General features: G+C 41.7%; 1 protein-coding gene and 1 pseudogene across 2 annotated transcripts; one reads left to right on the top strand and one right to left on the bottom strand.

The window, feature by feature from the left end:
* Positions 1 to 268,407: 268,407 nt before the first annotated feature.
* On the bottom strand, positions 268,408 to 269,640 carry LOC309548161 (uncharacterized protein; the record flags this gene model as incomplete). The annotated part of the gene is made up of 1 exon (XM_082248124.1): positions 268,408 to 269,640. The coding sequence occupies one exon, from the start codon at positions 269,638 to 269,640 to the stop codon at positions 268,408 to 268,410; it is 1,233 nt and encodes a 410-aa protein (XP_082104250.1).
* A 9,563-nt stretch (positions 269,641 to 279,203) lies between these two features.
* Positions 279,204 to 280,007, top strand: LOC309546884 (B9 domain-containing protein 2-like; annotated as a pseudogene). Its single transcript has one exon. The product of its transcript is annotated as a B9 domain-containing protein 2-like (transcript).
* The last annotated feature ends 8,351 nt before the right edge of the window (positions 280,008 to 288,358 follow it).

Genomic DNA, 288,358 nt, shown 5'->3' on the forward strand with positions numbered 1-288,358 from the left:
AAGCAAACCAATGAAGGAAAGGCCTATAACAATACACACACTAGATGGAGAAGGGAGGAGAAGTCTTTACATAGTTAGTCTGATTGAAAAAAGACACAAAGTCCATCTAGTTCAACCAATAAAATGGGGGAAAAAAAACCAAAACAAAATTATTATTTTTTACGATTCTATATACGCAATCCCATACCCACAGTTGATTCAGAACAAGGTAAAAAACTCCAGCACAGCATGATCCCATTTGCTCCAGCGGGGGAAAAAATCCTTCCTGATCCCCCAAGAGGCAATCAGATGATCCCTGGATCAAGTTTACCTATAAATGTTAGTATCCAGTTATTTTAGGTACATTTTGGAAATAATCAAGGTCTTTTTTAAGGAAATCTACTGAAGGGGGCATATTTTGCCAAGGACCAACATGGCCCAATGAGGAATGAGGGCACAGCTTCACCATCCAAAAAAAAGAACATGCTGAATCTACCCACCAGACGCTCATTTTTTTATACAACATCAGCGATTTACCTCCCGAGATCACCAGGGATATGTCTAGAAAACCAAAGGATGCTAGGAAGCTGCAGAAACTAACGCCTTTCTTCACAGAATAGCTGCATGATATGAGGAAAGATGGCGCCGGCCCCTCTCCACCACAGGCCGCCCACTCTCCTCCACCAGCAGCACAGACATTTTGTCCAGCAATCAGCCACAATGCTAAATACAAGCAGCTGCTCAGCTACAGCTCCACTCCAACCTCTGGCAGCCCTGAAAAGGCCAGATTCAGAATAGAGGGTACCAGCAAACGATAAGGGGTGAGTCCTACAGGAGACTCTGGGGAGGACACTGACTCAATTGATGACTTTTCCACAGTAAATGAACCTGTGATGGGCACTGTCTTGAAAGACATGCTCATGTACCTTATAAGCTTCCTACAATCAGATATAGCCTGATATATGAATAGATTTGGCAAAGATCTTCAAGATGTGGAAAACAGTAGAACATCTAGAGACAAAGATGGGAGAATTTTCTTCCACTACAGTATAAATGACCTAATTGACACCCACAAGGAAAGGGATGCTGATATGGAATGAATAAAAGCAAAGCTAGCTGACATGGAAGATACTGTAGGTCCAGATGCAATAACCTCAAAATCAGAGGAGTACCCTGAAATAGTTTAGCAAGAGACCTCCACTCTTTTGCAACTAACTTATTTAGGTAAATTTTTGCTGAGGTCACTGACATAGATGTGACCACAGACAGCATTCACCGTCTCCCCAAACCAGTATACCTATCCGACTGTGTCCCCAGGAATGTGATAATACGTCTGTACTTTTTCCACATAACAGAGAAATCCATGTCTGCAGCATGAGACAGAACCCAAATTCCTTCCCAGCACTCAAAGCAATTCACTGAGATGGACAAAACCAACTCTTGAGGGAATCTATTCCACATTTTCGCAGCTCTTACCGTGAAGAAGCTTTTCTGTTTTTGGAGATTAAATCTCCTTTCCTCCAGACGCAAAGTGCCCCCTTGTCCTCTGTGATGACCTTAATGTGAATAACTCAACACCAAGTTCACTGTATGGACCATTTATGTATTTATACATAGTTACATAGTAGTTGAGGTTGAATAAAAACAATAGTCCATCCAGTTCAACCTGTGTAGGTGTGTGTGGATGTATTCATTTCCCATACCCCTAAATGTTTTGATCTTGGAGATGTATGTCCAAGAGCCTTTAAAAGTAGCCACACTCCCCGCAGTTACTACAATTTGTGGAAGTGAGTTCCACAATCTTATTGCGCTTACTGTAAAAAACCCTTTGCGTAGCCTGAGGTTAAATCGCTTCTCCTCTAATCGCATTGAGTGGCCTCGTGTCCTCTTGCACTCCTTGTGACTGAATAGTTTTTTACTATGCTGAGATCACCGTTGAGGTATTTGTAATTCGCTCTCATGCCCCTCTTAGGCGTCTCTTCTATAGGGAGAATAAATCGAGTGCTTGTAAATGTTCCTCATAATTTAGGTCCTCCAATCCCCTTATTAGATTAGTTGCCCTTCTTTGGACTCTTTCCAGCTCTAGCACATCCTTTCTGAGGATTGGCGACCAGAACTAGACAGGATACTCCAGATGTTGCCGGACCAGAGTTTTTATAAAGTGGTAGGATTATAGATTTATCTCTGGAATATATCCTCTTCCTTATGCATGCTAATATTCTGCCGGCTTTGGCAGCTGCAGCTTGACATTGCATGCTATTGCTTAGTCGATCTTCTACTAAGACTCCCAGATCTTTCTCCATTCTTGTTTCCCCCAGAGGTTCCCCCCCCTAATGCATATTTTGAACACCCCACTTATCACTCCAGACCAGTCTGAGTACGCGCTATTTATTAACACCCTTTGGACACACCCCTTTAACCAATTTTCTATCCAAGAGCAAACCTTGTGGTCTAAGCCTGCAGAACTTATTTTGTGAATTAATCGTTTGTGGGGGACTGTATTGAATGCCAAAATCCAGATACACCACATCCACAGGTCTCTTCCTATCTAGCTCACATCTCACCTCCTCGTAGAATGTTAACAGATTGGTCTGACAAGAACGCCCTTGTAATTTACATACTATTGACGTCAGGCTGACTGGCCTATAATTGCCCGAGATATGCTGATCATATCCCCCCTTAATATCCTCTTCTCAGGAGAGAATAAATTAAATTCCTTTAATCTTTCCCCATAGCTGAACCCCATCCATGCCTCTCATCAGTTTGGTTGCCCTTCTCTGCACTTTATCCAGTTCCCCAATATTTTTTTCTGCACTGGTGCCCAAAACTGAACTGCATATTCCAGGTGAGGCTTTACTAATGATTAGTACAGGGGCTTTACTAATTATTAGTACAGGGGCAAAATGATATCCCTCTCTCGGAAATCTATACCTCTCTTAATACAAGAAATGATTTTGCTGGCTTTGAAAACTGCAGCTTGGCATTGCATGCGTATGATCTACCAGAACACCCAGATCCTTCTCTATCATTGATTCCCCCAGTTTACTCCCCCTAATATGTATGATTCATACATATTTATAGCCCTGAAGTGCATAACTTTACATTTATCAACATTAAACCTAATTTGCCACATTTTTGACCAATTAAACTGTGCATTGAGGTTGGCTTGTGCGTTGGAGACATCCTGTAAGGACGTTATTCCACTGCATAGCTTGGTGTCATCTGCAAAGACTGAAATAGTAATTTAAATCTCAGACCCTATATAATTTATAAAGATATTAAAAAGTGACATCTAGGGCTGCCACCTCTGACCTTGCCACCCCCACTTCATCACCCAACTTGGCAAATCTGTTAGGGTTCTTTTCTGTGACCTCCTACCACTCCCTCTGACTACAGTAACCAATCTGATGATCCTGTCTTATCCCTCCACATCAACCCTACTAACCACCTGCTCAGTGGGCAGAGGATCCCTTTCAAAGTTGTCAGTTCTGCCCAGTGTTGCAATTTACTCCTCCAGATCTCTAACATGAGTTTTCAGAAGGGAAACCCGCTCATATCTGTCACAACGGTATCCATCCTGGAGCTGTTGCTCATTTACTGTATACATGCGCACACTATGCACTGCTGAAAACCTTCAGCCCTGCTATGGCTCATTGTCCCAGTTACAAAATTATTATTACTAGCAGGAAATTTCAGCTGTTACTTACAGGCCAGAGGACTACTGTTGTAATCTCCCGTAATCTCATGGTTTTTAACTCACTACTTTGTCAGATTTCCAGTTTGTCAGAGTTCCAGCAAGCAAAAACTTGGAACACTAGTTGCCAGAATGGGGCCCTCATGCGCAGTTCCATGGTATTTATGGAATATATCTCTTGCACTTTTATCTAAATGTTTGTCTAATGTCTTTTCTTACTCATTGTTTGTATTTAGTAATATGTTAGAGCTCTCCTAATAATGTTCCTTTTCTGTAACCTGTATTGGTAGGTACAACAACCTGCTAAATATAGCTGTCTTGTTAGCCTCTCTTTGTGCAAGGCATAGTGACAGTTGAAGCCAGCAGATTGGTTTGGTGTATTGATCATGTCTTTGTTATCACTTGATTTGGGAACCATGTTGTTTGGTTGTAAAGAGGACACAAGTCTCAGCTCCTAGTACTACATTTAAATATAAATAAATGCATTATTGAAATAGGAAAACTGTGGCTGAAAACTGTAATCAACTGATTATAGGCCAAGAATTGAGAACTTTGTTGGTGTAAACTATGTTTCACATTTGAAGTTTCAATTTATTAACCCCTTGATTCCCTGAGAATTTTCTTTCCTATACTCTCCATGAATCCAAGTGTTTTTTTTTTTACCTTTTATACCTTTACCTTTTGTATGTTAGCCTAACACATTAAAGCATTAATTTTAAGGGTGCAGATTGGGCTTTCATTTGGTTGCAGGTCTGCAAATATGAAGATATACTTATTTCCTAGGGTTTCATTAACCGGTTCCTGACCGCCGCAAGTACATATACTGCAGCGGTCAGCCCCGGCCAGGCAAAGTGACGTACCGGTACGTCACTAGCCTGTCACTAGCCTGTCACTAGCCTGTCACTAGCTTGTGAGCCAATAGCGGGCGCGGAGGCGGAGGCGCGCGCCCGCCCCGGCTCGTTCCCTAACAAGTCAGTGCATGTGACCGGCGGACCCGATGTCCGCCGGTCACTCGCGATCGTTCGCCGTGAAGGGAGAAAGGCAGGCGGCTAATGTAAACAAAGCCGCCTGTCATTCTCCCCTGTGTAAAAATGGAGATCACATGGTTCTACTATGTAGGACTGTTGATCTCTGTTCTTACACCAGAAGCCATGTCCAATCACAGTTAGAAACATGCCCCTAGGGACATACTTAACCCCTCCTTCCCCAATAAAGTTAACCCCTTCCCTGCCAGTGTCATTTTTACAGTAACAGTGCATATTTATAGCACTGATTACTGTAGTAATGTCACTGGTACCCCCAAAAGTGTCAAAAATGTCAGTCAAGGGTTCGATCTGTCTGCCGCAATGTTGCAGTCCCGCAAAAAAAATCGCAGATCGCCTCCATTACTCGTTAAAAAAAAACAACAAAATTTACAAAAATCTTTCCCTTTCCCTTTCCCTTTCCCAATAACTTTTGCGCAAACCAATCAAAATATGCTTATTGTGATTTTTTTTACCAAGCATATGTAGCAGAAAACAAATTGCCCAAAAATGTTAAAAAATTTTGATTTTTACATTTTTTGGGGGGGGGGGGGGGATTTCATATAGAAAAATGTGAAAAATATTGTTATTTTTGCAAAATTGTCGCTCTTTTTTTGTTTATAGCGCATGATCAAAAAATCACACAGGTGATCAAATACCACCAAAAGAAAGCTCTGTTTGTGGGAAAAAAAGGACGTTAAATTTGTTTAGGTACAGCGTCATACGTCTGCGCAATTGTCCGTTAAAATCACGCAGTGCCGAATCGCAAAATAGGCCCTGGTCAGGAAGGGGGTAAAATCTTCCGGGGCTTAAGTGGTTAACAAAAAAATATAGATAAAAATGCATTTTTCCTGAAAATGTTCCCCAAAGCAAGTTCTATGTAATTGGGGTAGCCCCAAATATTTAGCCCAAAACAAAAAAAAACTAACACAAAAACAAAAAGCATACAGTAAGTGATAAAGTATTCTGATTTAAAGATTTTTATAAAAAGTAGTAAAAAATAAACGTTACAATTTAGGAGAGATTTGTTTTCTCATTAAAGCGGAGTTCCACCCATTTTTAATAGGTTGGAATACATAGATCTTTGTAATCCCCTTTAAAATGGCTTTTACCAATGGAAACTTTTTTTTTTTTTTTTTGCTAGTAAATACCTTAATTTCGGATTTATTCCTCCTCTCCTCACTTCCTGGTCCGATCGGCGATGACGTCATTCGGCGATCCACAGTGTCTGCTGGGATGTATTCTATTCCAGAAATCTCAGTAGCTGTATCTGTACTGAGCCGTGCCTGCCCCGCCTCCGCCCCGCCTCCTCTCATTCAGTTGCATTGTATGAATGTATTAAGGCCGTTCTCTGCCCCGCCTCCACCCCGCCTCCTCTCATTGAGTTGTATTGAGAGGAGGCGGGGCGGAGGCTGGGCAGAGAACAGCCTTAATACATTCATACAATGCAATTCATTGAGAGGAGGCAGGGCGGAGGCGGGGCAGGCACGGCTCAGTACAGATACAGCTACTGAGATTTCTGGAATAGAATACATCCCAGCAGACACTGCGGATCGCCGAATGACGTCATCGCCGATCGGACCAGGAAGTGAGAAGAGGAGGAATAAATCCGAAATTAAGGTATTTACTAGCAAAAAAAAAAAAAAAAAGTTTCCATTGGTAAAAGCCATTTTAAAGGGGATTACAAAGATCTAAAGTTCCAAAAATGGGTGGAACTCCACTTTAAGTATTACATTACTTTACACATAGACATTGAATACCATTTTACAACACATCCCAACAAACCTATGGGATTACAAGCTTTGTGAGCAATGATACTTTGATTCATTAGATGTCACATGCAAGGATTCAAGTTGGAGAGACAAATACGTTTATAAAATATTCTTTATACATCAAGGTTTGTCAAATCAGTTTCAGCTTTCTTGCATGTCATGCTTTACCATTGTTTTTATATACAACCAAAGATATATTATTATAAATAACACATTTTCAGGTTTTTTTTTTTTTGAAAGTATTATATACTTATTTAAGATCTATTTTTAGGGTGGAACTATCAAGGAGTGTTTTGTGACATATTTGTAGCCCAAATATTCTCCTCCTTATGTACTTTATGAGCATTTGTGTTGTTAGTCAGCTTGTCAGTACTGGTCCAAATAATTTGGTGGAAGGGGGATTATGGTGTGGGGTTGTTTTTTAGGGGTTGGGCTTGGCCCCCTGGCTCCAGTGAAGGGAACTCTTATGGCGTCAGCATACAAAAACATTTTGGAAAATTTTATGTTCCCAACTTTGTGGGTACAGTTTGGGGTCGGCCCCTTCCTGTTCAAACATGACTGCACACCAGTGCACAAACAAGGTCCATAAAGACATGGATGAGTGAGTTTGGGGTGGAGGAACTTGACTGGCCTGCACAAAGTCCTGACCTTAACCCGACAGAACACCTTTGGGATGAATTAGAGAGGAGACTGTGAGCCAGGCCTTCTTGTCCGCCTCTGTGCCTGAACTTACTATGTGATTCTGAAAGAATGGTCAAACATTCCCATAGACACACTCCTAAAACTTGGGGACAGCCTTCCCAGAAGAGTTTAAGCTGTTATAGCTGCAAAGGGTACAATAGTGGATTGACGGGGTATCGACGTGCCGTCGGGTCGGGTCGCTGGATCAGGGGGTATTAGGGACCCTTCTTGTCTTGAAGCCTTTTTGCCATGGAGCATTATATAGGTATATCCTTCACGCCACTGGACCCTGTATTGGCCACCCACCTTTCTCCATATTGATGGTAGAATCCCTTCCTTTTAAACTAACTCTATGAATGCTGGTATTGTCAGTCTTTAATTTGAGACTAATACTAGCATTACGAACACTAGGTAATCCAAATACAGATTATTTGAACCTTTGTTTTTTTTTTTGTTTTTTTTTGTTTTTGTTTTTTTTCTCTTATGGCCTGTGTTCTTTAAATTACAGAGATGCTAGATCATCTAGTCCACTATAATCAAGTTTTTTCTTGGACACACCACATTATATCTAAGACCATCTACAATGTGAGGTGTACATCTGTGAAGGGTGTAGTCCAAGTATCCACATGTAGTGATGGCCGAACATCGGCCGGGGCGGTTCGCGAATGCCAGCCGCAAATTTTCTCAAAAGTCCGCGAGTTTGTGGTGGGCCCCATTGACTTTAATGGGAGGCGAACTTTAAAAACCTTTAGGTCATATTTGCAGCCACAAAAGACGTACTAGCTGTGCACAAATAGTCCCAGCACATGGACAATGTCATAACAGAAGTATTGCAATTGAAAAAGTTGACCTAATTTTTTTTTTTTTTTACAGCAAAAAATATATATATTTTTTTCATAAATCAGCTAGAACTGACAGCAGCTGGTAAATACATTGTCTAATACATATAGGGTCCATTCACACATCTGTAAAATGGGTCCACATCCATTCCACAATTTGGCGGAACCTTTACAGATCCATTGTTTTTCATTTCCAGTCTGAAAAATTAGGCATTCACAGGATAAAGAAGTAAGTGTCGGCCATTCCAGGCCCCAAAAATTAACCCACATGTGTTTACCTGACAGCTAAGAACGTAGCATTCTGTGGCTGAAGGTACATTAGTCATTCACAGGTAACTGAAGTAAGTGTCGGCCATAAAAGGCACCAAAAAATAGCCCACATGGGTTTACCTGACAGCTAAGTACGTAGTATTCTGTGGCTTTAGGTACATTAGGCATTCACATAGTATACAGAAGTAAGTGTCGGCCTGTATAGGCTGCAAAAATTAGCTCACATGGTTTGAACTGACAGCAAGAAACTTAGTTTTTGATGGCTAGAGGTATGGTAGGCATTCACAGTACACAGAACCGTAAGTGTCGGCCTGTATAGGCTCCAAAAATTAGCTCACATAGTTTTAACTGACAGCAAAAAACGTAGTTTTTGTTGGCTAGAGGTACGGTAGGTGTTCACAGTACACAGAACCATAAGTGTCGGCCTGTATAGGCTCCAAAAATTAGCTCACATGATTTGAACTGACAGCAAAAAACGTAGTTTGTGATGGCTAGAGGTATGGTAGGCGTTCACAGTACACAGAACCGTAAGTGTCGGCCTGTATATTCCCTGCCCGTGTTTGCTAGACCATGTGTCTCTGTAGATAACACCCCGCTTCAATCTGTGGTATTGGGGGGCCACAGATTTATCACACCAGTTCTACAAATAATTGGCCAGTATCTGTTGTCAATGTGTGTAGCACAGTTAACACAGCAAAAGTGGCCAAATTTTTGCAGGACTAAAATACAATGTTAGAAAAGTATACTGTTAAATAACACCCCGCTTCAATATTTGCTATTGGGGGGCCACTGGTCTATCACACCAGTTGTTCAAAAAATTGGCCAGTGAGTTTGGCACAGTTTGTATCAGAGTTAACACAGCAAAAGAGGCAATATTGTTGCAGGACACAAATACACTTGTAAAAGTATACTCAGATAACACCCCACTTCAATAAGTGGTATTGGGGTGCAACTGGTTTATCACACCAGTTGTTCAAAAAATTGGCCAGTGAGTTTGGCACTGTGTGTATCAGACTTCACTCAGCAAAAGAGGCAATATTGTTGCAGGACACAAATACACTTGAAAAAGTTTACTCAGATAACACCCCACTTCAATATGTGGCATTGGGGGGGGGGGGGGGGCAATTTGTCTATCACACCAGTTATAATACATTATAAGTGCTTTTGTCACTGTGTGTTGTGTTTCTGCAGAAATGCTCAGTCTCACCCCCACACCTGTCACAATGCTGCACAGTGCACAATAATAGTACTAATCCACTATAATATGCTTTCTACAAAGTATATTATACTGTGGATTACACCCTCCCTTTTTAGTGCACTGCACAGCAATACCAAAAAATTTGCAGCCCTTTACATGACTTTTGTGGACATGGCAATTTGTGTGTGACTGCAGCCGATCTCTAACTGCCCCTAAAACAACCACAGGATACCTGGCCCTATAGTAAAGAGACTGTAATAGACCCTATAACAACATTGGAACATTTTAAATGACCTGTGTGGACATTGACAAAGCGATTACTGTGTGACTGCAGCAGATCTCTAACTGCCCTTAAAGCAACCACAGGATACCTGGCCCTATAGTAAAGAGACTGTAATAGACCCTAAAACGACATTGGAGCATTTTAAATGACTTTTGTGGACATTGACAAAGCGATTTCTGTGTGACTGCAGCCGATCTCTAACTGCCCCTAAAGCAACCACAGGATACCTGGCCCTATAGTAAAGAGATTGTAATAGACCCTAAAACGACATTGGAGCATTTTAAATGACTTTTGTGGACATTGACAAAGCGATTTCTGTGTGACTGCAGCCGATCTCTAGCTGTCCCTAAAGCAACCACAGGATACCTGGCCCTATAGTAAAGAGACTGTAATAGACCCTAAAACGACATTGGAGCATTTTAAATGACTTTTGTGGACATTGACAAAGCGATTCCTGTGTGACTGCAGCCGATCTCTAAATGCCCCTAAAGCAACCACAGGATACCTGGCCCTATAGTAAAGAGACTGTAATAGACCCTATAACAACATTGGATTATTTTAAATTACTTTTGTGGACATTGACAAAGCGATTTCTGTGTGACTGCAGCCGATCTCTAACTGCCCCTAAAGCAACCACAGGATACCTCGCCCTAAGCTCAAAAGATACTAGACCTATACCGAAATACCAGCCCTCAAAAGGACTTTTGTGGATCTTCATAGCGCTATATGTGTCTAGCAAACTCTCCCTACACTGTCAGAAAGCGGAATGTGAAATGGCTGCCAGATCAGGTCTATTTATAGGGTAGGGGGACTGTCCATGTGCTGGAATGTTTCAATTGGCTGTCCCATTCCACCTGATGGCTGTGTCATGGGTCAAAGTTCTTCTGAATGAAAAAGAAAATGGCGGCGCGGACATATTGGCGAACATCGGCAAAAGTCCGACTTTTTGCGAACTTGCGAACAAGCAAAATTTGCCACGAACCAACCGCCGGGCGAACCGCAAGGCCATCTCTATCCACCAGTGTGTGTCTCTCAATATCCAGCAGATACCAGTAATTAGTAATTACACCTGATGTTGGCTGTAGAGAGGGTATATAGGTTTCCACAGTGCTTCAGAATTTTGTCCAGTGTGTCCATATGAACTGATTCTGCTGCTTCTAAACTGGTGATCCTGCTTCTGTATCTGTGCCTTGTACCTATAATTCTGACATTGCTGCCTTGCAGCCTGGTATGGATTGGGGGGACCCTCACACTGGTTTTTTACATTTTACTATAATTTTTTTTTCTTTAGAAATGTCAGTTTTTCTGCAGCAGGTCCAGTCCATGGTACAGATGCACCACTTTACAGGCAGACTAAGGGGACCACCCAGGTACTATATTTAAAGGAATTTTTTTTATTTTTTCACTTTATGCATCATTAAAATTACTGCTCCTTTAAAATAAATCTTTTTAAAAAAATCTTTTTGCATTGATACATATACATGTCCCCCAGGGCAGTACCCGGATCCCCACACCCTTTTTATGGCCATTACTTGCATATATGTCTTTAAAATGGGGACTTTTGATTTTCCAAGTTAGGATCCCATAGACTTTAATAGGGTTCGCCATTCAGGTCAGAACTTTTTCTCTGTTCGAGAATTCTGGTGCGAACTGAACAAGGGGATGTTCGGCTTATCTCTAGTTACTATGTATAACTGCACCAGATTCTATGTGCAGCAGTTTTAGTAAATCTCTCTTTAAGAGTTCAGCATCATATCAATGTGTGATTGAGGAAAATTGGAGGTTATCTGTCCAAAAAGTCTACAAATTGGATTCTTCTAACTGGTGGGATTATGAGGGGCAACTTAATTATACCACTAAAGCGTTAGAAAAAATAATTTTATTACTTAAAAATTAATATTTTATTCGAACCACATATTATGAAAAAACCTAACCTGGGGAATGAACCATAAAAATACCTTTAGCATACACAAACAGAATCACAGTAAAAAAAAAGTGTGTAGCATGTATTGGTACATGTATAGCATTTGGCACATTGTGGTAATTCCAGCTATTTTTTGTTGACAATCATCATAGTTGCACATCCAGGCACAATAGATGCTAATGAGAGCTGGAAAAATGTCAACTTTTCCTTCGTCAGGGATTATTTACTATTCTGTAAACTTAAATGGCCATTGCTATATATGTATTCATTAACTGTTATCGTAATAATTCACAATCATGTATTTCAATCCATTTTGAAATAGAGAAGGATGGCATCTCCTTGAGGTCCCCGCGTCTTTCTCATACACCACAGTTACGTCACAGCCAGTCTCCGTGTCTTCCCCAGACTGATCGCGCATGTGCAGGGTGGTGCACAGCGCAATCACGTTGGAACCTACACTGCGGCTGCCTCCTGGGGACCAGACTACAACACAATGGAGGGACTGCTGCTGACACAGGAAATAGCTCGTATTCTGGTCGTTGATCCGAATAGACAGAAAGGGGCAAGATTTTAGCCTTCCTCTAATTGCCAGATAAGGGCCCCAGTAACAAGACTGGGCCTTCCTGTGCCAGGTGTTACTAAAATGATAGGGACTATAGATGCTCTGCCCAAGCTGTCTGTGGTGTTAATCTACTGACCATTACATTATACTAATCAATAAAGAACAACAATATTATAATACATCAAATAAAAAAGAAACACAATTCAGCAGCACTCTAACTAGCATAACATAAAATAAAATAAACTGGAACATATATTCAATCATATAACAGTCTGCTTTTGTATCACTTAGATACACAAAAAAATAAATAGTCTGACATATGTGTAAAAAGAGGGTCTGTAAAATGTTATTATCCGTGGATTGAATTCAGCCGCGATCCAAGACTTAAATCACCACAAATCACCACAAGTGCATCCCGCTCCCTATAGATTAAAGAGGAAGTAAAGTCTGCCCTTTTTTTTTTTACCTGCAAAGAAAATGCATAATGTGCTAGTATGCATTGCATATTAGCACATTATGTCACACTTACCTGCAAAGTATGCATCCATCTTTGCCCGTCTTCCTTCCGGGTTCGCAGACTTCTGCTGTACTACTGACCAGAGCCACGTGACATCACTCCCACGCATGCGCACAGGAGCAGCTGGAGATGGCACAGGGCTCTGAAGAATCAGCACAGGTGGCCGCTGCTTCAGAGCGCATGTTCCAATGACTTTATCGGCTGAATGCAATGTAAATATCTCCTAAACGGTGAACGTTTAGGAGATATTTACAGTACCTATAGGCTTACCTATAGGTACAAATTATAAAGGTAAGTTTACAACCACTTTAAACTCTTACCCCCAATTAGGCAAGTTTAGGGCCTATAGCAATGATGTTACTCTGCTGGGATGATGGCAACTACACCCTTGGTCTTATAAACTTCTTTTCTAGATCTGTCCAAAAAGTTGATCCAGAAATATATCATTCAAACAATAATCCAAAGCCCACTAGAAAATCAAAGATTCACTAAAAATAAGAAATGGAGAGTAATGGACTGGCCTAGTCAAAGCCTTAATTTGATTCCCATTGAAATGTTGTGTGTTGTGTGGGAAAAAAGGCAATTCACGTAAGGAAACCCATAAACATCTTGAAAAAAAAAACATTTTGCATCGAGAAATGGTAAAAAAAAGTTCATGAGTCAATTCCAGAGACTAGTGGGCAGGGCCACTGATAAGGCAGTACAACCAGCCCTGTTGTACCCGGCCCAGGCCTCATAAACTCCACAGGGGGGCCCGGGTAGCTTTACAGTTAATTTCTAGGTATAAAAAAAATAGGACTTTTTAAGCCACAGCCCCAAACCCACCTTATAACCAGGGGATGTAGTAATTTCCTGGCCCCTCAGGTCAAAAGAGGGGCCCAGGATGTGAGAGCAGAGGAGGGACCTTTTCTCCATTTTCGGGCGTAGGCAGACAATCCTGCGCCGCATGCTGCTTTTCACCCGTGCACCTACACAAATTATAGTTCCACTGTATCCCTTCCCTGGTGGATGGATTCTATTGTGGAGCCGCTTCCCTGCCTCAGAAAGTGCCGGCACTGCAGCCCGAGGGAGAGAACGATCACTGAAGAGGCAGAGAGCACAGCAGGAGTACTTCTGGCAGGGGCAAACAGTCCCATGCACATGACACCCTGGAAGGTCACATAGGCTACTCAAGAAAGTGCAGTCCTTAGACTCCCTGCTATGTGCTGATGGTAATGATGATGATGATCATCATCGTCATTTTGATCACAGCACAGCAGGTTCTCTATGGTTCTCTCAGTGTCACATGGCTGTTGGGTGCTGACTTTGTTATGTCTGTACTGTGGTATAGTCTGTAACACGCAGTGCAGCCATAAGTCAGCACAAAACAGCCAAGGTGGGTTCAAACTAGGGTATGAACACACCTGAGTGCATCCCATCTAATTAATTGTAGTAAAAAAGTTCTAAAATAAGACATCTCTGTTGCTTTATATTATGTGTTATACGTTTAGAATAAAAAGAAAATGGGCTCAGTAGCCCATTTTGTTTATGGGGCTGTGGCAGGTAAAGGGTTAATACAGTCAGTGATAAGTTCAGAGCTAGTTGTTAGGCAGTTTTCCTGTCAGCTAATATTTTAAACTGATTGGCTGATAGTCATAACATTAGCTGTCCGAGTATCTGGGAGAATAAGCCCCTTACCTGTTTAATCCTGTTTTTCCCGCTGGGAGGTCAGGATTTTGATTGGTCAAGGGGTCTCCAGCTAGGCCATTTAAGGGGTCCCCTCACAGACGGATTCTCCACATCGTCTACACAGAAGAAGAGAGAAGACATCTCAGCGGTTTGGCACGGAAGATTTGGTGGACATCTCAGCGATAGCAAGGAAGAAAGAATAGAAGACCCAAGAAGACACTCCGGAGCTCCCCTCCCGAAGTCGGAAGAAGACAGCCCCGCTTCGCGTCTGGAGGAGGATAGAGGTTTGCCAGCGGTGTCGGTCAAGCCAGGAAGACTTCAGCCAGCGGTGTCGGTCAAGCCAGGAAGACTTCAGCCAGCGGTGTCGGTCAAGCCAGGAAGACTGCGGTCCATCGGGAAGGCACTGAAGATCTACTTACCGGTTCCAGCGCCCGGCGAAGATGAGCCTCTTCCGAAGACTGATTGAGAGCGCCGGTGAAGACGGGGGCGAAGATTGGCTCCGGAGGTGCATCGAGCTGCCGCTCGTCGCGGGAACCGAAGACTCGTCGGGCGGAGACCGGACCGGGATGGCATCGCGAGAGGCGCCCGGAAGAGACGGTGGACGCGGATCGGGTGACGCGGCGGACGGAGCCGGAAGAGCGTCATCGCCAGCGAGACCAGAGAACGTCGACGTCAGCGGCCGGGGTGTGCGCAGGTGCGTCACACCCGGAAGAGCCGGTCCGGAGGTCGGACCGGCGAAGAGGAGGCGCACTCTGCGCCGTCGCTTCTCACCTCCGGCGGACGCCAGGCACGCCGGGAGGGTGGGAGTCGACCCCACGAGGACTCGCGCTGCCCGGAGGCCAGCTCAAGACAGCGGAACCAGGTCGCAGGCGGCGACAGCACCGGGACCGAGCGGACGGAGGAGTCCGGAGCGGAGCACACAGGACGGGGCAGGTGAGGAAGCTTTACTTAACCCAGTCACGGCCCCTACATTTAGTTCTCAGCCCGCTGAGGTCACCCAGGGGGGGCAGAGCAAGCAATGAGTAGCACTGCTTTTTCTGAGAGTGCATTTCAGCCGATCTCGGGCTTACTGCAAGGTTTTCTTCATGAATTTAAATCAATGCTCGACACTCATGCTGCTGCTGTCCAGCCTTCCCCTTATCCTAGGGATGTGTGTGCTGCTGCTGTTCAGCTTTCCCCTTCTCCTAGGGATGTATGGGTTCCCCCAGTTGATGTTTTGGATGTTAACCACACTAGGCCGCAGAGCTTGCACTCTGAAGTGTCGAATGCTTATCTTTTGGCGAAATCTCAGAATCTTCCTGAAACGTCCCTGAGGGAGGCAATCACTTGTGAGGTCTCTCCTTTGGGATTTCATTTATCTGAGGCCGTCAAAGAGAAAATTTGGCAAGGCAATTTCATTGATCTATTGTCTCTTTTACCATCAGCTAGGGACTTTGTGGCTAAGAATGATAAGAAGGATGAGGATGAGAGGAGACGTCTTATCTCCAAGTCCTTTAACAATTGGTTACAGGGATTTTTTATTTTTGCTTCTGTACTTTGTGAAAAATTCCCTGAAAGAAGCATTGGTCTTTTCAGACATGCCGATATGATACTGGAGGCCTATAAAAGTTTTGGGGGAACTTCATGGTTCCAATACGATGTGGCTTTCCGCCAGAAATTGGCAGTTCAGCCAGCAATGAAGTGGGGAGTTAAGGATGTCGGCCTTTGGTTGGATCTTTTTCTTCCACAAAGGTCGATATTCTCGAGACAGCCTTTTCCTAACCAGCAGACCCAGCAGCCACCTGCCACAGGTTTTCAATTTCGCAAGGGCGTTTGTTTCAACTACAACGAATCCGTGTGTAGATGGCCTGGGTCGTGCAAATATAGGCATGAATGTGCCTTTTGCTCTGGGTTTCACCCCATTGCAAAATGTTTCAAAAGGCAAGGGAACTTGCCTGCAAGTGCTGTGCAAAAAGGCGGTAACCCCAGTGAAGCTCACCGCCATGCTCCCGTGGCTCCGGCGTTATCCAGACAGGGTGAAGGCCACCCTCCTAATTGAGGGTTTCCGGGATGGATTTCCTTTGCCTAGATTTTTTGGACATGGCTGCAAAATGGTTAATAATTTAAAGTCAGTGTATGGCCTTGAATCCGTGGTAGCTGAAAAGGTGAGTAAGGAACTGGAATTAGGGAGGTTTGCAGGCCCTTTTGATTGCCCACCTTTTTGTGACTTTAGGATCTCTCCTTTGGGCATTGTCCAAAAGAAGGAGCCTAATACTTACAGGCTCATCCATCATTTATCGTTTCCTTTCGGGGAGTTGCTGAATGATGAGATTAGTCAGGATTTGGCTACTGTTCAGTATTCCTCGTTCGATGATGCTTTGGGTAAGTTGCGAAAGCTTGGTAATGGTGTCCTGATGGCAAAGACAGACATCAAATCGGCATTTCGCTTGTTGCCAGTGCATCCGGACGCGTTTAATTCCCTGGGATTTTTCTTTGCAGGTAAGTTTTATTTTGACAGATGCCTCCCAATGGGTTGCTCACTGTCATGTTTTTATTTTGAATGTTTTGCCACTTTTTTAGAATGGGTCATCTCAGATTTTTGTGTCTCTAATGACATCGTCCACTATTTGGACGATTTTTTATTTTTAGGTAAAGCTGATTCTTCTAACTGTTTGCACCTTTTGAGTAGTTTTTTCACGATGTGCAAAGAGTTTGGTATCCCTTTGGCGCAGGAGAAGACGGCTTTACCGTCAACTTGCGTCCAATTTTTAGGTATCACAATTGATTCTGCAGCAATGGAGTTCAGACTTCCCATGGAGAAAATTTCCAAACTCAAGGTATGTCTTTTGAATTTGATCCATAGACGGAAAGTTTCCTTAAAGGAAATGCAATCTTTACTCGGTTTGCTGGCATTTGCTTCCAGGGTCATACCTCTGGGGAAGCTATTTTCCAGGAAACTGTACACGGCTATATCGGGCCTTAAATCTCCCAATTCACATGTTCGTTTGACTGCCGAGATCAGGGAAGACATGTTGGTGTGGTATCAATTTTTAATTGATTTCAACGGCAGAAATATTTGGCAGGAAGAATTCATCCTGGACAAAGATTTCTGTCTTTTTACAGATTCGGCAGGTTCAGTTGGCTTTGCAGCTATCTGGCGCACACATTGGTGTGCAGATCGTTGGTGCCAGCGTTGGATACAGTTGGGTTACACGCGCAATAGCGTGTTGCTTGAGCTGTTTCCCATAGTGCTGGCACTGGAGATCTGGGGTGACTGCTTCTGGAACAAGCGTCTAATGGTTAGGACGGATAACAAGGGGGTTCTTTTTGCAATCAATTGCTTGTCATCCAAGTCCCCCCCTGTTATCGCTTTGTTGCGATATTTGGTATCTAAGTGTTTGTCACTGAACATTTGGATTAAGGCGACTTTCGTCCCTGGCAGAGATAATGTATTGGCGGATGCTTTGTCTCGCTTGCAGATGGAGCGTTTTTTCGCGTTGTTCCCGGAAGCAGACGAGGCGAGCTGGCTGTATCCGGCCCATCTGTGGAACATTGTTTAGATTTAGTCGCAAAGAATATCGTTCGTTCTTTAGCTCCATCGACCATGGCTGGATATCAATCAGCGTGGTCGCTTTGGTTATCGCACCTGCAATTTTTGGGTGAACCCGCGGATCGATTTTCTGAGAATTTGGTGTTATCTTTCTTAAATTGTTTATTTCAAAAGGAGTATGCTTGGACACACATCAACAAGATTCTAGCAGGCATGTCCTTTTTCGTAAAATTAAAAAATTTTCCTTCCTGTCTGTCATTTTTTACGGTACGCCAAGCGTTGAAGGGTTATCGAAAAACCACCTCTCACGCAGATTCTAGGAAACCTATCACGATTTCAATTTTAACCAAGTTATGTGCAGTTACGGTTTTGGTCTGTTTTTCGGTTTACGAGTCGGTCCTTTTTGAGGCGGCTTTTTCACTGATGTTCTTTGCGGCGCTGAGAATTTCCGAGCTAGTGCCCTCGAGTAGATCGCTAAATTCGGGTCTGTTATTTTCGGACATCGTTTTATCGGCAGAGAGCTGCAGTATTTTGATTCGATTCTCTAAAACGGATCAGCTGGGCGTGGGGAAGCGTCTTCATTTGCATAGGTTCCGGAACTCGGACGTTTGTCCAGTTCGCCTGTTAAATGATTTCTTGTCTATTCGCTCAGCTGGCTCCGATTTTTTGTTTAATCATAACAATGGTAGGCCATTGACTGGCTATCAGTTTAATGCGGTGTTTAAGAAATGCCTGTTTAAATTGGAACTTGCTAAGGAGAGATTTACGTCTCATTCATTTCGAATCGGTGCCGCTACTGAAGCGGCAAGGTTGGGACTGGATGAACAGTTGCTAAAAAAGCTTGGTAGATGGAAGTCGGGGGCTTTTCAGTCGTATATTCGTCCTCATTCTGTCTGTTGATGCAAACTGAACACTTGGATCATCGGACATTCCTTTGTGCACTGGGCCCGTGCACGTGCCAGGAGAAGATCATATGGGGAAAATATTGGCCTGAATCCTGTTCACTTTAATGTCCAGTGGTTTAGTAAAAGGGGGATGCTGTGGTCCGAGTTCCGCCCCGAAGTGTTTAGGTTGTTGCAGTTTCTTCCCCCCCCAGATGTACTAGTCGTTCATCTCGGAGGGAATGACGTGGGTAGAGCGAAAACACTTGATCTCATTTTTGCGATTCGGGATGATTTGCCGCTGTTGAAATTATCTTACCCACGCATGACGGTTATTTTTTCAGAGATAATTCCCAGGCTTGCCTGGTTCAAGCATTGTTTTTTGAAACCGCTAGAAAGAATCCGTAAACGGGTTAACAGGGCTTTAGCAAAGCCGCTGCGCACGGCGGGAGTTCTCTCGTTCAGGCATAGGGAGTTAGAGGGTGGTACCAAAGGTCTATACCGTTTTGACGACACCCATTTGTCCGACATAGGTCTGGACATCTTTAATGCTAATTTAGGGACCTGTATTGAAGAGGCCGCGCGTTGGGGGTGTGCCAGGCGGGCGTGAGCCGCCTGCCTTTTGGATGAATTATTTTTGATATTTGATTCTGATATTGACAACCTGGGTCGTGCTGACCGGGTTGTTTTTTGATATTTATGATGTTATTAAAGTTTAAAGAGTTTTGAATTTTATTATTGTTAAATAATAAACGGCCGCGGCCTCTTTTATTCCAAAATTATAAAAATGGTGGTGTCATTTATTTTATAGTCAAGTAAGGTTAAGCTAGAACAATCCTGCCTACTGCCCCATAAAAAGAAAATGGGCTCAGTAGCCCATTTAGTTTATGGGGCTGTGGCAGGTAAAGGGTTAATACAGTCAGTGATAAGTTCAGAGCTAGTTGTTAGGCAGTTTTCCTGTCAGCTAATATTTTAAACTGATTGGCTGATAGTCATAACATTAGCTGTCCGAGTATCTGGGGAGAATAAGCCCCTTACCTGTTTAATCCTGTTTTTCCCGCTGGGAGGTCAGGATTTTGATTGGTCAAGGGGTCTCCAGCTAGGCCATTTAAGGGGTCCCCTCACGGACGGATTCTCCACATCGTCTACACAGAAGAAGAGAGAAGACATCTCAGCGGTTTCCCTCCCCCTCCCCCTGTTTATTGTCGCGGTCAGTTTATTATTTTAGGGTCCCCTTCGCTCTTTACGAAGGGGGACGTTTTATGTTTATATAAAGTTTGGATGAATTATTTTTGATATTTGATTCTGATAATGACAACCTGGGTCGTGCTGACCGGGTTGTTTTTTGATATTTATGATGTTATTAAAGTTTAAAGAGTTTTGAATTTTATTATTGTTAAATAATAAACGGCCGCGGCCTCTTTTATTCCAAAATTATAAAAATGGGTGGTGTCATTTATTTTATAGTCAAGTAAGGTTAAGCTAGAACAATCCTGCCTACTGCCCCATAAAAATTATTATCAAAGGATAAGTTCACCATTTGAAACATGTTACATTGTTTGGAATATGCACAGTAACATGCTACTGCCATCAGTTTCCTCGATTTTCCACCCTCCCTCCCCGTGACAGCATGGGGTCAAGGGTGGGGTCCAGTGCAGGATCGAGGGGGGCTCCTGTCAGGTAGGCCATGATTTCTAACAGCAGCCCTGCTAGAAGGTGGTCATGCAAAACACCTACACAAAGTAATTTCTGCTAGATGGGACAATACCAGCTTCTGAGGCCAAGTTTGTTATTACATTTTCCATAGTACACTATTACATCTATTGATATTTTTGTTAAATCAATAATTAAAAAGGTACATTTACTGTGTGCTTTTGATCTAAAATATCACCTTTATTTGGAGGTGATATTTAAATGATCTATTGTTTGTTTAACTATATTTAAAAAGTCATCATTTTTTTATGGACTACATGTACACTTACATAATGATTGCATGATTAAATATAATTTATTATACAGTATATAAATTCCCAATTTTTTATCTTTAGTTGTAATAGGGCTCTTTTACTGGCTAAAATCACCAAGAACTAGATCACTTTTCCAGGTATTTTATTTGCTTGATGAGGAGGCAGGATAGAGCTGAGTCAGCTTGGCCCAGCCTCTGGACCTTAGGAGCTGATTGATTCATCTGCTGGGCTTAGTGTTGGGCCACAGCTATTGTTGACAGTCACTGGTTACAGAATCCAGGTGGTGTATGAAACTGGTGCTGTGATGAATAACCACTTTTCCTGGACCATCCCCATGTCAGCATATACAGATGTGGCTCCAAATATGCGACCCTTAGTTAGGCTAAAAAAAGACTACATCCCCCTTCCTAAGGAAGTGTTCCCTAAGATGCCCCTTTTTTTTTGTTTTTTTTGTTTTTTTTTTTTTACATATACTGTTTTTTTATTTCAGTTTCTCTCTGAAATAAAAAAACAGTATATGTAAAAAAAAAAAAAAAAAACAAGGGGCATCTTAGGGAACACTTCCTTAGGAAGGGGGATGTAGTCAAATATAGATTGCTAGAGCCTTACAAAAATATTTTTTTCTTTCTAACTCACCTCGACTTATTAACAGATTTCTTTCATTAATTATTATTAATGATTGCTTCTAGTATAAATAGTTCAGATGAATAAGGAAACATTTTAAACCACATGCATGTGATTTTGCTTTAGTATCACTTTTTATTGATACAGTGAATATGTCAACTGCTTGGAAAGATACATGGAAAATTGCATTTGCCATTTTCTTTTCCTGGTGCATACCACACACTTTACTTTCCTGGCTGCCCCAGAATAGTCATTAGAACAATGCCTGACTTGGGGGGACTTTGTATAGGCAAGGATAAAGTGCTGTTCTTGGAGTCATGTGGGCTGAACCACACCCATATGTGTGCATTTGGGTATGCACCAATATCAATGTTCTGCAATTCCTGTTGGGACTGAAGCATTAGGGAAAGAAGAACTGAAAGAAATTAAACGGATTAAACACTAGACCATCAGTGGCAGAAAAGGACAGGATATTTACAGATCTCTGTCAGCTGTAAATCAGCCTGAACCAGGTCAAAGTGAAGTCTAGAAATCAATTCATTCATATTAAGTTTTTAAGTAAGATTAACAAACAACAGCAACATAATCATCATCAAAAAAAAAAAAAAAAAACATTACTACGGCAATTATTTCTACTAATGCATACAGTAAATTGTAAGTGAACCCATAAAGTTCAATAAAATTAAGCTAAAAATGAATTAGCTGTAAAGAATATAGTCATTAATTAAACAGAATACAGCAATCTTGTACTTATCCTCATGACTAATAATAATGTAAAATGAGGACAAATCAAATGTGCTAAATATTTTTTTGTTCAATATCTCAACTCATAGTTATCATTAACCACTTAACCCCCGGAGGATTTGGCCGCTCAAAGACCAGGGCCTATTTTGCGATTCGGCACTGCGTGAAGTTAACGGTCAATTGTGCAACGCTGTACCCAAATGAAATTGACGTCCTTTTTTCCCACAAACAGGGCTTTCTTTTGGGGGTATTTGATCACCTGTGCGATTTTTATTTTGTGCGCTATAAACAAAAAAAGAGCGTAAATTTTGAAAAAATAACAATATTTTTCACATTTTTTATATGAAATTCCACAAAAAAATTAAAAAAATCAAAATTTTTTAACATTTTAGGCCAATTTGTTTTCTGCTACATATTTTTGGTAAAAAAATTGCAGTAAGCATATTTTGATTGGTTTGCGCAAAAGTTATTGCGTTTACTAACTAAAGGAAAGATTTATGTCATTTTTATTGTTTTAATTAGTAATGGCGGCGATCTGCAATTTTTTTTGCGGGACTGCGACATTGCGGCGGACAGATCGGACTCCTGACCAGTGGCGGCTGGTGCTCAAAATTTTTGGGGGGGCGCAAAAAGAAAAATGTAATAGGTATTGCTTCGCGCCAAAAAACGCAGTAAAAAAATTGCGTGACTTTGAAGCTGTGCCCCCTTCAATGCAATGAACACTGTGCTGTGCCCCCTTCAATGCAATGAACACTGTGCTGTGCCCCCTTCAATGCAATGAATACTGTGCTGTGCCCCCTTCAATGCAATAAACACTGTGCTGTGCCCCCTTCAATGCAATAAACACTGTGCTGTGCCCCCACAATGCAGAGTTCAGCGTGTATGCCCCTTTCAATTCAGAGCGCCACAGCATTGTCCCCAATCACTGCAGAGCGCCACAGCATTGTCCCCAATGATTGCAGAGTGCCCACAGCATTGTCCCCCAATGATTGCAGAGTGCCACAGCATTGTACCCCAATGATTGCAGAGTGCCACAGAATTGTACCCCAATGATTGCAGAGTGCCCACAGCATTGTACCCCAATAAATGCAGAATGCCCACAGCATTGTACCCCAATGATTGCAGAGTGCCCACAGCATTGTACCCCAATGATTGCAGAGTGCCACAGAATTGTACCCCAATGATTACAGAGTGCCACAGAATTGTACCCCAATGATTGCAGAGTGCCACAGCATTGTACCCCAATGATTGCAGAGTGCCACAGAATTGTACCCCAATGATTGCAGAGTGCCACAGCATTGTACCCCAATGATTGCAGAGTGCCCACAGCATTGTACCCCAATAAATGCAGAGTGCCCACAGCATTGTACCCCAATGATTGCAGAGTGCCCAAAGCATTGTACCCCAATAAATGCAGAGTGCCCACAGCATTGTACCCCAATAAATGCAGAGCGCCACAGCATTGTACCCCAATAAATGCAGAGTGCCCACAGCATTGTCCCCCAATAAATGCAGAGTGCCCACAGCATTGTCCCCCAATCAATGCAGAGTGCCCACAGCATTGTACCCCAATGATTGCAGAGTGCCACAGAATTGTACCCCAATGATTACAGAGTGCCACAGAATTGTACCCCAATGATTGCAGAGTGCCACAGCATTGTACCCCAATGATTGCAGAGTGCCACAGAATTGTTCCCCAATGATTGCAGAGTGCCACAGCATTGTACCCCAATGATTGCAGAGTGCCCACAGCATTGTACCCCAATAAATGCAGAGTGCCCACAGCATTGTACCCCAATGATTGCAGAGTGCCCACAGCATTGTACCCCAATAAATGCAGAGTGCCCACAGCATTGTACCCCAATAAATGCAGAGCGCCACAGCATTGTACCCCAATAAATGCAGAGTGCCCACAGCATTGTCCCCCAATAAATGCAGAGTGCCCACAGCATTGTCCCCCAATCAATGCAGAGTGCCCACAGCATTGTACCCCAATAAATGCAGAGTGCCACAGAAATGTACCCCAATAAATGCAGAGTGCCCACAGCATTGTCCTCCAATCAAGCAGCGTGCGGGCTCCCTTCAATTTAATGCACTTACCTGGCGGCGGCGGGTTTTTCCCTCCTCGATCCAGTCCGTCCTCTCTGCGGCGGCGGGAAGGAGAGCGGCTTCTCCCTCGTCCTCCGAGCGGCGGTGACGGTGAGTGACTGACTCACGCACCGGCACCCATTGTGACGTCAGGGATCGGATGTCCTGGATGATGATTGGTCCAGGCTGGAGACTGGACCAATCACAGCCAGGATATCCGAAAGTGGGGGTGTCCAATCGCAAGGACTTGCGATCGGGTTACGCCCCCAGAAGGCTGCCGATCGGCGCCTCTTCTGGGACGTAACCCCACCCCCCCCCCCCCTAGCCACCACTTCCATTACAAAGGCCGGTGAACCCAATTTTTTTTTTTAAAAAAAACTTTATTTGTTCGCTGTCATTTTTTTTTTCTTTTTTTCTTTTTTTAGGGGTAGGGGGGCGGCGCCCTGGCGCCCGCTATGCACGGGCCGCCACTGCTCCTGACTAACATTTTTGACACTTTTGGGGGTACCAGTGACATGACTACAGTAATCAGTGCTATACATATGCACTGTTACTGTAAAAATGATACTGGCAGGGAAGGGGTTAACTTTATTAGAGATCCAGGGGTTAAGTGTGTCCCTAGGGGCATGCTTCTAACTCTCAAGGGGCGTGACTTTTGATGTAACCACAGAGACATACGATCCTACATAGCAGGATCGTATAGTCTCTGCTGTTACACCAGGGAGAATGACAGGCGGCTTTGTTTACATTAGTCGCCTGCCTTTGTCCCTCTGCAGTGGGAGATCGCGAGTGGCCGGCGGACATCGGAGCCGCCCGTCACTCGCGCGGGGATGGCCGTGAATGAGCGGGGGCCCCCTACAGGCTTCTAGGCGAGTGAGCTTTGCCTAGGAGGGGCTGACTGCCGCAGTAAATGTACTTGCGGCGGTCGGCAAGTGGTTAAAGTGGTTGTACATACACACACTGAAGTGACTAGCCTCAGGTGATACACAGAGATTAAACAAATCCTCCTATGTAAGTTGTACCCATTTAGCTGCAGCACTCTTTCCTCTACAACTGTTCAAAGTACAGAATTACACGGCAATTTTTAGCTTCAGAAGACAGGGAGCAGGATCTGATGCCGCACACTGCACAGCATATAGAGCACAGAGCTGAGTGTAATATGACACCTGTTTGGAGTGAATTGACACTCCTCTACTCTCCTCCTAGGGAAACAGGCACAGCTGAGGCTGTCAATCACCTGCTGAATGCTGGGGGAGGGGGATGGTCTTTGTCCCAGGATTGTCTGGTGTTGGCATGGACTGTCAGAAGTGACATATGTAGATAGCAGAGGAAGTAAAGAGGGGACAAAAAACAAACTAGGTGTTGGATAGAGGTAAATACGCACAATAGAAGGATATGCTTTATTCATTTTTAATTTCAGAGGTTTACAACCACTTTATTGCTGTGTATTTAAAGTAAAATTTAAAAGTGCTAAGATAAAGAATTTTAGGCAGCAACCTACAGTACCTTGTTATGGCCTTATTTAAAGTGATTTTACACATTCATTTTTTTTCTAAACAAACATGTTATACTTACCTGCTCAGTGCAATGATTTTGCAAAGAGCAACTCTGATCCTTCTCTTTTTGCGTCCCCCGCCAGTGCACCAGGTCCTCCCCACTGAGTGCAAGCCGCTTGCTATAAGGGCACTCGTGGGCTCATTTCCAAGCCGACTCTGTGTGGTCATTGAAACACAGAGTGTGGGTCGGCCCCACCCTGCTTTCTCCTCACGGGCTGCGATTGACAGCAGGGGGAGCAAAGGAGGGGTGAGAGAGCCAGGGCTGGGGAAAGAGGGGAAGGAAGCCGCACTGAGAAGTTTTTTTTTTCCCCCCAAAAAAAAGGTGTTTATTGAGATGTCATTCAAAACAAACATAGTAAACAGTGCACAGACCGTTGTAAGTAATACCAATGTAATTACAACAAGAAGTTGCTAACAATTCACCTAAAAGTATTTCCAGATAAATGTACTGTATAATTGAAGGCAAGAAAAGGGGAGAAGGAGGGTAAAGGATATAGGGAGCAGGGTGGGAGAGGAGATACATGTTTTATGGAAAGGAATCCAGGAAAAGAGAAGCGTCAAGTACAAGCTAAAAAATACCAGGGAGTAAAACAAGAAAGCACCATACAATTAATAATATAGATATCGCATGAGCGAGGATAGTAGGAAAGGACAAGGGCCGAACTCCCCAAACCTCAGGTTTAGAGGGGGAGTCCGGTCTCCATCCGAATATCACTCGGGAGTAGGGTACCTCATGGGGTGTAATCAAACAGAAGGAATCATTAGCATGATAAACATTATAGTTTGTGGGAGGTAACAAAGTGTTTAAGAACAGGGCAATATGAATAGGGCATTTAGGACGCTAAGGTTGTATATTCCGAAGATGATCGGAAGTGTAACCAGCAAGCCCAGGTTTTGTAAAAATTAGTGGGGTTGTCACTTGCACAAGATATAAGTTCTTCCATATCCGCAATATAGTTAATCCTATGAAACCATTCAGAGATCGAGGGGACATTTTCGGATTTCCAATGACAGGGGATGCATAGTTTGGCTGCATTCAACATATGCATGGGAAGGGATTTACAATAAGTCGTATTTGGAGATTCCGTAAGGTGAAGCAGAAATTGAGTTGGTGAGAATTTAAGAGAGAGCGTCGATACCTGTTCTATGACATCACGAACTGACTGCCAGAATGGTTGAATTTTTGGGCAGGACCACCAAATGTGTATCAGGGAGCCAGTATCTTGTAAACAGCGCCAACATTACTCCGAGGAGTATGAATAAAATTTGTGTAGTAGAGTAGGAGATCTATACCATCGTGACAACAATTTATAGTTGTTTTCCTGAGTGGCTACATTACGGGAACCCTTATGCACTGTGTGGAAGATATGTTTCCAGTCCATATCCGAAAGGTCTCTCTGCAGATCCGAGGCCCAAGTATTGCAAAATTTACCACTTCTCGGTAGTATCTTTGTAAAGAGTAAATTATGAGTAGTGGATATGACATGGCGTTGAGGAGTAGTCTGAGAGCATAGGATCTCAAACCGTGTCAAAGGACGCGACAATGAGCCGTCACCATTGTTAGTGTTCAAGAAATCACGGATCTGCAGAAAGAGCCACCGGGGGAAAGAGTTGGTCGTTGTCAGAGGAACAATAGCTTCCAGGTTTTTGTCTACGCCATCTACAAAGAATTGGTGGGAAAGCATTGTGCAAGTTTTCCAATTACAAGCAGATGGTGTAAGGGAGGGTCCCGGAGAGAATTCAGGGTTATCTAGAATTGGTGTAAGTGGAAGAAATATTTAATTTAGAACATAACACACGAAAGACAGTTAGGGTATAGCCAATCAGCGGATGTATGGTTAGGGATCTTGGGATATACTTAAGGGGAAGCCAAGGCGTAGATTCAATGTTAAATGAGCTGAAAGAATCTTCCAAGGAAACCCAATCCTTTGTTGAGGAATGAGTTGACCAATCTACAATTCTGACAAGTTGACAGGCCCAAGCGTAATTTCTAAGATCAGGTATTCCAATGCCCCCTCTGTCTTTGGGTTTTGACAATTGGTCAAAGCTAATTCTGGGACGTTTTTTCTTCCAAATGAATTTTATACATTCGGAGCGAAATTTTTGGTAGAAAGAGTTGGGTGAGCGAGACAGGGACTGCCTGTAGCATATATAGCATGCGGGGAAGTATGTTCATTTTAAGTAGTGCGGCTCGACCAAACCATGAAAAAAATGAATTATCCCAATTATGTAGATCTTTAACAATAACGTCCAAAAGTGGTAAGTAGTTAACCTTGAAAAGGTCTGAGAGTTTATGCGGGATCGAAATGCCTAGATAGATAAGAGGTGTGTCTACCCATTGGAAGGGGAAGTTGGTTTTACATAGGTTGACCAGAGATTGCGGAAGGGAAATATTTAAAGCTTGTGATTTAAAAAAAAATATTTTTAAATTTGAAATTGATAGGAAGTCAGCGAAAATTTTTAGAAGATTAGGAATCGAGGTAAGCGGGTCTCTAAGGAAGAGCAAAATATCATCCACAAAAGCAGCTACCTTATACATCTTATCAGTGATTTCCAACCCCTTCACCTCCATAGAAGCTCTAAGACAACGCAACAGCGGTTCCAGGGTTAAGACAAAAAGGATGGGGGAGAGAGAGCTCCCCTGTCTTGTTCCATTGCGGATTGGGAAGGCGTTCGACAGGTGGCCATTAACTTTGACTCTCACCGTTGGTGTGTTATAGAGGGACATGATAAATAATAACAAGCGTTGCGGAAAGCCAAGATATTGCAATGTAGCTTCTAGATAGTCCCAGGCCAACCTGTCGAACGCCTCCTCCACATCAAGAGAAAGAAAGAAACCAGGGGTCAAAACCGGTCTGGTCAACACTGATGAGCGAGGCAAGGAAGGGTTGAATACGATTGGCAAGAATCTTGGCAAGAATCTTGGCAAAGAGTTTGATATCAGTGTTTAATAATGATAGGTCGATAATTTGAGACTTCCTTCTCTTTTCTACCTGTTTTGTGAATCAATGCTATGTGTGCCTCAAGCAAACCAGAGGATTGGGGAGAATTGGAGGATAGGGTATTGAAGGCACGAAGGAAGGGGGTTTTTAATTGGTCTTGGAATGTTCTATAATAAACAGCTGTGAAGCCATCCGGGCCAGGACTTTTCCCGACTTTTATTTGCTTAATTGCATGTATCAATTCCTGTTCCGATATAGGTCTATCGAGCTCTTCTGCTTGAGTGTGGGATATAGGGGTAGGGCTATAGGTGTCCAAAAATTTTCTGATAAGGGCTATTCTGTTGGGTTGGCTACCTGTTCCAAAAGGCCTGTGAGCAATGTAGTAGAGATTTGAATAATACGACTCAAATTGGGCTGCAATATCAGTGTTGGAGGAATATGTATTACCCCTAGAGTCTTTAATGGTGTGGATAGAGGAATTGTATTTTTTAATTTGGACCATTCTAGCTAATAATCTGCCACTTTTATTACTATGTGCCTAGAAAAATTTTTTGCGATAAAAAGGCCTGGCGTTTCCGTTTGGCCGACAGCAGTTAGTTTCCTGAGAGCATTTCTGGCCTCTGTGAGAGCATGATATATTTGTTGGTCCCTCGAGTTTTTGTGTAAGCGTTCTAACGTATTATTCTTTTCAATTAGGGAGTTGCTTTCTGTCTGCGCCTGTTTATTTTTAGTCGCCTTCATGGCTAGAAGGATTCCCCGTACAGTGCATTTGTGTGCTTCCCACTGAGTAACAGCTGAAGTGTCTTGGGTCGTATTTATGGTGAAAAAATGTTCTATATCAGTGCGAATGCGAGAGACATTGAGTTCCTCGGTCAATAGGGAAGGATCCAGGCGCCAGAATTTGGTGAAAGGGGTTTTTTCTCCGGTAAAGAGATTGTAAGGGAGATAAGATGATGATCAGATAATAACATCATTTCTATAGAGGCATCACAGATAAAGGGAAGATCTTTTTGTGACATAAAAAAATAAAAAATAAAAATAAATTTGAAGAGGAGTTGAGAAATCTCCAGCAGTCATGTAGGGAAAGTTGCTGTAGGGAATGTTTAATTTAGGCAAGGCAGTGTAGGGGAGGGATGACGTGCCTGAGGAGGTATTAACGTGAGGATTCATGGCTACGTTGAAATCTCCTCCAAGGATGGTTATGCTTTGTTGAAAAGTAAGCTATGAGTTTGATATGTTCCTAAAAAAGGTGACCTGGCCTGAATTCGGGCTGTATATATTGGCAAATGTCACCGATCGACCCTGAATGGTTCCTTTCAATAAGATGAATCTACCATCTATGTCAATGTCAGAATCCAAAAGTTGCCATTTCAACTTTCTAGAGAGCAATATGGAAACCCCTTTCGTCTTTGCTAGAGGGTTTGTGGAATGGAAATACATGGGGAAATGTTTGTCTGATAACTTGGGAGTAGCGTCTGATCAAAAATGAGTATCTTGAAGAAATAAAACATCAGCTTTCAGTTTACGTGCTAAGGTAAGGATCTGCCTACGCTTCTCGAGAGTATTGAGACCTTTAACATTGAGCGATACAATTTTAAGGGAATCAATAAAAGACGTACTCGTTGGTGGTACCATTATAGAAATGTATATATATATATATATATATATATATATATAAAAAAAGGGGGGGTGGAATCGATGGGGGTAAAATAGGTCCTGGGTATGGAAGGGTTGTTATACAGTTGATGTAAAGATATAAGAAGATGTTATGTATAGCAAAATTACAGATTAATAGTGATTGTTTCAGTACTGTCCGGAGGAAAGACTAGTGTATACTAGTCTAACCCTAGAAATTATTCGGCCAGATGAGGTTAGCGGGCACCTCAAAAAGGTAACCACTAGGTGGGGGTCATCGAAGGCGAGTGAAGGGAGGCCACATGGAGTCCCATCTCCCGCCCCACCTATTTATAATATCTCCGTGGAGTCCTGCTAAAGGATAGTGATATGTAAATGGGTGACGGGGTGATATATGTAGGAATATTACTCGGATGGCTCCGCCAAGGGAAGCGAAAAAGAAAAAAAAAAACATGCCTCCACTATATAGGCGGAGTAATTATATTATCTATGAGTGAATGTTTGAACAATTCGGTGCATGTAGTTCTAACTCATAAGTAAGAGCATCCAGAAAGAAGTTAATGTCGGGTGGGGCCAAGATAAGGAGGGATCATGCATCTTTCAATTAGTAAGGATAATGCAAACAGTGAAAAAATTATCTCAATGGCAGAGGGTAGAAGACTTTTTGTCACACTCCAAAATACAATATAACCTTACATTAACACAACATTTCCTGGAGAAGAACCCCAGCAGTCCCGGGGAGCCGAATTCAAAGCAGGAATAGGATATTACTAACAATATGTAGTAGTACGCAAACTTGCGTGAAAGGGGCTAATGGCTAAAGACTTAACAGGGAAAATCTGTCCCAAGCTGCTTCACGGCATAAATAGGTGTGATATGGTTTGTAATAGGGCACTAAGAAGCGGCTCCCCCCGAGCACCAGGATCCCCCCCAGCTTAGAAAAATAAAAAAAACAACATTATATTATTATATATGCCACGGAGCATTTAGATTCTTAGGTGAATTTGAGACCTAACATTTATAAACAAACGGCATGTTAAGGACAAGGCCAAAAATGTATCCTTTTCAAAATAACATGTTAGCATGTTGCAGAATTAGATGAAACAGAGGTTCAGAAATTTTAACTGGGTTTAATCTTGGCTACTGGGATGAGAACCAGATGAAGATTGAGAAACCAGGGTTCCAGTGAGGAGTGTATCCGGAGCTAGGACAATTGGTTTAAAAAGGCGTACAGCACTGTGTTTTAGATGCAGCCGAACAGCAAAGGATGTATGCACTATTGGGGTGTTCGCAAGTAGCATTCTTCAAACATAAGATGATTTGCATACAGAATGTGGACTTGGCTGAAAAGCTATTAAACCCGCAGAGGGATTCAAGTACTCCTCTTAAGTGCAGAGGAGATGGAAAACGTAAAGATTCCGTAAAAGGTAAGTCACATGGGGGTACTTTGGAGATTACCAGAGAATGTGTATCTGTAAGCGACTTTAATGTTGATAATCTTGCCTAGGTCTCCGATGCACAGGGGAAGCTGTTGGGCTGACACGGCCATCAGAACGTGGAGGGAAGGAGCTTGTGCGTCGAGGAGAGTGGGATCTGCGTCTCCTATTGTGGAGATCCTCTTTTTCAGGGATGGTGTCCATTGAAGAGGTTCTGCGGAGAGCATGTGCTCTGTAGGGGTCTGTCCAATCAGGGAGAGATATTGTCGGTAAATTAAGTGTAGCACAGAAGGTTGTCACATCTTCCGGGTATCTAAGAAGCTGAGTGCTGAGCGACCCTGATGTGTGGCGAAGAGACAAAAGGGAAACTTCCATCTATAGATTATCCCTCTAGTGCAGAGGATGTCCAGCAGGGGGCGTAGGTCACGCCTTTTCTGAAGTGTAATCGGGGATAAATCTTGAAATATCTTAATGGAATGACCATGATATAAAAGTTCTCTGCGGTCTCTGGCCTGTCTCAGTATGTTTTCTTTTAAATTAAAGTTGATAAGGCAACAGATTATGTCAGATTATGTGGTGGGTCAGAATCTCTCGCTTTGGGTCTGAGAGCCCTGTGTATTCTCTCAAATTCAACTGCATTATCAGGGGGTCTGCCCAGTATGTCATTGAAAATCACAGATGCAGCCTGAGGTAATTGAGTAACATCTACAGATTCAGGGACCCCTATTATCCACAAATTATTTCTTCTCCCCCTGTTATTCAGGTCCTCCAGGTGTCTCTGCACATCCCTTAGCTGGGAAGTATGTGTATCAATAGATTTTTGTGAGCGGTGCATATTTGCCTCATGTCTCGCTGAGGTTTCTTCCGAATTCCCCATTCTGACAGACATAGAGTGGATGTCCTGCCGCAAATCCGCAATGGCTGCCACAAGTGTGTCCACTTGCCGACCGCCGCCTGACTATATACGGCGGCGGTCAGCCCCTCCCAGGCAAAGTGACGTACTGGTAGGAGGCACCCTAGCAAATTTAGGGGAAACTCCTCGGGTAGTGACACTGAGGATAAATCGGTCTCTTTTTTGGTGCCGGGGACAGAGGAAGAGGACAGTGGGGGTCCAGCACAACTACTAGACAATCCAAAATCTGCACACAGAGAGAGAGTCAACCAAAAAGTAAAAAACAAACAAATTCAACAGAAAACAGCCCCTCCCAGAGCCACGCGTTCCAGCCAGAAACAGCAGAGGTAAATCAGCTGAGTACAGATCTTAAGGTGGTAAATCTTTCAGAATTTAACTAACAAAAACGTCATATTGATCTACTCAGTAAGGGCCTTTCTTTCTCTCCCACCTCTACTATGTGTGAATTTGAAGTCTTCAAGGACATTAATTTGTTCCTGAGAAGGGTTGTTTTTCAAATGTGGCATCTTGTTTCTAATACTGAGTCCAATCAGGACATACCGCTCACTGAACAGGACAGTGAGGCACTGGAGGTTCTCACATCCCTCTTACTGGAGAACAATTCATCGGATGAGGAGTCCGATGATTCCCATGCGATTAGACGTGATGCTAACATCTGCATCAGATCTACTAAGATGCCCCCACTTACTAAATACAAAAATATAAAAATTTTCCTTGATCTAGTACAAAATGATTTGAGGAAAATTAACTGGTGGGATATAAAGAAACCAGACAATCTCTCTAAATTGGAAAGACAGGCACTCAGAGAACTAGAGACAGCACCCAATTTGGTTATTAGATGTAGCGACAAAGGCGGTAATGTTGTCTTATTAGATGAAGAATTGTACGAAAGGGAAGTACTGCGTCAACTAAATGACGTGAGTACTTATACCAAGCTTAAACATAACCCTTTCCCCTCCCTTGTCGCTGCACTTAACCAAAAAATCGCCTTGGCGACAGAAGTCAACCTGATATCCAAAAAAGAGGCCGACCATCTCCTTGTCAAGTGCTACAATGTGCCAACTTTCTATACCATCCCTAAACTGCACAAATCAGTAACTCATCCACCAGGTAGACCGATTGTTTCGGCCATTGGTGGACCCCTGGAGAAAGTGGGCAAATTTGTGGATGCCTTGATTAAGGAGATGGTTTTCGAACTCCCCTCTTACGTGCAGGACACCAGAGATGTACTCAGCAAAATAGTCGACATCATAGTTCCCCCTGAGGCGATCTTGGTAGGCATTGATGTCGAGAGCCTGTACACGTCAATACCCCATGAATGGGGTTTACAGGCAGTACATAATTTCCTGCAGCGTAAATTCCCAAATCTGGGAGCTCATAATGAGTTTGTGGTTGAATTGTTGCAGTTCATGCTCAACAACAACTGCTTTCAGTTCCTTTCCTCCTATTTCCAACAGACCAGGGGCACCTCTATGGGAGCACCGTGGGCCCCGGCATACGCGTGCCTCCATTTGGGCCTCTGGGAGGAGCAGGAAGTATATCCATCCCAGTTGTACCTCTGCCATTCTCTTTTATGGCTGAGGTACATCGACGATGTACTGCTCCTCTGGGGAGGAACTCTGTTGGAACTGGAGGCATTTGTTGGGGCATTGAACTGCAACAATAGAAATATTAAATTGACTTACACTGCGACGGCCAATCATCTACCTTTTCTGGATCTTCTGATCTCCCGTGTGGGCTCTACCATAAAAACGACCACGTACCGCAAGGCAACGTCGGCCAACACGTTGCTTTTCACGGAAAGTCATCATCCGCGATCTTTAATTAACGGCATTCCCGTTGGTCAGTTTCTCCGCCTCAAGCGGAATTGTACAGACGAGGCCGACTATCAAACTGAAGCCAGGGACCTCCATAGACGCTTTAAAGAACGAGGCTATTCCCACAATATCATCAGACGGGCCCGTAAGAGAGTAGGACCAAGACAGAGGTCGGAATTACTCCTTAAGAAGGATGATTCTTTGCCTCTTTCTGGGTCAGCTCAGCAAACCCACCCTAGGATTGTTACAAGATACGGTTCACAATGGGACCAGGTCAGGGAGGTGATTACAAAACACTGGCAGGTCCTAACCATATCACCTCTAATAGAGAAAATAGTGGGACCTAGACCCCTGATCACTGCCAAGCGCGCAAAAAACCTTAAGGATGCCTTAGTTCATTCTGAGTTCGTGCGAACCAAAGCACCGCGAACCTGGCTAACTTCCTTACCTCCAGTTAAAGGGATGTTTGCATGTGGAAAATGCTCTATATGCAAGCAAGCGATAAATTCTAAAACCTTTTTTAGCTGCGATAGGAGCCAGGAGTTCACTATTAACAGTTTTATTAACTGTCAAACTGAAAGAGTGATTTATCAACTCATATGCCCCTGTAACAAATCCTATATTGGGAAGACGAAGCGCCAGCTGAGGACCAGGATTTTAGAGCACCTGGCTGATATCAGGAACAAGATCGATAAAAAAATGATACCACTGCACTTTCTGGAGTACCACAGTGCCAACCCGGATTGACTACTATTCCGTGGAATCTATGCGCTCAAGCTCCCGCCAGACGTGGAGACACTGTGTTACTCCAGAAGGAGAAGTTATGGATATATAAAATGGGGTCTTTAGCCCCTGTGGGGTTGAATGTTGAGTTCAGCTTGAGGCCATTTTTGACCCCCTAAGAGGTATATCAGTCATCTCTACTTCCTTTTTTGACTATTACAGTTTGGTTGTTGTTTTATGAATTATTTCCATCTTTCTGCCCCTATCGATATATATCTTTTGGGCTAATATATTTATGTTATTTGCATGCCTTGTATGTATGTAATTGATATGGACATCTATCGTTATGGGGCACTACACACTTCCATGGTCCCCCGAATCCTGGTCCTCTCTTTATGGGTACCTTGTCTGCCCTGGCTACTACCGCCCGGCGATAATAAGCCTTTGATTATTATATGGCCTTGGGCAAATGCATATACAATTTGTTCCCCGAAATAGGGCACTAGTGGTATTTGGGGACACCCTAGGTATTATTAAATCTATTGCTGAATCTACAGCTCAGCACTTTTTACCATCCACTATGGGTTATCCATCAGCACTGTGTATCTCTAAGGTTTTTTAGTCTTCATGTTTGATTTCATATGCACATTTTATTTTTCTATCAGCATCTCTGTATTTTCACCGGTACAGGGGGCTTTCAGAGACCTCTAATCTTTTAATAATTCCACATCCATATGAGCAGCTATACTTGACCACATCAGATGGCTCTTGTTTATATCTTACTTTCAATGAGCAGTGTATTGAGTTACGTTGGTCCAGTATCAGCTGCCAGTGAGATGTACATTGTACAAGTAATGCTATGTGGAGTTCTTTGGTTTCCTTTTGCATATACAAGTGGCACACTGACACCTGGTGGCCGAATGTTGTTCATACACTTTAATGATTATGGTCCGACTTTACACACCTGAGTCTGATTAATCAATTATTATCCACTACAAAAGGGAACCCATTTCTCCTCTCTAACCAGCTCCGATGAAACCGACGTAAAGTCGGTGAAACGCTTCAGCCTTTACCAGTTGGACTGCATCACCCCGACCAACCTCCCTGGAGTGTGTAGGTGACCCCTATAGCCTTTGCTTGGCTGCGGCTCCCTCGGTTACGCTGCTCGCCACTACTGGATGTGACGTGACGCTGGCCACTTCGGACCCGTCCGTCACTGTTTGGAGACGAGGCTGGAGCAAGCATTGAATGGGACTACGCCGCTGACAGCCTGCACGAGCCGCTGGGTCACCGCTGATCTACACACGGAGGTACGAACTTACCCTATATTAATTAACCATTGCATGGTGTACTTACTCTTCCTACAGCCGGCACGGAGGATCTACCCGCCCGCTTCCCCATCACTATTGGGGTATGCTATACAAATACTGAGCGGTTAGCTTGCAACTTCTCCATTTGTGCTCACGATACACAAAGAAGAGACTTACACCTGCTTTCTGGTCGGTTTAGATTTTCATGAACAACAGAATTTTTTGGAGCCCACACCATCCAGCCAGAAATATCCCCTGCACAGCAGCAATTTACACACCATCCCAATTCCTTTACTAGGACTGAAATCGATTCAAGTGGACTTTCTGCTTTATCTGCTTTATCTATTTCCTGCAGGTTGTTTCTACACCTATTACGCTATACAACTATCCTGTCATTTAGGATCATCTGTGGTGTACATATAGGAACACTGCAGGCAGTGCACGTCTAAGTATATGGACTGGGCCCAGCATATCTGTTCCAACCTTTTGAAACTCCTATTCCTAATACCAATTTCCCCAATTGTGGTCGGGTGTTGATGCAATCCACTGCATGTACATGTTTTTAATGGTTTTATCATGTATTGTGTCTATATGTGTTCACAGTTCATCCACCAGGCATAAGTGCCTTAATAAATTGTTTACATTTTTTCACAATCACTCAGTCATCATAGTGTATTTTTGGTGCCTATATCTGATCTTTCTTGTTTTGTGAAGAGTTTTGGAAGCAACTCTTGTTTCCATCACATTCACAGACTTTCTTTATCCGGTACGTCACTAGCCTGGGAGCGAATAGGGGGCAAGCACGCGCTGCCGGAGGCACGCTCCCGCCCCCGCTCGTACCCGACGAAGCCGGCGCGTGTGACCGGCGGACCCGATGTCCGCCGGTCACTCGCGATCGTCGGGCAGAGAGGGAGAAAGGCAGGCGGCTAGTGTAAACAAATTCACCTGTCATTCTCCCCTGTGTAAAAACACAGATCACTCGGTCCTGCTATGTAGGACCGTTGATCTGTGCTATTACACCACTAGCCACATCCAATGAAAGTTAGAAGCACGCCCCTAGGGACACACTTAACCCCTCCCTCTCCAATAAAGTTAACCCCTTCACTCCCAGTGTCATTTTTACAGTAACAGTGCATATGTAGTAATGTCACTGGTACCCCCAAAAGTGTCAAAAATGTCAGTCAAGGGTCCAATCTGTCCGCCGCAATCTCGCAGTACCGCAAAAAAAATCGCAGATCGCCGCCATTACGCGTTAAAAAAAAACAACAAAAATTACAAAAATCTTTCCCTTAGTTAGTAAACGCAATAACTTTTGCGCAAACCAATCAAAATCCGCTTATTGTGATTTTTTTTACCAAACATAGGTAGCAGAAAACAAATTGGCCAAAAATTTAAAAAAACTTTTGATTTTTACATTTTTTTGGGGGGGGGAATTTCATATAAAAAAATTTGAAAAATATAGTTATTTTTGCACATTTTTTTTTTGTTTATAGCGCATGATCAAAAAACTGCACAGGTGATTAAATACCACCAAAAGAAAGCTCTGTTTGTGGGAAAAAAAAGGACGTCAAATTCATTTGGGTACAGCGTTGCACGACCGTGTAATTGTCCGTTAAAATCACGCAGTGCCGAATCGCAAAATACCCCCTGGTCAGGAAGGGGGTAAAATCTTCCGGGGCTTAAGTGGTTAATATCTGCTGCCACTGAACGGAGTACACTAAGGGTCAGCGGTGAGTCGGCATTTTGGCCCTGTAACTCCTGTAAATTGCAGGGTATGGAGATACTACAGCCCGGCAGTCCCATAATGGGAGGTGCGGCCTGGGCCTCGGTTACCTCACGCCGTGAGGCAGAGAAAAGCTCCGGAATGCTCTGTGAGGATTGCACGCTTACCATCCTGGGGAAATGGGAATGTGATGCGGAGCGGTTCCCTGTCGTTTTCCCCATCTCACAACTGGTTTAGGTCTCCCAGAAGCTAAGGTAAACGGTGAGGCGGGAAAGAGCAGGAGAATCAGGCCGCCATCACCAACGTGCGCCAAGCCACGCCCCTCAGAAGTTTTTTTACCTTATTGCTCTTTTTGTCATATTGTAAAATTTGTCATGGCAAGCAACGGTAACACACATAGTTTACAAAAATATAATTCTTTAAGGTATTCTCTATGTTTGCACAATTGAATAAGGCACAATAAAGTAAAGTTAGGAATAGGACATCAGTTAAACAACTGAGGATAATAGATCTGTAATAGTATCAAATATAATATCCCATGAGATTAAGGTAATTTTCATACATTAAAGAACAGGTAGGAAGCATAGTGTGTAATGGTCTGGGTTTAAGTATGTAGATCTCCATTATTGGTACCTTGAAAAGAAATTTCAGAGTGTGTAATCCATGGGTTCCATTTGTTAGTGTGAAAATGCATAGAGTTATATATGGTATGAAAAATTCTTTCCATTATATATATAGAGTTTAGTCTTGCTTTAAGTTGAGAGATCGGGAAAGAATCTGATTTCCAGTTTATAGCAATCAGCCAATGTATAGCTACCGCAATTGTGTGGATTAGCCAAGTGTGCAGTACGGATAGATTTATTATTGGGGTAAAAAGCAGGCAGTTAGATAAGGAGAGAAAGACATTAGTATCTGAGATTTTTGAAGCAAAAATGTCTAATTGGCGCCAAATTAATGAAATTTTATCACAATTCCAAAATATATGATGAAAGGATCCTGGAGAGGAGCAGCCTCTGAAGCAACTAGATGGAGCAGATGGGAAAATAGCACGTATTTTTAAGGGTGTAAAATACCATCTGGTGAGCAGTTTGATAGGTGTTTCTCGAATGGTGAGGGATCTAGTACATTTCATGAGATTGTCTATACTGACATACCAGTCTTCTCGGGTAAGGGTTAATGCACATTCATCTTCCCATTTGAGCAAATATGGGAGTTTGTTTAGAGGAGTAGTATTGATTAAATTGAGATATATAGTGAGGAGATAAGGCCTCTACCTCTGGGGTTTTTGAGGCATATATTCTCAGTAGAAGTAGGTAGGGGGTTCAATGTTGGATAGTGGGTAATGAGTGTGATAAAAATGTCTAATTTGTAAAAAGTTGCAATGCTCAGATTTTGGGATTTGATACTTCAAATGTAAGGAGGCAAAGTCTGTAAACCTCGAGTTATTGAAAAATTTAGAAAGAGTTATTAGGTTCTTATTAGTCCATAAAGAGAATGAACTAGTGTTATGTAGACCTAATGGAAATTTTGGGTCACCAAGGAAAGTAGCATTGATAGGGGTTGTGGATGATAGTTGGAATTTAGAGTGGTATGTTCTCCAGAGCTAAAGAGAGTGTGAAACCAGTACATTTAAAGATTTAAGTCTGAGCAATGGGATATTTTTTGACCATAATATTCCGGAGATGTGGAAAGGGAGAATGGATCATTTTTCAAATTATATCCAGGGAATTTTGGAGTTCGGGATATGCCATTGGGCTATTTGAGAAAAGCGTGCAGATAAATAATATAGCCAGAAATCCGGTAATCCCAAACCACCTTTGCATTGAAAAGTGTACAAGACTGTTCTAGAGAACCGGGGATGGGAATCCGCCCAAATAAATGTATTGATTTCTTTTTGAAATCTCGTAATGAAGTATTTGTTTAGTCTAATGGGGATGGCTCTAAATAGGTACAGAATCTTTGGTAGCACAGTCATTTTCACTGCAGTGACTCTGCCTAAAAAGGAGATATGAAAGGCTTTCCACATTTTGAGTGTTCTTCTGATTTTTAAGAAGAGGGGAGTGAAATTCTTTACAAAAAGGGAATTTATGTCTGGTGTGAGGTGAATCCCTAAATAAGAGATTGCGGAAATGGACCATGTCAATTTAAAGGATTGTTGAAGAGTGTTAAGTTGGGAGGTAGGAATATTCAATGGCATTCCAATTGTTTTAGAGACATTTACTGTAAGTCCTGAAAAGGAGGAGAATATTTGTAGTGTCTTGAACAGGTTTGGTAAAGAAGTGATAGGTTGGGATATGAAGAGCAGCATGTCATCGGCATACATGTTGAGTGTCAGGATCAGTGTCATTACATGGGTCACCTGCTGGTGGCACTGTTGTTCCTGGAACTGAGGGGCGCAGTTCCAGGGCCCACCAGCGGGTGTCTCCCAGCAGCTGGACTGTTCTTTTAATTAAGCTGCACCTGAGGAGGACTGCTGAGGGAATATATACCCGCCCTTCACTGAGGCTCAGTGCTTCAGTATTTTCTCTGCTAGCCATGTCCCTGTCCTAGCCTGATCCTGTAACCTGCATCCCACATCCTGAAACCTGTATTCTGATCCTGAGACCTGTTTCCTGCTTCCTGTACCTGGCTCCCTGCTTTCCTTGTCTCCTGTACCTGTCCTGTCCTGCTATTGTTTGCTCCATCCCTTTGTATATATAGTTTGTTAGGTTCTATTGGGGTTGCTGTTACATTTATATTTTGTTGCTTGTTTTTGTCCACTGGTATTGCTATTTGGAATATGTCACTTGCTTATTAAACGTATTTGCACCTTATTCCTTTGTGTCCTGATTCCTTAGTGCAACCAATTGATCTGATCACCCTTGCTGGATGCCTGTATGTGGTATCCCTGACATTGAGTTTATAAGTTTTATTGGCTGAGTGATGATACCCTTTTATATCGGGATGGGATAGAATGGCGATGGCTAGGGGTTTTATGGCCAGGGCGAAGAGCAGGGGGTAGAGGGGGCACCCTTGTCTGGTACCTCTACCTAGTTGAAAAAACTCAGCACCTTGGAATACAATTATGTGTATGTGGGTGGTTCCTGCGCTATCTGAGGCTGTATGGGTCACTTCTTAATGCTACACCACGGTACTGGTACCAGGAACCAGTTAATACAGTATTTTGAAGGTAGGGGTTTGTGGCGCTTCAGAAGTGAAATGGGTTCAAACTAGTTTATTGTAGCTGAAATATAATAAATACATGTGCTAAGTGATGATAAAAATTATAAAAAATAAAGTGCTGTTTTTTTTAACGATTTTGTATTCTTTTAGCTGGGGATGTGTTTGAACTTCAATATAATCGTGATGGAGTGAATAAATAAATAAGTCTGTATTTAACTCTGTAAGGTGCTAAACAAGTATTCCAACTAAAAGGTGCTACGTGCCTTCAATCTTCAATAAATAAATCCAACAAATAAATAAATACGTATTCCAGTCTCCATAGTGTTAAAACCAATATTACAAACTCTAAGGTGCTAGGTGCTTACAATCTTCATTGAGTGCATATAATGCCAACAAAGTATTTAAATTCTTATAAATTTATTCAAGTGCAGTGTCCGTGAATGTCCGTTTAATTAAATCCACCAAAAAGGAAAAAATTCAACTATGTGCCTTCAACTTAAAAGACAAAAGTGCTTCCGTGCAAAGAAAGGGTGCTGTGACTTGCTCCTCCACCAGGTGTCACTTCTAGGTGCTCTAAACTCTCACCTTAATAAGGTATAAAATTCGCCTGTATATATGTGTTTAATCTCCGGAGTGGTGATGAACGGATCGCGTTATCTCCAGTCTCCTATTTGTGCTCCCGGGTGAACTTCCTGGGTCCGTCCTGGGGTGCTTTTTTTCTAAGGGGTCCTTAACTGATGTCACAACCTCGGGGCTCATTAAACACAGAGGGCCATCATGGTGCAGTATTTAAAACCAGTTTATTCATAAAAAAGAGGTTGCACTTACATTTAGAAAGCTTCTTATGGGCATGGAAATAGTCTGTATAGCGTTGGGAGAACTTCGCTCCGATCCTTAACGTCACTTCCGGTGTTTGGCGGCTCCTCTGAAGTCGTGACATCAGTTAAGGACCCCTTAGAAAAAAAGCACCCCAGGACGGACCCAGGAAGTTTACCCGGGAGCACGAATAGGAGACTGGAGATAACGTGAGCCGTTCATCACCACTCCGGAGATTAAACACATATATACAGGCGAATTTTATACCTTATTAAGGTGAGAGTTTAGAGCACCTAGAAGTGACACCTGGTGGAGGAGCAAGTCACAGCACCCTTTCTTTGCACAGAAGCACTTTTGTCTTTTAAGTTGAAGGCACATAGTTGAATTTTTTCCTTTTTGGTGGATTTAATTAAATGGACATTCACGGACACTGCACTTGAATAAATTTATAAGAATTTAAATACTTTGTTGGCATTACATGCACTCAATGAAGATTGTAAGCACCTAGCACCTTAGAGTTTGTAATATTGGTTTTAACACTATGGAGACTGGAATACGTATTATTTATTTGTTGGATTTATTTGTTGAAGATTGAAGGCACGTAGCACCTTTTAGTTGGAATACTTGTTTAGCACCTTACAGAGTTAAATACAGACTTATTTATTTATTCACTCCATCACGATTATATTGAAGTTCAAACACATCCCTAGCTAAAAGAATACGAAATCGTTAAAAAAAACAGCACTTTATTTTTTATAATTTTTATCATCACTTAGCACATATATTTATTATATTTCAGCTACAATAAACTAGTTTGAACCCCTTTCACTTCTGAAGCGCGCCACAAACCCCTACCTTCAAAAAACCTTCGAATACAAATTCTAGTTTGTGGATTTTCATATAATGCTTGAAATGCATGTAAAAATGTTCCCTGTATGCCATATTTGGGAAGGATCATATTTAAGTAGTCCCAAGAGACACTATCTAAAGCTTTATTTATGTCCAAACTTAGAAGGAAGAGAGCTTCCGATTTGATGTTCGCATCCTGGATAATGTTAGTTGCTAGGCGAATATTGTCGGTGCTTTGGCATCCAGGGATGAAGCCTGATTAAAAGGGAGATATTAACCACTTAAGCCCCGGAGGATTTTCCTGCTAAAAGACCAGGGGGTATTTTGCGATTCGGCACTGCGTGACTTTAATGGACAATTGCGCGGTCGTGCGACGCTGTACCTAAACGAATTTGACGTCCTTTTTTTCCCACAAACAGAGCTTTCTTTTGGTGGTATTTGATCACCTGTGCGATTTTTTGATCACGCGCTATAAACAAAAAAAGAGCGACAATTTTGCAAAAATAGCAATATTTTTCACATTTTTTTATATGAAATTCCCCCAAAAAAAAATGTAAAAATCAAAATTTTTTAACATTTTTGGCCAATTTGTTTTATGCTACCTATGTTTGGTAAAAAAAATCGCAAAAAGCGTATTTTGATTGGTTTGCGCAAAAGTTATCGCGTTTACTAACAAAGGGAAAGATTTTTGTCATTTTTGTTGTTTTTTTTTTAACGCGTAATGGCGGCGATCTGCGATTTTTTTTGCGGTACTGCGACATTGCGGCGGACAGATCGGACCCTTGACTGACATTTTTGACACTTTTGGGGTTACCAGTGACATTTCTACAGTAATCAGTGCTATACATATGCACTGTTACTGTAAAAATACACTGGCAGTGAAGGGGTTAACTTTATTTGGGAGGGAGGGGCTGTGTGTGTCCCTAGGGGCGTGATTCTAACTGTGATTGGCTGTGGCTCTAGCTGTAAGGACACTGATCAACGGATCTACATACTAGATCCGAGTAATCAGTGTCTTTACAGCGATGAGAATGACAGGCAGCTTGTTTACACAAGCTGCCTGACATTCTCCCTCTTCCCCCGACGATCGCCGAGTGGCCGGCGGACATCGGGTCCGCTGGTCACACGCGCGGGGGGGTGCGTGACCGCGCGGGAGCGGGAGCGCGCCTCCGCGGGCGCGCGCTCGCTCCCCAGACCCTCCCAGGCTAGTGACGTTAATTAACGTCACTCTGCCTGGCAGGGGCTGACCGCCGCAGTAAATCTACTTGCGGCGGTCGGCAAGCAGTTAAAGGGGAAATCACTGAGGAGAGTCTGTTCGCTAAAAGTCTGCAGAAGATCTTAAGATCATTATTAATAATAGAAATTGGTCTATAGTTTTGTGGGAGGATGTGGTCTTTATCAGGTTTGGGGATAAGGGACATATTGTCTAACAACATTTTGTCGGGGAATGAGCCTCCTTTCAAGATGACATTATACATTTCCCATAATTTGGGTGACAATAGATGTAAAAATTGCTTATAATAAAAGGAGGTGAACCCGTCTGGGCCAGGGGCTGAGCCTTTTTTAAGGGATTTAATTGTTTGTGTGATTTCATCAGGAGTACAGGGGGTGTGAGGTTAATCTGCTTGAGATGGTGATAATGAGGGAATTTGTAAGTTATTCAACCACAAGGGGTCTGCAGGAGCTGTGTCAGATGGGGATTTGAGAGAAGTTTCATGTAAAATTTTTGAAAGATAGAGATAACATCTTGAGGGTTAGTAACAATTTGGTCTGATTGGTTTCTAAGTTTATAAATGGTGGCTTGATGGACTGATTTAATTTGCGGGCAAACATGGTGGAATACGAATTACTCGAAAGGAGGAATTTTGCTTTGGACCACCTGAGGGTTTTTTCTACTCTATAGGAAAGAAGGGTATCTAGTTCCTTGCATTTGTTGGAGATCAGTTCCAGAGATTGGGGGTCTTGTGTATTCATATGTGATCTATAAATGTGATTTAGTTCTTTAGTGAGTGTATATATATATATATATATATATCCTCTAGCATCTAAGTTTATTTTGAGTGGCTGCTAGTTGGATTAATTCACCACGGAGAACCGATTTATGTGCCAACCATATCATCATGGTATTTACTTCAGGGTTGTTATTAAGGTTGAAATATTCCTCTATAGAGGAAGCAACCTCCTGTTGGAGTGTGAGGTCAGTGAGCAGGGCTTCCTTAAGTCTCCATGAATAAGAGGTATGGGAAAGACCTATGAAACCCATGGAGAAGTAATGTGGTGATCCAACCACGGAACAGTATAAATGGAGACATCTATGTAATTGGATAAGATTATTGGGGTGCAAAATATATAATCTAATTGTGAGTATGATTGATGTGGGTGAGAATAAAAAAGTATATTCTTTGGCACCTATATTTAATGCTCTCCAGGAATCAATGAGCTGTAAGGAGTTTAAGTTATAGTGTAGAGACTTGGAGAAGGCATTTGAAGATGGGGAAAACTTACTACGATCCAAATGTGGTTGTGAAACAGAATTGAAATAGCCCCCTAAAATGATGTGTGTGGAGTGATATTTCTGTAGGACTTTAAAGAAATTAGTGAAAAAGGTGGCTTGTGCATCATTAGGGGCATAAATGTTGGCTATTGTTAAGTCGCTACCTGCCAAGCGACCTTTCATGATTATAAAGCGACTTTCAGGATCTTTATATGTGTTCAATTTCAATTGGAAAGGTATGGTGCAGGAAAACTGCTACACCTTTAGTTTTTGAGGAAGTGGCAGTATAAAACGACTAGTTGTAAGCTTTGTGGAAAAAGGTTGGATGATTATTAGGGTTGAGCGAAACCGGACTGTATTGTTCGGGTTCGTACCGGACTTTTGGGTATTCGGTACCCGGACCCGAACCAAAACATTTCACTGTATGTTCGGGTACTGTCCATTGTTCGGTAACGTTATTTGATGTTTTAGCGCGGTTTTAATGGCGCGCTTTCAACAGGTGCAAGGCAGCCAATCAGCAAGCGTTTAACTAGTGTGCCCTAGAAACCATCACAGCCATGCCTACTAATGGCATGGCTGTGATTGGCCAGTGCAGCATGTGACCCAGAGTCTATATAAGCTGGAGTCACACAGCGCCGCGCGTCACTCTGCTATAACTATACTAGGGAGAGGTTCCTGTTACTAGGGAGAGATAGGAGTTTACTGTAGGGTCAGGCTGGAGATTGCTTTTAGGGAAAGCATAGGAAAAATCTCCAATAATGAGACAGCGATCTACATTGATTTGATTGTGTGGGGGTGCAGTGCACAATCTTTTTGCCCGGAGGGAGAGATAGGAGATTACTGTAGGGTCAGGCTGGAGATTGTTTTGAGGGAAAGCATAGACAGCGATCTACACTGATTGTATTGTGTGGGGGTGCAGTGCACAATCTTTATGCCCTGACCTGAGCCCAGTGAGGAGGAGAAAGGAGAAAAAAAAACTTTTATCTGTCTGTTAGGCGTGCGGTGCTGCACATTTGATGCAAGCTCAGTGCATATGTGTCTGTTTAACCACTTACCGCAAAGTGACGTAGGACTACGTCGGCAAATTTTGCGATGTTATACCGGGATGTTGACTCTAGCTAGAGGCACCATCCTGGTACCGTGGTTTACAGCCAACGGTTGGCTTTCCGTCAGTAATGACCAATGCGGCTCGGGAGCCGCTCGATCGTTACCTGGGTGAGCGGTCGGGGCTCCTCAGCACTCAGCCGGCACGTCCACTGCCTGGATGGAGTCCCGATCAAAGCCAGAAACGGCTTTGATTGGGTCTTCGATGATGTAAACCGGAGGCAGCGTCCATGACGTCACTTCCGGGTTACTGTGCTGCAAAAGGCAGCAAATTTAAAAAACGGCTGTATGCAAAAACGCCATTTTCGGCATTTTGCATACATGGAAGTGTAGTGGAGGGGTCTAGGGTCTTTTAGATCCTCGATCCCTCCATAAAGAGTACCTGTCACTGCATATTTGTGTCACAAGGGATGTTTACATTGCTTGTGACAGCAATAAAAGTGATCAGATTTTTTTTTCTTTAAAAAAACCTGTAATAAAGTAAAAAAAAAAAAAATAAAATAAATAGGAAAAAATAAATAAATTTAGCTGCCCCTGTCACCGACTCACTGTTAGCTCGCGGAAAAAAAAACGTATACGGAAGTCGAGCCACGAATGAAATCGCTGTTCAAACCACACATGTAAGGTATCGCCGCGATTGCCAGAGCGTGAGCAATAATTAAAAAAAAAGAGCTACACTCTAACTCTAAACTGTTAACCGTTAAAAAAATTTAAAGCGTCGCCTATTGAGATCTCTATTGACCGTAGTTTGTCGCCATCCCACGGGTGTGCGCAATTTTAAACCGTAACATGTTGGGTATCTATTTACTCGGCGTGACATCATCTTTCACAAAATACAAAAAAAATGGGCTAACTTTACTGTTTAGTATTTTTTAAATGCAGTGAAATATGATTTTTCAAAATTTTTCCAAAAAAATGGCTTTTTAAAGACCACTGCGCAAATACCGCGTGACAAAAAATATTGCAATGACCGACATTTTATTCTCCAGAGTCTTTCCTAAAAAAATATATATAATGTTTGGGGGTTCTAAGTAGTTTTCTAGGAAAAAATACTGGTTTTAACTTGTAAACAAAAAGTGTCCGAAATAGGGCTGGGGCTTAAGGGGTTAATCTGCATTTGAAAAAAGAAAAAAAATTTCCTTCATATTTAACTTTGACATTTAGTCTTTATACAGACACTGCTTTTCTAACCTGCTCTTCAAAAAGCACCAATGTAAGAGGAAAATAATTATTTTTCAGTATTTTAGGGAAAAACATTTTTTTTTCAGTTTTTCATTAAAATGTTTTTTTTTTTTTTAATTCAATAGCGGAATAGAACAACAACAGTATCCAACCTGTTAGGCGTGCGGTGTGTAGCAGCCATTTACTGCAAGCTGAGTGCATATGTGTCTGCTTAATCTGCATTTAAAAAAGAAAAAAACTTTTTTCCTTCAAATTTTACTGTGAGCATTTAGACAGACACTGCATTTCAAATCTGCTATTCAACAGAGCACCAATTAAGGGGACAATTATTTTTCAGATTTTCATTCATACTTTACAGTGAGATACACCCATTGCATACTGTTGTATTGCGCATTGCAATAAAAAAAAACATTTAGGGGCAAAAAAATTTGATTGTGGCCCTGTCCGCATATGTTACAGTGACATACACCCATTGCATACTGTTGTATTGCGCATTGCAATAAAAAAAACATTTAGGGGCAAAAAAAGTTGATTGCGGCCCTGTCCGCATATGTTACAGTGATATACACCCATTGCATACTGTTATATTGCACTTGGCAATTAAAAAAAAACATTTAGGGGCAAAAAAGTTGTTTGCGGCCCTGTCTGCATATGTTACAGTGAGATACACCCATTGCATACTGTTGTATTGCGCATTGCAATAAAAAAAAAACATTTAGGGGCAAAAAAGTTGTTTGCAGCCCTGTCCGCATATGTTACAGTGACATACACCCATTGCATACTGTTGTATTGCACATTGCAATAAAAAAAAAACATTTAGGGGCAAAAAAATTTGTTTGCGGCCCTGTCTGCATATGTTACAGTGACATACACCCATTGCATACTGTTGTATTGCGCATTGCAAAAAAAAAAACCCCATTTAGGGGCAAAAAAAGTTGATTGCGGCCCTGTCCGCATATGTTACAGTGAGATACACCCATTGCATACTGTTGTATTGCGCTTTGCAATAAAAAAAAAAAACATTTAGTGGTAAAAAAGTGGATTGTGGCCCTGTCCGCACATGTTACATTGACATACACCCATTGCATACTCTTGTATTGCGCATTGCAATAAAAACCCATTTAGGGGAAAAAAATAAATTGCGTGCTAGTCTGCATATTTTACTGTGAGATACACCCGTTCTATACTGTTGTTCTATTCCGCTATTCAATAAACACCCATTTAGGGAAAAAATATTAAACTGCGGCCTAGTCTGTATCTGTACGTGTGAGATACACCCTTTGGATACTGTTGTTGTATTCTGCTATTCAATAAACACCCATGTAGGGGACAGAAAGGTATTAAATTCAGCTTAGTCTGTTTCTGTACATGTGAGATACACCCTTTGGACACTGTTGTTGTATTCTGCTATTCAATAAACACCCATTAACCACTTAAGCCCCGGAGGATTTGGCTGCTAAAGGACCAGGGGTTTTTTTGCGATTTTTTACTGCGTGACTTTAACGGACAATTGCGCGGTCGTGCGACGCTGTACCTAAACGAATTTGACGTCCTTTTTTTCCCACAAACAGAGCTTTCTTTTGGTGGTATTTGATCACCTGTGCGATTTTTTGATCACGCGCTATAAACAAAAAAAGAGCGTAAATTTTGCAAAAATAACAATATTTTTCACATTTTTTTATATGAAATTCCCCAAAAAAAAAAGTAAAAATCAAAATTTTTTAACATTTTTCGGCCAATTTGTTTTATGCTACCTATGTTTGGTAAAAAAAATCGCAAAAAGCGTATTTTGATTGGTTTGCGCAAAAGTTATCGCGTTTACTAACAAAGAGAAAGATTTTTGTCATTTTTGGTGTTTTTTTTTTTAACGCATAATGGCGGCGATCTGCGATTTTTTTTTCGGTACTGCGACATTGCGGCGGACAGATCGGACCCTTGACTGACATTTTTGACACTTTTGGGGTTACCAGTGACATTACTGCAGTAATCAGTGCTATACATATGCACTGTTACTGCAAAAATGACACTGGCAGGGAAGGGGTTAACTTTATTGGACAGGGAGGGGTTAAGTGTGTCCTAGGGGCGTGCTTTCTACTGTGTAGGGACATGGCTATTGGTGTAAAAGCAAAGATCAACCGTTCTACATAGTAGAACGGTCAGATCTTCACTTTTACACAGGGAGAACTGACAGGCAGCTTGTTTACACAAGCTGCTCTGTCTTTCTCCCTTCACAGGAGCGATCGTAGTGTGGCCGGCGGACATCGAGTCCGCCGGTCACACGCACTGACTTGCCTGTGAACGAGCCGCGGCGGGCGCGCGCCTCGGCGGGCGCGCACCCGCCCGCGATAGGCTCGCAAGTCAGTGACAGGCGAGTGACGTACCGATACGTCACTCTGCCTGGCCGGGGCTGACCGCCGCTGTATATAGTCGTGCGGCGGTCGGCAACCGGTTAAGGGGAACATTAATAAATTTGCAGCGTTTACTGATTATGTTACTGTGAGATACACCCTTTAAATTTGTTTGGCGCATCTCCTTCCACCACCGAGGATTGCAGGGTGCTTCAGTTTGCCTCCTGTTGCTAACTTCTCCTACCCTGTTTCCTCATCCTCTACCGCCTCCGCATCCAGAGCAGTGATCATTTCCAAGGCTTTCAGGGCAGTCATTCACCAGTGGCTCAGAGGGTGGGTTCCTGCACCCACAAACGCCAGGTACACATATGTCAAACAAGGGCACAGTTCTGGAGGATGATGAGGTGGAGGATGAGGAGGAGGAGGAGATGGAGGAGGAGGAACCATGTTCACAGCAGGGTGGCACCCAGATAACTGATAACAACAAATACTACACTTGATCTGCAAGGGTGGGTTCCTGCACCCACAAACGCCAGGTACACAATTGTCAAGCAAGGGCACAGTTCTGGAGGATGACGAGGTGGAGGATGAGGATGAGGAGGAGGAGATGGAGGAGGAGGAACCATGTTCACAGCAGGGTGGCACCCAGATAACTGATAACAACAGATACTACACTTGATCTTAGGCAAAAGGTCGAGAAGCGATGCTGGTGGCATTCCCACCTAAAAGCGGGGGGCACAGTGGAAGCACAAGGCAAAGGCAGAGGAGGAGGAGGAGATGGAGGAGGAGGAACCATGTTCACAGCAGGGTGGCACCCAGATAACTGATAACAACAGATACTACACTTGATCTCCGAGAGTGGGTTCCTGCACCCACAAACGCCAGGTACACAATTGTCCAGCAAGGGCACAGTTCTGGAGGATGACGAGGTGGAGGATGAGGAGGAGGAGGAGATGGAGGAGGAGGAACCATGTTTACAACAGGGTGGCACCCAGATAACTGATAACAACAGATACTACACTTGATCTCCGAGGGTGGGTTCCTGCACCCACAAACGCCAGGTACACAATTGTCCAGCAAGGGCACAGTTCTGGAGGATGACGAGGTGGAGGATGAGGAGGAGGAGGAGGAGGAGATGGAGGAGGAGGAACCATGTTTACAACAGGGTGGCACCCAGATAACTGATAACAACAGATACTACACTTGATCTCCGAGGGTGGGTTCCTGCACCCACAAACGCCAGGTACACACTTGTCAAGCAAGGGACCAGTTCTGGAAGATGACGAGGTGGAGGATGAGGAGGAGATGGAGGAGGAGGAACCATGTTCACAGCAGGGTGGCACCCAGATAACTGATAACAACAGATACTACACTTGATCTTAGGCAAAAGGTCGAGACTCGAAAAGCGATGCTGGTGGCATTCCCACCTGACAGTGGGGGCACAGTGGAAGCACAAGGTGAAGGCAGAGGAGGAGGTCGCCAACGCACCCAGGGCACAGCCAGCACCTCAGAAGGCAGGGTTAGCATGTATGAAATGTGGAAAAGCTTTGTCGGCACGCCACAACAACCAGGACCTTCAGCTGTTTTTTGTTTTTTTTTTGGTGTGTGAACACACTCAGACTATCACTCGGTGGGTGCATAAAAAAGTGCACACCAAAAAAGTGAAACACAAAAAGTGCACAGGGTGTACACATGGTCCTTGACCCTGATCCCCCAGGGCGCAAGGCTCCTGACAGGGACTGGGGTACTTACACTGGCTAACCTGGCCGAAACCAGGCAGCCCCGTTCTTTAGGAGGTCTGCTGAAACAGACCACCCCAAGTACTAGGTGGGGCTCTCCCGAAGAGAGACCACATGAGAAAGGGTGAACCAAGCCGGAAGGCTATATCCACCCCCTCCCAAGACTTTCAGGAACAGGCCCAAGGACCTACACCCTACTAATCACGCTGTGCAAAATAAAGTGTACCGCCACAATAAAAAACACAAAACGTGAGACACACAACACATAAAAGTGGGGAAAGGGATAGTGGAGAAATGCAAGGTTAGTGCCACGTTGTAATACTATGGCAGGCCCTTCAGCCAGGAATAAAAAATTCCTCTGGTCCTGACTCCTGACCAAAAGGCCCAGCTCTAGAGGCAGGTGTGGAAAATGTGTGTAGGAAGTGCAGTGTCCTTGGTGCCATACTCATAGTGTTGCCATCCACCGTGAATTATGGCACCCCTGGACTGCCACTCCAGGGGCACATACACCACAGGCATTTCAGAATTTCAGAATCCCGGTCCCTGGCAAGACCAGTGCAGCCCCGTCCCTACCAGAAGGCCTCAGAACTTAGACAGCTTTGGGAGAGCCCTGCCCACAACCAGGGACACATACTTTTTCCAAGGCCAGACTCAGCCCAGAAGGGAGAAAAAGGTCCCCTCCCGCCGCCATCACTGTTCCTTACCATATACAGTTCCTCACCATTCCTTACGTAATATACACGTACTGAATGACGGGTCTGCCCCTTTCAACTTCTGGGTCTCCAAATTGGGCACATGGCCTGAGCTTGCCCTTTACGCCTTGGAGGTGCTGGCCTGCCCTGCAGCCAGTGTATTATCTGAACGTGTATTTAGCATAGCTGGGGGCATTATCACAGACAAGCGCAGCCGCCTGTCCAGAGCCAATGTGGACAAGCTCACATTCATTAAAATGAACCAGGCATGGATCCCACAGGACTTGACCATACCTTGTGCAGAATAGACACGTATACCGGCCTTACCCAGCCATTGTTGTATTTGATCTTTCTAACTCTTTTGGGGTTTACCCTAATTTAAAAATAAATAAAATTAAAAACAAGAACCAGTGTTGGCAACCTCGTCCTCCTCCACCGCCGCTTCCACCTACACCGCCACATCCACCACCACCTCAACCTCCTACTCCATATGGGCCTCGTCCTCCTCCTCCACCGCCGCTTCCACCTACACCGCCATATCCACCGCCACCTCAACCTCCTACTCCATATGGGCCTCGTCCTCCTCCTACATCATTCAAGATGATTATTTTTTATTTTTCTGTTTTTTATGTTATTTTAGGTTATTTCCCTATCCACATTTGTTTGCAGAGCACTTGCAATTCTCTTAAGATGATTTTGTTGCCATTTACAGCCCTCTAGCCCTTTCCATGTTTGTTTTAGAGGCATTTTAGTGCTCAAAAGTTTGGGTCTCCATTGACTTCAATGGGGTTCGGGATCTAGGCAAAGTTCAGGTTAAGTCCTGTTCACGTCCGAAATAATGGTGAATAGACTGGCCTCAATCATGCCAACCCTTATCCATCCTTCGCAAGGGGTTTTACCCAAGGGCGCTCTGCTACCTCCAACATCAGAAAAGTTCTCACAGTTTTAGAATATGCAAGAACCAACTCGGCCATGAATACTGCCATAGTCCCTCTTGATGCCGAAAAAAAGGTTTAGACAATATCAGCTTTCAGTGGCTGAAGATGGTCCTCTCAAAATTTGGCTTTTCGGGTCCGTTTCTCCTTCTCATTACTGCTATGTACTCTGCCCCCTTGGCAAATGACATCGCTGCAGACCTTATCTCCAATAACATCTGACACCACAAAGGAACGCGACAGGGGTGCTACTTCTCACCCCTGCTTTTTAATCTCGCACTCAAACCTCTTTCCCTCTACCTGGTTTTCCACTCAAAACTACACGGCGATAAGTTGGGCTACCGGGAACTCCAAGCCGCCCTGTTTGCGTATGACATATTGATTTTTACATCAAACCCACAGGCAGATATGTCCCACATTAAAGAAGTTTTTACACAGTTTCAGAAATGCTCAGGAATGAGAAATTAATTTCTCTAAGAGCAAAATTCTTCCCCTGCTCCAAGCCCACCCCCCTCCCTGGGCACTTGGTTTAATCCTCCCGGTATGCAAGACCCACATCACGTACTTGGGAGTCAAAATTGGCAAGGCCCCCTCCTCCCTCTATCACCTCAACTACTCCCTTATCCTATCTAAAATCATAGCTGAATTAGAAAATTGGTCAGGTCTCCCCCTCTCGTTCTTTGGAAGATGCCATCTGTTTAAGATGGTTATCTTCCCAAAACTCCTTTACCCCCTTGAAGGGGTTGTCAACCTCCCAAACATTCGCCTCTATAACCTGTCTTGTCTTTTAAGAGGGGGTCTAGACTGGAGAACACAAACTTCCAGATACTCTAATTACGAGCTAGAATCCCAGATTGTAAGCCCCAATGGACTGTCCACCTTGCTGCACTGTGGAATCAGATCTCTCCCACCATTGTTAAAACATAACTTTTTAATACAGGATACAGTGCTAGCCTGGAGAAAACTATGAAAAAATCTGAGAGTATCCCCCCATCTCTCCAATAATTTCCCTATCCTCAAACACCCTCTGTTCCCACAGGCGCAGCAATACGTGACTTTCGCTACATGGACTTCGCAAGGAATACCTAAATTCCCACAACTTTTTGATACCTCTTCAGGCAGACCCCTCTCTTTTCCCCAGATAGCCCAAAGGTTTAATCTACCCACTCACCACCAACTATATACCCAACAAGCAATCATGTAAAGTATGCCCACTCAGAGATATGCGATTCAAAAACTCTCTTATAGACTCTCTCATGGATCTCCAATGTCATAAAATTTCCCACCTGTATAAACCTCTGAACTCCAAACTTGCAAAACTGTTACACTCCAATTCAGAAACATCGTGGAACAAAGACTTGCAATCCTTTGAGATACAACATTGTATCTTAGCTGGCTACAATACTACCTGTGCATTCATCACAAAAAAATGTTGGCGTGAGCAACAATACAAGACAATACGTTGGACATATATACCTCACCTAACACAAATGCAGTTTCCTGACCAGCAATACTGTCCCTTGTGCAATGAATAAAGGCCCTCTCTGATACACAGGCTATGATCATGTCTCCCCATCTCACACTTTTGGGACCAAGTAGAAATTTTGGCCGCCACGGTCATAAGTCTTCAAACTCACAGGGACATGTGCTCTATACTTTTTGGCTTTTTGGATACTCCCCTTCCTTCCCAACTGAGAACGAAAACCAAAATCATCCAGTACCATACATCATGGCTGACCACTTGCTATATGGCGGCCAGAAGGGCCATCCTTAAACATTGGACAGTGTCCTCCCCTCCCACCTTCAAAAATAATCTGCTGAACCTACTACAAAAATAAAAGCTAGACCTGGATCCTATCCCACCTTCAGAAAACATCCCGCTCCCATCGCAAATGGGGCATTACATCATAAAAATGCTAACAGACTTGGAGAGTCAAATTCTAAGTGATATCCCATTCAACCATTTTTGTGCCCCCAGATTCACCCCACCTCCAAAAAAGAATACCAACTGGTTTTGACATCATTTAATGAAGATTTTCCGTCTTGAATACTCCTTACTTTCCCTATGTATTCCGATATTCATGATCTTAATATTCATTTGTTGCCTTGGGTGTACCAGCCACAGACTTGTTTCCTCTCCCTGTGATCCCCTCATGTTCACAAGTTTGTTAAACTGTTTATCTCTCTATGCTTGCCCTGACTGAGCTCAGTGATAGCTCAATTATTGTAAAACCTTGCTTTGATTACCTCTCCATCTTCTTTTTCCCCCTTTCCCCTCCCCCCCTTATCCTACCCTTTCCCCCCTACTCCCCCTCCCCCCTTCATTAGATGACTAGACCAAGCATTACGCCATTTCAGTTTTGTAATGTTCATAACATCTATTTTTTGGCTGTTATTTTTAATTTCTGAAGAATTAAACACCAATAAAATTTCTTAAAAAAAAAAAAGATAAAAAGTCTTCTGTGTGCAGCAGCCTCCCCAGCACTCCCTAATCCTTACAGTACCTGTGCCCCCTCTCTATCCAGTGATGCCCACAAGTCTATCGGCCTTTTGGGATTCTCCCTCCCAATTGGATGAGATACAGCCGCGGCACCATTGGCTCCACGTCTTTCAATCAAAGGCAGTGAGCCAATCAGGAGAGAGAAAGGCCGGGGCAAATTGCAGCTTCTTGTCTGAATAGACACAGGGAGCTGCAGCTCGGCTCAAGTGCCCCCATAGCAAGCTGCTTACTGTGGGGGCAATTGATAGGAGAGAGGGGCTAGGAGCACCAACAAAGGGACCCTAGAAGAGGAGGATCCGGGCTGCTCTGTTCACCCCCCCCCCCCAAAAAAAAATAAACTAGACTTTACAATCACTTTAAGGTCTGGAGATTGGCTAGGCCACTCCATGACCTTAATGTGCTTCTTCCTGACCCACTCCTTTGTCGCCTTGGTGGTAAGTTTTGGGTCATTGTCATGCTGAAAGTGTTCTAGCTGAGGGAAGAAGGTTGTCATCCAAGATTTTACAATACATGGCCCCATCCATTGGCCCCTCAGTACAGCAAATTTGGTTTGTACCTTTAGCAGAGAAACAGCTCCAAAGCATAATGTTTCCACCTCCCTACTTAACTGTAGGAATGGTGTTCTTAGGTTATAGTCAGTATTTTTCTTCCACAAAACATGCCTCCTCCTCAAGATGGCACATGTACAGTCATGTCAATGAACATCTAAATGATTCAGAGAAGGATTGGGGATTGGGAGAAAATCCTGTGGTCAAATGAGACCAAAATTGAGCTCTTTGGCATTAACTCAACTCACCATGTTTAGAGGAGGAACAACATTGACTATGACTCTAAGAACACCATCCCTAGAGTCAAGCATGGAGGTGGAAACATGATGCTTTGGGGCTATTTCCTAAAGGTACAGGCCTACTTTGCCACAATGAGGAGCAAATAGACGGAGCCATGTATTGTAAAATATTGGATGAGAACCTTCTTCCCTCAGACAATACACCCAATAAAAAGATGGGTCATAAATGGTCTTCCAGCATGAGAACACAACATACCACCAAAGCAACAAAGGAGAGGCTCAAGAAGAAGCACATTAAAGTGATGGAATGGTCTAGTCAGTCTCCAGACCCTAATCCTATAGAAAATGTATGGAGGGAGCTGAAACTTTGAGTTGCCAAGAAACAGCCAAGAAATCTTAAGGATCTGTAAAGAACAGTGGACCAAAACCTCTCCTGAGATATGTGCAAACCTGGTCACAAACTACAAGAAATGTCTTACCTCTGTGCTGGCCAACAAGGGTTTCTTCACCAAGTACAAAGTCATGAAAGGTATGGTGTAGTGAGTCCTGCGCTGTCTAAACTAGAGCGATAGCAGGGGTTTAAAGGAGACCCCAGATGCTGCTAGTACCGGAACTGGTGACCAAACAGTGTAAGATATATAAACGGTGGGGGGTACTGCGCTTCTGGGTAGGTGAACAATATTAAATAAATAAATAAACTATATCTGGTGTGTGTGCCTATCACAATATATATAGAAGAGAACTATACCATATAAATTAAGTCCATATTCATAGTAAACAATTTGAAATAAAAATAAAAGTGCAATACTCTAAAAACCACTTAATGTGCTGATGATGCTTTAGTGACAAATAAGGTGCTCGGGTGCATATAAATAAAACCAAAGTGTCCTCAGTGCTTCACAAACATATTATATAACGGTCTGGGTGTAAACAAAGTCCAAAATAAATAAAAAAATGAATAAACAGATGTGTTCAAGTGGGTAAGTTAAGTCCACAGGTGCTACTCCTTCACCAAACACCGTGCTGCAAATAATGGGGTGCTTCTCCTTATCCCCTCAGGGTGTTCTAGCCGCTCACCTTAAAGACTAAGGGTAAAAAGCCTTATCACTAATCCAGGGGGCTCCTCTCCAATTATATGCCGTACTCCACTAGGGTCAGATATCTGGGCTGCTGCGGATGATTTGGCTCCCTCTCCCTCTCCAGACTCTCCACAGTCACAATGGCTCTCAAAACAGAATACTCAAAATAGTGCAGTATGTCTGGATAACGGGTACTTTATTAAAATATCATTAAAACTACTCACATTTGCTGAGTACACAAAGCGCAAAAAGGATAGCGTCGGAGTGGGATCGCAGTCCTCACTTCCGCGATGTGCGTCACTTCCGGTCCGAACGTCCCTACGCGTTACGCCACTTCCGAAGAAGCCACGTGACGCGGAAGTGGCGTAACGCGTAGTGACGTTCGGACCGGAAGTGACGCACATCGCGGAAGTGAGGACTGCGATCCCACTCCGACGCTATCCTTTTTGCGCTTTGTGTACTCAGCAAATGTGAGTAGTTTTAATGATATTTTAATGAAGTACCCGTTATCCAGACATACTGCACTATTTTGAGTATTCTGTTTTGAGAGCCATTGTGACTGTGGAGAGTCTGGAGAGGGAGAGGGAGCCAAATCATCTGCAGCAGCCCAGATATCTGACCCTAGTGGAGTACGGCATATAATTGGAGAGGAGCCCCCTGGATTAGTGATAAGGCTTTTTACCCTTAGTCTTTAAGGTGAGTGGCTAGAACACCCTGAGGGGATAAGGAGAAGCACCCCACTATTTGCAGCACGGTGTTTGGTGAAGGAGTAGCACCTGTGGACTTAACTTACCCACTTGAACACATCTGTTTATTCATTTTTTTTATTTATTTTGGACTTTGTTTACACCCAGACCGTTATATAATATGTTTGTGAAGCACTGAGGACACTTTGGTTTTATTTATATGCACCCGAGCACCTTATTTGTCACTAAAGCATCATCAGCACATTAAGTGGTTTTTAGAGTATTGCACTTTTATTTTAAATTGTTTACTATGAATATGGACTTAATTTATATGGTATAGTTCTCTTCTATATATATTGTGATAGGCACACACACCAAATATAGTTTATTTATTTATTTAATATTGTTCACCTACCCAGAAGCGCAGTACCCCCCACCGTTTATATAAGTACAAAGTCATGTTTTGCTTGGGGATAAAATACTTATTTTACTCACTGAACTGCAACTTAATGTATAGCATTTGTTTTAAGTGTATTTTTCTGGATTTTCGGTTGATATTCTGTCTCTATCATTTAAAATTCAAATATGATAGAAATTATAGACCCTTCATTTCTTTGTAAGTGGGCAAACTTACAAAATTGGCAGGGGATCAAATAATTATCCCCGCCCCCCTGTAAGTTCTCCAATGTCACACCTGTTGGCTGCAAGTCATTAGAACAAATGGTTGTTTTGGAACTCTCTGTAAAATGGAACCATGTACTGGACACTCTCTGATTGAGTTCCAGACAGCTGAAAGTTTTGCTTTTTGCTAGAATTAAAACTCATGAAAGGTATTAAAACTGTTTATGGTGATAACTGTGTTGATGTACTGTGCATCAATGGCTCAAAAGGTGAAAGGATAGTAAGTTAGGAGTATCAAAATTGTATGACAAACAGAACAGGGCCTATTTATGAAATCTAACAATGTTTCATTTCAATGATATATTGCATGCTGTTGCATGGAGTTTAATACCATACTGGTAATTGTAAAACCAAACCTGTTGGTTAGGATTATTAAGGCAGGTCATCTCATTTCAAAAGCTGCACAAAGTTAAAGAATAGGGAAATATACCAATATGATACTTTTGATAATATTTGAAAAGTCATTTTTACTGATGAGATAATTAGTCCCTATGACCATACAAATTCAACTGTAATATGCTTTGAAAAATATAATAACATGGCACACAGTCTGTTTAATCCTATTTCCCTAACATAATTAGAATTAGATATTACCATCATTTTATGATTAAATATATATCTTAGAGACCATTAATTTTTATACTTTCCATTTCAGTAAGTTCAGCATACAAACTAATTACTACAAAGGTCATTGTTCTCATTTTACAATACCAACAGATCATTAAAACCACACAGCCTTGATTATGTTGATGGATACAATGAGGCATTCTGAGAATAACATTTTTTTTTTTGCATAAAAACAACTGTCATCTTTTAGCAAACAGACATTCTTTGGTGTATTCAGACATAAATCTAGTGTATTGCTAGCCAGAAGTTGCCTGGATGAGCTGTTTTTTAGTAATTAGTGTAGTAATATTTTTGAGAGTCATTTAAAATATCTAAATAAATATGGAAATGCAGGCATACACAAATATTCCCACTCATTGCATCAAAACTAATAGTGTACAAGTACAAATATATACATTTTGTTATAAAATAACAGAATCCACAGTTACTAGCAGCATTTGGATGACTATACTATATGTAAATATTGTCACAAATAATTAGATGCCAGAGAGTTTAAATGTATATGTCCTTTTCTCTTCATTATAATAACCCTTCGTAATTAATAATAATAATAAAGCTTGGAGTCTTGGGGGATAACATGGGGTCATCTACAGGAAAATATATACAATTATCAATGTGACTCAGGCTAAAAAGAAACATAAAGCCGAACGGTGTAGCATCTAAAGGAAGAGCAAATACATAAAACAAGGGGTTTCTTTTTTATTTTTAGTAAAGGATCATCCCACATGTGCATCAGAATATCAAAAATAAGTATAAATTAACATTATGATTGCAACTCAGCTAAAGGTCAAGCATATTATCTGCATCTTGAGACTAAAAAAAAAAAAAAAACACTGAAATTAGTTATTGTGTCAAAATAAATGAATTGAGGTTTGATTGGAGTCTATGATGACTTTAAATAGCATGATATGTAAAACAGTATTTACATCAACTGATAAACATTGATCAAATATTACATCCAAGTTCCTATGCTTACTTAATTAAATATTGTGCCCATAAAAGTATAAATGGTGCCTAAGGATATTTCTGTAGCTGGTTAAAAGTGCAGCATAACTTGCTTAAAAGGACTATGAATAATATAACTGAACTGCATAGCTCAGGCTTAATTGACTCAAAATACTGTATGTAATGTAATAAAATATTTAAATGTATGAAAAGACTTTCCAGTGTACTGCCTTTCATAACACTTAAATACCTAAAGAAAGTCAAAGAAAAGTGTCTTCATTTTAATTTAGAGGTGTGTGTTTTGCTTCTAATTAAAATGTTTTGCTGTATTTTAAATATATTATGTAGCACTTTACAGATATATGTTCAAATCAGTAACTACCCACAAAGCCACTGTGCATCAGATACCTGCAGCTTTGCTGCTATGTCATCTCTATTTCCAAAAATCAGCAGACATGCTGGTATATGTAGTTCCATAGCTTTAACTTTCAGCCCTGTTCACACTGAATCCGACTTTGAAATCTTGTCACTTTACTTGAAGCCGCACAATTTCAAAGGCTTGGCTGACATCTATGCAACTTCAGGCACAGATGTCTATGCAAGTCACACCTGAAATCGCAAAAAAATAGAGCAGGAACCTTTTTTTTTAAATCAGTGCGGCACCGCAATGTCAGAGTCACCGATTTGAACAGTTCCATTGCCGACAATAGGATGCGACTTGTCATGCAATTTGGACCTTTCAAATTGCATGACAAGTCGCACCGGTGTGAACAGGGGCTCAAGGTTTTGCTGTTACCTGTTATCCCACATAACTTGTGCTCCTGACTGGTTAACCACCTGATGTTGATTCAGTTAGCTGCACACCCATCCTGGCTATTTCCTTTCGGTCCCTGTCACACAGGATGGACTGCGGCTGCAATCGGCTTGCTCAGCAGGGCATCTGTTTGCTCAGCAGGGCATCTGTCTGCTGATCCCCCCTGAGCAGATGGATGACAGGTCTGTGCCCACTCCGCCTATGCAGAGCGTACACGAACACAGCCCGCTCTCTGCCTGTCCGTTTATATCTGACTGCCATCAGATTCGATCCAATGAACGGACAGGGAACGGATTCTCATCCTTTTCTTTTTAGCAGATCAGCTTGGATGTAGGCGGATGTTCGGAAATTCCAATCGGGTCCGTCTGAATAAATGACAGGCAGACCCCGATCGGAATGTCCGTGTGAAAGAGGCCTTCCTGTTTAAGCTAGGATAACTTCCTCAGGCTTACCCTGAACGACCTCTAATTTTCCTAGTGCCAGGTCATCCAGTAATTTTGTACTTCCAAGAAGATTGCTAGTGTCCCTGGATTCCTGAGAATGTATGTCTTGTGACCCCAAGACTCAAAGGGGTTTATTTACTAAATGCAAATAAACTGTGAACTTTGCAATGTGCAGTTGCTCTCTGCAAGAGCAGTTACATCAGGGCTTAGTAAATGAGGGAGAGCTCTGCTGACTTCCATAATCCAGTCACATGCAGGCAAAATATATATATTTGTCTATTTGTCCTGGCATGTGATTGAGTAATCTTTGCAAAGTGAAGCTTTACCTCATTTACTAAGCTCTGGAGCAACTGCACTTGCAGAGTGAAACTGCACTTTGCAAAGAGAGCAGTCTGTTTGCCTTTAGTAAATCAACCCCAGAGTGTCATTGGCTTTCTGAGAAGATTCTTATACTTCTCACGTTCTATGTCCTGAGAGGCTCCTAGTGGCCCCAAAATTCCTATTGATTCTATAGTTGGACCCCCCATGTTCTTAGTGTCTGTTTGCAAGCATCTTTCAGTGCCTTTCAATGTGACTCCATCACCTCCAGTATCTTTTCAACCTGTCCCCAGTGAATCTCAGTGAATTCCTGCTTGTGACCTGCATCCTTGCACCTGTTCTGTCCTTCAAGCATTCCAGTGTCTCTATATGTATGGGTGTGAGCCTCGCGCTGTCCTAAGAGTTATGGATGTAGATACCCTTGATGCTGCTTGTACCTATTACTGTTAACCGTACAGTGGAAAAATTAGAAAAATAAGGGGGGAGGTACCGCGCTTCAAAGATTAATTGTGTTGTGTACAGTAGTAGTGAACAAATGTGTTAAAAAAGTGGATAATGAATAATTATATAAAATATAAATAAACCATTCCTATATGTCATCAAATAACCAATATAAAATACATTCCATATATTGATAATAATTATAGTGCTAAAAAGGTGATGTACAGTATATAATAACAGAGAAAATATAAATATCTGACTAATAAAATTAATATATCAAAATATTAAAGTGCTTAACGTGATGTTATGTGCAGTAAAGTATTATAGATATAAATATAAAATGTGCCAATAAAGTGTTCAGTGCAATTACAAACCAAGATATATAGTTGTTGTATTACACAACCTCCAAATACAGTGCCAAATATAAAGTGCTCAAGTGTCCCAAAATATCAAAAAAAGCATAGAGCGCTGATTATCCTCTTCCAGGTGTCCCTATGAACTTTCTTCCACCTTTACACTTTAGTGATAGAGATGTATAGAACTGTTCGCCGGCGAACAGTTCCCGGCGAACTTAGCATGTTCGCGTTCGCCGCTGCCGGCGAACATATGCGATGTTCGGTCCGCCCCCCATAAGACATCATTGAGGCAAACTTTGACCCTGAACTTTACAGTCAGCAGACACATTTCCAGCCAATCAGCGTACCTCCCTCCCACACCCTCCCACCTCCTATAAATAAGCAAGGGCAGCATCCATCTTAGATCATTCTGAAGCAGTGTGTGTAGTGAGAGTAGGGAGAGCTGCTGCTGCTGCTGTTAAGCTAGGGACAGTTAGTCAGTGTTCCTGGTCTTGCAGTGTTCTTGGTCCACTACTGCTGTAATATCAGCACCCAAAAAAGGCCTTCTAAGGGCTGGTATTTGTGGTTTTTTTTTTTTTTTATATATATATATATATATATATATATATATACCTAGCGTCCCCAAAAGCCCTTTTAAGGGCTGGTAATTGAGTTGTTTCTTCATATATATATATATATCTATATCTATCTAGTGTCCCCAAAAGCCCTTTTAAGGGCTGGTAATTGAGGATTTTTTTATTTATATATATACATATATATATATATACAGTGTCCCCAAAAGCCCTTTCAAGGGCTGGTAAGGTAATAGATTTTTTTCTTTATATATATATATATATATATATATATCTATTGTACACTGCAGTTGCCTGCCCGCTGTGTGTGAGAGGCCACAGACCTACCACAGACTGTACTGTGTGCACACCACACTCATTTCGGGTGGCACAGGCACAGTACCTGGCATTTTAAAAAATATTTTTTTTTCCTCTGTCATAATTGCAGTGAGTGCTGTGTCAGGTCCACAGAGTGCACTGTACCCACTGCAGTGCACTGCCCACCACTGATATATATACGTTGGCACAGCATCTTGTTGCAATAAATTGAAAAAAAAAATATTTTTTATTATTGCAGTTGCCTGGGCTGCCAGTGACTGTCAGGTCCACAGAGTGTACTGTGCCCACTGCAGTGCCACTGTGTGCCCACCCACCACTGATATATAAGGTGGCACAGCAGCTTGCAAAGTAAAAAAAATATATATTTTTTTTTAAATTGCAGTTGCCTGGGTGCCAGTGACTGCTGTCAGGTCCACAGAGAGTGTACTGTGCCACTGCCCACCCACCACTGATATATAAGGTGGCACAGCAGCTTGCAAAGTAAAAAAAATATATATATTTTTTTAAATTGCAGTTGCCTGGGTGCCAGTGACTGCTGTCAGGTCCACAGAGAGTGTACTGTGCCACTGCCCACCCACCACTGATATATAAGGTGGCACAGCAGCTTGCAAAGTAAAATATATATATATATATTTTTAAATTGCAGTTGCCTGGGTGCCAGTGACTGCTGTCAGGTCCACAGAGAGTGTACTGTGCCACTGCACACCCACCACTGATATATAAGGTGGCACAGCAGCTTGCAAAGTAAAAAAATATATATATATTTTTTAAATTGCAGTTGTCTGGGTGCCAGTGACTGCTGTCAGGTCCACAGAGAGTGTACTGTGCCACTGCCCACCCACCACTGATATATAAGGTGGCACAGCAGCTTGCAAAGTAAAAAAATATATATATATTTTTTAAATTGCAGTTGCCTGGGTGCCAGTGACTGCTGTCAGGTCCACAGAGAGTGTACTGTGCCACTGCCCACCCACCACTGATATATAAGGTGGCACAGCAGCTTGCACTCATAGTACAACAGTAACAACACATTAAAAAAAAAATGACAGGCAGAGGCAGGCCACCCCGCAAGGGCCGTCGTGGTCGTGGTGCTGTGATTTCCTTAGGCCCTAGAATAATTCCCAGTGTTCAGAGGCCACCACAGACCCTGAACTCAAAAAATTCTGAGGCCATAGTTGACTGGCTTACACAGGACACCCAATCGTCTACAGCTTCCGCTCGGAACCTTAATGCACCATCCTCCTCCAGCTCAGCTTCGGGCACCTCTCAATTTACCACTCGCCAGCCCGCCGGCACCACCACCAACACTAGCACCACAGCCGCTTCACTTGATCCGTCAGAGGAGTTATTTTCACATCAGTTTGAAGAAATAAGTGATGCGCAACTATTAGTGCCAGAGGATGTAGATAACGGGGATATGTCTCAGTCAGGCAGCATTATGCACATGGACGTACATTGTGATGATGATGATGTTGTACCTGCTGCTGCTGCCTTTGCTGAGTTGTCAAGTGAAGCGGCTGATGATGACGATGTGTCTGTGGATGTCACCTGGGTGCCTGCTCGAAGAGCAGAAGAAGAGGGGGAAAGTTCAGATGGGGAGACAGAGAGGAGGAGGAGACGAGTTGGAAGCAGGGGGAGGAGGTCATCGCAAGGAGCTAGTGGCGCAGTCAGACAGCATGTAGATTCGGCACCCGGGGTCAGCCAGACAGCACGCCAATCAACGCAAGCTGTTGCCACCACCAGAATGCCGTCCTTGCAAAGCTCAGCAGTGTGGCATTTTTTTTGTGTGTCTGCCTCTGATATCAGCGATGCCATTTGTAACCTGTGCCAAAAGAAACTGAGTCGTGGGAAGTCCAACACCCACCTAGGTACAACTGCTTTGCGAAGGCACATGATCTCACATCACAAACGCCTATGGGATCAACACATGAGTAAAAGCAGCACACAAACTGAAAGCCACCATCCTCCTCCTGGTCCAGCATCTTCAGCCACGTCAACCACTGCTGTCCTCCATGCCCCCTATCAACAACCCGCCCCTCCGCCTCTCACCTTCAGCAGTTCCTGCTCGTCACCTGCCCACAGTCAGGTGTCTGTGAAGGAAATGTTTGAGCGCAAAAAGCCAATCTCGCAGAGTCACCCCCTTGCCCGGCGTCTGACAGCTGGCTTGTCGGAACTCTTAGCCCGCCAGCTTTTACCATACAAGCTGGTGGAGTCTGAGGCCTTCAAAAAATTTGTCGCTATTGGGACACCGCAGTGGAAGGTACCCGGCCGAAATTATTTTTCACAAAAGGCAATCCCCAACCTGTACTCTATTGTGGAAAAGGAAATCATGTCACGTCTGGCACACAGTGTTGGGGCAAGGGTCCATCTGACCACTGATAGCTGGTCTGCAAAGCACGGTCAGGGCAGGTATATAACGTACACTGCGCATTGGGTAAACCTGCTGGCGGCTGCCAAGCATGGAATGCGTGGCTCTGCTGCAGAGGAGTTGGTGACACCGCCACGACTTGCAGGCAGGCCTGCTGCCACCTCCTCTACTCCTCCTACTCCATCCTCTTTGCTAACCTCCTCGGCTGAGTCCTCTTCTGCTGTTGCGTCTTGCTCCACACCAACTGCACCCCCCCAGCTCCCCAGGGGCTATTCCACATGCCGGATACGACAGTGTCACGCTGTCTTGGGGTTGACTTGCCTGAAAGCAGAGAGTCACACCGGACCAGCACTACTGTCCGCCCTGAATGCACAGGTGGATCAGTGGCTGACCCCGCACCAACTGGAGATCGGCAAAGTGGTGTGTGACAACGGGAGCAATTTGTTGGCGGCATTGAATTTGGGCAAGTTGACACATGTGCCGTGCATGGCACATGTGTTGAATCTGATTGTGCAACGTTTTGTGCAGAAGTACCCAGGCTTACAGGACGTCCTCAAGCAGGCCAGGAAGGTGTGTGGCCATTTCAGGCGTTCCTACACGGCCATGGCGCACTTTGCAGATATTCAGCGGCGAAACAACATGCCAGTGAGGCGCTTGATTTGCGACAGCCCGACACGTTGGAATTCAACACTGCTAATGTTCGACCGCCTGCTCCAACAAGAAAAAGCGGTCAACGAGTATTTGTATGACCGGGGTGCTAGGACAGCCTCTGCGGAGCTGGGTATTTTTTTGCCACGCTACTGGACGCTCATGCGCAATGCCTGTAGGCTCATGCGTCCTTTTGAGGAGGTGACAAACCTAGTGAGTCGCACTGAAGGCACCATCAGCGACATCATCCCATATGTTTTTTTCCTGGAGCGTGCCCTGCGAAGAGTGCTGGATCAGGCCGTAGATGAGCGTGAAGAGGAAGAGGAAGAGTTGTGGTCACCATCACCACCACCAGAAACAGCCTTACCATCGATTGCTGGACCTGCGGCAACACTGGAAGAGGAGTGTGAGGAAGAGGAGTCAGAGGAGGAATGTGGCTTTGAGGAGGAGGAACACCAACCACAGCAGGCATCCCAGGGTGCTAGTTGTCACCTATCTGGTACCCGTGGTGTTCTACGTGGCTGGGGGGAAGAACACACCTTCAATGACATCAGTGAGGACGAGGAATTGGACATGAGTAGCTCGGCATCCAACCTTGTGCAAATGGGGTCTTTCATGCTGTCATGCCTGTTGAGAGACCCTCGTATAAAAAGGCTGAAGGAGAACGACCTGTACTGGGTGGCCACGCTACTAGACCCCCGGTATAAGCAGAAAGTCTGTGACATGTTACCCAATTACCGGCAGTCGCAAAGGATGCAGCAGCTACAAAATAAGTTAAAAACTATGCTCTACACAGCGTATAAGGGTGATGTCACAGCACAACGGGAATCCAACAGGGGAAGAGGTGAAAGTAATCCTCCTCCTACCACCACAACCACGCCGGCAAGGACAGGACGCTTTACAGACGTCTTGTTGATGGAGGACATGCGGAGCTTTTTTAGTCCTATGCATCGCCACAGCCCTTCGGGGTCCACCCTCAGAGAACGACTCGACCGACAGGTAGCAGACTACCTTGCCTTAACTGCAGATATCGACACTCTGAGGAGCGATGAACCCCTTGACTACTGGGTGTGCAGGCTTGACCTGTGGCCTGAGCTATCCCAGTTTGCCATTGAACTTCTGGCCTGCCCCGCTTCAAGTGTGCTGTCAGAAAGGACCTTCAGCGCAGCAGGAGGTATTGTCACTGAGAAGAGAAGTTGCCTAGGTCAAAAAAGTCTTGATTACCTCACGTTTATTAAGATGAATGAGGCATGGATCCCGAAGGGACTGACAGTGGGGGATGCATTTGACTAAAAAAGGCCTGGTGATGACTGAGATGCCTTGGCCTAAAAATGGTCCACACGCTGCTGTATATAATCATTCTCTGCATGCCGGATGACTTACGTGACGTCTCCGCCACCAACTACGGTTCAAGCAGCAATGTTTTAGTGCACTTTCTGCCTTAAAACCTCAATTTTTCAGGCCGCTGCTACAGCAGCGGCTGCAACAATACCTACTTTTTCATGCATGTGTACATGCCTAATTTTTCTGGCCTCTGGTGCTACACTGTGGCTGCAAAAAAACAAAAAACAAAAAAAAAGGCACATACATGTGTCAATTCCCCTTCGTGATCGTTACCTTGTCGTGGTGAAGGGGCTTGCGTATCACAATGAAGCGATCACCTCTAGGATTGTGTTGGCACACCCCAGATGATAAGGTCGTTGCTTCATTGTGTACAGACCAAAAGCGATCCGCAGGATAATTTTTCATAAAAAAAAACATTCATTTTCTTTCATTCTTTCTGCGGAGCTGGGTATTTTTTGGCCGCGTTACTGAATGCTCATGAACAATGGCTGTAGGCTCATGCGTCCTTTTGCAGAGATGACAACCCTGGTGGTCAGTCGAACCCAAGGCAACATCATCGACCTCATCCCATATGCGTTTTTTCTGGAGCGTGCCCTGCGAAGAGTACTGGATCAGGCTGTAGATGAGCATGAAGAGGAAGAGTTGTGGTCCTCATCACCACCAGAAGCAGCCTTGTCGTTGTCAATTGCTGGACCTGTGGCAACGCAGAGAGAGGAGTCTGAAGAAGAGAAGTCAGAGGAGGAAGGTGGCTTTGAGGAGGTGGAATACCAGCCACAGCAGGCGTCCCAGGGGGCTTGTTCTCACCTTTCGGGGACCCTTGGTGTTGTATGTGGCTGGGTGGAGGAAGAGACCTTCAATGATGTCAGTGAGGACAAGGAACGGGACATGGCTAGCTTGGTATCCAACCTTGTGCAAATTGGGAGTTTGCGGTTGTGCAAATGGACTGACTGACTGTTAAACGGGGAGTTTGGTCTGTCAGAGTTTGGTCTGTCACTGTGAAGCGGGCGACGGGCGTAACCCTTACACTACTTGACCGATAAAACATCATACCTGATCGTATTCACACACTGGATGTTTTAGTGCTGGTTTACACTGCCGCTACCACTAAAGTAGCGTCGCTTCCAGTGCGACTTTGGCGCGACTTAGCGCGACTTTGGCGCGACCTCATCGCGAGGTGACTTTTTATTTGGCCAATCACAATATCATGTTTTGTGACCGTCACCTAATTTCCTTTTCCTGTTTTTTGTTTTACATATTTCCCCATGTGTGCAGTGTTGTCTGTGTCATAGCTCAACTGATAGGCATGTTTGCCTTGGCATATCATATTTCAGCTTGCCAGAAAGAAAAAAAGACAGCTGGAAAGACACTGCATTAGTTTTCTACTAAAAATCATAAGAAAAATGCTGTTTTTTTTGGGTTGTGGACATACTACAGAGCTGAAACTTGACAGGTACACTTTTGTGACCCCCCAGACACTAAATACAAAAAATGACATGCCTGCCTAAAAAAATGCCCGATAAATGCCTGCAAGAGAAAAAGACAGCCGCAGAGAAGCCGTATTCCTGAAAATATAAGAAAAATGCTGTTTTTTAGGGGTTCTGGACATGCTACAGAGCTGAAACTTGACAGGTACACTTTTGTGACCCCCCAGACACTAAATACAAAAAATGACATGCCTGCCTAAAAAAATGCCCGATAAATGCCTGCAAGAGAAAAAGCCAGCCGCAGAGAAGCCGTATTCCTGAAAATATAAGAAAAATGCTGTTTTTTAGGGGTTCTGGACATGCTACAGAGCTGAAACTTGACAGGTACACTTTTGTGACCCCCCAGACACTAAATACAAAAAATGACATGCCTGCCTAAAAAAATGCCCGATAAATGCCTGCAAGAGAAAAAGCCAGCCGCAGAGAAGCCGTATTCCTGAAAATATAAGAAAAATGCTGTTTTTTAGGGGTTCTGGACATGCTACAGAGCTGAAACTTGACAGGTACACTTTTGTGACCCCCCAGACACTAAATACAAAAAATGACATGCCTGCCTAAAAAAATGCCCGATAAATGCCTGCAAGAGAAAAAGCCAGCCGCAGAGAAGCCGTATTCCTGAAAATATAAGAAAAATGCTGTTTTTTAGGGGTTCTGGACATGCTACAGAGCTGAAACTTGACAGGTACACTTTTGTGACCCCCCAGACACTAAATACAAAAAATGACATGCTTGCCTAAAAAAATGCTCGATAAATGCCTGCAAGAGAAAAAGCCAGCCGCAGAGAAGCCGTATTCCTGAAAATATAAGAAAAATGCTGTTTTTTAGGGGTTCTGGACATGCTACAGAGCTGAAACTTGACAGGTACACTTTTGTGACCCCCCAGACACTAAATACAAAAAATGACATGCCTGCCTAAAAAAATGCCCGATAAATGCCTGCAAGAGAAAAAGACAGCCGCAGAGAAGCCGTATTCCTGAAAATATAAGAAAAATGCTGTTTTTTAGGGGTTCTGGACATGCTACAGAGCTGAAACTTGACAGGTACACTTTTTAGACCCCCCAGACACTAAATACAAAAAATGACATGCCTGCCTAAAAAAATGCCCGCTAAATGCCTGCAAGAGAAAAAGCCAGCCGCAGAGAAGCCATATTCCTGAAAATATAAGAAAAATGCTGTTTTTTAGGGGTTCTGGACATGCTACAGAGCTGAAACTTGACAGGTACACTTTTGTGACCCCCCAGACACTAAATACAAAAAATGACATGCCTGCCTAAAAAAATGCCCGCTAAATGCCTGCAAGAGAAAAAGCCAGCCGCAGAGAAGCCATATTCCTGAAAATATAAGAAAAATGCTGTTTTTTAGGGGTTCTGGACATGCTACAGAGCTGAAAATTGACAGGTACACTTTTTAGACCCCCCAGACACTAAATACAAAAAATGACATGCCTGCCTAAAAAAATGCCCGCTAAATGCCTGCAAGAGAAAAAGCCAGCCGCAGAGAAGCCATATTCCTGAAAATATAAGAAAAATGCTGTTTTTTAGGGGTTCTGGACATGCTACAGAGCTGAAACTTCACAGGTACACTTTTTAGACCCCCCAGATGCTAAATCCAAAGAAATTTTTTATTTTTATTTTTTTTTAATTTTTCCAATAATTGGCTCTCTATCAAAAAATTATAATTTTTAAGAACTTTTTTTTGCGTGATCCCTCTCCGGCATGCCACAGTCCAGGTGTTAGTCCCCTTGAAACAACTTTTCCATCACTATTGTGGCCAGAAAGAGTCCCTGTGTGTTTTAAAATTCGCCTGCCTATTGAAGTCTATGGCGGTTCGCCCGGTTCGCCGGTTCGCGAACATTTGCCGATGTTCGCGTTCGCCGTTCGCGAACCGCGAATTTTAGGTTCGCGACATCACTATTTAGTGATAGTAGAGGGTGCTCTGTGGTTCTCTTCACCTGTGGGTGTGCTAAATGCTCACCTTAAATATTCAGGTATGGTGCCTTTAGATCTAGACAAGATCTGTTCTCGCCTCCTCTCCTTCTTAGGGTGTATGTGGTGGAGGGATGATGGTATCCTTCTCCTGCTCTGGATCAATTTGCGGGCCCTCCGGTACTACCTTGGCTCTCAAAATAAGGGGCCAATATAGTGTAGTATATTCAATCAATTTGTTAAATAAAAGTCATAACAACTCACATAAATAATGCCGTTCTAAGCGGTTTGTGTATGGCTGCGTGTCAAACTTCCGCGTTCTGCACGTCACCTCCGGTGCTACGCCCTTTGGGATCTTTGTGCACAGATCTTGCAACGCCCAATCCCCCTACCTCTATGGAGACGATTTGGACCTATGCTTTTAAAGCATCCAGATGTGTGGTGCAGAGAGCGACTACCTTAAAAATGATTCTTTTTTGGTATCGTACCCCAGCTCGCCTCCACAAAATGAATCCTGCTAGTTCTGCTTTGTGTTGGCGATGTGGGGTCGAGGTGGGCACTTTGTTTCACATTTTTTGGCAATGTACTGTTATTCAGCCCTTTTGGAATATGATCATGTCATTACTATTCAGTGTTACTAGTTTACAATTATCCTTGAACCCGTTGCACTACCTGCTGGGCCTTCCATTCCCCGGCAAAAAACTTTTTCTTCCATTTTGGTCCCACATCTGAATAAACTATTTAACTTTATCCTTCAGGGTAATAGTCTTCCTGATAAAATGCTCTAGGCAAATATGTCATTGCTTCCCAAACCTAATAAAGATCATTCCCTTCCCCAAAACTTTCGACCGATTTTGGTTATGAACAACAACTTAAAGCATTTTGGGCAGTTCCTGGCTAGCAGATTAGCCAATGACATTACCTCATTAATTATTCCAGATCAAACTGGCTTGCAGATAATATTATATTGGTCACAAATATTATGCAAGATGCTAATTTATATAAACACCCTACCTGCATAATTAGTCTGGACATACACAAGGCTTTTGACAGTGTCAGTTGGTTCTATTTAGAGTACCTTCTTCCTAGATTTGGTAATATATTTCTACAGGGTTTAAGGGCCTTAGATGACTACCCTCAAACTAGAGTCAGAATACCTGGCTGTAATTCAGAGTTTTTTCAACTTAAAAGAGGTACCAGACAGGGATGTCCTCTCTCCACTCTTCTATTTGCCTTGGCAATAGAACCATTTGCATGTGCTATTAGAAATCACCCCAACATTAGGGGCTTCCGCAAAGGGAATAGGGAGTTTAAAATTAGCCTATATACATACAAATTTATTTGTATAATTCTAGAAGACACCACATACATATTTATTTGAACACCATCACAGATATTCTACGATTGATTTTATAGGTTTTAATTATTATTTACACATTTATTTTAGCACTACCACAGAAAGTTTACTATTGATTTGGTAGTTTTAGTCACTATTTATAGTTTTATACCATTTCCCTGAAGCGCGGTATCCCCTCCCCTTTAGTCTATATGCTGATGACGTTTTGTTGTTTTTATCAGATCCACACATTTCACATATCCACATATCTATATTTTATTTCATTTATCAACTCATTTATATTTTATTATCTGTTTATTTGTTATTTCTTTCCCTGCCTAGTTAAGAAAAAATATTTACGATGTATTGATATATTTATATTTGATAGTATTTATGTCTATTTCAAATATAATATGCATTGTATATTGATTTGTATTGTTGTTCATTTTAGATTTTATGATTTGCATTGCGTGGATCCTGAGGAAGCTAATGCAGCGAAACGCGTCGATCCACCAGCAGATTTTGTTTATGGATTTTAGATATACTGTTATATTCCCGGTATATTTTTATAATAATAAAAAAATGTGTATACTGTATTTGTTTGTAATATAATAAATGCTATTTCTTTATAAATTTATGGCTTTTTGGTTAACATATATAGGCACAATTAAATCCCCACTTTCCGGGTCATGGTAGTCCTTTGTCTACCAACCTGGTCACACCTATTTTCCAACTCAGGGTATATACTGTAAGTTCGGCTCAATGATTGCTCAATGTTTGCTTGACTAGTTTTGCGCAGCAACTTCTTTAGGAGCTAATCACATCTATATGAATACAGCATACAGAGGATCAAATGATGATCTTTTACATTCATAAGTATATATAAAAAGTATCAGAATCTGGAAGTCCCCTTTAACAAGGGGGCCCTCAGATCTTGGCCCCCCCATGTGAATGAACATGAGGTACATAGTACCCCTACACATTCACAGAAAAGTGTCAAAAAGAAAAAAAAAACACACATACAGTTTTTGACAATTCCTTTATTAAAAATAAAAAAAAATGTCCCCTGGTGTAGATCCATTGTCAATCATGACACCCGCTGCCACCGACGGACTGCCAAAAATAAAAAAAAGTGCCGCCTATGACAAAGGCTAATCACCCTTTTCCTGCTCTGCCATCTAACAGTTCCTAAATCGATAAGGGGCAGGGTCACCTGGCAACGTCACCTGGTGGCACTGCCCCCATGTGACATCACAAACCAATGCATGCCCATATCTAAATAACTGTCAAACGGCGCAACAGGTAGTCGGCAGTTAGCCTTTGTCCAGCGGTGCAGCGGGCATTGTGAATGATGATGAACCTATAGCAGGGGGTATTGTTTTTTTTTATTTTTAATAAATAAATTGTCAAAAACTCTGTGTATTTTATTTTTTTTATATTTTTTTGGTCAATGAGTAGGGCTACAATGTACCCCATACTCATTCACATAGGGGGGCTGGGATCTGGGGGCCCCTTGTTAGTGGGGGCTTCCAGATTCCAATAAGCCCCCTACCTACAGACTCCCTCAACTACCGCCCAGGGGCTCTTAGACCGGAAGGGGCGGAGTTACCGGAGCACCGATGCGTGCAAGGATTTGTTATGAAGCAGTGGTGAACAGGTTCTGGCTCTATATCCATCTAACATTTCTGCGCAGTCTGCTCTTGTGTGAGAACACCTGAGCATTGAGTTCTGGTGAGTGGCCAATCCTACTATTTTGTGGTGTGACACCTGGTGGTGGATGGTGACCTAGCAATCCAACTCATTTCACTTACCCTTGGATTTCATGGACTAAATGGACATTAGTTCTTCTTCTTTTTTGATTACTTTTTTGAAATGTTTGTTTAGCAATATTCTTCATAGCTTGCTTACAACATCTTGAGTCACTTATAGTTGATCTCGTGCGCTACTCTTTTTCCATTTATGCATTTACAAATATCTTCCATTATTTGTTTAAGTAGCAGCAATATTTATCTGTTATAATAGTCAAGAGATTGACTCCTCCTCAAGTGCAAAGATATATTTTCCTTGACCATTTGTGTCCAAGTTTATATATATTTATCTATTGTAGGGGAGAGGCCCTTGTCCCCATGTTGAGGGTATGTGGCCTGGTAAGGTTAAGGGGGGCGCTCATTCACCCCCCCTTTCCTGTATGCTTCAATAAGGGTCTAGTACGGATTTTGGGGGGAGTCCAAAACATTTTGTTTTTTTAATTTTGTTGTAGGTTTCCCCTTTTTTTTTACATTTTCTATTGCCGGCTTGCTAACAACCTATTGACTGTGTGGTCAGTTGGTGAATTTTGCGCCGAGCACAAAGAAAATTTGAGTGTTCGGCGAACACGCAAACTGGTGATGTTCAGGCCAAAGGTGTGCTCAGGCCAGACTGTTCATTCATCCCAAGCCTTTAAAAAACTCTATGTAACCAGACGCTGGGTAGCATCAGCAGTCTGGTTCCCTTTCATGAAGCCCGATTGGTCCAGGTGAATAAGAGAAGGTAAAATATCTGTAAGCCTAGCAGCCAACAACTTAGCGTAGATTTTTAAGTCATTGTTTGGCAGTGATATTGGGCAAAAGTTTTATGGAGTGAATAGATCTTTTCCAGGCTTTTGTAGAGTGCCTATTAGTGCATTGAGCATATTGAGGGGGGGGGGGGAGGAGAGGAGGAAGCGGCAGCATTATAAACTTTCCCAAGGTATAGGGCAGGGATATGTTTAAAATATTTGAAATATCCCCCTGTAAAGCCATCTGGGCCTGTTGATTTATTGTTAGGTAATGAGTCTATAATGTGGCTAATTTCAGCAGTAGTAATCAGGGAGTTAAGTTAAGTCTTATTATTGTCCGGTAATTTAGAAAGTTTAATTATTTTCGAAAAAACTCTAATAACCTCTGTGTTAGGTTAAAAAGTATGGGGTTTTTTGTTAAGATTATAAAGAGGACTATAATAGTGGCTGAAAGCATCAGCAATGGCTGGTGGTTGATATCTTTTGTCCTGGTCATTATGATGTAACATAAAGGGAATTTTAGTTTTATATCTATGACCACGAAATGTGATTAGCTAAGGTTTTTCCAGCCCTATTTCTGCGAGCATAGTAAGTAATTTTTAGCTGTCTGGAAGCCTTTTCAAAGTCATCCAGTAGGCATAAGCTGAGATCATGGTTCAAGCATGTCAGCTGTGCAGACAAAGATGGGGAGGGATTGGTTTTATCCTCAGTTTTCAATGTTTGAATTTTAGTGATAGTATCTTATTTAAGCCACTGCCTGTGCCTCTTGATCCTGGCACCTAATTTGATGAAAATACCTTGCATAAATTCCTTATGAGCATTCCAAAAACCAAAAAGGATCATCAACATAAGCAATGTTAACATCAAAAAACTCCAGCAAATGTTTTTCAAGTGTAGGTTTGGTAGAGATGACCTGTATTAGCTGTTGGTTGGATCTCTAAAAAAATGTAGGATTAGCAGAAAAGGAATCTCCAACCAACAGCAACATGGAAGCATGGTCCGACCATGCAATGGCATTTATAACAGAAACTTAATTTGTAGAAAACGGCCATTTATCAATAAGGAATAAGGTGATACGGGTTTAAATATGATGCCTTGTAGAGAAGAACATATAATCCTACCACACACCACCGAACATCATAAAGCTCATATGCCTGTAATAAAGATTGTAACGCTGGTCATGGTCGTCTCGAGGTTGTCCCATAGTGGATCAGACGAGATGTTAAAGTCTCCACACAGTTATAAGGAACCTTATTGGACAGCATGAATTCTTTGCAGCAATTTGTGTAGAAAATGATTCTGATGATTGTTTGGGGGCACACTTTAGATATTAGCCAATGTATGTTTAGTGGAGTTAATGTTGCACACCAATATAACATAAAGGCTTAGTCGATGTCTAACCTCTTTGTGGAGCGTAAAATAAACCAAGTCTCTAATGGCGATTAATAGTTCTCATTTCTTATCATCCACATTGGTCGTGAAGATATGCGTAAATTTTGCATTAGAGCATTTAGGAGGTGCTTGGATATGGAAATGCGCTTCCTGAATGCATTGGTAGTGAGGAAGGTCACAGACATTATAGGTAATAAAGAAAAACCAAGAAAGATGTCATACAATGTTAACACTCGCTGAAAGTAGGAAAGCTCTCCAGATTTCGTTATCCATGCACAGGCCCTAAATCCACTCTAGATTAGTAGGTTTCATCACGGCGAGGACTTGATCAAGAAGGATGGGATATAAATTCCTGGAAAAGTGCCATATGTAGTCAGCTTTCTGCAGGGACAGTGGTGTGCTTCATCCCTTAATTCTTAACCATGAGAGATCTCTGGAGCAGCCAGGAGGGCTGGTAGAATTTGCTGAGTAGTGGAGCTGGGAACAGATACACAAAGAAAGGAGATACACTCCCTTGCGAGCAGTTACCTCAAGTTTATGCTACTTTACAGAAGGGCCCTGGGCCTCAAGTCTGTAAAAGACTTTTGCTATTAATCAAGAAACAAATGTGAGTTAATACAGAAGGAAGCAGTTCAAGATTTTTGTACAGGGAGAGGAAGAATGTCCCCGGGTTTTGATGTGTTCATCATCCTCTGGGCATTTCATAAATCCCTTCATCCATGCAAGTTGTTGTCCCCTAATAAAAACAACAAAAACAAGTTATGGGACTGACTTCTTGTGTCTGGCTGCAAGTGGAGAATGCATGTTGCCTGGCTATGCAGGAACAGGAGAGTCGGTTACTAGCTTCCCCTGGGGAGGGGGGGGGGAGGTAGTACTACACAAGTAACACACATAGAGGTAGAAGAGGTAGAAGAAAAAGACAAACAGGTAAGTTTAATAGTAAAACTAGTTTAATAGTAATAGTAAAACAGTAAATAAAAGGCAGCACAAAGCTGCACAAATGTCAATGGGGGAAAGATTGGCTTTGTAGGTACTCTGCGTGACAAAGGAGCTAATGCCTAGAAGTAGTTCTGACTAGGAGAATCAGATAAGTTCCTAGAGGTGACTAAATGCCATTTAGAATCAACATGTTTAGTGCTCTGTGATGGTGAAAACTAAACTGGAGCTTCAGGAACAGTGTTCCAGGTTTTCATATATTGCTTTCTTAATGTGTTGTTCTGGAACTGGCTCTTACTTACTATTTCCTCATTTCCTTCTGTGCTCTAAATGCCCTATTCTCCTTTAAAATCAATAAAGACATTGAACAAGAAATAGAGTGGGCATTTTGCAGGGCACACTAGTAACATTGGCAGCCCATGACTTGAAACACAGCATACAGCAAGGAGATGCAGACATGCAATGGCATTCACCACACACAGAAAAGTCAAATGCTAAATATTCTATTGAGAAAAACAATAGCAGAGAGGCATCTCTAAGTGCAGTAAGATGGTGAGTAAGTAGTAAGTAAGTATTTTAATAAACCCAGCAACAGGGCTACTTACAATAGATAGGTAAAAAACAAGCACATCAATAAATGTAGTGGAGGAGAAAGCCACCCGAAGTCCTTCCTGAAGTGGGTGGAGCACAGCGTGGAACACAGCCAGAAGTAGGATAATGTGGGCAGGGCTCAGGACCAGAATACAATGCATTTTGGAGTCTATCAAGTAATGATCTCTTTGTATTATCGTTAACCACTTTACCTCTGCTCACAGTAATATTACTGCGGCAGAGTGGCTCGTTATCGTCTGACGACGTAGTACTACGTCGTCAGACACTCCCCCTTCTGGGCGGCGCTTGCGCGCCGCCGGAGACTCGCTCCCGCTGTTTTCATTCACAGCGGGAGTCGGGCCAGGGGAGGAGCAGCGGCGATCGCCGCTGCTCTTACCCGATCGTCGGGGATCGAGTCTGGAGATCCGCCCGCTGTGTGTAAACACAGCGGGCGGATCTCCATAGTGACAGGGAGTGACAGATCGGACTGTTCAGCATAGCTGGACATCCGATCTGTCCATGACTCACTCAGTCACCTCCCCCCCTACACGTCAGTAAGCACCAGGCATACATTAGCCCCTCCCTCTCCAATAAAATTAACCCCTTCCCTGCCAGTGTCATTTTTACAGTAACAGTGCATATAAATAGCACTGATTACTGCAGTAATGTCACTGGTACCCCCAAAAGTGTCAAAAATGTCAGTCAAGGGTCCGATCTGTCGGCCGCAATGTCGCAGTCCCGCAAAAAAAATCGCAGATCGCCGCCATTACGCGTTAAAAAAAAAAACACCAAAAATGACAGAAATCTTTCCCTTTGTTAGTAAACGCAATAACTTTTGCGCAAACCAATCAAAATACGCTTATTGCGATTTTTTTTACCAAACATATGTAGCATAAAACAAATTGGCCAAAAATTTTTTAAAAAATTGGTTTTTACATCTTTTTTGGGGGGAATTTCATATAAAAAAATGTTAAAAATATTGTTGTTTTTTCAAAATAAACGCTCTTTTTTTGTTTATAGCGCAAAAAGTAAAAATCGCACAGGTGATCAAATACCACCAAAAGAAAGCTCTGTTTGTGGGAAAAAAAGGAGGTAAATTTCGTTTGGGTACGGCGTCGTACGATTGCGCAATTGTCAGTTGAAGTCGCACAGCGCCGAATCGCAAAAAGTGGCCTGGACGGAAGACAGCAAAATCCTCCGGTGGTAAAGTGGTTAATATATGTCTATCTAATATATCTTTTATCATTTATGTAATACAATGTGTTACATTGTAAAGCTTTTCCAGTGTTTTTATTTCTTGTGTACATGCCTTGCTTAGTTCTCTTCATGAGCTAGCAGTAAACTTATGGCTGGCTGGTGTCACATCATTAGATGTTGAAATTTGCTTGAAAAGGGAGCGTGCATGCTTCTAGGTCATACAGTGCATGTGCTGAAATGCATTGCTTCTGGTCCTGGCTGTGTTCCATGCTGGCCGGCTTTCTGCGCCACATGGGGACTCCTGTCACATTCTATCTGGCGGTACCAGCAGCTCCTGTGGCCTGCTCCAACTGGCATTCCAGACCTACACTTATTGATCTGCCCTGATCTTTACCTATCTATTGTAAGTAGCCCTGTTGTGGGGTTTATTAAATCACACTGTCTTACTGCACTTAGAGGCGCGTCTCTACTTTTGTTTTTGTCTGTATATAGAGTCTGCTAAACTCCACCAAGAAGCCTGCCCTAGTGTCTTGGACATTTTTGGACTTACTATGGACTTTTACCTTATAACTACATTTTTTGCATATTAGGCATTATGACCAAGCTTCTGCACCTATAACCTCCTTTTCTTGTTTGTACACTGCTAAATATTCTATTGGTGGTTGTAACTCTGCAAGGGGGTGGGGATTTACTTAAAGAAATAAGGTAATGGTAAGTATAATACATATATTTTTACCATTTACATGTATCCTAATGACAGGATCTGTTTAAGTTGTGATTACAGCCAGTATGTGTACACTATTTTCTCCTTAGGTGAACGTCATATGACGTTCTTGACTTGAAGTGCAGATATTTGAATGATACAGCTTCATGCATCATCCAGATAATTATTTTTAGCCAGAATTTCCCTCACTTGTAAAACAAAAATAAAAATAATTTTACCACACTAGTGAAAAAATACAGAATTAAAATCAAAGCAGCTCGTTTTTTGCTGGTGAGAGACATTGGACCATTGATTGGTAGCATTATGTCCAAGATGGCATATGGTTCGCCATTTGTCTGTTAGTTCTAGCTTGACTATTAAAAACGAGGAGCTGAAGGACTTGCTGAAGAATGATAGAATTTTTCTTATTGGCGTTTGGGAACCCTGGTAAGTATATGGCATTATTAAAGGATCAATAAATATTTCATGCTTAAACCTGGAGACACGGTCCAGCCAAGGCAAGGTACATTCCCATCAGAACTGTGGTGATAAATTGTGGATATCCATACTGAAGATTCCTGAGCAATCAGGGCTTCCAAGTTGTTAACTATATCTGCATGTGTGACCCATTTACTGTATGGTACCTGGGTCCACAGCTTCTGGTAAGTGCAGAACCCTTATCCGTAGTGGTGGGATTGTCATGTTGGTGACCATTGTTATCTGGATATCTCTGTCTTCGTTGAATTTTTAAGCACTTTATTTCAAGCATTTTTCTGGATGTTGTATTTTATATGGGCACTTTTTTAGTTGTGATTATGTGGACTTTTTTTCTTCTCCTTTTTTTCTCATGAACTTTATAGTTTCCTTACATGTAAAAGCCCTCTTGGCGGCTGTTTAGCTGCTTGATTGTTTTTACAGGTGGCAGGAGGGGACGTCACCTCTCCTGCCGCCCTCCGGTGCTTCTCCGGTGCTTCTCCGGTCTCTCCATATGATCAGGGAGACCTAGAATGAATCCATCCTTGGTGGAGGTTTACCATAGAGGGTCAGCTCTATGACACTGGGAGTCCAGAAGCCCTTTCTTCTGGCTCTGACAGATGTAAACACTGTCATTTTTTATTTTATTTTTGCTGGAAAGATTGATTTTTCTTTTTTTTTTAAACTCAGACTTTCCAGCATAGAGGAGAGATGTGGGGACCTATAGAACCCAGAACTCTCTGTAAAGAAGACCTCTCATGCCCTATTCCTATTACAAGGGATGTTTACATTTCTAATAGGAATAAAAGTGATCAAAAATAAAAAAAATAAAGGGAAAGTGTAAAAAATAAATAAAAAATCAATAAAATAAACAGTAAAAGAAAAAAAAATGAAAGTGCCTCCACCTCGTGCTCACGTGCTGAAGCAAACGCATACTTAGGTCACTGCACATATACACAGCGTTCAAATCACATATGTCAGATATCACCACAAATGTTAGAGTGAGAGCAATAGTTATACCTCCTCTGTAACTCTAACCTGTAACCTGTAAAATTTTTTAATTAAGTATCAAAGTTTGGCGCCATCCCATAAGTGTGCTCAACGTTAAAGCATGACATGATATGTATCTATTTACTCAGAGTAACAACATCTTTCACATTATACAAAGAAATGGTGTAAATATTGTGTTTTGTTTTTAATTATTCATGAAAGTGTTTTTTTCCCCAAAAAATTGCATTTAAAAAATTGCTGCACAAATACCATGTTACATAAAAAAAAATCTATTTTTATTCCCTAGGATCTCTGCTAAGAAATATATATATATATAATATTTGGAGGTTCAAAAAAAATCATGATTTTTACATGTAGGAGAGGAATGTCAGAATTTGCCTGGACTGTAAGTGGTTAAACATAACGGCATCTGACAGGTTTCCATTGATAAATACCAAGCATGGTGTACTTGACTTCTTTGCCTGTTTTGCTTGTGCAATAAATTCTTTAGAAAACAATTGTGCAACTATACTATCATTCCATAGCCCTGTCTCCTTTTGATGACTGTAGATATGCCAGGAGGTCTAAGATGTGGGTGAACCTGGAATCATTCCTTGCTGACACAGATCTTTCTACAGCTCCATGGTTACCACACCACTCCAGATCTTTGGCGTCCTCTTTGTCTCCTCTCACAATGTCAACTTTGACAATTTGGGATACCTTTCATACCCATTAACTCCCCACTTATGCCTTTACTTAACCATGACCTTTTCCTACCAGGTTCTATGGAAAAAGGTTGTAAACAATGGTTTTCAGACCACCCGCCACTTTTATACCATGTACTTCAGGATGGTACTATTAAATCTTTGCAGACTCTATGTGGCTCTTATAATCCCACCTTTAGAGATCATTGGCGATATGTCAAATTATGTCACTTTTTACGCTCTCTACTACAGCTGTTACATTTCCTTCAAGATTTGAATCTAATTGAAACCATACTTCTGCCTCAGGATCCACCATTACACTGTGTATCATTGTTCTACAAGGCCTGTCTCTCTTTACAAGGTCCATCATATCCTACAAATTTTTCACGCTGGGAGGTAGATCTTGGCTCTAAACTTTCGGATAAGCAGAAAGATAAAATTATGCAGCTCTCACATGTCTCATCTCTGTCCTCCAAAATACAAGAGGCAAATTTCAAGCTGCTTACGAGATGGCACTACACGCCAGTCAAACTCATGCCATGTTCCCTTCCACTTCCCCCCTATGCTGGAAAGACTGTGGGACTTCACATTTTTTCATTTCGGCGAGCTGTGATTTAAATTGTATTTGTTATTCAAGGCATTAATCTTCCTTAAAACCCCTGGTCAATCTTATTCCATTGTACAACCAAACCAAAGGGCTGATATGAGAGATCAATTATAACACAAATTTCTAAATGCAGTGATTACTCTTTTTCCTACTTTTTGGAGACAATAGACCATTCCTACTGTGTCATTGGCTTCGTAAAGTAGAAGACCTCTGCCTCTTAGAAGAGCTGACGTATATAGCTTTCTATAAAAAAAATATGCCATTTAGTTTAGATGTATATTGCCCATTTATCATGGTCATATTTGTTTCTTGGCGTTTGCTATGAAACATATATAGTACTTGTTTTGTTTATTGGCACATGCACAATATGTTCATATTGCTACTTTGACCTTGTTTTTCTATATCTTTTCCATGCTTTGGCAATAAAAATATATTAAAAAGAAAACAATTTTACATGTCACATTATTATTTATTTTATTTTTTGTGTTTTTTATTTTCAAATAATGTGCAGAAAAAGCATTTTACAGTATATTCCACCTTATCACAAATCAAAAATATTCTTTAGATGTTCAAATGGTTAATGCTATGGCTACAGATTAGTCAAACCTTTGTTTACTATGAGTGATACAATAATAACTGCTCAAATAAACATGCTATCGTCAATGGTTTTGTACTATTTTATACACATGTGAAAATAAAAGAGAAAAAGAACATGGAAGGACACAATGTGGCACAGTTAAACAAGCCTCCCTGTTCTTTTTCTGTTTTATTCTTTCAAGCTTCATACATCCCCTTGCGCATGGTATATCAATGAAAAGTTGCAGAAGAATTTGCATGCAAAGAAAGATTTTATGCATGGACTGTTGTTTTTATTGGATTAAGAGCATATAGCGTGGACGTGATAAGTGTTCTTTTAATTCTACCGTTATACACGTGAAACTAAGACTATGTTGATTCAGATAGTAAGAGGTCTATTTATAAATTAGATGTATGGCCTTACCATGTTCATAACACTGCTTTTCAAACAAGTGAACATTTTTAAAGCTCAGTGGTATACTTTACAAATGTGCTTAGTATTGAAAGCAGCACATTGCTACTAAAATCAATAGAGTTAAAAAAAAAAAAAAACCTTGGTCATGTGCCCTAACAAATGAATTAAAATCCTGTTTTTGAATGACTATATTGCCACAGATGATTCAGGAAATGGTAAAAAATAAACCAAAAAAAAAATGTATAAAGAATGGTTCAATTTGGGAAAACTATTTTCCTTTCAAGCCCCTAATGGTAGAGGAATAGCATATAATAGGACTTTAATTGTGCCAAAATAGGGGTCAAAAACACAATAGTAACAAAATCTATGCTTTTTATTACAGTGAATTAAAAAACATTAACAAAATATAAGTAATACACATCATTGCAAACCATATCAACAGAAATATAAATTGTGTAATAAAGGCATGCTGGATCAATGCTCCTTCCTTCCTCCTTATGTAATCATAAGAATAGACATTAAAAGAAATTAAAATGTATTACAAAGATATAATTACTAGGGATGATCGAACGGTTCGGGTCCACCATCGGTTCGGCCCAAACATTGGGTGTTCGAGGTTCAGACGAATTTAGAACTTTTTGCCCAAAAGTTTGGAATTCGGCAACCAGAACCGCCCAAAATGCAATGCTTCAGGAAATGGGCTTTAAAAGCCTGTGATTGGACCAGAACCATTAGCAACAGCCAATTGAGGGGGCAGGAGAATGCTAGGAATGTGATTGGAGTGACTAGGGGGTCCCTAGACCAATCATTAGTGAATACGCCCCCCAGTATATAAGATCGCCCCCGCCATATTCCTAGCATTGTTATACTGGACATGGAAGAGAGTGGAAGCAGTTCTGTGAATTTTACTTTAAAAGTGTCATTTAGCTATTTTTAGTGTGAGGAAAGGGATATCTAGTGTAGTTAGAGTGCTCCTTTACACTTTAGTTAGCTTCAAAAATTCAGTTTCTGTAGGGAAAGTGTTAAGTGTAAGGGTACCGTAGTGTAGTGTAGGGTTAACTGGCAGTGACTGCTATGGCAGGGTGACAAAACCCTTCCATAGCAGGGTGACCGCTATAGAGAAATTATCTTTTCTCTGAATAGCTTCATCACACCCATATGGCTTCTCAACAGCCAAGCATTTTTTATGCTGCAGGGGCTGCCACTGCCAGTGCTTTTTTGAGGACATGTTTGATGTCAGACATGACATCTGAACATGTGTATAGGGGGTATATATAGACATATATGTCTGAATATATACCCCTAGACATATATAGGTGTGATAGTAGCAGAAATAAATGCTTGCGCTAATGAAATCATTTACAGTAATATATTTCTGCTACTATCACACCTATATATGTCTAGGGGTATATATTCAGACATATATGTCTATATATACCCCCTATACACATGTTCAGATGTTTTGCCTGCCTCAAAACAACCCAAAAAAATGCCAAAAAAACGCTAGCGTCAAAAAAAAAAAAAATGCCCAGGTGTGTTTTTGCTGGCATTTTTTGGGGGGTTTTGGAGGCAGGCAAAACATCTGAACTTGTGCACAGTACCACTATACACAAGTTCAGATGTTTTGCCTGCCTCAAAAGAACCCAAAAAAAGCCAAAAAAACGCTAGCGTCAAAAAAAAAAAAATGCCCAGGTGTGTTTTTGCTGGCATTTTTTGGGGGGGTTTGGAGGCAGGCAAAACATCTGAACTTGTGCACAGTACCACTATACACAAGTTAAGATGTTTTGCCTGCCTCAAAAGAACCCCAAAAAATGCCAAAAAAACGCTAGTGTCAAAAAAAAAAATGCCCAGGTGTGTTTTTGCTGGCATTTTTTGGGGGGTTTTGGAGGCAGGCAAAACATCTGAACTTGTGCACAGTACCACTATACACAAGTTCAGATGTTTTTCCTGACTGCAAAGATCCCAAAAAAATGCCTTCTATTAAACGGGCAAGGTGTTACAGGAGCGAAGCAAACCCCCTGTCAGAAAGTTTTCTAATACAAATGATCTTTTTTTTCACGGTTCTGGACATGCTACAGAGCTGAAACTTCACATGCACACCTTTTAGACCCCCCAGATACTAAATCCAAAGTAAAAATCAAAAAATCTCTTTTTTTTTTTTTTAATTTTTCAATAATTGGCTTTTTTATCAAAAATGACAATTTTTAAGAACTTTTTTTTGTGTGATTTTGTGTCTGGGGGGTCTAAAAGGTGTACCTGTGAAGTTTCAGCTCTGTAGCATGTCCAGAACCAGAAAAAAAGATCATATAGGTGTTAAAGTTAAAGGAGGGTCCCGACCCACATCCCTGTTCTACTGAAAAATTATCTTTTTTTCATGGTTCTGGACATGCTACAGAGCTGAAACTTCACATGCACACCTTTTAGACCCCCCAGATACTAAATCCAAATTTTTTAATTTTTTCAATAATTGGCCTTTTTATCAAAAATAAAAGAACTTTTTTTTGTGTGATTAATAGTTAATGGGGCATGACCCAGAACCCTAGGCACTTTTTAGGGGCATTTATTGGGTTTTAGGGCTTCAAAATGGTGTTTTTGATTACCGAAGTTCGGGTCCTATTGATTTCAATGGGGTTCTGAAATCCGGGCCGAACTTTTGGAAAATTCGGGTGTTCTGGTCGAACCGAACTTTTCAAAAGTTCAATCATCCTTAATAATTACATACATATGCATCAAAACCACAGAAGGTGTGATAAAAAAAAAAAAACAGAGCAGAGAGAAAAAAGAGGGAGGGGAATACCCACAAAACCCAACCACCAATCTCTCACTTCCTTCCAGAAGACCCAAAGCCCCACCCCAAGGGGGGACAATATGACATAGGCTTCCCAGCAGCTTGGGGCACAATACAAGCAGCTTGCCTCCAATAGCATATGGCGCAGAACCAGGAAAAGTAGGAGGAGACCAAAAGTTCAACAACAAGCTACACAAATGTCTAAAAAAAGTCAGATACAAATATACATATACAACGTCAGATACAATGGTATCTAATGGTTGGTAGTTCACATATACTGCTGGTTGATGGAGGAGAGACCTATGACTTGTTTACATAAGGTGGGAATCCTTTCTGGTGGCCATTCTGGGTATTGTATTGGTAGAGACTGGGATGTGAATCATTGACAACTTGAGTAATATTGGTGCTTTTTTCTTCTTTCTTTATTTAGATAGGAATCCATTGTTGTGTCAGCTGGTTCACCACTAGTCCTTTAGTGAGTTTTTTTTTTGGGGTGCTTTTTTTTGTTGTAGATTTGTCGACATTTGTGTGATTTGTTGTGCAACCTTTGATTTTTCACTTCCTTCTACCTTGCCTTACCTTATACTTTATTGGAGGTAAGGTGCTTGTATTGTGCCCCAAGCTGCTGGGCTTATATTGTCCCCTCGTGACCCTCTCCTCATCGGTCCTCTGCCTATCCTTTTTTAGGGGGTTCTTTTGGGGTGGCACTTTGAGTCTTCTGGGAGGAAGAGAGAGGTTGATGGTGGGGTTCGTGGGTGCCCCCCTCCCTTTTTTCTCTATGCTCCGTTTTCATCACTCCTTCTGTGGTTTTGATGCTTATGTATTAATGCATGTAATTATGTCTTTGTAATATAATTTAATGTCTTACTATACTTATGATTATATTTATACAGCCATATAGTTTTAGTAAATGGGAGTGGATCCTGAAGAGGCACAATGAGGGAGATGGTGCCTTTATAGATGTATATCTATCTGCTTCATCCACAAAATGTACAGTGCCTTGCAAAAGTATTCGGCCCCCTTGAACTTTGCGACCTTTTGCCACATTTCAGGCTTCAAACATAAACATATAAAACTGTAATTTTTTGTGAAGAATCAACAACAAGTGGGACACAATCATGAAGTGGAACGAAATTTATTGGATATTTCAAACTTTTTTAACAAATAAAAAACTGAAAAATTGGGCGTGCAAAATTATTCAGCCCCCTTAAGTTAATACTTTGTAGTGCCACCTTTTGCTGCGATTACAGCTGTAAGTCGCTTGGGGCATGTCTCTATCAGTTTTGCACACCGAAAGACTGACATTTTTGCCCATTCCTCCTTGCAAAACAGCTCGAGCTCAGTAAGGTTGGATGGAGGGCGTTTGTGAACAGCAGATTTCAGTTCTTTCCACAGATTCTCGAATGGATTCAGGTCTGGACTTTGACTTGGCCATTCTAACACCTGGATATGTTTATTTGTGAACCATTCCATTGTAGATTTTGCTTTATGTTTTGGATCATTGTCTTGTTGGAAGACAAATCTCCGTCCCAGTCTCAGGTCTTTTGCAGACTCCATCAGGTTTTCTTCCAGAATGGTCCTGTATTTGGCTCCATCCATCTTCCCATCAATTTTAACCATCTTCCCTGTCCCTGCTGAAGAAAAGCAGGCCCAAACCATGATGCTGCCACCACCATGTTTGACAGTGGGGATGGTGTGTTCAGGGTGATGAGCTGTGTTGCTTTTACACCAAACATAACGTTTTGCATTGTTGCCGAAAAGTTCAATTTTGGTTTCATCTGACTAGAGCACCTTCTTCCACATGTTTGGTGTGTCTCCCAGGTGGCTTGTGGCAAACTTTAAACTACACTTTTTGTGGATATCTTTAAGAAATGGCTTTCTTCTTGCCACTCTTCCATAAAGGCCAGATTTGTGCAGTATACGACTAAATGTTGTCCTATGGACAGAGTCTCCCACCTCAGCTATAGATCTCTGCAGTTCATCCAGAGTGATCATGGGCCTCTTGGCTGCATCTCTTATCAGTCTTCTCCTTGTATGAGCTGAAAGTTTAGAGGGACGGCCAGGTCTTTGTAGATTTGCAGTGGTCTGATACTCCTTCCATTTCAATATTATCACTTGCACAGTGCTCCTTGGGATGTTTAAAGCTTGGAAAATCTTTTTGTATCCAAATCCAGCTTTAAACTTCTTCACAACAGTATCTCGGACCTGCCTGGTGTGTTCCTTGTTCTTCATGATGCTCTCTGCGCTTTAAACGGACCTCTGAGACAGTTAACCGTACATTGTATACCCCTGTATGTTGTGGTCTTTAAGGTGCCCATCTAATAGTTTTTTGAAACTATTGATGCTCCTTGCTGATACGACTGCTTGTGGAAGCGAATTCCACATCCTTACTGCTCTGACAGTGAAGAACACCCTACGTACTATAAGGTTAAACCGTTTTTCCTCCAGTTTTAGTGAGTGGCCACGTGTCTTATTGTATTCCCTTTCTCTGAAAAGTTTGTTCCTTATGCTAGGGTCACCAGTACAGTATTTGTACATTGATATCATATCCCCCCTCAATCGTCTCTTCTACAGAGAGAATAAGTTCAGTACTTGTAGTCTTTCCTCATAGCCAATGCCCTCCATTCCCCTAATTATTTTTGTTGCCCTTCTCTGGACTCTCTCCAGTTCCAGCACATCCTTCCTGAGGACCGGTGCCCAGAACTGGACAGCATACTCCAGATGTGGCCGGACCAGAGTCTTGTAGAGTGGGAGAATAATCTCTTTATTTCTGGAGTGAATCCCCTTTTTTATACATGCCAATATTCTGTTGGCTTTGCTTGCAGCGGCTTGGCATTGCATGCCACTGCCAAGCCTGTTGTCTACCAGTGCCCCCAGATCCTTTTCCATCCTAGACTCACCCAGAGGTTCCCCCCTGGTGAGTAGCTTGCTTTCGTGTTTCTCACGCCCAAGTACATTAATTTACATTTTTCAACATTAAACCTCATCTGCCATGTAGTTGCCCACCCCATTATTTTGTTCAGGTCTGCTTGTAAGGTTCCACATTCTGCATAGACGTTATTGGCATGCTTAGTTTAGTATCGTCCGCAAATACTGAGATTGTACTCGATATCCCATTCTCTAGATCATTTATGAATAAATCAAACAGGATTGGCCCCAGGACAGAACCTTGGGGGACCCCACTTTCCACACATGCTAAATCTGAGTACTCCCCATTAATCATTACCCTCTGTACTCACCCTATGGTCCATACCTACCTTCCTTAGTTTGTACAGTAAGTCATTGTACTAACCTGCTTAACCCTGAAGCTGTTATCCCAGCTCTGTTGGCCTACACTTTTGGCCCTGGCACCTGTGTGCATTTGACTTTTGTTCTCTCTTCCTTTCCCTCACTATTCCCTTCTACCACCAGATGACGCTCAAGCTCTTCTCTTCACAGCCATGTCACTTAGATGGATGTCTCTCAATGACAGAGGTCTCAACCATCCAGCAAAGAGGAGTAACCTTTGGAGAACTGCTATGAAAACCAAGTGCGATGTCGTCTGCATACAAGAGACACACTTTGCAAAGGACAAGGTACCTGCTTGTTCCCATCCTAGGTGTCCGTATGTATTTACTGCTAATAATTTCTCTAAGAGCAATGGAGTTCTGGCTGCGTTAAAGGACACTGTTTCATTTAAATTACAGAGTGACTGTTCAGACCCCTCTGGCAGATATATCCTCTTAGTGGCTGAGATCAACAATGTCCTCTACACATTACTGAACATCTATGCCCCCAACAAAAAGCCGACAAAGTTCACACGCAACTTTCATGAACTCTGCAGAAAATTGCTCTTCAGTGGGGTGTAGACAAAGACCAAACTTGGGAATGCTCTGCTATGGTGATGGTCTTTATGACCCATGGAGGTGTCTCCACACCACTGAAAAAGACTACTCTTATTATTCATGTGTAGGGATGGCCTTGTGGTTCGCCTGGCGGTCAGTTCGTGGCAAACTTTGCTTGTTCTCAGCCTGTCGATTTTGAAAACACATGGCGTTGTTCGCGGCGGCCAAATTAGTTTACATTGGGGAGAAATTTGACCCATGACACAGCCATCAGGTGGAACGGGACAGCCAATTAAAACATTGCAGCAAGTGGACATACCCCCTACCCTATAAATAGACCTGAGCTGTGGGCCATTTCACATTCAGCTTTTTGTCAGTGTAGGGAGAGGTCTGCTGTGTGCACCAGGGACAGATAGTCAGTGACACAAATCCCTCTGTTAAGATCCACAAAAGTCATTTTAAGGGCTGGTATTTGGTATAGATGTACAGTCTCTTTTGTCAGTGTAGGGATAGGTCTGCTGTGTGCACCAGGGACAGATTAATCAGTGACACAAATCACTCTGTTAAGGTCCACAAAAGTCATTTTAAGGACTGGTATTTGTTTTAGGTGTGCAGAGCACTATATAGGGGTGTAATCCACTTATAATATACTTTGTAATATAGAAAGCATATTATAGTGGATTTGTATTGTGCACTGTGCAGCATAGTGACTGGTGTGTTGAGCGTTTCTGCAGCAATACTACAAACAGTGACAAAAGCACTTTTAAAGTATTATTATTGGTGTTATAGACCAGTGGCCCCCCAATACCACATATTGAAGTGAGGTGTTATCTGAGTATACTTTTATAAGTGTATTTGTGTCCTGCAACAATATTGCCTCTTTTGCTGCGTTTACTCTGCTACACACAGTGCCAAACCCACTGGCCATTTTTTGTACAACTGGTGTGATAGACCTGTGGCCCCCCCAAAACTACATATTGAAGTGGGGTGTTATCTGAGTATACTTTTATAAATGTATTTGTGTCCTGCAACAATATTTCCTATTTGCTGCGTTTACTCTGCTACACACAGTGCCAAAATCACTGGCCAACTTTTTGTACAACTGGTGTGATAGACCAGTGGCCCCCCAATACCACATATTAAAGTGGGGTGTTATTTAACGGTATACTTTTCTAAGAGTGTATTTTAGTCCTGCAAAAATGTGGCCTCTTTTGCTGCGTTAACTGTGCTACACACAGTGACAACAGTTACTGGCCAATTATTTGTAGAACCGGTGTGATAAACCTGTGGTCCCCTAATACCACATATTGAAGTGGGGTGTTATCTGAGTATACTTTTATAAGTGTATTTGTGTCCTGCAACAATATTGCCTCTTTTTCTGCATTTACTCTGCTACACACTGTGCCAAACTCACTGGCCATTTTTTGTACAACTGGTGTGATAGACCAGTGGCCCCTCAATACCACATATTGAAGTGGGGTGTTATCTGAGTATACTTGTATAAGTGTATTTGTGTCCTGCAACAATATTGCCTCTTTTGCTGCGTTTACTCTGCTACACACAGTGCAAAACTTGCTGGCCATTTTTTTGTACAACTGGTGTGATAGACCAGTCGCCCCCCAATACCACATATTGAAGTGGGGTGTCATCTGAGTATACTTGTATAAGTGTATTTGTGTCCTGCAAAAATATTGCCTCTTTTTGCTGCATTAACTCTGCTACACACAGTGCCAAACTCACTGGCCAATTTTTTGTACAACTGGTGTGATAAACCAGTGGCCCCCCAATACCACATATTGAAGTGGGGTGTTATCTGAGTATACAGTGCCTTGCAAAGTATTCTGCCCCCTTGAAATTTTCAACCTTTGGATGGTGCCGGGGCAGATGAGGAGGAGCAAGAAGAGCATGCTTTAAACCTTTCTTGGATCGCTGGTGTTGTCCGTGGATGGGGGGAGGAGAACGAGGTGGAGCAAGGCCACTACACCACGTCCAGTTAAGTGCTAATGGGGGCCTTTATGCTCCTTTTTTTTTTAAGGGGACCCCCGTATAAAAAGCATAAAGGGCAAGGACCAGTACTGGGTGGCAACATACTTAGACCCCCCGGTACAAACAAAAAATGGCGAAAATTGTACCACCATCACAGAGGGCGGTCAGAATGCAGCACTTCCAGGCCTTGCTGCGAGAAATGCTGCATTCTGCTATTGCGTGCGCTGGCAGAGGAATTTCCAGTCACAGAGAGACAGTTGCGGGTAGCAATCCAACAGCGCCTGCAAGAAGAGGGTGGTTTGAAGATGTGTTGGTCACTTCAGATATGAGATCCTTCTTTAAGCCGACCCATCGCCAGCTGTACTCTGCATCCAGCATCAGGGAATGCCTAGACCGACGGGTGTCCGACTACATCGGGTTAACTGCCAATGTGGACGCTCTGGGGAGTGATGAACCCCTGGACTACTGGGTGGACAGGCTTGACCTCTGGCCAGAGCTTGCACAATTTGCAATGGAACTGTTGGCTTGCCCCCCCCCCCGTCCAGTGTCCTGTCTGAAAGGACGTTCAGCGCAGCAGGAAGGGGGGTCCTGACTGATAAGCGCACTTGCCTAGCTCATGACAGTGTAGACTACCTCACATTTATAAAAATGAATGAGGCATTGCTCTCTGAGGAATTCAACATATGTGACCAGTAGACCATGTTTCATTGAAATTCCTCATGACAGGCCACAAATATCCGCCAGACCGCCATCTACCCACAAAAGTTCATGGTCCTTGTCTTCGGAAATACAGTGGAATAAAAGGCATTTCATGTCCATTGAATGCCTAATTTTATGGCCAACACTTACTTCTGTATCCTGTCAATGCCTAATGTACCTTCAGTCACAGAATACAATGTTCTTAGCTGTCAGGTAAACCCATGTGGGCTAATTTTTGGGGCCTATACCGGCCGACACTTACTTATTTATCCTATGAATGCCTAATGTACCTTCAGCCACAGAATACAATGTTCTTAGCTGTAGCGGAGTAGCAGTATGATCCACGATATCTCCACTGGTAGTCAGGCACAGCATACAATAATCCTGGTAGCGTATAATATTAACAACCCTCCAATAACCAGGCGACACATGGCTTGAAGGTCAGCTAACTCTATTATTCACAGGACTTGTATTTAAAACAAGATACTTATACGGGGTCTCCACAGAGGGGCATCAGGGGTTTCCAATACACATTCATGAGCCAGCAGCTAACAAAAGCAAGATACTTATACGGGGTCTCCACAGAGGGGCAGCAGGGGTTTCCAATACACATTCATGAGCCAGCAGCTAACACAATACAAAATCCTATAGGTACTGCACGGGTTACGTTTACACATACAATGCACACATAATACAGTTGGACAATCATTCCTGACAGAATACTCTGTAAGTGGCGATGCTTGCCACATTAGCTGTAAGGTAAACCCATGTGGGCTAATTTTCGGGGCCTATACTGGCCGACACTTACTTCTGTATCCTGTGAATGCCTAATGTACCTTCAACCACAGAATACAACATTCTTAGCTGTCAGGTAAACCCATGTGGCTAAATTCTGGGGCCTGGAATGGCCGACACTTACTTATTTATTCTGTGAATGCCTAATGTACCTTCAGCCACAGAATACAACGTTCTTAGCTGTCAGGTAAACTCATGTGGGCTAATTTTTGTGGCCTGGAATGGCCGACACTTACTTATTTATCCTGTGAATGTCTAATGTACCTTCAGCCACAGAATACAATGTTCTTAGCTGTCAGGTAAACTCATGTGGGCTAATTTTTGGGGCCTATAATGGCTGACAATTACTTCTGTATCCTGTCAATGCCTAATGTACCTTCAGCCACAGAATACAACGTTCTTAGCTGTCAGGTAAACCCATGTGGGCTAATTTTTGGGGCCTGTGCTGGCCAACACTTACTTATTTATCCTGTGAATGCCTAATGTACCTTCAGCCACAGAATGCAACATTCTTAGCTGTCAGGTAAACCCATGTGGGCTAATTTTTGGGGCCTATACTGGCTGACACTTACTTCTGCATCCTGTGAATGCCTAATGTACCTTCAACCACAGAATACAATGTTCTTAGCTGTTAGGTAAACCCATGTGGGCTAATGTTTGGGGCCTATACTGGCCGAAACTTACTTCTGTATCCTGTGAATGCCTAATGTACCTTCAACCACAGAATACAACATTCTTAGCTGTCAGGTAAACCCATGTGGGTAAATTCTGGGGCCTGGAATGGCCGACACTTACTTATTTATTCTGTGAATGCCTAATGTACCTTCAGCCACAGAATACAACGTTCTTAGCTGTCAGGTAAACTCATGTGGGCTAATTTTTGTGGCCTGGAATGGCCAACACTTACTTATTTATCCTGTGAATGTCTAATGTACCTTCAGCCACAGAATACAATGTTCTTAGCTTTCAGGTAAACTCATGTGGGCTAATTTTTGGGGCCTATAATGGCCGACAATTACTTCTGTATCCTGTCAATGCCTAATGTACCTTCAGCCACAGAATACAACGTTCTTAGCTGTCAGGTAAACCCATGTGGGCTCATTTTTGGGGCCTATACTGGCCGACACTTCCTTCTGTATCCTGTGAATGCCTAATGTACCTAAAACCACAGAATACAACGTTCTTAGCTGTCAGGTAAACCCATGTGGGCTAATTTTTGGGGCTTTTCATGGCCGACACTTACTTATTTATCCTGTGAATGCCTAATGTACCTTCAGCCACAGAATACAACATTCTTAGCTGTCAGGTAAACCCATGTGGGCTAATCTTTGGGGCATATACTGGCCGACACTTACTTCTGTATCCTGTAAATGCCTAATGTACCTTCAGCCACAGAATACAACGTTCTTAGCTGTCAGGTAAACCCATGTGGGCTAAATTTTGGGGCCTGTGATGGCCAACACTTACTTATTTATCCTGTGAATGCCTAATGTACCTTCAGCCACAGAATGCAACGTTCTTAGCTGTCAGGTAAACCCATGTGGGCTAATTTTTGGGGCCTGTGATGGCCAACACTTACTTATTTATCCTGTGAATGCCTAATGTACCTTCAGCCACAGAATACAACGTTCTTAGCTGTCAGGTAAACCCATGTGGGCTAATTTTTGGGGCCTGGAATGGCCGACACTTACTTATTTATCCTGTGAATGCCTAATGTACCTTCAGCCACAGAATACAACGTTCTTAGCTGTCAGGTAAACTCATGTGGACTAATTTTTGTGGCCTGGAATGGCCGACACTTACTTTTTTATCCTGTGAATGCCTAATGTACCTTCAGCCACAGAATACAATGTTCTTAGCTGTCAGGTAAACTCATGTGGACTAATTTTTGTGGCCTGGAATGGCCGACACTTACTTTTTTATCCTGTGAATGCCTAATGTACCTTCAGCCACAGAATACAATGTTCTTAGCTGTCAGGTAAACCCATGTGGACTAATTTTCGGGGCCTATACTTGCCGACACTTCCTTCTGTATCCTGTGAATGCCTAATGTACCTCCAGCCACAGAAAACAACGTTCTTAGCTGTCAGGTAAACCCATGTGGGCTAATTTTTGGGGCCTTTCATGGCCGACACTTACTTATTTATCCTGTGAATGCCTAATGTACCTTCAGCCACAGAATACAACATTCTTAGCTGTCAGGTAAACCCATGTGGGCTAATTTTTGGGGCCTATATTGGCCGACACTTACTTCTGTATCCTGTGAATGCCTAATGTATCTTCAGCTACAGAATACAATGTTCTTAGCTATCAGGTAAACCCATGTGGGCTAATTTTTGTGGCCTGTAATGGCCGACGCTTACTTATTTATCCTGTGAATGCCTAATGTACCTTCAGCCACAGAATGCAACGTTCTTAGCTCTCAGGTAAACCCATGTGGTCTAATTTTTGGGGCCTGTAATGGCCAACACTTACTTATTTGTCCTGTGAATGCCTAATGTACCTTCAGCCACAGAATACAACGTTCTTAGCTGTCAGGTAAACGCATGTGGATTAATTTTTGGGGCCTGGAATGGCCAACACTTCTTTATCCTGTGAATGCCTAATTTTTCAGACTGGAATTGAAAATCAATGGTTCTGTAAACGTTCCGCCAAATTGTGAAATGGATGCGGACCCATTTTACAGATGTGTGAATGGACCCTATATGCATTTGACATGTATTTACCGGCTGCTGTCAGTTCTGGCTGATTTAGGAAAAAAAATACATTTTTTTGCTGTAAAAAAAAAAAAACATTTCTAGGGCAAATTTTCCAATTGCAATACTTCTGTTATGACATTGTCCATGTGGTGGGACTATTTGTGCACAGCTAGTAAGTCTTTTGTGGCTGCATATATGACCTAAAGGTTTTTAAAGTTCGCCTCCCATTAAAGTTAATAGGGCCCGCCGCGAACTTGCAGTTCGCGGACATTTGAGAAAGTTTGCGGCTAGAATTGATATGTTCCTCACAGATAAGTACCTGCTTCAGAAAATTACTAGGGCAGATATCCACTATATAATAACCTACAAAAAAACAATTCATAGGCCACTATGGCATAATAATAAATATGTCTTGGCCCATCCCCAATATCAAGCACAACTACAAGCCAAAGTCTCAGAATACTTTGATTTAAATAACAATGGCACCTGCTTCCCCACAGTAGTCTGGTGTGCCCACAAAGCAGTGGCTAGGGGCCTTTTAATCCAGCAAGCAGTTAGAAATAAGACAACTAGATCTTTACATGATATATAAAGATGTGAATACCCTCAAAGTCAGTCTAGACACAAAAAGTAACCACATAAGCAGCGCTTAAAGATTATACATAAGATATCACTGTATGTATAAATGAATGGGTGAGAAGGATGTACTATATATACAACAGTCCATCAAACAGCTCCAGAGGGATGACCCATCACCACGGCGTGAAGCAATGATTGGAGGAACAAAAACTTCCACCACACCACGTGACCCCCTAGGCAGTCAACACTCACCACAGGCTTGAGATCAATATGCCTTCAAAAGAAATCGTAGACTCAGGATCGCTCCACGGAATGCTACACATCGGCAGATATTTATGAGTCTCACACTCGAGGAATACCCAATGTTAACTGCAGTACTCCAAACAGCATCACATGTGTGTATAAAGGAAAAACGCTCATAGGGCAGTAATCCAATACTAACAATTTATTGATAAAATAAGCCCATCCCAATCACATTACACTCACATGTCAATATAAAAACCAGGCATATAAACGAATGGAGATGACCGGATGATATGCGGCCAAGATCTCACCGATGCCGTTCCGTCCCCGGCAGTGAATCCTAGAATCGGACCACAACTGCTGCACCCGGAGACGCTCGGACACCTTCGTTCACCAGGCTCCGCTCTGATCTCCCTCGGAATGGTTCGGATAAACTCGTAGCTGCCGTCCACGTTCGGGAGTTCCCGTCTCGCTGACAGCACGTAATCGTTGGGGTGATAGCGTGCTCACGCCCTGACACGCTCAGAGCCTCCAGCCCTATCGGATGCAAGGCCCATGAAGAGCCCAACAAAATGAAGCCATTTCGGCATCCTTTTCTTTACTTTTACTGGGCTAATCAGCATTCAGTTGTAAGCCACTTTGCCTGTATTAAACCTTTCTCTGTTTTGTGGTTAATGTACACGGATTATGATGTTATGGTTATCAGTTATACAAGTGTATGCTTTGTACCTTTTCAAATGTTATAATAAAAATTTATGGTTAAAAAAAAAGAAAAAAAAAAGTTTCCACATTCAATTTTCTATATATTTCTTTTCTCCCCCCCCCCCTCCTTTTAGTTTTTCTTCTCTTTCTGAGCAGGATGTTAACTAGCACTATCATTATACATTTTACTATTATTATTGTTTTTTTTTTTTTGACCAGATTTATTTATTATAGTTCCCCATGCTCGCTGGGGGGGGGGGGGGTTAGTTATTGGACCTGGATGACTTGTGCTGTTTCTGGCTGAGCTTAGACATCCCCCACTAGTTAATATTACAAAAATAAAATAAAAAATCACTGTGTATATTTTGTATTTTTTTTGTATATTTTTGTATATTTTATGCTGTATACTTATTCATTGGTATCCCCCATTTACATGTCATCATTACTTTTAGAGAGCATGTATATACCTATCCTCCTGAAGAAGTGGATCACCACTGCGAAACATGTTGAGGAATATTGAGTAATTACTGCACTTTGCCTTGACTATAATAAGTATTTACTAGATGATATTCCAATTTAATCCCATGTTATATTAGCCTTCTTTTGTCCAACGAACTATCGTCTGACTATTTGTCCGTGTTCCTTTTAAAAATATTTTATATCTAATAAATTTTGTATGTTTTTATATAAACCTCTTGTTATGAGATTTCTAAACCAAAGGTACAGAGAAAGTCCAACCACCCTTCTCGGTTTTCCCTATCCTTTTTTGGAGACTGTTTTCTTGGGACAACAGTCTCTGTCCTTCTTCTTTTCCAATTTTGATGCCAATATGGATGTGGGTACCTATTACCTTTTTTGTTTATTACAGGCTCGCCATTCAAATTTTCTATAAATATTTTTTGGCATGCCTTGCTATTCCAAGGTGTGCAGATGACCACATATGAAGGCATTGAATATTATATCTTTTGTTTTTGGATTGGGTTTTCTTACATGTTAAGGTGAGGTAGTTAATGCAGTTGTTTTTTTTCTAATGATAATATCACCTCAATAAACATCCTTAGTAGAGAACCTAGACAATCTAATGATAATGATTCATCAAAGAAGCATACGTTCATTGAAGTGGCATGAATCTTGATACCCTGTGAGGAATCTGTGTGCATGCCATATTACTGGAGACTCAGTACAGTGTTTGATAGCCTTTTAGAGAAACCTGCTATCCTCCAACAGGGATACAGACCAAAGTAATAAAAAAGGAGCCAGGTAGCAAGGTGCTCAAGTAGATTTATTATTGAAGGAGACTGTAAGAGTACCTAAAACAAAAAAAGACTTGGTCAGTATTTTCCAAAAAACATACTATATTTCATAGTTACATTGGTCAATTCATCAGATTCTGCACACAGTCAAAGAAGAGTTCAAAGCAAGCAAATTACCTTTCTGTTTAGCTTAAACAAGGTATGAAACAGCATTATTAATCTTCAGGAATTTCATTATTGTATTAAAACAATTAAAAACATATCAGTTACCAAAATTATTCAAGTATATGCTGTGGATTGGATTATCTCAAGAAGAAATCCTGTATAATTGATTAATCCATCAGCTATAGAAAACTAACAGAGGATCCATCAATCATTTTTGTAATGGATTTCATTATAATGAGGGTTAGTACAGTAAAGACTTCTTAAAACATAAAGTATTCACAGATCTCATTCCATCACATATCCCAAAAAAAAAATATGTAGAATCAGAGGATGTGACCAATGTTAATTTTAAAATAAGTTATTGATATTACTGATCAAATCTTTTGTGTTTTAGGAAAGATGATAGAGCCTTGCAAACCATGCCAAAACAGTCAAATGCACATTCAGGACTGCTGGTATAAAGTGCAAATATAGCAATATTATACAGTCATTTATTCAGTCTTTTTGGCAATCATCAGCACAGTATATGTAAACGTTAGAGTCGGGATTGAGACATAATGAAACACTATAACAGATTATGGAAAATGGGGACTAAAGGAATCAAAAAGCTCTCAGCTCTAATCAGTACATGGTACATGGTATAGAAGGTTGCCTTCTATATATGCCTTATTCCATTACCTATTCCAAAAATGAGAGGATTATTCTTCATTTCATGAGAGGTGCCATACAAATCATTATTTTACACCCCAAACAGCCAAATGCACATCCAGAACTGCTAATGTATAGTGTAAATATAGCCTAACAACAATGAGTCATTTATTTCAAACTGCATACAGCTGTTTTAGCTTTTTGACCATCATCATAATAACAATGGGAAAAAAAATCCACTTTCAATGAGATACAATTGTTAAACAAAAAAGTATTGACTCTGTGTAGCTCATTATTAAATATGCTAACTTACGTGCATCATTGCCTTCAGAGACCTTTACCCAGCTACAAACATAACAGAAATTTCACATAGTGGACAAGGACCCTACATTAGTAAACAAGCTATTGTTAGCTAACAGCTGATGGCTTGGATCTGTATTCCAGGTGGTTGTATCATAACTCTCTCAGGACCCATTAATGCCAAGTACCCAACATTTTTTCCTAGAAGTAATCTTCCTTCATGAGACATTTCATTGATTTATACTCATACTAATGTATGACACAAGAGCTGTCCCACATACATTCTTTTTTTTTTTTTTTTTTTGTGCCTCCGTATATATTTTGCAATGACTGCCATACTCTCTCCTCTTAGATGTCTGACTCTTTAGATTCTGCATGTGGTTATCTTTATAATATTCCTGTAGGCTTAATACATTATCCACCATGAATGGTTTATGATCAGTTGGTAACATTATTCATTTCCAATATTTTACCACTGTTGTAGATAGTTGAACTTTCACCACATCTTTAATTTATTGCATCAATTTCCAAATAAGCAGGTAGTAATACAATTACCACAATGTATAAATAGATCATTGCTAAAATCTACCTTTAGAATTTAATGTTGATTATTGATATGTATTTACAATGTTTTACTATTCAAACTAGAGTTGGTATTTAAACCTAAATATTTTATTAACACTAAAAATCTGCCATCTCTCTTGCCTAAATTACTAAATGCTGTATGTAAACAAACTGCAAGGGATCCCAGGAGACATCAGTGACTAATTATGATGATCATCATATTCATTTACTAACATTACCCAGGATTCCTCTCTATTTCTGTTCATACAGCAGCTGAGATATGTTATTTAGCTGCAATAGTGCAGTGGGATGGTGGGCCATAGTGGATTTACATAAGTAGACTGCAAGATTGATAATGTGATTATATTTAAGGATTGTTTAACAATTTTGGCAATAAAGGACTTAATGTACTAATGTAGCCCAATACTCATTCCACTTGAGTGGGGGGTACTTTATAATAAGGGCTGCTTCCAAATAATTATAAGGCACCTCTTAAGCCCCCACATCCTCCTGGGGAACTGGATGTGGGGAAGAGGTCCTTGTTCCTCTGAACTGGGACAAGTTGCCATGCTTTGCTGCACCCCCTTGCAAGATGCCCCCAATTTAAAAAGAAATGTTGCTTCTTGCTGTCATTCTTTTTCTGACCACTTAGACTGTATGCTTGGCTAAATACCTGGTTGAAATTGTATGGGGAACCCCATACCATTAAAAAAAAAAAAAAAATAGAATAAAAGGACAGTACACATGACCATGTTAGCCATTGAAAAAAAATAGAAGTTTGGATTTAGAGTGATATGTAATGGATAATTAAACAGATTGTAGTGCAAGCTTTTGAGGCACACTGCCCTGATTGTAAGAAGCATGCAGAATAGTAAAAAAGATAGTAAGAATCATACATTTTCACATACTACTATATACATTATATTCTAAACACACACTGTGATCATAATGTCCATTGAATGGTAGAGATGACCCAAAGAGGGTACAGAGCCATTTCATTGCCACACCAGTACAATGTCATCTAGCACCAGCACTTGACCTGATTACTATCCACACCAGTACATTGTCACCTAGTACCAGTCTAAATGTCACATACCTGGTGGAGGCTGAGTTGATGACAGGGTATAAAAGGGTACAGAGTGGCATAGGTACCTGTAAAAGATCCTAACCAGCAGATGTTCTGGGTAGCACAGTAATGCAGAGCACAGAAGTGGGATCCTTTTTAGAAGCTTGCAGATTTAGGAATTTGAAGTGTAGTCATGCAGGCAGGGATCAGCAAATGCAGGAAGCAGAGACAAAGTCAGGGGCCAGGCCAGGGCCGGTATTAGATGAACAGAGTAAGAACCAAATCAGGAGACAGAAAACAAGATTGGGTCACAAGCCAGGAATGATAACAGAATATTAGGAGTCAAGACAAAGTCGGGTCAAAATACAGATGCAAACACAGGACACTAGCCACATCAGTACAGTGTCATCTAGTAGCAGCATTTGTCCTGATTGCCAGCCACACCAGTACAGTGTCATCTAGTACCGGTGTTACCCAGGACCAATGACCTGATCACCAGCCACACCAATACAGTGTCATCTAGTACCAGTGTTACCCAGGACCAATGACCTGATCACCAGCCACACCAATACAGTGCCATCTAGTACCAGTGTTACCCAGGACCAATGGCCTGATCACCAGCCACACCAGTACAGTGTCATCTAGTACCAGTGTTACCCAGGACCAATGACCTGATCACCAGCCACACCAGTACAGTGTCATCTAGTACCAGTGCTTGACCAGATCACTAATTACACAAGTACAGTGTCATCAAGTACAAGTGTTATTGTTCCTTTTATGGCAGATCATTTTAGTGCAAGTCTATCACTGTTTCAGAATTTGAACCCTTTCCTGAACTGACTCTAAAAATGAGAGTCATCTTGCAGTCATATTAATCTACACACATAATCCAACACATGGCAATATATTTTTCAGTCACGTTCAGTGTGACAAATGTAGCATCACAAATGGCTGTTCAGATTCAGACTGCTCTGTCACTGATACATGACAATGACACCCTCAGCCTCACCTTGCACAAAGATGTTCCAGCTTGTGGGACCACAATGTAAGTGCCAGCAAACTGAGAGTGATTATCACTGGGTTTCAGTAACTGCAAATGTAACTCTTTATATCTCAAGTCAATCACTGCCATCAAATATTTTTATCTTAAAACATCAAACATTCACAGTAACAATTATGACTTATAATAAATATCTGTAATGCCAGCTGTCACCACTGAAAGGAATATCCAGAGATTTACCATGCAGTAGAACTCTTCAAAGATACAAGAATTATTTAGGTTCTGTGTTGGAGAGTTCTGTGTTAAGTGCATTGGAGACAATATTAACACTTTTCAAAATATTGTTTAATAATAGAAAAATGAACATGCTAAAAATAAAATATTTACATAAAAAAATATTATAAAAAAAAAACGAGACAATAATGCAACAGAAAAATAAAAGGGTTTGAAAGTGAAAAATACTTAACAAAGTCCTGGTTCTGTAAGTTTGGCGGAGTCCAGTCCCTGAGCAAGATGCATCAGTGGCTCTCATAGATCTTGTCTCATGTTCCTTGTTCGATGATAAAAGGGAGCTCCAGACTTCTGATCAGTCTGTCTTTTCTGATTCAGAAGGAGGGTGTGGACAGAAATGATCTGACCAATAAAAAGGTCTGAGGAGTGGCAAATGGGATGCCATTGTCTTTACAATAATTCAGCTGTCAATGTCAGATACAGTTTCCTTACTGTACATAATTACATAGTTAGTCCGGATAAAAAAAGGCACAAGTTAATCTAGTTCAACAAATAAAGGCAAGAAAATATATACAACCCTTTACACACAGTCATATACCCACAGTTGATCCAGTGGAAGGCAAAAAAAAACAAAAAAAAAAACCCCTAGCAAAGCATGATCCAATTTGCTCCAGCAGGGGAAAAATCCTTCCTGCACTGATGGGCACTGATAAGGTGGAACTGATGGGCACTGATAGGTGGCACTGATATGCAATGATGACGCTGCATTGATAGGCAGCACTGATGGGCATAGATAAGCAGCACTGATGGGCACTGATAGGCAGCACTGATAGATGGCACTGATAGGAGGAACTGATGGGAATGATAGCCACTGGTAGGCAACACTGCTGGGCACTGATTGGCAGTAATGATGGGCACTGATAGGTGGCACTGATGGGCACTGGTAGGCACTAATAGGCAGCACTTATTGATGATGGGCACTAGTCTGACTTAGTGATAGGCACTAGTGGGCAGCACTGATGGGCACTGATTGGCAGCACTGATGGGCACTGATTGGCAGCACTGATGGGCACTGATGAGTGGCACTAACGGGCACTAATTGGCATCACTGGTGGGCACTGGTTGGCATCACTGGTGCGCACTGGTGGGACTGCACTGATATATGATTATCAGTAATGATGTCTCTTTAACCACTTGCCGTCTGCTCACTCGAGCACTACTGTGGCAAAGTGGTTCGTTATCGTCTGGCGACGTAGCGACGTCGCCAGACACTCCCCTTTCTCGGCGGTGCGTGTGCGCCGCTGAAGGCTCGCTCCTGCTGTGTGTGGTCACAGCGGGAGTTGGGCCAGGGGAGGAGCAGCGACGATCGCCGCTGCTCTTCCCCAATCGTCGGGGAATCGAGTGTGGAGATACGCCCGCTTGTGTAAACACAAGCGGGCGGATCTCCTAAGTGACAGGCAGGGTCAGATTGCAGGGTTCAGCATAGCTGAACCTTGTGTCACACAGTCACCTCCCCCCACACGTTAGTAAGCACCAGTCATACATTAACCCCTCCCTCTCCAATAAAATTAACCCCTTCCCTGACAGTGTCATTTTTACAGTAACAGTGCATATATATAGCACTGATTACTGTAGTAATGTCACTGGTACCCCCAAAAGTGTCAAAAATGTCAGTCAAGGGTCCGATCTGTCCGCCACAATGTCGCAGTCCCGCAAAAAAAAATCGCAGATCGCCGCCATTACTCGTTAAAAAAAAAAACACCAAAAATGACAGAAATCTTTCCCTTAGTTAGTAAACGCAATAACTTTTGCGCAAACCAATCAAAATATGCTTATTGTGATTTTTTTTACCAAACATAGGTAGCAGGAAACAAATTGGCCACAAATTTTAAAAAAATTTGATTTTTGCATTTTTTTGGGGGGGAATTTCATATAAAAAAATTTGAAAAATATTGTTATTTTTTTCAAAATTTACGCTCTTTTTTTGTTTATAGCGCAAAAAGTAAAAATCGCACAGGTGATCAAATATCACCAAAAGAAAGCTCTCTTTGTGGGAAAAAAAGGACGTAAATTTCGTTTGGGTATAGCGTCGTACGACCGTGCAATTGTCAGTTAAAGTCACACAGCGCCAAATCGCAAAAAGTGGCCCTGACGTAAGACAGCAAAATCCTCTAGTGGTAAAGTGGTTAACATAAGCCAGTTATCAGCTTTCTTCTTCTTTTCTCACACTTTACTTTCAGGTATAGCACGGGGGGGGGGGGAGTGGGTTAAAGTGGTTCTGAAGGCCCCCAATACTTACTCGAGCCCCATCTCGATCAAGCGATGATGCACGAGAGCCTCAGCTGTCTGGAACTCTGACTCCTCATCAGCTGAGACAGCAGTGGGTGTCTTTGGCTCCCGCTGCTGTCAAAGTCAGTGAGCCAATGATGAAAAAGAGGGGGCAGGGCCGAGCTATTGCTCCATGTCTGAATGGACACACAAAGCAGTGGCTTGGCTCAGGTGCCCCCATAGCAAGCTGCTTGCTGTCCGGGCACTTAGAACGGGTCCTGTACTACTTAATGGACCGCGACCTACCGCGACTTGTCAGGCTGACAAGTCGCCTGACAAGTCGCGCTAGTCTGAATGGGCTCTTATATCACTTTAACCACTTGCTGACCAGCCACTGAAGATATAAAATGGCAGGTCGGCAGGTTCCCGTGAATCGTCATACCTTTACAGCGCTTAGTGGAAGTGTTAATGGGGCACACGCGTGCTGATGCTGCCGGGCACCCATGATCGCTTCCGTGAAGAGAAAACTGCGGTCTGCTGTTGTAAACACAGCAGACCGTTGTTCTCTCAGCAATCATCACAGGGTTCCTGTGTTCCTCTTATTTAGGAGCACAGGTCCCTGTGTTGATTCCATAAGTCCATTCCCCCACAATTAGAAAGCAACCCCTAGGCTCACATTTAACCCTTTGATCGCCCCTGGGTTAACCCCTTCCCTGCCAGTGTCATTAGTACATTAACAGTGCACATTTTAAGCACTGATTGCTGTAGTAATGTCACTGGTCCCCCCAAAAGTGTAAAAAATGTCAGTTAGGTGTCCGACGCAATGTCGCAGTCCCGCTAAAAATCGCTGATTGACGCCATTACTAGTAAAAAATAAATAAATAAAAATGACATAAACCTTTCCCCTAGTTTGTAGATGTGATAACGTTTGCACAAACCAATCACGTTTATTGGAATAGTTTTTAACAAAAATATGTAGCAGAATACAAATTGGCCTAAAATGATGAAGAAATGTGATTTTATTTTTATTTTTTTTTTATTGGGAATGTTATATAGCAGAAAGTAAAAAATATTGTTTTTTTTTTCTTTTTTCAGAATTGTCGCTCTTTTTTTTGTTTATAGTGCGAAAAAATAAAAATCGCAGAGGTGATCAAATACCACCAAAAGAAAGCTCTATTTGTAGGAAAAAAGGACATCAATTTTATTTGGGTACAGCTTTACATGACTGCGCAATTGTCAGTTAAAGTAACACAGTGCCGAATCACAAAAAATGGCCTGGTCATTAAGGGGGAAAATCTTCCGGTCCAGAAGTGGTTAAGCTTATGAGCTGTTTGGAAAAAAGCCAACGTGGTACCAATATTTAAAAAGGGGCCGAGATGTATCCCGGGTAACTATAGGCTGGTCAGCCTAACATCTGTAGTCTGCAAGATTTTGGAGGGGATGTTAAGGGACCACATACAAGACTTTAGTAATGAAAATGGTATTATTAGTAGTAATCAGCATGGATTCATGAAAAATCGTTCTTGCCAAACCAATCTATTTACCTTCTACGATGAAGTGAGCTGCCACCTAGATAAAGGTAAGCCTGTGGATGTGGTGTATCTGGACTTTGCAAAGGCCTTTGACACCGTTCCCCACAAACGCTTACTGTACAAACTAAGGAAGGTAGGTATGGATCATAGGGTGAGTACCTGGATAGAGAACTGGCTCCAGGGGAGAGTCCAGAGGGTGGTGATTAATGGGGAGTACTCAGATTGGGCGGGTGTGGAAAGTGGGGTCCCCCAGGGTTCTGTCCTGGGACCAATCCTGTTTAATTTATTCATAAATGATCTAGAGGAGGGGATATCTAGTACAATCTCAGTATTTGCAGATGATACTAAACTAGGCTTGCCAATATCTTCTATGCAGGATGTGGAAACCTTACAAGTGGACCTGAACAAAATAACGGGGTGGGCAACTACATGGCAGATGAGGTTTAATGTTGAAAAATGTAAAGTAATGCACTTGGGGGCCAGAAACCAGAAAGCAAGCTACTCACTAGGGGGGGGAACCTCTGGGTGAGTCTAGGATGGAAAGGGACTTGGGGGTACTGGTAGACAACAGGCTTGGCAGTGGCATGCAATGCCAAGCCGCTGCAAGCAAAGCCAACAGAATACTGGGATGTATAAAAAAGGGGATTCACTCCAGAAATAAAGAGATTATTCTCCCACTCTACAAGACTCTGGTCCGGCCACATCTGGAGTATGCTGTCCAGTTCTGGGCACCGGTCCTCAGGAAGGATGTGCTGGAATTGGAAAGAGTCCAGAGAAGGGCAACAAAAATAATTAGGGGAATGGAGGACATCAGCTATGAGGAAAGACTACAAGCACTGAACTTATTCTCTCTGGAGAAGAGACGATTGAGGGGGGATATGATATCAATGTACAAATACTGTACTGGCGACACTAGCATAAGGAACAAACTATTCAGAGAGAGGAGATACAATAAGACCATTCACTAAAACTAGAGGAAAGGCGGTTTAACCTTAAAATGCGTAAGGGGTTCTTCACTGTAAGAGCGGTAAGGATGTGGAATTCTCTTCCACAAGCAGTTGTATCAGCTGGGAGCATTGATAGTTTCAAAAAACTATTAGATGGGCACCTTGGAGACCACAACATACAGGGGTAGACAATGTACGGTTAAAAGCAAACACACACACACATCATAGGTTGAACTGGATGGACTGATGTCTTTTTTCAACCTCACTAACTATGTAACTATGTAACTATGATCTAACAGAACACCCAGATCTTTCTCCACCATTGATGCTCTTAGATGTACCCCCCCAGTATGTATGATGCATGCATATTCTTAGCCCCCAAGTGCATACCTTTACATTTGCCACATAGTTGCCCAATTAAACAGTGCATTGAGGTTGGCTTGTACTGTAAGTTGGAGACATCCTGTAAAGATGATATTCCTAGCATGATAACAGGTAATGGCACCCTAAATGTGAGATCAAGTGCGTGGCTGCCCCCTTAAAAAAAAGTGATTAAATCGCCTCAAAATTGGAAAAAAAAACAATATGTAAAGGTTTTGGTGCTCACAATGTAAAATCATAATCAAACATACATGATACTGTGCAAATGGACATGAGATAAATGAGTGATAACACCTGGTTATGAAATACACTGATGTTTGGATTCTTTAGCTAATTACAGCCAGTCAGGAATGCATATTTTGCCATTCCACCACCTGAGCTATCTATGATGGGTCTGAGACTAGGACAGGTATCTGTTAAGAGTCTAGTTACTGAAGCCTAAAGGCTTGCCAGTTTTATAATGGCCATTAGAGTGAGACTGAGATGTGTATTGTGTTGGTTCTGTCAAAAGGGTTTATGAGGGCTAAATAAAAGGTTATTCTGTTTGCCTTGTTTTGTTTTGATGTTGGTTAATTTGGTTAAGAGGTTCTGCTGTGTAAATCACATGCTGATAAGGATGTTTTGAATGCAGCTAAGAGGTTGTGATTATTGGACACACACATCCTGAGAATATGGATGGAAAGTGGGTCACTGCTGTTATGTGTCTTAAAATGTTATGGCTGACCTATGAATCCTGAACAACATGCACAGTGTTCTCTCACACAGCTTATTGGGGCGCTCAGTTGGCATTACTTCCAGGACATATACAATTATATTGTGATTTTTGCATTTTGGCAACAAGTGTCTGAACCCCTAAATGTTTCCACATATAATAGGCTCCACAAAATTAAGTTTCTTAAATATTTTCTTCATTTATGAGTCCCTCATTGACTTCACTAGAGATGAGCTGCACCACCCTGAATTTAGTTGAAGTGGGATTTGGAAGTTTGGATGCTGAACCTGAACCCCATTGAAATCAATAGAAGTCAAGTCTGTCAAACCAAAAAATAAAAAAAACATTCTAGGTTAAAAGGCAAGAGATTGCCAAAAATAGCTTTGGGAATGGGCATTGCTCTGGGGAACATATACCTTTGCAAACATTTTTTTGAAACGTCCAATCGGCTGGGAGCAGTGATATTTTACATGCTTAAAGTAAAACATTAAAAGTGCCCAATTATATTTAATGATCTGCCTGGGGGTGTCCTAATCCTATGGGGTTTAAGGTGCCTCTATGTGAGGCACACACACCAGGGGGCCTAATGGGCAAATGTTTTTCTCCAGGAATTACAGTATACGCAATGCTATATACCAATAGACTGTCCAGTCAAGATTTGTACTTTAGACTATACTTTATTTCTGGACTTTTTTGATTGATATTGATTGATATTATATACAGTATGCAAGTTTATTTGCATTGTGGATGTTTATAGCTTGCAGTTTTACTTGCTCAATTTTGATTTTATAGTGTATGGGTATATTATCCTCTACTGTTTCCTTTGCACAGTTTTGCACCTATGGCACTTTATTGTTTACACTATTGAATTTTGCAATGAGGAGGATGGTATAAGAAGAGGTTGTAAAAAAAAAGTATTAGTTACATTTGTGGATGTGAAAACTATTTTTATGGTTTAACGCTATACATTTTGGTTTAATAAGCACTGCTATATTCATTGACCAAAAAGTGCAGAGGCTAAACAAAGGGTGAACAAAAAAGTACCTGTGGGTCAAGGAGTGCAGTTCTCTTCAGAAGATAGCTGGGACTGGAGTCTCACCAGGAACATACTCAGTGTGATAAGCATATGGGTGGAATAATATCAGGCCAGGTGGCAGGAATAAATGTTGTCAATAAAAAGGCCTGAGTCAGTTCATGCAGCAGGCAGAGACATGGTCAGTATGAAGGTGGTGGATGGGTCCAGACAGTAGACAGAAATGTGATCCTTAAACAGACAAGGGCAAATGTGAGTTGCCAGGTATGGCTTCATCATCTAGTCATTGAAATCTACACCTCTCATATGAACATTGTACTCATGAAGGCAGAAATGTTTTTGAACCAGACCAGTACTTCTCTGACACTTAATAGAGACATCTGTGTGGATAGATTAAAGGACATAAACAACTTTGTTCTGGCAAATCTTTAAGGAAAGTCTTTGTGATTTGGTCACATTGTAACACAAGCTTTGGTTTTCTTGAGAAAAAGATGTTTAAAAATTTGCACATTGAAAAAAAAATGTCAACATAAAGGCTTAAGGGATGAGTCCACAGTTCAGTCTGAACCTAGGTTTGCACCAAATTTTTGCCTGTTCGGCAGGAACTGAACCTCATACTGTATATAGATTCTACTTCAACTTTATTTCGTACCTAGTAGAGGAGCCTAAAGTGACGAGGACAGCCTCTCTTACACTTCTGGCTCAGAGCCCTTGCTAATGTTAGCAGTTGGCACAGCAGCATGGAGTATCTGGTCTTTTTTGTCAGCAGCTGGGATGGGTAGATCATCTGGATAATGACAGAGTACAGCCAAGCAACAGGCAAAGGTAAGTAAAGACTGGCTGAGCGTCAGGCAGATTATAAGCTGCAGTTCGCTGGACCACAGGCATAAGATCAAGAGGGTTGTGCATCTCATATATAGTGAAGTGATAAGGGACTCATTGATAAAGAAAATATTTTGGAAGAAATGCATGAGTGGTCTAATTTTGTGGAACCTATTATATGTGGGGGTCACTGGTGCCAGAGAAATGCAACAATCACATTATCACACTGAAGAATATATTGGTATGTGGTCAATTATGTCCCATGAAAGCATGAAGGTGCTCCTTGAAAGGCCTAGGCTTTCAAAAATCCTCCCAAATGTGGTATCTCCATATTCACAAGCAGTAGCAGAATGTGTTTGCAAGGTGCAATTGTAAATATGCCCATGCTGTGTGTAATAAATATCTTGTTAAATTACAACTAGATGTAAAAAAAAATGTCTATGGCAAAAAAAATGAGCTCTTCAGAAGACTCAGCATGTCTCTTAGCAAATATCTAATAGTGTCTGCTTTCCAAAATGTGGTAACTTTCTAATGTTTCTACCATCCTGCCACTTTAGGGTCTTTGCAAATGTGAAAAGCTGTCAGAAAATCAGATTTTTATTTTTTGTCCTTTGAAGGCTGAAAAGGTGCTATTTTGATTTTGGGGTTCCTCCTTGCATCAAGACTGAAAAGAAGTCTTACACATGTGGTATCCCCATAACTATGCCTGCGTTGTGGGTGATAAATTTATTTTCCACCGCCTTTGTGCAAAAATTACAAAACCTGTGGCAAAAAATTGAAATTCCCAAAAGACTCAACATACCTCTTTGGAAAAAGCTGTCTGTGCCTGCTTTCCAAAATGTGGTTAATGTGTTTCTACTATCCTGGAACTTCAGGGCCTCCAAAACTATGATAGGTATTCAAGAAACCAGATGCATAATTTATGTTTCCTAAAAAGCTTGAAGTTGCACCTTAGATTTTGGGACTCTCTATGTAGCTAGGTGGCAAAAAAGTCTCATAAATGTGGTAGCACCATACCAAGGAGTAGCAGAATGTATTTTGTGGTGTAGATCTACGTATGTCTTGCTGTGTGTAAAAAAATATCTTATTCTTTCTTTCTTTTCCAAAAAATGGATCATTTTGGAGATGTTTGTCCTAGTATTTAGGGACTCAAAAATGCTATATTTAGTAAGGGTTGATACTTTTTAAATGTATTTATACCATAGTTTGTAGACTCTATAGCTTTCACACAGTTTAAATAATATGCATTCAAATAAAATGCGCCGGGGTACAGTGCTACACCATTGAGTAAAAATCAGTCAACATTTTTACTCCCAGGTCTGTGGCAGATCATGGTACTCAGGGAGTTGTCTACCTAATGCTCTGCAAATGTGGAGCATTTTATGTAGGGAAGACAGCTCGACAACTTAGACAGAGATTAAAGGATTATGCCAAAAGCAAAATGATGACCGCAGTGTGTAGACACCTAGACCTTTACATAAGTTTGATACCTCCTATGTCTCATGTATTTTTCTAGCAGTGATCCCTAAAGTTCCTAGGGGTAGCAACTGGGACAAACAAATTCTTCAGAAGGAAACTATGAAGATTGAATGTCTTTATGCCATACGTTCACCTGGCATTAAAGAAACTCAGTCCTACAGTCCTACAGACCCTTCTTATGAGGGAGGACCTTGATCTTTCATTGGTACCTACTACACAAACATCATCTCCGGACTTACCGGAGGCCCTGTACAGTTAGGTTGTCCTTACTCTCTGACAAATACCAGGTGGACAGGCTAATTGGTGTTCTAACCCATTAGCTTATCTGAGGAGAAGGCACGTAAATATATTTAGGGTTATCCCTATTCAAACCTATTACCTGTTTGTGGTCAACTAATATAAAGTGATCTGTGATATCATTCCAATTGTATTATGTGCCTGCTAACACTATAGCTGTCTACTATGATGCATAATACTGTATTGTGACCTATTAGGAAGTGTGATGATTTTTTGTTAGGATAGTTATATATAGACTGTATGAAGCAATGTTTACACTGTTATATTCTTGGGGTTGTTGGCTCCACTCTCCAATTTTATACTGCTGCTTGTCATTCCTCCCTCTGGTTAGTGTGATTAGGGCCTGAGCCATGGAGGTGCTGGTGGGGCGTTTGTTGTGGTTATGTGGCTGCCAAGCACCCCATGGTTATCCACGGTTTGTGTCTGGTCTTTGGCATGTGAAGGACCAGCCAGGGGGTGCTCCAAATAGTTAGGGCCTCCTACTGTACTGTGTGCCGTTCTCACCCAATGCGTCCATGTACATCACTTGTTGGCAGCTACCTGGTGCATGTGCGGGAGTCAGGCGCCTGCGCAGTACTTGGCGGCCGGGCTGGGTGACCTCACCGCTGGCCCTCGCTGGCATGTGACACCCTGGTTGGGACACATGCATATAAAAAGTGTGGTAATCACACCGTACAGCTGGTACCACCATACTAGGTGTTCTAAGCCAACAGCAGACGAACAGTGCGTAGTTTCTCTGTATGGTATGTTACTTGATTCACAAGGCAGTCACCATCTGCAGGGGGCCATCGCTTTTTACTATCTACACAGTTGAGATTTATTCCTAGTTAACTAATTACTATATATGTAGGTTGTGCATAAATGTAGGCTGTGCATGTATGTGTCTCCATAGCCACGATTTGTTCCTGTTGCAATGGTATGGTCCCAGATTCCCATACTGGACAGAGGAATGATGATTAATGCTATGATTGACATTTACAAGTATAGTATGTACCTGTTATTTCTAAGATTTATTATATGTTTTCATTTACTTAGAATATCTGCCTAAGCTCCTGAGGAAGCGCTGGTGCGCGCAACATCTAGGCTTTAGCATCATAGATTATGGTCATTCTGTGATTTATCTCATACATTTGTACAGCTGCAGAGTCGATTTCTAATTACATCTGTAGTATATTATTGTTTGCAGAACAGTATATACATTGATGTTTGCATGGAAATAGTTTCAAAGCTTTAGAACATTTCCTAGTAGAGAAATGGGGGGGGGGGGGGGTCACATGAAGAAATTCTAACCAAGCTAGATAATAATACAAGCTTAATAGTGGCCTATTCATCCTTGTTATTTTACTTAACACATATATTGTGAGATGTGGCCATTTCAGATTGCACAGCGTTAAAAATAGAGTTTATTGATCAGTGTAGCAACTATAATGTCAATATACATTGACCGGTTTCCAGATATTTAATGGATCATGAATGATCTTTATGTGTTCAGGGTCTGTCAAGCTTTAAGAAAACTCACAGTAAGCATCATTCATAAAAGTCCAAAATCTCTTGTTGTGGAGTATAAATGTACTCACATGCTCAACTGCCCCTGTTTTTTTTTTCCCTGTTTTTGTATACATCCACAACACTATTAAAACCGGTCCACACTAGCGCGACTTGTCAGGCGACTTGTCAGCCTGACAAATCGCACTCCCTCGTGGTCCATTGACCGCTACAGGACCCGTTCTAATAGGAGCGACACAAGTCACTCCGACTTAGAAAAAGGGTCCTGTAATACTTCTGGGCGACCTCGGAGCGACTTGCATAGACTTCCATTATGTGAAGTCCCTGCAAGTCGCTCCGAAGTCGTGGTGCATGGTAATGCACAAGTCGCCCCCGAAGTAGTAAGGAGTCGTGTCTCCTTAGTGTGAACTGACTCTTATGGTTGAAATTTTTCTATGTAAAACTTACAAGGTAATATGGAAAGGTCTTCACCAGAAAAAACTTCTCATTTTTTAAATAACAACCACTATTTGTGTCCTCTTGATTCTAAAATGTACCGACTCTTCTAATAACAATAACATTTTAAGCCTAAGTAGTACTAGAGAGTAACCAAAAATATCATTTTTCAAAATTATGTATTGATAATTCTGATCAATAGGGACTCAACAATTTTTTGTTATCTCATTGGTACAAATTAAAGAATAGTCACTTTTTACTACATTACATAGGTGAAGTTTAGAAATAGCGACAGTTGTCTTTGATTGCTAATATAATCATTGATGCTGATTTACTACTATCACATCTAAGCTGAAACTTTGCAACCTTCATGAAACAATAAGTTAACATACCTGGAAAGTTTGAAACAGTATTTTTCTGTTGCAAATCCAACAGAGCTGTTCATTGTAAGAACTTCCGATTAAAGACAACAGTGCAGACTGTTCCTGAGGCTTTTGAAGATCTACCAGCTATGTACTTGTGAGGCATGATTTTAAATTTATTTAGCCATTGTACACATTTGTTTTCAAGCACACAGTTGATAGTTGTGCAATGTTCAAAGTGGTACATGTATGAAAAAAGTGGATGATATTATTTTATTTAAAGAAAATGTGCTCAACATTCCTGAATCAAATAAAACACTTGCTAAAGAAAAGGTAGGATGTTGGCAATGCTCATGCATATCACCTAGTCTATACTTTTATTACAGGTCTTTGTTTACCTTTGCTTACTCAGTATGTACTCTTAACTCATTAGCATGGGGGACCCAGTATCTATAGATTCTGATATGCTGCCCCCCCCCCCCCCACCTTCACATACTGTACACACAGCCCCTTGTCCTTATCAACATATAACATATCAACATGGAAACAAGACACTTTGCCTGGCAGAGTATACCCCATGTTGATGTAGCTTGGTATGGTTCAGGGGGGAGAGCATGCTCACTCCCCACTTTTCAGACCTACATGCTAGGATAAGCATCATACATGTATTTTTTCATTTTTTCATTTTTTTCATGGGATATGTTGGTGTCCCCTATTTAATATATATAGCAGACCTTTATCTAGGATATGGGTCTAGTATAAATGAATACAATCCCCAGCCATTTGTTTACAAATAGAATAAAGCGTCCAGGTCAATTACTTGACCTACTGACACAAGGGGGACATGCAGACCTTTATGTTCAGAAAGGGTGAGAAGGCAGATGATCCATAGCTGGAGGATATTGCCTTCTTTTGCAGAAACTCCAGGCAATGACTGCCTATGTGCCTGTGACTGTATATACAGTGTGTAAAACCCTTTCATGAAGGATAAGGAGATCCATGCATTCTCTTGCAGTGCTGTGACTTTGCATCAGCTGGAATGATGTTCACCATTGTCCTTGGTACTTTCAATTGACAATAATGGTTTAGAGTGCAGTTTAAGGCTGACCAAGAGAAGTTGGAGGGACACCTTTCCCAGGCATTTTGCATGAGAAGTAGCTGTAGTTATCTGTGGTTATTTAGCCTCAGTTGTGTTGGTTTAACTTGCATTCAGTTACTTGAACTGTAATGCTGAGCAGGTCTGCCTAAATGGCTTCAACATGTGATGGCTGTATGTACTGGGGGAAGAATGTGCCAAATCTGTAGTAGTGGGGAGTACCTGCAAAGAAAAGAAGGTTCCCCATGAAAGGACGGATACTGCAGGTGTTGGCAAGGAGGGAACTGTCACCAAGACCTTGCAGGTGCTAGAAACACCAATCTCATACTCCTATGTAGAATGGGGTATAGTGCCCAATGAGAATTTCCATGAACTTGAAAGTCTTTATACTCAAAACATATATCTTGATACGTTTTGAACCAGATATGATATATGACATGTTTTGAACTTGAAAGTCTTTATACTCAGGGGGCGGAGACGGCAGCCGAGGAGTATGGCCGCGTGAGGAGAGAGCTCCCAAGTGCCTACGTTTCCACCGCTCCCTCCAGCGACATTGGACCCCGACTGAATCCACCTTTTGCACCTCCTAAGCAGTGGGAACCCCCAGGCAGCCATGAGGAAATGAAAACCCCCCTCCAGACCACTGAAACTGTCCAACTTCTTCAGCTCCGCCAGAGCTCAGAGCCACCAAGATGGCCACGGACCGCCACGAGCCTCCTCCACAAGCGGCTCCCCAAGGAATTTGCACACAGAGGAAGACAGGCGTTCTGCATGTGAGGACTCTCTGCTGGTAAGCCCAGTTAAATCCGGGGCCAAAACTTCCTCTACCCACTATTATGTGGTGGATAAGAGCTCCTCCAGTGATAGTACTAGAGAATTTAATGAAAGCATTGATGACTACCCCACAGTGGGACAACCCTTATCTGACAAGGCACTCAAAGACATGCTTGGGTCACTGAGGGGGTCCCTCCATAGGGATATGATGTCTATGATATAATATCACAGATCAAATTTGATATGGATGAGGCTGGGGAGAGAGTGCAACATGTGGAAGATAAGGTTCATTTTTTACAGCGCATAATGAACCAGTGGATGCACATAATGAAACTTCTGATGACATAGAGGCCCTAAAATTGAAATTAGCTGACCTTGGGGATCTTTCAAGAAGAAATAATGTCAAATTTAGGGGGATTGCTAAGTCCACCCTGCCCTCTGAGCTCCGCAGCTACAGCGCCTCATATCTGCCTCACTACCTGACATCCCTGAAAGGGATATAACAGTGGACAGGGAGCACAGACTTCCAAAGCCCTCCTTCCTCCCTGATAATGTACCTCATGATGTAATAGCAAAAATCTATTTATATCATGTCAAGGAGGAACTTATGCAACACTCCAAACAATCTGCATCTCTCCTGGAACCATACTCTGGCATAGTACTATATGCTGACTTGTCTAAGTACACTATGCTGGCCCGTAAAATGTTAGTGAACCTTACCAAACTTTACCGGAACAACAATATTATTTACCGCTGGGGGTTCCCATCAAAATTGCTTGTAACTTGGGAACTAAACTGTCACAGTGTCATCTGTAGATGAAGGTATGCGCCTGGCTCATTAATGGGGAATCCTGCCTGTGGATGACCAGTGACCTGCCAAATCCCCATCCAGACTGGAGCCCCTATTCGAAACCGCTCCCAGCTGAGCGACTATTCTACAGACCGTCTCCCTGTTATACTTGTTACCCTATTGAAGCTGGGTTTAAATCTGTTGGTGGAACTTGTGCTCGGATGAGCTGATTCCCCCCCTGGATATAAAGCGGACATACCCGGATCTCTAGATGCTTTTCTCAATTTTTACTTGTTTAACTGTTAACTTTCCTTTCTCTGCACAGAAGTATCCCCTTTCTTCTATTGGCACTAAAAGTCCTCTTCTACGAACATGGCTTCATCTACAGGAAGTACTCCCGCACATCAGGATATCTATACCACTAATCTCTTATAACTCTTGCTCAGGTACTGTAAGAATTCTGATACTCTATTGCTGTATATGCTACTTCCCTCTTCAGCGTTTCAATAACCTTCATGGGACTTAAAATTATTTAGCTTAATGCTCATGGCTTAAACAGTTCCTTTTAAGAGAAAGGCCTTATGACAGGAAGTCCTGTCCCTCAAGGAAGATATCTTTTGTGTGCAGGAAACACATTTCAAGGTCTCCGCTCCTCCAACTTGCACGCACAGGAAGTTTCCACATATTTTTTCAGCTAATGCTGTGGTGAAAAAAAGAGGTACTCTAATAGCTATCAACAACTCAGTGGCATTTACAAAACATGATTTAATAACAGACCCCAATGGCAGATTTATCATCCTACAATGTGACATTTATAATGTTTCTTACACAATTGCAAATATATACGCACCCAACAATCATCAGTTGCCCTTCTTACGTTCCCTTTTGAAGAAGATCAACAAAATAAAGCGTGGCATGCTCCTACTTTGTGGAGACTTCAATGCAGTGTCCAGCAGAATCCTGGACACCACTTCTATATCCTCTTCTACATGCACCCAACTTCAACCTTTCCTTCACAAAGCAGACTTGTATGATGTGTGGTGATGTCATAACCCCACAGAGAGAGATTACACATTTTATTCAGCTTCGCACAAATTGTATTCGAGGATCTACGTTTTTGTGACTGATATGCAACTTCTGACCAGAGTGTCAGCTGTTAAAATTCATTCCATCGGATGGTCTGATCACGCTCCTATTTCACTAATCATTGAAGAAACACATCCTTCTAGACCTATCTACCTCTGGAGAAATAATGTTAAACTGTTTCCAAAGTCCCCTTTCAAGGATCACTTGAGAAAAGAACTTGAGGACTTTTTTGTTAGAAACGACACTCCCGACAATTCCTCTGCCGCTAAGTGGTGTGCACACAGGTCGTTTGATAGGGGTCTCCTCTTGCAGATGGCTGCTAGAGAAAAGAAAAATAGAAATACAATTATGTCAGATTTACTTTATAGGGTTGGTCAGCTTGAATCTCAGCATAAATCCACTCTTTCACCCCGCATAGCTGATTAATTGCAGCAATGCAAGCTCTCCTTAAAATACCATTTAATTGCAGATTACGATACCTCTTTGCGGAGATTTAAGGCCATGCACTATTCACATGGCAATAAATCTGGCAAATTCTTGACAAACTATATCAGAAAAAAAACAACTCAAATCTAAGTTACCCTCCATACAAGACCCAGAGACTAGCTCGATAGTCTGTCATCCTGTCCAAATAGTCCGGGCCTTCCAAAAATACTACCACTCTCTTTACAATCTCAAATTGGATGCTGACAGCTTTGAACCCTCTGAACAGACTATCTCTTCCTTTTTGGATAATGTGTCCCTCCCATCTTTAACGACTGCAGCCCTACAAGAATTGAATTTGCCTATAACCTGTGCTGAGATTGAAGCTGCCATTCATGCTTTGCCAAATAGCAAGTCTCCTGGTGAAGATGGGTTTATAGCTATACTATAAGACCAATAGCACTATGCTTACACTGGATTTGGCTTTCCTGCTTAACCAAGCTGCTTTTGGAGCATCATTTTCCAGAGAGATGCTTCAGGCTACTATTGTTACTCTGTCCAAACCAGGGAAGTCGCAGGATTGTCCACAAAACTTCCGACCAATTTCCCTTTCAAACACCGATTTTAAATTATATGCTAAAGTACTTGCCAATATAATCTCTAAATTAATTCTGACACTCATTAAGGGGGACCAGGTGGGCTTTGTAAAGGGTAGGCAAGCTCCTGATGGCACCCGCAGAATGCTTAACCTTTTAAGACTAATTGAACTGAAAAAAACACCAGCAGTATTTCTTACTTTAGATGCTGAAAAAGCATTTGCTAGGGTCCACTGGGGAGACCTATCAGCAATTTTGAAAAAAATTGGATTCCAGGGTTTTTTTTTTCTCCTCTGCAATTGCAGCTCTGTATTCCAACCCCCTCGGCTAGGGTCTATACCTCTAATACACTCTCTGAACCTTTCTCAATTACAAATGGTACAAGACAAGGATGTCCCCTTTGCCCCTTGACTTTTGCACTGGTGATGAAACCCCCTGCTGAAATGATCAGAAAGAGTACACAAGTTCCATGCATTCACACAACAGAAACACAACGTAAAAGAGGTTTGTTTGCAGACAATGTGGTTTTGACTATTGCCAATCCTGTGACTTCCCTTCCTGGGATATAACATATACTTGATAATTTTGGGTCTGCTTCTTACTATAAGCTAAACGTTACTAAATCTTCTGCCCTTCCGATCAATGTTCAAAAATCCCAACTGACATTTTGTACAGAACGATTTTCCTTTAAGTGGGAGAAACAAAAAGTTACTTACCTAGGCATTAATCTCTGTGTCCCTACTAGAAACAGTTATGAAGCCAATCCCCCCCTTTTATCCTCGATTAAAAAAGAGCTAGAGGAATATGCAAAATTTGAACTTAACTGGATGGGACGTATTGCAGTTTTTAAAATACTGATCTTCCCTAAAAGTATTTACTACTTCAGGACCATCCTAATAGCCTTACCTCCACGATGCTTTCAACTAATGAATTCTTTACTAAAACATTTTATTTGGCAGGGGAAAATGCCCAAAATAGCCTTCTCCACTCTCCTTAAACCTAGAGATAGGGGAGGAGCTAATCTCCCAAACATAGAACTATACCATACTGCTGTCCTCCTAGACCAATCCCATGCCTGGTGTGACGATCCCCTAGATCGTCTCTGGGTCCCCATTGAAAAGACAGAAATGCACAATAGGGATTTGCCACACTTCCGGTTCTGGCGCCGTATGTGCTAGAGGCTTCCCCCGGCGGCTCCCGCAGCGGGACTCGGGCTTCTGCATGTAAAATCTGCCTGCCTCGCATCAGCCTTCCACCGCCTCTGCCACTGACTACCGCTTTCCCAGGGACCCCGATCGCCACCTCCCCCGCCTCTGACAATGGAGCAGTTCCTGGAGAAATATGGGTCCCGCCCCAAGCCGGGATCCTCACAAATTGAGGCTTCGGTCTCGGCCTACACCGCTGGAGCGGCAGATGCGGCACTTATGGACACCTCCCAGGTCTCAGCAACCACAACACCCCCTGCAGGAGACCCATCGACCGATAAGATCGCCCAGGCTGTGGTTGCCCTGTTAACCCCAACCATGTCTGCAGCTGTGGAGAGGGCAGTGGCAGCAGGTATGGCAACTTTTAAAAAACAACTAGAGGAGCACAATCACCGGCTTAGCGACTTGGAAGGTCGCATGTCCAGCGTGGAGGATGAGCTATACCAGTCCCAATCCACAGAACAGACCCAGGACAAACTAAATCACTTGATTTTGCAAAAGCTGGAAGATTTAGAGAATAGAGCGCGGCGGAGCAATGTTAGATTTATTGGCGTTCCTGAATCTGTTGCTCCGTCAGCTATTCCTGAGCTGTGTGCCAAGAAAATTCCAGAAGCCTTGTGCTTACAGGGACTCTGTGTAGTAAAATGGGCACACCGCATGGGTATACACTCTGAGGATCGCAAAACCCCACGCCCAATAATCGCTAAATACTTGAACTATGCCAACAAATCTGCTATTCTGCAAAAATGTTGCCAAACCCAAAACTTCCAGATCGATGGAATTAGGATTCAAATTTTCGCTGACTACTCCATAGAGGTCACCAAAAAAACGCAAAGCATTCCAGACCGTCTGCACGAAACTGCCCCAGGAACGCATCAAGTTTACCCTGGCCTATCCGGCGACTCTACGTCTCTGAGCACCCAATGGTGCTCAGCTATCCTTTCAGCATCCAGCGGAAGCAGAAACTTTTATTCAATCTCTTCATTCAGGTGAACAGGGGCATTCGGCCTCTTCCAAACCCTCCTCGGTCACATGGCCGCTGGTACAACAAAGCCCACGTAAAGATACTCCCAAGCGCCAAAAGTTCTCCTCGCTAGTGAGCTCTGGCCGCATGGATGGTCGCTGATGTACCATATACCTTTGTTTCACTCCTTAGGGATTCAATACTCCTTGGTAATACATGCTTTAGGGTGTTCAGCTGGAATTCAGCTGTACCCTTTACTGGTTGTTATACTTTCACCTCTTCTTGACGCTGTATAATATGTATCTCCTTATGGTAATATTCTGACGCTGCCTTGTCTCCTTCTCACCTCCTCGCTAGGGTCCTCTGTGGTTGGCCGTTCACCTGTGCACCTCTGGGGCTAGGTGTCCTACTCGCCTTTTCATCTCTTGGGTAAGGTATATTTATTCTAGCCTGCCCGAAACCTACGTTTGTTGTTTTATATTTACTGTTTTGTTCATTTGGTTTGCTCCCTTTTCCATGTCCTGTGAATCTTCATGCTCTTCTTTCGCTACATCATGCCAACACCATAGCTAATCTGTCCTCCAGTTTCAACTTTACGTCTGTGGGTGGTTCCATCTATGCTATCTTCCCTTGCGGTGAGCTCTTTTCACTTGTCTTAAACTCTCCTCTAAGGCTTAACCCACCATGAATATCGTCACTTGGAAAGTTAAGGGCCTACAGTCACCGATCAAGAGGATGAAGGTGTTACGACACCTGAAACATCTCAAGGCCGAGATAGCACTTATCCAGGAATCGCACCTACCCTCTGCCGATATGCATCAAATGCGTAAGCTCTGGGTTGGGACAGTATTTGGGTCGGCGGCTATCGGACGCAAAGCGGGAGTACTTATTCTACTCCACAAGTGACTTTCCTTTGACGTTCTCTCCTCTGAGACCGACTCGCAGGGACGTTATGCCTCGGTATACCTATGGTTTCAGGATAGGGATGTTATTATCACTAGCGTCTATGCCCCAAACTCCCCTGACCAAACTTTCTACACCGACATTTCAACTCGTATACTGTCACACCCTCGGGTCCCTCATATTATTGGCGGAAACTTCAACGCCACTATCGATTCGGTCCTAGATAAGTCCTCCCGGAAACGCGCTCCACGTCTCGCCGACTCCCCTGGTAAAAATGCCTTCACGTCGGTAATTGACTCGCTGTCTTTGACTGACGTTTGGCGCTATGCCCACCCTTCCGACAGCGAATTCTCGTTCTATTCCCACCCCCACGATGTATTTTCCAGAATTGATTACATTTTTAGCACAGACACTCTACTACCACGACTATCAGACGCTACCATTCACGAGATTGCTATTTCGGACCATGCCCCCGTCTCGGTAATTGCAGATTTAATGGACTGCCCCTCCACCCAACATATCTGGAGGTTTCCCTCGTACTTGTATAACAACTCAGCCTTTCTCTCATTTCTTGCCCAAGCCTGGGCGGAATATTCTTCTACCAACTCGGCCCACATCTCTGACCCACATCTCTTCTGGGAAGCTGGGCAGGCTTTCTTGAGAGGTTGTATCATATCCTACGCGGCGGGATTTAAAAAATCCACTGCGACTAGCTATAAACAAGCCAGTGACCGCTTGCGAGATGCTCAACGCACTCTTCTGCTTACAGATTCCACCTCCGCCAGAAAGACCTGGTTGGACGCCAAAGCGAATTTCGATACTTGGGCTGACAAAGTGGAATCGGTCAAAAAAGCGTATCTTGCAGCCTCGCTACACAGATTTGGTAACAAAGCCGGTAAATTTTTAGCAAGACTCTGCAAAGGCCCTTACTCACCCACCCATATAAGCTCCCTGCGTCACCATGCCGGTAAGACGGACACCTCTCCTTCGGGTATTTGACGTATCATGCATGACTTCTATTCATCTCTATATGCCCCGAACCCAATTGACCACCCGACAGCAGACTCTTTTCTTTGTAATGTCACCCTCCCCACGATAACACAAACTCATCTCGACGCCCTGAATGCCCCCATCACCCCTGAGGAGGTTTCCAATACAATAAAATATCTCGCTCCGAACAAAACCTCGGGCCCTGATGGCTTGTCCGGGGAATTCTATAAAGCCCTCTCACCACACATCGTACCCACATTGGTCTCCTTATATTCTTCCATATGGTCAGGCGGTCCTTATCTCCCCTCGGGCAATCAAGCAATTATTAAACTCCTAGCCAAAAAAGGCAAGGACCCTTTAGACCCCGGTTCTTATAGGCCTATATCCCTCCTTAATATAGATGTAAAGATACTGTCCAAAATAGTGGCCTCTCGTCTCACCCTCATTATGCCTCATCTTATCCACCCAGCACAATCAGGCTTCACTAAAGGGAGGTCGGCCTCTGCCAATATCCGTAAGGTCCTCCTGTCCCTAGAACAGGCCCGATTCCACCTGGAGGGTGATCTCGCCATAGTAACTCTGGATGGGGAGAAAGCTTTTGACAACGTAGATTTCAAATGGCTGCACATGGTCTTGGATGCTATGGGGTTCACAGGTCCTTTTGTGCAGCTTGTGCAGTCCATGTTTGCTTCTCCTGTGGCCAGGTTATGTGTGGCGGGGTCCCTCACTGAGGAATTCCATCTTTTTAAAGGTACGCGACAAGGCTGTCCACTCTCACCGCTGCTTTTTAATCTGGCAATAGAACCTCTTTCGAGATTCCTACTTACTAAAGCCCTCTTACATGGGATCCGCATCGGCTCCCAGGAACTATGTCTATCCCTGTTTGCAGGCGACGTCCTACTTTTTACATCTGACCCAGCTGCGGACATTCCAGGGATTGTCCATGAGATCTTTGGATACTGGGACAAATGCCTACAACTATGGTCGAGTTCATCCACTTCCTCACCGCGAGTTTGGATCCTTACTGTTTTATTGGTGGCCAGGAGGGTAATTTTAACTCAATGGATTTCTTCCACATGCCCTTCTATTCCTCAACTACAAAGAGAGCTCACCAATCTCTTACGCAAGGACTGTATCAACACAGACTTTAATTCTTCTTCATCTCAAAGTCGATTTTTCAATAAATGGAAGACCTACTTATCGTCATCTTCGATAAATTCTGAACTATGGGACGTTTTTGCATCATTCTCCTACAAGGACCCGTCTTTGGTCAACCTCCAAGGGCCCCCCCCCAGGAGGGGTCATTAAGTTATGAAAGATCTCCTATCCCTCATCCCATTCCCCCTCCCCCTTCACCCCCCTTATGATTTTGCTAGATAACCTGCTTCATTTTTCATCTCATGCACTTCTACAGTTTTACCTGGTAGAGGGGTGTTTGCGCCCCTATTCGCTTTACCCCATGGTTGATATTCCCCATCTTGATCTTTTGTTGTGCTGTGTTAGTTAAAATGTTGACATCTATATGGTTTGTTGTATCCATATGTCGATCTTTGTATTTCAATAAAAATTTTAAATAAAAAAAAAAAATAGGGATTTGCCCTCCCTACTATAAGCCAGCCTAACGAATATCCAGATACCACCTCCTACTCTTCTAGCTTGGAAAAGTGCTCATGTTTAAATCAAGAAGCCCAAAACACTATCACTACCTACCCCATTAACGGTGTTGGAATTTCTACTCCCTGGTGTTACAGTTAATAGTTGAACTAGTCAAAACATAAAACTTGTCAAAAATTTTCCAATGACTAACACTAACTTCTCCTTTTGCCATCTTGGCATGCATAATTTTTTGTTGCACCACTACATGTCTGAAATAGTGGTCGACAACACTATATGGAATCTACTTACAGAACGCCCTTTCAAAAAAAAGAAAATTTCTAGACTCTATGCCCATATGCAAGATGGGAAGGACATTACTAAGTCCTCTTCAATGCTAGCCTGGGAGTTGAATCTCAACAAGACTTGATGGTGAGGAGTGGCGTAAAGTCATGACTCTGACATTCAAATCCAAGTGTGTCAACCACTGGGACAATTGATTGAAAACATTACACAGGAGTTATTTAACTCCCTTTAAATTGTCTCGAATATTTCCCGCTTCAAAACCAGATTGCTGAAGATATTGTGGAGTGGTTGGCAACCTGTTCCACATTCTGTGGAGCTGCAAGAGCCTGAGAAGCTTTTGGAGGGGTGTTTTCCAATTGATAGCGAAAGTCGCTGGCTTTTTCCTTAAACCTTCCCTAGCACTTGCCCTCCTACTCCTAGGTATAGGGAATGTTCCCAAACAAATTCATGTTCAAATCTCCCAGATATTTACTGCAGCTAGACTAACTATCACCTCCTGTTGGAAATCAGACACTGCCCCCAATGCATCTGACATAATTAAAAGAGTACACGCGTCAGCCCAAAATGAAAAATACTTTGCTCATAGGACAAACACAATAAAGAAATTTGAACACTCTTGGAGTTACTGGTTCCACTCCTTCCCTATAGGAGATATTTGAAATTCCAATCTCTACTATAGTTGAATGATGTATTGACATATTACTGATAAGTACTGAGGGCATAATGCCCTCAATTTTATGTAGTGCCATGTCTTTCCCCTTTTCCCTTTTCCCCTTTCTTCTCCTTTCCCTCTTTACTCTACTCTACCTTCCTACTACACCTCATTTGCTCTCTCTAGCGTTCTCTGTATCACAGCTATCTATTTTCTTACCCTTCTTTATAACACACCATTGTGTTCAATCTACTTCTTTGACTGAAAAATAACGTTTTGATGCAATGATATACTTTTCATTAAGATAATGGTAGGGTGGTATGGTCTTCAGTAGAGATGGCCTTGCGGTCTGCAGCGAATTTTGCTTGTTCGCAAATTCGCCAAAAGGCGGACTTTTGCCAATGTTTGCGTGGTCATATTAGTTTACATTGAGGAGAACTTTGACCCATGACACAGCCGTCAGGTGGAACGGGACAGCCAATTGAAACATTTCAGCACATGGACATGCCCCCTACCTTATAAATAGACCAGAGTTGTCGGCCATTTTACATTCTGCTTTTTGTCAGCGTAGGGAGAGGTCTGCTGTGTTCATAAGGGAGATATTGCCAGTGACACAAATAGCTCTGTTAAGATCCACAAAGTCCTTTTCAGGGCTGGTATTTGGTATAGGTCGACTACAATCTCTTTTTAGTTTAGGGACAGGTATGCTGTGTTCATCAGAGACAGATCGGCAGTGACACAAATCACTCTGTTAAGATCCACAAAAGTCCTTTTAAGGGCTGGTATTTGGTATAGGTCTGCAGTCTCTTTTCAGTTTAGGGAAAGGTATGCTGTGTTCATCAGGGACAGATCAGCTGCAGTCTCTTTTCAGTGTAGGGACAGGTATGCTCTGTTTATCAGGGACAGAGATTGCCAGTGACACAAATCACTCTGTTAAGGTCCACAAAAGTCATTTTAAGGGCTGCTTTTGTATAGGTGTGCAGTGCACTATATAGGGGGTGTAATCCACGTATAATATACTCTGTAATATATAAAGCATATTATAGTGGATTTGTATTGTGCACTGTGCAGCATTGTGACTGGTGTGTTGAGCGTTGCTGCAGCAATACTACAAACAGTGACAAAAGCACGTTTAATGTATTATAACTGGTGTGATAGACCAGTGGCCCCCAATACCACATATTTAAGTGGGGTGTTATTTAACAGTATACTTTTCTAAGAGTGTATTGTAGTCCTGCAAATATGTGGCCTCCTTTGCTGCGTTAACAGTGCTACACACAGTGACAACAGTTACTGACCAATTATTTGTAGAACTGGTGTGATAAACCTGTGGCCCCGCAATACCACAGATTTAAGTGGGGTGTTATCTGAGTATACTTTCATAAGTGTATTTGTGTCCTGCAACAATATTGCCTCTTTTGCTGTGTTAACTCTGATACACACAGTGCCAAACTCACTGGCTAATTTTTTTAACAACTGGTGTGATAAACCAGTGGCCCCCCCAATACCACATATTGAGGTGGGGTGTTATTTAACAGTATACTTTTCTAAGAGTGTGTTTTAGTCCTGCAAAAATGTGGCCTCTTTTGCTGTGATAACTGTGCTACACACAGGGACAACAGTTACTGGCCAATTATTTGTAGAACTGGTGTGATAAGGGGTGTTATATACCTTTTTCCAGGTATACTGCGATTCTCTAGAGACTTTTGTCACAGGATAATTTAAAAAATGACAGGCAGAGGAAGAGGCAAGCCCTTCTGCAGGGGTGGTAGGGGTAGGGCAGGAGCAGTAGGCCGGAGCCAAAGTGTGAAGTTTCAGAAGGTGCGTTCGATTACGTCAAATGACGCACCAGACTTGGTTGAGTGGCTCACTCATCCTTTCTCTTCTGCACCCTCCTCATCCTCTCTATCTGCACCCTCTTCACTCTCTGCTGTGTGCACCCCCAAAGACACCACCACAAACACCACCACCACCACCTACCCTCCGCTTGAGTCACTGGAATTATTTTCCATCACAAGACATTTGCGATGCACAGCCATTCTTGGGATCAGATCAGGAAGAGGAGGTAGCAACAGCCGCCACTCAGCAGTCTGACGACAGTACCCAGATCAGCCCAAGGAGGTTGGTCCTCGCTGTTGCTGCCTACTCTGAGATCTCGAATGTTTGTGGTGGGGAAGGTGACGTGGATGATGACGAGTCTATGGACGTCAAGTGGGTGGCCACAAGAGAGGAAGAGGAGGGGAGTTCAGAGGGAGAGACGGGCCAGCAGATAGGGAGGAGAAGCAGGCAGAACTTGCATTGCACAAGAGTTACAAAGCAGACTGCAAATGTATCAGTAGCAAGCCTTCAACCATGTACAGTCACATCTGGTGCTCCCAGGATGCTGGCACATGACTCCACAGTGTGGGATTTTTTTAATGTGTCCATTGCTGACAACAGTGTTGCCATCTGCAGCCTTTGCAGTCAATGCATAAGTCGCGGTAAGCCCAATACTTACCTAGGGACGACCGCCTTAAGAAGGCACCTGAACTCCCATCAACGAGTCCAGTGGGAGCAACACCGTCAGAACCCACAAAGCCACACTCCAGGCTCTCACCGTCCAGCCTCTTCTCCTTCTCCTCTCTCCTCACAATTGTCCTCCACTCCACCTTCCATGATGCCGTTGTCACGTTGTTCTGGAAAAAGGCAGGCTTCTGTGGCCCAAATGTTGGAGCGGAAAAAAATGATGACGCCAGGTAACCCTCTTGCCCAATGTTTGACTGCTGACTTGTCAGAACTGATAGCCCGCCAACTACTGCCATATCAACTGGTGGACTCGGAGACCTTTCGTAAATTTTTGGTCATTGGAACACCACAATGGAAGGTCCCAGGCAGGAAATATTTCTCACAGAAGGGTTTTCCAGAGCTGTATGGCCATGTTAAGCGGCAAGTGAATATATCTCTGGCACACAGTGTTGGTGCCAAGATACATCTGACCACAGACACATGGTCTAGCAAATACAGGCAGGGAAGGTATATCACTTTTACTGCCCACTGGGTGAACCTTCTGACGGCCGTCAAGCATGTACCCCGTGGCACCCGTGTAGATTTGGTTGTACCGCCATGGATTGCATGCAGGCCTGCCTCTTCTTCTCCTCCTCCTCTTCCTCCTCCTCCATCCTCCCTCTCCTCCTCAGCGGACTCCTCCTTTTCCACTGCTACCGTCTCTTCCGTTGCGCCGCCCAAGATCCCCAGAACCTATTCCACATGCCAGGTGAGACGTTGCCATGATGTGCTGCGTCTGTTGTGCCTGGAAGCCAAGGGCCACACTGGTCCTGCACTCCTTTCAGCTTTGCGTTCACAGGCAGATCAGTGGCTGGCTCAATTTGACAGTTGGTAAAGTGGTATGCGACAACGGTGCCAATCTGCTGAGCGCACTGAAACAGGGCAAAATAACACACGTGGAAAAATATATGACTAGTAATTAGTCACAAGACCACGCCTAGGTTTAATATGTGCAAACAAATTTCTCAAATTATATGAGCTGCTAGTCACAAAAACAACATGTGTTAGTGAATATTAAAACAAAAGGAGACAGCGCTCAAAATTCTGTGCAAATTCAAAGGTGAATCACAAAGAAATATATAAATCTCTGTTGAAAAATAATCAGTATTATATCATAAAGTGCACGATACTACACATCACTAGGCCAACTCTCCCCAGCTCACTCCGAGTCTGTGCGTTCGATTACAAGTGTGTTGCTGCTTCTCAGTTCATGGTCTTTTGTCGGCTGTTCTCGCTCGCTGTTGCAGGTACCGGAGAAAACCATACCAGCCCTGTCTATAGTGAAGTGTTTCCCGAGGTATTATACGAGCGGAGGGACGGTAATCCCATCCATACCGGGATCTCTTGCACAATTTACCACTTACCAGCGCTATACCCCAAGGGGCCATCCGGTAAGTGTGTGGGGCATCTGGTGACGGATTTTTTCCTCCTTCTTCCTCTCTTGCATTCAAGGATGCATTTCTTCAGGCACCAAGCACTTTAACACACAGGATTGATTTGTTGCACAGTTGCACCTGCACTTTCAAGCTAAAAGGACTATAATTTATGAATTTTATGCTTTATATGGATTGTGGCTTTGTGTTTATTTATTGCATAGACACTTTTTTGCACTGTCACTTTATATTTATTTGATTGTGGTATATATCATATATACGCTAGCACTGGCACTTTATGATATAATACTGATTTTTTTTCAACAGAGATTTATATATTTTGTTTGTGATTCACCTTTGAATTTGCACAGAATTTTGAGCGCTGTCTCCTTTTGTTTTAATAAAAATAACACACGTGCCATGCATGGCACATGTCCTAAACTTAGTCATGCAGTGATTAATTGCCAAATACCCTGGGGTCCAGGACGTCTTGCGGCAGGCCAGGAAAATCTCGGGCCATTTCAGAAGATCTTACACAGCCATGGCTCACCTTGCTGACATTCAGCGGTGACACAGCCTGCCCATCAGGCATCTTATTTGTGACTGTCTGACGTGATGGAACTCTACGTTGCATATGCTTGATAGGCTGCTCCAGCAGAAACGTGCAGTTAATGACTACCTGTACAAACTCTGCGGCAGGACAGGTTCTGGGGAGCTTGGGTTTTTTTCACCTCGCCAGTGGCTGCTCATGTGCGACGCATGCCGACTGACTGCGACCATTCAAAGAGATCACCAAACTGGTCAGTCACGGCCAGGGCGCCATCAGTGGCATCGTACCTTACGCCTTCTTTCTGGAGTGTGCATTGCATCGTGTCATTGATCAAGCAGTCGAGAAGCGGGAGCAGGAAGATGAGAAAGTTGCAATGTTGGATGAATTCCCAGTGGGTGCTACTCCATCTGAGACAAATCAACAACAGGAGTCTGAAGAGGAGTCAGAGGAGGATGATGCCGGGGTGGATGAGGAGGAGCAAGAAGAGCATGCTTTAAACCTTTCTGGGATCTCTGGTGTTATCCGTGGATGTGGGGAGGAGAACGAGGACGAGATTATCCTGGATGATGAGCTGGAGCCAGGCCACTACATTGCTTCCAGTTTAGTGAGAATGGGGGGCCTTCATGCCCAAGTGTTTTAAGGGGGACCCTTTATAAAAAGCATAAAGGGCAAGGACCAGTACTGGGTGACAACGTACTTAGACCCCCCCCCCCCCGGTACAAACAAAAAATGTCAGAAATTGTACCATCACAGAGGGCGGTAAGAATGCAGCACTTCCAGGCCTTGCTGCGAGAAATGCTGCATTCTGCTTTTGCATGCGCTGGCAGAGGAATTTACAGTCACAGAGAGACAGTTGTGGGTAGCAATCCAACAGCGCCTTAAAGAAGAGGGCGGTTTGAAGATGTCTTGGTCACTTCAGATATGAGATCCTTCTTTCAGCCGAACCATCGACAGCTGTACTCTGGATCCAGGGAACAGGTGTGAGACTACATCGGGTTAACGGCCGATGTGGACGCTCTGAGGAGTGATGAACCCCTGGACTACTGGGTGGGCAGGCTTGACCTCTGGCCAATGCTTGCACAATTTGCAATGGAACTGTTGGACGTTCAGCGCAGCAGGGGGGATCATGACCAATAAGCGCACTTGCCTAGCTCATGACAGTGTTGACTACCTCACATTTATAAAAATGAATGAGGCATGGATCTCTGAGGAATTCAACACATGTGACCAGTAGACCATGTTTCATTTAAATTCCTTATGACAGGCCACAAATATCCGCCAGATGGCCATCCACCCACAACAATTCCTGGTCCTTGTCTTCGATAAATACAGGGGCATAAAAGGCATTTCATGTCCATTGAATGCCTAATTTTTGGGGCCTTTCATGGCTGACAATTATATTTTCTGTCAATGCCTAATGAACCTTCAGCCACAGAATACTACATTCTTAGCTTTCAGGTAAACCCATGTGGGCCAATTTTTGGGGCCTTTTATGGCCGACACTTACTTCTTTATCCTGTGAATGCCTAATGTACCTTCAGCCACAGAATACAACGTTCTTAGCTGTCAGGTAAACCCATGTGGGATAATTTGTGGGGCCTATACTGGCCGTCACTCACTTCTGTATCCTGTGAATGCCTAAAAAAAAAAAAAAAAAAAATGTTTAGGGCAACTTTTTCAAATTGCAATACTTCTGTTATGACATTGTCCATGTGGTTGGACTATTTGTGCACAGCTAGTAAGTTTTTTGTGGCTGCAAATATGACCTAAAGGTTTTTAAAGTTGCCTCCCATTAAAGTCAAAGGGGCCCACCGCGAACTTGCGGTTCGCGGACATTTGAGAAAATTTGCGGCTGACGTTCGAACGTTCCTCCAATTGATCATTACTTTGTGAATGTGTCCATACTACACAACTGTACTATATATTATTAAAAAATGCAACTTAAGCTGTTGTAAATATTCACTTGCTTTCACGATGGTGTTTCTGTAACTGCTGTTTACATTTTGACATTGTACGTCAGTTAAACTATCTATGTTGTGAATATTCAATAAAAACTATTTAAAAGAAAGTCTTTATACTCAAAACATCTTTTGATCCTTCCGATGATGCTGCCAGTAAAGAAGGGACTAATACACTTGTGCATAGACATCAAAAGGAGGAGGAACTGGAGGGGAAGGTGGAAGACCCAGGGAGAGAATTGGAGGAGAAAATTGATAAAATCATATTCCCCATGGGGGCGTGGCCGGATGAGGAACATGGCGAACGTCTAGGAGAAGAGCTCCGCCGGCTCCTTGCAATAATCCACCGCAATCCTCTCTCTATCCCCTCTCTAGAGGAGAATCCGCCACTCACATCAACTACCCTAACCCCTGGGGACCAGATAAACCTAAAATTTACAGCGAAAAAGCCGCCGAACACAGCCATCCAGCCGCGGCCTACTCGCAGGAAAAGCCTCGGCCTTTCCTAAAGTAGTATCCGGCCGCATCCGCTCTCCATCCCCTCTCCAGAGGACAATCTACCCTCAATACCGCCCACCCTATCACCCAGGGGACCTGATCAGTAAAAATTTGCAGAGTAGGCTGGAAGCGGACTGGAGAGGAGCGCCGCCGATCGCATAGCTAATCCGCGGCAATCCTCTCTAAATACGGACCTGAGCAGCGCATCTTTGCCCCATCCAGCCTCTCAGGACCCTGGGGGACACGATCATCCAATTATTTTCAAAATCGAGCCACCAGGAGCAGATTTACAATCGCGGCCTAGTTAGGCCTAAGAGGCAATCCACCATAATCTTGCTGCCGGACATCATCCTGAGCCCCATCACTCACCCCAGCTGCCCTATGGGAGCATAGGTATCGGCCGATGCCTATATTTTGCGGGGTTGATTACAAAAAAGGGGTTTGAGCAGGATCGGCAAGAGAGGAGCATCGCCTACCTTACTCCCCAATCTGCAGCCATCCGGCTCCCAGGATCACCTGGGTGGAGAGTCGGTGTACCCACAGCTAATCTGATCCTCCCTGGAACCTTCATCCTGCTTTTTGGTCCGAAATACACGCTGCAGGGAGGCAGACAGGTTTGAGGCCTAGCAGACACTGCATCCAGGACTTTTCCTAAAGGGACGATCCATATATCACGGTGGACTGGGTAGGCACTGAATTCTTCACTTTTTGCCATCCTTCACTTGCTTAAGCCCAGCCTATCCTGCTTTCTGCCTCAGCTACAATCTATCCTAAACAGCGGATCCCTCTCTCCTCAATCCACCTTTACAATTTGCCTTCCTGATCTCATTCAATATCATTTCTGAGCAAGCAGAAATTCTGACAAGCTTCACCCTGAGAGATCATAACGTCCTCACAGACTTATCTATGCCTCTAAATTGCATTCCAAATTAATGAATTACAGTCGATGAAACATATAAGTGATATCTTCTCAGTGCGCATGCGCGGAGCAGCGGAGATGGCCGCTTAGCTCCGAGGCTCCGTCTCGCCCCAGACCATCCGGCCCCATACAGCCACATTGAGCAGCGCAGCCGACACAGGACCCCACCATCCAACTCGGGGCACACCAAGGATCAGTTCTATGGCCTCGGGGACGGTCCGCAGGGATCTCTCCCGCAACCCGGGCTTCGGAGCGGAGGCTCCAGGCCTACACAAGATGGTGCCGCCCGCGCCGGAGGATCAAGATCCCGGGACGGAGGGGATGGAGGACAGCGACGGAGGGGGTCTCCCAACCCCCCATGCACTCCCGGAAGGCGCAGTGAGTACCAGCATCATCGCGGTCCCATCCCCTACCTCCACAGAGTCGCTCATCAGGCACACCCTAGGGGATTTACTCCACACCCCAGTCCGAGGCCTACAGTGCAGCCCCTCAGTATCCAACCTCTCTGAGCTTACTCCCCCTGCTCACTCTTTGGACTTTCATGCTATGATGTCGGCCTTCTCTAAGATGCTGTCTGATGGCTTAGCGCAGACAGCAAGCCAAATCACACACACCATTCAAGCAGACCTACAAAACCTGGGTTCCAGAATTGAAATCATGGAGTCCAAGATGGACCAAACAGTCTCCAGGACGAACCAAAACACTGACCGCATTCAGGATCTAACAGATCGCCTGGAAACCGCCATTTCCAAAATTGATGACCTTGAAAATCGCTCACGGCGTTACAACTTTCGCATTAGAGGATTGCCTGAAGCAGTTCAGGATGTCCATGACGCTGTCCAAGGATTTATTGCCTCCCTGATTCCCAACATCCCAGCACATAGGCTGGAGTTAGACAGGGCACACAGGGCCCTTCAAGCACCCCGGAAGGATAATCTCCCCAGGGACATTGTGGTAAAGCCACACTTTTATAAAGTGAAGGAAGAAGTCATGCGACTGGCCAGGTCCTCTGATCGTCTGGAAATTCAAGGACACCCGGTCCAAATATTCGCGGACTTATCGCCCCTGACGATCCAGAAAAGGCGTTCTCTTAAACCGCTTCTACATGCTTTAACCCAAAAGGCAATCAAGTACTGGTGGTCGTTCCCATTTCGTCTTTCTTTCGCCTACAAGAGTAAGACACTTGGTTTCTCTAGCTTTCAGGAAGGCGAAAAACTCCTTCTACAATTGGGCATCATCTCCCTGGAACTTTCACGTTCTACATCCCCGGCTCCAGCTGGCCCATCCAAAAGGCCTTCTCCAGCCAGCCCCATTGCCCAGGCGTGGGTGAAGAAGCAATCTAAGCGATCCAAGGACTCGCATGTCACCTGAACTGCTTTCCAGCCCCTTTTTTTTGTGTTCCAAATTTTTCTTCCACCTCCTCTCTCTGAGAAATGTTTTCATTTTTTTTTCTCAGATAGGGGACTCCTTGGACTCTTTTTTGAACTCTGTTCCCGGTTAATTTCAGGCCTGGGATCAGGCCGGGTGTGTTAAGTTGGTTAAATTCTTGCTATCTGTTGCTATTTTTCTTTTTTACAGGTTGGCCGTACATTGAAATCTTGCTGTACGGCTCTTTTCTTGCTCGATATCCCCCATACCTCATCCTTGCGGTGGGAGTCACATTTTTGCTTTGGGGGGTTGGTGGACGACCTAGGGGTCGCATGGTTTTGTTGGCTGACACCCGTTGGGTTGGTATAGCCTCTGCCCGGGTCCTTCCACCACCTCCCAGAGGAAGTAGAGGGATTCATCACTCCTTGATTCATCATCCGGAATGACATACATGTTTGGAGGGTGGGGGGTTTGGGTCGGATGGTTGGCCCTGGTTCTCACCACAATGTTGTATTTAAGTTTATGTTCGTTATCATAGCATTTGGGTTGGGGTCGGGTAGGTCTGGGGCGCGAGCTTTGCGCCTCCCTCTGACCCCGTCCAGTGTAATATGCCCTGGGCGGCGTCAGACGTCTGTCTGCAACTTTCGCGGACAGGTAACTTTTGCTTGTCTCATGGTCTGGGCCTAGGCGGGCCTGGCCCGGACCTGGGGGGGGAGGGGGCTCCCCTGGCTTACATGCCTCAGGGGCCTCTGGGTTGGTCTTCCTCTTCCCCGTCTCTTTCTCTTCTTCTTTGCCTTTCTCTCTCTTATCTGTCTGCTTTCTCTTCAGATGCTGGAGTGGACTCTGTCTCCTCTTCAGACGGTGGGTGGACTGCTGTGATGGTGCTCCGATTCCTCCGACTTCCCGAACTCCTCGGAACTTCAGGTGGGTCCTTCATTGGCGTTATAGCTCCTCTCTGGATTTATGGCGGTTAGTAAACCATCTCTGGCTCCTCTAAAAATTGCATCGCACAATGTTCAGGGGATGAATTCCCCAGTTAAGAGACGGAAATATTTTCAACATGCACACTCCCAAAAATTTGAAGTGCTCCTGCTCCAGGAAACCCACTTCCCTGATACTTATTTGCCTAAATTCATACACTCCAAATTTCCACAGTTCTTCCTGGCTAACGCAGCTAATAAGACAAAAGGGGTTGGCATTTTCTTTTCTAAACACTTGGGCTTCTCCCCCACATCAGAAGTTAGAGACCCGGAAGGGAGATACATTCTGGTGTCAGGGACAATGGAGGGGATTTCCTACACGTTTGTGTCCTACTATGCCCCCAATCAGGGACAGGCTAGGTTTTTCACCAGAATGTGGGCGAAGCTTGAACCGTATTTAACGGGTACCTTGATAGTTGGGGGTGACTCCAACACGTCTTTTGATAAGATGTTGGACAAGTCCAGCCCTAGGCGCCCTAGGGTCTTGGGGCCACCCAAACGTGGTCTCACCATCGCTAAGCAACTTAACTCACTGGGTCTGATAGACATATGGCGGGAACTCAACCCTTCCTCCAGGGAATACACACATTTCTCTGCCCCTCATGGCACATTTGCCAGGATTGACCACATTTTCTTGTCATCGGCTGAGGTTCCTCTGGCCGTTAAAGCAAATATTAGGGAATCACCTCTTTCGGATCACTCCATGGTCATCTTGGACCTCCTGTCCCCTAGATCACGGGATGGGGTGCGCAGGTGGCGTCTGAACGAATCTTTGCTCAGTAATCCCTCTCTCTGCAATATGCTGGAAAAAGACATTACTGAATACTTTCATTTGAACGCTCAAAGCGGGGTCTCACCAGAAACCGTGTGGGCTGCTCATAAGGCTGTCATGCGGGGTAAGCTTATCCAGCTGGCGGCGAAACTTAAGCGGGAAAATCAAATTGATATAGCTAAACTGGAGAAGGAATTCCGGGAAGTGTCTAGGGCACATAAGAAAAAACCAACTCTAGCGTCGCGACAGTGTTTGGAAGCGGGTCGTCTGGCCCTGAACATGGCTCTTACCACCCGGGCAGAGAAAAGTTTACGTTGGTCCTCTGCACAGTTCTATTACCAAACCGACAAAATAGGACCCCGGCTAGCTGCTAAACTTTCCCCCAGGCCCAGATCCTATGCTTTTCCCAAAATTAAGACTTCGGATGGATCCATGTCTCAGAACCCACAAAAAATTATGACCGCTTTTTACAAATTCTACTCTCAGTTGTACACTCCTAGTGAGGGAGCGACCATCCAGGGCAGGACGGCCTTCCTGGATGGCCTGGCATTACCTAGTATTTCCGAGGCTCATATGAAATCCATGGAATCCCCCATCTCGGAGCTAGAAATCTTAGAGGTAATTAAGCATTTGAAAAAAGGTTCGGCCCCCGGGCCTGATGGGTTTTCCTCGGGTTATTATAAAGCGTTTGGTCCAGTGCTTGCCCCGCATTTGGCGCGTTTTTTTAATTCCCTTAGGCAGGGACAGCAATTAGAGGCTTCGGCCAATACCGCATACATTTCGGTTATCCCGAAGCCGGGCAAGGATACTTCTGACGTTAAAAATTATAGACCAATCTCACTGATTAATAACGATTTAAAAATTATGACGAAAATATTGGCCAATAGGTTGGCGGATTTTATAGGCCGCTATATTCACAAAGATCAGGTGGGGTTCATGCCGGGGAGGCAGGGACCTGACCAGATCCGAAGGGCTGTGGACATCATTTCTCTTCTGGGGGCCCCCTGGGATGGAGGGAGACCCCAACAGGGTTTCCTCCTTTCCTTGGACCTCCAGAAGGCCTTTGACACGGTTGAATGGCCATATGTGTTTGATGTCTTGAGCAGGTGGGGTTTTGGCCCCTCTTTCCTAAACACCTTAAGAGCCCTCTACTCTTCTCCTCTTGCGCACGTGAAACTGCAGGGCCACTATTCGGACGCGTTTCCGATACACAGGGGGACCAGACAGGGCTGTCCACTGTCCCCCCTCATTTTTGCGGTGGCCATCGAAACGCTGGCTATAGCAATCAGAAGCCATCCTGATATTAAAGGGATTTCATGCGGGGGTAGAGAACACAAGTGCGCATTGTTCGCTGATGACCTTCTTCTTTTCCTCTCGAGACCGCTCATTACTAGTCCCAATCTTCTACGACTGTTGGATGAGTTTGGGAAAATCTCAGGCCTCCAGGTAAATCTCTCTAAGTCAATAGCCTTGAACGTCAGTCTCCCGCAATCAATGTTGCAGACCCTCCGGGAAAATTTTCCGTTCTCCTGGGCCACCACCTCTATCCCGTACCTGGGGGTCAATTTGACCGCCTCCATCTCCTCTTTGTACCAAGCCAACTACCCGCCTCTGTTCGCTAAATTGTCTACCGATATGGAACTTTGGGCCAGAGGGAACATTTCCTGGTTGGGAAGAGTTCATTCTGTTAAAATGAACCTTCTCCCCAGGATATTGTACCTTTTTAGATCACTCCCGATACAGGTAACTAAAGGGAAATTGCAGAGTCTTCAATCCAAGATGGTTCAGTTTATTTGGGGCACCAGAGGTCCCCGACTCCCGCGGAGGGTCCTCTTCAGAAGCCGCTTACAGGGGGGCCTAGGGGTCCCCCTGCTTTGGAGATACTACCAGGCAGCCCAACTGGCACAATTCTCGGTGGTATATGCTATGGGGGGCAGACCGGATTGGGTTGATATGGAACGACAATCGGTCCCTAATCACACCATAGATTACTTGGTTTGGGCTCCTCCAAGTAGGAGACCTCCTGTATTGGCACCTTCCCTCTCTCACTCATTAGCGCTGTGCGATAGACTATATACACATCCTACACTTATCTCGGCTCACAAACCCCTGACACATATTTTTAACAATCCGGACTTTGTTCCGGGACTAAACATAAGGGCTTTTCGATGGTGGACCAACAAGGGACTATTCAGGATAGGACACTTCCTCTCACCTCAGGGCCCCTTGTCAGTCGCACACTGTACGAGTAAGCTTGATATGCCTTCCTCAGAAAAATTTAGGTTGCACCAGATTAGACATTTCCTATCATCTATGTTCGCAGGTTCAGATGTTGAACCCCGGGCCACTTCATATGAATGCTGGTGTGCACAAGCTCAAGTCCAGAGGGGAGGTATTTCGTTGATTTACAGGGCTTTGATCGACTCACCTGACAAGCCCGGTTACGCCCTTTCCTGGGAAAGGGATCTGGAGCTATCGTGGGAACCGGACACCTGGAACTCCATTTTTCGGAGGGCTTTTAAAGGTATCTTGAATATATCTCTAGTTGAAGCTAATGTTAAGATTATTACGCGTTGGTACCTTGTTCCCACCCGTCTAGCCAGAATGTACCCGGGGACTGATCCTCTTTGCTTTCGCGAGTGCGGACATCAGGGTTCCTTGCTCCATATTTGGTGGGAATGCCCGCGTATCCGTAGTTTTTGGAATAAATTGTTTATTCTGATCCGCAAAGTTACCGGGCTTCCGGCTCCCAGGACCCCGGAAGTAGCACTGCTTCTTGGCTCTGGTGTAAAAGGGCCCAGAACCAGTTTGAAGCTCATGCATTTCATGTTGTTGGGGGGGAAGCTTACCTTGGCTCGGGCTTGGAAGTCCCCCTCGGTCTCAATGGGGGCGACCAAACGCAAAATCTCTTGGATCATGACCCAGGAGAAGATGGTCAGCATCTTCCGTGACAAGCAAGCGGAATTTGAAGCAGTATGGGAACCCTGGCGTCTGTACATCTCACCTCCCTCATCCTAATTGTCTGTGTTTTGTATTTTCTCCACCCGATCCCTTCTTGCATCCACTCCAGCATCTCCATCCTTTCTCCTATCCACTTTCTCTTCTTGTGTTCTTTCCTTCTTTTCCTTTCCTTTTCTTCCTTTCGGATATTCCATACTTCCTCCTTTCTTGTGGCTTATAGGGTATCTACCTCTCTCAGGACCTATATCTTCAGAGGGTGATTATATGCAACCCCAGTTCATAAGATTCAGGGGGGGGTTCCCCTTCCTGGTTTACAGAGGGCATTTGTAACTTACATGGAGGTCCACGGTTATATTTTTCTGTGCCTTGCTTGCGGGCTGGGATTCTGTTCTGATCCTCAGACGTTTTAGTAATACTGTTTTAGTAACCATGCCTATCTCGTATTGCATTGTTGCCATTGTTATCATTACAAAGTCCCTTCCCGAGAGGGCTCTGTATATGACACATTGTATACCTTTCTTATGCAATATTTCCTGAGATTGTATGTTATTAATCTACATATGTCTTACAAAATAAAAAACTTTTGCAAGAAAATCATATTCCCCAGGGACGAGCTGAGAATGAGAGCAAGGGATAAGAGAACAGAGGGGTGATGTCCTGCTTCCCTTATGCTGACCTGCCACTAAGGCTCTTTTCACGAAGTTAAGGGACAGTTTCTCTGTGCATAGAAGAGTAGCTATACTGAAATTACTACTTGTATGTTTGAGTGACATCATAATATTACAGGAAGGTAAATTAGAGTAAAAGCTTAAAACCACTGAGTGACCATTTTTTACCACAATTTGGTTGTTGGGAAAAGGAAAAACCAAAGGGGTTGAGGTATTTTTTTTTTAGGAGAAATTTTAAAATAAAAAGTGATTCCTGTGGATTTGGGGAGGTGTGTGTTAGTTCATTTTGAGTATGAAGGTGTGATAGGCAAGGTGGCTGAGGTGTATACTAGAACACAAAAACATGATAGGATTGATTGATTGATTGAAAGTTTTTGCCTCCTATCAGATATAGCTCAAACACCAATCCTCCCATCACCTAGCATTTCTATCCCTTGAGATAAAAAAACTCCCGCAGAAACTTCAACATTCCAACATCCATATACTATTGGCCACCAGGTTTAATATCACCTGACGATGGAAAAACCCTATCCTTCTCATACTACTAAGGCGATAGAAACGACCAATCTACACTGTTCCTATGAACAAATAATGACCTGTAGTATGGGGAAATCAGATTACACCGAACAAAAGTGGAAACCATGGGATTTCCAGTGGTTGACACAGGTGTACACACTCTCCTATCCTTTACTTTGTGGAAGAATTTTGTTTTACCCTGGACACTGTTTTTAGCACTTTTTAGGAAAGAACCTCTCACTTTCCTATATTCACTTTGCTCACTATTTATTTTACCGAATCAAGGAATATACATACACATTTTTTATATGAACTTTATTCTTTGCAGTATATTTATTCATACGTTTTCTATATATCCTTGCACTATATATTCATTTATTTATCACCTGCACTATAAAATAATATAATTTATAATAAATATTTATCACATCTTGTGCACTTTTGCTTTTATTATTGCTCATTGCACATTTCTTTTCGCTCACTGTATAGCATTCCTTATATACTGAGCACTTTTTGGGGGGATTGTGAGAAACCCCTTACTATTACAGTTTACTGGCACCTTTTCACTTTATATCACTATTGAATTCTATCTGTTTATATATTTAGTGATTTTACATATAGCCCACAACCACTGCCAATGTTTTTGCATAGAGTCCTCCTTAAAATCTGAAACAGACTTAAAGGTGTTTATTTACAAAAGGCAAATAACCTGTTAACTTTGCAAAGGGAATTTGTCTCAGAGATTTGTGAAAGAGGTGAAGCTCTGTTTGTAGGCAGGTGCAATCTACTTTATTCTCTATAGGAGGCACTTGTCTGCAGCGGCATTGCAATTGTTGGGGAAGTCGAGAGGAACGCAATTCCTCTGTGGTTTCATGAGTCACTGGAGAAGCTTTTCAAATGCATGTTGCCACCCCATGTGACTCTGACAGCCATCTTGTGTCAGGCAGAACCTATTTAAGGGCCTAAAGGAAGGAGTAGAAAATTCGCGCTTAGGATAAAATATAGAGTCAGGCTGCTGCCCACCTCGGAAGTAAACTCCCTGAGGGGTATACAAAAGGCAATAAACAAAGGTGAGGTAGATGGTGCTGCCAATAATAAATAAGTGAATATTATATTTATTCACTTATTTATTATTGGCAGTGCCATCTACCTCACCTATTTAAGGGCCTGTCTCCCAGGCTTGGTGACAGGCTGCCCATCTGATAGGGACAGTGATGTCAGGACATCTGAGACCTGCTCTGCTACACTCCACTGTTACATTCTGTGAGTGTTAAAAGTCAGGCATCTTCCCACCGGTCTTGTTGTGAAATATTGAGCTTTTACATGCAACTGGATTGTTTACTGCTGCTGTACCATGCTTCACCTCCCGACATTTGGCAGCAGTTGGCAGGATATGTCCCTTCTCGCAGTGGATGCAGTAGGAGGAGCAGGAACCATCATGGCACCTCTAAAATCAGCCTTGGCCCTGGTGCCCAAGGTTATTGGCTCCAATACTCCTCTAGTTGTGTAGGAGGAAAGAATTAAAAGTGCTGCATACCTGTTTTAGGTCCCCACCCGGTTGATCTCAGAGCTGGCAATAAACTCCTTGGAGGATGACATCTTGGAGGATGATGCCAGAGCGGTGATGGCACTGACAGAGGAGGACCAGGCCACCTTGGAATAAATCTTGACATGCCTGGAGGGCCTGCTTGGAGAAAACAGGACAAGAGCCACACTCATTTTGCGGTGGCACTCTATAATCTCTGGAAACGGCTGGAGAAAAGGGGGCATGTGGCTGTGCTGATATCACCGACTCGGACCACCTATTGAGGGATTTGTTTATGGTAGGATTGAAGGCTAGAGCAGTCAGATAGTGTGTTTAACAATTGAAATGCCTGTACAGTGCTAACAATTTTTCAAGCATCATCCATTTCACAGTCATTGAAAATTAGGGACTGTCACTTTAAATGGAGTAGAAATTACACCATCTGTTTTGTGCAATTCACATACTCAGATGTAACAGGTTTGAAATTAAATTCAGTTGTCCAAAATCGCCATAGAGGATGGATGGAAGGATAGATGGAACATGTAAGAAAGTCTTCCTAAGAGTGAAATTTCCACTATCTAAGGTCTAAGCGGTGATGCATACAGATTGCTGCCTGGTCAAGATGAGTAGGGAAAGAATAGAGACATGTCATACTTCCTGGAGACCTTCCCATTTGGGTATATACCTGCAAGGCCACATTCAGCCCCTCAAAACAGATGCTGTTGGTACATCTAAAACCTGCTTTGCTATACACCGCTGTTATATTTTTTGATTGTTCCCGGTCAGACATTTTCCTGGTGGGCTTGTTGTGAATTATTGAACTTTCACATTAAATCATGACAAGTTCTCTTCTTTGTAACTGGACTCTGAATTTTTACTAACACAGAATCACACTGGACTCCCCACATGCTGACTTCTAATATCCAATCATGCGCAAGCAAAAAGTGTTGTTTTTTTTTTTTTTTTTTTTTTCCTTACATATGATTAGATATTCTTTGCAAAGGAAAACTTCAGCACATTCACAAAGTGCAATATTAGAACTGACAGAAAGGAACACTTCAACAGTTCCTGGGAGCAATCACTTCTGCAGACTATTTTGACCCTTATTAGGATGTGCTTAGATATGAGGTGCTGAGCAGTAGTGTCCAACATAATCTATTATTTTATCAACAGCTCACTATTAGTCATGTCAGCTGTACAAACAGTTTATTTTATGTTTATTATTTTATTATTTTTTTTTTTAATAAATGCATTAGGATTGTTCCATGTGGTCAGTTTATTTGCACATAGAATGTAAGTGAATTATAATAGCATTTTTAACTTTTTTTTTAACAGAATAGCAATTTAAATGAAAAAAGCTTGTATGTATTCTTTAGAAAACTATATGCATCCATTTACAAAAGCAGGTGGAGTACATATGTCTGTAATTCCTCAGACCACACTCTTTATTTTATAAAGTCATATGGTTGTTCTAATAGAACCTGAAACCTGCTTACTGTAATTATGTTCATATGCTTATGCAACCTTTTTGAAGTTTCCAATTACCATGATTTAATGGGTTCACAGCGAGACTATTTTCTTGTGGTCATTTTTAAATTGCTTCACAAGGAAAGACTAATGGAAATTAGGAGGGATCAGAAAGAAGAACATTTAAGCTGAATTTATTAATATGATTCTCAGTCAGTATTTTCATTTATCTAGCACAACACTGATTTACTCTACACCTTCCTGTGGTGCAAGAAATCATCCTTAAGCTTGCATTCAACTTTAGCCTTAATGAAGTGTAAATCTCTACACATACCATATTCTTATAGTATAGTAATAGCTAAATTTTCTGTCCAAACAGTATATGATGCTGACCTGTGAAAACTGCATCAAATCTAGTCATTCAATATTTTATGTATTTAACTGAACCTAAATTCTCAAACACAGCATGATTATACGGCGCTGTTGTGTTTTGCACTTTTGCTATGAACCCATTAGTATTGTGTAAACAAAGCTTTAGTTCTATAACAATATAGGTTACTGAATGGGCATATTAGTGAACACATTATATAATGAGGAAGGCAACTTCAGTAATTAAAGCTGCTTATATGTTTAAAATGAACGTAGAAAAAAAGTGACAGTCATTGCTGTGTACAATGGTTCTAATAACTTTATTTATGAACATAAAGAACAATGCATGAAGTGTAAAAACCTAAAACAACCAATCAGCATTCAAGTTTTACGGTATTTGTAATATGCTGTACATATAATGTATAATGTAAAATCTGAATAATCTACTGTTGTTGCCCTTTTCACTATGCTTTGAACAACCGTAATAAATAAGCCTTAGTATGTAAAAGAAGAAAAATAAATGCATTGAGGTAGAAATAGGGGACATAGGTATCATGACTAATGGCTCATATGTTTTACTTATGAGAAACAGCTGATTTCTGTAATGTTTTATAGTGCGGACGTACAAGTTATTATAAAAAGTTTATGTTTTATTGGTCAGTTATGTTTTTTTTTTTTTTTTTTTTCTGCCCGACTGCCATCTTATTACTATAATTATTATTCTTCAAGATTTATATAGTGTCAACAGTTTGCACAGTACTTTACAACCTAAAGAAAGACAGTGGACATTTGCGGCATGCCTCCTGTACAGAGTCCTGGTTGCTAAGCAGTGGCTTATTGGAGAGGGGAGGAGGAACATATTTTGTTTTAGGGGGGGGGATTTAGGGGGGCTGAATTTGTGCCTGGAGAGGGGGGCACCCCAAGGCATCTAGCAAACGTGCATGCTTTCATGCCCACTAAAACGTATATTATCACAGTACCTTGTGCTTTGGTGCAGTATGATTAAAAAATTCATGCTGGCACTTTTAATGCATAATTAATGCAAATAGGGCAACCCAATAAAAAACGCAATGCATGGGGGAACGCGCAAAAAGAGTGCACTCGGACGCAACTCCTCATGTGAAGGAACCCTCAGACTGGTATGCCCTGAGATTGTGCACAATTCTTAAAGGTGCCTTGACTGAAAAAAGGTTAAAAAACACTGGCCTAATCATTGGATTCTCCTGTTACTGTCTCTTACCTGGATTATGGAATGTTCTTTTTATTGCTGACTTGCTTTTGACCTCAAATTGTTTCTGGATAATGCTGTGTTTGCTACCTGGATTTTTTACCTTAGATTTCTTCTGGATAATGCTAACCACCTACCACCTGCACTGACCCTCACTTGCCTCTAAACTTTCATATGGGTATTCTCCTGCCATGCTAAGTCTCATGCCAAATTCTCCTGAAAATCACAAGTGCTATCACAAGCAGAGTCCTCCATGGGGAGAGTTATATTCTTTGCTAGGCGTACCACCTCTGCATTCACTAATGGTAAAGAGTTTAGAGACTGTGAATCTGACAATTTGTTAAGTTGGCCCGAAGAAAATTTTTTATCCGTTAATCTTCAATGGTCTCCCTGATTTCCCCCATTAAGCGCTTGCCTACCACCCGCTGCAGATATACTGTGGCAGGCTGGCTCAGCTGCATAAACTGATGTATGGGTACGCTCCTGAGGGCTCCTGGGGGCCATGATTGCCACAAGGGCATCTGTGATCTCTCCCCGCTGAAAGAGAATGACAAACTACTACTGTAAACACAGCAGACCTCTTCTCTCTGAAATGATCACAGAGCGCCTGTGATCCTTCTATATAGGATCACAGGTCTCTGTGTTCATTTCACAAGTCCCTCCCCGAAACAGTTAGAAAACACTTCCCCTAACACACTTAACCCTTTGATCACCCCTGGATTAATCCCCTCCCTGCCAGTGTCATTATTACAGTAAAAGTGCATATTTTTGGCACGGATTACTATAGTAATGTTATTGATCCCCCCACAAGTGTCAAAAATGTCAGTTAGGGGTCCGACCTGTCCTCCGCAATGTCGCAGTCCCGCTAAAAATCGCAGATTACCGCCCATTACTAGTAAAAAAAATAAAATAAATAAAAATGACATAAATCAATTCCCTAGTTTGTAGACGCGATAACTTTTGCGCAAACCAATCAGAATATGCTTATTGGGATTTTTTACCAGACATATGTAGCAGAATACAAATTGGCCTAAAAGGATGAAAAAAATAGATTTTTAGATTTTTTTTGGGGGGGGGGGGAGGGATGTTATATAGCAAAAAGTGAAAAATATTGTTTTTTTTTCAGAATTGTCGCTTTTCGTTTATAGTGCAAAAAATAAAAATTGCACAGGTGATCAAATACCATAAAAAAAACTCTATTTGTTGTAAAAAAAAAAGGACATCGATTTTATTTTGGTACAGCGCTGCACGACTGCGCAATTGTCTGTTAAAGTATTGCAGTGCCGAATCGTAAAAAAAGGGCCTGCTCATTAAGTGGGCAAATCCTTCTGGTCAAGAAGTGGTTAAAGGAAAGACAATATGCTTCCTCTTAAGGAATGGGAATTTTTTTTTTTTTTTGTGGTGGCTCCTCTGGATCTTCCCAAGCAATTGCAGACTTGACTGCTTGAATGAGGGGTTGCACAAGGGAGTAATTGAATCCTGAAGGCTCTAAATCTTCTGAGGATTTGTCCAATGGATCCTCTGGTAATGAATCTCTGGCTGTGCGGCCTGATGGAGTCAGAGGGGTACTAACTTCTGAAGGACCTGGAGTAGTGGGCTCTGCGTCGTGAACTTGAGCCGTCTGCGGAACTGACTGTGTGGGAACTAAGGCTGCCAGTTCTTAAAAGGTATCCTTCATGGTTTTCTTAAGCAAATTAACAACCTGTTGACTGTTGATTTATGGTCACATTATCATGGTGCAGCTTTATTTCTATATCCAGTATATACATTGCTTTTCTTTTATTGATTTCAACAACGATTATTTTTATTTTTATTTTGATGTATATTTTTCAGTTTTTTGTTGTTGCTTTCTTGATTCACACAGTGTTTACAATTTTTGTATTTGATTTTTATGGGTTTCTTTTAATCTGTTATTCCTTATTTCACAACACTTTGTGGCTTTCTATATAAAAAGGTTTTTATCAGATGCGATCATTGAATCGAGATACAGTGGCTTGACAAATTGATTACTTGGTTATATTGCAGCCCATCCGTGAAGGAGGGTTCATTCAATTATATCAATGATACTCAGCTGTGGTGGTCTCTTTTTAAGGAATGCATCTATGTGTTGTTTTCAGTTATGATTAAGCAAATTTAATTTGTGAAATGCATCAACTGCTTTTGTTCATCTGTCTGTCCATGATGCCTGTCAAGTTTGGACTATTGTTTCATCAATAAAGTCTATCGGTCTCTTCGTGTCGGAATGCGGTCTACTTCCTTTTGTGTATTGGACATTACTTGAACCTGTTGACTCTCCAGCTCGCGGTTGGCGGCATAGCCTCTGAGACAATTTTTGCAGACTAATTTGTCCAGTAGCAAAACAGCACCACATGCCCAGAATTTCTTCCTTGAGGAATGAACTCGTGGAGAGCGAATTTTAAATTCAAGTTCCTCAGACCTTGGGACATCTGAAAGAAATCAACCTGCAGACCGAGAGAGTTCCAAATTATAGTATGCTCTGATCTGATAGATATCAGATCCCCCTTTTATAGGGTGTCTTATCACACATTTAAGAAATTACATATTGGTACATGGCAACTTGCCATGGGGTTCTCCTGATGAGCATATTAGCAAAGATATGCTTATCTTTTACCAATATGCTTATTAGCAAAAACATGTCTTTTCCAACAACTTACAAGGGACATTGTAGCCTCAATTATAAAAGATGTAATATATATATATAATGTATATACAGTAACTTAAAATATACTCTAACATCTACACTATATTAGTTAGCAATGAATGTATAATTACTGTGCACTCAATGTAGGAGTCAGTAAAGGTCATATTGTCCTTATACATTAACTCCCTGCTTTGATCATTACTTATCATATATCACATTCCTTACACAAGTGTGTATAAGGAAGGCTCAAATCTTTATTCTTGTTACCTAATCACACATTAGTAGTTAGCAATTACAACACAATTAAAGGACTCCTTCTGATCATTCGGTGATCACCAAACTCATCTCCTTTATGATTTTCATCTGCTGCTGGAAGAGCTTTGCAACACGATTTCTAGTGGCAAACTCTGTGATGCTGCTCTTACCTCCATTACAGCTGTACTTCTGCCTCACAGGCATGGTTTCCCACGCTCGTTCCCTTTTCCGCTTGGCTCTCTATCAGCAAATGTTACAAAAGCTTCCTTACTAACTTGCCTATAGGTGGACAATGTCCCTATACCTGTCCTTTACCGGAACATATAGGTAGGCCAAATCCAAATCATGTCGGAGGAATGCCTCCAACTGACGCAGGAACCCAACAAAGAGACATTGGCCCTATACAGCCACACCAGCAAGCATTAATTTTTTTTAATAATTGCATTTTCACACCTAGCAGTCGCAAATGCTTGCACACTCTAGCTAATGGAAAATATACTTCTCAGTCTCACAATTGTTATTTGCCCACTTATCACCCCTGGGTTTCTGTTGCAAGACACATGGCAATCGTCTGCTGCAACCCTTCTAGGATGATATCACATCCTCTATAATTTAGGTGTACTCGGTTCCCCCTGAATAGACGTGGGTCTTGTGCTTTTCTTCCCAAATGACAAATTGTAAATCAATTCAATCCCCTTACAACCTTGCAAAATGTTGTGTAAATTTTTTTAGGACTAATGTGGACATTTTTCAGGATGTGTTTTATTTAGCTTGTCATTATGGTTCCTGTTGTCGGTTTGCTTGCAATACGCTCATTAGAGCATGTACGGGCTAACCGGCATTGAGGAAAGACTACTGGCAGTGAAAACCTTCCCTTAAATGTGTAGACGTGTTGGCTCTAATTAGACATCTCTGCCTGCAAACACGCCATGTGCTATGCGCCAATCTGTTTGCCGGTAGAGATCTATGTGTATTGAGGTGCGGAGTTTAGGGCTAGGATATGACCACCAGTGGGGTGGTGGGAGAGGAGAAAAGCCAGCTTCGGGGGGCGAAGGAGAAGCACACAGGGGACCGGAGGAGGACACAGAGGGGGCCAGAGGAGGAGGAGGACATGGAGGGGGGCCAGAGGAGGACGACATGGAGGGGGGCCAGAGGAGGAGGACATGGGGGACAGTCAGAGATGATAAGTGCAACAGTGGGCACAGCTGCAAGCACCAATCTCCCTGTATGGCTTTTTAGATGACAGTTGCAGGAGTGAGAGGAGGAGAAGCCACTGTCAGCTGCTTCACTGAAGGATATACAGGGAGATCAGTGCTTGCAGCTGTCCCCCCACCACTCAACCTGTCAACCAGGGGATCAGCCATGCGTGCAGTGTTGGTCACAGTAGCCCCCCCCCCCCCCCTGCTCAGGGCCTGTGTGCAGTGAACACCCTGCACACATGGATGATACACCATGGCAAGTTATTTCTACCACCTCTAAATGATAGATTTCCCCTTATTTATCATTGTTTCATATTTAGTCAACAACATCACCCAGGTTCACCTATGCTGTTAACATTTCAGCAGCATTAGGGTCTATTATTTGTGATGGAAGTAGTGAAGAGACAGCATTAACTTGGATGTAAGTCATTTTTATTAATGAACAATGGATTATCATCACTGGACAATATAATTGACATTGAATATACATTGTGACTTGACTTTTTTGGGAGTGTTTTTTTCTTTATAAAGGCTTTTTTATTGGTGTTTGTGTTTTTATTTGCTATTTACATTTTTTGCAATCTAGAAACAAAGAGTACTCTGTACCTGTCTAATTTGTGTGTAAGGAGGGCCTCATATCTTGGGCTTCAGATTCCTATAGGTACCCCCATCATTTTAAGGCATTGGATATGGGAACAAAACATTTGTCCACATCATTGTGGAGACAAGGTGCCCTGCAAGGGAGGAAGGATTCATCTGGAAAAGTACACTCCCAATATTGAGGGCATGTGGCATCTGGCATTGATTTTTGGAATGTTTTTTGTAAATAATGTGTACTTCCCTTTAAAAAAAATATATTAAAAATAGGATGTTGCTGAATAAGGGAGCCCCATCAGGACTTTGCCTACACATTGACATCACAGCACACACAGTAGGAGGTTCTCTCTCATACCTCTACCACTCAGAAACCATGAACACAGTGCAGGTGCTCCGATGAAACCGACGCAAGGTCGGTGAAACGCGTCAGCCAGTTGAACAATCGGATTGTGCCACCCGGACCTATCTCTCCTGAGTGTTTTGGTGATCCCCGCAGCCTCTGCCCAAACTACGGCTTCCTGGTTTCAGCTGCTCGCCACCACCGGACGTGACGTAGGGCCGACTGCCTCGGACCCTCTCGTCACAACGCGGAAGCGAGGCTTGAGCAAGCACTACACAAGATAACGCCGTTCAGCAGCCTGCATGAGCTGCCGGGAGATCACAGCTTCACACTCGGAGGTATGAACTATCCTTTACATTGACCAGTTTATTGCACGGTATTTATCCCTTCAGTCATCCGGCACAAAGGACTTAACCGCACTCCTCTCCCCACTACCATTGGGAAATGCTGAGCAATTGTTGAATGGACAGTCCAATTTCATACAGAGTGCCTAGGATATTTCAAGGAGGAAACTTTACCTGCTCTTTGGTCGGTTCTAATCATCAGTGATTGTATCATCTGTTGGTGCCTATTCCGTTCACCTTTTGCATATCTTTTTCTACAGCAAGATCTACAGCACCACTTTTACCTCCTCATCCGATATTCGAATTGCTTTACCTGCAGGTTCTCATCATTGATTTTTTTCAACATATATATTTTTTTCACTGACACAGGTTTACCTGTGATCCAATTCAGGAACCTTGTAGGCCACGCATTCCCATCTGCCAGGTTGGGTCTATGATCTCTGATTCATTTTTGAACCAATTAGTAATTTATTATCTTTCTGTAATTAGGTCTGTGGTGATGCAATCCATTGTGTGTACATGATTTTAATGGTTTTTTTAACGTATCTATGTCCATTTTTGTCTCCAGTTCACACACCAGGCATAAGTGCCTTAATAAATATATATTTAAAAATTTTTTCACCAATATAATGTGTCTTTGGTGCCTATATTTCATGTATTATGCTCATGTGGAATCACACCTGAATGTGCCACATCCCATAATGTAAGAGCTCGAAAAGGAATTCCCCTTGGGGTGGGACTTTTAAGGCACAGATAGTAACTTGGAAACAAACATATAAAATTATATAAATTTATTGAAGGTTATAGTAACAAAAATTGATTAAAAACATAAGGCAAGCTGTATACAATTCATCGGGTCATGAGGCAGATACAAATACCGCTGTATAAAGGTGAGTGCCCAACGCGTTTCAGAGACACAACAGAATTCCTTCTTCAGGGGAAACCTTAAAATGGCGGTCTGCAAGTGATCAATTATACATCAATCAATCATTGGTAAATATGGAAAACACATAACAATGTTTTATAATCATTGCAGTTCATTCAAAATTTAGACATAATATATCTGTGATGGAACACTTACAGAGTCTGTCCGATGACACTTTAGAGTGTATGCCTGCCCATGGTATTTAAAAACAAAAAGCTGGAATGCTTTCCTCCCTATGTTTGGGTGCCGGAATGAGGAAGGTGGATAATGGAAATTGGAGGTATAATAGTTAAGCACGTTCTTGTTGGTGTGTGCCCGTCAGTCAATAGACTGAATGGGGACAACTGGAACCCAGAAAGGATTGGGAGATCTGTCTGGCCGAGGGAGGAAAAGGGAAAACAAAAAGAAACAGTCACCAACAATGGTTATGTTTGAATTGTTCTACAAAAAATAGAACATAGGTTCAAACTATGTGCTGGTGGATAGGCTGATATCTGCACACAAAGGAATGCTGCATGGGTAAAACAATGTATATGAGGCAAATATTGCTTTGATCATAGAAATGTATGTAATACATTTGGATAGTTTCGAGGGATAGTTTGAGTTACAAGCATCCAAAAAATGACTGGATGTTTAGTATATAAACGAATTGTGGACCCAAGTGTAGCGCTGATAGCAGAGACTCAGCTATCCATTCAGACACAATGTAAGATTAAAAGGAAAAAAGGAGCATTGATTTACCTTCACAATGACATGGGTTCGTGTAGGATCGTGTGTCAAAGCATCCACCTTCAGGCAAGTGATCAGTATAAATCACTGCCCGAAGGGGAGCTATATATGTTGGGCAATTGATTGGTTTAATTAGAATTAGCTGGATGTGCTTATCCCTGGACCTCCTCCTCGGCAATCTCCCTGTGGGTTCCCTGGTGCGCAACCGCCGAACCGGCTCCCGACTGCGGCTGCGCAAGCGAGACAAGGCGGAAGTCCGCACGGCCGCTGCGAACCACCGGCATGGTCCCTTCCGTCGGCGTGGAACGCAGGCGGAAGCGGATGGGCGATGTCAAAGGATCTCAGCAAGAGCCAATGGCAAACGCGCATAGGCGGACAGTTCAGAGAATGTCCGCCCACCATGCCGGGCTGTCACCAAAGGCACACAAGTGGTTTGAAATGCTTAGTTATTTGATTTGATGGCAGAATAGCATCTTAGCAATTGTAAAACAAGACATAGAAATTGCTTAATCATTTGAAAAAAAGTTTATATTGAATTAAAGGAGAAAATTCCTCTATAAAGGCACGATTTCCAAATTTTGGGAAGGAAGGCAGACCAGTTACATAGTGTGTAGGATATCAATATTATTCCCTCAATGGAAAGTAGCTGTGAAAAATAGAAATAAAAAAAAAAAAAATAAAAAAAACAATATATAAATACCACGGATTCATACATTTTGTGTGTTACTAAACAGTTTTTCTTCTGCATGATGTAATAACAAAAATGAACAGAAATAAAGAAGAAAAAGAAAGAGGAAAAAGAAAAGGAGGAATATTAATTTATCAAAATATCAATTGGCCGACATATCGATGGATGCAGGAAAAAAAAAAAAAAAAAAAAAAAACACCAGATGAATGTAGAGAAACATCTTTATGATCAGAAACTGTCAAGAAAATGATTAGTGTTCCATGCCACCTGAAGTAAACCCCTCTAGGAAAGGCCTGAAAGAAATCATTTCGTTCAGGCCTGGGGGGTCAGTAGCCTTCAAGGTATGTATCCACCGTAATTCCATCTGTAAAAGAGTTTTATTCCAGTCCCCTCCACGGGGACTGGGATGTATTCTGTCAATGATCAGAAATCTAATTTTAGGAAACTGTCCTGCATGTACTAGAGAGGTATGTCGTCCCAGTGGTAAGTCTGGATTACAGGTCTTCATACTTTTAACATGTCTATTTGCTCGTTTAAAAAATGGTAATTTGGTTTTCCCAACGTAGAAACAACCGCACCCACAGAGGAGCAGATATATCACTCCGTGGGTGCGGCAGTTGGCAAAATGTTTAGGAACAAAGGTTTGACCATTGGGTAGTGTAGGATTTTTGGTGGTTAGCATATATCTGCAATAGTTGCAGCTACCACAGACATATGTACCCTTCAATCTACAGGGATCTTGGTTTTTGAAATTTTTGAATTCGCTTTGTACCAATCTTTCTTTTAGAGCTGGCACCTTTTTGAACGTGAATTGTGGACGTTCCGGGACAAATTTCCCCACAGTGGGGTCCAGGGTTAGAACGTGCCAATACTTGGAGATGATTTGTCTAATATCTAGATGTTGTTCCGAATATTTCATAATAATTCTTAGACCCTGGTCAGACTCGTCAGGGGTTCGAGGGGTCAACAAAGTTTGTCTATCAGAGGCAACTGCTTTTTTATAAGCTTTTTTGAGGGTTGTTTTCGTGTAACCTCTCAGGAGTAATCTATCTCTTAAATCATTTGCAGCAAGTTGAAAACTTTGTGAGTTATTACAATTGCGCCTGATCCTTAGATACTGTCCAAAGGGGATCGAGCGAATAAGGGTAGTAGGGTGAAAGCTCGAAGCATGCAGGATGGTGCACCATCCTGCATGCTTCGAGCTTTCACCCTACTACCCTTATTCGCTCGATCCCCTTTGGACAGTATCTAAGGATCAGGCGCAATTGTAATAACTCACAAAGTTTTCAACTTGCTGCAAATGATTTAAGAGATAGATTACTCCTGAGAGGTTACACGAAAACAACCCTCAAAAAAGCTTATAAAAAAGCAGTTGCCTCTGATAGACAAACTTTGTTGACCCCTCGAACCCCTGACGAGTCTGACCAGGGTCTAAGAATTATTATGAAATATTCGGAACAACATCTAGATATTAGACAAATCATCTCCAAGTATTGGCACGTTCTAACCCTGGACCCCACTGTGGGGAAATTTGTCCCGGAACGTCCACAATTCACGTTCAAAAAGGTGCCAGCTCTAAAAGAAAGATTGGTACAAAGCGAATTCAAAAATTTCAAAAACCAAGATCCCTGTAGATTGAAGGGTACATATGTCTGTGGTAGCTGCAACTATTGCAGATATATGCTAACCACCAAAAATCCTACACTACCCAATGGTCAAACCTTTGTTCCTAAACATTTTGCCAACTGCCGCACCCACGGAGTGATATATCTGCTCCTCTGTGGGTGCGGTTGTTTCTACGTTGGGAAAACCAAATTACCATTTTTTAAACGAGCAAATAGACATGTTAAAAGTATGAAGACCTGTAATCCAGACTTACCACTGGGACGACATACCTCTCTAGTACATGCAGGACAGTTTCCTAAAATTAGATTTCTGATCATTGACAGAATACATCCCAGTCCCCGTGGAGGGGACTGGAATAAAACTCTTTTACAGATGGAATTACGGTGGATACATACCTTGAAGGCTACTGACCCCCCAGGCCTGAACGAAATGATTTCTTTCAGGCCTTTCCTAAAGGGGTTTACTTCAGGTGGCATGGAACACTAATCATTTTCTTGACAGTTTCTGATCATAAAGATGTTTCTCTACATTCATCTGGTGTTTTTTTTTTTTTTTTTTTTTTCCTGCATCCATCGATATGTCGGCCAATTGATATTTTGATAAATTAATATTCCTCCTTTTCTTTTTCCTCTTTCTTTTTCTTCTTTATTTCTGTTCATTTTTGTTATTACATCATGCAGAAGAAAAACTGTTTAGTAACACACAAAATGTATGAATCCGTGGTATTTATATATTGTTTTTTTTTTTTTTTTTTTTTTTTATTTCTATTTTTCACAGCTACTTTCCATTGAGGGAATAATATTGATATCCTACACACTATGTAACTGGTCTGCCTTCCTTCCCAAAATTTGGAAATCGTGCCTTTATAGAGGAATTTTCTCCTTTAATTCAATATAAACTTTTTTTCAAATGATTAAGCAATTTCTATGTCTTGTTTTACAATTGCTAAGATGCTATTCTGCCATCAAATCAAATAACTAAGCATTTCAAACCACTTGTGTGCCTTTGGTGACAGCCCGGCATGGTGGGCGGACATTCTCTGAACTGTCCGCCTATGCGCGTTTGCCATTGGCTCTTGCTGAGATCCTTTGACATCGCCCATCCGCTTCCGCCTGCGTTCCACGCCGACGGAAGGGACCATGCCGGTGGTTCGCAGCGGCCGTGCGGACTTCCGCCTTGTCTCGCTTGCGCAGCCGCAGTCGGGAGCCGGTTCGGCGGTTGCGCACCAGGGAACCCACAGGGAGATTGCCGAGGAGGAGGTCCAGGGATAAGCACATCCAGCTAATTCTAATTAAACCAATCAATTGCCCAACATATATAGCTCCCCTTCGGGCAGTGATTTATACTGATCACTTGCCTGAAGGTGGATGCTTTGACACACGATCCTACACGAACCCATGTCATTGTGAAGGTAAATCAATGCTCCTTTTTTCCTTTTAATCTTACATTGTGTCTGAATGGATAGCTGAGTCTCTGCTATCAGCGCTGCACTTGGGTCCACAATTCGTTTATATACTAAACATCCAGTCATTTTTTGGATGCTTGTAACTCAAACTATCCCTCGAAACTATCCAAATGTATTACATACATTTCTATGATCAAAGCAATATTTGCCTCATATACATTGTTTTACCCATGCAGCATTCCTTTGTGTGCAGATATCAGCCTATCCACCAGCACATAGTTTGAACCTATGTTCTATTTTTTGTAGAACAATTCAAACATAACCATCGTTGGTGACTGTTTCTTTTTGTTTTCCCTTTTCCTCCCTCGGCCAGACAGATCTCCCAATCCTTTCTGGGTTCCAGTTGTCCCCATTCAGTCTATTGACTGACGGGCACACACCAACAAGAACGTGCTTAACTATTATACCTCCAATTTCCATTATCCACCTTCCTCATTCCGGCACCCAAACATAGGGACGAAAGCATTCCAGCTTTTTGTTTTTAAATACCATGGGCAGGCATACACTCTAAAGTGTCATCGGACAGACTCTGTAAGTGTTCCATCACAGATATATTATGTCTAAATTTTGAATGAACTGCAATGATTACAAAACATTGTTATGTGTTTTCCATATTTACCAATGATTGATTGATGTATAATTGATCACTTGCAGACCGCCATTTTAAGGTTGCCCCTGAAGAAGGAATTCTGTTGTGTCTCTGAAACGCGTTGGGCACTCACCTTTATACAGCGGTATTTGTATCTGCCTCATGACCCGATGAATTGTATACAGCTTGCCTTATGTTTTTAATCAATTTTTGTTACTATAACCTTCAATAAATTTATATAATTTTATATGTTTGTTTCCAAGTTACTATCTGTGCCTTAAAAGTCCCACCCCAAGGGGGATTCCTTTTCGAGTTGGTGCCTATATTTGATCTCTCTGGGTCTGTGGGAGCTCTGAGGGCCATCTTGTTTTCAGTGAATTCACAGACGTTTTTTTCTATTTATGCCTATTGGGATCAATAGGTACACCTTCAGACACTCCAGTTTGAGGAATTCTCCTGGTATTTAATAAGAGGCCTTTATAGGAACCACACACCCCTCTCCCCCTTTTTTTTGTACAGTGCAGGTGTTATTTGGGGATGAAATAAGACCTGACTTAATCAAAGCCCAAAAATTTCACAGACTTCTGCTGCTCCACAGAACTCTGACGCCTCCTATATGACATGCAACTTCCCTACACAGGAAACTTGCCTACGATGTAGAAACTAGGGAAGATCACTCACCCCTTGATCATCTCATCCTCCCCTTGATGAGATCAGCAGCTGGTTGTCAGGTGATTCATCTACCCCTGTTTCTCTCACAAAGGGCAGCTTTATTAAAGTGGTTATGAATATATATATATTTTAAAATACCTACAAGGTTTATAATTACCTGCTCTGTAACTCCTTGCTCCTCCCATCTATTGAATGCCCCCAAAGAGATCTGGGGATCACGGGGTGCTTTTGGGAGCACTTGCACAGGATTGCCTGAGTATCACTGTCTACATCTATTGACACAGACAGCAGGACTAAGCTCTAACCCCCCCCCCCCAGCTCCCTCATCACTCGCCTTGATTGATAGCAGCAGGAGCCAATGGCTCCTGCTGCCTCAAAAAAGGCAGTGAGACAAGGAAGTTAGAGGAGGGAAGAGCTTCAGATGTGCATAGAGCTGGATTAATTGAGGGCTTACGTAAGGAAAGAGGAGGTGGAGATGGGATACTGATACCTTGAACATGTTTTATCTTAATGCAAGGAATTAATTTAGGTAATGGTTAGGCTTTGGAACTACTTTAAGCAAAGGCAAAAGAAACATAAGGGAGAGGGAAACTGCAATGATTCACAGGTGACAGGCTGCCTCCATTGCAGAAATTCTCCAAGTATATGCTTCTATTAAGAGTAGTGTTGAGCGAACACGGACTGTATTATTCGTGTTCGTACCGAATAATTGGATTTTTTGTACCCGAACACGGACACGGACACTTTACTGTATGTTCGGGTAAAAATCCGTGTTCGGTCGTTTTATTTCCGGGTTTTGCATGCTTTGGCGCTCTTTTCATGGCGGGCTTTCAACAGCCAATCAACAATCGTTTAACTGGTGTGCCTTAAGCCATCCCAGCCATGCCTGCAAATGTCTCAGTAGCTGTGATTGGCCGTCTGAAGCATGTGACCAAGTCTTTATAAGTTCGAGGCAGCCGCAGCGGCGTCATTATGCTGCTTAGATTCAGGGACAGAGCACACATCAACGTGCTGGCTGCTGATTAGGGAAAGATAGGCAGGAAAAAACCATTTGTGTCCGGATAGAATTGAGGGACAGGTCGGAGTGTTTAGGCAGGGCGAGTTGTAGGCATTTTAGGGATAGAGTCTGCTGAATTATAGGGTCAGTGTCTTCTACAAACTACAATCGATATTGCTGTGTGGGGGGTGGGGTCTGCACTCAATCCTGATCTACGATCTCTTCTCAATCCTGTTAGGGACAGAGTCTGCTGAATTTTAGGGAAACTGTGTTCTACAAACTACAATCGATATTGCTGTGTGGTGTGGGATTGGAGATAGGCAGGTGTCAGTGATCCACATCCATTTTTCTGTGTGTGAGCTGCAGTGAACACAATCTTTTTGGGCTGCAGTGAACACAATCTTTTTGGGCTGCAGTGAACACAATCTTTTTGGGCTGCAGTGAACACAATCTTTTTGGGGTGCAGTGAACAAAATCTTTTTGGGGTGCAGTGAACACAATCCTTTTTGGTGTGCAGTGAACACAATCTTTGTGGGGTGCAGTGAACAAAATCCTTTGTGGGGTGCAGTGAACAAAATCTTTTTGGGGTGCAGTGAACAAAATCCTTTTTGGGGTGCAGTGAACAACATCCTTTTTGGGGTGCAGTGAACACAATCTTTTTGGGGTGCAGTGAACAAAATCCTTTGTGGGGTGCAGTGAACACAATCTTTTTGGGGTGCAGTGAACACAATCTTTTTGGGGTGGAGTGAACAACATCCTTTTTGGGGTGCAGTGAACAAAATCCTTTTTGGGGTGCAGTGAACAAAATCATTTTTGGGGTGCAGTGAACACAATCTTTTTGGGGTGCAGTGAACACAATCTTTGTGGGGTGCAGTGAACACAATCTTTTTGGGGTGGAGTGAACAACATCCTTTTTGGGGTGCAGTGAACAACATCCTTTTTGGGGTGCAGTGAACACAATCTTTTTGGGGTGCAGTGAACACAATCTTTGTGGGGTACAGTGAACAGAATCTTTGTGGGGTGCAGTGAACACAATCTTTGGGGGGTACAGTGAACACAATCTTTGTGAGGTGCAGTGAACACAATCTTTGTGGGGTGCAGTGAACACAATCATTGTGGGGTGCAGTGAACACAATCATTGTGGGGTACAGTGAACACAATCTCATACTTCTGAAGGTTTGAGGGTGCTGCCTGTTCCATACTCCCCCTACTCCTCATCTAGCCTTTTAGGGGTACAAACAATAGTAATTGGGGCCTAGTGTGGTTGTGTACGTGTGATATACATACACTTTTTTGGGATCATATTTTCTATTCCGCTATTTAAACAAAAACCTTTGGGGATCAGTTAAATTGGGGGATAGTCTGTGTTGGTACGTGTGAGAGAGATCCACCTTTCCAAGTTGTTGGGGTTCATCTCATACTTCTGAAGGTTTGAGGGTGCTGCCTGTTCCATACTCCCCCTACTCCTAGCCTTTTAGGGGTACAAACAATAGTAATTGGGGCCTAGTGTGGTTGTGTACGTGTGATATACATACACTTTTTTGGGATCATATTTTCTATTCCGCTATTTAATCAAAAACCTTTGGGGATCAGTTAAATTGGGGGATAGTCTGTGTTGGTACGTGTGAGAGAGATCCACCTTTCCAAGTTGTTGGGGTTCATCTCATACTTCTGAAGGTTTGAGGGTGCTGCCTGTTCCATACTCCCCCTACTCCTAGCCTTTTAGGGGTACAAACAATAGTAATTGGGGCCTAGTGTGGTTGTGTACGTGTGATATACATACACTTTTTTGGGATCATATTTTCTATTCCGCTATTTAATCAAAAACCTTTGGGGATCAGTTAAATTGGGGGATAGTCTGTGTTGGTACGTGTGAGAGAGATCCACCTTTCCAAGTTGTTGGGGTTCATCTCATACTTCTGAAGGTTTGAAGGTGCTGCCTGTTCCATACTCCCCCTACTCCTAGCCTTTTAGGGGTACAAACAATAGTAATTGGGGCCTAGTGTGGTTGTGTACGTGTGATATACATACACTTTTTTGGGATCATATTTTCTATTCCGCTATTTAATCAAAAACCTTTGGGGATCAGTTAAATTGGGGGATAGTCTGTGTTGGTACGTGTGAGAGAGATCCACCTTTCCAAGTTGTTGGGGTTCATCTCATACTTCTGAAGGTTTGAGGGTGCTGCCTGTTCCATACTCCCCCTACTCCTAGCCTTTTAGGGGTACAAACAATAGTAATTGGGGCCTAGTGTGGTTGTGTACGTGTGATATACATACACTTTTTTGGGATCATATTTTCTATTCCGCTATTTAATCAAAAACCTTTGGGGATCAGTTAAATTGGGGGATAGTCTGTGTTGGTACGTGTGAGAGAGATCCACCTTTCCAAGTTGTTGGGGTTCATCTCATACTTCTGAAGGTTTGAGGGTGCTGCCTGTTCCATACTCCCCCTACTCCTAGCCTTTTAGGGGTACAAACAATAGTAATTGGGGCCTAGTGTGGTTGTGTACGTGTGATATACATACACTTTTTTGGGATCATATTTTCTATTCCGCTATTTAATCAAAAACCTTTGGGGATCAGTTAAATTGGGGGATAGTCTGTGTTGGTACGTGTGAGAGAGATCCACCTTTCCAAGTTGTTGGGGTTCATCTCATACTTCTGAAGGTTTGAGGGTGCTGCCTGTTCCATACTCCCCCTACTCCTAGCCTTTTAGGGGTACAAACAATAGTAATTGGGGCCTAGTGTGGTTGTGTACGTGTGATATACATACACTTTTTTGGGATCATATTTTCTATTCCGCTATTTAATCAAAAACCTTTGGGGATCAGTTAAATTGGGGGATAGTCTGTGTTGGTACGTGTGAGAGAGATCCACCTTTCCAAGTTGTTGGGGTTCATCTCATACTTCTGAAGGTTTGAGGGTGCTGCCTGTTCCATACTCCCCCTACTCCTAGCCTTTTAGGGGTACAAACAATAGTAATTGGGGCCTAGTGTGGTTGTGTACGTGTGATATACATATACTTTTTTGGGATCATATTTTCTATTCCGCTATTTAATCAAAAACCTTTGGGGATCAGTTAAATTGGGGGATAGTCTGTGTTGGTACGTGTGAGAGAGATCCACCTTTCCAAGTTGTTGGGGTTCATCTCATACTTCTGAAGGTTTGAGGGTGCTGCCTGTTCCATACTCCCCCTACTCCTCATCTAGCCTTTTAGGGGTACAAACAATAGTAATTGGGGCCCAGTGTGGTTGTGTACGTGTGATATACATACACTTTTTTGGGATCATATTTTCTATTCCGCTATTTAATCAAAAACCTTTGGGGATCAGTTAAATTGGGGGATAGTCTGTATCGGTACGTGTGAGAGAGATCCACCTTTCCAAGTTGTTGGGGTTCATCTCATACTTCTGAAGGTTTGAGGGTGCTGCCTGTTCCATACCCCCCCTACTCCTCATCTAGCCTTTTAGGGGTACAAACAATAGTAATTGGGGCCTAGTGTGGTTGTGTACGTGTGATATACATACACTTTTTTTGGATCATATTTTCTATTCCGCTATTTAATCAAAAACCTTTGGGGATCAGTTAAATTGGGGGATAGTCTGTGTCGGTACGTGTGAGAGAGATCCACCTTTCCAAGTTGTTGGGGTTCATCTCATACTTCTGAAGGTTTGAGGGTGCTGCCTGTTCCATACCCCCCCTACTCCTCATCTAGCCTTTTAGGGGTACAAACAATAGTAATTGGGGCCTAGTGTGGTTGTGTACGTGCGAGATACATACACTTTTTTTGATCATATTTCCTATTCCGCTATTCAATAAAAACCTTTGAGGATCAATTGAATTGCGGGATAGTCTGTGTCGGTACGTGTGAGAGAGATCCACCTTTCCAAGTTGTTGGGGTTCATCTCATACTTCTGAAGGTTTGAGGGTGCTGCCTGTTCCATACTCCCCCTACTCCTCATCTAGCCTTTTAGGGGTACAAACAATAGTAATTGGGGCCCAGTGTGGTTGTGTACGTGTGATATACATACACTTTTTTTGGATCATATTTTCTATTCCGCTATTTAATTTAACTGGGCCTCCATGCGAGACCTGTGTGCCTTGTTGCGCTGTTTTGAGTACTCCACCAACATGGCCAGTGGCAATGACGCCGTTCTCAGCTTAACTATCCCACTTCTATGCCTCCTTGAAAAAACAATTCGGGCGATGATGGAAGAGGATGTGGCACAGGATGAGGAGGAGGAGGAGGATGAAGAGGTAACATTTCCAAGGCTTTCAGGGCAGTCATTCGCAAGGGGCTCCGAGGGTGGGTTCCTGCACACGCAAACGCCAGGGACGCAATTGTCCAGCAGGGGCACAGTTCTGGAGGATGAGGAGGATGAGGAGGAGGAGGAGCTGGAGGAGGAGATGGAACCATGTTCACAGCAGGGTGGCACCCAGGCCAGCTCATGGCCATCACTGGTGCGTGGCTGGGGGGATACAGAGGACACGGACGATACACCTCCCACAGAGGACAGCCTTTCGTTGCCTCTGGGCAGCCTGGCACACATGAGCGATTACATGCTGCAGTGTCTCCACAACGACCGCCGAGTTGCCCACATTCTAACTTGTGCTGATTACTGGGTGGCCACGCTGCTGGATCCCCGTTACAAGGACAACGTACCGTCCTTAATTCACTCACTGGAGCGCGATCGCAAGATGCGCGAGTACAAGCGCACGCTGGTAGACGCCATGCTGCTGGCATTCCCATCTGACAGCGGGGCCACAGTGGAAGCACAAGGCAGAGGAGGAGGAGGAGGAGGTCGCCAACGCAACCAGGGCACCGCCAGCACCTCAGAAGGCAGGGTTAGCATGGCCGAAATGTGGAAAAGCTTTGTCAGCACGCCACAACAAACAGCAGCACCAGCAGCTCAGATGGAACGTCTTAGCAGGAGGCAGCATTTTACCAACATGGTGGAGCAGTATGTGTGCACACGCCTACATGTAGTGAATGACGGGTCTGCCCCCTTCAACTTCTGGGTCTCCAAATTGGGCACATGGCTTGAGCTTGCCCTTTACGCCTTGGAGGTGCTGGCGTGCCCTGCAGCCAGTGTATTATCTGAACGGGTATTTAGCACGGCTGGGGGTGTTATAACAGACAAGCGCAGCCGCCTGTCCAGAGACAATGTGGACAAGCTCACGTTCATTAAAATGAACCAGGCATGGATCCCACGGGACTTTTCCGTACCTTATGCAGAATAGCAATGGATACCGACCTTACCCACCCATTGTTCCATTTTTGCTCTTTCTCACTCTTTTGGGGTGTACCCTCATTTAAAATTTTTGAAAAGAAGCAGTGTTGGCTACCTCTTCCTCCTCCTCAGGGCCAGATTAATGTAGGGGCTATTGGAGCTGCAGCTCCAGGCCCCTACCTTTTATATAGGCCCCGGGTTGGCCATATTCACTGTTACCGCTCTTCTGTCACTTGTAAACACAGAAGTCTGGCTTCTATGCTCGCTTCCCCAGGCAGCACCCTCAGAACCTCCCCACACAGCGTGAAGGCCGGACAAGGAGGGACAGTTGGCGATGCATGGATGTGTTTATGGGCTTCAGAGACAGCATCCCATGTTGAATTAGGCATGCATGGCTGCACCCTTCCTCCTCTGGGTGCATGGCAAGGCACGGCCCTTAAGGCCCTTCAAAATCCTCAGCACCAAGCCCATGATGCTGTTAATCCGGCCCTGGTCCTCCTCCACCGCCGCTTCCACCTACACCGCCCATAGGTGTGCGCAGCCTATTGCATTAAGGTGTGCACCCCAAAGTTGAAATACACATGCATGTGTTTGCCAGCAGGGAGAGTAATGTATCGGGGCCATGTACCTGTAGGCAAGGAGAAATAGAGCAGAGCAGGTCCCAGGGAGATCTTTCCCATCTCCTCACTGGCAATGCTATGTGCCCTAGGTGATTAGGGTGTGCCCAGGCACACCCAGCACACCCTGTGCGCACGCCTATGTCACCGCCACATCCACCACCACCTCAACCTCCCTCCTACTCCATATGGGCCTCGTCCTTCAGAGATGAAGAAGAACATTGTTTTATTTTTCTGTTTTTTTTTTGTTGTTTTAAGTTATTTCCCTATCCACATTTGTTTGCAGAGCACTTGCCATGCTCTTAATTACGTTTTGCTGCCATTTGCAGCACTCTAGCCCTTTCCTTTGGTGTTTTAGAGCCATTTTAGTGCCTTAAAGTTCGGGTCCCCATTGACTTCAATGGGGTTCGGTGTCCGGGAAAAGTTCGGTAAAAGTCCGGGACACGGACCCGGACTTTTTTTTAAAGTTCGGCCGAACCCGTCGAACACGGACATCTAGGTGTTCGCTCAACCCTAATTAAGAGTTATTCACTATGCCAACAATTGTTCATCAATCTCATATCTATCATATTACATTTAGGGGTGTGTAAGAGACTGTACCTCAGTCTGGTTTCCAGCAATGCCTTCAACAACTGCTGCAACTTAAAATATCTTTTCTCCCTAATCCCAAAGAACACTCACAGTGCACCATACAGCAAAGGAGCGCTCTTTTACTACTAATAAAAATGCACAGAAACTGAAAAAATTATGAACGAATGGGGATAGCCCAAAAAACTGCTGAATTTTTGACAAAGGAAGTTGTTTGCAATGTAGGATCTTGACACAGTTTGAAAACTTTAAAAGACTGGAATATTTTGCCTGTGGAAAAAGCCCATTGATGAAAAGTCATCACCACCAAAAGTTGAATCTGACTGGCCATGAGGCTTTATAATAATAACTCAGAAAACAAACTCCATCGCTATGCATTTAAGGCCCATTAGATACAGCTAGAATGCCTTTGTTTACCATATTGTTAGTTCTTTATTGTTACCTTTATATCCCACAACTTCAGCAGCAGTACCTGTCCATTATGTTTAAGTTTTATCCCAACCTTTTCTTAAGGTTCTGTTTTTGTTTTTTATTTAACTAATCTCCTTTTGCATCATATATATATATATATATATATATATATATATATATATATATATATATATATATATATATATATATATATATATATATATATATATACTCCGATTTCGAGAAGACTGCTTGGATTTAGACTTTCACCTGGTTTTACAATGGACTGACTGTCCACTCCTACATTTCAGGTATGCCTTTGAAAATACTGTATTATATGTGACATTCCGTAGCAATGTGAGACAATCTGATGACTTTTGAAACAATTCAAGGGGATGCAATAGTCCCTATAAAGAAAAAGCCTCAGGGATTTCTGCTTATGGAAAGGAGATATCCTTGTTGATCAAAAGGCTCATTACAAAATATGGAAACCTTGAGACTGAAATAGCACATGTTTTTACCGCTAGTAATTTAAAAAAGATAAAATCTATTGTTTTTTAAGCTTTAACATCAATACAAGAAATATATGGGCATTGTAATATTCTGGTCTCCAAGTTTAATAGATACCATAGCTGCACCTAGGAAATCCTAATCTTCTCTTAATTACCTTTCATATAAGACTGACTTGTTTGACTTATGGCTTTGCTAGCATAGTACATAAAGGGTAAGGGTTTTTCTTATAACATAATTCAGGATTAAAAATGCTAACTACTGATAAATGGCTCCTTCAGAAAATATCTAAATCTACTATAGAAAATGTTTTGTGATTTGGGGGCGTGGCCAGCAGCCGAGAAGTATGGCCACTGTGTAAGAGAGCTCTGTTCCTAAGCGGCAATCCGGAGCAATTTACTGCTCTCCTGTGCCTCAAATCCCGGCGGTTTATGGACACAGACCTCTGGGTAACCCTTGACAACATGTCTAGGAAACTAAAAGAGGCTGGGAAACTGACCAGAATGATGGACTTCTTCCAGCAGCCCCGCAGCATGCATTTCCAAGATGGCGTCAGTAAGCACACAGAAAAACACAGGGCAGGCATTCGGGTCAGAAAGATAGATCACAACATTCCACTTCATACAAATCCAGGGCTCACCAGGGACACTGTAAGAGTTCTCAATCATCTTACTCCTCATCCAGTCCAGTGAAAGCCAAGAAGCAGAACCTGCAGCAAACTAACACTGAAGAAATGGGAGAAGAACTTGACTCCTCCCTAAATGACACTAGGGAACTGCAGGACTCCATCTTAGAGTTCCCAACTAAAATCCAGCCTGTGATAGACACAACCCTAAAAGATATGCTTGTCTCGCTGTTCAGCACAATTTATACTGATATAATGTCCCTCGCAAGCCATTCTAAGTTTGAAATCAAGGAAGTTAAAAGCAGAGTAACCCATACAGAAAATAAAATGGGAGAACTTGCTGATACGGTGAATGAGTTTATCGATGCCCACAATGACATGGAAAATGAACTACAAACAGTTAAAGCCAAGTTGGCTGACCTCAAGAATTGATTGAAAACAAATAATATTAAAATTTGTGGAAATGGTTAAAACGATCGATCCACACACACACTTCCAGAACATACTACAGGAAATACTCCCCGACATTCCTATGGCTGAATTGTCTATCGACAGGATCATAGACTACCCAAGCCCAGACACCTGCCAGATCATTCCAAGGGACACGATTGGCTGAATACATTTTTTTCAAACCAAAGATAAATTCCTAATGCATACAGGGAACCTTGATACTGCTCCACCCTGCACCCAAGGCCTTTCCTTCTACACAGATTTATCCACATACACAATGCAAAGATGAAGAAACATGGCCACTATCCCCAAGCCACTGAGAAACCATTAGATTATATACAAGTGGGCATATCCAGCTAAACTTCTGATAACAAAAGATCGGAAATCAATTCAATTCTGTAGAAGACGGCATACGTCTATTGAGAGAATTGAACATCTTGGAACCAGATGACAGTTCAAAAACAGCTATCGCTTCTTCATATCCACACTCTCCAATTTGATACATAACAATGGAAGGATGGAGGTTCAGGATAAGCAATATCCAACTACTCCAACACAGCTTAAGGAAAGCTACCTAGCTCTGTTTTATTGTGGAATAATATCCCCTCAGATTCAGTTAGAATAATTTTTTTTTTTTTAATTGTTGGTACACCAGAAGTTCAAAGTTTTATTTTTTTCTCTGGTGGGTTTCACTTTTTTTTCTCACTCGAGTTGAATTTCTACTACTGAAATTATTGACACAAACTTACTACCAACACCACTTACTCTAGAAATACCTTATCACCACAACCTTTTAGCCTTATGTATACTACTTGTGATTGGACGTGCATTGCAGTAGCAATTTTTTTTTTTTTGTCCACTCTACCGCACCTACAACTTCACAATTTCATCCAGCCAGAGATCTCGATAACTGTACTTAACAACTGCCACCATGAGTTTCAGAATATCCTCACTCAATGCCCGAGGCCTAAACAGCCCTGCTAAAAGAAGTATGCTCTGGAAAGAAGCACAAATGTTACACTGTGACCTACTATGTCTCCAAGAGACTAATTTTTCTTCACAAAAGCCACCGAAGTTCCAGCACCTGCATTTTTTCCACAGTAAATTGTTCCAATGCTCCTAAGAAAAAATGAGGCATTGCTATTGTTGTCAAAGACACTGTGTCCTTCAAGGCTATTCACACTCAAATTGACCTAATGGGTAGATATGTTATACTAGTATGTGAAGTTAATAATGTGGTATATACTGTTGTAAATGTATACCTTCCTAATGAAAACAAATTTCATGTTTGAAAAAAATATGGAAACTGGTATAGAGAGTGCAGAGGGGGCATACCATGCTTTGTGGCGACTTCAACGCTATCCCCAACATACGACTAGATGTGTCAAATGTGCCACAAAACCACCATGGTAGGGCTACCCTTTTGCACTTTATGTCATCAGCGAACTTTCATGATGTGTGGCGATGCCAACACTCAACGGAGAGAGACTACTCTTATTTCTTGAGTGGGCATCGCACATACTCAAGAAACAATCTCTTTCTGGTTGACAAATTACTACTACAAAACATTAGCGTATCTACTATACATAATAATATTACATGGTCCATGGTCTGACTATGCTGCAGTTTCAATTACAGAAGAGGGGTCCCATACAGAAACCAGGGCAAATAGACGGAAAACCGATACCTTTCTTCTTGACCATCCAGATAACAAATCCAAAATTGCCGAAACAATACAAGTATTTTTTCACATCAATGCCCCCGTCTGTTTCTGACCCCTTTACTGTATGGAACAGCCACAACGTGTACATAAGAGGCATACTTATGAAATTCAGTAATGTTCTTAACAAGAAGCAGAACCAGCAGCTTTCTGACTTATTAACTCAGATAAAAAATTGGAATTAGTAAAAAAAAAAAATCCTGACCCCACGGTTAGTTCTCAGTTAGATCATGCTCAACAAAAACTCAGATTACTACTTAAATCCCACAACAAAAATACCCTATGAAAATGGAAAGCTCAGCTCTACTGCCATAGCAATAAGGCTGGGAAACTGTTAGCTAACCAAGTAAAAGAGAAATCTATTAAACAAACCCAGTCACAGGACTATTTACCACCCAGTCACAGGAGTCAAACTATTGAAACCCCAAGAAAAATGCTAATGCATTCCGTGACTACTATAGTAGTTTATATAAAACTTAAAAGATGAGGCAGCAACACCACAACCACTGCCATGATGTTTTCTACCCAATCTTTTGAATTAGCAACTGATGTTTCCTAGGGATTAATCGCTTATGTGACTTACATGAGGGAGCCATGTGAAATCTTACTGACATTTAAAAATACAGTTGAATTACTCATGTTTGAAATACTTTAAATAAAACTCCCTACAACACTAATTATACAATGGACTCTTCTATATTTAATTTTCTTTTCTTAACCAATATCAACCAAAATGTAGAAGGGTAATCTCCTTGTTTATCAATTCCTTACCTCTTCAACTGTTCATGTCAAAACTCATAGTATGACAAAGTGGGAGATATTTAAACTGAAAACCAATAGTGGCAGGATGGACCATTTGTGTACTCAGTTTGCTTCATTCACTGGGAGATGCCTCTGAAAATCATGCATATAAAATTATCCAAATTCTCAACATCCTCATCGCCACAATGCTGGAGGCAATGTGGTTCTGTTGGCTTCTTGAGTCATCTATTGTGCCAGAGCAAAATCCTAAAATGTTTATTGAAGTAGGTCTTTATTATCTTTTTGGAGATAACTTTTAATTCATTACCACCTTCTCTAGCTCTAGTGCTTTTGTGTATTGATCTTGAGGACCTCAATAAAAAGCATAGGGCAGTAGTTACTCACATACTACTAGCCAGATAACTAAATATTACTAGATAGTGGAAGTCCCCCAACTTAACTAGACTGTTCAAGAAAATATGCAATGCTCCATAAGAAGAATGATGACTATGATAAATGTATTTATCAGTGGAAAACATTTTATAGTTAATCTGACTTAGTGTGACATTTGCTAATGCATCTACTTGAGATTAATTTATTTACCTTTCTTTCTTGCCTGTCTGATGCTCATACTTGATCTGTTACTAACCACTTTGTGCTACAAAGATGTGAATAACTATCATTAACTCAGGTATTTTCCTTGCAAAGATTCCCATGTCTGCTTGTGATAATGGTTAAACATTTGTTAACTGTGAAATTGTGTGTAGCACCCTCTATTGTGTGCTAGATGTAAGGTATTTTTTTTTTTTTTGTTTTTTTGTTTTGGTAGTATAGGTTTTTTAGTTTAGGAAAATTTAGTTCAGCTCAAGACTAAGCCTAAGCTGTGAATTTGGGTCAGGATTCAGTCAGTCAAGGCTGGGTGACTCATCCTGACAGCTCCTCTTGTGCCTCCCCCTGGTCCAGAAGGTTGTAGAAAATTCTAGAGCTGGTGGGTGGAGGTGAGAAGGGGCTGTTTGGAATATTTATCAGTGTCTCAACCAATCCCTAATAAAGGGCTGGCAGGGGGAAAGGCTTAACTAGGCATTAGCCATGCAATCAGGGGCATAGTTACATAGTTACATAGTTAGTGAGGTTGAAAAAAGACATCAGTCCATCCAGTTCAACCTATGATGCGTGTGTGTGTTTGCTTTTAACCGTACATTGTATACCCCTGTATGTTGTGGTCTTTAAGGTGTCCATCTAATAGTTTTTTGAAACTATCAATGCTCCCTGCTGATATGACTGCTTGTGGAAGAGAATTCCACATCCTTACCGTTCTTACAGTGAAGAACCCCTTACGCACTTTAAGGTTAAACCGCCTTTCCTCTAGTTTTAGTGAGTGGCCACGTGTCTTATTGTATCTCCTTTCTCTGAATAGTTTGTTCCTTATGCTCGGGTCACCAGTACAGTATTTGTACATTGATATCATATCCCCCCTCAATCGTCTTTTCTCCAGAGAGAAAAGGTTCAGGGCTTGTAGTCTTTCCTCATAGCTGATGTCCTCCATTCCCCTAATTATTTTTGTTGCCCTTCTCTGGACTTTCTCCAGTTCCAGCACATCCTTCCTGAGGACCGGTGCCCAGAACTGGACAGCATACTCCAGATGTGGCCGGACCAGAGTCTTGTAGAGTGGGAGAATAATCTCTTTATTTCTGGAGTGAATCCCCTTTTTTATACATCCCAGTATTCTGTTGGCTTTGCTTGCGGCGGCTTGGCATTGCATGCCACTGCCAAGCTTGTTGTCTACCAGTACCCCCAAGTCCTTTTCCATCCTAGACTCACCCAGAGGTTCCCCCCCTAGTGAGTAGCTTGCTTTCTGGTTTCTGGCCCCCAAGTGCATTACTTTACATTTATCAACATTAAACCTCATCTGCCATGTAGTTGCCCACCCCGTTATTTTGTTCAGGTCTGCTTGCAAGGTTTCCACATCCTGCATAGAAGATATTGGCATGCCTAGTTTAGTATCATCTGCAAATACTGAGATTGTGCTAGATATCCCCTCCTCTAGATCATTTATGAACAAATTAAACAGGATTGGTCCCAGGACAGAAGGGGCAGTCAAGTGGAAGATGGAGATATAGTGCTGTTGAGACTGTTGGTGGCCCTCATGGGTGCCCCTTAGTCTGGGGGGAAGCTTGGACCAGGGCTGGGGTGTTGGAAGGATCCTGCCATAAAACACGGGGGAAGCCCTTTCTGGAGGCACGGAAGCAAGTGTGAGGACAGTATGAGTACAGCAGCACTAGGGACTTCTAGTTCTAGGGACTTACAAGGGGGAGACTGCCACATATGGCCAGTTTTCCCTGAAGACTGCATTATGCCAAGTCTCTTGAGAGTCAGCTGGGTGGGCTGGTGAAGAATCAGCTGGGTAGGCTGCTGTGAGGCAGTCTGGAGGACTGTGGAGAAAATTTAGCCTAGAGGGCTAGCGAAAGGGGAAGCTGCAGCCAGGTGGGTTGGCAGTGGGAGGAGGAGGAATACAAGCTGATCATTGTAATCTTCTCCACAACAAGGGAGTTTGAGTTCCTGCCTGCAAAGGGTAATTTCTAAAATCTGACTGTGCCTGTCAGATCCACAAACATAGATTCAGCTAGAAATACAGGCAGGTGAAGTGCTGGAGGAGTGTCCAGGAGGCTGTGTGTGGACTGTATTTAGACTGTGTATAGGAAAATGTCTCTAATGTTATTGCCAAGTTTGTTGCTGAAGTCAAGTGGGCATCCCATAACCTCCCATCCCCATCCAAGTCCTTAACCCTCAACGAAGCACAAAAATAAGTCACGCACTATTTTCTGTCTCTGGAGAGCCTGTGGAATCTTGGTGTGCCTGGCTGTGCAGGGTGGGACATCCCAGTTTACTTGCGGTCCTTAGGTGGTGCGCTACATGTGATTATTGGCAGAGGTATGCTCCCAGTTTGATTCTGTATGGTTGTATATTGGTTACACCTTGTACTGTATGAAACAATGGGATCCATTCACAGAACCAGATTGCATGCAGTATTAATTAAGGATGATCGAACTTTTGAAAAGTTCAGTTCGACCAGAACACCCGAATTTTCCAAAAGTTCGGTTTGGATTTCAGAACCCCATTGAAATCAATGGGACCCGAACTTCGTTAATCAAAAAACACCATTTTGAAGCCCTAAAACCCAATAAATGCCCCTAAAAAGTGCCTAGGGTTCTGGGTCATGCCCCATTAACTAATAATCACACAAAAAAAGAGCTTAAAAATTGTCATTTTTGATAAAAAAGCCAATTATTGAAAAAATTTTAAAAAAAAAAAGAGAGATTTTTTGATTTTTACTTTGGATTTAGTATCTGGGGGGTCTAAAAGGTGTGCATTTGAAGTTTCAGCTCTGTAGCATGTCCAGAACCATAAAAAAAAAAGATAATGTTTCAGTAGAACAGGGATGTGGGTCGGGACCCTCCTTTAACTTTAACACCTATATGATCTTTTTTTCTGGTTCTGGACATGCTACAGAGCTGAAACTTCACAGGTACACCTTTTTAGACTCCCCAGACACAAAATCACACAACAAAAAGTTCTTAAAAATTGTCTTTTTTGATAAAAAAAGCCAATTATTGAAAAAAATTTAAAAAAAAGAGAGATTTTTTAATTTTTACTTTGGATTTCAGATCTGGGGGGTCTAAAAAGTGTACATGTGAAGTTTCAGCTCTGTAGCATGTCCAGAACCAGAAAAAAAAAAGATCGTTTGTATTAGAAAACTTTCTGGCAGGGGGTTTGCTTCGCTCCTGTAACACCTTGCCGGTTTAATAGAAGGCATTTTTTTGGGATCTTTGCAGTCAGGTATAAAACATCTGAACTTGTGTATAGTGGTACTGTGCACAAGTTCAGATGTTTTGCCTGCCTCCAAAACCCCCCAAAAAATGCCAGCAAAAACACACCTGGGCATTTTTTTTTTGACGCTAGCGTTTTTTTGGCATTTTTTTGGGTTCTTTTGAGGCAGGCAAAACATCTGAACATGTGTATAGGGGGTATATATACACATATATGTCTGAATATATACCCCTAGACATATATAGGTGTGAAGAATGGAAGGTGATGGCGCTGCTTATTTCATAAAGTGCAAGTAGATATTTAAAATGTATAAATATATTATGTTAAGACACAAATATAATTGAGGAGTAAATGTAAAAATATATAAGATGCAGAGGTAAAATTCAATAATCAGGTTAAAAGATCAAGAATGTGATGTTGTAAGGAATAAAAAATATATTATAAACTATATAAAAAATATATAAGAAATAACTACCAGAGGGCATAATGCCTGCCTCCAAAACCCCCCAAAAAATGCCAGCAAAAACACACCTGGGCATTTTTTTTTTTGACGCTAGCGTTTTTTTGACATTTTTTTGGGTTCTTTTGAGGCAGGCAAAACATCTGAACATGTGTATAGAGGGTATATATAGACATATATGTCTGAATATATACCCCTAGACATATATAGGTGTGATAGTAGCAGAAATATATTACTGTAAATGATTTCATTAGCGCAAGCATTTATTTCTGCTACTATCACACCTATATATGTCTAGGGGTATATATTCAGACATATATGTCTATATATACCCCCTATACACATGTTCAGATGTTTTGCCTGCCTCCAAAACCCCCCATAAAAAGGCCAGCAAAAACACACCTGGGCATTTTTTTTTTTTGACGCTAGCGTTTTTTTTGGCATTTTTTGGGGTTCTTTTGAGGCAGGCAAAACATCTGAACATGTGTATAGGGGGTATATATACACATATATGTCTGAATATATACCCCTAGACATATATAGGTGTGATAGTAGCAGAAATATATTACTGTAAATGATTTCATTAGCGCAAGCATTTATTTCTGCTACTATCACACCTATATATGTCTAGGGGTATATATTCAGACATATATGTCTATATATACCCCCTATACACATGTTCAGATGTCATGTCTGACATCAAACATGTCCTCAAAAAAGCACTGGCAGTGGCAGCCCCTGCAGCATAAAAAATGCTTGGCTGGTGAGAAGCCATATTCCAGTTACGAAGCTATTCAGAGAAATTATAATTTCTCTATAGCGGTCACCCTGCTATGGAAGGGTTTTGTCACCCTGCCATAGCAGTCACTGCCAGTTAACCCTACACTACACTATGGTCCCCTTACACTTAACACTTTCCCTACAGAAACTCAATTTTTGAAGCTAACTTAAGTGTAAAGGAGCACTCTAACTACACTAGATATCCCTTTCCTCACACTAAAAATAGCTAAATGACACTTTTAAAGTAAAATTAACAGAACTGCTTCCATTCTCTTCCATGTCCAGTATAACAATGCTAGGAATATGGCGGGGGCGATCTTATATACTGGGGGGCGTATTCACTAATGATTGGTCTAGGGACCCCCTAGTCACTCCAATCACATTCCTAGCATTCTCCTGCCCCCTCAATTGGCTTTTGCTAATGGTTCTGGTCCAATCACGGGCTTTTAAAGCCCATTTCCTGAAGCATTGCATTTTGGGTGGTTCTGGTTGCCGAATTCCGAACTTTTTGGGCAAAAAGTTCTAAATTCGGCCGAACCTCGAATACCCAATGTTCGGGTCGAACCGATGGTGGACCCAAACCGTTCGATCATCCCTAGTATTAATGTGTTTTCCCAAATACCACATGTGATCCCACAAATGTCATGTTACTATTGCTTTTTACTGTATTTACAGCATAAAGCAAAAATGCTCAGTAAATACCCCATAAAACAGAAGTGAAAGTCATTTCACAAAAAAAAAAAAAAATGCATCCGGTAAATAAGTAGTGGTCCCAGCATGCAATATTTAAGGAACCGGCAGCTGCTTGTATTCTTAACAATCAGTAAACAACATAGTTGAAAAACGAAGAAAAAAAACTGTGTGGAGTTCACCCCCCAATCTATACCAGGCCCTTCTGGTCTGGTATCGATTTTGAGGGGTCCCCCCAAAACATATACCAGACCCTTATCCAAGCATGCAGATCAGAAAAAGGAGGGGAAAGCAAGCCCCCCCTCCTGAACTATAGCACGCCACATGTCCTTAACATGGGGGGGTGCTTTAGGACTGGGGTAATCGCCCCCCCCCCCCAAAGTACCCTGTTCACATGTTGATGGGGACAAGAGCCTCTTCCTCGCAACCCTGGTCAGTGGTTGTAAGAGTCTGTTGGCGGGGGAGTTATCGGCATCTGTAAGCCCCTTTTACACAAGGGGGCCCTCAGATCCCAGTCACCCCCTATGTGAATGAGTAGAGGTACATTGTACCCCTACTCATTCACCAAAAAAGTGTAATGTAAAAAAAGACAGTATACCGTTTTTGACAAGTCCTTAATTTAAAAAAACAAAAAATTAAAAAGGTCCCCCAGGGTAGAAATAAATGTCCCTTATGATGTCACTTACCCAGCATGCCCTGGTTGGCGACATCATAAGGGGGCAGTACCACCGAGTGACCTCACCGGGTGGTACTGCTCCTTAGTTATTTAGGAACTGTCAGACCACGGAGTGGGCAGATGGCGGGAGTGGAACATTTTTCTTTTCTTTTTTTTAGGTTGGCAGTGGTGGTGAGCATTGTGACTGATGATGGATCTATACTGGAGAACATTTTATTTAGTTTTTTTTTTTTTTAATTAAAGGACTTGTCAAAAACTGCCTACTGTTTTTTGTACTCTATACCAGAAAAGTTCAAATTAAACAAGATACAATGGGATTGATTAAAAATAAGTGCAAAATCTGATGCAGCTGTGCATGGTAACCAGAATAGTAATCAGCTTTTAAATCCAGCAAAAATTAGCTCATTGAATTGATTATTAAATCCTAAGGTACCTCATCCCTAGTCAGAATAGAGAGAGTATCAAAAAATGGGGAGTAGGTTGGGATTTTAAAGGGTACCATTCTATAACCAATAACAAAGAATGTGTATGCGAAGTTTGTCTATAAAGTTGTAATTTTATTACTCACATAGATTTCCCAACATAGGGACAAACAATAGTGGACAATACTGTTACAAGACAATATGAAAACATCATCATGGTAACAACATAAATTGATAAAATATCATAATAAGGTCAAATCCTTGAATATGTGGGCGGACTTATCAGAGGCCACAGTCAGCCTGGATATGCCAGAGCCAGTGTGTATCTCTCTAATCGATCCGAACTCCACTACCCGACGTTTCGCGGTATGTACCGCTTCCTCAGGGGTACAAGGGATAGAGCTTAGTGATAATCAACTAAATAAAATGACAAGAATAGATACAAAGTTATTATACATTGAATATCAAAATTCTATTTAGTTTACATGCTGTTTTGTTGTTTTGAATATCCGTGTGTGTCAAGTATGGAGCATTCGGCCGCGGCCCCTCCAACTTATGACACAAATACGTCATGTATTCAATCACATTTTCAAGGAAATTACTTACATGAATATACAAGGAAGATCATTTACAATGGCATATAGGTCGAGGCATATGTAGATACTCCCAGTAGTGAGACTGGTGGATAACAACAACCGTAGTATAGGTGCTGGATGCCAACTAACGTCCCCCGGGCGGGCATGGACGACCACAAGGCAGAGACGGTGTGGCCTAGATGATGGAGGATATATAAAATACTAATAAAGAATGTATTCAACTCATCAGAGGTGCTGTGGGATATGCCACAGACCATGCATATCACATTATCTAGATTGTTATACATCTATATCGGATATATTTTAATTATATCTGTAAGTATTACTCAAGAACTTCAAAAGCGTTATTCCTAGCTGGGATGAAATTTGTAGAAATTATATAGGAGTAATTACCTACCAAAATCTGTGCCAAAACTTGTATATTGGTCAGACAATGGAAAAAGACACATAAACTCTGGGAGCAGAGAAATGATATCACAGGCAGAGCGAGATACCAGATTCCAATCTCTGGATCTATTTGTAAATCTCTGTAATATATATATATATATATAAAGAGAAAACACCATGAGCAGAAGAGACCCAAAAAGCCCTTCCAGATCAAGAACACCAGGCCGGTATACAATTGTATAAAGTATATGTATTAGACTCGGTTTGATTCCCCTGGCAGCGGTGCAAGTATCGCATTGCTGTCCATACGCTAGTCAACATGGGGGGAGTCCGTAGTTGTGTTAGAATGCGAGGGGTCAAGGGGCCCCAGATCATAGAAGTCCATAGCGCTATTACCGTTATTGGTCCATGTGTCGAAGCTCCATCGTCTGCACAAGAATGGCGTTCCGTGCCTGTCTTATATGTATCGTCAACTCCGTGGTCATCCGTAGGCGATACGCGCCACGGTGACATCACGGAGTCAGATGTACAACTGCGCACGCGCGTCGATAGACGCGATGCGCAGCTGTCAGAGACACAGAGGACCGCCCTTCTTACGGTTGCTGCGCAACCTGAGACGCCGGAAGACAACAACAAGGCTGTAGATGGAGATGGCGTTAATGGAAGGGGGTCCATCCGTGTAGACAAAGGGGCACGGTGCAATTCATACACCATGAACCTCTGTACTACTGTTTTTTGTACTCTATACCAGAAAAGTTCAAATTAAACAAGATACAATGGGATTGATTTACTAAAAATAAGTGCAAAATCTGATGCAGCTGTGCATGGTAACCAGAATAGTAATCAGCTTCTAAATCCAGCTTGTTCATTTAAAAGTTTTACTAAACCCACAACAGTAAAATCAATCTGTATATGCAGTAAAGCATGCTTGTTATACTCAATGTGGATCCTAAGGGTTTAGTCATATACATTATGTAAAAAGGCTGTTTAATCCTGTCTTCTCTCATCCTTCTTTTCTTCCACTGTCCCCAATCCATCTCCTTAAAAACACTTTGCACATGCTCAGTTTAGCATGTATTGCTAGAGAGTTTTGTTTTTTTTGGGAGAGTGCATTTGATCAGCACAGGGCCAATCAACCCTGTTCAAACAGAGGGTCAGGGGTCCTGCAGCCCCATAGGACAGTCAGAGGAGAATGAAAACTCCTCCTACAAGCTTTAACCAGTTCTTTGCCAGACACTGATAGAAGTCACAAGACTGCTATATACTGCTGATGAGATACTCTGATTCAACATTTAATTCAGATTTAATTTAGATTCATAGTTATATAGTTACATATTTACATAGCTAGTCAGGTTGAAAAAAGACACAAGTCCATCTGGCTCAAGCAATAAAAAAAAAAAAAAAAAAAAAAAAAAAACAGTAATGAAAACCAAACCATACAATCCCATAAACACAATCCTATACCCACAGTTGATCCAGAGGAAGGCGAAAAAAATCCCAGCAAAGCATGATCCAATCAACTCAAGTCCTATCAAGGAAAGAATCCAGGCTTTTTTTAAAGCAATCTAGCAAGCTAGCCAGAACCACCTCTGGAGGGAGTTTATTCCACATTTTTACAACTCTTAGGGTGAAGAAACCTTTCCATATTTGGAGACAAAATCTGTTTTCCTCTAGACGTAAAGAGTGCCTCCTTGTCCTCTGTGTTGACCTTAAAGTGAACAAATCAACACCAAGTTCACTATATGGAACCCTTATGTATTCATATATGTTGATCACATCCCCCTTAATCTCCTCTTCTCAAGAGAGAATAAATTCAGTTCCTCAAATCTTTTCTCATAGCTGAGCTCCTCCATGCCTCTTATCAGTTTGGTTGCCCTTCTCTGCACTTTCTCCAGTTCCCTGATATCCTTTTTAAGAACTGGTGCCCACAACTGAACTGCATATTCCAGATGAGGTCTTACTAATGATTTGTACAGGGGCAAAATGGTATCTCTCTCTCTCTGGAGTCCATGCCTCTTTTAATACAAGAAAGGACTTTGCTTGCTTTGGAAACCTCAGCTTGGCATTGCATGCTATTATTAAGCCTATGATCTACCAGAACACCCAGATCCTTCTACGCTATGGATTCCCTTAGTTTTACTCCACCTAGCATGTATGATGTATGCATATTCTTAGCCCCCAAGTGCATAACTTTACATTTGTAAACATTAAACCTCATTTGCCACATAGTCGCCCAATGAAACAGTGCATTGAGATCAGCTTGTAAGTTGGAGACATCCTGTAAAGAAGTTATTCCACTGCAAAGCCTGGTATCATCTGCAAAGACTTAAATGGTACTTTAAATCCTACACCCTATATAATTTATAAAGATAATAAAAAGTAAGGGTCCCAACACTGAACCTTGGGGTACACCACTGATAACCTTAGACCATTTGGAGTAAGAATCATTAACCACTACTCTGAATTCTATCTTTTAGCCAATTTCCTATCCATTTACAAACTGACCTTTCCAAGCCTGTAGACTTTACCTTACACATTAGCCGTGTGTGGGGAACTGTATCAAATGCTTTTGCAAAATCCAAGTATACTACATCCACAGCCACCCCTCTGTCCAAGGTTTTACTTACCTCCTCATAAAAAGAAATCAGGTTTGTTTGACAACTTCTGTCTTTCATGAGCCCATGCTGTCTGTTGCTTCAAATATTTTTTTCCAGCAAGAACTCATCTATGTGGTCTTTTATTAAACTCTCCAGTATCTTCCCAACTATAGAAGTTAAATGAACAGCTCTATAGTTACTTGGCAAAGACTTTATCCTTTTTTAAATATAGGCACCACATTGGCCCTACGCCAATCCAGTGGTACTATTCCAGTGCTTAACAAGTCTCTAAACATTTGAAACAAATGCTTTGAAATTACAGCACTCTACTATTTTAGGATATGTGGGTGGATCCCATCTGGTCCAGGTGCTTTATCCACCCTTATTCTGTCTAAATATTTCTGGACCATATCACTTTTGAACCATTGTGGATCATTTGGGGCTGTGTCAATACCATCCTCATTATGGTCAAGAGCTCCCCCATGCTCCTTTGAATATACAGAACTGAAGAAATTATTTAATGAATTTGCCTTCTCTTTGTCCCCAGTCACCCACTCCTGGTTATTTTGTAAATGGCCTACATGCTCAGACCTAACCTTTTTACTATTAATATAGTTGAAGAATTTTTGGGGGTTTGTCCTACTATCTTTTGCAATCTGTCGTTCATTTTGAATTTTTGCGTACTTGATTTCCTTTTTACATATTCTGTTATATTCTTTTTAACAATTAAACAATGATAGTGTTCCTTCATTTTCATATTTTTTAAAAGCTCTTTTCTTTTTATTTATAGCTTTTTTAACTTTGGCCGTGAGCCACATAGGTTTTATTTTTAGCCTTTTAAACTTATTACCCATGGGAATATATTCTTGCAATGAGTTTGCTTAAAGTCTTTTTGAAAATTTCCCATTTCTGTTTTGTGCTCATCAATGCCAATATTCCCTCCCAGTCTAAATCCTGGAGAGGAGCCCTCATCCTTGGAAAATTTGCTCTCTTAAAGTTAAGTGTTTTTGTACTTCCTGTACAGTCAGGTCCATAAATATTGGGACATCAACACAATTCTAAACTTGTTGGCTCTATACACTACTACAATGGATTTGAAATGAAACAAACAAGATGTGCTTTAACTGCAGACTTTCAACTTTAATTTGAGGGTATTTACATCCAAATCACCTGAAAGGTGTAGAAATTACAACAGTTTGTATATGTGCCTCCCACTTTTTAAGGTACCAAAAGTAATGGGACAGATTGACAATTATCAGCCAAACTTTCACTTTTTAATACTTGGTTGCAAATATTTTGCAGTCAATTACAGCCTGAAGTCTGGAACGCATAGACATCATCAGACTCTGGGTTTCATCCCTGGTGATGCTCTGCCAGGTCTCTACTGCAACTGTCTTCAGTTCCTGCTTGTTCTTGGGGTATTTTCTCTTCAGTTTTGCCTTCAGCAAGTGAAATGCATGCTCAATCGGATTCAGGTCAGGTGATTGACTTGGCCATTGCATAACATTCCACTTCTTTCCCTTAAAAAAACTCTTCGGTTGCTTTCGCAGTATGCTTCGGGTCATTGTCCATCTGCACTGTCAAGCGCCTTCAAATGAGTTCTGAAGCATTTGGCTGAATATGAGCAGATAATATTGCCCGAAACACTTCAGAATTCATCCTGCTGCTTTTGTCAGCAGTCACATCATCAATAAATACAAGAGAACCAGTTCCATTGGCAGCCATGCATGTCCACGCCATGACACTACAACCACCATGCTTGACTAATGAGGTGGTATGCTTTGGATCATGAGCAGTTCTTTTCCTTCTCCATACTCTTCTCTTCCCATCACTCTGGTACAAGTTGATCTTGGTCTCATCTGTCCATAGGATGTTGTTAAAGAACTATGAAGGCTTTTGTAGATGTTTGGCAAACTGCAATCTGGCCTTCGTGTTTTTGACTCTCATCGATGGTTTACTTCTTGTGGTGAACCCTCTGGATTTACTCTGGTGAAGTCTTCTCTTGATTGTTGGCTTTGACACACATACACCTACCTCCTGGAGAGTGTACTTGATCTGGCCAACTGTTGTGAAGGGTGTTTTCTTCACCAGGGAAAGAATTCTTTGGTCATCCACCACAGTTGTTTTCCGTGGTCTTCTGGGTCTTTTGGTGTTGCTGAGCTCACCGGTGCATTCTTTTTTAGGATGTTCCAAACAGTTGATTTGGCCACACCTAATATTTTTGCTATCTCTCTGATGGGTTTGTTTTGTTTTTTCAGCCTGATGATGGCTTGCTTCACTGATAGTGACAGCTCTTTTGATCTCATATTGAGAGTTGACAGCAACAGATTCCAAATGCAAATAGCATTTGAAATTAACTCTGGACCTTTTATCTTCTCCTTGTAAATGGGATAAGGAGGGAATAACACATAACTGGCCATGGAATAACCGAGCAGCCAATTGTCCCATTACTTTTGGTTCCTTAAAAAGTGGGAGGCACATATACAAACTGTTGTAATTCCTACACCTTTCACCTGATTTGGATGTAAATACCCTCAAATTAAAGCTGAAAGTCTGCAGTTAAAGCACATCTTGTTTGTTTCATTTTGAATCCATTGTGGTGGTATATAGAGCCAAAAAGATTAGAATTGTGTCAATGACCCAATATTTATGGACCTGACTGTATGTGTTTTTTTGCTTACAGCTAACATTAAATGAAATCATATCATGGTCACTGCTACCCAGATGTTATTTTATATGAACATTATTAATAAGCTCTGCGTGGTTTAAGATTACCAGGTCCAACAAAGCATCATTTCTAGTGGGGAACTCAAACTGCATCTTAAAATTGTCTTGAAATAGGTTTATACACTTTTGCCCTTTAACTGTTCCAGGAGTGCCCTTACTCCAGTCAATGTCTAGGTAGTTAAACCCCCCCATTATTAACACTGTCCCAGCCCTTGCAGCCCTTTCTATCTGTGGCAGGAGCTGAGTCTCCACCTCCTCATTAATACTGGGAGGTCTATAAGAAACTCCAATGATAATCTTTGAATTACGCACACCCATGTACATTTCAACCCATACTGCTTCAGATTCAGCACACTTTCCATCAACTAGGTCCTCTTTCACACTCACTTTGAGATCACTTCCCACATAGAGACAGACACCACCATCCCTCCATTTTACCCTGTCTTTCCGAAAGAGAGCATAGCCAGGAATATTTATAGCCCTGTCATGTGAAGAATGAAGCCAAGATTCAGCAATACCAATTAAAATCATAGTTCTCCTCGTGCACTAGAGCTTCCAACTCACCTATTTTTCTTTGCAGACTTCTGGCATTGGTGAACAAACATCTTAATTCATTGTCACATTTTGCACACTTATTTTGCTTTTTTTTAATTTTGGTACAAATAGTACCATTTTCAATGGTTGTTTGTAACATGGGAACCTTCTATCCTCTGCCATAACTCTCCCCCCATCTTTCCCCATTCCACCCTCCAATAGGGGCTGACCCCTGTCTGACCTGTCCAACCCATTATAATCGAATTCACCCTCCCCCCTCAATTCTACTTAAAAAACTGAAGGCCTTCCCATAAACCTCTCCCCTAGCACAAAAGACCCCCTTCCATTTAGGTGCAAACCATCTTTAGCATATAGTTTACACCCCAATGAAAAGTGAGCCCAGTGCTCTAAAAACCAAAATCCATCCTTCTTACACCAGGTCTTTAGCCATGCATTCAACTCTCTAATCTCCCCCTGTCTTTTCTGTGTGTACATGGCACAGGCAATATTTCAGAGAATATCACCTTGGAGGTCCTTCCCTTCAACTTGCAGCCTAGTTTATTAAATTGGTTCTTAAGGAGCCTCCACCTTCCATATATTCTGTTATTGGTTCCAATGTGGACCAAGACAGCTGGGTCATGTCTGGCCCCTCCTAGTAATTTATCAACCCAGTCCACCACATGCCGAACCCTGGCACAGGGAGACAGCAAACCATTTGGTTGAGGTGATCCTGGCGGCAAATCAATCCTTCTGATTATAGAATCCCCAATTACCACCAACTGTCTAGGCCTACCTGCAGTCCCCTCACCACCTCTACTAGACAGACTCTCCCAGCTGTTACAGATAGAAGTGACATCTAGGGCTGCCACCTCTGAGCTTGCCACCCCCACATCTTCACCCAACATGGCAAATCTGTTAGGGTGCTCAAACCATGGGCTGACCTTCCTTTTCTGTGAGCCCCTACCACTCCCTCTGACTGTATTAACCCATCTTACTACCTAATATACCTGACTTACCCCTTCACCCTCCCCATTAACCCCACTAGCCACCTGCTAAGTGAAAAGAGGACCCCTTTCAGAATACTTTAATTTCCTAAAGGGAAATTATTGATCCCAAAAGAAAGTTATTATTTCATAGGCAGGGCAAACTTTTCATTCACTCTCTGTGAATCACTATGTTAAAAAAAACACTACACAGGCTTTTGATCACTTCCATTTACCTTTATCAGTTTAGTGAAGAACTATCTAAATCAGGAATAGACTGCAAGCTTGGGAAAGGGAGTTACAGTAGGTCTGCATTTGACAGAGGAGGACTGGGCGACAATTTACAGCTATATAAATAAAGGTTATTTAAATGTTTCTATAAAAGAAACCGGTTTCAAGATCAACTCCCATTCTATGTGTATATGTAGTACCCACTGATTTTCAACTAAATTTAATTTACCTAATATGGGAGAGCAACCTTTTTAGCCTTAAATAATTATTTTGTTAACAACTAATGGAATTGTTGTGATAATTTACAACACACAGAAGCCTATTAAATTAGCATCCAAATTAATTTCACCTAACAGGATTAATTGAGTTCCAAACCAGTTGACAAGTTTTTCTTATAATTGATGTTTTGTAAAGAGGCCAAAGCCTGTAATTTATATTATTTGTCTCTTTTTTTCAATTGTCTGCTTCTTTGAGTATTTTAGTATATGTTAGACATTTATTCTGTGTATGAATTGAATACAACATTACCTGTATATGTAAGTATGTATGTATAAATAGAATTCATTTAACTATACATGGCACATCATAACAATTGATTAAAGTCTTTGCTTAACAGCACACATATTTTATTATATTTTTTGATCAGTGTATATATGAGATTATATGAGATATGAGATTCAGTTTTTTTTAGTAAAAATTGTTGTTTGACATTACTAGTGCATTTTTTATAAGCAGACTATGATGAAATATGTTAAATCCCCTGGATTGTCTTTTCCTGCAACACTTAAAGACAACATGTGTTTTTCAGTTGTAGAGCAAAGCAGCCACTTTACTTTAAAGAGGAAGTAAACCCTCCTCTACAACATGTACCTATAGGTAAACCTATATTAAGGCTTACCTATAGGTACTGTAAATATCTCCTAAACATGCACCGTTTAGGAGATATTTACTTTGCATGCAGCCAGTGACATCACTGGCGCATGTGCTCTGAAGGAACGGCCGCTCGTGCCGTTCCTTCAGAGCCCCGTTCTGGTACCGTTGGCTCCCGCGCGCATGAGCGGGAGTGACGTCATTGCAGCTCCAGCCAATTAGATGGCCGGATGCCGCAAACCCGGAAGAAGGGTGACAGAATATGTCGCCCATGGACAGGCTTCGTTCTTAGGTAAGTATTTCATAATGAGCTAGTTTGTGATGCATACTAGCTCATTATGTGTTTTTCTTTCAGGTGTTCATTTAAAAAAAAAAAAAAAAAAATCAGAGATTTACAACCTCTGTAATTGTGGCTCCAACAATATCTTAAAGATGGAAAAAACAAAAGTGGTTCATGTGAAGGCCTCTGAATCCATAGAGAAAAGGAAAGAGGGATAGGCCACACAGCTGAAATGTGTCTAATCAGGTACCTATTGATCAATGGTAGGCATATGTAAAAAAAAAGAGAGAGGTATCTGTAAATGTAATGGAAGCAGAGGGCTTCCAAAACCTATTCACGGACCCAAAAGTTGATCAAATATAGATCCCAATAATGGCACTAAGATAGCTGAGTAAAGTGGAAATTATAAAATATATATTTTATTGAAGCACTTATGCCTGGTGGATGAACAAAAGACACACATGAACACAATACATAATAAAACAGTAAAACCAAGTACATACAGTGGATAGCATCACAGACAGACCACAATGACAATTGAGTATGAATGCTGTCGGAAAAAATCAATCAAAAATATAGAGCCACATCCATATGGTAGAAAAACCAATGCCTACAAAGTTCCTGAATAGGAATACCATATATATGGGTATAGCTGTAACTTGATTAGGCACTATGAGCAGCAAACCACCTACAATTGGGTAAGGACAGCAAATGAAGGCTGCAAAGAGAAAAAGAAAATCTCCTGAAATGAATGTGGATCCAAAAATTGGGATAAAGATGATATTCCAATTGCTGCTAAGGTAGGAAATAGGTGCTAGCTGAGCGATGAGGACTCCAAATGATGATGATGTCCGTCAGGATGTGAACAGACCCAACTAAAGGTTGTAGCAATCTTCTCCAATTAAGGATGAACATACACGAGACAATTCCCAAAAGACCGTTTCAGTGATGAGGTTGCCTGTCTCACATGTGTAAGGGAGACAGGTGGGAGAGTCTTTAAGTGCTGGCAGATAGGAGAGATAGTGAACCTTGAGGTCGTACAATAGATATACAAGGTTTGTACCTCCGTGTGTGAATCAGCGGTAACCCAGCGGCTTGTGCAATCTCACAGCGGCGTAGTCCCTTTCGGCGCTTGCTCCATCCGAGTCTCAGGACAGTGACGGACAGGTCCGTGACGGCCGGTCTCGCGTCACATCCGGTAGCGGCGAGCAGCTGATCCGGGAAAGCCGTAGCCAACACAAAGTTGGGGGGGTCACCTACACACGTCCAGGAGGTTGGTCTTAGTGATGCAGTCACACTGGCAAGGCTGACGCGTTTCACCGACTATGTCGGTTTCATCGGAGCTCATTTGGTTGGATTCCTTCACATCTGTATTTTGCATCACAATAATCACCATTTGAAGAAAGACTCTTTATTTTGGACTGATTGAATCACATATTGTTTGTGTTTTGTCTCAAAACATTTTTATTCAATTCTATTTGATATTGTTGAATATCTTATCTACCACAGATTGTATATATCATTTTCATATATATTTATTTAGAAATAGCGCACTTATACATAATTAATGTTATATATAGCTTCTATATAGAACCCCAACATTATATAGGGTTTCCCACAAAATATTTATTGAGTAAATACGTATGGCCAAGCCTTTGCATTTTGAAACAGATTTTATTGCAGCTGCATCCCCTACATGGATATTTTGCCACATTTGGTAAAAACATAAATATATGTATAGCTCTCAATATTGATATATCTATATATTTTTTTGTGGTTTGTTTCTTTGTGGGAATTTGTTTCTATGAAGAGTTTGGTGATACAAATGCCTATGTCCTAAACAATTTTAAAAGTATTGATGGTAACATTTTGAGGGTTGGAGACCTTAAATTGTTGCCCATAGAGAGAGCTGTTTCTGGTTTCGAACCCACAAACAAAGGGCAGGAAGGCAGACTCCCTAATCATTGTGCTATTTGTCAGTCCGTACATCACAAAACGTATAATGGAAGTGATGATTTTGGGCTTAGCTATGTGTTCAATCTTCATTGAAACCCCAACCTGAACCCCAAAAGAAATGCCCCCCCCCCCAACAAAAAAAAAACAAAAATATAAATATATATATATATATATATATAGATCTGTATCTCTCTCTCTCTATATATATATATATATATATATATCTATATATATCTATATATATATCTATATCTATATATCTATATATATATATATATATATATATATATATATAGATCTAGATCTATCTATTTTTGTCCTTGAAAGATACGTATAAGAAATTAGCCGGAAATCCAACACAAAAATTGAAAGGTGAACTTAAAAAAATGATTAATAAAGGAAAGAAAGCAGGGATATTGACAGAGAAAGAGGCAAGATATTTACTACCTAAAGCTCCTCGTGTACCTACTATATATTATTTGCCAAAAATACACAAAAATTCTGAGAAGCCTCCGAGCAGACCTATAGTTAGCAGCATTAACTCCATTTTTGCCCACATTGGAGAATATATTGATCTATATTTACAGGATATAGTTACACATAATTGGTCTTATCTTAAGGAAAGTGGAGAGTTGATCAAAATATTAGAAGAACAAGAATTCAACAAAGAATGTTTATTAGCCACTGTAGATGTCAACGCACTATATACGAGCATTGATCAGGCAGATGCAATGAAAGCAGTTGAATGGGCTTTACAGAATAAGTCAAATCTGAAAAAGAAACAGAGAAAATTTATTTTGGAACTTTTGGAATTTGCCATGAAGAATAATTACTTCTGGTACGGAAAACAATATTATCAACAATGTAAAGGAGTGGCTATGGGAGCCAAGTATGCTCCCAGTGTTGCCAATTTGGTCATGGCAAAATGGGAAAAAGAAGAAATACAAGGAAAATGGCCTGAAATAACACTATACAAACAATATATAGATGATATTGTGATTGTATGGGATGGCACCCAAAGCGTCTTGGATTATTTCCTAAGTGAACTCAATGATAACAGATATAGTTTGAGATTCACGGGGGAATATAGTAAAAATGAAGTGAATTTTTTAGACTTAGTCCTTTTTGAAACGAATGGCAAACTATAAAAGGTGGATTTACAACACACCTGGTGGACAATTTTCACGCATCATACGTAATTGTCTTTTTGACAATGACTATATGCTACAGACAGATCTACTGATTGAAAGATTCCTTGAAAAGGGATTTGAGATGGACTTTCTGGAAAAAGAAAGGAGTAGAATTTTTGCAAATAGCAGAGAAGAAATGTTAAAAAGAAAAAATCTAATAACAAAAAAGATATGAGTTGCAATTTTATCACTGAGTATAACCAGCAATCTAAGAAAATGGAAGATGTGATAAAGAAATATTGGCCTATTTTATTACAAGATCACACTCTATGGACTATTCTCCCTGATCGTTTATCGGAAGAATAAGACTATTCGTAGAAGGATAGTCCATACTGTGCTGGATCCTCCAAAACCAATTCAGATGTTCTCAGGTTTAAAAGTTTTTTTTTAGATGTAACAATTGCAAAGCTTTTAGATCGACTAAAAAAGAAAAGAAAAAAAGAGAAAAATTCACTGCTATAAATACAAATAGAGAATACGAGATTGATGATTTAATCACATGTACGTCTAGTCATGTAGTTTACCTGCTAGAATGTCCATGCCACCTACAGTATGTGGGTAGGACTACTTGACAATTAAAGGTCAGAATCGCAGAACACTGTAATAATATTAAGAAAGGGTTTGACAAGCATAGTGTTTGAGGCATTTTAAACTTAAACACAATAGAGATCCTAGTCTACTCTCATTTTATGCCATAGACAAAATTAAAGAAAATTGGAGGGGAATAGATAAAACCAAAGAAATTTCACGGAAAGAGATAGAATGGGTATATAGGATGGATACCTTACAGCCACAGGGACTTAACATCGATATTGATTTAAACTGTTTCCTTACAAATTACTAAACAGAAGAAATAACACTATTTGCTGTTGAGATTGATAATTAATACAAACTATATACTAATATTAAGAATAGACCAATATGAGCCTGTATGAGATTAGTTATTTGATCCCTGATATGTTTACTTCATTATTTTTACTTCATTGTTTTACTTGAATTTTGATCATCTTTATATATATATTTCTGTGTCATATTTTGGCACATATAAAAATATATAAAAAAAATGTTTTAATATAATAAGTTTTTAAATATAAGATATTATTTTAACACACTATAGTGAGGAGTTTTTTAATCCCCCCCTATAAAATATTGTTCTATATGGATTTAAATTATTTCACATGCGGAGTTGTTATAAAATAGAGGAAAACATATAAAAAAAGAAAATTCAAAAATAAACTGCATCTATTCAGTTTTTATACGGATACAAAGATTATCAGATAAAATGTACAATTAGAGACTTAGTTGTTTTATGTCAAAGAGAGATGGTTTAAAAGATTTTTTCTTTTTATATATCCATGTAATTGATTATATATATTTTTTAAACACTTATATGATTAACGATGTGTCTATACCTTTAAGAGTTAGTCGTTCATGTATTAGCAATTTAAATGTTAGGAGGTATGCAGTGAATGAACTAAAAGTGATGGATGTTTATTTTTAACTATTCCAATCATTATAATCAGTTGCAGATACAGAGGATTTTATATTAAATTATTTTTGCTAATTTTTTGCTATATAATAGGTTGATATTGTCCCCCGTATAGCAGACCGCAATTGATGGCGTGTCACCCTGCTTGTATGGATAAAGACAGTTATGGTTTGTAATCTTTATAGGGGAAGCGAGCGGCTGTCCCCCATTTAAAAGTGTTCGGTGTCTCACAGCGTCCTGCTGCACCGTGAAGACGCCATTGTGATGAAACTAGTAGGGCGTGGCTTAGGATGCTGTGAGAGAGACACCGCCAATAGCTAGCAGGACACCAGGGCTGGAGATGGCCGGGAGTTCCATTTACATTTATTTTTATTGCTGAGAATCATAGTGTCAGATTGACACATTGTCATGTGCATGCTACTATTTATTTAAATAAAACTTTGTTCTTTTTTAACGGAATTATGCTATGTCGGATTTGTTTCTGTCCTCCTCTCTAACATTATCTCCCTATTCTTGGGAGCACTATCCCTGGTGAAGGATATAATCAAACAAGATTGCTGCCAGATTTCTGTGGAGGGAATATACAAAGTGGAGTTCGTTACAAGCGAGTTTGCTGGGTGTTTCCAGCTAAAGATCTGGTGAGTTCATTTAGAGAGAAAGCTTGCACAGACGGTGGGATCTGCACGTGTGGACACTACAAGCACCTTATATTTATTGGCACTTTTTTGCACATTTGCAAAAAGAAATGTTTGTTTGCTTTGAAGCATTATATGGACTGTGTATGGGACTAGATTGATTTTTTTATATTTATTTATTTTTTCAATATATATTTTTGCTTTGTATATTTTTGGTGCATTTGTTGCAAGTTTTATTGCACAATTAGCACAAGGTTATAGCAACACTAACAGTTTTTTATAATCATTGATTATTTTTGAATAAATTACCTTATAGAAGTTTGCAGTATAGTCACTTTATATTTTGTCACACCACTGACATCTAGTGGTCAGTTTATTAAATCAAGCACATTTTATAAGATTTTTTTAGTTACATATTTGCTACATTTCGCACAACATAATTTAAACAACACAATCACCTTGTTACATTTATTTCATAATATATGACATTGATAGTTTATTAGCATATTAATCTATATTTACAATACTCATTTTGCACAGAAATAAATGGTTTTTACACTTATATATAATTTCCAGCGTGCAGGATTATTTTTATAAATTTGTTGATTTTATAACATTTTACCAAACTAGGCTGATTAGTTGGGAGTTGCGGTCTGTAGGTTCTTTTATCTATCTTTGCATCAAATATAGATGCACTGGCACCTTAAATATTAATATAGTTTGATTAAATTAGTCCATCTAAAAAATAATAAATAAAAATTATTTTAGCTTGAATTGTGTCTAAATAGAATGTGTGCTAGTTTTTTTATATATATATATGTATGTATGTATGTATGTATGTATGTATGTATGTATGTATGTATGTATGTATGTATATGTATGTATATATATATATATATATATATATTAGAGATATATATATATATTAATCAAAAAAAAAAAAATATATATATATATATATATATATATATATATATATATATATATATATATATATATATATATATATATATATATATACATATATATATATATAGTAAACTAAAAAAATATATATATATATTCAGAATGAGGCAATAAGTTATCCAGAGGATGACTACTGATTGCTGCATCCTGAGGCTTTGTGCATTAAGGAGAGCAGTGGGCTGAGAGACTTCTGAAGGTGAGGTGGCGTTGACTTTTTTTGTGTGAAAAGAAAACAAATAGACTATTGGTTTTCTGCTGTATGACCAGCAGTGTCTGCCCAGCAGTAGGTTGGGAAAGACACCATAGGTAGGTTCCTGTGTTGTGAAGGTAGACGCCCCAAGTGGCCAGGGTTTATTTTATGTTTGTTTGATTTATGCTGTTTGGATGCTTGCACTTGTTTCCAGCAAATTGGAAGAATAAACCATAGACCGTTGTTTTCAACCACTCCTCGGCTGTCTCTCTGTGTAACGAACCCACCCAAGGGGTCACCCACACCCGCTACCGAGCCAACAACTTACAATACATACATACATACATACATACATACATACACACAATAAATATATATATATATATATATACCTTTTTAAAATATACAAACAAGTTACATATTGATCTGAAATGTAAAAAGATATCTATAGAAACACAAATCTATTCACCCTTTTCAACATTATATTCCAAAAAAATATATGATAATGAAATTAGGTCAAAATAAATAGATACATACATAAACACTGCAAGCTATGGTGGTCTACATGTCTTTCTGAGTTTCACCATCATAAGATGGCTGTGCACATGCACACTGCAAACACAGCAGCTAATTTGTTCACCTGCGATGTATATGAGTGACTTAGAAAACCTGGCCTGTTCATGTCTCCAAAGGATTGCATTGGAGAAACAATCCAAAAAGCCAGGACATGAGTTTGTGTTCACCTGATACTGATGTGAGAACACTGCGAGTCTACTGAATGTTAATGGCATTCGCAGAAGAGGCAGCTTACAGTGGCATATGTGAATACATGGGGGTGTCAATTGCAAGTTACCAACACCCCCAGATCAGATCGCAGTGGGATGTGACAGGTCGCACATGAATCGGATGGCACTGGTGTGAACCACAAAAAGGATCCTGTGTGATTTCACTGTGATTGCATTGCAAATTCAGCCACACAAACTGTATGGCTGAATTTGCACCACACAAACATCGCATGTGATTTTATTAGCATTGTGCTCCAAATCACATCTGATGTCTGTCATAGCAAGAGTGTGACCTGGCACTAATAGCTGCTCCAAAGTCGCCCCCAAGTAGTGGAGTAACTTTTTTATATGGTGCAGCGACTTGAGTCCCTCTGCTTAGAAGGGTTCCATTGCACACAATGGATGCGGCTTTTCAGGCAACTAAGTCATCAGACAAGTCATCCCAGTGTGAAAAGGGTGTCAAGACATCATTTGCTTTACCAATAATGTATGTTTGTTTGTGTTGAAAATTAGATGTTAGCTTTAACATGTGAGTCCAAAAATTGCATAGGTACAGATTACAAGATGGGTAAAGAGTGACTTTTGCATGTACATTAGAAAATACCCCAAAAATAAAACATCTTTCAAACACCATGACACCAACAATAGAGATGGTACCCTTTGTTGCTTGTCTAGCTTTCTGAAAGTAATAAATAGGATACAAGTTGTGTTCAGGTAATGTCAGGGCTCCCCCCCCCCCCAAAAAAAAAAAAAAAAAGCAAAAGCTTAATAGGGAAAATGCATCCAAGTGTTGTCATTTGAAACCATGACCTTGTTAACTCTAGTTAAGTTGCAAAGCAGTTAGCTATTCTGCACAATCGAGTTGTTTTGGAAACAGAGGCTAAAATGCACATATAGCTAAGGTACTCAACATTGTAGGGAATCTAGGAAGAAGACCATTGAAAAAGTGTGACATTTTAATATGGACCTCAGTGGTGTAGTGGTTGTAATTGTTTGCTATGCACTGTGCAACCATGAGTTCAAATCCAGACAAAGATGAGATAATTAAATAGCTGTACATGATGTGACTTTGCAAGCGCTTCACATGGTATGTGCCATCATGTTATCTGCATGTACTTGTCGTTAATTTTTTAACCATATAAATGATCCAATCTGTCAGACATATGTCTCCCCAACACAACTTAGGTGGAGATGGTCAGACTAGAACCTACAGCAGAGTGAGATGCATGAATCAGAGGATTTGTGCAAGATACCACTAGACCACGGTGCTATGTGCAAGTGCTAAGTTCACATTCACATAAGCATGAGAATTTGATAAGCCACGATCGCAATTCAGCCAGCATTAACGCCGCTGAAAGCGGTATTCACTGTTGGTCTAAAGCTGTCAAGTTCACCACAGCGGAGGTTAATTGATATTAACGTGGTGAGAAAAAAAAAGCCAGAGCAGAGTTAGGCTGGAGGTTTAATGAATTAGGCCCCCCGTGACAGTTTTTGGGGACCAATGACACCAATACAGTGATCAGTGCTAAATATTATGCACTGTTACTGTATAAATTACACTGGCAGGGAAGGGGTTAACATCAGGGGCGATAAAGGGGTTAAGTGTGCTCCTAGGGAATGTTTTATAACTATGGGGGGAGTGGACTGACTGCAATAAAGAGAAGATCGGTGTTCCTGATTACTAGGAACACACGATCTCTCCCTTCCTGTCTGACAGAACAGCCATCTGCCTTGTTTACATGGGCAGATGGCTGTTCTGTCAATCTCCAATCGTGGAAGGCCTTCGGCAATTGTGCGCGCACCCCCTAGAGCCTTAAAGCAAACTCACGTACATATACGTGATTTTACACTTAAGGGCCGCCCTGACGCAGTATATGTGTGGTGAGCAGTTGGTAAGTGGTTAAACTCCCTGCCACTGAAAAGTTTTTTTTCCCTATGCTAGAATCATCATTAGGGTATTTGTATATCACTATCATGTCTCCTCTTAAGTTTCTCTTTTCCAGAGAATAAGTTTAATGCTTGTAGTCGTTTCTCGTAACTGAGGTCCTCCAGTCTCTTTATTAGCCTTGTTGCCCTTCTCTGGACTCTCTCCAGTTCCAGCACATCTTTCCTGAGGATTGGTGACAAAAACTGGACAGCATACTCAAAATGCGGCCAGACCAGAGTCTTGTAAAGTGGTAGAATTCATTGTTTACCTCTTGAGCAAATGCCTTTTTTTATGCATGCTAATATTTGATTTGCTTTCCTTGTAGCAGCTTGGCATTGAATGCAATTTCTGGGCCTATCATCTACTAGGACCCTCAGATCTTTTTCCATCCTGGATTCCCCCAGGTGTTCTCCCCCCTAGCGAGTAACTTTGTGTTCATATTTTTTAGCACCCAAATGCATTACTTTAATTTGCCATGTAGTTGCCCATCCCATTATTTTATTGAGGCCTTCCTGTAAGTTTTCCACATCTTGCTGTGAAGTTTTTGCCCTGCTTAGGTTTGCATTGTCAGCAAACACTGAGATTGAGCTATTTCTACCAACCACTATATCATTTATGAATAAGTTAAATAGAATTGGACACAGGAAGGATCCTTGGGGGACCCCACTTATCACACTAGACCATCCTGAATACTCACAATTTATCAAATTGTAACCAGTTTTCTGTCCAGGTACATATTCTTTGGTCCATGCTAACATCTCTAACATCTGCTAAAGATCTCAATTTGTAAAGTAAGCATTTATGGGGAACTGTATTGAATTATTTTGTAAAATCCAGATCTGTTTCCTTTGTGAAAACTGATGATAAGAATGCATTTAGTGCAGATGCCTTTACTAAATCTTCACTTGTCTTTTGTAACCAACTTCCCCTGATCATCTCTTTTGGGGCCTATATGCAATAACCTCACTTTTTTACTGTTAGAATATTTAATTTTTTTTTTTCTTTACTCTCCTCCACTATGTGCCTTTCATGGTCTAATTTAGCTGCCCTGATTGCGCTCTTACACTTCTTGTTGCATTCCTTGTAGTTTTGAAATGCTTAGAATGACCCCTTAGTCTTATATTTTTTGAAGGCCTTTTTTTCTCTTTTAAATGTATTTTTACATTATAGCTTAGCCACCAAGGTTTAACCTTCACTCTTTTATATCTATTGCCCAATTGAACGCACTGGCCAATACCTTTATTTTAATATGTTCTTAAAACACTCCTGTTTTTTACTCGGTGTTTAGTGTTTCTAGGATTTTATAGCATATAATATTGTGTGGCATTGAGCGCAAATTGGCTCTTTTGAAATTAAGTTCTTATACTACCCTCTTGTGGTTTAAACATAAAATGGCGTACTGCTAATGTTTAAACTACTCTGATTGTGTATGTGGTGTTGGCAGCCTAACCCTATTTATTAATATATATATATATATATATATATATATTTTGGACACTATAGTCCAGGATTCTTCGCTCATATTTTTTCAGTTATCCCTTCACTTTAATTAAGGTAATTTTTCTTTTGGCGCCTACATATCTTACACAGTGTAGCACATAAGTTATTTTACCCTTCATCATATACTACCCTCTTGCTTCCTTTTCCTGTGATTTATACTGAATGTAATTACTTTTTGATCGCTGTTTTCTAAGTTGCCCCATATTACCACATCCACGATCAGATCTGTGTTGTTTGTAATCAGTAGGTCTAATAATTAATTATCTCTTGTTGGTGCATCCACCAACTGACCTATGAATTTGTCCTGTGAGATATTTAGGGAATGGCGATCATTAGATGAGTAAAAAGGTCCTTCTGCCTAGTCGATATCTGGATAACTGAAATCCCCTATTATAATAACATTGACGTGCCTTGCCACCATTCCTAACTTTGATAGGAGGTCAGCCTCCTTCTCATCCTTCAGAATAGGGGACCTGTTACATACACCAACAATCACTTTCCCATTTGCTGCTTCTCTTGGAGCTCCAGCTACAAGGATTCCACCTCCTCCCTTGCTCCATTTATAATGTCATTCTTTACTTTCACTAGCAAATCATTCTTGATGTACAGGCATACACGTCCCCCTTTCCTACCCCCCCCCCCCAATCCCTTTGATATAGGGAATCCACTTATCCACTTGGAACCATGCACTGGGAGACTGTCAAGTGGCCCTTGTGCTACATACTTAAGAATAGTGGCTTCATGCAGATATTATCTTTGTTAGAACCTTGGCTTGATACTGGCTGTGTGTCTGAGCTGCCCTTACTATGCTCCTTCTTGTATGGGCATGATTCTGTGCTGTCCCACTGGTAACTGGATGGATACTATTACAAAGCTTTAACTTGTTGGCTGTTATTGAATGTATACAGAACACTACAATTGTGTTTGTTCTACTTGCTTTACACCCCTAAAGAAACAATCCTAATACATGTCTGGAGCTTCTAGTTGATTGGCTGTGTTTTTTTTTTTTTTATAATTGTAATTTTTATTGAAAATAGAGGGACGGCCAGGTCTTCATACATTTGCAGTGGTCTGATCAGTGGCGGCCCGTGCATAGGGGCGCCAGGGTGCCGCCCCCCTACCCCTAAAAAAAAATAAAAAAATAAATAAAAAAAATAAATAAAAACAAAACGAACAAATAAACTTGTACAAAAAAAAATTGGGTTCGCCGGCCTCGCCTGAAGGAACTGGTGGCTAGGGGGGGGTGGGGTTACATCCCAGAAGAGGCGCCGATTGGCTGCCTTCTGGGGGGTAGGGGGGTAACCTGGGCGCAAGTCTTTGCGATTGGACACCCCCACTTTCTGATATCCTGGCTGTGATTGGTCCAGTCTACAGCCTGAACCAATCATCATTCAGGATATCGCTGACGTCGCAATGGGGGCAGTGCCGGTGCGTGCGTCAGTCACTCACCGTCACCGCCGCTCAGAGAAAAGGAGAGGCCGCCCGCCGGTTCCCGCCACCAAGACGAGGGAGAAGGACCCGCCGCAGAAGAGGAGGAAGAAGCTGAGCCGCGCCGCCGCCAGGTAAGTTTGAAGGGAGCAGGCTGCCCACCGGTTCCCGCCGCCGAGACGAGGGAGAAGGACCCGCCGCAGAAGAGGAAGAAGCTGAGCCGCCCCGCCGCCAGGTAAGTTTGAAGGGAGCACGCACGCTGGTCTCTGCATCGATTGGGGTACAATGCTGTGGGCACTCTGCAATAATTGGGGTACAATGCTGGCACTCTGCAATCATTGGGGTACAATGCTGGCACTCTGCAATCATTGGGGGACAATGCTGGCACTCTGCAATCATTGGGGGACAATGCTGGCACTCTGCAATAATTGGGGGACAAAGCTGTGGCGCTCTGCAATCATTGGGGGACAATGCTGGCACTCTGCAATAATTGGGGGACAATGCTGTGGCGCTCTGCAATCATTGGGGGACAATGCTGCGGTGCTCTGCAATAATTTGGGGACAATGCTGTGGCACTCTGCAATAATTGGGGTACAATGCTGGCACTCTGTCATAATTGGGGGACAATGCTGTGGCGCTCTGCAATAATTGGGGGACAATGCTGTGGCGCTCTGCAATCATTGGGGTACAATGCCATGGCGCTCTGCAATCATTGGGGGACAATGCTGTGGCGCTCTGCAATCATTGGGGGACAATGCTGTGGTGCTCTGCAATCATTGGGGGACAATGCTGTGGCCGCTCTGCAATCATTGGGGGACAATGCTGTGGCCACTCTGCAATCATTGGAGGACAATGCTGTGGCCACTCTGCAATCATTGGGGTACAATACTGTGGCACTCTGCAATCATTGGGGTACAATGCTGTGGGCACTCTGCAATCATTGGGGGACAATGCTGTGGCGCTCTGCAATCATTGGGGGACAATGCTGTGACGCTCTGCAATCATTGGGGTACAATGCTGTGGCACTCTGCAATCATTGGGGTACAATGCTGTGGCGCACTCTGCAATCATTGGGGACAATGCTGTGGCGCTCTGCAGTGATTGGGGACAATGCTGTGGCGCTCTGCAGTGATTGGGGACAATGCTGTGGCGCTCTGCATTGAAAGGGGCTCGCACGCTGAACTCTGCATTGATGGGGGCACGGAACAGTTGCATTGAAGGGGGCACGCACGCTGAACTCTGCACAGTGTTTATTGCATTGAAGGGGGCACAGCACAGTTGCATTGAAGGGGGCATGCACGCTGAACTCTGCATTGTGGGGGCACAGCACAGTGTTCATTGCATTGAAGGGGGCACAGCACAGTTGCATTGAAGGGGGCATGCACGCTGAACTCTGCATTGTTGGGGCACAGCACAGAGTTCATTGCATTGAAGGGGGCACAGTGTTTATTGCATTGAAGGGGGCACAGCACAGTGTTTATTGCATTGAAGGGGGCACAGCACAGTGTTTATTGCATTGAAGGGGGCACAGCACAGTGTTCATTGCATTGTGGGGGCACAGCACAGTGTTCATTGCATTGAAGGGGACACAGCACAGTGTTTATTGCATTGAAGGGGGCACAGCACAGTGTTTATTGCATTGAAGGGGGCATAGCACAGTGTTCATTACATTGAAGGGGGCACAGCACAGTGTTTATTGCATTGAAGGGGGCACAGCACAGTGTTTATTGCATTGAAGGGGGCACAGCACAGTGTTTATTGCATTGAAGGGGGCATAGCACAGTGTTCATTGCATTGAAGGGGGCACAGAACAGTGTTTATTGCATTGAAGGGGGCACAGCACAGTGTTTATTGCATTGAAGGGGGCACATCACAGTGTTTATTGCATTGAAGGGGGCACAGCACAGTGTTTATTGCATTGAAGGGGGCACAGAACAGTGTTTATTGCATTGAAGGGGGCACAGCACAGTGTTCATTGCATTGAAGGGGGCACAGCACAGTGTTTATTGCATTGAAGGGGGCACAGCACAGTGTTTATTGCATTGAAGGGGGCACAGCACAGTGTTTATTGCATTGAAGGGGGCACAGCACAGTGTTTATTGCATTGAAGGGGGCATGCACGCTGAACTCTGCATTGTTGGGGCACAGCACAGTGTTCATTGCATTGAAGGGGGCATAGCACAGTGTTCATTGCATTGAAGGGGGCACAGAACAGTGTTTATTGCATTGAAGGGGGCACAGCACAGTGTTTATTGCATTGAAGGGGGCACAGCACATTGTTCATTGCATTGAAGGGGCACAGCACAGTTGCATTGAAGGGGGCATGCACGCTGAACTCTGCATTGTGGGGGCACAGCACAGTGTTTATTGCATTGAAGGGGGCATAGCACCGTGTTCATTGCATTGAAGGGGGCACAGCACAATGTTCATTGCATTGAAGGGGGCACGCACGCTGAACTCTGCATTGAAGGGGGCATGTACACTGGTCTCTGCATTGAAAGGGGGCATGTACGCTGGTCACTGCATTGAAAGGGGGCATATACCATCTCCTGTACCATGACCTGTGACATGCCTATACCATATCTGTGCCATGCCTATACCATCACCTGTGCCATGCCTGTACCATCACCTGTGCCATGCCTGTACCATCACCTGTGCCATGCCTATACCATCACCTGTGCCATGCCTGTACCATCACCTGTGCCATGCCTGTACCATCACCTATGCCATGCCTATACCATCACCTGTACCATGCCTGTACCATGACTTCAAAGTCACACAATTTTTTACTGCGTTTTTTGACGCGAAGCAATACCTATTACATTTTTCTTTTTGCGCCCCCCCCCCAAAAAATTTTGAGCACCAGCCGCCACTGGGTCTGATACTCCTTCCATTTCAATATTATCGCTTGCACAGTGCTCCTTGGGATGTTTAAAGCTTGGGAAATCTTTTTGTATCCAAATCCGGCTTTAAACTTCTCCACAACAGTATCTCGGACCTGCCTGGTGTGTTCCTTGTTCTTCATGATGCTCTCTGCACTTTAAACGGACCTCTGAGACTATCAGAGTGCAGGTGCATTTATACGGAGACTTGATTACACACAGGTGGATTCTATTTATCATCATTAGTCATTTAGGTCAACATTGGATCATTCAGAGATCCTCACTGAACTTCTGGAGAGAGTTTGCTGCACTGAAAGTAAAGGGGCTGAATAATTTTGCACGCCCACTTTTTCAGTTTTTTTATTTGTTAACAAAGTTTGAAATATCCAATAAATGTCGTTCCCCTTCATGATTGTGTCCCACTTGTTGATTCTTCACAAAAAATACAGTTTTATATCTTTATGTTTGAAGCCTGAAATGTGGCAAAGGGTCACAAAGTTCAAGGGGGCCGAACACTTTCGCAAGGCACTGTATATATATATATATATATATATATATATATATATATATATATATATAGTACAGCAAAACTGCAGGCAAGGGCACTGGGGGGGGGGGCAAACTAAGGTCAATTTATTTTATTTAGTAATGTAATTCAATAGGATTATATATCAGTGTGTTTGTGTGTTTTACTTTTTGAATTTGCCGCCGGTTCCACCCCCCTGCGACGCAACGCACACAGGGAATGGAAGCTGGGGGGAAACAGCATCAGGCGGAAGATCCGGCTGCCGTACACTGCTGGAATACATTGTGGGATCCTGGGGACAAGGTTAGTATTCTCTTCCAGGATCCAGTGATTTCTCCCTGGTGGTACCCCGAGTGTGGCTCGGGGTTACCGCTAATGGCACTGAAATTCCACCCCGAGCCACACTTGGGAATACTGCAAGGGAGGTTAAAAAAAAAATTGATTTGGAGACTGGAACTCCACTTTAATCTTAGAATTGGCTGCTGTGGCACCGGGTGACCTAATCATCAGGGCTTCCCCCATTGACTCGATAACACCCAACTTAGAAAGGGGAAGAAAGCCTGAATGAAGAATTATGAATTACTCATAGTGAAGTGGAAGGACAAACAGCACAGCATCTGGTGTCATTGAAAAGCCTCTCTGTGTCCATGATTATAATATTATTATGGAAGAGGTGGACTTCAACGATCAAAAGATGAAGCCGTATTTAGCTTCCCGCAGAGTTTGACACCAGTACAAAAAGGTGTCTATTTATTTACTATAATTCAATTGGCTATATATAATGCTTTTGTAATTTACTCAGAAACTGGAAAAAGTGAATCCTTCCTAAAATATCAGGAAGGGATCATCACCGCCCTTTTGTATCCACAAAGTGCTGTGGCCCAAATCCATATGCAGTGAGCCAGCTGCATAAGAGGCATTTTCCTGATGTCCTCCCTTGTAACCCAACCCAAAGGTCACCCCAAAGAAGATGTTGTGTCTGTAGTAGACACAAAATAAGGCAGGACACTCATTTTTCTGTCCTTCCTTTCCTGTCCAACCTCATCCCTGGCTCAAGAACTGCTTCCACTGCTACCACAGTAGTGGAGTATTAACCACTTGCCGACCGCCGCACGACTATTTACTGGGGCGGTCAGCCCCTCACAGGAAAATTGACCGTAGGGCTACGTCGCTAGCCTGTGAGGCTCTAGGGAGCGAGCGCGCGCTGCCGGAGGCACGCTCCCACTCCCGCTCGGTCACGGACCCCCCCCGCGCGTGTGCCTGGCGGACCCGATGTCCGCAGGGCACTCACGATCGTCCGTTACACTGTAAGAAAGGCAGGTGGCTAATGTAAACAAAGCCGCCTGTCATTCTTCCCTGTGTAATAATGGAGATCATACGGTTCTGCTATGTAGGACCGTTGATCTCTGTTCTTACACATCAAGCCACATCCAATCACAGTAAGAAACACGCCCCTAGGGACACACTTAACCCCTCCCTCTCAAAAAAAGTTAACCCCTTCACTGCCAGTGTCATTTTTACAGTAACAGTGCATATGTATAGCACTGATTACTGTAGCAATGTCACTGGTAACCCCAAAAGTGTCAAAAATGTCAGTCAAGGGTCCAATCTGTCCCCCGCAATGTCGCAGTCCCGCAAAAAAAATTGCAGATCGCCGCCATCACTCGTTAAAAAAAAAAAAAATCAAAAATGACAAAAATCTTTCCCTTATATAACTTTTGCGCAAACCAATCAAAATACGCTTTTTGTCTGTCTATTGCATTTTGAGAGACCCTAAAATCAAAGGCTGGATAGTATATGGTTACTATAAAGTAATAAAGAAATAAAGAAATAAAAAATTTAAAAAGACAAAAAAGTAAAAAAAAAAGTTGTTTTATTGAGTTAATGTTATGTTTTACTGTGTGATTTTGTGAACCTTTTTTGTTTTGCAGGAACACTAATCAGCTGCGGCACTGATCTGTTTAATTTGATAGTAACAGGCTGCTGCTCCCAGAATACACACATCAATGCCTTCTGGATTGCAGGAGGAGGTTTCCCATCTGCAGTTAAAAAAAGAACATGTATACCCAAGCATGAGGGGCACTGGGTTGGCCAGTGGGTGAATGGCTCCTATGCTTTGGCATATCATTTTTATTCACTTTTTTCTGGTGGAGATTTCTTCATCCACATTGATTGATATGAATTGGGGAATCTGTTTGGTTCTATTTTTTTGTATTAGGACCGTAGAGTGACCAGTGGGTGGTAGGGGAGGTGTTTGAACTATCCTGGCATTTCTGAAACTATGATAGGTAGTCAGGAAGTGAAATGAGAAAATCACACCCTTTGAATGCCATTAGTATTCGTCCCCTTTACACGGCTAGGCTCCTAAAAAGTTTGACACATGTGGTATCTCCATACTTGGGAGAAGTAGTAGATTGTGTTTCAGGGTGTAATTCCACATATAGTCATGGCATGTGTGAGAAATATCTCCTTAAACTGATGACTTGAGAAAGAAAAATAAATACATTTTTTTTTTGTAATTTTTTTAAAAACTTGTGACAAAAACTGAAATCTTGTATGGACTTAACATCCCTCTCAGCAAATACCTCATGTCTACATTCCAAAAAGGAGTTATTTGGGGGTGTTGTACTGCCCTTGCATTTTGGCACCTCAAGAGATGTCATAGGCAGTCAGAAAGGAAAAGCTGCATAAATTCCATTATCTATACCATAGTTTGTAGACGCTATAACTTTCACACAAACCAATTAATATACACTTATTGGGATTTTTTTCTGAAGACATGTAGAAAAATACATGTTGGCCTAAATGTATGATAAAAGTTTATTTTATTTGAGATTTTTTTTTAAATGAAAATATATATATTTTTTCAATTATTTATTAAAAAATAAAAAATCCAGTGGGGATCAAATACCTCCAAAAGAAAGCTCTATTTTTGTGAGGAAAAAAAAAGATGTAAGTTTCATGTGCGTACAGTGTTGCATGACACAAGCAATTGCCAGGTAAACTGCAATGCTAAAAAGCAAAAAATGCTCTGGTCATGAAATGCTCTCACTTGAAATTAAGCACATGGGATTCCTGGGGCAATGGAAGCTTCTCACATCTTTTTTGCTGTATATTGGGTTCATCTCCTCCCACTGAGATTAATTACCTAAAGAAAAAGGTAATAATATATATACTTAATCCTCCTCCACCTTCCCTTTGAGGGTGCCAGTACATGTTGGCATTCATGGTTTCCTCAATGAACTGTAGCTCCCCAGTGCCGGCAGCACTCATGCAACCCCAGACCATGACACTCCCACCACCATGCTTGACTGTAGGCAAGACACACTTGTCTTTGTACTCCTCACCTGGTTGCTGCCACACATGCTTGACACCATTTGAACCAAATACCTTTATATTGGTCTTAGTCCTTAGTCTGCTTGTCTTCAGCAAACTGTTTGTGGGCTTTCTTGTGCATCATCTTTAGAAGAGGCTTCCTTCTGGGACGACAGCCACGCAGACCAATTTGAAGCAGTGTGCAGTGTATGGTCTGAACACTGACAGGCTGACCCCCCCACCCCTTCAACCTCTGCAGTAATGCTGGCAGCACTCATACGTCTGTTTCCCAAAGACAACCTCTGGATATGACAGTGAGCATGTGCACTCAACTTCTTTGGTCGACCATGGCGAGGCCTGTTCTGAGTGGAACCTGTCCTGTTAAACTGCTGTATGGTCTTGGCCACCGTACTGCAGCTCAGTTTCAGGGTATTGGAAATCTTCTTATAGCCTAGGCCATCTTTATGTAGAGAAAAAAATTATTTTTTCTGATCCTCAGAAAGTTCTTTGCCATGAGGTGCCATGTTAAACTTCCAGTGACCAGTATGAGAGAGTGAGAGCGATAACACCAAATTTAACACACCTGCTCCCCATTCATCCATGAGACCTTGTAACACTAATGAGTAACATGACACTGGGAAAGAGAAAATGGCTAATTGGGCCCAATTTGGACATTTTCAGTTAGGGGTATACTCACTTTTGTTGCCTGCAATTTAAACATTAATGGCTGAGAGTTATTTTAAGAAGACATCAAATTTACACTGTTATACAAGCTGTACACTCACTACTTTACATTGTAGCAAAGTTTAATTTCTTCAGTGTTGTCACATGAAAATATATAATAAAACATTTACAAAAATGTTAGGGGTGCACTCACTTTGTGAGATAATGTGTATATATATATATATATATATATATATATATATATATATATATATATATATATATATATACACAGTATATAATCGTAAAGTGGTTCTTTACCTTTCTATCATCATCCTTTGCATTGAGTTCAAAAAACCTTCCTGTGCCAGAGGATCCCCCAGCTCCTCCCCCCTTGAGGGAATGGGGCGGGGCCGAGCCACACTGCTTGTGTCTATAGATGCAATCATACACACCAGTATGGGTTCTTCATGGCTCTTATTCTATGAGACACTGTGAGAGACTATATTGTTTCTTGGCATACTTATCCATCTATGACTGACAATCCATTGGTACCTATGACACAATGCAATCAGCTGGAAGTTTTTGATACATTGCCTGTTGCTTTACTTACTAAATGTGAGCGCATTGTTATCATTTATCTTTGTATTCAATAAAAAATACTACACTTAGAGCAGCCACTCTCCCTTTGGTTTTTGGCTTTTGCCATCATATTTTTACATCCACTGATTAGAGCATTCACCAGGAGCAGCTCCGTGCATCTCCATTGTAAGAGGTTTTTGAGCCCCAAAAGATGAGAAACTAGTGTCACCAGAGGGTGCCTCTGCTGACACCAGTTGTCCATCTTTTGGGGCTCATAAACTTCTTACTATGAACACTTTGGAATCCTGAGACCACAAAGAGTAGAATCATTCTAATCACCACATAAAGCTTTGAGAGAGACCTTACTCTGTGCTTTTACAGTCATATTCTCTTCAGGCTTTTACTTCCAGGTTGTCTGATCCCCCATTAGGGAGATCAGCAATCTCACAGATGTGAGTACACAATTGCAATTTCCCTTTTCATCATATATTTTATCCAATTATCTGTCAATTTTCTACACCATAAGGAACTCTCCCGTGGCTTCTGTCTCTTTTTTTTCTCCTTATCTTTGGAGGTACTCCAGCTATACATCCCCACTGCGGACCATCAGAAGAACGCCACCCACTGGGAACATCGAGTAATGCCTGTGTTACACTATGTTCATGTTACTGAATATCATAAAGAATTTTTGTACATTGCCTTTTCTTAATACTACAAAGAGTGGTGCGCTTCCCCTCTCTCATTTTTCCTATCGTTTTCTATCCATCAGAATATTTTTAAGAAGCTGCCGCTTGTTAATGTCCCCACTGAACATAATGATACACTGTGTTATATCCATGCAATACTTATCATTCAATTTTTTTTATTGATTTTCCTATTACTTCTACACAGTGACGCTCTCTCTCCCCCTCTGTGTTTTCTGTTTTTATATGACCATTGGCGGGAAAACTCCAGAAGTTGCTTAGAGGAGAGACTGCTGACAATGTAACAGTGTATTCCTTCTATTGGATTCATTATATTATATGGACTTTTTTCATGAACATTGTTTTGAGATTTATTACAAATCACTCCTTGTCTTTTTACCTCTGAGGGTTGTATATTGGTCTTGCTACTTTTGCACTGTGTTTCATGTATATACCCATGTAAGGCCATATTTGATAATATTTGCTTAGAGCAGGTAAGTATGACAAGTTTATTACTTTAATAAAAAAGTTAAAGCTTTACAATCACTTGAATGTTTTGGTTATTTTGATCATTACATCCCAAGGTAGGATTAATTTATTATTTCTGCTTTCCAGAAATTATTCAGTCTAAATTTAAAAGTATACATTTATTGCAATTTATTACAACATATTATACTTTCATGTATTTTAAATATATTTTAGAATGTAATGCAAGTGGTTCCAAATATTTCTAAAAAACAGTGCAATCATAAAAATGGAACTTACAATAAAGAGAAAAAAGCAACTGACTCTGGGGCTTTATCAATAATTTCAAAAGCCATGCTCAAATTTCTACACTGTCCTGTAATATTTGGTTAGAGAGAAATTTAGAAAGGACATGTTTTACTTTTTAAATAGTAAGTATTATACATAATATTTTTTTATAAACATTTTAAAACCTGTGATGTTTTTCATTATCCCTTCCACTCCTTAAATGTCAAAATTCAAGATGTCTTTTTCTTCTGTGCATGTTGCAAAAAATGCTTGCTTCTTTGTTTCATTAAATCATTTGTGCCTGGAAGCAGAGCTTGCTCTTAAGGCACCAAATGACTTTACTTTCAATAACAAACCATTAATCTTCTAAGTTTCCCATCAAGTCAGCTCCCTTCAGTGATGTAAATGGCTATATTGCATTGTCTGGAAGCACTTGTAGTATGTCTAAATTGAACCTGTTTAACAAGGGCATTTGGTACATCACCTTATTTTCTTTTGTGAAGAAAGTCTGTCATAAATATTGTTTGTACTTGTTTGAAAACCAATTTGTTATGCACATACTTTTTCTAAATTTGTACATTGACAATCATACAAAGCAAAATGTGCTGTATTAAACCGTGTTCAAGAAAATTCACCAAACACTTTTCAAGTCTTTATATAAGTCCACAAGGCCATGCCTTGAACCTGTGGTTTACCCATGCAAAACAACAGGTTTAATGAAATGCCACATTACCCAGCAGCCCATACATATATAATCCCCCCCCCCCACACACACACACACACACACTCACACACTCCACTTGACATTAGGAATGAAAGGAATTCTCAGACGCCTTTTTCCCTTGTGACAGCATCAGTGATTTCTTGACTTGACCATTCAGTGAAGGCAAGGAGAGAGTCTTTAGCTCTGTTTGAGTTCCATCTTGCAAGGGGCTTCAGTAGTGGGTCAAAGTTTTGGGGAAACAAAAAAAAAAAATGAGGTGTGTGCATATGGGGGAGTCAGTAGTAAAGCTTACCTGTTGCTTTGATCAACATGGGCATGGTTCACTTTAAAGTTGATTTTTTTTTTTGCCCCTACAATCCTTCTAAAGTGTTAGTTATAGAGAAAATGTTATAATAAACTGTCTTCATTCCTAAAACACAAGCATGTACGTCAAGGAAAAAATTACCATGTACAATTGGAGCTCCTCTCCTAAAAATATTCTAATGAGAAAACATGTTTTTTTTTTTAATAATCACTAACACTATTTTCTGTAAAGCATTTGATTGTGTGGATCACAGCAAGATGTGGCCAATACTGAAAGAAATAGGAATACCAGACCACCTCACTTGTCTTCTGAAAAATCTGTATGCAAGTCAAGAAGCAACAGTTAGAACAACTGACTAGTTCAAAACTGAGAAAGAAGAATGGCAAGGATGTATATTGTCACCCTACTTATTTAACTTATATGCAGAGTAAATCATGTGAAATGCCAAAATTGATGAATCGCAAGCTGGAATTAAGATCACAGAAATATCGACAACCTGAGATAATACCACACTAATGGCAGAAAGCAAAGAAGAACTAAAGAGTCTTATAATGAAGGTAAAAGAGGAGAGCGCAAAAGCTGGCCTGAAATTAAAAAATTAATAAAACTAAAATCCTAGCAACCGGTCCCATCACTCCTTGGTAAATAGAAGGAGAGGAAATGGAAACAGTGACAGATTTTATCTTCCTAAGCTCCAAGATAATGGCAAAAGGTGACTGTAGCCATGAAAATAAGACACTTGCTTTTCAGGAGGAAAGCAATGGCAAACCTAGACAACATTATAAAAAGCAGAGACATCACCCTACCGACAAAATGCAGTATAGTCAAAGTTATAGTATTCCCAGTAGTAACCAATGGCTGTTCAATCATAGGGAAAGCTGAACACCGAAGAATTGATGCTTTTGCACTATGGTGTTGGAGAACACTCTTGAAAGTCTCTTGGATGGCAAGAAGATTAAACCTGTCAATCCTGAAGGAAATCAATCCTGACTATTCACTGGAAGGACAGATCCTGACGCTGAAACTTGAATACTTTGGCCACCTAAGGCATAGAGAGGACTCACTGGAAAAGACACTGATGCTGGGAAACATTGAAGGAAAAAGGAGAAGAGGACAGCAGAAAACAAGATGAATAGATAGCATCATCTGTGGCAGTGGCGGACAGAAAAGCCTGACGCACTATGATCCATGAGGTAACAAAGAGTTGGTCATGATTAAACGCCTGAACAACAACAACAAAAAACATTTCCTCCAGAGGCTCAACCCTAGACAGCCTGGCCCCATAATATCCTTCAAACACACATGAACTCTTCTCTGTATGCCTATGCGGTCTCCTCTGCATATACAGTAAGTTCTTAACTCTCCCTGAGGAAGACTTTGTCCCTCTATTTGTTTTGAAGTGGGAACAGGACCTACATACTTCCTTTTCACCTATGTAAAAGTCAGATATCCTATAATTTGCATAACATTCCTGCATTGACAACAGATAGCAGAAATTAGGGTATACAATCTTGGCCCAATGGTGCAGAGTCCCATCAGTGCTTTGCAAGTTATTCCCTCGCATGCCTAACACCTGTTGGAGATACCTGGAGGCAGAAGATATTTATTACACATTTACTTCATATCCACCATATTGATAAAAAAAAAAAAACACTGGAAAGATCGGATCCAATAACATATGCTGGTATTTACCAAAAAGGTTTTGTAAAAAATCATTTACTGAATGTTATTAGTAATGTATTGTCTCTTGTATCATACAATAGTATATATTTTTTCATTCTGCAAATTGTATCATACAGTATCTGAAAATTATGTTTATCATCACCAATAATGAACATACTGTATTTGTAGATGTTAGTGTCTATGACTACTCTCTTTTTCTCCTATACTGTAAATGTTGGTATCATATGCTATTATAGCCACATATACAACTGTAGCACCCTCCTAGGTAGGTGCTAGGAAAAGTATATATTGGCTCTGTCTTCTTATCAGGGGGGGCTGATTATTCAGTTAGGCTGTCATATGTTTCCAGGTGTGGTCTGTTGAGTCTGGGGAGTCTCCCCACTGTATCCAATGAGGGCTCCTATTGGACAGTGGAGGAAACCGCACCAGGGCTTATAGCTGTCTCAGTGGGCGGAGTTTGCTGTAATGCACCCTGGGATCGGAGATAAGTCTGAGGGGAGCATGTGACAGAGTGTCTTTGGCAGGAAGCAGAGTCCCATGAGGAGGCTGACAGCTGTCTCTCCTCCTGTCAGAGCAAGTGAGGGTGTCCTGGGCAGTCAGCCTAGAGCAGTGTTTCTCAACTCCGGTCCTCAGGGCACACTAACAGGCCAGATTTTAAGTATTACCTTGGGGAGATGCAGACTAGAATACTGCAATCACTAAGCAGCAAATTGTATCACCTGTGATGTATTTCAGTTTTCTTGCAAACCTGGCCTGTTAGTGTGCCCTGAGGACCGGAGTTGAGAAACACTGGCCTAGAGGACCGGAGGTTGAGCTGGGCTGCAGGAAAAGGATCCAGAGTGTTGCTGACTGAGTGGAGCTGCTGGGCAGAAGTTTCCAGGAAAAACAGTGTTGTGAGTACTCGAAACTGCCCAGGGGTCTGCCTAGGAGAGGGGGCCACTCCAGAAAGTCAAAGGGATCCGGGAGCCAGCTAACCAGTAGAGGAGGCTTAGGAAAGGGGGTGCCAGTGTCTAAGCACTGAAGATAATTGAGAGAAAGGAGGCGTCGTTGTGGGCCCTGAAGTGTTCAGCAGTGCAGCGGTATACACGTAGCTACCTCAGCAAGGGGGCTTAAGGGAGCTCAAAGAGGACTTCTTTAGTCAGAAAGCAGTCACAAGACAGTTCAGCGTTAACAGGCATCCGACCAGCTTTAACCAGCGTCAAGCCAGAGTTGAGAGGCATTTAACCAGCGTCAAGTCAGCGCCAATTAGCGTTTTTCAAGTGTCCCCGCCAAATTGTGCATAGTTCAGTTCAAGGAGTATCCCACTCATCCCTTCTCCTATCCAAGTTACAAAATAAATACAAAAACCTAAAGATACTGGACTGGTCATTGTCTCAGTGCTCACACTTGGAGAAACATGCTTAAATGTGCTGTTTTTGCTAGCGGTAACCCAGGGGGACCCATATCCAGCAAAACGGCTGGGAATTGTGCTACACAACCAACAGTAAGACTTACAAGACTGCTACAAAAAATATACAATGTTGCAAAATCCACAGTTGTTTTGTGTAACTGTTTCATTCACCACAAAAAAAATGTTCTTGGATATGGATTCACTACTTCAACAAGATAAATTATTAACATGTCTGCACATCAAATGTGCTCCAACTGTGTTACCACCACCTTCAGAAAAGCTCACTCATCAGATGGGATGGACCTCAAATTAAAAAGGTCAAATATGCATTTTAATTTCCCCAGATCTCTTATAGAAAAAAAAAAAAAATCTGGCTACAAATAACCAGTTATATTTATAATGAATCTGTTTTCCATTACTCTAACTCCATCTTCATAATTTTTTTAATGGGGGAAGTACAGTATACACACATAAAATACAATCCAACAGTGTAATTTTGATTTATTGAAAAAAAACAATAAAAACAAATAGTTGTGCTTACATTACTTACACTAAAGTGCAACAAGCACAATAATAAAGCATGCAAATATGGAAAGACTGTGGGTTCCACCACAACATGAAAGCTTCATTCAGCCTGAGTTCTTTGAGCACTAAATTTTAGTCTTATCAGCTGGGCCATGGATTTCAGCTTTCCTTATCTGTGTGACTGAGCAATTATCTTTATTCTGGACTTGATATATTTAAATCTGTTTATTAAATTAACTTTAAGATGACTTTTTCTTTCCAAATTGAGTAAATGCCACTTTTCTGATCAGTCACTGGTAGTAAGATTTTCTATCCCTTATATTTTTTTATTTTCCCACCTCTGAATCCTCAAATCATATGTGCTTTTTCCAATGCAATGCCTAAAACCGGACCCTATATTCTAGATCCATCTTTCTCAATTACAGTATGTATAGAACGGCGATACCAAAACAACATAAAAAATCCCTTATGTTCTTTTATTATACCACACTTCTTATTCCATAGGGTATTTTATGTATTTATGGATATAGTTTATATATAAATATATATTTTAAATATAGTTTTTAATATATCCCTCGTATGTAGTTTTATATATTGTAATTTAGCCCCCTGTTCACTTTGTGTCTGCTCTTTATCCATTGATTTTATTACTTCTCATTTCATTATTATCCTGTAACCACTTCTCATTATCATTTGCTCATTTCTATCAGTCATCATTATCCCTAATCATCTTTTCACTCTTTATTTGTTTTTGCTTTTTGTTGCATTTTGTTGTTATTATATTTTGCCTCTGGCCTCTGTGTAAGCTACTGTTCTGTTCCTCTATATCCCGTTTTGTATACCTTTCTAATCCCGCCCACAACACGCCCAGCCGGCTACTTATACTTCTTCCAAGATGGCCCCTTCAGAGCCTGATGAAGGAGAACGCACGCTTCTCCTGCCTTCTCAGCTGTCTGATGGGACATCACCCGCGCCTCTGCACAGACCAGGGCGCTGATTGTGTTCTATATCCTGGGTTTTATTTCCTTTTTTTCAGAAACCAAGATTTTGCTTGCTTTTGTAGTCCTACTATGTCTCTCTTTTACCCAATCATATTGTCCAAGAAAACTGCAATATTCTTTAAATCCTGGATCCTGCTTATGGTTTGATGTTTATCTAGAAGTGACTGTTTTATGCTCTGTGCTTTTTAATATAGATCTTTTATTCCTGTACTTCAGAACCTAAAAGAATATAAATGCATTGCACGATAGTAAGATTTTTCTTAGGCTTTTTTTTTTCATGCTAGTTTGATTGGATAAATAGAATTTGGTAATTCGGCTATTTTTTAAACATTCCATTAGGTAATACCGCATGTAATAACAATGCCCCCCCAGGACTTTTTCTAATTTAGTTGTTAGCAGTGCACATGTACTTTGTGTGTACTAAATGTACTAAAATCCTATAAAAGCACATAATTAGACTGTAGCTGGCACAGTCTAAACCAGTATCATTTATTGGAAATTGAAATTATATGACTTAATTAATACCATATTAATATTTTATTTGCATAATATTAAAGCAACCATTAAAATAACTATATATTTTGTTTGGAGGTTTGCATTATTAATGGTCCATGATTCAATACGGACAGTCTAAATAATTGTATTTATCTGCTTAAAGTATAATACTATTTATTAGTTTTGCTTTGACACAAAGTCCTGGTATTTGATATCATAGCTCTCATACTTGGTTCACATGAATTTGTCACACATCATTCACTCAATTTCTAAGAGACTATTATTATAGAATATTCATCTTTAGGAATACATATGTAATAATCTTTTACCTATTATACTTCTATATATACATACAGTATTTACAGTATACATTGTAGATACATCTATATATTTATATAACTGTATACTGTATAAATGTATTGCATATATTAACCACTAGCAGACCACCCACCGCCTTTTTACTGCATTAGGGTTGCTCCACTGCTGGATCACATGTATGTGACCCAGCACTTCCAGGTAGGGGGCACATGCCCATGCCTGTTGCCCTCTCAGTGCTGTGATTCGGTACAGCCCGTTAGCAGGTCCTGGCAAATTATTTATGGCTGGGACCTGCAGATTGTCTTAGTGAATCACAGTATAAAGCCCTGTGTTTACAAACAGCACATAGCTCTGTACATGAAGCAGCAATGTGCCTTTTTTTTCTCCCTGCAAAGTAGGGAGAAAAATCAGCCACATTGATTGATAAAAGCAGCACATATTACGAACATTGTTAGACACACAGTTAACCCCTTGATTGCCCCTAAGTATTAACCCCTTCCCAGCCAGCATCATTAGTACAGTAACAGTGTATAGTATTAGCACTGATCACTGTATTAGTGTCACTGGTGATGTCAGTGTCAGTTAGACAGTTCCCACCCAGTGTCAGGTTGACCACCACACTATCACAATCCCACTAAGTCTCTGATCACCGCCATTACTAGTATAAAACAATATATATATATATATATATATATATATATATATATATATATATATATATATATATATATATAATACAAAAAAAAAAAACAGTAGTGATAAAACCACCAAAACAAATCTCTATTTATGTAATAAAAAAAATATATAAATTTAATTTCCGTTCAGTGTTGCATGACCGCGCAATTGCCAGGTCAAGTATAGCAGTGCTGAATAGCAAAAAATGCCCTGGTTATGAAAGGGGTAAAATCTTACGGAGCCTAAATGGTTAACATGAGGTCAGGGAGCTCACATGTATTTGAAAAAGCATAAATAGGCAAATGCTATATTTACCAAGGTTTTGGTGGCCAAGGTCCATTTTTATCAAGGCAAATTTTTGTAAGTCATTATTTTAGTTTCCAATGCTGTGATATTTCACCTTACAATTACTTCATCATGCAAAACTATACCCAAATAATTGTTATTATTTTGTTATTGATAATTTTTATTGAGTATCAATAGTGTATACAGGGTTACAAAAGAGAGGTAACAGTAATCAAACATTACCAGAAAATATCTAGTCAGGAAGATCAATACAGAATCTTATTGCCTTCCAGCAGGACTGATTCTTATTAAACTGTACAGACAGTGGCGTACCTAGAGCATTTGGCACCCGGGGCGGATCCTATATCTGGCACCCCCCCCCCAACTTTAAAATGTAAAAACACCCACAAAAAAATTGTAATGTGTTCAAGAATATTTTTTGCACAAATTTCACAGCCCCCCCCATCACAGTGCCCCTTGCAGTCTGCCCTCCGTCTCTCTAATCACAGTTCCCCCTTTTGCACTCTCTGCCTCCCCTGCACAGTCCTACCTTCAGCATAAATAGATAGCTAATATTATTAGCAATGTGTTTAAGTTTGAGTAATAGATTGGAGACTTGCTAAAGGAGATATTCAGAGACTACAGACATGATACAGGAGATGGTCAGAGACTAAGGGCATGATACAGGAGATGGTCAGAGACTGAGAACATGATACAGGAGATGGTCAGAGACTGAGGACATGATACAGGAGATGGTCAGAGACTACAGACATGATACAGGAGATGGTCAGAGACTAAGGGCATGATACAGGAGATGGTCAGAGACTGAGAACATGATACAGGAGATGGTCAGAGACTGAGGACATGATACAGGAGATGGTCAGAGCCTGCAGACGTGATACAAGAGATGGTCAGAGACTGCAGACATGATACAGTAGATGGTCAGAGACTAAGGACATGATACAGTAGATGGTCAGAGACTTCAGACGTGATACAAGTGATGGTCAGAGACTGCAGACATGATACAGTAGATGGTCAGAGACTGCAGACATGATACAGGAGATGGTCAGAGACTGAGGACATGATACAAGAGATGGTCAGAGACTGAGGACATGATACAGGAGATGGTCAGAGACTGAAGACATGATACAAGAGATGGTCAGAGACTGAGGACATGATACAGGAGATGGTCAGAGACTGAGGACATGATACAGTAGATGGTCAGAGACTGCAGACGTGATACAAGAGATGGTCAGAGACTGCAGACATGATACAGTAGATGGTCAGAGACTAAGGACATGATACAGTAGATGGTCAGAGACTGCAGACGTGATACAAGTGATGGTCAGAGACTGCAGACATGATACAGTAGATGGTCAGAGACTGCAGACATGATACAGTAGATGGTCAGAGACTGCGGACATGATACAAGAGATGGTCAGAGACTGCAGACATGATACAGTAGATGGTCAGAGACTGCAGACATGATACAGGAGATGGTCAGAGACTGCAGACATAATACAACAGATGGTCAGAGACTGCAGACATGATACAGGAGATGCTCAGAGACTGCAGACATGATACAGTAGATGGTCAGAGACTGAGGACATGATACAGTAGATGGTCAGAGACTGAGGACATGATACAGTAGATGGTCAGAGACTGCAGCCGTAATACAGGAGATGGTCAGAGACTGCAGACATGATACAGAAGATGGCCAGAGACTGCAGACATGATACAGGAGATGGTCAGAGACTGAGGACATGATACAGTAGATGATCAGAGACTGAAGACATGATACAGGAGATGGTCAGAGACTACAGACATGATACAAGAGATGGTCAGAGACTGCAGACATGATACAGGAGATAGTCAGAGACTGAGGACATGATACAGTAGATGGTCAGAGACTGAGGACATGATACAAGAGATGGTCAGAGACTGAGGACATGATACAGGAGATGGTCAGAGACTGCAGACAGGATACAGTAGATGGTCAGAGACTGAGGACATGATACAGTAGATGGTCAGAGACTGAGGACATGATACAGGAGATGGTCAGAGACTGCAGACAGGATACAGTAGATGGTCAGAGACTGAGGACATGATACAGTAGATGGTCAGAGACTGAGGACATGATACAGTAGATGGTCAGAGACTGAGGACATGATACAAGAGATGGTCAGAGACTGCGGACATGATAGAAGAGCACTAGGGGGGCCGGAGAGCACAGACGAAGCAGGGAGCACTGGAGGAGCTGAAGGGCACGGTGGGGGGGGGGGGCTGGAGAGAATTAAGAGGGGTTTGGAAAGCATTGTAGGGGGGTTGGAAGGTGCAGGGGGTGGAGAGCACTGGGGGGGACAGGGAGCACTTGGGGGGCGAGCAGGGAAAATCAGGAGGGTGGAGAGCACTGGGGGGGGCAGGGAGCACTTGGGGGGGTGGGCAGGGAAAATCAGGAGGGTGGAGAGCACTGGGGGGTACAGGGAGTACTTTGGGGGCAAGCAGGGTAAAATCAGGGGGGTGGAGAGCACTGGGGGGGACAGGGAGAACTTGGGGGCGGGAGAAAGCACTGTGGGGAGCTGAAGAGCATGGGGGGGGCTAAAGAACAGGGGGGGGGGGTCTAGTGCACTGGGGGGGGCTAAGAGCACCGAGGGGGGGAGATTAGGAGCACTGGAGGGGGGCCAGCAAAAGAAGTTGTATAGGAGGGGGATGGGGCAGCTGCATATAGAGGAATTGATCTTTCCCTATTCTTCCTGCAGGAGGGAGAGGAGGAGAATCAGTTATTCAGCAGGCAGCTGCAGGAAGAATAGGGAAAGATGAACTCCTCTATATGCAGCAGCCCCATCCCCCTCCTATCCAGCACACACACCTGGGCAATGGGCACTCACCTTCTTCCCGCCGAGGCTCCGCCCCCTTCTTCCCGCCAAGGCCCCGCCTCCTTATTCCCGCCGCGGCTCCGCCCCCGTATTCCCGCCGAGGCTCCGCCCCCGTATTCCCGCCGCGGCTCCGCAGCCCCCCCCCCGCCCCCCGCTAGCAGCACGGACTGAAGGAGCTGCCTTCACACTGCGGGATCTGTCTGAACACACCAGGCAGGACACCGGCTGACACCCCCCAGAGCGTGGCACCCGGGGCGGCCCGCCCCCCCGCCCCCCCCATTGGTACGCCACTGTGTACAGAGTATCATAATATAAGTATTGAGTGACACCATTACGTTTAGAGTTCACACAATAAGAGTTAGTGGTACTAAGATCAATGGTTGCACCAGTCTGTCCACGGTTTCCATACCCTGTCAGATAGATGGCTTTTGCCTGTTCTGATAGAAAGGTATTTTTTAAAGGAATAATTCAATTGAGCTAAAGATATGACTTCCGATTTTTTAGGGGCCTGAGATGCTTTCCAGTGCCTGACTATCACTTTTCTTGCAGCGATGAGTACGTAAGTATTCATTATATGGATGGATAGAGGTACGTCATCAAATTATAGGTTCACAATTGCTAGGACAGGATTGGGTTTAAGAAAGATACCTATGATGTCAGAAAACAATTTAAATATCTATCTCCCAAAAAATGTAAAGGTTTTTGCATGACCAATATATATATGATAAAGTGTACCTTTCTGCCCGAATCCTCTCCAGCAAAGAGTAGAATTATGTGAAGAGAATTTGGACAATTGGTAAGGAGTGAGATACCATCTGGTAATTTGTTTTTTGCAACAGTTCTCAATGGTTAACACAATGAAATGGTGAGTATATCAATTTAAAGGCCAAAAGCCATTGGGAAGAGGTGTAGGACTGTCTGAGATTTGCTTCCTATTTAAGGAATTGGACTTGTTTTAATAAAGACCAGCTTCTGTTGGAGTACATTTTAAAACAACAAGATTCCCCTAGTATTTGTATGGATCGAGGAAAAGAATGACCAGACTGATGACTGAAACTGTAGGAAGAGTAAGTATTTCCCAATGCGGAGAAATATAAATTCGTCAGCATTAATGAGTCCATATGTTTTAGTATCTCCATATCTTTTAATGTTGTACCATTGAAAAGGTCATCTACCCACAGCAAACCCCTATCTATCCATTTATCAAGTTTCAAATAAGAAATAAGGTGTTTAAAGGTTTTGATAGGAGTACATATCTGGTGTCTTTGCCTGGCTTGAGGGGGCTGTACAAGTAGCATTCACCGAGCCAACAAGTGGCTCGAAAGGTTAGAGGGAAGGAGTTCAAATCTAGTGATTTCCACATACCTGCCAAAATGTCTAAAGCAAAGTCAGGGATTCCCCTAAATCATTTTCAAACTCTACCCATAGAAACTTTTGAATAAGGGTTGAACCAGTGTTTTGATTGAGCTAGTAGGGCAGTGGTATAATAATCCTTAATATCCACTAAACCCACACCCCCCGTTCTTCTGTGCTTGATTAAGTACAAAGAGCAAGTGCATCTTGCTCTTTTGCAATGCCAGACAAACTTTTTAAGCAATGTCGAAAGGGAGCCCAAAAGTCTGGGCTTAATCAGAATCAGTAGTGTACAAAATACATGAAATATTTTAGGTAGAATTAATGTTTTATAGGTGCCCATTCTGCCTACCCAAGAGAGTTCAAAACCAGATAAATAGTGAAGTTCATTACTGATTTGGTATCTGACAATGTGGATGTAGTATAAGTACTGTATACCTAGATAGGGTATATTATGTGCAGTCCATAAAATATGGCAGTTGGTTCATTAGATGTTGACGAGTGGACTTGTGAACTCCAAAGTCTAGTATTAGGTATTTCAAAAAGTTCACTTTGTAGCATGAGATTGAACTTAAAATAGTTCAAATCTGCTGGGCTGTGAGCATTGATATTAAAGGGTAGGTTTAAAGAAGGATTATGTCATAGGCAAATAAATTATTAACATGGGAGTTGGTGCATATAAAACAAACCCTGATATTAGATGCTGTGAATGAATTACTTCTGCCAGGGGTTCAATCATTAGAATGAAAATTAATGGGGAAAGTAGGCATTCCTGGCAGGTTCCCAAGTTCCATTTGATATCCCAAATATGTTAGATAAGAGACTGGAGGTGTAAACCTAGGCTGACGGTTGGGAGTAGAATGCAAGGATAGCAGAGAGAATAGATACTTTGAAACCAAATTTCTCCAGTACCATATGCATATAACATCACTCCAGTACTATTGTAACGCTCTGGGTTCTTAGTTCAATGGGGCTGGATCTACAGCTGCAGAATTCCACTCAGTAGTCTTGTAGAGATATGTTAAATCACCTGATCCAACTCTCTTGACTCATCACAGTGGTTCAGCCTGATTCAGTATGCACATATACACACACTCAGTTAGAGATGTTATAAGAGTGATAAGTAGTTATGCAAGTAGCAGTGGAATGATACACTGAAGGTATAGGCTTTGAGGAGTGATAGTAGATGATGATAGGTAGAAGTAATAATTACACAGGTATGTTAGTCTCTTTGTAGGTGTGTGGAGGTAGTTTGGTAACTGATGCGAAAATCAGATATAGCTGGTAGCCGATGTGAGAATAGGATAGGGCTGGTAACTGATGTGAGAATCAGCTAGGCTGGTAACCGATGTGAGAATCGGATAGGCTGGTAACCGATGTGAGAATCGGATAGGCTTTTGGGGAGTGATAGTAGTTGATGATAGGTAGCAATGACAAGAGCTAGCAATCTAGTACACTCAACAGGTGGTAGGTAATAGCAGGCAAGATGTACAAGCAAGTTCAGCAATGCAGGTTTTAGGTAGTGGTGAGCAGTATGTACAAGAGCTAGCAATCTAGTTCAGTAATACAGGTTGTAAGCAGTAAGCACAAGAGCTAGCAATCTAGTTTAGTAATGCAGGTGATAGATACTAGGGAGCAAGATATACTAGAGCTAGTAACAGTTCAATACTGCAGGTATTAGATAGCAAGCATTGTTGATAAGAGGGGGTCCCCTGTGGGGTACTTATCAATAGCGAGAAGTAAGCAAGTATAGGACAAGGTAGCGGAGCTCCGGTCAATCCAGGTATGGGGTATGTCACTGGAAGATTCGGCAGCGTCAGGTTAGGCATCTATCAGGAGCGGTTGCACGAACAATGTGTGAGTGCAGACTGTCAGTTGAAATAGCCGCTCAGTGTGGCGCCTGATGATGACATCAGCACTGTTAAAGGAATACACACCTATATGCGTTCCACCTACCTGAGTGGTGGAACGCAACCCGGAAGTGAGGAGATAGAAAGGCACTGAGAGTGCCAGGATCTTACAGTACCCCCCCTTAAGGCCGGCTCCAGAAGGCCTGCAAACTTGGTCTCTCAGGGTGTCTGTTTTGAAACCCCCGAGTAAGTCCGGACGCATGAACATTAGAGGCACACACAGCTTTCAATGCTTCTTCGAACATTTTCAGATCCTCCTTACGCACCACTGTGCCATTAGAAGCCTGTGTGCAATCAGGTGGAAGAACTTCTTTATCTTGGTTAGAAGCAATAAGGGTGCTTGCTATTACAGGAATTTCATTACTAAGAGGTAGAGACTTTACTGGAGCTGAAGGAGGGGTTTCCCCAAGGTTATTGGGTTCAACAATTGTCAAAGTCTGGGTGCCCTTTTTAGACACAGAACGAGGACAGGGCTGACAACAACCTTGGCAGGTTCCAGGCTGTTTTACTGGGAAAACAGGACGGATATGCATGGTCCCCACTGGGAGAGCCTTAGGCCTAGATGGACGAGTTGGGCAAAATGTAATAAAATGTCCCCCCTCTCCACAATAGAAACAAAGGCCGCAGTTTCTCCTATGGTCTTTTTTTTTTGAAGACAGCCTGGTATGCACAGCACCGATCTCCATAGGCTCTTCTTCCTCCTCTGAAGGATCAGGACTTATTGGAGGTGTGTCAGGGTGACAAGGCTGACTGTTAAAGGCAGGCTTGTACCGTGACCAGGCAGAGCCATTATATTCATATGGTTTTCTTTTTTCTCTAGGTACCCGGGGTCTGCGGGAACCTGGAGCAGGCTTGGCAGTAACTTTCTGGGAGGAAAAACATTGAGAGTCCATAGCAGCTAAAAATGACTCCCAATTGTCCAAGATAGGACTTTTCTCCTGCAGGTTTTTGTATGCCCATGTTTTCATCTTTCCGGAAAGCAAATTAATAGCAGAATGAACCTTGATGAAATCATTGTAGTAGGTCCTGGGCTTAAGAACAAACAGGAGCTCACAATCCATCCGGAAAGTTGAAAATGCGGAACGGGAACCATCAAATCTATCAGGTAACAGGACATAGGGTTCTGGGGGTTGGGCAGCAGTAAGCTGTGATACACAAGCTAATTGCTGTGTTAGGGTGTGGTTCTCTTTTTGTACTTTAGAGACGTTTAGAGATGTTATAAGAGTGATAAGTAGTTATGCAAGTAGCAGTGGAATGATACACTAAAGGTATAGGCTTTGAGGAGTGATAGTAGATGATGATAGGTAGAAGTAATAATTACACAGGTATTTTAGTCTCTTTGTAGGTGTGTGGAGGTAGTTGTAATGTTCTGGTAACTTTGGGTACCCTAATTACTCTTTCATAAGTGTATGCGCCCCACCATTCTCTTTTGGTAAGGTGCGCATACACCTTTAAGACTGATGCTGTCATCACTGAGCGCCGGACTGGATGGCTATTTAGATCGCCGGCTCTCACTCACATGTGTTCGTTCAAACTGCTTTGTGCCTTGATGCTAACCTGTCTTGAAGCTCTCATGCTTGCAAGCATACCTCGCTGTCGGAACCACGCTGCGCTGATCCCTGTATCCCGCTACAGGATCATCCGCTCTTGCCGAACCTCTCCTCTGCTACATTGCTATTAGTGATAAGTACCCCACAGGGGAAACCTCTATAACCTTTATACTAAAGCTTACACTATCTAGCTCTGCATACTAAGGACTATTACTACATCTGCATTATCTAAGATTGCTAGCTCTTGAGCCTACTACCACCTGTTCTTGCACTGGGTTGATCTCTCTTGTATGTCCACCTGCTACTCTGTCATCTGTTACCATACATGATTGCTAAACCTATCTGCATCCCATCTGCTACTATCTTACTTTCAAGAACATTTCCTTTCAAGTGTCTGTCATCTACCATCTCTACCCAACCTGTCTCTTCAGACTATCATCACTATGTTACTATATACATAAGTCACTCTAGGAAACATCTTATTGAGTGTGTGTATTTACTTGCTGAATTGAGATCATCCACACATGATGAGTCATTGAGAGTTGGGATTGGTGTCTCAGCGTTTCTCTACATGACTACTGAAGTGGAATATTTCTGCAGCTGAAAATCCACATCATACATAAAACGCAGGAGCGTTACAGATTGAACGAACCACAAATGGATTCAGCAGAAATAACCACTCAGATGACACAATTAAAACAGCAAGTAACTGTGTTAATACACGCACTTGCTGAATTAAAAGAAGACAATCAGGCTCTGTCGCAGCAGGTAATTAGACTGACACAACTTACCACTGCTCAGTCCCCTGAACCCAAAATAAATCCTCCTTTGGTATTTACAGGCGATCGCAAAAAATTTCGCGAATTTAAAAACGCATGTGAGTTACTTTTCTTGCTAAAACCCTGTACCTACCTTACTGATCACATTAAGGTTTGTACTATTATTTCTTACCTAAAAGGCGATCCTCGGGCCTGGGCAGACTCTCTTTTTGAGAAAAGCGATCAGCTTCTCAACTCCTATGCCTTGTTCCTAGCAGAACTCACTAGCCTATATGATGATCCCAATAGGCAGAGTACTGCCGATCTTCAATTAAGATCCTTGAAACAAGGTGGGAGACCTGTAGAAGACTTTGTCGCAGAATTCAAGAGATGGACCCTTGATTCAGAATGGAATGATGCATCTCTGAAGACCCAATTTAGGCTTGGCCTATCGGAGGCCGTTAAAGACGAGCTCGCCCGAGCGGATGTGCCAAAAACCCTGGATGCATTGATACAACTCAGTATCACCATAGATAGAAGACTACGAGAAAGAAAGGCTGAGAAAATGGGAATGCCATTATCCAGTTCTTCTCGGATTTCGGCCGTTGACCCCGTTCCTATGAAGGTAGGAACCATACGCCCACCTCTATCAATTATGGAAAGAGCCAGAAGACGATCTGGTAATCTCTGCTTGTACTGTGCATCCCCGGATCACAAGATAAACGTCTGTCCCCTAGTCTACAAAAAGAAGGGTGAGTGTTCACATGTCCTCCTAGGGGGATTCACAACTTCAATCACTAACCCTTATCTTTCTGTTTGCTTAACATTACAGTGGGACCAGAACAGGATTATTTCTAAGGCCATGATTGACACAGGATCTTGTGGAAATTATATTGACATACGTTTTGCTGCTTTAAATAAAGTTCCTATTATTTCTAAACTTAAACCTGTCTCAGTGAGTCTTATTAACGGTGTTCCTTTATCCTCTGGTCCGATCACTGATCAGACACAGGCACTCCTAGTCACTACTAACGGGTCTCATATGGAGACCACTACCTTCGATCTAATACCTTCACCCCACTTTCCTATTGTTTTGGGACTTCCCTGGTTGCACACACATCAACCAACCATAGATTGGAAGGAACGGACCCTGACCTTCCTCTCTTGCTATTGCGAGGGTACGTGTAACCTCCCGTCTTTCGGGAAGATCCTGTCTGTGGTGACAGATGAGATTGCACCACTATGTTATCAGGATCTCTCTGAGGTTTTTCTTGAGAAAAATGCTCAAGCACTACCTCCCCATCGAGACTATGATTGTAGCATTGATCTACTCCCAAATAGCAAATTGCCGTTCGGTCATGTTTATCCTCTTTCACAGGATGAACTTTCCCATCTCAAAGACTATTTGGATGAGAATTTGGAAAAAGGTTTTATTAGACCTTCCACTTCTTCCACAGCAGCAGGACTCTTTTTTGTCCGCAATAAGGACTCAAGTCTCAGGCCTATCATCGACTATAGGCAATTGAATGCTATTACAATAAAAGATCGCTATCCTCTACCCTTATCCCTGAGCTCATTGAGCAGGTGCGTGGAGCTACCTATTTTTCAAAATTGGACCTGAAAGGAGCATACAATCTCATTCGTATCCGTGATGGACACGAGTGGAAGACTGCATTCAGAACCAGATACGGATTGTTCGAATATCTTGTAATGCCATTCAGGCTATGCAACGCCCCTGCAGTTTTTCAACGATTTATAAACGATATTTTCAGAGACTTACTAGATGTCTGTGTTGTGGTATATCTGGACGATATACTTATATATTCACGATCCCTGTCTGAACACATAAGACATGTAAGACTAGTATTATCGAGATTGCTTGCACACAACCTTTATGTGAAACTGAAAAAATGCTTGTTTCATAAAGAAGAGGTACTCTTTCTAGGCTACATCATATCCAAAACAGGAATCGAGATGGACATGAGTAAGATATCCTGCATTCAGGATTGGCCTACACCAACCACACGCAAGGCGCTACAGCGATTCCTTGGATTTTCAAATTTCTACAGGAAGTTCATTAGAAACTTCTCTGCCATTGTGAGACCCCTCACACAGCTCACTAGCATTAAAAAACCATCCAAATGGTCAGATGAAGCAAATAAAGCTTTTCACCTGTTAAAGACAAGGTTTACTTCTGCTCCCATACTACGCCATCCAGACCCATCCCTCCAATACATTCTGGAAGTAGATGTGTCAAACATGGCAGTAGGAGCAATACTCTCCCAACGACCAACTCACACTTCACCACTTCATCCAGTCGCCTTTTTTTCTAAATCCCTAAGCAGTCCCGAGATAAATTACCCCGTGGGTGAAAAGGAACTGCTTGCTATAAAATTGGCTCTGGAGAATTGGCGACATCTACTCGAAGGCACCCAATTACCAATACTTATATACACGGACCATAAAAATCTCCAATATCTTCAGACTAACAAAACTCTCTCTCACCGACAGGTAGGATGGTCACTATTCTTTCTAAGGTTTAACTTCCTAGTGACCTACACACCTGCAGATAAGAACAAAAAGGCGGATGCACTATCACGACTAACTGAAGAAAACTACTTCGAAATCCCTTCCGTTCCTATAATACCTCACAAACGCATTATTGGAGTTGTCCGTTCCTTAAAGGAAGAAGTTTTGCATGGTATAAGTTTGGATTCACCCCCACCACAACTAAATACTGATGCAGAAGGCTTCCTCTACTACAACGACAAACTTTACATACCACCTACCATACGCACCAAGATCTTGGAATTATCGCATGATGTGCCTATGGCAGGACATATGGGTATGACAAAGACTCTTAATCTGATTACCAGGCAATTCTGGTGGCCTGACATGAAAACATCTATACAAAAATTCGTCTCTTCATGCAATGTCTGTGCCAGGTCCAAAATTGACACTACGAGGCCATCCGGTCTACTATGCAGTCTACCAATACCCCAAACTCCATGGGAAGTTGTGTCCTTGGACTTTATAGTGGAATTGCCTCCTTCCAAAGGATTTAATACCATCTTAGTGTCAGTGGACCATCTGACAAAAATGGCACATTTCATTGCTATTCGCAGACTACCTTCGTCCAAACAAACGGCAGAACTCCTGATGAAACATGTCTTTAAGTTACATGGTATCCCAAAAACTCTTCTGTCTGACCGTGGATCACAATTTATTTCCAAGTTCTGGCAAGAACTATGTCACATACTACGGATCGAGCGGAAGCTCACTTCTCCTTACCATCCGCAGACCAACGGACAGACTGAAAGAGTCAACCAATGCATCGAGCAATATTTACGTTGTTACACTTCTTACCAACAGGATGATTGGGTGGATCTTCTCCCTCTGGCAGAATTTGCCTACAACAACGCAACCCACAGTACGACCAAGCAGAGTCCGTTCTACTTGAACTATGGGTTTCATCCCTCTATTCTTCCACCACGCATCCTTCCTTCAAATAACTCAGTAGCTTCAGACTATCTTACCCAAATAAAGGACTCTCTGGGTTTGCTTAATACTACCATTGCACACGCTCATAGTCAACAAAAGAAGTACTATGATCTTCGCAGAAGACCTTCTCCTCAGTACGCTATCGGGGACCTCGTTTGGCTCTCAACAAAAAATTTAAGACTGAAAATCCCTAGCAAAAAGCTTGGACCTCTGTTCTTGGGACCTTTCCCAATCAAGAAACTTATTGGAAAAGCTGCAGTACAGCTTACATTGCCAATAGACCTCAAAATACATCCCATTTTCCATGTGTCGCTACTGAAGCCCCATGTTCCTGACCAAGGAATAAGGCCTACTATCCCACCTCCTCCTCCTGTACAAGTTGAAGGTGGAGAAGAATATGAGATAAAAGAGATTCTGGATTCTCGTATCCACAGAGGAAGACTTCAGTACTTGGTTCGATGGAAGAACTATGGGCCCCAAGACGACACCTGGCTAAACACCTCTGACATACATGCCTCTAGATTAATCCGCAATTTTCATGCGAAGTACCCAGACAAACCAGCTCCAGAGGCCTTCAGGAGCCGGCCTTAAGGGGGGGTACTGTAATGTTCTGGTACCTTTGGGTACCCTAATTACTCTTTCATAAGTGTATGCGCCCCACCATTCTCTTTTGGTAAGGTGCGCATACACCTTTAAGACTGATGCTGTCATCACTGAGCGCCGGACTGAATGGCTATTTAGATCGCCGGCTCTCACTCACATGTGTTCGTTCAAACTGCTTTGTGCCTTGATGCTAACCTGTCTTGAAGCTCTCATGCTTGCAAGCATACCTCGCTGTCGGAACCACGCTGCGCTGATCCCTGTATCCCGCTACCGGATCATCCGCTCTTGCCGAACCTCTCCTCTGCTACATTGCTATTAGTGATATGTACCCCACAGGGGAAACCTCTATAACCTTTATACTAAAGCTTACACTATCTAGCTCTGCATACTAAGGACTATTACTACATCTGCATTATCTAAGATTGCTAGCTCTTGAGCCTACTACCACCTGTTCTTGCACTGGGTTGATCTCTCTTGTATGTCCACCTGCTACTCTGTCATCTGCTACCATACATGATTGCTAAATACATGATTGCTATCTGCATCCCATCTGCTACTATCTTACTTTCAAGAACATTTCCTTTCAAGTGTCTGTCATCTACCATCTCTACCCAACCTGTCTCTTCAGCCTATAATCGCTATGTTACTATATACATAAGTCACTCTAGGAAACATCTTATTGAGTGTGTGTATTTACTTGCTGAATTGAGATCATCCACACATGATGAGTCATTGAGAGTTGGGATTGGTGTCTCAGCGTTTCTCTACATGACTACTGAAGTGGAATATTTCTGCAGCTGAAAATCCACATCATACATAAAACGCAGGAGCGTTACAGTAGTTTGGTAACTGATGCGAGAATCAGATATAGCTGGTAGCCGATGTGAGAATCGGATAGGGCTGGTAACTGATGTGAGAATCAGCTAGGCTGGTAACCGATGTGAGAATCGGATAGGCTGGTAACCGATGTGAGAATCGGATAGGCTTTTGGGGAGTGATAGTAGTTGATGATAGGTAGCAATGACAAGAGCTAGCAATCTAGTACACTCAACAGGTGGTAGGTAATAGCAGGCAAGATGTACAAGCAAGTTCAGCAATGCAGGTTTTAGGTAGTGGTGAGCAGTATGTACAAGAGCTAGCAATCTAGTTCAGTAATACAGGTTGTAAGCAGTAAGCACAAGAGCTAGCAATCTAGTTTAGTAATGCAGGTGATAGATACTAGGGAGCAAGATATACTAGAGCTAGTAACAGTTCAATACTGCAGGTATTAGATAGCAAGCATTGTTGATAAGAGGGGGTCCCCTGTGGGGTACTTATCAATAGCGAGAAGTAAGCAAGTATAGGACAAGGTAGCGGAGCTCCGGTCAATCCAGGTATGGGGTATGTCACTGGAAGATTCGGCAGCGTCAGGTTAGGCATCTATCAGGAGCGGTTGCACGAACAATGTGTGAGTGCAGACTGTCAGTTGAAATAGCCGCTCAGTGTGGCGCCTGATGATGATGTCAGCACTGTTAAAGGAATACACACCTATATGCGTTCCACCTACCTGAGTGGTGGAATGCAACCCGGAAGTGAGGAGATAGAAAGGCACTGAGAGTGCCAGGATCTTACAGTACCCCCCCGTAAGGCCGGCTCCAGAAGGCCTACAAACTTGGTCTCTCAGGGTGTCTGTTTTGAAACCCCCGAGTAAGTCCGGACGCATGAACATTAGAGGCACATACAGCTTTCAATGCTTCTTCGAACATTTCCAGATCCTCCTTACGCACCACTGTGCCATTAGAAGCCTGTGTGCAATCAGGTGGAAGAACTTCATTATCTTGGTTAGAAGCAATAAGGGTGCTTGCTATAACAGGAATTTCATTACTAAGAGGTAGAGACTTTACTGGAGCTGAAGGAGGGGTTTCCCCAAGGTTATTGGGTTCAACAATTGTCAAAGTCTGGGTGCCTTTTTTAGACACAGAACGAGGACAGGGCTGACAACAACCTTGGCAGGTTCCAGGCGGTTTTACTGGGAAAACAGGACGGATATGCATGGTCCCCACTGGGAGAGCCTTAGGCCTAGATGGACGAGTTGGGCAAAATGTAATAAAATGTCCCCCCTCTCCACAATAGAAACAAAGGCCGCAGTTTCTCCTATGGTCTTTTTTTTTTTTGAAGACAGCCTGGTATGCACAGCACCGATCTCCATAGGCTCTTCTTCCTCCTCTGAAGGATCAGGACTTATTGGAGGTGTGTCAGGGTGACAAGGCTGATTGTTAAAGGCAGGCTTGTACCGTGACCAGGCAGAGCCATTATATTCATATGGTTTTCTTTTTTCTCTAGGTACCCGGGGTCTGCGGGAACCTGGAGCAGGCTTGGCAGTAACTTTCTGGGAGGAAAAACATTGAGAGTCCATAGCAGCTAAAAATGACTCCCAATTGTCCAAGATAGGACTTTTCTCCTGCAGGTTTTTGTATGCCCATGTTTTCATCTTTCCGGAAAGCAAATTAATAGCAGAATGAACCTTGATGAAATCATTGTAGTAGGTCCTGGGCTTAAGAACAAACAGGAGCTCACAATCCATCCGGAAAGTTGAAAATGCGGAACGGGAACCATCAAATCTATCAGGTAACAGGACATAGGGTTCTGGGGGTTGGGCAGCAGTAAGCTGTGATACACAAGCTAATTGCTGTGTTAGGGTGTGGTTCTCTTTTTGTACTTTAGAGACTGTGTGTACAAGTGCCTCCACTTTTTGGGTTAAATGCTTGACTTGAGTGGCCATATCTGCTGGATCCATTTTTTTCGGGTTCATGCAATCTGTAACGCTCTGGGTTCTTAGTTCAATGGGGCTGGATCTACAGCTGCAGAATTCCACTCAGTAGTCTTGTAGAGATATGTTAAATCACCTGATCCAACTCTCTTGACTCATCACAGTGGTTCAGCCTGATTCAGTATGCACATATACACACACTCAGTTAGTGATGTTATAAGAGTGATAAGTAGTTATGCAAGTAGCAGTGGAATGATACACTGAAGGTATAGGCTTTGAGGAGTGATAGTAGATGATGATAGGTAGAAGTAATAATTACACAGGTATTTTAGTCTCTTTGTAGGTGTGTGGAGGTAGTTTGGTAACTGATGCGAGAATCAGATATAGCTGGTAGCCGATGTGAGAATCGGATAGGGCTGGTAACTGATGTGAGAATCAGCTAGGCTGGTAACCGATGTGAGAATCGGATAGGCTGGTAACCGATGTGAGAATCGGATAGGCTTTTGGGGAGTGATAGTAGTTGATGATAGGTAGCAATGACAAGAGCTAGCAATCTAGTACACTCAACAGGTGGTAGGTAATAGCAGGCAAGATGTACAAGCAAGTTCAGCAATGCAGGTTTTAGGTAGTGGTGAGCAGTATGTACAAGAGCTAGCAATCTAGTTCAGTAATTCAGGTTGTAAGCAGTAAGCACAAGAGCTAGCAATCTAGTTTAGTAATGCAGGTGATAGATACTAGGGAGCAAGATATACTAGAGCTAGTAACAGTTCAATACTGCAGGTATTAGATAGCAAGCGTTGTTGATAAGAGGGGGTCCCCTGTGGGGTACTTATCAATAGCGAGAAGTAAGCAAGTATAGGACAAGGTAGCGGAGCTCCGGTCAATCCAGGTATGGGGTATGTCACTGGAAGATTCGGCAGCGTCAGGTTAGGCATCTATCAGGAGCGGTTGCACGAACAATGTGTGGATGCAGACTGTCAGTTGAAATAGCCGCTCAGTGTGGCGCCTGATGATGACGTCAGCACTGTTAAAGGAATACACACCTATATGCGTTCCACCTACCTGAGTGGTGGAACGCAACCCGGAAGTGAGGAGATAGAAAGGCACTGAGAGTGCCAGGATCTTACAACTATATGCATAAAACATCAATAAACTCTATTGAATGCCTTCTCCACATCTATGGATAGAAGCAGAGAAGGCATCTGAGTTCTCTGGACATGATGACTAGCGTGGGAATAGTTTCAATTAAACTGTGTGAAAGTATTTTGGCATATATTTTCACATCTGAATTAAGTAGGGAAATAGGTCAGACGTTTGCAGAAGAAGATTTAGGCTCCTTACCAGTTTTGGGAGGGTAAGCACATATGCTTTCAACATTTCTTGGGGAAACGACCAACCAGACACTGCCTCCTGAAACATTGCTATTAGGAGCGGAGAGAGGATATGTTTGAAAATTCTGTAGTATTCATTGGTAAATATTTGCTTTGTCGTTTAGTATTATTTTTTTACCTTTGTAAGTAAACCAATTGAATTTTCCTCATGTGCTTGCCTACCCAGATGTCTAATACTGTTGTATAAACGTTTGAATGTATAAGATCATTATTTGATCCTCTGTATTTTTTATCCATATAGATGTGATTAGCTTCCGGAGAAGCGTATTGCTGTGCAAAACTAGATAAGCAAACATTGAGCAATCATTGGACCAATTTGACATAGCCTGAGTTGGCTTTGTTGGTCCCCAAGATCATTCTCGCCAGGATAGTATTTGTACAGGTCACCTGCCGTGGTATTGTTATTGGGGTACTTACTAATCTTAGGGATGCTATTGCCTTATACAGCTTTGTTAGTATTTTCAGCCCACATTTTTTTGTTGTATGTGTCTTACACTTGATTGTTGGCAGTTCATCACTGCACCAGAAAGATCTGATCACACTGATAGACCCCAGATTTCTCAGAAAGGAGTACTTGTCACTGCCTATTGCTATCTCAGGGGCTATTTACAGTCTCCATGATCACGATAAAAGTGATTCATAAAAAAACGAAAAGGAAAGTGTAAAAATAAAAAAATAAAAATAATTAGGTGAAAATAAAATTAAAACACCACCGTCCCCCTGTGCTTGCACGCAAATGTGCAGGCAAGCATCGGTCCCTTGACGGCATGTAAACAGCGATTGCACCATACATGTGAGGTATCACTGCAAATGTCAGATTGAGGGCTACATATCTAGCACCAGTAGTACAAAGATACTCCCGCGCTATCAATATATAGGATGGTAGATAGAACCAACTAGTGCAGGCACCGATCAGCCAATCCGTAGCTCCAAAACACTAGTACAAAGAATAATGGTGCTGCGCTGTCAGATACCAGCTCGTAAGCCTCAAAAAAACTAGCAATTGCATAATTACATATAGTGGATGAAGAAATGTGAATGTGAAAAAGCGAGATCCCAATACATGAAAACAAAGACCTCACATAAGTGTATAAAAAGATGTAGCTTAAGAAAAAAATATTTTGAACCAAAATATACAATATGAGTAAATTATGAATACTGTATATAATAACCTATCTACCTACTTCATTAACTGACCTATTTCCACTCAATTTCTCTCACATTCATTCATCACTTAGCTCAGACTTAAAAATTGGGCTAAAATTTGGCTAAAATGCAATTCTCCTGTTTCGACAGAGCAGTTATATTAAAAATAAATATTTTACCAAGGCTTTTATATCTTTTCCAAAGTATTCCTATACTGCTAACCCATTTTTTTTATTACACTTTACCAGAGGTTACTGTCGTTCCTCTGGAATAATAAGCACCCAAGAATAAGAAGTAAAACTCTTAGGCTTCCTAAATCTTTTGGGAGCATAGGCCTTCCGGATATTGTTTTGCTTTTTATCTTTTAAGGTCACTTTGCGGTAAAGCAAGGCAGCTTAAAACTTGTAATTTCATTCAGTATTGGACTATGGACTTTTTATCATTCTAACATTCATTATATTGGCGCTACCTTGTTTTATTATATTAAACAATACAAGATTGACAGTTGTACATACTACACATGAACAATGGTCTATTTACAATGGAAAATTGCATATAAACCTAATAGGGACCTGGCAGCCAATGCTTGGACTAAAGATCTGGATTGAGAGCAAATAAACATGAATTTTCTTGAGGGCTCTATTAAACTTCAGCCCTGGAAGGTTTTACCCCCTTCATGACCAGGCCATTTTTAGTGAGTGTTATTTTAACTAACAATTGCGAGATCTTGCAACGCTGTACCCAAATAAAATTGATGTCCACAAAAAGAGCATTCTTTTAGTGGTATATGATCGCCACATATGATAAACAAGAAAAGAGTGACAATAAAAAAAAACAATATTTTTTATTTTCTGCTATAATATATATCCAATAAAAAAATAAAAATCAAATATATATCCAATAAAAAAAATAAAAATCAAATTTCCTCATTAATTTAGGCCAATGTGTATTCAGCTGCATATTTTTGGAAATAAAATCCCAATGAGTGTATATTTATTGGTTTTTCGTATAAGTTATACAAAAGATTGGATATTTCTATAGAATTATTATTATTTTTTTTTTTTTACTAGTAATGGCGGCAATCAGCGATTTTTAGCAGAACTGCAACATTGTGGCGGACAAACAGGACACCTAACTGACACTTTTGACACTTTTTTGGGGACCAGTGACACTAATACAGGGATCAGTGCTAAAAATATGCATTGTTACTGTACTAATGACACTGGCGGGGAAGGGGTAACACCAGGGGGGATCATAGGGTAAAGTGTGTCCCTAGGGAGTGATTTCTATCTGTGTGGGGGATGTTTTGACAGGGGAAAGAAAGCACATGATCTCTCTCTCTTTCTTTGACAGAACGGCGATTTGCCTTGCTTACATAGGTAGATCGCTGCTCTGCCTCTTCCGGGAACAATCACAGGTGGTGGGCGGACATTGGGCCTGTGGACCCACTGATTGTCTCCCCCTCCAGCCAATCAGCGTGCAACAGCTCCTCTGGCAGTGCGTGCGCCCCCCGTACTACTGCATGAAGCAATGTACAAGTACGTTGTTTCAAGCAGACGGGTCGCCTTACCGTAGTAAATGTGCGGAAGGAGATCCGGAACTGGTTAATATTAAGGAAACAAATTATAAACTTCAAAGTAGATGCTACCTCATTCCAATATGGCTGCATAATGTCACAGCTGCTATCCCATGCCAATGTTGGAGGTGGCTATAGTTGTATGCTCCTGCATATATGGTAGTCCTGCCTGCAAATTCACCCTTTCTGGACCCAGGTCTGCCTCCTAAGGACATAAACTCCCCTTCAATCATGCCTCCCCTTAAAAAAGTTAATTTGTTTGGAGACATATTAAATTTGACACATTTATAAGTTAATTTTACTTTTTTGGCTTAGCATGTTTTATACAAAAGATCCCTGAACCTTTCAATATTAAGATTGCCATGTCTAAGCTTACAGTAGGAGACTGACTTCAGGGAGAAAAATCTGTACAGGGGGCAGTGTTAATATTGCCCATGCTGTTTTATATAGTACTAATGAGCATTAGTAACACATGAGTTGCTTGTATTTTAACCTTTACAATTAATTACATTTGAAGAATTTACACTATATTGGGTTTTGCAAAATATGACATAGCTATGTAATATTTTTATTGTCTACTATTTTTTATTAACAGTAAAAACCCTAACAATTAATGAATTTACTCATTACTTATGTTCAGTTCTGATATGTATCAGCTACTTATCTAGCTAATCTTTAATTATGGAGACATTTGTAAATATAATTAAAATGAAAAAATGCTAATAAATATTCAAGGTGATATTAATTTTTAATAACATGAAGAACTAATTAAATATAAGTGAAAAAGTTGGTATGAATAAGATCACATTCATTTTGTTGTGTTTTGAAATGGACGTTATGGACAATCTGTAAAATTGTAAGTGTGTTGCTTACATAAAAATAGAGGATTTATTTATAGAAGATATGCATTGGATCTGTTCATAAAAAAGACACATAACTTAATGGAATGTTTAAAATATATACGTACACATTGGGACATACCTATAGGACTGCATTCCTTTGAATAAATGCATTTTTATTATATTTGTGACAATATGTTCTGAAAGAAGATCAGATCTATATTTTCACTTTTCATTTTTTGTGCGCTCCTTGCTTTTTTTTATTTTTTTGCTTTAGTCAAATCAATCCAAATTGTCTGTAGGGAGGAATTACAAAATTGTCAAAACGAAATAAGAAATTCACTTTTCAAAAGACAGCTCTTGCTAAAGATAGTTTTTGAATCATTGAGGGACACATGGTCAGAAAGATTCCTAGACAACTGATTTATACTGCTACCTACAGAATTGGACACTGGAAAACAAAAAGCTGTTAGTCAGCCAGGTATAACCCATTGCCCTCCCAGCATGCTTCTTTTTTTCAATTTTTAGCAAAATCCTTTCTCAGCTGCAGAGCTTTTTTTTTTTTTTTTTTTTTTTTTTTTTTTTTTATAGCTTTCCAGTATGGCTGATCTTTGGTGACATCTTGGAAGATATAATTAGCCAAATTGTGACATATATCACTACATTGGCACTATCCAGTACTTTGTTACTGCATTTGTCATAATTCTCAGTTCTTTATATGCCTATTATAATTTCCCATACCTGGATGCCACACAAGCTGGATAAAGCCTGCCATAAACGTTGTACGTGGTCATGCTTTTGTAAAGGCCAATGCTTCTTTGAAGCCATGATTACATGTGCATGTGCATCCAATGTATTTTCTGAATATGGAAGTTTTGAATTTACAAAACACATCTGATGAGCATCTGCTGGTAAATGCCAATCCAAAGAAGCATTGGCATTTTTGAGAACATGTCTGCATACAATCTTTCACTTGGCAGTGTGTACACAACAACTGCTGATCCATGCATTTTCAAAGCAATTGAAAATCATGATAGGCATAAAAAAAAAAAAGGTTTGTTAAATGTGTATGAACCATAGTTACTGTGCTGTAAATGAGAGTGTTACTTACCTAAAATCTAAAGGATCAATAAAACATGTTTTATTGAATCTGTACATATGTACACACAGATTCATAGTGACAAAGTACTATGTACATACTTCTATGAGTATACAAACAGAGACACATAGGGGCTGAGGAACATTTGCCAGTAATAACATTTGATGCAAAGCTTGCAAATCTGTGCTCCTTTCTCTCTGTCAAACCCTGCATTCTGTTCCTCCTTATCCCCTCTGGCCCCACCCCCTCTCAATAGGCATGCAAGATCCCATGTGCAGTCTGCAGCCATTTCCCTTAATCAAATAATCAGCTGTCGGTCAGCTGTTTAGTATTCATTCTAAATTCATTCTAAATTGTATCTATTCAGAAGTTCTGGAACTACAACCAATCAGAATATACTGTAGCTGGCACTGTCATATGACAGTATCAGAACATTCTGATTGGCTGTAGTTCAGGAACTTTTGAACAATTACAATTTTGCGAATTATGAAGTATACAGTAATTACTAAATGCCTGACTGATGTTGATTGGCATTTATTCTGCCTTCAGCACTGTGCAGAATAGTCTGTCTCTGATTTTACTGCAGCTGAAGCTGTTTCTGTACAATTAGCTGAGGATGAAAAGTAGTGTAACCTATCCTTTTTGGGGGGTTTTGTGTCTGAGGATATTTAGTATGCTGACATATCCCCAACCATAAGGATACCATTATAGTGGTTATTGATGTGGGACATACATGTCTGAGTTTTCTACGTTTTTTAGTCTGGGCTATCTTAAAATTCCTCAGCCTGTCAAACCTTTTTCAGACACTTGAAACTGCAACCTGTTCCTTATGTTGGAGGGTCTACTGTTAACAAACTGTTTTCTCCTTCCACGTGTTTTTCTGAACAATAGCCTAATAAGGAAGCATTTATAAAGAAGTGAGTTGTTCAGAATATTGAACCCAGACATTTCTTGCATTAATAAAACACTGGTTATTCCCATTGAGGACATTCTACTGTTTAAGGATCCAACTGACAAAAGACTGGAAGCACTTTCCTTCCAAACAAGCCATGATCATTCCATTTTGGAATAATTAGAATTCATGCCTGCTGCCCTTAATATGCTGATGATTTTGTGGATATCCTATTTATCCCATATCCAGGATGAGTCTCCTATCTGTGTAAAAGAGGAGGACTCTTTGGCTTAAGTGCTGGTCTGCCGAACAACAGTGAAAAAGCACTTACTCCACAGATGTAGAATGCCACTTTTCTGCCTGGATGGACACTTTTATCAAGCAAGGAAAGAGTACAATTTTGCCTCAGGAAAAGAAGTCTAAACCTCAGGATTGTGTACCTTCTACTTCTGAGGTTAAGAAAAGATCCCTTTATTTCCAGATATCTGAGTTCAAGCCTTAATACTATCATTAACCTTGGACTACAAAATCTTCCAAGTTGGCAAATTCTCCTCACAATGAGCAAATTATCCTTGAAGTGAAGAAAGAGAGTCTGTTGGCCTTTGCAACCACTTGGACGAAAAGCATTTTGTATGCATGGGTAAAGGACATGGTGTCCAGGGGCTACAGCTGGAATTTTAAACTATACCTCAACCCTTGTTAATGTTGTGAAATCTGCAAATGTCTTTGAAAGACTAACAGACTTCCACACTGTATTGGCACAGCTCTTCTCTCAGGGAGTCATTGCCTTTGTTCCAGAACAGAAAAGGTTTTTTTTCAAACATCTCCAGCATTTCCAAAACCAAAAGGTACACACATCTTACTCTGCAAGGAAACATGTCCCTACAGCTTAGTGAATATGCTGAAATCTCATTTTACCATGAATACTCAATCATGTGCAAGGAAAATAATAATCATTTACAATGACAAAAAAACTGTTCAGACTCTTAAGAGTTTTCAGTCGATCCTGAAACTTCAGAAATCAGTCCACAAATGAACTCATTGTTTGGAGTACCTAGGTATTCTTCTGTATACTACAAGGATTGTTTACTCAAGATAAACTGCTGACTCTATTCTCCCATGTTCAGACTCTACAGTGCAAGAGCTGACTAACTATCTGCTTTTGTATGAAAGTTTCGGGTTTGATGGTGGTGTCAGAGAATAACTACTAGATGTTTGGCTAATAGAAATGTGCATGCACAAAGAATGGCTAATAGAAATATGAATGCGCACAGAATTCTCGGCAGATTGTTGACTAGGTGCAAGCATGCGCACAAGAATGTGCATGGTATGCGTGCAGGTGCACATAGGAGTGCACTCAATGTATGTTGGCACCAGAAAGACTATTTAAAGGGGCTCCTGTTCTTGCTCCAGTACTGACTGGTCTTTTACCTGTTCCCTGTGTCCTGCTATTACTCTGTTTGTTCTCCTGTTGCTGACTCAGCTTGCCTTTGACCTGAACTTGAATCCTGCTTCTGCTCTGTCGCCAAATCCTGACCTGGCTCTCTTCTTCACCATATTTCTTTCTTATGTCTTGGTACCTCGCTGCCTGCATGCTGCTGACCTCAGCTATCCCTGTGACCATGCTTCTGTTCCCTGCTCTGCTCTCACATCTGGTTCAAGTGCCTATCCAGCTGTCATCTCTATCAGCTCTGCTCATCACAGCGAGTACCCGTTTCAAGCCTGATAGGAGCTCTGATAAGCCTCGCATCTGAACCTGCAGCCTTTGTGGAGGGTCCCTTTAACTTTAGCTGGATCAGCTACCGTTCCTGACCTGATGTTCTGCCAGCCTGCCAGGGTCTGCATCTCCTGCTGCAAGCACTCCTATCAACACCTGCCGGCACTTGTGTTCCTCCTGTCTCTTGGTACCCTCTGTTCCACCTTCAGCGGGACTTGGGCTGGAGATACAAGAAAGGCCAACCTTGTCATTTCAGTCTCCAATCAGGTATGAGACAGGTGGCTTTCTTCAAGATGGTTCCATATACCAAATTCTACTCCACACTGTTGTAATCCAACTTTCTAGTGACATGGGAAAAGAAAGTACAGTCACTGGATCCACCAATTCACCTTACACTTAGGACCACATTGTCTCTGGCTTGGTCGCAAATAATCAAGACCTGGAGTCGTTGAAAGCCTCCGATTGGTCCCGAAAATTCTTAAGACAGATGCCAGGCTGACAGGTTGGGGCGGAGTCCTGAACACCTATTGCAGGGGACTTGGTCACTGGAGTGCACTTGTCTCACAGTCAAATTACTGGAGCTATTGGTGATTTGGTTGTCCCTTAAACCCTGGAACTCTCAATTATGAGGGAATTCAATCCAGATTTACTGGAACAATTCCACAGCAGTTGCATGCATTAATCATCTGTCAGGAACCAGAAGTCCTGCTGCACTTAAAGAAGCTGACAAGATTTTGACTTGGACAGTAGCTTATGTTTCGTCCCTGTCCACCATAGACATTCCAAGTGTGAACATTTGGCAGGTGGACCTCCCCAGTTGACTTGGACTGGAGAATGGAGGTGTCTCTATACCTATTCCTTTCCTTCTCCGAAGCTTCTTCCTCCCCTGAAGCTCTGCAGAATTAGACAGAGGGCATTTCAATGATATCTATCGCAAGCCCAGGTGGATGTGGTATTAACACCTCACCAGATGTCTGGCAAACCTTCCATGAACTCTTCCAGATTACCCAGATCTTCTGTGCCAAGGATGGTTAGCAACCTGCTTCGCAGTCACTGGATTTAATATCATGGCTCAGTCCATGTCCTGAGAAATAATTTTTTCTGAAATCATATTTTTATGATCCTAAGGACTTAGAATTCTACCTCCTTGCATGATTTGCCATTGCATTTGGAAAGCATACTTCAAATGGTTTAAGGCAAGAAAGTTCTACCCCAGAAAATATTTTCTGGTATGCATCCTTGCCTTTCTCCAGCCTCATCTTTATTAACATTATGACCTTATCAGAGGTATTACTCTAGCCACAAGTTGTCTTTTTTCTTGTAATTACCTCACCTCATCACCCAGATGAGTATCTGAGTTGGAGACCCACTCTTATAGAGAACCATTTCTTGTTCTAAACAGAGACAATGTTATCTTAAAGCTTAGGGCCTCTTTTCTCCCTATGGTGGTTACATCCTTTAACCTTAATCATGACATTGTCATTTCATCCCTTTGTCCTGCTTCACTACATCCCAGGGAACTTTACTTTAATTGCTTGGATGTGGTATGATAGTCTTTGTTGTTCAAGTGTATATTCATTTAGGCTGACTGACACTGTCATCCTTGTTGAAGGTCCTTGTTTGGGACATCCAACCTCTCTGTTCACCATTTCTAGGTGGCTTAGACAGCTCGTTATTAAAGCTTTTAGGCTTCTTCTTTTCCTGTCAAGGCACACTCGATCAGTTAGTGCCGCCAGGACTTTTCAACATAAGTAGTCTGTTTCCCACATTTTCAAATGTGTACAATATGTTAGTAGGGAAGAGACACTCTCCCTTAACAACTACAAATTATCTGTGTCAGTAAATAAAAAATCAAGATTTCCAAGATTCTTCACTTCTAATTTTTACTTAAAAGTACATAAAACAAACGAAAAAACACTCATAGTGTAGTATTATATAGCTAAACCAATAAAAACACTCATGCACTTTTGAGTGAAAGTAAGAAGTAAAGAATCTTGGAAATATTGGTCGCTGAGGGACACCTGGTGGATCTTTTTATTAATGCGCAAGTATAACATGACCCATTGGTATACTGTACAGAGTCTTACAATCTGGTGAGTATTTATTACAATTCTTTAAGAAGCACTGTTTGGTAAACAACTTGATGATTTTGGTTTAATGATATAGACAATTTTTAGTTGTTAAGGGAGTTTATCTCTAAGCCCTGGGAATATATTGTACACATTTGGGGACCTATTTGGGGTAATAGGGTTTTTCCAGCTGATTGAGTGTTTGATTATTTATGGAATTGTTCTAAGTGCTGGTAATGTTTTAATTAGTGTTCTCATATTTTCAAGCCCGCCACCTGGTCTTCTGTTTGCAAGTTCTTCAAGCTTTACCAGGTGGATGTTCAGGACTAATTTGATTCAAGCTTTAGATGCAAGGCCTTTCATGCAGCTTTTTGAACCATAAACAATGCTGGTTTGCTGTGCTGTCCACCTCATATTTGAAATGCTTTTGGATTTCCCTGTTATCTTGGAATACTTCTAAAACGGTGTCCCTTAATGAACAGTTAATAAAATAAAATATTTTTGATTTATCATAAATTGCTTTACTTGGAGTAAATTAAAAGACACACCCCATTTGTCTTATGATTACTTCTTCATCTGCTTTTTCATGAAATTGAAGCATGATGGGAGTAAAAGGGATTATACCTTGCTGACTAAGAGCTCTTTGCCAGTGCCAATTTTCCTGTAGGAAGCTGTATAAAGCAGCAGAATCTTTACAACCCTGTATCCCTTAATGAACCCCAAGAAAATAATTTAATTTAAAGCACCAGTCCTATTTGCCTTACATAATGCTAGGTGGTAATTAACATAACATACAATGCATTAACATACAATGCATACCATTTTCCTTTAGCATTGATTATGCAAAGCAATCAATAGACTCTCACAATATTGTTATATATTACAGATCCTCCACCATATTTGAGAGTTGTCAAAAGACAATGTGGGGTTTATACATCCTTTGATTTTCTATAAAAGTAAACTCATCTAGATATATTACATTTTTTTTTTTTTAAAGACTGATTTAATACATAGAAAAGTGACGGCAGAAAAACGACCAAGTCCATGGAGTCTGCCCCGTTTAGTTTTTTAATTTATACATATTTTTGTATTTTTTTGTTAACTTTTTTCTCTTAGTATAGATCTATGTTTGTCTCAAGCATGTTTGAATCCACTTAGTGTTGACTGACTCACTAGCTCTGCTGGAAGTATATTCCCGGCATCAACTACTTTTGCAGTAATATAATACTTTCTAAGATTAGGTCATGGTTTTCGAGTCCATGTTTTGAGCTTCTCTCAGGTTATATATAGTTGTATATTGGCATATGATACAAGTTTTTTCTAAATGTCAGTATCAACAAAGCATTACAGGTTTCTGAAGCTTATAGCATACAACTTTGTTAAGATTTACATTACAGAGGTGTTAATTTAGCTCTGTGATCATTTTAAAGCCTGCAATTTTAAGAAATGTAGCTGCTATTCTGGTGTCTATCTCTACAGGTGAGCTTTCACTTGCAACCACTGTTCCTCTTAACTGATGACACCTCTTTTCTACAGAGCTAAAAGAGCAATAATGGCTAAACTATAAACAAAGCGCTTTTTACAATAAACTGCAGCAGGGTGTTTGATTCTATTAATCAAACTATATTCAGTGTCCCAATAAAAATATCAAATTCAATATTCTTTAAAACCGAAAGAAGGCTTTGTTTTAGCCCCTGTTCACACTGGGGCGACCTGTCAGGTGACCTGGTCGCCTGACAGGTCGCCTTGCATTGAGAAGCTATGGACCCATTCTAATAGGAGTGACACAAGTCGCTCTGACTTAGAAAAAGGGTCCGGAGCTTCTTTGGGGCGACCCGGAGCGACCTGCATAGACTTCAATGTTATGAAGTCCGTGCCGGCCGCTCCGAGGTCGCGGTGCGAGCAGTGCGCCGCGACCTCGGAGGTCGCCCCGGGAAGTAGCGTCGCCCCATTGTGAATGGGGCCTTAATATGTGTGTTTTTTTTTTTTTCTTAACTACCAACAATGTATTTACTAAATAATAGTGGTTTAAATAAAAATGGCATGCCCTTTAAAATAATAAAATAAGATGGCTGTTGCTTTATCATTGTTGACTGTTTCTCCATATTTTCTTAATAGTCTTTTGAAAATGTATGTTTATTATCAGCAGTAGAAGTAGTAATAGTAGCAGTAGTAGTAGTAGTAGTAGTAGTAGTAGTGACTCCACAATACACAATTCGACCTGTTCCCAAGCACACAAATGTCACAGCATTTTAAAAAAAAAAAAAAAAGAAAAGATGTCCTTGTCATTTACATTCTAGTTCAGGGCTTTTGTCAAATTTTTTACATTCACTTGCCGATAGTGATGTACATACTGTAGGTTACTTCTAGATGGCCTTCAACCTTGGTGCTTTCTATTTTTCAGTGTATACAATATGCTGTTGTGAGGATTACAACAATGTTCTCGTGTTCTGTCTAAGCACAATGCTTGGCTTAATATATTCATTTGACTTTGTAGAAGGGTAGAGGATAATCTGTCAACACAATTACAATTAAAGAACGGAGTGTGTTTATTATGTTAATTATTTTATTGCAAGACATTAATGCCTTCAGACTAGATAATATATGTTTTATGTGATTTATTTGTGTTGTCTGTTATCAGACTTTATTTTGCTGTATTTCAGTATGTCAGTTTGACACAGTAGCAACACACTTTGTTACAGTGGAAATGTAGCTACAATTTCCATTTACAATAACTCCTTTGATTTTTCCATGGGATGCCATGCAAAACATTCACAAGATGCAAATATTTTCCCTTTTAAGAATGTGGTATTAAGCAGATTACTTACAGTAAGCTAGTTTTCTAAAACATATCTGGCGTGTTCATCTATGAATGAAATGCAGGCTCCACTTGCTGATCTTCTCTTACCGCAGGCTTCTCCAAACTGTGGCAAGTCTGTAGACTTGCAAAGTATTCAGTATTAATTTACAAGGTGTCCACTTTTAGTGCTTGTTTTTTTTTCTTTTATTTCATGGTATAAAGCTGGTTTACACCAAAATTTATGCTTTTTTTCTTCATCTAAATTCAGTACATGTTCATTCTGGTGCATTTTGTTCCATTTTTTAATCAGTTAAATTCGGTACATATCTATTCTGGTGCATTTTTTTATGCATTCTATGCATTTTGCCATGTTGCATTTACGTTCCATACAGAAAAAATGTATTGGACTGCATCTGGTCTGAACCATAGACAATTGAATCTATGGGATTGAAATAGCTTTGCAAAAAGCAAAAAATTAATTCCAGGATAAAAATTAACAAACTTAGAATCTATGTCATGCTTGAGTTCAGAACTTCAGAACTATAGATAGCAATAGGTACAATAGAGAGATGAAATGCGGTTACTATGGGTAGTAATGGGTGCAATGGTGACTAAAAATATTGTTTTGAACCTGAAGTTTGAAAGCAGTATTAAACCTAAAAGCTATTTTTTTATACATTACAGCTTACCATTTATTAGATGTGATGGCTGTATTAGTTTCTTTTTTTAGGCTTTCTTTCTTCTATTTTCATCTGGTAATCCATCCAATAAGTCTGTTTTTCTCAACAATAAGCTTTCCTGCAGTTACAGGGATGAGACAAACTATTTAACACTGGCAGGGGTTTCTTCAAATGATCAGCTTTTATTTATTTTTGTAAAACCTTTATTCCAAAAGGCAAAAAAAAAAAAAAACTGTTTGGTGTAACCAATTATAAAGTGTTGGCTGGGGTTTTGCTTCAATGTGTTACTATATATAAATCTGTTAGTCCATCTAACACTCCTTTTCCCCAGACTAACGATGCTGGTGTCTAAATATGCCTCCTGGGCTCTTACATACAGAGCAGTGTCTGTAAATCTGTAAAATACAGGAGATGTGTTACTGGCCATTTCACCAGGTGAAAACAGAAGGAAAAAAGCCTAAAAAAAGGAAACAAGTGCAACCACCACATCTAATGAATGGTAAGCTACAAAATTACAATATTTTTTTTTGTCTTTAACACTACTTTTATCTATATCTATATACATATACACATATATATATACATATATATATATATATATATATATATATATATATATATATATATATATATATATATATATATATATCTGATGTGTCTACCCTTTGGAATAAAACCAGCATAAATTCTTACACTTGCACACTTTGTACAAAGTCAGGGATTTTGCAGGGTTACATCCAGGTGTAGGATTAACCAATTATACCAAACACATGCCAATAATCATCGCTGTCATACGCAAGTTGAAACACAATATATCACTGAAACATAAAAAAAAGTTAAACCCAGGCCAACTGCTAAGAACACAACTTAGCATGAATTACATACCTAGTGAACAACAGGTGGTGCTGTGCTGTGCTGCAAGAGGAAAGCGCGGGGAAATCAGTTACAGCTGAGCAGAGCGTGTGTGAGGGGTGTCAGCTGAGCATGTGTGTGAGACAGAGAGTGACTGGAGGCCCGGGGGACCAGGAGTAGAGGCGGCAGCGTAGGGGGAGACTGATTACACTGAGCTGTTATCAGCATTGGGAGAGACTGATAACACTGAGCTGGATGTCTGAAAGAGGAGCCGAGGAGGGACCAGGGAGAGACAGAGGAAGGTGAGTGTATCTACATAGTGGAGGGGGAGTGCATGTGAGAAGCAGGGAGGGACAGGCTGACTGGGTGAGAGAGAGGAAACTGACAAGCCCTGCAGAGACAGTACAGGGGAGACACAACTGATAGAGAACAGACTGTGACAGGTTGACAGAGGATAGTGGGGACTTTGGGTGAGGAGGGTGTAGTAACTGAGTACTGCTGAGTATTCTGAGTATTGTGGGTATCTGTGTACTGCTTGGTATTGTGGGTATCTGAGTACTGTGTCTGAGTATTGTGGGTGACTGTGTACTTCTGAGTACTGTGAGTGTCTGAGTATTGCGGGTAACTGAGTACTGCTGTGCATTGCAAGTGACTGGGTACTAATGTGTATTGCGATTAACTGCTGCAGGGTAACTAAGTGCCGGGGAATACGTTAGCGACTGGGAGTAAGCAACTGGGAGTAACATTTTGCGACTGGAGTAAACAACTGGGAGAAACCTCTAGCATCTGGGAGTAAGCGGCCATGGTACATGTGGGCACCAATGACCAAGTAAGAGGAAGGTGGAGGATCCTAAAAAACGATTTCAGGGACTTAGGGAATAGATTGAGGAATAGGACCTTCAAGGTGTTTTTCTCTGAAATACTGCCGGTACCTCGAGCCACACAGGAGAGGCAGAAGGAGATTAGGGAACTTAACAAGTGGCTGAGGAACTGGTGTAGGAAGGAGGGGTTCAGGTTCCTAGAGAACTGGGCTGACTTTTCAGGCAGCTACCGGCTCTTTAGTAAGGACGCGCTGCACCTTAATGGGGATGGTACAGCTCTTTTGGATGAGAAAGATGGCCACCAAGTTGGAGGGGCTTTAAAACTAGGAGATGGGGGGGAGGGCTCAGAAGTAGAGTCAGTCAGGAGAGAGCAAATGACAGAAGGTATTATTAGGGTCAGCAGCGACAGTAGATCCGAAACGTCAATTGGGGGGTCTGTGCAGGCAAGCCTCAGACCAAACAGGAATACAAACAGGAATAAGAATAAGCACCATTCACTACCAACTTCCACAAATCTAAGAGCGGTATATGCAAATGTCAGGAGCCTAGCCAATAAAATGGATGAGTTGGAAATGTTAGTACATGAGGAGGACATTGACCTTGTGGGAATAACAGAAACTTGGTTCGACCCCTCACATGACTGGCTGGCCAATATCCAAGGGTATTCTGTGTACCGGAAGGACAGGGTAGGAAAAAGGGGCATGGTGAGTTTTTTGAAGTTGTCATTTTTTCCCACAACTCTTTGCAAAATGAAGATTTTTTTTTTTTTTTTTTACAAATTGACGTATTAACAGGTTATTTCTCTCACACAGCATATGTATACTTGCAACTACACCCCAGAACACATTCTACTACTCCTCCTGAGTATGGCGATACCACATGTGTGAGACTTTTTCACAGCCTGGCCACATACAGAGGCCTAACATCCAAGTAGTACCGTCCGGCATTCTAGGAGCACAAATTACACATATAATTTCCTGACAACCTATCGTACTTTTGAAGGCCCTGGAGCACCAGGACAATGAAACCCCCATAAAATTACCCCATTTTGGAAAGCAAACAGCCCAACGTATAATTTTTGAGGCATAATGAGTCTTTTGAATATGTCATTTTTTTCCACAAGTTTTTGGAAAATGTGGAAAGAAAATGAAAACACATTTTTTTTACACAAAGCTGTCCATTTATGCAATATTTCTAACACATAGCATGTACATAGCAAAAATTGCACCCCAAAATACATTTTGCTATTCCTCCTGAGTATGGCGATACCACATGTGTAACACTTTTTCACAGCCTGGCCACATACATAGGCCTAACATCCAAGTAGCGCTTTACACAAAGTTGTCCATTTATCCACTTTAAGATTGGGCCTATTTTTGACACTTGGTGTTTACAAGCTAAAATCATTTTTTTTGCTAGAAAACTACTTGGAACCCCCAAACATTATATTTTTTTTTTTTTAGCAGAGACCCTAGAGAATAAAATGGAGATCATTGCAATATTTTTTATCACACCATATTTGCGCAGCAGTCTTCCAAATGTGATTTTTTTGAAAAAATAAGAAAACAGTAAATTTAGCCCACTTTTTTTCCATTATGTGAAAGATAATGTTACGCCGAGTAATTAGATACCCAACATGTCATGCTTCAAAATTGCGCATGCTCACAGAATGGCGCCAAACATTGGTACTTAAAAATCCCCATAGGCAACATTTTAAAAATTTCTGCAGGTTACCAGCTTAGAGTTACAGAGGAGGTCTAGGGCTATGTGGGCGGGACTTGCATATGCGTTTGCTTCTGCGCGCGAGCTAACGGGGACAGGGCGCTTTAATTATTTTTTTTTCTCCTTTTTATTTTATTTATTATTTTTTTATTTTTACACAGTTTAAAAAAAAAAATGTTTTGATCATTTTTATTCCTATTGCAAGGAATGTAAACATCCCTTGTAATAGAAATAGGCATGACAGGTCCTCTTTATTGTGAGATCTGGGGTCAAAAAGACCTCACACCTCACAACTACACTAAAAAAGAAAAAAAAAATTGTTGAAAGAGGAAAAAAAAAAAGAAAAAAAAAAAGCGGCCCTTTAAACCGGTTGCTAGGCAACGTCTTTTGACGTAGCTCCGGTCCTCCAAGACCATAGAGTCGAGTGAGGGCCATCTTGCCCTCACTCGACTTCCTGTCTCTGAGGATCCGGGACCGGATAGTTTTCCCCGCTGCCGGCGGGTCCGGTAAGCTGGGAAAACGTCTGGGACGCGGCGGGAGGGGGGGGGGGGCACCTCTTCCCCTGCACCGTAAGGGTAATTCCGCGGCGAATCCACCACTGGGACCACCCTTATCTGAAAGCCAACCGCCCGCCGTTTCAAAAAATACTGGGGTTATGGGGGCTATCTGCTGCCATAACCCCAGTATTTAGCTTTTAATGGCCGACGCATATAGTCGTTAGGCGGTCAGTAAGTGATTGCATGTATATGGCAAACAGGTGACAATGACTGATGGGGTGACAGGTGACGATGACTGATGGGGTGACAGGTGACAATGACTGATGGGGTTACAGGTGACGATGACTGATGGGGTGACAGGTGACGATGACTGATGGGGTGACAGGTGATGATGATTGATGAGGTGACAGGTGATGATGATTGATGAGGTGACAAGTGACGATGATTGATGGGGTGACAGATGACAATCACTGACGGGGTGACATGTGACGATGATTGATGGGGTGACAAGTGACGATCACTGATGGGGTGACAAGTGACGATGATTGATAGGGTGACAGATGACGATGACTGATGGGGTGACAGGTGACGGTGATTGATGGGGTGACAGGTGACGGGCGATGGTCACTGATGGGTGACAGGTGACGGGCGATGGTGCACGGCGGTACTGATGGCAGTCTCTGGTGACCGGTGAACTTTAGGCTACGTTCACATGTGAGCGTAGCGATCATGGGCAAAATCACTGTGATTCCGCCCGCGATCCAGAAATCAATGCAAATGGGGGGACGCCTGTGCGTTGCCCGTGATTTGCAATAGCACCCCAAATGCTGTGCGATGTTGCCGCAATTTCCGCCTGCCGAATCGCGGTAATATCACGCAAACAACGCATGACGCCCCAAAGAAGCTCTTGTACCTTTTTTGGGCGTCATGCGTTGTTTGCGCGATGTTACCGAGATTCGGCAGGCGGAAATGGCGGCAAAATCGCACAGCGTTTGGGGTGCTATTGCAAAAAACGGGCAACGCACAGGCGTCCCGCAATTTGCAATGATTTCCGGATCGCGGGCAGAATCGCTGTGATTCTGCCCGCGATCGCTGCGCTCACATGTGAACGTAGCCTTATGGGTGTCAATTTCTGGGCACTGATGAGGTGACTGTGTTCCTACAGAACACAGTGCCACCGAGATGACCGCGCTGCGCGCTCCCGATCGCGCATGCGCGGTCATCTCCCGGGCTCCTCTATTGTGATCGGCTGTGTCATTGGAACACAGCCGATCACGTGGGAAACAGCCACGCCCATTGGCTGTTTCCCCCCTGACGGTGACGGGGGTGTCCCGGGGACACCCCAACATCGGCAGTGCAGGGCGGCGCGCACACGATCGCGCGCCTGCCCTGTTTCCTGGGATCACGTCATATGACGTCTTCCCAGGATAATGGTCGCACCGCTCCGCCGTCAATTGACGGCGGTCGGGCGGCAAGTGGTTAAGCTTTAAAATAAAACTTAAAGCTGATCGATTAATATGCACAGCTGCCTCAAATTCTGTGTGCACTAGTTTTAGTAAATTTCCCCCAATATAAATTTTAAGTGAAAATGCCCCTCACAAATTGTTAAAATCTGTGAAATAAAAACAAAGCCTTGACGTTCTATATTTGAAAACACATATTTTATGGATTTGTGTACTTTGTTATCATGGTAATCATGATTACTAACTGAATGAATTTGTCTTAGTAAGATGTACATACACTTTTTTTTTTATTATGTTGAGTGTAGGCATACTTGTGTTAAAAAAATTATGTTATTATAAACCATGTTTATGTTTCATATTTTTATTATTATTAACAGGGCTTTCAGCCCTCCAGCAAAAAGGATAGCATGATATAGTGAGAACCAACCCTTTAAGTAGAGCTTAATGCCAGATGTGCTCACTGTTTGTGGCTGTCACAGGGCCTCATGATTGAGAGCCTGTCATGCCCACTTCTGATCATAAACAGTGACTGCACATCTTTTAAGCTTGTCACATATATGTGTACGGATGACAGCAAAGGGGTTAAAACACATTATTTAAACTATGAGACATTGTATGATTGAATAACACATTTGTCAATAAAAGTTAAGTAAAAGAATTGGCCTATAAATGCTACGGCAAAACATTAATTAAGATTGACACAAGTATTAGACAGGATCAACCACGTTGTCACTAAGAATCAAGCAAAATTGTTAAATTAGCTAAAAGGGCTTAACTTGTTTATACAGCCAGCAGTATTTACTATATTAGGAGACACAGCATACTTTCTTTAAATTAATTGAAAAAAAAAAAGTGAACAGTTTGTAAAGGTTTGTTTCCTTTTGAAAAGGTCATATATAAATTATTTATTTAATAAAGGTGTTGCATTTTAAACCCACTGTTTTGCTTAAATAAATAGATAACATATTGGTACATTTAAAGTTCTTCACAATTTTGTGTTAAACTAATTATTTTTGCATACATTTTGAAAAACTCTTTCCTGTTGTTTTAATATATATACCTAGAATGAATAGGAACTCTGGAGCCATAAAGGGCCTAGGTTGGCTTTTACAGAAAATATAGTATTTGCATATCATTTCAACTGATTTGTTTACATGTATTTTTTTAACTAAAGGTAACCCCTTTTTATATGCCTTTTAATCATGTATTCTTTTTAATAGCACATGTTTTTGACAGGTTTGCTTTAACTCTTTCTAATTAACAGTTGGTACAATAGTTTAAATAGTAGTAAACTGAGCAGCATTTTTAAAGAAGCTTACAGTGCCAATCTAAGGTTAGACAGGGATCTCCCCTCCAGTTGCAGTGAAGGGGGCTGGCATCAGTTCATTATTCAGAGTTGTAAGAGCAATATCAAAGAGAAGAAAAGGGGGCCGCTCACCAACCTAGTGCATTAGTATGCAGATGAATGTGGCATTATTCCTGCTCCAGCCATGCCTTCTAACATGTTTTGCCCCGCACAATCGGGCTTGGTCACTGTAACCAAGCCCCGCACAACCGGGCTTGGTCACTGTAACCAAGCCCCGATAAGCAGGGCAAAACATGTCGGGGGGGGCGTGGCTGGAGCAACGCTGTCTGAGGCCACAGTCATCTACATACTAATGCACTGGGTTGGTGAGCGGCACCTTTTCTTCTCTTTGAGAAGTATTTTTGCTACAATTATTAGTGTTCAATGCTAATTAGTGATACATTTACTCCAACAACATATGCATTTAACATCATTGAAAATGGTGTGATAAATGCTTCAGAGAGAAGCACTCATTTATGTTAAAATTCATTGTGTTATTCAAAATGGCTAATATAATCATAATAATAATAATAATATTAAACAAACATTGTTATAACAAAATATAAATAATATAAAACATTTAATGTCTTGTATAAAAATTTAGAAAGAAATAATTATTGAGTTCAGACCTTCCTTACTTTTTATCCATACGGAATATGTACATTTTTTTAATGCTTTCAATGCCATGGCCAAGTTCAAATATTTTACTTTTTCAAAAAATAACAATAATATACTAATGTACTAACTTCCAATGTAAGTAATAACCCCAAACCGTGATTATTTTCTAAAGGCAGAGTTGGAGAGGAGAGGGTTTGGGACTGTAAATGAGGCCTATAGTATGCATAACAAAACGCCTTCATTACTGTACATATTTTAAAAAGGAGAGGAGGTTGGGACTTTAAATGAGGTGCATCACCTACAGTCAGTGATTGGTAGATATAAATAGGTACAATGTTAGTATATGTGCACATTTTTTACATAATACAATAATAAACAGTAATGTTAAAAACACATTTTAATGTTACAGAGTCCCATCAGGAAATATGTGTCCATGATTACACTAATTCATTCGAGTAACAGACATATGCATCATAATTCAACTAGATCATAACACACTAAAATATTAAAAAGAGAATTAGGAACTGATCATGTTAGAAAGTCTCAGTTCTACATATGTAGCATAGATTTATAATAGACAACATTTATTGTAAAAGATCAAATGGCAACACATGATTCTACTAAAGGAATTGCATCCATATGGCTTGACGCGTTTCGTGGAGTATATTAGATTTTTTCAGGAGCAGATGCAAATTTATAAAAAGTATATAGACAATGTAAAGGTCTAATGGTTTACCTAAATGCAGGAAAAAGAGAAGGCGAAGAAAGGTACAGGCCCAAGGAAAAGGGTGGGAACCCTACCTTAGTATGCTTATATGGTCGTGTAGCCGGGATCGGACTACTATTATGAATACACAGATTTAACATTGTTATTTGAACTCTTCCTGTGCATCTTTAATGTTAATTTCAATGGAATCGTCCTCTGGCAGGAAGTGGAAGATTTGGATTGTGGGAGATGCAGTTTCTGGCAGAGAGCTGATCATTGTTTGAAGAACCGAGGAAACTATCATTAGTGAAACTATCTGAGCAGAGCATCATGGGAGAATATATAAAACTATCTGTTCTACAGCTTGAAAGCTTTCTTGCTCACATGACCCATTGAGTGCAGATCAGCTTGCTGAGTGTGTGACTGATGGCCGCTGTGGCCTAGTGCACGAGGTCTGACCCGCTCACGGAACTCAGCCTCTGTGAAGCCGATGCTGGTCGCTGTACTGTGGATGCTTTCACAGTGTTGCTGATGGAGACAGAGTGGAGGTCTGTCTGATATCCTGTGGTGGCAGAGCGAAGCCTGTTCCCAGACGCTGGATCGTGGGAGATTGCATCGCCTATCCTGCAGGGCACTCAAGGACAAACATCTCAGAGTGTCTTCACCTGGTTCGGACTGCAAGTATAACAGCTCATATTTACACTGACTACGGACATTACAACATCAATTCTCTTAGGATTACATTTCAATCTTTGGTCCTTGTGCTGCTTATTATAGCCAGTCTATAGGATTTTCATTTTGAGGACACCTGTTGGTTGCCTGTTGCAATTGCAGTTCAGTTCCTCACAGGAGGAAACAGAAAGGCTTGCCTTGTTAATAAAGTTTCTTTTTGAAAAACATAAAGATTTCACCTTGGTTACCAGATAACTATTTTACCTCAGATACAGAAGCCATTTTAGTTCTGATGCAGACAAGTGAAGATCTCCATATTTGCCCTAGATACACAAATGCCTGTAAGTCTATTTATTATTTCCCAAAGTTCATTTTACACTTGGACTGCACTGTTGTGTGTTTGATATATAATTTTAATATAAGCTTTCTGCATAGTAATGTTTAATGTTGTGCTTATTAGCAAAGTGTCACATGTAATACATAATTGTAATTCTAAGTCTCTCTGATGGTATTGCAGTTTGCAGAACTGTTGATAGAAGTAAATTCAGTTTTGGAATAAAACACAACGCTATTTCTGTCTGTTTTGTTAACTGGCTGTCAGCTAAGGGATAGTAGGACAGCACAGTAAAAGGCATACATATAACAGGCAAAGTCAAAACAGTTACATTTGAAGTTAAGGCATCCACTTTAAATTTATCACCATGAATTCAGATAAGAGTATTAAAATTACTCCTTTAACCTTGAAGACCAGATCTCAGGTTTCCAGCTCCAGAGATTCTGTGTGCTCCAACAGATCGTCAGTGAGTTCTGCAGCGCTCAGAGCAAGAGCAAAGGCAGAAGCAGCGCAAGCAGAAGTCTCTTATGCAGAAAAAGAGGCAAACATGATGAAGCAGAAAGCAGAGTTGATAAAGCAGGAAGCAGAGTTGATGAAGCAGAAAGTAGAGTTGGAAGCTAATATGCATGTGCTACAGAGTCAAAGGGCAGCAGTAGCAGCATCCGCAGAAGCTGCAGTATATGAAACTGCAGCTGTTTTAGAAGAGGACTCGCTTCAAGAGCTTGCAGAGATAGTTACTCATGATCCAGTACAAAGGACTTATGAGTATGTTCACAATCATGCTCTGGAACAAAATATAACAGAGTTTGTTCCTATCTCCAGCACAACTCCAAAGCTTCAATCCACTCAAAATGTGCCTGAATTGCACACCTATACTGACAATGTCCCAACACCAAGGGTGCGCATCCAAGATAGCAGAGATTATGCAAATATACAACATCCATCCCATAACATGGATTATCGTGCATCCTCTTTCAGAGATGGCACATTAGGAACTTCAGAGACCACTGATCTAGCAAAGTACCTTATTAGTCGAGAGTTAGTGAGTACAGGGCTGCTAACATTTGATGATCACCCAGAGAAGTATTGGGCATGGAAGACATCATTCCAGGGCATAACTAGAGATCTCAATCTTACATCCAGAGAAGAGCTTGATTTGCTGACAAAGTGGCTTGGGCCAGAGTCATCTCAACAGGCCAAAAGAATCACATCAGTGCATATTAAAAATCCAATTGCTGGAGTTAAAATGGTATGGCAGAGATTAGAAGACTGTTATGGCAGCCCTGAAGTCATTGAAAATGCTCTGTCAAAGAAACTAGAAAATTTCCCCAGAATCTCTAACAAAGACAATCTAAAGTTAAGAGAACTTGGTGACATGTTGTTGGAAGTAGATGCAGCGTCTGGAGGCTACTTGCCGGGACTGGCATACCTGGACACAGCTCGTAGGATTAAACCAATAATTGAAAAGCTCCCATATAGTCTTATAGAAAAGTGGATTTCCCAAGGCTCCAAGTATAAAGAAGATCATCATGTCTCTTTCCCACCATTCAGTTTCTTCACTGGATTTATTGTCAACCAAGCCAAGTCTAGAAATGATCAGAGCTTCATATTCTCAACATGCAGCAACCAAATTACAGCAAATACAGAGAAGAGAGGAGCAAAGTACGGCAACAGACCATAAGTGTCAGTCAGAAAGACGGAGGTGTCATCCACTAATTCAACTCCACAAGTAAGCAGCCATGAAAAGAAATCCATAGAACCGGACAGTCCATGTCCAATTCATAATAAACCACACCCACTTTCAAAGTGCCGTGGGTTCAGAAGCAAGCACATTGATGAACGTAAAGCTTACCTGAAAGAAAATGGTATCTGCTTTAGATGCTGTGTGTCCACCAAACATTTTGCTAAAGATGTCAAAGCTAACATAAGATGCAGAGAATGTAACAGTGACCAGCATATCTCAGCATTGCATCCAGGTCCAGCCTCCTGGGCAGCAGAGACTCTTATAACTGGAAAAGAGCAAGGCGGGGAGAAAGCTGAAGCTACCCCATCCACTATCCAAGAGTACAGAGGTATGCGCGCAAGGGACAAGGCCCAGATCATGTTCCAAGATTTGTTTAGTGACTGTGTATCCCTCTAACAAACCTGAGTGTGAAGTGGAAATGTATGCAGTGTTAGATGATCAAAGTAATCAGTCATTAGCCAAATCAGAGTTCTTTGATATGTTTAACATTAGTGGTGAAACACTGTCCTACACTTTAAAAACATGCTCAGGCGTTATGGAAAAAACAGGGTGTAGGACGTCCAACTTCACTGTTCAGTCTATTGATAGGCAAATACACATAGAACTTCCCACACTCATTGAATCTGACATGATACCTGATGACAGGTCAGAAATTCCAACACCTGAGGTTACACAGCATTTCTCTCATCTGAAATCCTTAAAAGACAAGATCCCAGAACTTGACCCTAATGCCCAAATTCTTCTCTTGCTAGGATGGGATATCATAAGGGTGCACAAGGTACGTGAGCAGATTAATGGGCCCCATAACACACTTTATGCACAATGTTTAGATTTTGGTTGGGTTATAGTTGGGGAAATTTGCTTAAGAGGAATTCATAGATCAGTAGCTGTGAACTCTTTCAAGACAAATGGGCTGCCTAGTGGACACGCTTCTCTATTCAGCCCTTGCACTAGCTATATGCAGGTTAAAGATATTTTGGATGCTAGCAAACAACAGCCACGCACCCTCTCACTATGCTATTTAGGAACTGCAACTAACAGTGTAGACTGTAGATAACATGTTTGTTTGAACTTTAAATGATGAAAAAATCTGCTATGTCTATTAAAGATAGAATGTTCCTTGATATAGTTGAAAAAGAGATTTTTGTTGATGAAGAAAACTACTGGGTAACACCCCTACCATTTCACTGGCCACGTTCTAGACTGCCAAACAATATAAAGCAAGCACAAAAAAGATTCCTGGCTCTACAACGTTCTCTTGAAAAAAAACCTGAGTTGAAAGAACATTTTGTGAGGTTTATGCAGAAGATCTTTGACAAGGAATGCTGGTACCTACCAATCTTTGGCCTCTATCAGCCTCATAAACCAGAGCAGATCAGGGTAGTTTATGATTCAAGTGCTAGGTATCAAGGCATCTCATTGAATGACACACTTCTCAGTGGACCCAATTTGAATAATACACTGTTAGGTGTCCTTCTGCGTTTCCGCAAAGAGCAAGTTGCAATTACCACTGATGTACAGCATATGTTTTACTATTTCATAGTTAGAGAAGATCATTGCAACTTCTTAAGTTTTCTTTGGTTTCGAGACAACGACTGTAACAAAGAAATTACAGTTCAGAATGAAAGTGCATGTCTTTTGAAACAGCCCTTCTCCTGCCATAGCCATTTATGGTCTAAGACAAATAGCTAAGCAGGGAGAGTGTGAGTATGGTGAAGATGTAAAAGAGGGAGATGCTTGCAGAATCAAATCTAAAGCTACACAAAGTGGCGTCCAATAGAAGTTCAGTAATGGAAGCATTTCCATCAGATGACAGAGCTAAAGATCTAAAGGATCTTGTTTTAGGTGTCGACCCTCTGGCACTTCAACAGAGCTTAGGAGTGAGTTGGAATCTACAGACTGACAGTTTCACCTTTCAAGTATCCAGAGAAGTAAAGCCATTCACGCGAAGAGGTATGCTGGCCACAGTAAACAGTCTTTATGACCCACTTGGATTTGCAGCCCCAGTCCCTATACAAGGCAAAATCTTAGTTAGGGAGCTCTCAGTAGATCAATGTGACTGGGATTTCCCACTCTCACCAGATCGTGAAGCTCAGTGGATGTCATGGACAGAAGATTTGACTAAATTGGAAGATCTCAGTATTCCCAGATCCTATGCTCCAGTGTCACTGTCTTCCACAGTGTGAAGGGAGGTACATGTTTTTTCTGATGCTTCCACTGTAGCTCCTCCATTCTCACTTGTAGGGCTCGATGTTATTCGGACGTTGGAAATGGAATGTATTGTCTTGTTATACTAGAGGACACCCTGCCGAGAGTAAGAGATGGGCTAGAATGTTCACTTGTTTAAATACTAGAGCAGTTCATTTGGAGGTGATTGAATCCATGTCATCTTCAAGTTTTTTTTAATGCCTTGAGAAGATTTTTGTCTCTTCGTGGACCAGTCATGCAATTTCAATCGGACCAAGGGACAAACTTTGTAGGAGCCTGCAAAGAACTACAAATTAACGAAGATCCCGAAATCCAAAAGTACCTACTGGGTCAGGGATGCACTTGGACCTTTAATGCTCCCCACTCATCTCATATGGGAGGAGTGTGGGAGAGAATGATTGGTATTGCTAAGCGTATTCTAGACTCAATGTTGATGGAAAATAAAAACATTCAACTGTCACATGATGTGCTTACTACCCTGATGGCTGAAGTTACAGCTATAATGAACTCTAGACTAGTGTTGAGCGAACACGGACTGTATTATTCGGGTCCGTACTGGATAATTGGATTTTTGCTACCGGGACACGGACCCGAAAACTTTACTGTATGTTCGGGTTTAAAATCCGTGTTCGGTAATTTTATTTCCTGTTTTGTATGTAATGGCGCGCTTTTAATGGCGGGCTTTCAACAGCCAATCAACAAGCGTTTAAATGGTGTGCCAAAGAAGCCATCACAACCATGCCTACTAATGGCATGGCTGTGATTGGCCAGCTGAAGCATGTGACCCAGGTCTTTATAAGCTCGAGACACAGCGTGCATTGCGTCAGTCTGCTGTAGTGTAGGGAGAGAGCACACATAACGGTGCTGGCTGCTGCTGATTAGGGACAGTCAGAGTAAAACAACATTGTGCCCGAAAAGAATGCAGGGACAGGTCGGAGTGTAGGCAGGGAAAGATATTTGAGCATTTTAGGGACAGGCTGGAAAGATTAGGCAGGGAGAGATTAGCAGACACAGGACAGAACAATCGTCCGTTAGTGATCTACATCAATTTTGCTGTGTGGGGGGTGGTGCAGTGAATGATCTTTTTGCCCTCACTTGAGCCCACTGAGGAAGAGGAGGAGGAGGGAGAAAAAAAAATATTTTTATCAGTCTGTTGTGTGCAGCGTTCAGCTATATTTTACTACAGAGTGCTGTTCTAATCTGCTATTTAAAAATGACAAAGTTAAAGGGGAATTTTTTTTTTCCCTTCATAGCCTGCTGCTGACCGTGACATAAAACATAAGACACTGCTGTGTTCACATGTGCTATTGAAAAATCACCAATTTTATAAACTTTTTTCTATTCCACTATTCAATATACACCCTTTTGGGGTGAAAAAAATTAAATTGCGGCATAGTCTGTATCGATACGTGTGAGATACACCTTTCAAATTTTTTGGGTGCATCTTCCACCGCCAAGGATTGCAGGGCGCTTCAGTTTGCCTCCTGTTCCGAACTCCTCCTACTCCTTTTCCTCATCCTCATCCTCATCCTGCCTTTAGGGTACAAAAAATTGTAATTGGGGCCTAGTCTGTGTTTGTACGTGTGAGATACACCTTTTTATATACTATTCTCTATTCCGCTATTCAATCTACACCCTTTTGGGGTAAAAAAAATTAAATTGCGGCATAGTCTGTATTGATACGTGTGAGATACACCTTTCAAATTTTTTGGGCGCATCTTCCACCGCCGAGGATTGCAGGGCGCTTCAGTTTGCCTCCTGTTCCGAACTCCTCCTACTCCTCTTCCTCATCCTCATCCTGCCTTTAGGGTACAAAAAATTGTAATCGGGGCCTAGTCTGTGTTTGTACGTGTGAGATACACCTTTTTATATACTTTTTTCTATTCCGCTATTCAATCTACACCCTTTTGGGGTAAAAAAATTAAATTGCGGCATAGTCTGTGTTTGTACGTGTGAGATACACCTTTTTATATACTTTTTTCTATTCCGCTATTCAATATACACCCTTTTGGGGTAAAAAAAATTAAATTGCGGCATAGTCTGTACTAATCTGCTATTTAAAAATTACAAATTTAAAGGGGAATTTTTTTTTTTTTCCCTTCATAGCCTGCTGCTGACCATGACATAAAACATAAGACACTGCTGTGTTCACATGTGCTATTAAAAAATCACCAATTTTATATACTTTTTTCTATTCCGCTATTCAATATACATCCTTTTGGGGTGAAAAAAATTAAATTGCGGCATAGTCTGTATTGATACGTGTGAGATACACCTTTCAAATTTTTTGGGCGCATCTTCCACCGCCAAGGATTGCAGCGCGCTTCAGTTTGCCTCCTGTTCCGAACTCCTCTTACTCCTCTTCCTCATCCTGCCTTTAGGGTACAAAAAATTGTAATTGGGGCCTAGTCTGTGTTTGTACGTGTGAGATACACCTTTTTATATACTTTTTTCTATTCCGCTATTCAATATACACCCTTTTGGGGTAAAAAAAATTAAATTGCGGCATAGTCTGTATCGGTACGTGTGAGATACACCTTTCAATTTTTTTGGGTGCATCTTCCACCGCCGAGGATTGCAGGGCGCTTCAGTTTGCCTCCTGTTCCGAACTCCTCCTACTCCTCATCCTCATCCTGCCTTTAGGGTACAAAAAATTGTAATCAGGGCCTAGTCTGTGTTTGTACGTGTGAGATACACCTTTTTATATACTTTTTTATATTCCGCTATTCAATATACACCCTTTTGCGGTAAAAAAAATTAAATTGTGGCATAGTCTGTATCGGTACGTGTGAGATACACCTTTCAAAATTTTTGGGCGCATCTTCCACCGCCGAGGATTGCAGGGTGCTTCAGTTTTCCTCCTGTTCCGAACTCCTCCTACTCCTCATCCTCATCCTGCCTTTAGGGTACAAAAAATTGTAATCGGGGCCTAGTCTGTGTTTGTACGTGTGAGATACACCTTTTTATATACTTTTTTCTATTCTGCTATTCAATATACACCCTTTTGGGGTAAAAAAAAAGTTAAATTGCGGCATAGTCTGTATCGGTACGTGTGAGATACACCTTTCAAATTTTTTGGGCGCATCTTCCACCGCCAAGGATTGCAGGGCGCTTCAGTTTTCCTCCTGTTCCGAACTCCTCCTACTCCTCTTCCTCATCCTCATCCTGCCTTTAGGGTACAAAAAATTGTAATCAGGGCCTAGTCTGTGTTTTTACGTGTGAGATACACCATTTTAAACAATTTTTTCTATTACGCTACTCAATATACACCCTTTTGGGGTAAAAAAAATTAAATTGCGGCATAGTCTGTATCGGTACGTGTGAGATACACCTTTCAAATTTGTTTGGCGCATCTCCTTCCACCACCGAGGATTGCAGGGCGCTTCAGTTTGCCTCTTGTTCCGAACTCCTCCTACTCCTCTTCCTCATCCTGCCTTTAGCCTCCTACTCCTCTTCCTCATCCTGCCTTTAGGGTACAAAAAATTGTAATCGGGGCCTAGTCTGTGTTTGTACGTGTGAGATCCACCGTTTTATAAAATTTTTTCTATTCCGCTATTCAATATATACCATTTTGGGGTAAAAAAAATTAAATTGCGGCATAGTCTGTATCGGTACGTGTGAGATACACCTTTCAAATTTTTTTTGGCGCATCTTCCACCGCCGAGGATTGCAGGGCGCTTCAGTTTTCCTCCTGTTCCTAACTCCTCCTACTCCGCTTCCTCATCTTCTACTGCCTCCTCATTCGGTCAGCGTAACACCTTCACCAACAACACAGCACAGCCAGGGGTAAACGACAGCAGGCAGTTTTAAAACTTGCCTGTTCGGGGTAAAAACCACACACTGCACAGGAGTTGTGGAGGAGCATGGAACAGCAGACAAATGAGTGGTTGCTGCCAGCGAGCCTCAAGCCCGGCCTGGTGGTGTGCGATAACGGGCGAAATCTCATAGCAGCTCTGGGCCTAGCCGGTTTGACGCACTTCCCTTGCCTGGCGCATGTGCTGAATTTGGTCGTGCAGAGGTTCCTTAAAAATTACCCCGATATGTCAGAGCTGCTGCAGAAAGTGCGGGCTGTCTGTGCGCACTTTCGGAGTTCTCACCCTGCTGCTGCTCGCCTGTCAGCGCTGCAGCGTAACTTCGGCCTTCCCACTCACCGCCTCATATGTGACGTGCCCACAAGGTGGAACTCCACCTTGCACATGCTGGAAAGACTGTGCGAGCAGCAGCAGGCCATAGTGGAGTTTCAGCTGCAGCATGCACGCGTGAGTCGCTCTGCGGAACAGAACCACTTCACCACCAATAACTGGGCCTCCATGCGAGACCTGTGTGCCTTGTTGCGCTGTTTTGAGTACTCCAATAACATGGCCAGCGCCGATGACGCCGTTGTCAGCTTAACTATCCCACTTCTATGCCTCCTTTAGAAAACGATTGGGGCGATGATGGAAGAGGATGTGTCACAGGAGGAGGAGGAGGAGGAGGAAGAAGGATCATTTCCAAGGCTTTCAGGGCAGTCATTCACAAGTGGCTCCGAGGGTGGGTTCCTGCACACACAAACGTCAGGTACACAATTGTCCAGCAGGGGCACAGTTCTGGAGGATGAGGAGGATGAGGAGGAGGATGAGGAGGAGGAGATGGAGGAGGAGATGGAACCATGTTCGCAGCAGGGTGGCACCCAGGCAAGCTCATGGCCATCACTGGTGCGTGGCTGGGGGGATACAGAGGACACAGACGATACACCTCCCACAGAGGACGGCCTTTCATTGCCTCTGGGCAGCCAGGCACACATGAGCGATTACATGCTGCAGTGTCTCCACAATGACCGCCGAGTTGCCCACATTCTAACTTGTGCTGATTGCTGGGTGGCCACGCTGCTGGATCCCCCGTTACAAGGACAACGTACCGTCCTTAATTCACTCACTGGATCGTGATCGCAAGATGCGCGAGTACAAGCGCACGCTGGTAGACGCAATGCCGCTGGCATTCCCACCTGACAGCGGGGCCACAGTGGAAGCACAAGGCCTAGGCAGAGGAGGAGGAGGAAGAGGTCGCCAACACATCCAGGGCACCGCCAGCACCTCAGAAGGCAGGGTTAGTATGGCCGAAATGTGGAAAAGCTGCTCATATGGAACGTCTTAGCAGGAGGCAGCATTTCACCAACATGGTGGAGCAGTATGTGTGCACACGCCTACATGTAGTGAATGACGGGTCTGCCCCCTTCAACTTCTGGGTCTCCAAATTGGGCACATGGCCTGAGCTTGCCCTTTACGCCTTGGAGGTGCTGGCGTGCCCTGCAGCCAGTGTATTATCTGAACGTGTATTTAGCACGGCTGGGGGCGTTATCACAGACAAGCGCAGCCGTCTGTCCAGAGACAATGTGGACAAGCTCACATTCATTAAAATGAACCAGACATGGATCCCACAGGACTTTTCCGTACCTTGTGCAGAATAGAGATGGATACTGACCTTACCCAGACATTGTTATATTTTTGGATCTTTCTCACTCTTTTGGGGTGTACCCTAATTTAAAATGACTAAAAAAAGCAGTGTTGGCTACCTCGTCCCCCTCCACCTCCGCTTCCAAATACACTGCCACATCCACCGCCACCTCAACCTCCCTCCTACTCCATATGGGCCTTGTCCTTCACAGGTGAAGAAAATTGTTTTATTTTTCTGTTTTTTTTGTTGTTTTAAGTTATTTCCCTATCCACATTTGTTTTCAGAGCACTTGCCATGCTCTTAACTACATTTTGCTGCCATTTGCAGCACTCTAGCCATTTCCATTGGTTTTTTAGAGCCATTTTAGTGCCTGAAAGTTTGGGTCCCCATTGACTTCAATGGGGTTCGGTATTCGGGTAAAGTTCGGAAAAAGTCCGGGTCACGGACCCGGACTATTTTTTCAAGTTCGGCCGAACCCGCCGAACACGGACATCCAGGTGTCCGCTCAACTCTACTCTAGACCATTGGTTTCCATTTCAACAGACCCTGAGAGACCTGAAATTCTTTCGCCAGCAATGCTCTTGACTCAAAAAAACTTGTACAATATTGGCTCCTCCTGTTGAGTTCACCCTAAAAGATCTTTACAAGTGTCAGTGGAAGCAAGTTCAGAACCTTGCTGACACCTTTTGGAAAAATTGAAGGCAAGAGTATTTATCATCACTCCAAACTAGAAGAAAGTGGAAAGAGGAGAAACCAAATGTTGAAGAAGGAGATCTTGTGTTGTTGAAAGACCCTCAAGCAAAGCGCAATGATTGGCCAATGGGTCTTGTCATGAAGACCATTTCCAGCGGTCATGGTAGAATTTGCAAAGTAGAGGTCAAAGTCATTAAACAAGGAATTGCTAAAGTATATCTCAGGCCTGTCTCAGATTTGATTGTTCTTTCCAAAAGATAGAGTCACCTGTTGGAATAGTTTAGTAATTCATAGATTATATAGTAGTGGTATATATTTATACCAGGCGGGGAGTGTGCTGTCTATTATAGCCAGTCTATAGGATTTTCATTTTGAGGACACCTGGTGGTTGCCTGTTGCAATTGCAGTTCAGTTCCTCACAGGAAGAAATAGAAAGGCTTGCCTTGTTAATAAAGTTTATTTTTGAACAACATAAAGTTTTCACCTTGGTTACCACATAACGATTTTACCTCAGATACAGAAGCTATTTTAGTTCTGATGCAGACAAGTGAAGATCTCCATATTTGCCCCTAGATACACAAATGCCTGTAAGTCTATTTATTATTTTTTAAAGTTCATTTTGCACTTGGACTGCACTGTTGTGTGTTTGATATATAATTTTAATATAAGCTTTCTGCATAGTAATGTTTAATGTTGTGCTTATTAGCAAAGTGTCACATGTAATACATAATTGTAATTCTAAGTCTCTCTGATTGTATTGCAGTTTAAAGAACTATTGATAGAAGTAAATTCAGTTTTGGAATAAAACACAACGCTATTTCTGTTTTGTTAACTGGCTGTCAGCTAAGGGATAGTAGGACAGCACTTCCTCTTTGCTACTTTACTATACTAAACCACAGTGGAAACTGTTTAAGAGCTCCGACTGCCGGTGAATAATGTAGCAGGGCCTTGCTAAAGGAGGGACAGTGATACATATAGTTCTTAAAGGGGACACGTTCTAATTTATGGTTATATTGCTGAGTAGTATACTGATAGCATAAATTAGCCCAGAGTTCTTCTTTAAGCTTAAAGTTTTCCATTAATCTGATATTGCTGCATCATTCTAGGAAGTAGCTATACATGCTTAGAAGATAGAACGTTGTTTCACCACTGTTATATTATAACTTACTGTTTTCTGTTGTTTCTGTGTCAGTCTGACTAAAACCTGGTGGTTTAAGCAAGGATTCAGTGGACTGACAACATTTCACTTGCTTACTCACTGAGTAAAAGTAAAAAATTATTGGTACTGTGACAGTGTAATTCTTAAAGGTGTGTCAGGTGGGATGGACGGTTTACAGGTTCACAGTAGTGCTGAAGAACACCCATTAGTAGACGCAATAACTTTTGCGCAAACCAATCAAAATACGCTTATTGTGATTTTTGTTTTACCAAAAATATGTAGCAGAAAACTAATTGGCCTAAAAATGTTAAAAAAAATTTAGATTTTTAAATTTTTTTTCTTTTGAGAATGTTATATAGCAGAAAGTGAAAAATATTGTTTTTTGTTTGTCAGAATTGTCGCTCTTTTTTGTTTATAGCGCAAAAAACAAAAATCACACAGGTGATCAAATACCACCTAAAGAAAGCTCTATTTGAGGGGAAAAAAGGACATCAATTTTATTTCAATTGTCCATTAAAGTAACGCTGCGCCGAATCGCAAAATATGGCCTGGTCATTAAGGGGGAAAATCTTCCGATCCAGAAGTGGTTAAAAAAAAAAACTGCCACCTAAAAAACATCACATTGTCCCCTATGTGATGAAAGGGAAGTAAAACAAAAATTACAAATATTTTTATTTTTTTTGCAAAAAAATTGGTTACACCCAAGCACATAAACCCCCCCCGAAGAAATTTTGAGGCCCTCCACCTCCATATATTTGCTCATAGAAACGTAAGCGCATGGGTCGGGGGCACCTACGCGTGAAAATGTGGACTGCGATACACATGTTGCCATGCACGCGGGAGTGAAAGCATTAATTCTAGCACCAGACCTCCTACATTACACTAAACTGATACATGTAGGGGGCTTTTAAAGCATAATGGTCGGTAATTGGGTGCGCTAAAACAACAGTGATAAAGACCCAAATCAATGGGATGACAAAATCAATAAATATCAATTATAAATCAGGAATAGAAAATAAATCTTCATAAACTAGTGACACTCGTGTGGTTCATAGTGGTATATCAACATAAACGAAAAGTTCATAAGTGTCCATAAATGAAGTGATGAATGAAACTGAAAATTGAAAACAACGTGCTTCCAAATCCAAAGTGTAAATCCACCTCCAAGTGAAATTCCTCCTTACCAGAAGGAAGAAGTAAGATGCCAAAACATAACAAATGTGCTGAAAACAAAATGGAAATCCCAGTGCTCCAAATCGCCTTGTGAAAACACCTGAATTGGTCTCTTACCAGATAGCAATCAAAAAACGCTTGTAAATTGCTCCCAGAGAACACTATCTTCTCCTACTCCTTCACATTCAAAAGAGTGTCTCCAATATGCCAAGCTGCCAGTCACTCTGTGTGATCTGATATGGAGAAGATCCCATGCTGTCCCTATGGTTTCCGTGTGTTCAGGATGGAGAAGCTGTTCAGCCTGCTGGAACCGTAAGCATTGCCTATAGAAAATATAGGGGACTGAATTTGTTGCCATTTCACAGGCACACACAAATTTAAGGTTTGGCAAATTTGGTATCCATTTACTCAGCGCAACCTCTTTTATATTTTACCAAAATGTGGGTAATTTATTGCATATGTTCACCCTAATGTTCACGTTAGTTGTTTTTTTTTTTTTTTTTACTTAAATTTTGTGTTTCCTATACCTTTAAGGTAATATCGGGTGACATAAATTTGAACTACCACTATTTTATTCTCTAGGGAATCTGCTTTCAGAAAATATATAATGTTTGGGGGTTTTACATAATTTTCAAGGCTAAAATGATTTTTAAACGTGTGCAAAAACTGCAAAAAAGGGGTCAGGCAGCAAAAAGGTTAAAGTGAACCCCAACTGGAGGAATGTCAGTCCTCAAAACACACTTCGCACTTGGTAAGCTCAGAGCTCTTGCAGTTGTGCTGTGTAAATAGTTATGGAGATGAATAATAGCTGGACAGAGGAAGAAAACAACAAGGACATTCTTTCTTCACCAGATGGAATCCCTGAGACTTCCAGTAGAACCAAATGAAACACAAAGTAGCCAGCTGAAATTAAATGGTACTGTTAAATGCATCCCATAAACAGCAGAAAGTCAGTGTTGAAGGCCTACAGCAGCTTAGAAAGTTACTTTCTTACTGAACAGAGACTTCTCCCTGGCTGGTGTCCCAACCACAGACCTGCCTGCAAAGCTGTCATCCATGAGAGGAGCTGAAACATGGAAAGGAGGCATTGATCATGGGAGAGGAAGTTTGGGTAAGGTGAGCATAGCTGGAGCCCCAAAGCCTGGCATATGGTGTATCAACAGTCAGAAGAACCTGGAAGGGACTCTCCCACTGAGGCTTAAGAGATTTGGCAAGATGCCATTGGATCCCATCCTAGTCTCTGTTACTGAGGCAGTGTTGGTCATGTATTAGCTCAGGCAAGGAAGAAAACACTTGGGAACACGGCTCAGTTAGTGAATGATGAAAATGCATTACATGTTCAGTCAAAGCTTCATAAAAAAAAATAAAAAGAGGAGAATCATGAGGAAAACAGTTCAGTCACTGATACTTATCTGAAAAAAATAAGATAAAAAAGGTATAATATTTACAGGCCTTCTAGGTGTGTGTCTGATGGACATAAGCACTGCAGTTAGTGCATTCAATCATTACATTCCAGTTTGCTCACAGATTTTAGTTTATTTTTTTTCTAAAGTCACATTTTATCTTTTCACGTCTTCCCTAGCTTGTGGGATGGCATTGGGGCTGTGAAACAAATGGGACACCCACAAATCCTTTATTATTCCTCCTTCTTCCAGAGTTTTTTCTCTGCAGCTGAAGCTTATGAATCCTCTGGTGATACATTAGCACAGCATTTACTGTATAATCTTTGTCACACTCAAAGCATTAAAATGGCTTCCTTCCAGTGTGAACCCTCTGGTGTGCGATAAGGTTTGACTTCTGTGTAAAAGCTTTGCCACATTCAGAACACTGATATGGCTTCTCTCCAGTGTGAATCCTCTGGTGTCTGATAAGCTCTGACTTCTGTGTAAAAGCTTTGCCACATTCAGAACACTGATATGACTTCTCTCCAGTGTGAATCCTCTGGTGTCTGAAAAGATCTGACTTCTGTGTAAAAGCTTTGCCACATTCAGAACACTGATATGACTTCTCTCCAGTGTGAATCCTCTGGTGTCTGATAAGATCTGACTTCTGTGTAAAAGCTTTGCCACATTCAGAACACTGATATGACTTCTCTCCACTGTGAACCCTCTGGTATGTGATAAGTTCATGCTTGGTTGTAAACGCTTTGCCACATTCAGAACAATGATATGGCTTCTCTCCACTGTGAATCATTTGGTGTGTGATAAGGTTTGACTTCTTTGTAAAAGCTTTGCCACATTCAAAACATTGATATGGCTTTTCTCCAGTGTGAACCCTCTGGTGTTTGATAAGATCTTGCTTGGTTGTAAATGCTTTGCCACATTCAGAACAATGATATGGCTTCTCTCCAGTGTGAACCCTCTGGTGTTTGATAAGTTCTTGCTTGGTTGTAAACGCTTTGCCACATTCAGAACACTGATATGGCTTCTCTCCACTGTGAACCCTCTGGTGTGTGATAAGTTCATGCTTGGTTGTAAACGCTTTGCCACATTCAGAACAATGATATGGCTTCTCTCCACTGTGAATCATTTGGTGTATGATAAGGTTTGACTTCTTTGTAAAAGCTTTGCCACATTCAAAACATTGATATGGCTTTTCTCCAGTGTGAACCCTCTGGTGTTTGATAAGATCTTGCTTGGTTGTAAATGCTTTGCCACATTCAGAACAATGATACGGCTTCTCTCCAGTGTGATCCCTCTGGTGATTGATAAGTTCTTGCTTGGTTGTAAACGCTTTGCCACATTCAGAACAATGATATGGCTTCTCTCCAGTGTGAATCATTTGGTGTCTGATAAGATTACCCTTTGTTGTAAAAGCTTTATCACATTCAGAACATTCATATGGCTTCTCTCCGGTGTGAAACTTCTGGTGTGTGATAAGATTACCCTTTGCTGTAAAAGATTTGCCACATTCAGAACAATAATATGGCTTCTCTCCATTGTAAACCTCCTGGTGTGTGACATGTTTTGCTTCCATTGTAAAATGTTTATCACATTCCAAACAATAAATATCTTCTGAAATTACTTCTCTTATGTATATATGGGTTGAACTTTACTGTTAAGCCATTGTCACTTCCACACACTGAAATTACGGATGTGACTTGTGTCCTGTGTGAATCCTCCAGTGAATTGTGATTAAGACTTTCAGTCACATAAGACACCCATATGGCTCATTTCCCATGTGGCTCAGCTGAATTGATGAAGTCCAAAATGATCGAAAACTTGGTTCATAAATCCACCTCCAATGATGAATGTCCTTCTAATTTACTGGAAGAAACCTTTGTTTGGAATGAATGGACTTTCCTGAATGAAATCACATTCACTGCTAGAAATTTCTTCATTCCAGAAACATTTTCCATCCGGATCCTTCCAATTTCCTCATCACTGCCATCACACACTTCCATTTCACTCCACTAACCATAAGAAAATGGAGGGAAGGATCTTACAATGAAAAGATTGGAAGGAGATTGTACGAGTGTATGGGCAGCTGAACAAGGCGATGTTCCCGATGTTCTATGGCTTCCGTCACCATCAAAGAAAACAATGTGAGGTTGTATTGTTTGTGCCGAGGGTTCCCACACCTTGTATAATATTACAAAGAGCCTCAGCCCATAGAATTCTATAGAAGAGAGTCTAACACCTCATTACACCGCACAACAGCGCCCCCAGAAGAACACCCATTAACCAGCAGCCCCCAAGGGGGCAGTGCTACAGTTATATAGAATGAGAGCCATCAGGGGGCATCTGCATTGGGAGCTGAGGGAATACTGCCCTACTGTTTATAATTTAGTACTGTTTATAATTTAGTACTGTTTATTATTGTATTATGCCAAATCATGTACTAACATTGTACCTATTTATAGAGTATCTACCAATCACTGACTGTAGATGATGCACCTCATTTAATGTCCCAACCTCCACTCCTTTTTCAAATATTTTGTAAAGGCAGAGATCCTACAGATTAGTATCCAGGATTTTTATATCCTGAAATTTGCATATTAATCTTTGCCAAATATTTAATTCTTAGTAAAATCACTCATACATTTTAAGAACATACACTGATGCTATATTATCTATAAAATGCAATACATATGTAATAGCTGAAACTGTATAGAGTTTACAAACAGCATTATCTTTCATCATCATAATTGTGTGCAGTTGTAAAATGACAAAAAGTAAAGATACAAAATGATTCCAACTTAAAAAAAAGTGGTTAAAACTTTAGTACTATAATTAAAATGGCAGAAAAATAACATCAATGTTCTTACTTAGAAAAAAGTAACATACAGTATATGGGAATGCCTATTTTGTAGCGATCCATATGGGTTTTACCCTATTTTATTGCCTTTTGCAACCAGCATCTGGAAAATTAATTCAGGTACTTTATAGGCAACATCATGTGACCCATTGCCAATAGCAACAACAGCTGATACCGCTACAAGGATAGATGCAAAAAAATAAAAGTAATCACTGTGTTATTAAGTCTGAATGTTTCAGCTTTTGATTCTCACAGTTTTTGTCATTGTCATCAACTACGCCAAAGACAGATAAAAGATGCTTGATGCGTCTAAGACAGTAACAATGAACCTGAACATGCTCACTACTTAGCACTTCTTGGTCACTAAATGGTAAAAAAAAATGTCACTTTTCTGGATTTAAGGGATGCAATAACAGCCTTTATACCAGGCGCATAAAGGTCACATTTGTGACCAGGCCATGGTGTCCTGCCACTGTAGGGGGCCCCAAGCAGTGCTGCCAGTTAAAAAAAGGCACATTTGTGTTGTCCATAAACAGCAGAAAAGTGCCTATTAAAACTGAACTTTTCCCAAAGGTTACTCTCCCCCCTGCACCCCCACTTTACAGTCGCTTTCATTTCACTGCACACATTTGTCCCTCAACTTCCTCCCCCCTGCACCGTCTCCTTGTGCATCTGATTAGTGGACCCCCCCCCCATCCGAGCTTAGCTGATTACTAATCAGCCGGCTTCGTAAAAGCTGTCGCTGATCAGGTGCACAAGGACTGGCACAAGAGACAGAGGAAGCTCAGGGACAAGTGTAAGTGACTGCAGGGAGGGGGCCTAGGAGCAACTACAGGAGATCAGTGTGTGACAGTTCTGGGGGGCAGTCAGTCAGCCACTCTATAGGGTGTCATTGATGTAGGAGACCCCCTTACATCAGAGTTCCCAGCATTCCACCTTACATCAGAGAAAGCCAAGTTCATCCTTACAGTGCAAGGGTAAACTTTGCAGAGTCTAAAGTAAGGAGGAACTCTGCAAACTCTGATATAAGAGATACCATAGAGCCTTTTACATCATAATTCCCCATTACATAACATTTGCCCTTACATCAGGGTCGACAGAGTTACCCTTTACATCAGGGTCTACAGAATTGCCCCATTACATAAGAGTCTGCAGAGTTCTGCTTTACATCAGGGTTTGCAGAGTTCCACCTAAGGCAAACCCTATGAAGTCTGATTTATTGTAAAGGGGAACTCTGATGTAAAGAGGGCTCTGAAAATGCTGGTAACTCTGGGAATTCGAATATAAGGTCAGGAAGTGGACATGCTGCAGAACATAGGAAAGGGTCCTGCTGCATGACTGTAATAAGGGGCTCCACAATGGGAGTAAAGGGCTCCGGGCTTGGGTTTTTTTTATTGGGGCCATGAAGGTACTAGTTACGCCTCTGCCACACCGTTTCTGCTGCAGACATGCCAAAAGGCTTCCTGGTGAACTAGAGCCAGTTTGGGAACCCAGAGTGCAGCAGGCACTGTGCAGCCCCACTGTCCAGTAAGCAGAGTACCGGGAGTACAGCTTCTGCCTGGAATGGGGGTCAGCAGATAAACCTAACTATAGGGCTCAAGTCCCACCTCTTAAAGCCACCTTGGCAGGGTATTCTAAATAAGACACACACAGCGGACATTACATTGATTTTTCTCCAATTAATTATATTTTACTATATATAAGTATTTGCCCTTTTATCTGGGTGTTTTTCCCCAACATACTCTTCTCTCTGCAGAGCAGTCCACCTTTTTATGGATATGGGCACCTCTCATAAGAACAGCTGCATAGATAATCCTCTCCTTTCTGATATACTGCATTTAGTTGGTATAGGGCTGCACATTTTATACCGCCAAGTGAGGAATTATGACATTTCTCAAAGTGGACGGCCAAAGGCAACTGGTCATCCTTGCCTGTGATGCTAGTAAGATGTTCCCCTATTCTTTTCCTAAGTTCTCTGCGTGTCTTGCCTATGTATATTTTTGGACATGGGTATACTATCCTATAGGTCACCAATACAGATGAGCAATTAGGAACACTAATAATGTCATATCTCTGTCTGCCCTGTAAGTCCCAAAAATCCTTAACTGCATCTACTGTACATATTTGCAAATTAGGCAATGTCCACATTAGGTTGTATATACATCAGATTTCGCATACTTCTCTGAAATTGACTGCACACCAATGCATTCCCTACTGTGGGAGCTTTTTTATCATCCAAGGTTTTTTCCCCAGAATATTTTCAAACCTATTATTCAACATCAGAATATACCAATGTTTACACAATAGGGATTGCAAATGGTGCCAGTGTATTCCATACTTGGTAACTAACCCAATTTTTCCACTTCTTTTTTACCTTTTTATCTCTTTTGCTTAATATATCTGTCCTATCGTGTTGCAATACCCAAATTCTACCTTTTTCTAGGACTGACTTAGGGTATCTTTTTTCTCTAAACCTCTTTTTCAGGTCTATACTCTCTATATGGTAGTCCTCAATATTAGAGTCTCCTACTCCATATGGGATCCCCTTTATCAATGTCCATGGGTGGTAGCTGGTGACATTGCCAGCTGTTGTTGCGATATGTTGTGGTCTCAATTTTATATTCTACCTTTTTTAGTTTCAAATCTAGAAATTCCATCCCTTGTTGCAATGTGAAATTGCACACCCTGTACTCATTCTACTACCTCAGATGTGACAACACTGGTTCTAGGTGATTGGCAGCTCAGGCAGTTTCATGACACAAAGGAGGAAAGAGTACTCAGACCTGTGTAAGCATCAAGTTATGACACATAGACAGATTAAGCCAGCACCACTGTAATTCGTATAGCATTTTTATTGGTCACTGTTTACAAAGGAGTACTTTTTTGTACGGATTATAGTGCCGCCGGCTCAATCTATCCACATACAGTATATTGCTTTGGTGTGTACAAACACACTGAGCCCAGGCACCTGTTTGTGGATCTTGCATTTATACTGAGTCCTCCTCGTGTGTGCTGCTTTTCTCAGACTTTTCATCAAGTTATGACTTGCAAAATGCATGGGACTTCTTTTTTATATTTTCCACAGGTGAAGTGAATCAGAGGGTAGTGAAAGGAAAGTAAGTATACCTACAGGACTCAATAATAGAGATAAACCATTGTGCTACCCTGCATTGGCAAAGCATACAAATACTTTAAAGCAAACTAAAATTTCATTGCAGGCGCATCAGCATTATAATTGCCCTCAAAAAGGCGGGTTGAATCTGTAAGACTAGAGGTACAGAGCATTCCCTACCCTTACATAAGATGTCAAGAGCCTCCCCACCATCAGAAGTTGAGTCCCCCACCCTCCCTTACAGCACAATGCCCCCCCCCCCTTACCTTGTGCTTCTGCTGGGAAGAAGCTGGAGGCATTGCTAGAAAGCAGAAAGTACAGGGTCTAGTGGAGGATCAGAGGAGGACTGGAGCTCTCCTGCAGCTGCAGGAGAGCTGTGGGGGCCACATGAAATGGTCTGTAGGGCCGTATTCGGGTGGCGGCCCTTGTGTTTGACACATGTGCTTTAAATCATTACTTTATGTATTTATTTAAAGATCATCTGGTGTGTTTTAAAATAGTGTTACAATAATTGCCATTCATTTGCCTTTTCATTATCTTCCTTCCCTATTTTTCTCAGAAGGTACTGGCCTGAGAGTCTGCAGATTAATCAGGTTATATTGCTGTTGGAAACACCACACCGGTTTTTAGGCCTGATAGTCATGATGTGATGTCTAGGGAGCAAGAGCTGACTTGCAACTTTTGTTCCAGGGGGCAAATACAACCCAGAGGCCCATGGTGAAGTAACTTGGCCTCCCTCCCACTATTCCTCTTCCCTTCCTCCTGCTGACCGCCATCCCAGTGTGAAGCTCTGCTCCAGGTACTCTTTGTTCACTGGATGGGTCAGGTTGGACAATGCCTGCTGCACCGACTTCGGGTTCCCAAATTGGTTGGCAGGGGGAAACTGGGGTGGCTTGATTAGGGATAGCCAGAGGAGGAGAGCCTCTGGTGGGGCATGGAGACGGCCTTTGCTCAGACATGGTGTACACCATCCATACCAGGGAGGAGAGGTGAGCCTGCACTCTGTCCTCGTCTCGCACACGATAGGACACAATCAATGGGCCTGTGTACAAAATAAGTTGAGCTTGATTAAGAAAAAAAAGTGTGATGTGTTTAGTTCACTGTGGCAAAGAGCGAGCATGGCTTTCATTAAAGCTGGTGGTGTAATTATGATTGTAAAAGACCGGGGCGGGGGGAGGGAGTGTAAGGGAATGTCAAATACATTTGTATTGCAGCGAGCTATGCACGCTGTGGTAAATAGTGAGAGTGGTCAAATTGCGTTGCCAGTGGGAGGGGCTTAATGGGGTGTGGTTAACCTAAAGCCTTCTTGTACCCTTGAACCCATAAAGTATGCTTATATTTCTGTGCCACAAGCAAGAGCCTTACATACATGTATAATCCTATGCACAATCATTTTTTTTTTACCACTTCTGGACTGGAAGGATTTGCCCCCTTAATGACCAGGCCATTTTTTGCGATTCAGCACTGCGTTACTTTAAAGGAAATTGTGCGGTCGTGCAACGCTGTACCTAAATAAAATTGATATCCTTTTTTTCCCACAAATAGAGCTTTCTTTTGGTGGTATTATATCACCTCTGCAATTTTTTTTTTTTTTTTGCTCTACAAACAAAAATAGAGTGACAATTCTGAAAAAAAAAAAAAAAAAAAAACAATATTTATTACATTCTGCTATATAAATTTCCCAAAAAAAAAAATTAAAAAAACAATTTTTTTTTTACATTTTAGGCCAATTTGTTGTCTGCTACATATTTTTGGTAAAAATCGCAATAAGCCTTATTTTGATTGGTTTGCGCAAAAGTTATCCCATCTACTAACTACGGTAAAGATTTGTGTCATTTGTATTGTTTTTTTTTTTTACGTGGAATGGCGGCGATCTGCGATTTTTAGTGGGACTGCGACATTGCGGCGGACAGATCGGACCTCTAACTGACATTTTTTACACTTTTGGGGGGACTAGTTACATTACTACAGTAATCAGTGTTAAAAGTATGCAGTGTTACTGTAATAATGCCATTGGCAGGGAAGGGGTTAACCCAGGGGGGATCAAAGGGTTAAATGTGTACCTAGGGGGGTGTTTCTAACTGTATGGGGCGTTGCTTGTGAAATGATCACAGAGACCTGTGATCCTATATAGAAGCATCACAGGAGCTCTGTGATCAATCCAGAGAGAAGAACGGTCAGCTGTGTTTACAACAGCTGACCGTTCTTCTCTCTCAGCGGGGAGCGTTCATGGGTGCCAGGTGGCAATCAGAGCTGCCTGCCCCATGCATCAGAGTCCCCACTGCTGAGTGGGGACGGGAGCGCGCCAGCGGCACGCACTCGCCCCCTAGCTGCAGGCGCGCGACCATGGTATACCTACAGTATTCCCACACAGACAGACAGCGCTTTGAGAGATTACATCTAATACTTACTTACGATACCTTGGAGATATTTGAGAGATTACACTTATGGTATTTACCTTGGAGATTAATAGGGCACATCCAGCCAGCGCTTTGAGAGATTACACCTACTTACTTACCTTGGAGATATTTGAGAGATTACACCTACTTACCTACTTGCCTCGAAAGGGGGGGGGGTAGTCTTATATGGCGAGTATAGCCCAAAACCTATGTTTTATCTTGAAAATGATGGGAGTCGTCTTATACTCCCAGTTGTCTTATACGCTGGCAAATAAGGTACATTTAAAAGTTAAACAAAAAAGCCTTTTTAAGGGGAGAAGTAATGGGTTAACAACTCACAGTTGGTCTGCCACATTGTAAGTAAATTAAGCCTTGAAAGTATATGCTAACAATTCCTACAGGTATCCCAACTTTTGTTGATTACTTACAAGCTTCTGTCTGTATAAAAGTAGTATTGAAACAGTTTTGAAACAGTTACTGCACCCTCTTAAGCAGTATTTGGACAGTATCGTACTGCGGGAAGTTGTATATTGCTCTCAAAATGGTGAGAAAGTGTAGGTTGTTCTTGCAAAGAATGTGTGAGTGAAAAGTGAGTTCCAGTGAGTACAGTGAGTACCAAAAAGTTACATCAAAAGACACTATGAAACTGGAGGAAACTTTGAAAGGAGGAGGTCTGACAGACCCAAAGTCACAACAGAATTAGAAGATTCGTTTTTGAGAGTAAACAGTCTGTCTGACAATGGCTCACAAGACAACAGCTTCAAGCACAACTTAACGCTGATCGAAGTAAGCAAGTCGTTTCAACAGTGAATAGAAGACTTAAAGTGGTTGTAAAGGTGAAGAACAATTACAGCCAGCTCCTCTGTTCTATTATACTGTCCTACACTGTGTATTTTTTTGTAAATGATGCCTGTAAATACCTTATCTTCAATCTTTTATGGCAGGTCATGTGACCTCCAGCCACTCTATTCCTTCGATCTAAGGGCTATAGCAGAAGAGGCAGAAATCTCCTCTAATATCAGCAAGGGAGGTCACATGGCCACTCAGCCCCTCTTTCTGTAGCCCTTGGGGGAGGAGAGTGGACCCAGGGGGTCTGTTACCCGAACAAAATGAGAGTTAATTTATCTCAGACAATATTTGGGTTAAAAATGAGAGTTCTATGACTCTGAATGAAAACTTTAACACAGCAATTATTTATTTGTATATAGTTTGATAAGCCTACTTAATTTACAACAATCTAACTATTGTACATACTACAAAATGTAAAATATTCCTAGTTTAACTGAACAAATACAATGCATAGAGTATATATTCATATACAAACACACTATGACCGACCCAAAGAGAATATACAATGTAACCCTTACTCCTTCATAATTACCCTTAGTGATTCCTCGTGCTCTCCCATGCCAAACAGGAAGTCACTCTAGCTCACCTTGGCTAATATAGACCCATATCCCATAGCCTTGTATAGGGCAATTCTCATTGGTTCAGCTATCATGCCCTATTCCTCCCTGTGGGCGTATCTCCTCCAGGATTGGACCATTTCCCGCTCCCATAGTTACGCCTCTTTCTAACCACTCCTCTCTGTTGGGGGGGGGGGGATTTACTCATAACTGTGGAGTAGCTCTGAAATTGCTACTTAAGATATGCAAGATTTATCCTTGAGGCCTGTGGCCCCAGAAAGTCTAGCTCCCAGAGATGTAATTACAGGATGATACTATCAGTATGTGTTTACATGTAAATAGCAGTTGCCCCCTGGTAGCTCAGGCATGCATTTTAAATGGACTTGTTAAACAGGTTCCTAGAACTGACTGCCGACTGACAGTCACACAGCTTCATATAAGTGACACTCATATCTCAACTAAATGTAAAATCAAAACTCAATATCTCGTACATGTATATATTTGCATTAATATTTAAAATCTCTAAAATGGAGATTTATACATAATCTCCTCATCATCACAACACGGTAAGGGAGATTACGCCTAAACTCATATGGCAACAGGGTCACATGATCAGCCAGAAGATATTGAAGATAAGGTATCTACATGCATCAAAAAAAATTACACAGTGTAGGATAGATTAATAGAACAGAGGAGCTGGCTGTAATTGTTCCTTACTTTTTCTGCCAGGTACTAATAGTGGTGGGGGGAGAGGGGGAGAGACACACACAGGAGCAGACAGGAAGGGAGGGAGGGGGAGAGGGAGAAAGGAGATCAGCGAGATAATGGAGGCACATAAACTGACCATGTTAATCAGTGATCAGCAGCCATGATTAACGTGGTCAGCACACAGAGGGGGACACAAAAACAGGCAAGATCAGTCAGGTTTTTTACAGCTTAAAAAATGGCAGATTAGACAGTACAAGCACTGTGATGTTTATTCTGCTATAAGGGAACAGGAGATCTTTTTTTTAGGGTTACCACCACTTTAAAGCTGCAGATTTGACAGGTTGAGTGGCTGTAAGAAAACCATTATTGCTAAGATGGCAAAATAAGAAAAAGAGGCTTGCCTCGGCCATAAAGCACTGCCAGTGGACTACTGAAGACTGGAAGAAGGTCTTATGGACCAATGAATCAACATTTGAGGTCTTTGGTTAATTACACCAGGTTTTTGTTTTGAGTGGGTGAAAGGTTGGTTCCTCAGTGTGTGACACCAACTGTGAAACATGGAGGATGAAGCATGATGGTCTGGGGCTCTTTTGCTAGATTCAGAGTTAGCAACTTTTACAGAATGTGCGGCAACCTAAAACACAACTTCTACAACAGCAGAAATCTTACCAAAGCTCCTGGAGTAACCGCCAGTGTACTTATGTACTGGATCGGAGAGCACTGTGTGTGATTCAGAACGATGGCAGAGGTAAACATTTTTGGACAGATCGTCAATGCCAGTGGTTTCCCACAGCGCAATCTGATTTGCAAATGGGGTGTACACACAGGTGGAACCTGGAAACTGCTGTCTGGGGTTGTAGAAGGTCAAACTCAGGTGGATAATCATCAAAATGAAGAAATGGCATTTTGGACAAACCCAAATGACATACATTTTTTGCTACCAAAGTCTTGCAAGGTTGACCTAAGCTTCATCTCCAGGTTTGGCACCAAGACAGTTTTGAAAGGAATGAGCCTTATGGCTATGGCTTCCTTCATATCCCTTCCACACCTGGCACTCACTCTCTGCTGGCCCCCACATGGTGACCTTTGGACACTTGGCAGGAGCAGATGTTTGTGGGTGGGGGACCTCAGCTGAAATCCTAAAGCCTTATATATGGAGGTGCCAACCGCTACCGCCTGCAGACTACAAGCATGGGGCAGGTTCACCTGGAACTAACGGCCATACACAGGAACTTTGAGTGGTATGATGTGGAATGTTAGAGATTGTTTTCATGGATCTTATCACACTGACATCCAAAGATTCTCCTGAAGAACTTTTAATCTATTTTCTTCAAAGCACAATACCTCAGTATGTAGTGGTAAAGCTTCTAATTTGGCTCTTTTTTTCTACAAGGTACTGCATACATTTGGAACCTGTGTTAATAACTGATGGCCATAGTGACAACTATGATTTTTGTATTTTTTAATATGTTGTGTTTTTATATTATTTGTGTTTTTAGTTCAAAAATAATTTTAAATATTTTTTGTACAGTAAAATGTTTCTTGAAAAAAAAAATAAAAAATAAAAAATAAAAATAAAACAAAACTACTAACACATAATTTTGCACCACAATGCAATACACTCTGTAATACACCTAGTTGGTCATGGTTTCATCCTACATCAAGATAATTACCCAAACCATATCATCAGGTTGTGTCATAACTTCATTGGAACAAAAGAACAAGACATAAGGCTTTAAATCATGGAATGGCTAGCACATTCTGCAAACGTAAACCCCATAGAGCTAATTTAGGAAGAACTAGACAGAAGGGTGAAAGCAAGTGCAACACATTAGTGGGAACTTCTGCATCAGTGTTGGGAAGAACTTTCTAAGCAATATTTGATTTCCACTATAGAAAGAATGCCATGAGTGTTTTCAGCTGTTATATCTGCAAAAGGTGACTACATTGATGAGTCAAACATTTAGATTACATTTTGCTAAAGAAAATGATTCCATTAAATTAACCCCATCTTACGGCAGGCTTTACCAAGCTAATTACCCAGCGTTATTCAAAAATCTCACTGCCCTTTTAACTTCTTGGAGCCAATTTCCATTGTCATGGTTTACTAGAATCAGTGCAGTTTGTATGACCTATCTTCCCAAATTTCTGTACATCTTCAGAGTTCCTCCAGTCCCCGTACCTCCCATATACTTCAAATAAACCAACAGAAAATTTTGCAATTGGTCAGGGGTCTCCTCGCCTTTGTACCAATCAACATATTTTATCCGCTTGTAAGATAAATGGTGGATTTTTGGTTCCCATCCTTCAGTCCTACTATCTGGCGGCTAACATAGCCCCACTTTCATATTTTCATGTCACTCATCATCTTCATCTTTGGGCCGCAATTGATATGATTGATTCTGAACCCATTCCTTTATCTTGGCTTCCCCAAGCCTTCAGCTCTTCTATCTTGGGTCTTGTCCCACTCCACACTCTTTTGATTTTGGTTACATTTTCCACGGGCTTGATCCCTGCCTGTTTGCCACTATTACCGTTACTTCACTGGCCTCTGTTTCCTTCTGGTCTGGTGAATCCAATGCAATTCCTCTAGTGGTCTGAGCAAGCCTTTGCAGGTGTCCACTCTCCTCTTACTCTAAAACTCTTTAATCTGTGCAAACTTTATTGCTACTCTGGGTTTTGTCATTTTGTCTCTGACTTTATTCACTCCCAATCCACTCCATACAGCTTCATGTCCTTTAAAAGACTTTGTTGATCACGCCCCCATTTACCATGTCTCATCTCCCTGATCTATTCCTTGATCATTTCTACTAAACAACCTCCTGTGTAACCATAAAGACAGCAAAGAGAACAATGAATTAGGAAAGGAGTTGAATCCATAGGAACGGCAGATCATGACTTTAGATGCTTCCAAATGCTTGAAAAATGTTACCATACTCAAAACACTTACAAACTGTTGTATTTTTGGTACTATATGCTGGCTCTGCTAGTTCTAATTGTTCCAATTTAGCCCTCAACTTGCTTCCATGGATGTGCCCAGCCAGGAACAATGGGGCAAATTTGGTGGTATTGCCAAAAACTAAACAGACTATGGATTCGGGTCTATGCCTTGCTTTGTACATTGTTACATTCCAACCTCAAAAGAAACCCCTATGGAGCTTTTCTTTTTATGCCCATAGATACCCCCTTCCATGTTGAACCATCACTTGCTAACTCTTTACAGTTCCTAAGCTTACTATTGCAAAAGCATGAAAGTCCCCTGAACGATTTTTTGGTAATGAAAAACTGATGGCAATAATGACTGACTCTGATGATACGTTTCTTAGAGTTTGGTAACCTTGTATATCGCACTCAAATCCTTCACATTTTAAACATCAGTTGTTGGAAATGTAATCTTTCTGCGTCCCTGGGATTTCTCCTCTTTTCTTTATTTTCATTTTTTTTCCTCTTCTCTGTTGAACGCTTTGTGCAATCTGAAGCTCCCCTCTATTAGCAGGTCCTGCCTCATAGGTATCTTGTGTATACCATTGTTGTTTGTATATTTCATGCTATACAAGGAATCTGCCAATATGTGTCTAGTTCCATTTCATTGTTTATGTACTATCTGTACATTTTCATGCTATTTTCTTGATACACGCTGTATCTTTGAATTCTCAATAAAAGATTATTAAAACTTTTTGTGACAGAAAACAATTGCACAATCTATTGTTTTGTGTCAAATTGTTTATTTGTTCTGTGATTTATTTTCAGAGTACATTGAGACATTGAACTGTATTGTATGATAGTGTATGTTTAGCTTTATGTATGATTTTACAGAAAATAAATCACATATGTATGTGCAAACATAATTACACTTCCAAAGACCTTCACAGCTGGAACTCTAAAAACTTTTCTTGGTTCGGAAGAGCCGCAATATTAAAAATGGTCATATTACCCAGGTTACTCTACAAGTTCCATGCACTTCCCATCAAAATTCCTGCTGCCTTTTTCAGAACTCTCACTCGCACTCAAAGACAATTTATTTGGGCACATAAAAAACCCAGAATTAACTTACGAAGATTGCATACACCGAAACAGAGGGGCGGAATAGGGTTACCAGACTTCCTCAAATATTATCATGCCACTCACATTACCAGAGTTGTCGACTGGCATTGCCATGCCCATCAAAAAGATTGGGTGGAGTTGGAAAGAAATTGTTCAAAGTTCCCAAACCAAAATTTAATATGGTCAGACCCTACCAATTATCCTATAGAAGTCAGACAACACCCCCTAGTATCTACCACACTTTCAATCTTTAATAGACTTGCCACTGAATACCAACTAGTCTCTAGCCCGGGCCCTATGACACCAATCTCTGATAACCCAGACTTTCTACCTGGTTTAGAGCTTAAATGTACGAGGCCGGACACTCTTATACCAGACTCTACTTTACGGGTGAAAGATTGTTTCAAAGGAAGCGACCTTTTGTCCCTCAGCGAATTTAACGGAGCTAAACCAAAAAAACTACACACTTTCCTTTTGGAAGCACCTTCAAATCCATGACTTTATCCGAAATCACAAAAACAGGTCTGCTCTGACTAAACCCCTAACGGCTTTCGAAAAGCTTTGCAGAGACCAATCACCTTGCTACAAAAACACCTCACAAGCATACAAGTGGATTTTGTGTAACCCAACACAGACTCCAGACAAATATAAGAAAATTTGGGAGAAAGACTTGGACTGCTCAATTTCAGATAAGAAATGGGAGAAAGCGTGTGTTTTTACGCACAAATGTTCATTGAGCACGAAAATCCAAGAAACGGCCTTTAAAATTTTAGTACAATGGTACATTACCCCGGTGAAGCTACAAGCTTGGTCTCCGCAATGCTCCGATCGCTGTTGGAGATGTCTGAAGCAGAAAGGTACCTTTGCACATCTATGGTGGTCTTGCGACTTAATAAGGCCATACTGGAATAAGATTATTAACCTCATTAAACTCATCACAGGCACCTCCATGGTCCTCGATGCTGCGTGCTGTCTACTCCATATAAATAACCTCTCATATAAACGTTACAAACACTCTTTAGTTAGACACCTACTAAATGCGGCCAAAGCTGTCATACCCCTTCAATGGAACACACAAAACACCCCCTCTGCCAAAGACTGGGCTGAAAAGGTGAAACTTATACACGACATGGAAGAGATCATTGCTATTAAAAAAGAATCGGATGCTACCTTCCATGAAACTTGGAGACCTTGGGTAATTTTCACATTGTCTGACGATTTCCCTAAATTGATTACACGCTGACTGGATTCGATGCTTGACCTTACGGCCTCTTGATCTACTGGCCATTTGTTTACTGAATATTTTTATCTTTGTTAATATCTGGTATTTTGCCTTGATTGTAGCGGAATGCTCTCTTCAGTATCCCCTACCCTCATACCTACCCCACCCTTCACGTCTTACTTTCTTCTCTCCCTCTTTATCTCTTTTAACTCTGTCTTCCTTCCTCTTGGCCTCTCAGGCCATCTGGTGTAGCGGTCTCTCCCAGTCTACACCAACGTTGGTTACACTAAATGTTCAACATGTTGTTTATATTAGACTTTCAGGATATAATTCTTACCATATATATCATTCAACTCCTGTACTGAAATGTCTGTAATCTTTGATGATGCTATACCAAATTGTTTATTTCAGTATTTGTTATTGTTGACTTTATTCAATAAAGCTTTTATTGGAAAAAAAAAAAACACTTCCAAACATTGTTTCATTTCCCTGACACTTACAGTTCTAGCTTTTACACAACATCAGATCCAGAAAAAAATATTTTTAATATGAAAGCATAGGGCATTAAAAGAAATATTAATTAAAAAAATAAATATACACACATACGCACATATACAAAAAGAAAAGCAGGACTGGAAAAAAGCAATATATACTGTAAGGGACAGTATCAGAGGCAATGTAGGATGCATGGCAAATGATAAACAAGGATATAAGTGTTTGTGGAAAAATACTGTATCCAGGTATTCTATTACTGTTGACTCTAGTTCATGCAATATATGCTATTCAATTCTGTTTTGTTTTCCTTACCCTAACAGGGTGCTAAAAGGTTTACTAAGATGATGTAGCCCACCCTTATTCACCATTAAATTTTTTATTTGAACCTGTTAATATACAGATTTTTTTTGATAGATTTACTGAAGAACTATATGAAAATAGAAAAAAAAAGGAAGGGTTCAAAATATACTTCCATTACTTTATTCAAATCACATTATCATGGATTGAGAAAAATTAATTTCAGAAGTGTCACAATGGTAAATGAATATCCATGTCTTAGGATTAGTGATGGCTAATCTTGCATAATGAACCAATTTTAAAAGCTAAAAGAAGATTTAAACAACATCTACTTCTTTCTCATGCTGGACAGGATTTCAAGACTTAAAGCTTTATAGAAATATCGAGTCTGACCGCAATAGAAGAAGCAATTATTTGTCAGCACAGAGAAATTCCACCTGCTGACCAAAAAATAAGTTTAATTACAGAGTTTTGCATTTTAATAATGTCAAACTGTTGCAAAATGAAAGGTTTTATTGATCAAAGTTTAATTTTCACCTAGAAGGATTTCACGTCAACTTAAGCTTAAAGATAAAAAAAGAGTTCTTGTGTACACTTTAGAAACTCAATGATTTTTAAAGCTTTTTTTTGTGGGCAAAATAAATGCTTCTTTGTAGATATTAGAGATTTTTTCCACCGAGTTTGAGATTTGATGGGGATCAGGCTAATTACAAGAAGTTTGGATTCACAAATATCACTTGATGAATCTTAAATATATCAATATTAATCTGCTTTTTTGTAGCTTTTTCACAATTTTTACAAGCACTGCCAGTACATCATACATACAGATGGAAACAAACCTATATGTCTAGTTGTAATTGTAAATCATTTTTCAATTTTCATATCAGATTATAAGTTAAGTTTGCACTGCAACTAGAAATGCACTACACTAAGCAATTGCTTAGCTGAATAAAGATGAAAACTGGCAGCTCCTGTCATTACAAAAAATTCCCAGGATAAAAGTTCAAGGAACACAATGCCCCTACTTCTGTGGTCTGCAGATTCCAGCTCCAGAACAAGAAAATATAACTGAGATTCATTAGGTCTGATTTAGTTAAAGGAAATGCGCCAATCACAGGAGCCACATCTATGAGAAAAGATTAGAGGAACTGAATTTATTCTCTCTTGAGAAGAGGAGATTAAGGGGGATATGATCAACATAATACATAAGAGGTCCATATAGTAAACTTGGTGTTGAGTTGTTCACTTTGAGGTCAACACAGAGGACAAGGGGGCACTCTTTACCCCTAGAGGAAAACAGATTTTGTCTCAAAATACGGAAAGGTTTCCTCACCGTAAGAGCTGTGAAAATGTGGAATAGACATTGGTTCTGGCTAGCTCACTAGATTGCTTTAAAAAAGGCCTGCATTATTTCCTGGGTGTACTTAATATAAGTGGGTACTAATATTTATAGTTAAAGTTGATCCAGGAAATATCCAATTACCTCTTGGGGGATCAGGAAGGATTTTTTTCCCCTGCTGTAGCAAATTGGATCATGCTTTGCTGGGGGGTTTTTCGCCTTCCTCTGGATCAACAGCGGGTATAGGATTGTGTATATGGGATTGTATGGTTGGGTTTTCATTACTGTTTTTTTTTTTTTTAATTTTATTGGTTGAGCCAGATGGACTTGTGTCTTTTTTCAACCTGACTAACTATGTAACTATGTAACAATGAACATCACTGATACACTTGAAGTGCTTGATAGCATGAGTATTGATCTTCAAAAGCATACACTAATGTTTGGTGCATTCAATGCAGCCCCAGTTTGCAGTTTCCATAGAACATCTAGACAATTCTGCCTTTGCGCTTTATACACCAATAAGAGGTTATAAGGAATCTACTGTACGTGTATTAAGGTTCTTTCTTAACCACTTGCCTACTGGGCACTTATACCCCCTTCCTGCCCAGGCCAATTTTCAGCTTTCATCGCTCTGACGCTTTGAATGACAACACGCGGACATGCTACACTATACCCATATGACATTTTTATCATTTTTTTCACACAAATAGAGCTTTCTTTTGGTGGTATTTAATCACCTCTGGGTTTTTTATTTTTTACAAAAAAAAAGAAAAAAGACAGAAAATTTTGAAAAATAAAAAGTTTTTCTTATTTTCTGCGAGTAAATTTTGAAAATAAATAAATGTTTCTCCTTCACTGATGTGCGCTGATGAGGCGGCACTGATGGGCACTGATGGGCACTTATAGGCTGCACTGATGGGCACTGATGAGGTGGCACTTATGGGCACTGATGAGGTGGCACTTATGGGCACTGATGAGGTGGCACTGATGAGGAGGTACTAATATGCTGCACTGATGAGCACTGATAGGTGGTACTGATAGGCGGCACTGATGAGCACTGATAGGCGGCACTGATGAGCACTGATAGGTGGCACTGCTGGGCACTGAGAGGTGGCACTGCTGGGCACTGAGAGGTGGCACTGCTGGGCACTGAGAGGCGGCACTGACGGGCGGCACTGATGGGCACTGAGAGATGGCACTGATGGGCACTGAGAGGCGGCACTGCTGGACACTGACGGGTGGCACTGATGAGCACTGATGGGCGGCACTGATGAGCACTGATGGGCAGCACCATCAGTGCCCACACTCAGTGCCCATAGTGCTGCTAGTCAGTGCCCATCAGTGACTAGATGAGCAGGCACTGATGGGCACTGACTGGCAGCACTATGGGCACTGATGGGGGGCACTGATAGTGGGCACTTATGGCATTTATTTACCACTTTTGTAATCAGGGCACTAGTGATCAGTGCCCTGATTACATTTTTCTGTGTCAGCTTACCGCTGATCGGCTCTGCTACTTCCTCACACACAGTCTCTGTGTGAGGAAGGAGAGCTGGCGTTGAGAGATGATCTCATATGTTTACATATGAGATCATCTCTCATTGCATGGTCCGATCACGTGGTAAATGGCCGCTGTGATTGGCCATTTACCACGATCTGTGATTGACTGTGTCCAAGGGACACGGCGACACAGATTTTCCCCGATGCGCGCTCGTACCTCGGCTATAGCGCGGGCGGCAACAGGTTAAAATTAGAAGACTACAATAGGGTAGATTTACTAAAGGAAAATAGACTGTGCACTTTGCAAGTACAGTTGCACTCATTTTCCCCAGAGTTTAGCAAATGTGGTAAATCTGTACTGATTTCCATCATTCAATCATGTGGAAGCAAAACCAAAGATTATTTTATTTTAATTCCCTTGCACTTGATTGGGTATTCTTTCTTTACAAAGTGAAGCTTTGCTATCTTACATTTACTAAAGAAAATGAGTGCAACTGCACTTGCAAAGTGCACAATTGCATTGCTTTTAGTAAATTGATCCCAATATGTCTAACAAAGGAAAATCACTAAGGACTGCATGTTGTTGGGGCAAATAAGGCAATGTATGTGCATATATTTAGCACTGGAACTGCTATTCTCAAACAGCAGCAAATGCATCTGTGTATAATTGCTTGCTGTGATCAATTTCTGTGAATGCATATTGTTGGGTTGCTTTACTAGAGGAGTTTAAGCTGTGTTTATTTAGCAAGTTTTTCACTTTGCTAAGTGATTTTTTTTACTTAGCTTTGGTAAAGAGGTTAAGTTGTGCGTATTTCAATCATCCAATAATGTGAGAGCACAAACAATGTTGTTTTTTTTTTCTTCTGTGACCTTCTGTGCATGCGTACAAAGATATGTGCATGCACAGTATAATAC

The sequence above is a fragment of the Pelophylax lessonae genome, assembly GCF_965119305.1.
Source record: "Pelophylax lessonae genome assembly, chromosome: 2".
NCBI classification, from domain to species: Eukaryota; Metazoa; Chordata; class Amphibia; order Anura; family Ranidae; genus Pelophylax; species Pelophylax lessonae.